This window comes from Aythya fuligula, chromosome 1 (assembly GCF_009819795.1).
Source record: "Aythya fuligula isolate bAytFul2 chromosome 1, bAytFul2.pri, whole genome shotgun sequence".
Lineage (NCBI taxonomy): Eukaryota > Metazoa > Chordata > Aves > Anseriformes > Anatidae > Aythya > Aythya fuligula.
Window position 1 is genome coordinate 35595917 of NC_045559.1, and position 288358 is coordinate 35884274.

The 288358-nt window shown below is 43.3% G+C and overlaps 4 protein-coding genes across 5 annotated transcripts; 3 read left to right on the top strand and 1 right to left on the bottom strand.

Annotated features, from left to right (window-relative positions):
- Positions 1–45095: 45095 nt before the first annotated feature.
- Positions 45096–55835, top strand: RXYLT1 (ribitol xylosyltransferase 1). The gene is given in 7 exon segments (XM_032207578.1): positions 45096–45433; positions 46008–46184; positions 47150–47252; positions 51591–51905; positions 53901–54071; positions 54855–55137; positions 55139–55835. Coding segments are annotated over 7 exon segments (1329 nt in total). The 5' UTR covers positions 45096–45288; the 3' UTR covers positions 55274–55835.
- Positions 55836–92839: 37004 nt separating this feature from the next.
- Positions 92840–240252, top strand: SRGAP1 (SLIT-ROBO Rho GTPase activating protein 1). Of its 2 annotated transcripts, none has more exons than XM_032208281.1 (22): positions 92840–93025; positions 165905–166100; positions 168208–168370; positions 178943–179005; positions 189737–189919; positions 190299–190427; positions 197199–197420; positions 198409–198510; positions 201245–201442; positions 201563–201647; positions 205929–205956; positions 208371–208473; positions 212386–212446; positions 212605–212682; positions 214256–214390; positions 224155–224260; positions 227637–227861; positions 228572–228651; positions 236354–236534; positions 237126–237260; positions 237387–237732; positions 239570–240252. In XM_032208281.1, exons 1-22 carry the CDS (start codon positions 92959–92961, stop codon positions 239945–239947), a joined length of 3264 nt encoding a protein of 1087 aa, XP_032064172.1. In that variant the 5' UTR covers positions 92840–92958; the 3' UTR covers positions 239948–240252. The 2 variants fall into 2 exon arrangements, with proteins under 2 accessions (XP_032064172.1, XP_032064171.1); XM_032208280.1 differs by lacking the exon at positions 208371–208473 and adding an exon at positions 208984–209017.
- A 21628-nt stretch (positions 240253–261880) lies between these two features.
- LOC116501778 (ankyrin repeat domain-containing protein 7-like) lies at positions 261881–262876 on the bottom strand. The gene is made up of 4 exons (XM_032207364.1): positions 262743–262876; positions 262496–262610; positions 262085–262258; positions 261881–261991 (listed from the first exon to the last, which is right to left on the bottom strand). The coding sequence occupies exons 1-4, from the start codon at positions 262874–262876 to the stop codon at positions 261881–261883; spliced, it is 534 nt and encodes a 177-aa protein (XP_032063255.1).
- Positions 262877–272273: 9397 nt separating this feature from the next.
- On the top strand, positions 272274–273269 carry LOC116501785 (ankyrin repeat domain-containing protein 7-like). The gene is made up of 4 exons (XM_032207370.1): positions 272274–272407; positions 272540–272654; positions 272892–273065; positions 273159–273269. The coding sequence occupies exons 1-4, from the start codon at positions 272274–272276 to the stop codon at positions 273267–273269; spliced, it is 534 nt and encodes a 177-aa protein (XP_032063261.1).
- Positions 273270–288358: the final 15089 nt, after the last annotated feature.

The following is a 288358-nucleotide window of genomic DNA, read 5'->3' on the forward strand; positions in this document are numbered from 1 at the left end:
CATGCTGCATTATTCTTTTGCTGTACAGACGTGCACAAAGAAACCTTCTGAGGCTTTCTGCAACAACTATTTTTGCATTAAAGCACACTAAAAAAGAAAAATAAAAAGAAAAATAACAAAACTTTTTGGAACAATCATCTAGACCATTTGTGCTCCAGTGTGATACCCAAAGTAATAAAACATTGGTTTCTTTTAAACAAGTCCTTGAAGCTCAGTTCATCCAGGAGTCATAAAAGAAAAATAGTATTAGAGAATTTTCTGTGTATAGGGACTATCATAACCTCTTTTGTCCATCAAATTCTGTGTTGCAGGGTGATCAATAAATTTGATTACTACATTCTGATTGCTTCTGAGTTTGGACAGAATCAATGAGGAAGAGCTGCTAACCAGCTGCCGATGATGCTCTGAAGTATTCTTCTGAGGTGAAAAAATAACAGAGGAGAACTTGGAGAGCTCAGTAGCAGCAAGCAAATATTATTTCTTACCAGATATAATCTTGCTGCATCTGCCTGTGGTCACTGCCAGTAAAACAGCTTCATTTCTGAGACTGTAAATGAACGTCTCTGCGGCATCAGTGCCATACACAGGGTGCTGCATTCAGCAATGAACCCACCCACCAAAACCCACTACCCAGTAAAGCTGCAGCCCAGGGACATGTGGCATGAGCCACATGGCTTTCTGGAGCAAGGCTACTGTCCACTGGTAGGAGCAGTTTTGATGAAAACCCTTGCAAAGAAATTTAGTAGAGAAGTCCACGGAAGTCATGATGTTCCAGAAGGAGGCTAGGAACCAAACTGTGTTGCAGCAGTGACAGTTTGTTGCCCTACTCATCATTTGTTGCCTACTCAACCATTTCCACCATGACAACCTATTAAGTTGCTGTCTTCTTCATGCAGGGCTGCACAACAGGACTACACAAGGCCTGGAAATGCATGAATCCCAACAGGAGTGAAAATATTTGGGAAAATGGTGTGAAAAGTTAGTCCACTTATACTCAGTACCTGGAGACATCTCTACTGCAGAGCTACAGCTTGTAGTTCAGTAACATGAGCAAAGAATGGAGATCATTCATTGTTAAACCAGAGAGTGTTTGCTGAGCTGAGACAAGGTGTTGAAGAATGCTCCTGAGCCACACCACTGAGGGATGATCCTGCTTTGTTCTCAGACTACCTCCATGGATGGCAGCTCCCCCAACAGTGCAAACCAAGCTGACTTCAGAAAACCCTGATGACAGAAATTTCTTGAACTTTTTGATTCTCCTGCTCAGCCTTCTGCTGCAATTAAAAGTGCTGAACTGTTCCTTCATTGACCTAAATGCCTTCTCATTTACTGAATATATACAAGTCATATTGGTTGACATGGCCATGCCTCTAAGGACCATGTGTGTCTTGGAGAACTGAAAACTGGGGCACATGCCTCTGAAAGGCTTCCATACCTTAATAAAAAGTGGTACAAGACCTCTACAGCTTTGCCCAAATTTTTTTTGAAACCGTAATGAGGTGAAAGACAAGTATACTAACATCCCTTCCAATACAACTTTTTCCTGGTTAAAATATGAAAATAATTTTTAACTCTGAAAACAAAACTGTTATTTTTGATCAATATGTTTTGCATTAGTATCCATAACTATAATAGATAAGCTACCTCTTTCAGTAGATCATTTGTTTAATAAACAGATCTTTTAGAAAACTAATTACTTCATTCTGATGCTGTTAATCTTTCAGTTTGATGTCTGTAATGACCTTGGCTTTGGCATTAGGAGGAAAATACTTGTGAACTCCTAGCTATAAGCCATTTCTCTTTATTTTCAAATTTTATTAAAACTAAGAAAAGGTTACTGTGTTTAGCTTGGAAATATTAAACCCAAAGGAGAAGTTTTAGCAGCAAGAACAAAAGCACCAGGGTGCAAGCTAAACAAAGTTATTCTTGAAAACAGGTGATATATTATTTTACCACAACCAAAATGTTATGCAATAGTAATTTGTCTTTACAAGTAAGTTCATAGGGCAAAAATATCAACCAGACTGTGAGTCATCAAGTGAACACTGAGCACAATGACTACAGGGAATTCAACTGAATTAAGTTTTTAGGAAACTTTCTCTAAGTTGCTCTAAAGAAAACAGCAGAAAAATGATATTAAGTAACCGCTTTCTGTTGTTGATCCTGGATCATGTGCAAAGGGCTAAAGCAAATACTTTTGTCAATAAGATACGGTAGATTTGTATCGACAACGAGCTTCTTGGGCTCGTTGACCCACAGAGCAGCACCCCAAATGGCCAAATGCAATTGGCAATCCCTCCTGCTGGGGCCATGCAAGACAAGGCCAGGTTGAGCTGGCCAGGTGCTCCAAAGGAACTGTCAACAGACAGAGGGACATATGAAGAAAATCAGGTGACATCTAAAGAAATCTCAGAGGAAAAAAAAATAATATATATATATATATAAAATATATAAAATAACATGATATAACATGATATAACATGATATAACATGATATAACATAACATAACATAGCGTTATGTTATGTTATATAACATAACATAACATAACATAACATAACATAACATAACATAACATAACATAACATAATTATGTTATGTTATGTTATGTTATGTTATGTTATGTTATGTTATGTTATGTTATGTTATGTTATGTTATATATATTCTTTCTTCTATGAGGAGAGCTTCCCCGAACAAATCAACTGCTTTTGTCCTGTCTTGCCAGGTCACCAAGGACAGAGATCAGGCATTCTTACCATGGCCCAAACAGCCTGATCTCCCCAGTTATCACGCTCAGGGAGCAAATGAAAAACCAGTTTCTTTTCACAGAGTCATGGCAAGTGCACCAGACACCCAGTGGCATGGTTGTAGTATGGATTTAGTTGGCAGCCATTAAGACAGAGATGGATAAAGCTCCATGGAAGTCAGGCACTGAACTGCTACAACATTTTACAACCAATACATTACTACATCCAGTATTATTCTGAGGTAAGGTCTTCTTGTTTTTAATTCCTTGTGCAAATTTTATTATTGAGTTCAATTTATTTTATATACTCATAGTTTTATGTAGCTACTCGTTAAGAAGAAGGGGATTCTTCACATGGAGATGTCAAATAAAAATGATCTGAATTAATTTTTAGAGCAGTCTGATTAAACTGCTCCAAATCCTCTCGGGAGGCCATGCTTTTACTGGGAATTAAAGCAAATTGAATTAATTTGCTTTTTGTTTTGGAAACAGAATACAGATGTTTCATTTCTGTATGACAGGATACCCAAGAGCATAATGTAGTGTAACTGATCCTTTGTAAATTCACACTGTTACTTACAGCAGGGAAAATTTTCTAAGTTCCATCCAGTGATAGGACTGAAGCCCCTACTCCCTGTGTCATTAATCACCAGAAAGCTGAGTAGTACGAAAGTCAACACACAGGCACTATGTTAATAGATCACCTTTTGTTTTAAAATGGCAGTAAGTAGTACTAAAAAGACTGACATTTTCTTTTCACTCATTGATTTGTCTAAAAAATAAAAATGACCATATTGCACGCAGCTTGTCAAACTCTTCAGAACCAGGCTTTATTTCTCTGCTAGATGTAGCAGCTTAGTTTTCCAGTAACTAAACAAGCCATCAAATATTGACTGCACCGAGTTATGTTGTGGGATAACTATATTTAAGCCTTACTGATTTTTATAATCACTAACCCAGTAATACTATTCAGTGTAGTTACTTAGATGTATAAAATTTTAAAGTCACTATTTCCTAATTCACAGAATCACAGAATGGTTGAGGTTGGAAGGCATCTCCAGCAGCCATCTGGTCTAACCCCCTGCTCAGCCGGTCACCTAGAGGAGATTGCCCAGGACCATGCCCAGGTGGTTTTTGAAGATCTCCAAGGAGGAGACTCCACAGCCTCTCTGGGCAGCCTGTGCCAGTGCTCAGACACTAGCACAGTAAATAAGTGCTTTCTGATGTTTACACAGCATGTAAACTCTGCTCCATGTTGTACCTTTTGCCTCTTGCCCTGGCACTGGGCACCACTAAATGAGCCTGTGTCTGTCTTCTTTGCACCCTCCCTTCAGGTATTTATGGACATTGATGAGATCCCCCCCAAGCTTCCTCTTCTCCAGGCTGAGCAGGCCCAGCTCTCAGCCTCTCCTCACAGGAGAGGTGCTCCAGTCCCTTTACCGCCTTGGTGGCCCTTTGGTGGACTCTCTCCAGTTCGTCCAGGTCTGTCTTGTACTGGGGGGCCTAGAACTGGACACGGCACTCAACGTGTGGTTGCACCAATGCTGAATAGAGGAGAAGGATCACCTCTCTTGACCTGCTGGCAATACTTTGCCTAAGGCAGCCAAGAATACTGTTAGCCTTCTAATCAGCAACAGCACACTGCTGTCTTGTGTTCAACTTTGTGTCCACCAGGACCTCCAGGTCCTTTTCTGCCAAGTTGCTTTCCATCTGGGTAGCCCCCAATGTGTACTGGTGGCTGGGGTTGTTCCTCCCCAGACACAGGACTTGGAACTTCTTGTTGTTGAACTTCTTGAGACCCTTGTCAGCTCACCCTTCCAGCCTGTCAAGGGCCCTGTGGGTAGCAGTATGGCCCTCTGGTGAATCAGCTACTGCCCCTGGTTTTGTGTTGTCTGCAAATTTACTGTCAGCACACTATACCCCATCATCCAGATCATTAAGGAAGATGTTAAGGAGTACTGCTTTTTGCTACCTACGCTGCTATGTCAGCCGTTATGGTTGCTTTCTTATCTAATTACAGAGAGAAACCCCACCACATCCCACACAGTATTTAGCAAATGTGAGAAAATATTAATATTCAAGAAGTTGATACTGTATATGGAACTGACTGGTTTGTTAACCTGGGCTGAGCCATTTTTACAGTAAATACAAATGATGAGGATGGCACTTTCCCTTCTTATATTGATTTACCATATTAGTAGGTTTTTCTGGGAAGATAAGCTGTCACCCTTTGAATGTCAGAAATAAATACAGCAAATAACCAAATGACATACTGTCTGTCCTCATCAATACTCTGACTCACTTGCTCCCAATGCTTAGATCAAATCAAATCGCAATGCGTATTCTGAATTTTGTATCCAATGGGACTGTGCTCACAGGACAGCCACTTGACCTTTCCATTATAAATGTCAGACTGAATTGTATCTCCCACAGGTAGATACACCCAGGAGCTCTATTAGACCACTGGGTGTTCATGGGAGTCCACATAAATCTAAGAATGTTTCTGCCTTAGCTACTGAAGTAAAACACCATGGCAGGAACAAAACATTGCAGATTCTAGAAGTCTCCTATGAATTTATGGGACCTTTCCTAAAACATATTCTTTTTTTCTTTGAGTAATTAGAGTCCAAGTAATTTCAATCAGCCTTTCTTGTAGGTGAGAAGACTGAACAAAATCAGTAGGTCAGCCCCCAGGAGTGCTCCTCCGGAGAAATGTCCTCCCAGTAGAGATGATGCCCAGAGGCAGGGACATCCAGAGCCTCCCCCAGCTAGAAGCAACAGTGGAAATATTTAGTTGAAAGGTGCTTGTTCTCACAAGGCACGGCCTTCTACTTCTCAGAAACACCCTAATCTTCACTTGTCAGCTTCCACCCTGTGGTTTTCTCCAGAACAATGACATATATATCCCTCATATACCTCTGTTCATGAGGAGAACTGGGCGACAGAATTCACTTCATGTTTTTAATTGGAAGTTCCTCTAAACCCTCAGTACAGCCCAGATAAAGGACTTTAAAGAAGTATTTAATTGATTTAGTGTCTCAGCTAAGAAGCCTTCCCTTGATAAATTTTAGATATATTTTACTCTATTAATCGTCTTTTTTTTTTTTTTTTTTAAATGGTGTTAAAGGAGACGTTTTCTACATTTCACCTCATGGATTGCTCTAAACTCCCATCCGACCTATGTCACATCCTATGGTACCCGGCAGGAGCCAGGAAAGATCACTGATTAATTGTCTGAACTTTCCACTGTTTCCTCTGCTACATTAAAGGAGCTTAAAGCTAGTTTCTGTCCTCATAACTGCACCCAAAATAAATATGCTCTTCTTATATATATGTATTTTTTTCTATATAGAAAGCCCTTGGGTCATGATATATTTTTGGATGGAAGGGATGAAAGTTGCAGTACTATTTGCTCAAGTTTATTCTGCTCATGAAAACACACAAGAAAATCTTCTTAAAAATAAGAAGTTTCCATTTCCCCATTAATTTTTCCTCAATTCAGGGTATAGATTACAACTGGATACCTATGAGAAGCCTCTACAATTAGGAGACAAATCCTCCCTTTAGAAAGAGCAAGCCACGAGCACAAGGAAGATGGATATTGCATGATTTCAAGTTATATTTCAGCTAATTCATATGGATAAACTTTTTTGGTATCACGAAATGAGGGCCTAGAGAGTGTCAGAAAGAGAGAAATGGTCTCCACTATCCTTTAACGAGTGTTATTTTATTTATGCGTGGACAACTTCCAAGGTGGGAACATAAAGTACATAGCAATCTGTTGCAGGAACTAGGACAACAGCACAAAACTTTCTTAATATCTTGAGAAAATGAAAGGCAGAAACCCCATTCCTCTAAAGCAATTTCTCAACATGGAGGAATCAAGCTGCCACTGCAGATTTTTCTAAGCAGAGTTTCTCAGTCACTAGGCTGGTTTGAAAAAACATATTCCATCTCTGCTTTTGTCTTCCTGTTATTGTTTTATTTATCTTCTACATTTGAAGCTTTGTGTCTCCAATTTCAATTTGCTGAGCCATTCCTTGTGAGGCAAAAAAATAGACTTTAACTTTCTCCAGATATCTCATGACAATATAAGAGCAGGGAAGCCCTGGAGACAGCAACACCTATGACACTGGTGGCATAAGGAGGCTGGAACTTGACCCAATGCCCTTGTTCTATTCCCAGCACATGAGCAGGAACAGGCAGGGCCTCAAGCTGCCCTTCAGGTGCCACCCAGATGATGAGCATCTTGGCCTCAAGCATAACCTTCCCAACCATCTACTTCTAGTTTTTCCCTGTAGAGAAACAGAGCTGCCCGTCTCATAGCTATTTTGGAGAGTTGAGGACAGAGCAGATGTCCTGGATTTCACATCTTTATTGACTATCTGATGACACTTGTCCTTGGTCATGAAAATTTCAGCTTTATGGTCCTCTCTGCTTCAGTTTTCCTGTGTCCTCTTGTTTTTGCATCTGATAGAATCTTTGCATATGCATTTTATTCCATCTGCTGTATAAGGAGGGTAATCTGCAAAGGAAAAGTTATGCATGAATTTTCAGCATGCAGCAAGAGTAGTTTACATGCTTATCAAGAAAATAAGGCTCTCTCAGCTCTTATGCATACTATGTTTTCACCCTTTATAACTAACCCTACTAACCAGATAGGGCTGAGTGGCTTCAAAGAGCTACAGAATATTGCCTCAAAAATGCAAGTATTGTCTTTAGACATCATATTAGGGTTGTCAAGAGAATCACAATTTCATCCAAACAGCAATATTTTGAAGACTTTTTGTACCTTTTTTTTTTCATTTTAGATTGTTTTTTATTTTAAAAATGGCACAAGCAAACAGAAGACGGTGGAGAAGAAGGATGCCAGAATGGGTGCTGAAGGATCAATATCTGAACTTCAATGCCTTTCAGGTGGCACTAAATAGCACTGGTCCATGCCAGTAACTAAAAATCACAGATATTTAACTGCTTTTGTGGAAATCTGCTTTCACTTGCAACAATAAGAGTACAGGCTTAGTCGGGAAAGATTCTTGCAAATCTGTGTTGCTAAATACTGTTTTATATTTTTTGTCCCATGGCAATTTTGTCCCATCACAATTATTTTCTTTAATTTCATTTAAAACTTGAAATTATTCTATCTTTTACTAGGAGATTCAATGATTTCATGATTTCATGTGGCAAACTTGTATACTTTTTTTGTTCTTGTTTTTACTTCAAAAGAAGCCCATAGAGTTCTAGTTTGCTTATTTCTTAGTTTGTCTATCAGTATTTTGAAGACACTGTATTTTTACATACAGAATTTTCCAAGTAATCTAACGGATGCATGAGTTTTGATGAAAGCCTTTAAGGACTATTAAAAATCCTAACCTAGTGTCAGAGCAGACCAAACACTCATTATTAAATTTCCGTGGCAAAAGGACAAATTGAATTTCATAATACATTGGACTTCTAATCATCATTAGCATACACAATAAGAACTACAATGAATAGATAACTACCCTAGAGTTTCAGAATTTTATTCCTATTGCAAAATGTATAGACAAAGAACAAAGTAAAAACAGATCAGACACAATGGGGGACTGTTGTGGGGTTTTTAATTATTATTTCTAAGGACTTGTTGCTGTAGGTAGCATCTTTATTCTTTCAGCAACACCACATAGTCTTCATAAAGCCTCAGCTGTTGATTTAAAGGACTGCCTGAGGAGAAAAAATATACCCAGAAAAGAATATATTACCAGTTCTTTTGTGTGTGTGTAAAGATCATAATATTTGAATGGAGGTAATTTGCAAATATTACCATATTGTACTCTATTGTCTCAGAAACCTAAGTAAACAAAATGAACCCATCACTTTTTTGCTGTTTCTGACTCTTAATTTTTATGTATATCACCTCATTTGGGGCTTGATTTATGATTTTTCCACTTCTAGGGTTAAAAACCCTCTAAAACTTGACACTACCCCTCACTATTTAGTCCATCTTTAAAATTCCCATCCATTATCAAGATGGTAGATGACACTTGTATGAGAACATTAATCTGTGTTTGCGTCTTTTGAGTTTAGCAATATACCATTTTTATTTAGTTCTGCATTAAACAAATCATGTACAGCTATTTCAGCTTCTTAATGTGATTGAAGTATTGCTTTAAGAAAAAAGATATCTGGCTATGCTTGAAAAATGTGATTTAAAATTTCTTTGAACATGAAAATGCCTCATTAGCTTTGAAATGTGTTTCTGAATAACAATGATTAAACAATAAATCACCGTTTGAAGTCAGCTGATTCTCAAAGATACTAATTAAATACAATATGTTTTCCTTTGTGAAGAAATTTAGATATATTTGAGCATAACCATTACATTAAAAATCATCCCCTTCTCAGTAGGGTATATAAGGCCTAATTCTTGCTCCATTTAAATCTGTAGCTAAACTTCATTAAACTTGACAAGTGCAAGACTAGTTTTACAACGTATTACAATGTTTGATTCTTCACTTTTTAGTATCTTTTATGCATGTGCCTGGATTCACTCCATAAAAATATAAAAAAGAATATTCTAATAAACTGAATGTCTTTATATCTTTCCTCTAATTAGAAGCACTGCTTCTCTTCAACAACACTGCTGCTAGGCGGAGGAAGGATTTGCAGAATTTCTGTGTGCCATCAACAGATACAACTTTCTGAAAAGGATGAAAGTTTTCAGGTTTAATTAGGCTAGCATGACACCTCCCTGATCATGTCCATTTGTTTCAGTTGTTTCATTCAAAAGATAATTTGACTGAAGTCTTCATCAATCAGAACAGATAATTAAACATTAACAAGTATAGCATGAAGGGAAATTCTCATCATTTCTCTTACTAAGGCTTTCTGAAGCAAGGTAAGCCTTAGTTAACATGTCTCAAAGCTCATTTCTATGCTTAACCACAAATTGGATGCAACTCATCCAAAATAAGATGATGTCCACCACCAGGCCAGCAAGCATTATATCATGGTTCTTATAAACAGAATGACAAGATGTGGCAGCTGTGCACAGCTGTGAGTTTGGGTTGTATTTTGGGCTTGTGGGGGTTTTGCTTTTTGTGTTTTGTTGGTGTTGCTGTTTTGTTTCAATGTTGGGGGGTTGTTTGTGGATTTGGTTCCTTTTTTTTTTTTTTTTTTTTTTTTTTTTAGACATGTATGGTGCATTTTTTGTGCTTCTTAACTAAAAATCACTTACAGCTGAATTTGGAGAAAGTTATCTTGCATCTGGAAAGTTATCTTGCATCTTTCATCTCGGAAATCTGAGAGGAACACCTCTCGGATTAATCAGCCATACTCAGGGGTTAGGGTGAGTGAGTTAAAACACTCAAAGTTGGAAGAACGTGTGCATTGTGACTGACAGAAGTGTTTGGTGTCTGCCCTGGCAACTTGCAGAGGCCATCCAACTGCTTGCCCTATCTAGAGTCAACCAGTGATGGGGAAATTTCCAGTGCTGCCCCACCTCTGCAAATCCCTCCAACCACAGATGTTTCTTCCCCTTTCTTATCAGGTTTTTGCCTTGGAGGCCACATCCTTGGCAGGGAGCCCAAAATATGATTTTGTCTCTCATCTCTTTTCTCAGTTACCCAGTTATCAGGCAGCCTCTCTGGGTTTCAACTACAGGTTGGACATGATCTCCAGGTTTACAAAAAAAAACTAAGCAGGTTTAGTAAACAGAAAGAATTATTTATACTATCTGCACCTTAAAGCTGTATTGAATGTTCCAGGAAAGGTCACTTAAAACTTACAGTCCCACACCAGCTCTGTGGTCACATGGAATTCTACTGCATTTAATCACGGAGTGTATAAAATTTACACCATCCTACTTCATATGTACAAGACCCGTTTTCACTGTTATTTGTCAGAAATCTCAGCATGAGACTTCCACTACTTCAAAGTCAAATTATTTTTATCATTGACATGTAGAATAAATGCTATCTGGTGGTTCCTCAGAGCTAGAGTGTTTCCTTATCAACATTTTGCCAGTGTTAGCCCAAGAATGTCAGTGTAACTCTTGGTTGAATCCTAATATGCTGTATAGTCTCTTTAGCAGAGGTAAATTTTGAAAATGCACTGTAAGATGGCACAGAGGTTTATTGTTTAAATAAACACTTTATACTTTTGACATATTAACTTACACATATGTAAACCCAAAAATCTTAATGTACACTTAGTTTTCATAATTTGTCCCTGTAAAGTGTTTCATACTAACTTTCTATAAAAGTTACAGGAAAATGCATGAAGTTGAAGAAAAGGACTCAGGTACATATAAAGAAGATAACAGGTATGGAATGTAATTTTTTTCTGCATAATGCTTTATGGGCTAACATTGAATGTGTATGTAGTCTATGGAAAACATATATGTAACAAATAGTCTACACACTAGTCTATCACTATCTATGGCACTTTATGGGAATCATAGTGGAAACCAATACAAAAATGTATTTTGAAATTTTATTTTTATATTTTCATATGCAGTCCACACTGATTATAATATGAAGAATCCAACCAGAAGATGATGAAATAGGACATTCAAATGCAAATGAGAAACATAATTTCAATTTGTGAATGATGCCATTAGCATATTTTATTAGGCAATAACATGTTTAATCTCTTTCAACCTCAAGCTATTAGGCTCAAGTCATTTCCTTTCTGAGCACAACAAAATGATTTCAAGTGTTGCATGTGCTCCTGTCAGAAATTCTGATGTCCCCACAAATGTACCTACTTTTGCTGGATGACAGTGTGATCTTTTAAAATCAATGCATATAAACTCCTCAGTGCCATCAAAATAATCACTGAGACCTTTAGGTGTTACCTTAATAGAATAAAACTATTTACAGAGTATATACAGAAAAATATCACTATAAGAAAGAAGATCTCAAAGAAATATCCAAGAGAGACTGGAGGAAATAATTCCAGATATGAAATCTCTGATCTAACACCTACTGAATTCAATAAAAAGTAGGGAAAATCTGATGTATATGAAAGGCAATAAACCACCATAATCTCTACATACAATATTGCGTCCTTATAATTCTTCATTAGACTTGCGAAAGCATGACTGCCAGAGTTTGATATTTATTTATGCGTTCTCCCAGACTTTGAGGGTTAGCATTACAGTGTATGACAAGTAATGGAATTTGCTTTCATTTCCTCTATTTTTAATGGAAACTTTTCTAAATTTTCAGTCCTTGGCACATATCGTCACTTTGCACATTTTTCTTCATAACACAGTTGGTGACTGAGCAATGTTAAGAAATCAAATGAAGTAAGGAAATCAACATAAGTAGAGCCAATATATCAACATAATTACTGATAACAATGACACCAGATATACCACATTGGTTATCACCAAAAAGCACTGTTCTGAACCATGCCATCTAGGGCACAGTAGATAAATTGTTCTTTTATTCTTATAATTAGGAAAATTAGAACAAACAAATAAAAATCAAAGTAAAAGAAAAGAACATTTCCACTAAGTTGAAAGTATTCCAAAACAGTGTACGTTATTGCTCAATGTACACAAAAATCTTCAGTAAGAGTTGCTAAATATCCCATCCCTTGCAAAGCATCAGGACACTGAATAAACTATGCTCTTGTGCATTTACATGTATGTCTGTGTTCTGCATTCTGAAATATCTGCCAGATGGAAGAACCAATCTTCAGCTTGGGTGTTGCCCTACAATCTCTATCACCCCACAGAATAAAAAGCAGTATCTTGAAAATTAGAGCCAAAAAAAAAAAAAGCGAAGGGCAAGTGCTGCATCATGAATGTGGAACAGTGAAGGAATAGCACCCTGGAACACCTGCTGTCAGTTTTAGCACACCTATGCACAGGCAGACAATATTAATGAGGCAATGACTGCTGGGCAGGGCTGGGAAGGCCACTAAACCTCACAGGCTTTGAGAGGGATTACTGTACCGATTGTTTTTCCGAGAGCTGCCCAGGCAAGCCATCTAATCCAGTCTCAGCTGCAACTTCACTCAGCCAAGAGAATTATCCCTGGGACAAGCCCTTTGGCCATCCCTGGGGCAAGCAGCCGCTGCCTAGGTAGCGGCACTGAGGAACAAGGAAGGGTTGGAGGGAGAGGTATTCATGAACAAAGAAGATGAAGATAATTTAATTAATCTTTATTCGAAATGTCTTCTGCCTAAATTTGTGGTTTCCTTTATATAATTAATTAGTTTTGTTGTGCTGAATTAATATTGGCAAAAGTATCCCTTCCTTCTTCTTTCAGAAAAAAAAAATAAAATATATATATATATGTGTATATATATATATATATATATATATATATATATATATATAAAATGTAATAATGTTGAGTCCCCATGCTGAAAATACCACACAGTTCAGTATTTTGAGAGAGCACTCCTTTACTGTGAGGGTGACAGAGCATTGGCACAGGTTGCCCAGAGAGGTTGTGGAGTCTCCTTCTCCGGAGATATTCAAAACCCACCTGGATGCCATCCTTCACAGTGTGCTCCAGGTGATCCTGCTCAGCAGGGGGTTGGACTATATGGTCTTCAGAGTTCCCTTCCAACCCTGTCCATTCTGTAATTACCTGCTCTCACCCTGAACTCAGCTGTAGGCCTGCATCTTCCTTTAGTGTGGCAGAGTGAGAAGTCACAGAGCTCTGGTATTAACATCAGCTGCCAGTTTAATTCGTTTTTCATTTCGTAGCATGATTCTCACAAAAGTACTATGTGAAAATACACTCAGGTTTTAATTTCAGTAATGGATGTAAATAAAGTCATTAGTAATTCAGAATGAGTCATGCAGGAATTTACCCAACAAAGTCCAAATGAAGAAAGACATTTATTGTCCAGTACTGGAAAGGTACCCTATAAATACAAAAACCTGCCCATTTTAAGTATGGTCAGGAGTAGAAAATCATTTCAAGGACTGATATTTTATAAGACTTTCAAATAAAGGTGGTGAAGAACTCCTCTCTGCTCATTCTGCAGTTGCAGAATTGATAACACAGTTGCTAATTGATATCCAGGGACCACCTAGCTAAAGGAGAGGTTTATTCTCAGTAAATCTGGGATAATCCAGAACACCTTATGGCATGACATTATTAACTGAATGTGTTTGTTTGAAAAGAGTTCTTTGCAGCTAAATATATTAAATCCACAACATTCAGCCCAAAGCTATTAATTTAATTTTAATGTGTGCATACCAAAAATACAGCAAGGTAGGCACAGGCTGGAGGTTTTTGCTTGTTTGAAAGTTGTGGGGGTTGCCAGGGGGTTGTCAGGTTTTCTTTTTATCCTCCCTAATAACAATCAAATGAGGGTTAGAGGCACATTATAAACAGCAGCAGAAAAGCATTTGATCATGGCATCAACTAGCTAAAATGCTGGTTTGTTTGTCTTGGGTGATGACAAGATCATTCTTTTCAAAGCACAAGCTTTAATTATTCAGTTGCAAAACAGTCAGTTTTACTGAATTTCTCCTGGCACTCTCCAAAGACATATGCTGTGAAACTGCTGGAGAAACTATCCCCTCACTTTGAACACTCCCAAGCAAATGCCCAACAGTGATACATGTGGTTAGGTTCTTCAGATATGTTAGACTATGTATTTCATGCACTACATAGCTATTTTTAGAAGATAAGTTGGTTGTTGTAGCTGGTTTTTTTCCTTATGGGATACATCAAAACTTAGGAGCAGCCAAGTGAAAAGGCTTGTATGCTAAAAGTCTCTCTTTTTTTTCCAACTATGTGAGATGACTTAATAAAAGATATTACTTCTCCTTGCAACCTAAAACCCACACAACATATGAAAAATACACTTTTTGAAGTAATCTCCTGACCTCTAAAAATCCTTACAGTTTACAAATAACAGCATGTGCTAATGCTGCTTATTCATGAGAGTACCTTTTCCTGTCTGGCTGGTATCTGTAACAGACAAAATAAAGAGGGAAGATCAGGTAGGACTCCCAAGGTACTGTTAGGCTGTGCTCTCCGACTGTCACCTCAGGAGCACTGTTTGTCATTTCTGAATGTCAATCTGGCACAGACAGAGTTAATTATCAGACAGTGCAGGTTGGCGTACACGGACTGGTGTGCTGATCGCTTTTAAGCCTTATTTTGTGAGATACTTCCCCACTCCCAAATTCATTTGAAGCATCACTTTTAGGGTGTTATTCACAGTAAGTCTGCAGGGGAAGTGCACTTTACAGGCTACTAAGTTCAGCAAAATCAACAGACCCAGACAATTTAATAAAGTCTGTTTCTGTGGATGAGTGGTAAGAACTCATTTCTAAAACATTTTCCACTGAAATAGACATGAACTGACAAGAAAATGATATATTCATTAATAATGGTGGATGGACTACATCCTTGATTTCTTTCCATGCCATGTTTCTTCACTGGTTGCGGAAGGGGGGAGCAGCATGCAGAGAAGTGCAGCTACTTGGTGCTGTCTGATACTTTCTATACCCAGGGTGGACACTGGCAGCCTGAATGTAATATTTCAAAAGAAAAGAATATTCTCAGGAAGAGTCTCTGCACTGCACACCCTAGTTCTGTGTCTTGCTAATGAATGTTGCAGAAGCTGGAAACTGTCATGCAGTTAAGACAGTGAGGTGCACTTTTGTTGGAAAAGCTTCAGAAAGTGCTCATAGCCGTCATGCTCAGGAGGGCACACTTTGTGGGTCTCACAAGCGTGCCTGACAGCAATTCAAGCTTCCATCTTTTTATTTATTTTTCACTGTTTTTTATCCATATCACAATGGAAGCTTCTATTGAGGGAATTAGTATGATTGACGAATGGATTAATTGAACACCAAGAGCAGTATACCCCTCAAAAGGTACACCTGAACTCTTATGAAGACCTACCCAAAAAGAACAAATCTCTATCTGAAACCTCCCCAGATCTGACACTGGACCTGTCCTTTGCCTCCTTTGCCCTGAGAATCAGCTGAGAGCCACGGGCAGAGCGAGTGCTGCTTTGCTCTGCTCCAGCAGCCCTGCGCTCGTCTGAACTGGCAGAGGAACAAGCCAGCGTCCGTGTCTTCATGTTGCCAAAACAAACCCGAATAACTGGAGTGAACAGTTTGCCTTGGCTCCTATTTTATTTACAAACCACGGAGTGAGTGGTTTTCCTAAATTATTATTATTTTTTTTTTGCTTACGCCAATTTTGTGGAGTGAGTGGTTTTCCTTGATTCACTCTGTGTGTATATATACACAGAAAAAGCCATGAAATGGCCCTGCTCATCCCACCACTGAGGCATTGTCACGCACGCTGAAATGAAGCAACGCTGGCAACGTGTGGGACTTCAGCACGACGCTGCAGGAGGGCCTTGGCCCAAGCTGCTCAATTAAGTTGCTAAGCACTGTCCTCGTTAATAACTGACCAGTAATGTGAAAAGAGAAGCCGCACGCTTCGGCAGACTTTGACATGTTGTGTGAGGCGGGTGCTGAGTACACAAAGAGCTTTTAGGCCGGGCAGTGCGCTCGCTGCCAGGTTTTCCCCAGACCCATTGCCCTGCTAATGGATTAAACTGCGGCTGAGTGGCTAAATATAAATACTGTGCAAACGGCAGTGGCTTCGACAGCCAGGGCCTGGAGTCTGAGGCATGGGGAGGGGGACAAAGAGGCTACCAGGCCCTGCCTGCACCTCCTTGGATGGTGTCTGCCAGCTGGGCCATTTTCTCCGGGCCGTAGTACTGGGGGCTGCTCTGCTCCTCTCTCCCAGCGCTGTCCAGACATATGGGGCCCAGCACACGGCTTCATCAGCCCCATTAGCCTTACACACAGCTGTCATGAGCTACTTGTGTAAAACTGAACTGGCAATGTGCTGCCCTCGCTTGTGAGGAGGTGCCCTTCAGCCCCGTTACTCACCAGGTGGTCAGTCACAGTGTGCCTCTGGACAGCATAGATAAAAGTCTTACCCGAGGGAAGCAGAAACTACAGGTGTTTTTCTCAAGCACAATTAAAGCTAAGCATTATTTCTCCTGTGTATACAGTGCAATTGACCGTTGCCTTTGGCTGCAGGGCTCCATCTCCTGGTTTTAGGAAGGCATTGTACAGCATGAGGAGATAGCTTATATTCTAAAAGTCTAGGAAATAAGGATATTATTGATATACTGGAGAGATACCGATTTCTTGGGTTAAAACCTGTGTTATTCTGTCTTTTTGAACCAGTGTAAACACTGCCAAAATTTTCTGATAATATGTGCTGCTCTATGGATCTTCAGTCTTGCTGTTTTGAGATGAAATGGAAATCTTTAGCCACGTGGTTTGTTCCTGTTGATAATGAAGCAGTGTTTTGAGGCTGGAAGGGACTGCTCTTCTGCCCTAGCCTTTAACTACTTGCTGTAGCTCCCTGACTCTCTCTGCATTGAATAAAATAATCTAGTTGTTATTTTTTTTCAGCCCTACAAGAAAATAAAGAGAGCAAAATGCAGGTCACAACACTGCAAAGAGGAGTTTCGCTGTGTTTTCCCTTTGACAGGACAGGGTCACTGAAGATGTCACCACAGTGGTGAGGAGTGAAACGGTTCCTTGAGGACATTTTCCAGACTCCGTTTATATTTCCCTAGGCTCCACCTCATTGGTACCCCCTGCTCTGCCCAGATGTGCTGGAAATACTGGCCTTCAGCATGGGAAATGTCCTCACTAGCATTCACATACCAAACAGCTCTCTGTGATTTTATCCTAATTAAATGCAAAGAATGCATTTAATTTAAAAGAAATTAAATTTTTTTTTTTTTTTTTTTTTTTTAACATAATTGTCATCCATATGCTACTCAAAGGCATGTAAACATCAACAGATTTAGTTCATAGGCCTGAAGCTGGTTACCAGCATAAGGATTGCCTTTGTGCAAAGACTGAGCAACTTGAAAAAATAATCACAACAGAATGCAGGATTTGTGCCAACCGCTCTAACAGCCAAATTGAAAGAGAAGCAAGATCTATCTTTACTCCCAAACACTGCAGTTCAAAATCGGTTTTACACATAAAACATACCTGAAAGGCAGGATGAAGGGCAAGCCTTGAGGTGATCTGCAAGGGCAATGTCAGTGGAGATGATGTAGTATATGCAGTGAAATGAATAAGACAACCTGGTATATAAGAAAAAGCAAAGTTTAATGGAGATCACCCAATGTAAAATTCTTGCCTATTATTTTTAATTATTAATGAGAAAGATTTTTTTATTTCAAGCTACATATTATTAATGATGACACACAGTGCAATATCAGAGGGGGCATTGAGAAAAGTCAGTGCTCATCGCAGCCATTATTTACAGATAATATTTGATCATCAGTCCAAAAGGCAAAGCATGTCAAGCAAATAGCAGATCCCTACATCACAAACCTTGCAGCCTCACTTTCTCTCTTTTCATCTGTCATTCACACAGGCAGAAAATTCTTTCAGTTCTTCCTAGACAATATTCTCCTTATCTTCCCACTCTCTCTGAAGTCAATGGAAATTTACTGCTTTTCAGCACCTAGTCCCATCTCTTTAAAAATACCACTACCAACAGGAATAATGATTCCTCTTCACAATAGATACCACTCCACATGGATCTGACATTTTCAAAGACTGGGGAGGTAGATAAACAGAACTTAAAAACAGTTGATACAAATTTCATTTTGCCCTCTCCTCTTGGTCTCCTTGAACATCACACATTTTTCATACCATCACCGATACCAAAAAAATTTTAATTTTCTGTTATGAGGCGCTGTTTTTGCTATGTTGCCAGGCATCTATTTTCCCCAAAGAATATTTTGTATATCAGTGGATGACATAAATATAACTGATGGTGTGATGTTGAAAGGCAATTTCAATGCAAATGAGCTACACGAGAACAAGATTTCAAATGTTCCTGCATCTGTAATGCACAACAGGTTGCCCTGCCCAGTGATGTTAGTATGTGTTAAGGAATATTGTGGCAGTTGAATATGTTGAGATTTCAGGCATTTTGCAACATAGTAAACGGATCATTAACACATATTTCAACAAACCCTTTTGGCCAGGCTGTGGTACTTTGGACATACAGTGTTTTCTGGTGCATCATTGCCATCGGGATATGAAAAAAAAACATTGCTATGAGCCACCACATTTGATCATACTGTATTTTTTTCTCTTCTCTTCTCTTCTCTTCTCTTCTCTTCTCTTCTCTTCTCTTCTCTTCTCTTCTCTTCTCTTCTCTTCTCTTCTCTTCTCTTCTCTTCTCTTCTCTTCTCTTCTCTTCTCTTCTCTTCTCTTCTCTTCTCTTCTCTTCTCTTCTTTCCTTTCCTTTCCTTTCCTTTCCTTTCCTTTCCTTTCCTTTCCTTTCCTTTCCTTTCCTTTCCTTTCCTTTCCTTTCCTTTCCTTTCCTTTCCTTTCCTTTCCTTTCCCTTTTTTGAGGTTAGTATTATGTACAACCAAGTTACAAAATGCTTTCTCTTATCACCAACATATGAAAAAATATTTTGGCAAAACCTTTATTTTATTTTTTTTAAATAACTTAGGCCTAAAACCAAATGGAGACAAGAACTTGATAATACCTTGAAATCAGACCGGCCTTAGATTTGCCTACATTTGAAATGGCACATGAGCCACTGGGAACCAAACCCTCCCAACATTACAATGGTAAAATTTTTATTAACATCACCAGCTATGCAGTTTTCAGATATTACCTAGGGTAATTGAAGGTATTGTAGAAGACTTCCATGTTCCTCTAACTTCTACATTTCATTGTTGCCTAAGGCAATGGCTCTGCCTTCTCATGACTCTCCAGAAATTGTGTTAGGCTGGCTTCAGCGAACACATGGCTGAGGACACAGGGACAGGGCACTGCACTGCAGGCTGGCTGTGCACCATTCAGGTTGTGCTCTGCATTGATGATTTTAATAGTAAAGTGAGGGGAAACAGCCTCTACCAGCAGCCCTTTCAGAAGTCCACTCTCATTAAGAATGTAAGGCAAGCCCAGATCTATGATATTTAAAATCTCCTTATGGGAGTTGGTATAAGCTTTTGTATGATGTTCCTTAGGAAGCAGAGCTATTGCTCTGTCAGTGTACAGTCAGTCTTATGAAGAGCACATCACCACACATGATGAGGAAAACAGGAATTGCAGATGAGCAGAAAGATTGAGACTGCATTCACAGTTATATGAGAGCAGGTAGTCTGTGCTTCGAGCTACACATCAGATGTGTTACATGCCATAAATTCTCCCACTTCATTCCTTAATTATAAAAGATGTAAAGATGAATTGTGAAAATGATGGCAGCGGTGTATGAGGCTTAATACTTCTGTAACCTACATACAATGCTACACTGATTCTATTGTGGTGTTAGTTTCCCTTCCCTTCCCTCTCCTTTCCTTCCCTTCCATTCCTTTTTTTTTTTCTTTTTTTTTTTTTTTTTTGACACATTTTTGTATATATCTTTTATTCTGTGCAGAGTTTTGAAATGCATAACAAGATGCCAAAGTGCAATGAGATCACAGAATTATAACCTCAATTTTCCTGATTTTATTTACTACTGAATTTCAGAATGCACATTTTCTACTGCCCTGGGAATAATGCAACTCAATAGAACTATTTAAAAAGGTGGGAAAATCTATACAATGTTTTCTTTTGTTCAAAAGGAAAGCTGCATGCGTGAATCACTACTTTTCCATTATGTCCCCAGATCATCGTTACTTGCCTTTCCTCTCTACAGTGTATTCTTCTCTGACTTCTTGGGTGTACCCAGGAATCAGTATGTGGTTCCTACAGGCAGGTGTGAATTTTTTTATGCTCTGGTTGAAAGGGGCGGTGTACCATTCATTCCTGTATTATCTAAACCAGTATTTCTCAAAGAGTGGAGATGGGCTGCTATCAGGATGCACGTCAGTCTGCAGCACAGATAGTAGCCCATAGTGGTTGAAGCCTTTGAGTAATCACTGAATATTTCAAGGCAGACACCAGGCTGCTTTCCCAGGCAGAATCCTCCTTTCCAAGTGTCAGCTGTGAGTTTGGTAAATAAGAAGGACTGGGTCAACCTCTTCACTTTTGTTCCACATTTCCAATAGTGCCGTTACTATGAGAAGGAAGGTGAATATGTTGTATAAATCACACTCTGTATTTAGTCCTTGCTAAAACAACAGCTCATTTCCCTACAAGCAGCTAATTGCACACCTAACATGGTGACTTATAGAGATCAGTGACAAGTTTTCCTTCATTTTTATGGAGCAGCTGATTACAAACCTCACTAGGCATGGCTGCTTTGCAGGGCAGCCTGGAAGAACGGGATGTCACAGGGAGCAAAAGGCTTGCAGGGCACAGTGCTGCAGGCGTGCAGAGCAAGTCTGGCTCCAAATCTTCACATCTCTTTTCCTGTACTCTTCTTCAGTGCTGGAGAAGCACCAAGGAGAGGGGACCGAGAGGAGAACCTGCTGGGGAGGGTGGGGATGAAAGTGTCAACCTAGGCAAGTGTGTGGCCTTTGTCTGCTCGTGTCTGCATTGGTAAAAAATGTTGAGCATGCTTCTGACAAATATCTTTGATAAAGAAATTATTTTAGAGGAAATTTTGCTGCTTTTCATTGGACACATTTTTGCCTTATGTTCTTCTTTGATTAATATTCTTTACTTTCTAGTGAATACAATAACTTCAGTCAATATGGATGAATATTTTGAGGCTACTTCCTGTGGCTAGATTCATGTAAAGTAGTTCTGGTGTAATTAGGGCTCCAGCTCCAAGGTCTATTCCCTCACTCAGTCATGTGTCTTATGGAAAGGACATGCAACTCATGGACTGAAGACAGATCTTTTTCACATTGCTCCCTTAAGGGCTCATTTCGATGCTGGTGAGTAAACATTTATTTCATAGCTTACTTCTGGCATAGTACAGAGTTAAAACAAGCCAGAAATTACAATTTTACTTTTATGAGCCCTAAAACATACTGCTTTAAATACAGACAAATTTGGCTATTTCATTATACCACAAAAAAATTACATAATGGCATTTGAAACTTATTCACATAGGGAACTTAGGTATGAAGGTAAGATCTCATACCCCTTCCAGCAAAGAAAGAAATGATCACCCCAGAGTGTAAAGAAACATAATTTTGCTCAGTGCACTACCAGACTAGCTTAAGTGTTAAGATGCAAATAAGAAAATCAGAAAAATATTGTATGTATATATATTTTCTGATTCTGCACCACTCTTGAAGCCTCCCAGAACTTCCAGTGCTTTGTTCAAGTAATTTTGCCTCCTGGAGACCATGAGGAGGTGCTGGTGCAAGACCAATGGGAATCTCTCTCACAACTACTTACATATTTCCATCCTCCATGCACAAAGATGATTCCAGTCCTCTGACTCTGTCATTCAAATGCCAGAAAAGACACAGGTAAGCAGTAAACACTGGAGACACTGTGAGGACTTTTATGAGATGGGGTGGCATCCCCTAAATGCCGCAGTAACTATGATGAGAAACAGAACACGGCATGCATACACAAATAAAATTGAGTTCCAGTTTCACCACAGAACATTTTTAATTCATTGAGTATATATTGAATATTTATTTTTTTAGAAATGCTTCTTGTCATCTACACAGGTTCTGCCGTTGAAGACATTATATTTTTTTCACAATCAGTTTATATAGTTGGAAAAAAATGGGCACGTTTTCTTGCTCCAAGTTCCTTCATTAGCCATGACAAGTTGCAAGTCCCTGGTATTGCTTGTTCAAATTACTTTCCTTAACAATGAGGGGGAGGAGAGAAGAACATGGGGAAAGAGAAAGAAGGGGTCATGGAAAGGAGGCACAAAGAAATACGTCTGTATTTCCATTGTGAACACTCTTCATTTCTTTATTATTTATCTATCAGAAGCTGTCTTTACCAATTTTTTCTATATATACATGTTTATTTCAGAAGCTTCAGCAGAATATCCCCATTTGATTAGAGCTGCAGTTAGAGAAGGTATAGAAAAGTGTAAAGAGGAGTTATATGGAAGTATACACAGAATGTATATGATCTTCCGTCACTCACTACTAGTTCACACCAAACCTCAGATTTTCAGGAAAACGTAGAAAATGCTGTGTTTTGTTTCAATACTATGCATTTCTGGGTGCTCAACTCTTCTCAGACTTCAGAGAAATACACTTGTTATGTGAGCCTGCATCACTGCTGTCAGTCATTTTAGAACTATAGGGTATGTCTGAGTTCGTGATCTTCCATTTAGTTGTGAAAAGAATCACTTCAGCTTTGTTATTCTGCCATCCGTTTGCAGTGTTCTGTTTTTTGAACAACTTAGTTTCATGGTAAGATCCGTGCTTCTTCTCCAGCCCTCCATGTTACAAAAGAAGGATGTAGACCATAAAGGAGCCCACAGGGAACTTTTCCCTGGCAGGACCCAGTGAAAATCAAGTCTAAAGCTGCCTGCCAAGCACATCCATGGTCCCGCAGCACAAAACACTGCAAAATGTTATGTACTGCTACAAGCCAAAGAGACAAAGGTAGCTGCATCACTCACACCAGGACCGTGCCCAGCTGGAGCTGCCAGCACAGAGGCCCCTCTTCTTCCAGTGCTGTGGCTGGCTGCTCACCCAGAGCATTTCCAAATGCTAGCATCCTTTTACATCCTCCAAATAAATACAAAAGGTTTGCATCCTGAGTATGATACAGGATTTGCAGAAGAAAAACAATAATTTTTCAATTCAGTCTATGTTAAGGTGGCTGCTCTGTCTGAAGGCATTTCCTCCCCCATACATGAGATACTGAGACTGACGTTCACTTGAATTCAGTGACTGGAACAAGTACAGCCTTATCCATGAGTGGGAGCTGTAACACTCCTTTCTTTGGGCAACAGTGTGAAATTCCTCTTTGCTAACAAAAATGAAGCACTGGCCAAGCTGAACAGAACATTAGGTCTCACCTGGCTCCACCACTCTCCCAGCTGCTGCATGAGCTCAGATTCCCAAATAAGATTTCATTGTGCAGCTGCAGAAATTGAGGAGTCAATGTACAGGAGATGATGTCTTTCCCAGAGAACAGCTTCACACAGGTTGTTGTCATTTCCCAAGGCTGATTTTGTAAAAGTCATCTCCCAGAACAGAAGTTCAAATATTCAGAGCTTATTCTTGTTTTCATCTAAATCCGTAAATGAACACTTATTGACTTCAGTGGGATCAGGACCTAGCCACCACAGTACACATACACTCACTGTGGTTCTCCAGCTGTAGTTATCCTTGAACGTAGCATTCTGGGGAGAGGGGGGACAGCCTCATAGCTCCCATTTCTCAGCAATATCATTATGATTATGGGTAACAACTTAATGCTGACCGTCAGAGTCTTCAAATTTGGGCACACTTTAAGTAGAGGAGAAAACCTGGACTATCGTGAAACAGACCTCATTGAGGTCTCTTATTTATCTCCACCACATTACAGGAACTCGGAGGTGGGATTTGTCTCCAGTTACGGCATACAAATGTAAATGTCAACTTGCAGTTGTCTAAACAGCCAGCCTACTCCATGAGGACCTAGTTGGTGGGGGCCAGAGGGTGATTCAGCCCTGGGGCCTGCCTCTGCAGCCCAGGCAGAGCCACCTCATGCTCTTTGAGATGCCTGGAGGTGGCTGAGGCCTGTGCTTAGGTCTAGGAAAACTAAGGCCCAACCTACACAAGACCTGTGCTGCTGTGGAGAGGAGGCTGGTGGCCAGCCAGGCCCCCTTGTGCCTTCCCAGGGGCAGTAGACACCCATGAGAGGGCATAGGTGGCTCACTCCAGCCGTTGACTGTGTTGGCTGGATCCCAAGGACTACAGTGGGAGTTTCGACACCCACATGCCATCTCCTACCCTGAAGTGTATGAATCTCAAATCAAACACTGCTCTGGAAGTTTTTAAGGAGTGTTTGCCGTGTCTCCCTTTGCATGAGTGCAACTCTCTTTGAAGAGGGATTATTGGTTTTGATTAAGTTGTTAACTTCTGTTTGTTTTATCTGGTCTCACGAGGATTTCTGAGGTAGATCAGGCATTACTGTTCCCTACATCTTTTAATGATGGAAAATGATTATAAAATATTCCTATCATAGAGCTATCACATACTGACTTCTTAATGCTTAATCTAGCACCATCTTCAGATTATAAAATGAGCTGAAGATACGTTGTTATATAGCTAAAACATGATGGTCCAAGTGTTGGTGTTGTCTCTTTGCACAAGGCAGCAGTTGATGTACCACAGGGCTTTCCTCTTCTTGTCTGAGCAGTCCAGCAAGCTAACCCACAGAAACCCACTGGGTAGAAACAGCAGTCTTGAAATGGTTGCCCAGCTTCAGTGGAATATTTGTAGATTTCTTAATGGGCAAAAGAGAACCTGGTGTAGAAGGGATGAGTGTTTGAGGAAGCACTGCCCTCCCATAACACTGTAATTGCAGCAAGAACTTCCTACTTTTTGGCAGCTGCTGACATTATAAGGTCAAATCCTCATTTATGTTGTAAACTGCCTTGGTTGGATAATACTTTAAAATGAAAAGAATGTTCATAAAATACATTTGTTTATGGCCTTCTTAGCTTTTAAGGTATTAGAAAGTTTATTTATTACATAATTCAGGGTGCTATATAAATTCCTGTTACATTAAAATAGCACACACTGTTTTCATTAAAAAGCAACTAGCTTAGGTTTAATTGAATGAAAACAAAACAAAACAAAACAAAAATTCTTCAAAAGTAAATAAAACTGAAAACTCTAAACACCATTATAATGTTTACTTATAGCAGAACCTGAACAAAAAGTAAATAACATACACTGTTATGCTCAAAATAACCCAATGTCTGCTACAAAAACACTGTTAGTGTTTTCTGTTTCATAAAACAGCTACTGTTTCTCTCAAAGATATTTGTGGCATTTTCTTTTTTACTGCATCAATACTGCCTAGACACAGATTAATTAAAATATAAATAACCTTTCCCCACAGGCTTATTAAATTCTGTGGGAAAACACTGATGAGATCAATGCATTTCTGCAATGTAGTGTTACACACGGTACATGTATGCTGTGATGGAGAGGTCTTCTCTGCTAGAACATGAGAAAATTTCAGAATTAATGAGCAGCTGCATTTTGTCTGTATCTGAACTTCCTACACCTGAGATGTTTGTGCCCAGGATTTCAGTTCATCCAGAGAGAGGGACAAATGCTGTGCCTGTACCTCAGCTGCTTAAGTATTCAGGAGTGATGAGATTCATTGTTTTCACCTTGACCCAAGCCTAATTTACCACTGGCTGCCAGGTCTTTTATACAAGATCAGGCTGTAGAAGATGAGTATTAGACGTCATGGAGAAGCTATTGTTTTAGTGAAGGCAGGTTCTTCTCACCATGGAGCAGCCTGCAGCAATAAATATATTTCCATTTTGACCTTATTCATGATTTTAGCTCTTTTTTTCTGAAGCCTGTTGAGGGACTTTTCAAGTAGCAAGCTCTCAGGCCATCCTGATGGTGTATAGCACTTATCTCTGTACACATCTTGGGATCAGCTGCTATAATTCTAGTATAAGCAAAATATTGAGATTAGAAAATATGAAAATAGATTGAAATGATCATGGTATCAAAGATTTAATGTAACTCCTCAGCATTCCTTGTCAAAGCTTGAGAATTACAAGTTGATTTCTCTTGTATTTAAAAGCTCGTGGAAAGCAAGTACTCTTACTCCTACTGACTGCCTTATCTAAATACAAGAATGGAAAAGTCAGAGATTTGTTCACAGACCTCAGCATCATAAACCCTGTTATATTCCTTATGTCATTTATAGACTGATTAGAAGATTATTACATCTAAGCATGTGTAAAGTAGCAACCAATAGCTGAGGTGAAGAACCTGTCTTTCATATCTGACGGGAAAGAGAAAAAAAATCCATGAAGTTTAGTGAAGTTCTTTTTAACTTTATTTTCTCTGATCAAGTTTAATCCAAATCTTAATGTATTAACTGCTAGTAGCATTAATTGTCAGGCATGTGAGAGAGATGACGCCTAATCAGTTTCTACACCATATCATCCAGCATTCATATGCAAATGTGCCCATTTGGATCACTTCATCGAGTGAGATATTGTTCCTTAATCAAGCTACTGAAAACAGGAATCCTGCTTAGAAAAAGGAAATTATCCCCCAGATAAGACAAAGTGAGATCTTTTCAGTTCCAAATTCCTTTCTTTCTTTTAAACCTTACCAAAGACTTCTTATGAGATTTTTTAAGAAATCTAAAAGCACATATATTGTATGGCCTCTGGATTTGTTTTCATAACCTTTCTTTTAACCTGATCATTCTTTCCTCTGTCCAGCATCCCTGAATGACCAGCTGGAACTCTACTGGTCCACCTCTGTTCTCTGTGTGCTCTGGGGTTAGACAGCACATCAAGGAGGTTATTAGAAACATCATAATTCTGTGGTTAAAATTAATCATGATTAATCAGATAATCCAGTTGTTAAAGTACATAGCTGATGGGTCAACAAATAAAGTGTTGATTTGTAAAGCATTCAAAATTCTTTTTTATTTTCAATACAATTTAATTTAATTCTAGATTTCCATTATCAAGAATCAGAAGCCCAAGAATCAGAAAGGAAGTCCACGTTCTTTGTTTGGGATTCTTCTCATCTAACCTTGGCTACCTCACAAGAGCATTTACATCTGAGTTTGTGGTACAGTCTCTCTCCCTAGTAAGTGGCAAGAAATACATGTATGCCTTTAGGGAATGCCATACATGTGGTCTATTTTATCCATTTACATTCAGATGAGTTATTGATATCCCGGGAATGCTGATTTTCATCAATTAGGTAGAGGGGAAGAGTGCATGACCAGCTCAGTTGTAAACATTTTAAAGCTCGTGAGATGACCCCCACCTTTTTTATGTATATCAAGATAGACACATGCACACACACAGACAAAGAAACCCCTTGTATTAGAAAAATTAGAACTTAAAATCCAGCATCCAAAAATGTAGATATGTACATATGTAGATAGTTTCAGCATCTTTAATTTACCCATCGTACATGAATCCATTTTGATACAGACTTTAATTACAGGACCCCATCTCTTTCTCCCTAAAGATGCCTCCTTCACTCTATGCACAATTAATGGGCACTCATTCAGTGACTGAGAAAGGGAATAGGGGTTATATGGAATAGACAGAATCCTTTAAACTTGGCAGTTTAAAGGATTAAGTTTAAATTCAGCAGTTTGATAATTAAAACAAAAGCAATTTGGTACACAGAAAATGAATTTTAAAAAGGTGTTGACAGGTCTCAAAATAAATGTGTAAACAGTGAAGCCCCATTAAGGGCATGTACTCTTAAGGCCACACTGAGGTCAGTTCTTGGCCTTTGCATTTTGATTAATGATCTGGAGGAAATCAGAGAAGCCTTACTGATTAAAGTTTACATGTGACACAGAAAAAGCATTCACTGAAACAAATAGATTCATAAACTGCTGCAAGCAAATGATATGTGAATCAATACAGATAATTGTAATTCAACAAAATTCAGGAATTATGCACATAATGAGGTGCTATGTTGAGACCAGTGACTGAAATGATTGGGGCATCATGTCAGTCATCTGGAGATGAATTCCTTGTACAGGATGTAAAGGGAATAACAGCAAAACAAAAATCCAGTCCTGGGATAAATGAGCAAAATAGTATTGAAAAGTATTAAAGAGGTTATGTAACCTGGCAAGTCTTCTTCTGAGATGCTGCATACAGTCCTAGCCCACAGCTCAGGAAAGAATAAATTGGATCTCTTGGTTCAGAGATGAACCAAGAGAAAGATTAAAGGATTGGAAAACCTGTCTTAGTGGAAAAGTGAAGTTCAGTCTCTTTACCTTCACAAAAAGGCTAAAGAGTGCCTTGATCACAGTTTCTAATTGCCTCTAGGGGGAATAGAAATTCGATAATTGAGGGCTTTTCAGCCTGAAAAGCACAAATATAACAAGATAAGTGGATGCAAGTTGAAAGCAGAGACATTCAGAAATAGAAATCACACTCATTAGTATTATGAAAATTAACCACTTCAATAATTTAACAAAAACAATGATAGAATGTCCATGCTACAAATATTTAAATAGAGATTTTCAATCTTTTTTAAAAGAGATGCTCTAGTTAAAAAATAATTCAGGGAAGAATTGACCTGTGCTACACTGGAAGCAGGATAAACTATCATCTCTGAAATTAGGATCTATGACTGTGTCACTTTGTTTCATTGCTTAGTGGAGGACCCACATCTTATTTAAAAACTGATTATTCAAAAACTGATATGATTATAATTTATTTTTTTTTTCAAATAATTTATTTTACTGTGCTGTCAAGGTGCTTCACTGACATTAACTTGTACTACAGGCCAGTTGGAGATGGAGGAGTGGAATTACTGGCATTTTAGGGAACCAAAATGAGATTAAGACTGAAAGCACCTGTTGACTGTGGATGAACAATTTGAAAGGCTTGTACCTGATCTTTCAAAATACTTCTCGTTTCTGCACAGCTCACATATTTAAAACACAGCTTCTCACGGCATCAGCCACAGCACTGAAGACATGGTTGCTGGATTGGCATGCGTGGTGGAACCACGTACTGGTAGTGCTGTGACACAGCTGGGAACACCAGGCTGCTCTGCCACCATCGCCTGACCTACCAGATACACTATCTTAACCTAACTACTTTGTATTTGCCATAATATTTTAACAGAGTCAAGGTGCCAGGGAGGAAGAGACTTTCTCTAAAATGAAGGGAGTACAATCTGCCTAATTTTATGGGTCCCTATTGACAAAAGGCTCTATCTTTGCTTTCCATCCAGTTCACTATAAATCTCTGTATTTGTGAGTTTTGACTCATGGGAACCCATATAATTTAGTTTAATAAATTATTTTGTGTTTTATGATGAAATCTTTTGGTAAGATGTCCTAATTCATTTCCTGGTAACTAATGGGGGACAGACAACACAGCACAGAAATAACAGACTGTCAAATCAATGGATAAATCAAAGTGAGACAAAGCCTATACAAGCTTCCAGTTAAGAACTGGAAAGTGCCTTTGTAAAAGTGCAAAATCCAACACAAGTTGTAAAAACAAATTATAAACAAATTTTCAGGCAGTCTCGGTCCCAAATATATATATACCAGTAGGTATCAACTTAAGATAGTTGATTTAATAGTTAGATAGTTTAGATGATAAGTCCCATTTAATATCTTTAAAATTTCAAAAATAGAGTCAATAGAGAAGTAGGCAGCATGTGTCTAAGAAGAAAAGGAGAAGGAGAAGGAGAAGGAGAAGGAGAAGGAGAAGGAGAAGGAGAAGGAGAAGGAGAAGGAGAAGGAGAAGGAGAAGGAGAAGGAGAAGGAGAAGGAGAAGGAGAAGGAGAAGGAGAAGGAGAAGGAGAAGGAGAAGGAGAAGGAGAAGAGATAAACAGGTTAAAATCAAAGAAGTCTGTTGCCAGCACTGCAGCCCAGGTCAGTAGTGACCCAGAGAAGAGTGACCATGGTGCAGAAATGTGCAAGGATGTACAGCAGTGCAAATGATTGCTTGTTCCGTGTGCAGTTCCTTAGGTTACTTTTCTGACACTACAGCATGTCTATGTCATTAAATATGAGGTTAGATGCTCTACCGCAAAAATATTTCTGTGACATTTGCCATCTAATTAATATGCCATTTGACTTCTTATGGGTTCAGAATTTCTAGAAACTTGTATGTCAAAAACCCATTAATGACTGCATGAATACCAGTCTCACAATTTGGTATCAATATATTTTTATTTTCTATATAGAGGCTTTCAAAAAGATGTTTCTTCATTTTATTTGTGGAAAGGTCAAAATAGCATTGCAGAGGATCCTGTTGGTATTCTTTATATATTCAATATATGTTTGAAAACAAAAGGTATAGACCATGGCTGACAGTCTAGATAGATCAACAGATGTTGATACCTGTAAATAAAGCAACTCTTCCATAATTAAACCGTAAAGTATTCAACTGTGAAAATCCGTTTAAAAATACAGAGTGTTTCCCACCCAGTAGACTATGGTAGTTCTACTACGGTTCATTAAAAACACTAGCTAAAATAAGAAGCAATTTAGAAGCTTTTATGTCTTGCTGCTGGAATATCTCCACAGAGAGTCTCTCCATGATCAGCATACTGATTTGAAACTTGTATATAGCATTCATGAGTAAAGACTGTGACTTTTCTCATACATTAAGAGATGCTTCCCACTGCAAGCACTTGGTCCCTATGTCCCATCAGCTGGGCCGGCAGCCACTTCTATTCTGAATACTGCGTAAGATTCCCTTAATCCTATCTTTGGATATATTGACCTTTACAATGTACTGTGAGAAGCTTTCCCATTTATTATTATTATTATTATTATTATTATTATTATTATTATTATTATTATTATTATTATTATGTGTGCTGGAGAACTGGGTGAATTACATTTGGAAGCGGAGGTCTTACATAAATGTAGATGCCATCAGTGTAAGGGTAGGGCATGTGGTATAAGGGAGATGATGGGAAGTTATGTTTTAAAACCTGTTTGCTACATTTAAATTACCTTTGAAATCTTCTCAGAATAGCATCTAGACACAATAAAGACTGATTTTAAACAGAATTAATAAGTGAGCAGTAAGACAACTGTTTGGGGAGTTCACTGTGGGACTGTTATAAAAGGGAAGTGAATGCCTGTGGTGGGACTTGAGTATCTGATTAACAAAACTATCAACAGACATTATGTCTCTGTCTTTCCTCCCAAGAGTAACAGCTCCTGCTGCTGTGGTCTCTGTCCTCAGCCTTTCTTGGAAGAAGAATGTCTGAAAACACAGACTGACCCCTAGGAAGGAGTCCCTGGGGGAAAGCCAGACTCTCTACTCTGTTTCTGAGGTCTCTTGCAAAATGAACTGCCTCAAGTGGATCGCCAATCCCTGTATTTGGGAGAACAACCAAATTAGGCAGGTCCCAATCCTCAAAGTTATGCTTTTCACAAATAAGTGTTTACAAATGACTTTTAGTAAACAGAAAATTCCTTTAATAGAAGCATCAGAAAGAAAATATTTATCTACAGTCATGCTGGTCTGTGCAAGTGGTCTCAGCATTAATACAGAAAGCTTCCTGCGGTGTTGTTAGCATTTGACTCAAGTGAGAAATGAACCCGAGCAATCGAAGTTCGGCAGTCATCTGGATGCTTGTTGTCAACATCTCTTCCGAGGGGCTGACATTTATATGAGCCAGTGTGTGGTTTGGCTCAACGTGATCCCTGACATGAGCACAAGTATTTGCCATTAACAATCCTTGCACCTCTTCTGCCAAACCGTTAACAGGAGTTAACTCCGAGGGCTAAGTAAAAAGAAAACATTTAGGCATTTTATTACCTGTGTAACTGGCTTCAATTACTGAACTCAGATGCTATCCACAAGAGTTTGGATATTTGTATGTGTTATTTCATACAGTTAGCAATGGGGCTGTTTTCATAAACACAGTGCAAACTACTGCCTCACGTCCTGCCCTGTGGGATGACACTGGCAACGTGCGTCAGAGGGAGAATCATCAGCCAGAGGTCTAGAGGGCATCACCTGCAAGACAAGACTGAAAGAGATCCCTTAGCCTAATGATGAGTAGTCTAAGGAAAAAATTACCAAAAGGTACAGATGTGGAAAAAGTTGGTAACGTAAAGATTCAGGGGAGAAAAAAATGAGTTTCTGGCATAAGCAAAAAACCTTCTTGGATGCTGAGAAAATCCTCATAATGGTGTGAATAATTAAAGACAAGAATATGTGACCTGAAGTGATCAAATAATCTCCGTCTTTAGAAATTTTACAGAATAGATTGAATAGATCTTTGAGTAGTATGGCTGCTTCTGTCTTAGAGACTGATAATGGACTAGATGCATTCTCAAATTTCCTACCTTATGTCTCCCCTTTTCTACAATGTTGTGACCCAGGTATGCTTTTCATAATTTTTTTTTTTTTTTTTCAGAAAATGAATGAATGAATGAATGAATTGACAAGTAAATGAATAAAGGCAAAAGGAATGAAAATGTTTCTCTCCATTAAAGCAGCCTAGTTTGACTATGAGCACAAGAAGAATAAAATCAATGTAATGTACGGGTTAATAATCTGCTTCAAAAGTTACATTGCAGAGAGCCACCAGCAGCCAGCCCAGATGATTTGCTAGTCTGAAATTAGGCAGCCAGGCTCCTGCAGTAGTCAGTATAACCAGTCTCCATTCTGCTTCTGTGTCTCTACAGAACCGTTTCTCTTTTGAGAAATGGTGGAGGTTCATGCTACTTTCCCAATGCACACCGATTATGCTGGTCATGTTGGTGATTCCTGCTGTTGTGGCAGGGGGTGCCACTAAACAGGTGTCTGAAAATGATGTGGGTAAACAGGCTAGCAGATGCCTGGAGAGGAGTCATGGTACACACCTAGTCCCAGATTTCTTTTCATTAACTATTGAACTGCACAGACTCTTCTTGTGAACGTACCATTTATTTATTCAGTGGCATAATGATAGTTCTGCCTTGTTTTCTGTCTCCTCCATAACAATCTCTGATGTGAGGCCTTCTTGACCTTCGCTGAGCATCACATTGATTTTTTGTAGAGCACTGGCCATGGTAACTCCAGATCTCCATGAATAATAACTTATTCACAGACAATCACTATGCATCCCTAGTTAGAGAATTTCTGTCTTTTTCAAACCAGAGACATTAACTGCACTCATTGGCACTGAGATCGATCTGCCATGCTGCTATGCAGTTATTCAGAGCACACATTAAAGCCATCCAAAGGGCTGAACTGAAACATGATGCAGCCCAAGGAAAAATATCTCTTCCTCTATTAGCTGGAGGATTTTTCTCTTTTACAGAGTATTATAGACGATCATCTCATATCCAAAAACAACTGAGTTATATTCAGTATGACCAAAGGTTCCAGATTTAACATGTGCTGTATTTCTTCAGTTATTTCATATGAACAAAAATTAAAAATAAATCTCTCTACTCATTTTATTGTTAGAACATACATAGATGGTGTTCATGGTAGACTGCATTTGTTAATAACTCTCAACAGAGTTCTCAGAAAGCTGTATCTTTTCTGTCAGATTCAGGCTGAAATTTTTGAACTGTTTATGGGACCACTTTGTTTCAATCCTAGTACATAAGCACATGGCATATGACTTCCAGATAATAGATACATATATATAATATATATATATAAAATAAAAATATATATTTTATATATTATTTTTTTAATTTAAAAATGTATATATAAGGGAGAGAGAGAGACATGGCATGCCAGATGTTACCTGCTAGGATATCCCGAGAAAAAGTCAGCTGTTGCAGCAGTGTTTAACGCTGATGGTTTCTCTTAGGTCATAGTACCCTAGCAGGCAGATAAGACATGCAGTGATGGGAATTAAAGCAGTGACTAAGATACAAGATTTTTCCTCTTCCTTTTCTGAGCAGTGTGCACTTTGTATATGGATGTCATTCACCCTCCTGGGGACCTGGCATTACCTGAGCCTTGGGGAAGTTGCCCTTGTAGCGCTTCAGCTTCAGCTGTGGAAACTCTCTGCCTCTGAAACCATCTTTGCCAGCAATGTTTGTGTTTTCGTATCAAATACCATTTATAAGCTTGTGTGGACACAGGCAATTTTAGCACTTCCTGAAGTCTGTAAGGAGGCTGTCACAGAGATGTAGTGAAATCTTCTCTAACTGCTAGAAATGCAGTACATCACTTTATTCAATCAGATCATCTTGCCCATGAAGCCTGAGGGACAAGTCTTACCACTACATGAGATGCATGCAGAGAAAGTGAGCCTGTTTACCTCTGGTTGATAAAAAAGATGCAGTGCTAAAAAGTCAGTGCCTTCGTTTCGTTATGCCAGGATATCTGGCATTACAGCTTCAGCAAGAGAACAGATTTGACCTCCTAGTGGAGTGTCCCCTACATGATGTACACAGAAGGCAATCAGAGTCCCATTTTCATTGCATTCACATCATAGGTTTTTCTGTTTCACTGACTTCCATAATGCCCCCTTGAAAGCTATTTCTCCTTCCTGCCATATTAAAGGAGAAACATTTTGTTCTGATTTAAATAGTTTCTCTTCCCCCATAACTTAATCATTAGGGAGCTGTGAGATTGCATAAATAGATGCCATTCAGAATATAAACACTGGAGTCACTTTGATTTGTTCCCTTTGGGCAGAGTACATCTGAAAGGATGATAAGCAAAGATAATGTATCTTGAAATTCCATCCTAACAAACAATAAATTACCCTGCTGAAAGCTGACTTTCAAAGTATGGTTCACGCTATTTCTCAGCCCAGCACACAATCAGATGCCTTGAGGCCAAGGAAGCAAGTAAATGACAGGTCAAGCAAAAAGCCAAATTATGAGCATCACACGAATCTCTGCAAACAATAGCAAATTAATTTCATTACAGATTCATATTTGAAGTTTCAGAAGAGTAGGAATTCTGAAGCTAAATACCAGTATTATACTATTATACTATCTATCCAAGGACTCCTTTAGAGTTCACCATATAATTAAAATCTTTCAGTGGGGTGAAAGATTTCAACAGGAAAAAAAAAAAAAGTTCAGAAATAAAAAGGTAGCTTCTAAATATAAAATCATCGTTTGTTACAGCTTTCATAATTAGCTATGTGTTTAGCTCTATTAACTCACTTCCTTCTGGGATACATTCAGAAAAGCTTCCATTATTTCCACGTCTAGCAGGAAAAGAATATAAAAATTAGAAAGACAAAATAGACACAAAAGATTTTATTTAGACTGCATACATAAGTAGAAGGGCACAGCTGCATTTCCTTAGGTAATTCTGATATAAATAACTGAGAGCAATGCTCACAATCTCAAAAAAAAAAAAAAAAAAAAAAAAAAAAAAAAAAGATGAGTTAGTGTTTCAAAAAATTATCTATCTTCTGCTGAGAGCTGCCACTTCTCAGCTAAGAAACATTTACTAACTGATTACATGTGCCTCCTTAAGACCTGTATGATGGGAAAAAAGATCCACTTAAGCCACCGTCAGGCTGACCATTAACATGACACCCAAACGAGCTGGGCCAGCATTTCCTCTAGGTGCCCAACCCAACTAGCTCATGGAGGGCTGAAGCGACCATGCTAAAGGAAGAGTTTGTTTTGGTTCATCTCAAGACATTTTCTTTTGATTTATTACTACCAAAACCCAAGCAACTACCACCAACAAAAAAGCACAGATACCTTCTCTTCAAAATGATTTTTTTTTTTTTTTGTATTGGGTCCAAAAACAGACTATGAGGTGGAAAATAACATGGTTCCTGTCTCCTTCCTGGGGGGAGGCAGCAGGGGGCAATCATCATTCTGCAAAAGATGTCAGGAACTAAAAGAGGTATTCACAGGTGAGCAGCACAGCCTCCTAGGATTTAAAGAGGAATGTGAACCTTTGTATCCTGGAAAAGGAGAGAGACCATGAACCAAGATGGTAGAAAAAGGCAAAGGGAACAGCAGGAGTGCTACAATCACAGGCACCCTGCTTCCTAAGCCTTTTGACAATTGTATTAGGTGAAATTCCATTCTGTTAAATAATACTATCCAGATCTATCCTTCACAATCCTTTTATGGGTGTTTGCACCTTACTAAGCATATAATCAACCTAGTTCATTCAACCTCGTTTATTCATCTATATAAGTCTTTTAAGTCATTGTCTCTATCTACTGGTCTTACGGTTTGTTCTTCTGTTATGTTTCTAACTGATTGATGTATTACTGTTTTCTTTGGGATAGACCTCTGTGTAAAAGGTCCTGTGTTCCTTTCTGTTTGTCACAGAAGTCAGTTATTAATTAAATGTATCATGATTTAATATAATATTTTAAAATAGGAAGATTATGACTGCTTTCACACAAAAAGGATTACATCCCTGATTTCTACAATTCAGGTAGAATTCTGGTGGCATTACAATTGCACTTGCATAGCCATCCATTCCACTGCGTGGGGGCAGAGGACCAAGGCAGGTGCCAAATATTGGCCAAAGCACGCCAATCCCCAGGTGGTGAAGCCACATTCTTAAGTGCACTACCAAGCCTTGCAGCAGCAACCATTACACTGGCATGTAGTGTAATGGTTACGTGCCTGCCTAACACTAACTCAGTGAAAGATCAGGTGTTTCTGGTACCATCATTTCCCATCAGCTGATGATATGAAGCATGGACAGCTCATGTAGCCATCTACATGAGGCTGCACTCCAGCACAGGGATATGCTGGACTCTAAACTCTACAAAGATTAACCTTAACTTAAAGCTGCTGTACATCACATGGGAACAAGCTAACGCTTGGACATCTTTTTGTTTCCTTGCTCAAACATGAAACCAAACAGCCGTCTCCCAGCTTTCCTAGTGAAGGAGGCGCAGATTGATCTCTGTGACAGATCCAGTCCAAAGTCTCTAAATGCTTGGTGCTCCCAAAGCCTTTATTCTAATTGCATCTGTTGGAAGGTTTTTTGCATGGTGAATGGGCACTGGTGAGAATATCAGTGTTGCAGAATAATCACCCTTCTGAGAAAACAGACACATTCAAACACATCTAGTTACACCTGAACCTATAGTCTTTTAGACATAGGAAAGGTAATTTGAGGGATAATCTTTCTTCCTGAAATTAATTCAACATTATGCTCTTTAAAAGCAGCATTTTTTAATTCAACATTATGATCTCTAAAAGCAGCTTTCTTTTCCATCTTTCACATCAATTGGGAAAATATTCATTTGTTATAGTACATCATCCCTCACACCATAGCAGCATGATAGCGCTTCTTGATGCCGTGTTCTTTGTCATGCTTTAGAGATGTGATGGCTGTCTGAGCACTTCCCCATCCACTGATAAAGGATTATCTCCTGAAAAGATTACACATAATGGGTTTGGATTTATGTGCAATCACATAAAACATTACTTACAAAATGTCCTGCATGAGGTACCCAAGATATGGCTCTGATCTCTGCATACACAAGAGATGGAGCAGAAAAAACAAAATGGAGTGGTATTAACAGGACTGCTCACATGCCAGGAAAGGTCTCCAGCCTCTGCTACTGGTGTCCTTTGGGGAAAATTCAAATGAGCCAAACAGTAATCTGAGTTGTTAGGCAAGCAACTAAGATCTGGAAGAAGCCTAAGGAAGATATGGTTCAGACCAGATCAGGTTCAGAAGAGTTTGATTGAAACATAAAGACAGCAACTTAAAGAGAATGTTTAAAATAAGGAGGCACAGAGCTACTGGTCATCTGATTTCTTCCATCACAGACAAGGCATACAGAAATCAAGATGAGTGAAATCAAATCTCCATAGCAGAGCCCCATGCTAAGCATTGAGACTATCAAAAACGCAAGTGAGAGACTGTCTTCAGGTCAACAGATTTCAATTCATTCAATTTTTGGCAGTTTGGGGGATTGAAAAATTTTCATGGCATTGAAATCACATTCCAGGAACAACAGAGTCTGGCCAGTTAGTAACAATTAATTCTTCCCCTTCCCCCAGTATGGAAAACTGTCATTATTGACGTCATCAAACAAATGGTAAACCTGAAGTCACCACATGAAAGAGACCAGCTACTACAGCAAATAGGGGATGCTATCTAAAATTTAAGCCTTACCTGTTACTTTAATAATAACCGAGGATAACCCTTAAATGTGCCAAAGATGTGAATACACCCAACGTCTCTAAAGAGTCCCTAACCTATTGCTTTGACATTGTCTGCTGTTTCTCTTCTTCAAAGCCAACAGATTTTGCCCACAAAGACTGGAATGAAAAAGTTGTTGAAACACTATTTTCCTTATCCTCCATCACCAGATTGTCTCTTCTCCGTCAGTAGACCCACATTTTCTCCATACTTTTTTTTGCCACTGTGTACATGGAATCCTTCTATTTTTCCCTTTACATGTTAAATTATTATTTTTTTCTTCAAATGAGTCTTTGACTTCCTGATTTCAATTTGACACATCTGAGTACTTTTTTTTTATACTCAACATTTTTAACCTGTTCATGTTTACACTTACTGAATGCTCTTTTTTTGAATTTTTCATTCAATAAGAATTTCTTAGAAAGAGTAGTCAGGTATTAGAGCGGGTTGCCCAGGGAGGTGGTGGAGCCCCTGTCCCTGGGGGTGTTTAAGGAAAGGGTGGACCCGATGCTTAGGAACATGGTTCAGTGGGTGACATTGGTGGGAGGGTGATGGTGGACCAGACGATCTTGAAGGTCTTTTCCAACCTTATTTACTCTATGATAAAAGAAGTCTTTCTATAACTTTTTAGGTGAGAAGGCCTTCTGCTGAATCTTCCAGTCCTCCCACACAACAGGACAGTTTGTTTCTGAGTCCTCAGTATGTTTTCTTTAAAAATAAGCTTAATAAGTGAGTCACCTTCCCACAGCATGGCAGCTGCCCAGGTGATTCTGTCCAGAATCTACACAAACAGAGGCCTACTCTCCTGAAGACCTGAGTCCTAGCTCTGCTGCTTAACATTCTGTCCCTCCTCCAGCATGTAAGTGTAGGGGGTTTATGTGGCAAAGGATTGATAGCAGGGGGCTGTCAGGGGTGGCCTCTGTGAGAAGATGCCAGCAGCTGCTGCATGTTAGATAAGGGCCAGCTCCAGGCGGCTCCAAAGTGACCTGCCTCTGGCCAGAGCCAAGTCACTGAGTGACTCTGGTTGTGCCTCTGCGAGAACAAATTTAAGAAAGGGGAAAAAAAAGAACTGCTGTGCCACAGCAGCTGGGAGAGAGAGAAGTGGAAAGATGTGAGCAAAACAGCCCCGCAGTCCCCCAGGTCAACTCAGCAGGAGGGCAGGGGGTGCTCCAGGCAGGCAGCAGCAGTTCCCCTGTGGGCTGTGCAGGGAGAGGCCCCTGGTGGAGCAGGTGGATGTGGCCTAGAGGAGGCTGTGGCCCATGGAGAGCCCCCACAGGATAAGGCCCCAGGCCGGAGCCTCCGTGGAGAGGAGCCTACACAGGAGCAGGGGCAGAGTGACTGTGAAGAAGCAGCAGAGACTAAGCATCAGGGACTGAGCACAGCCCCCGTTCCCTGTTCCCCTGCACCGGTCGGGGGGGGGAGGTAAAAGAGGGCAGATGAGGGGAAGGTGTTTTTAGTTTGTTTGGTTTTACTTCTCACTGCTCTATCTTGTTAGTAACAGGTAATAAATTACATTAATCTCCATATGCTGAGTCTGTTTTGCCCGTGATGATAATTGTTGAGTGTTCTCCCTGTCCTTATTTCAACCCTTGAGCTCTTTGCATCGTATTATGTCCCCATTTCACTTTGAGGAGGGGCTGTTAGAGAGCAGTTGTGGTGGAGTTCAGCTGCCTAGCAGGGTAAAACCACCACTGTAAGCAATCCATTGCTCCAAATAATTATAAAAAGCCATTTAAAAACAACAACAGCAACAAACAGAGCTTAAGAATAGGTTAAAATCTTCAGTACTGATGTAGACAAAGAAAGATTAAATCCCCAAATGCACAAACTTTGACCAAACTGACCAGGTATGGATACAATTTCGAAAATTCATCTACTTCACAAAATGTCTCCACTTAGAGCTCACTGATATTTCTAAACCTAAACTGAATAAAGCCTACTGGAAACCTGTGGTACCCAGCCTGTAAGCCTTCCCTGACTCCTGATAAGTCCCCAAATAGAGGCATTGAATAAACTGCAGCTCATCTGAATTGTTCAGACAGTGCACACTGCTGCCCTTTGCCAAGTGCTCTGTGTTCCTATCCTTATCACCTGTGTAACTGCCATAGAACTGAGGCACATACATGAATATCACAGGAGATGTACTGATCAAGTGCCAAAAGCATAACTGCTCGTGTCCCAGAGGGAGCCACAAAGCACAACGCTAAGATTCCTTCATGACAAACTACGTTTGCCCTCCAGAAATTCATTTTTAGAGAAATTACAATTTCAAGTGATTTTAAAATGGCCCCACAACCAACTTAATTAACACTGAAGACTTTAAATGATCCTTCTTTCCCATATAGATCATGTGACAGAGAAATTTAGAGCAACATACACCAGTGTGATAATACCAATATAGTTTTATTCTAAAATATGGTCAAAATTCCTGTGCATATATAACTTACTTCACTTGTTCCTATAAGAATAAATGATTTACTTTGGAATTTGTTAGATGGATGTGATCTACAGATATGTTTCTTCATGCTACTAAAACAAGAATGCAGGGAAGAGAGATTATAATCCTTTCTATCCACAAAGCAATCAGAAACCTTCAAGATTTATGCAAATGGAAAATGTATTGGTGTTGGTTTTATAAATATTTTAAATATATTTGTCTTAGATTTGTTCTTAAAATAGTAAAGGATTGTACAAACTGTGTTTTTAAGACAGTGTACTTGGCCTATTGCAATACCAAATGAGCTGTAACGGTTTTATGTGGGTGGGAACATCCAAAAAAAAATCTTAAAGAAGCAGGGAAATGACTTTCATTGTATATTAAATTAACAAAGTATTGTATATGCAACAGTTATGGGAACAAGGGAGACCATGGTTCAAAGTGGGCATGGCAAATGCCAAACTCATTTAGGTTATTGGAAAGGTCTGACCTGGTCCTGATGTAGATGTTTGTTGTGGTTTAACCCAGCAGGCAGCTCAGCATCACGCAGCAGCTTGCTCACTCCGCCCCCACCCCCCCCGCAGTGGGATGGGGGGACAACTAGGGGGCAAAAAGTAAAAGCTTGTGAGTTGAAATTAAGACAGTTTATTAGGAGTGACAAGAATTATTATTATTAATAATAATATACAAAGCAAGTGATGCACAATGCAATTTCTCACCACCCACTGACCAATGCCCATCCCATCCATGAGCAGCCGGTCCTTCCCCCTCCTGATGTAATGTAAAATGTAATGAATGCAACACAGGAGGAAAACCTTTGGGTTTCTAAAAATGTCTCCAGATAGATATGTCTTGTATCAGAGACAAACACAGGAGATTGGCAGTTAGGTTTGCATTTCATTAGGATGAAAAAAAAAAAAAAAAAAAAAAAAAACCTTTATTTTGACATGTCTTCAGTGCATCAGTTTCTCAGGAAGAAACTGTTCTCATTTTAACTCAGAAACTTCAAGGCCATGGATGAACAATTTCTCATTGATCCCGCTGTACCAACAGAAGAGGTCGTCGCCCTTAATTTTTCCCCACTATTGGCAGCTGCTTACCATCACCTCTCTACCAGAGGCAATCACCCCATCAAGCTAACAGTTCAGCCAGGTAAAAACGAAGTTAACCTCAGCCAGATTCTGCCTGCAAAGTGATGTTAGGGTGTACTTATACAAAGCACAGCCAGAAGTATTTCCATTAATCTAGCACTAGGGGCTGTCATTTCTCTAACCACAAGAGACCTATCCAGAGGAAAACCTCCAAGAACAGGTGCTGTGATCTGCGGCCTGCAGAAAGGCCTCTCTCTGTCTTTAATTTCTTTAATTGCCTCCTGCAGACTTTTCCCTTTCATTCAGACTTGTACAATACAGCCTAATAGGAGACTCTGGCCTTTGCAGAAAAATAATAATAATAATTGCAGTATCAACTGCTTTCTACATTCTGCAAGCAGTACTAATCTGCAAGGTTTCTGCAGACTTCTTAATTAATGAAAGCAGGACTAATGGAGCAGTAATTATACCCCAAAAGCTTTCCGTAGAGATTCTGGCAACAACTGCCTTCATTCTGTGTTCTGATTAGGTGTCTAACTGATGCCTTCTTTCATTCCAGCTGTGCCCTAAAACCTTGCTCAGGTCTGCCTACTTTACGTATTGATCTATATAGTTTTCTACAACTTCCCGGTGACATCTGTCAATCAATTCCAACCTAACAGTGAGCAGAGACTAACATACAACAATTAACACTGTAGAATTTAACAACGCTACTTGTTTGAAGGGTGTAGAGGAGATAAGAGAATAATTTATTGTAAACAGTAATGAGCAGTGAAGAAAAAAAAAAAAAAAAAGTATGAAGTATTTTTTTTTACCATAATATGTATGAAAAAAATACTATTTACAGTAAAGAAAAAAAAGCTTACTTCTACAGCTGGTTACTCAAAATGACCTGATGTATAGCAGAATGTGTTCTGACAGGCTTCCAGCCACATTCATTATAAGCATTTTGAAACTCCGGGTTAACTTTCATTTGTTGTAATGAATTCTTGAACAGAACAGGCATTTGTTGAATGTACTTTATACTTCCTCTGTTTTAGGAATGTACTTTACAATTCTGCTGTTTTATGATTTTTCCATGTTTCATTAGCTGCTGCTGTTGGGCTTTTTATCCCCTCTTACACTGCAGATGTCTGCTTCTTAGCATCATCTAGGAGATTTAAATATCTTGTTTGTGTTTGCCTAGGACATTACTGACGCTCTCCTCCTCTCTTGGCTTTTGTTCTTCTACAGCATATCTGAAGTTTGTCATAGAGTACTAGGAAGTATTACATGCTATGCCTTTGTAGGCTGCCACAGACATTCTGTATGAAGTACAGGCATCTCCTAAATTTGACATCTGCTGCATGATTTCCCATGATTTCAGGAAACTCCATGGTTAAGGTAGTTCCTACCGGTTTTATGTTCCTGTAAGACTTATCACTCTATAGTCCCTGGACAAATCTCCCACTCTAAGATCCTTATTCCTCAGGCTTTCTGTTAACTCCACACACCCCTGTCCCCCATATATTCTTAACATTAAATATGTTCTTAAGTCACAGTAGTTTCTATATCATTTGAGTTTGCATTATAGGAAAGGCATCTACTAGTATTCTGTATAGACTAGTTCAGTATAGATTCATTGTAGGTTCAGTATGATTATATAGTTCAGTATATATATATATTTTATATATATACTATAATATATATATTATATATAATATTATAATATATATAATATTATATATAATATAATATTATAATATATAATATAAATTACATATAATATTATATATATATATTATGTAGTTCAGTATAGATTCAGTATAGACTAGTTCAGTCTATACTGAACTTGATGGATATTTTGCACAGGAGCCAAAGCTCTTTTTATGAAATGAATACATTTTTTACACTATTTATAGCATTTTCCATCTTGTTCTGCCCATGAAGTGAACAAATGCAACTTGGAAAATGTAAAATGAATTAATATAGGTAGGAAATATAAGATTAAAATTTTATGCTCAGGAAGTATATGCTGTTCCTTCTTGCAGCTATTTTCACTATATTTTCTGCATTTGATTTTCTTTCCAAGTGATCAAACATTGTCATCTACTATGAGGGCAGTCTACTACAGTTGCTGTAAGACTGTTCTAAGTCCTTCTTAACTCATTTCTATTGTTCTCTTCTTCCATTTTGGTTCTACTGTTTAGCATACTTTTATTACTGTATTTTTAATTAAATTGTAAACTCTTTGCACAAGGGTTTCCGATGAAGTTTTGCAGTTCAGCACATGAATCCAGTTACTGATAGTCTAAAAAATAGGCTGTAGTTAAAGCCGAAGATAATTTAATATTCCATGCTTCTGGTCTTCCCAAAGTATGTGACTATGCCACTTCATTGTGCATTCACATAACACTAGGCAAGAGAAAAACTTGGTCATCATTTTGAAAGCATTTATCTAGCGCACTTATCCAATAAAATTACAAATCGCTATAATCAAAGGAAAGTGACCATGATGCCTAAGAGGCAACAAGTCTACTGACCTTCACTTTGGAAACAGATTACCACCAGTCTTGATAAATGCATTATATGCAGGTTTTAAATGGACAGAATTAGCCAGGGTTAAATTTAGGGCTAGGAGCTGGGCTAGAAAAAAATAAGTCAAGCTGACACAAACCGCAAGAACAGGATACCAGAATAAAGGAATCATTGCTGCCACTGATGGTCATCAGGGTGCGTTTCTAGTTCTGTGCGTGTGTAGGTCATTACATTACATTTAAGACTTGGCAGCGGGCTGATTGTAAACCTGTCTCGGAAGGCCTGCTAAGACAGACCAGGTACATTTTGTTTGGGAGCAAGCAGAGGGTCCATTCAACAAGTTTTAGGTCAGAGTTAGAGCAAAGTTTAGTGTTTGTAAGGATAAATAAATAAATAAATAAATAAAGGAAAAACGCCTAGATTCAAAACAGGCTGTGAGGCTGTATGTGGCGTTATAGCCCATGCTGTAGCAGACCGTGCTTTAGTAGGTGAAGGGCACTGTGCTTCGGCTATCAGTAGGATCATGGTGTTAGAAAAAGGCCTGGCAGGGGCTTGAGAGATATTGTAGCATCTAGCTTTAGAGGACTGATGCTTAGTCAAAAATATATGCATATATCCTTCCTTTCGCATTTTGGCCTCCTGAAGCCCTCGTGGGGGAGGGCTCGTGAGGCAGCTGCAGCGCCTCGCCTGTGGGGCAGCAGCCGCAGCCCGCAGGGCTCGGCCATGGCCCGGCCTCCCCGCCTGAGGAGCGGGGCGAGAGGACGGTGCCGGGACCCCTCGGGGCCGGCCGCGGAGCCCGATGGCGGGGGGCGCCTCTGAACCTCCTCGCCAGGGGACGCAGCCCGGAGCCGCGGCCGCGGCCCCTCCCGCCGGGCGGCATGCGGGGCGCTCGCAGGCGGCTGTGCTCCGCCCTGCTGCTCGCCTACGGCCTCTTCTCGCTCTACGCGGCCTACACCGTCTTCCTGCGGCCCCGCCGCCCGGCCGCCCCCCGCCCGCCGCACAGGGACCGCCGCGGCCCGCGAGGTGAGAGCGGCGGCCGCCCCCCGCCCCGCAGCCCGCTCCCAGCCGCCCGCCGCGGGCCTGCCCGGCACCAGCGGCACGGCCGCGGCCGGCATCGCTCCGACGGGGCCTGGGGGCGAACAACGGGCACGGCCCGGGGAGCCCGGGCAGCGCCGGGGGCTGAGGGGAGCGCGGGGACGAGCGGCCCCCCCCCCGGCACTGCGCTGGCGGCCGCCATTTTGTGGGTGCCGCGGGCGGGGCGGGCGCCACCTTGGGAAGGGAAGGGAAGGGAAGGGAAAACTGAACCTATCTGGGGAGGACGTGCCCCGATTCTACCTTTAGACCCCTATCTATCAAGCAGTTTGCACACTTCCTAATAAAAATCACATTTTGTTTGTTTTTCTGCCTGTCAGTTAGTTCATTTAGCGTGTATAGAGTTATGTCATCGACATAAACATATTTTAAATTATTTTTCATATAAACTATGTTATACTGACTAAGAGGGTATTTGGAATTCAGTACTCACCAGAAAAATTATAAATTTTCTACATTTGTAAGCCCAGAGTTTTTATATAAATTCTCTTTTTGGATTTCCTAGATAACGATCATGTTTCTTTGGGAAACGAAGAGTGGAATCCTTGGGAAGCTGATGAGAAGAATGAACAGATTGCTTCTCAACAGAGATATGAAAATAACGTTAAGATGATAAAAAATGCAAGATCTCACCTAGAACAAACCAGTCTTAGAGTACAGATTTGGGGAAAAGCAGCAATTGGTAAGCAGATGTAATCTAGGCCTATGTAATCACAACTTCTGATAAATCACTTTGCCTTTTTTTCTTTAGTTGACTCTAATGTATGTATATGATTAAAATATGTGGACATCTATAAATGAAAAGTGTTAAAGAAATAGAAGCTATTACTCAAAAATATCTTAATACCAATATAAGAGTAGTTAGGTGCCAGATTCTTTGTATCAGTTCTTTTGGGAGCTGTTTTTCATTTCTATCCAGGGAAAGTCACGCAAATAGCAGAGTTACTTTTTGAAGCCAGTGTAGTTTACAGAGCAACAGATAAACAGGCATCTTATTTGGTTAAAACAGAATAATTGTAACATTTACACTTTATGAACTAAAGCATTGTACAGTGAGAAATAAGGTAATTTGTGTACCATACTAATATAATCACTGATGAACTTGAAAAATGTTCTGTTGTAGAAGACACTGAGAGACTTCTCAACATGAACCGGGGGCCAAGGTCGTCTTAAGATTTTTAGCTACTGCTGAAGACATCTTGTTGCTTGTATTACAGCTTTTTTAGAAATGCGAAATTTCCAGTTTAAGTTGAATTTTTATGTAGTATTGCAGAACACATTGGTATTCTGACATAAAATTTGGTGTATTTCAATATAGCTTAAGAGCAGTATGGTTGTCCTTAAAATGGAGATTAATATTTGTTAATTTTTAAGTGTTAACTGTACCAGAAAGAGATGCTAGCAGAAGTGATAGTGTGATATATCTTCATCTACTGATATTTTGACAGCCAAAGAATCTTTTCATATGCTTTGATGTTTGAAAAATTCATCTTAATTATCAAGTCATACAGAAATTGGGGGGGCAATGTCTGCATTATATAGGAAGCTTTGACATTTCTTAAGCAATTTTTTTTGTCTTGTTGGTAGTGTGGAGTAGGCAAGGTATGTGCATTCAAATTGACCATCATGTCTTCATCATTTATGTAGGTCTTTACCTTTGGCAACATATTTTTGAAGGGCATCTTGAGCCAGCTGATGTGACTGCACCGTGGAGAGAAGGAAGCCAAAAGGCGGGAAAAACATACTTCAGGTACTGTATTTGTGAAGTTGACTTAATCTGTGCAAAATTTAGCTTTCCAATGCATAGTTTGTTAAAGAGCATGATAAGATGCATCGGTGCAATATTTTGTCTATCAGAGTTGCAATTATTTTAATATCAGTTGCAAGTGCTTTAATTTTGTAGTGTTTTGATAACAGAGAAGTATGCATACAATTTCTCCTTTAATATTACCGCAATAAATGGTTACATGAATGGAAAAATGTACTTGATAAAACCAACAAATTTTAGCCCAAATACACTGCTATTAAAAATCAAAAGCTATGAAGCTATTTCATCAGCTCTTTTGCAAAGATCTCTGTATTTGAAAGAACTGTGAAAAAACTATGAATGGTGCTGCTTGGTCATCTCCTTCATGGAGATCAAGAGATCTTTCCATTCACAGACTCAGAGAAAGAATACAATAATACCTTTTTTCAGTAGGGAGCGATGCCTGTAGTGTTTTGCTGGTGGGAAGAGACTCTTTTTTTTTTTTTTTTTTTCCTAGATACAAAATCTCAAAACCAATACAGATCATTGACATTCTATCATATACATTGTCTTCTTGGCATGCACACAAGGATATTTTTCAAGACCTTGCCTTTCATCTTAATAAGAAATAATTTGCTGCATGTAACTGAAACCATCACTTGACTGATTATGGATATTTTCTTTCTGGTCTGCCTGTTTCAGATGAATAATAACCTCACATGGTCTGTGTATGTGTATCTCTCAAAGAAAGACTTTCATACTAACATATGAATATCTTCTTGTTATATTTAGAGGTATTGGGGATAATAGCCTTTAACTTCAACTTGAACGTTAAATCCTATGAAAATACAAAGTTTATATCGGGTACCAATATAGCAGCAGTTAATATTTGACAGGCTAGTAAGATTTTTTTATGAAAATTACAGAAAATATGTGAATATAACTGTGATTTTAATGATTGGGATTTTGAAATAAAATAGTTGAAGTTCTACTTTTTAGTCAAATTGGAAATGATAATCTGTAGCTTTTTGTGAGGACAAATTAGTATGATTTTGGCTGCTCAGTCATAAAAATATTTTCTGGAATTGTTGACTTCTTTATTGTCTAGCTGAGGTAAATTATCTCCATTTGATTACTAGATGAGGCTAGAGGGAGCTAGCTGAGGTGACATATTTGGAGAATGTGTGCTGCTGTGCAGTTTTGTGGTAAGTCTAATGATTGTTAAAACATAGAGCTCACATGAATGTTTTTAAAGAACATCAAATCAGAAGACACAGAAATGCCAAAATAGCACTTGAATACACTTGCATGAATAAGCCCAATGCATATCTTTATGGTGGAAAATGCACGTTTTGATGGCTTTTAAGTTTTTACTCAGGAAGTTGCCTAAAGGATACTGAAACTATCAACTTCTACATGAACTTCAGGGACATTTACATAACAACACAGGTGAAGAAGGAGCTGCTGAGCTGTGATTTTTAGTGATGTGTTGGCATGTTCCTTCAAGGAGTAGGAAGAGTTTATCAGCTTCCTTGGCCTGAAGCGATTCACATCCTTCTCTCTCTTGTCATCCAGGAGGATGTTTGTAGAGAAGAAGGTGTCAAACTTACCATTAAGTAAAAACATTCCTAAATGTTTGTTCTGTTGAGAGTCACACCCCTCTCTATTTTAACGTTCAGAGCTTCTTTCCCCCAGGCCCTGATAGACTTGGTTGGTTGTTCAACAGTTTTCTTCTGCCCCATTCTCCTGTCCTCTTTATGTAAACCACAGCCATTAATTGCAGGTACCTGAATGAAAACATACTGGCCAACAAAATTAATGAGCAAAGACTTCTTTACCTGCCATATGATTTCCCAAAGGATAGCTTGTGGCAATTTAGTTTCCTTAATAGCCTTCATTGATTTTTTTTTTTTTGAAAATCCAAATACACTATTTCTACTGGATTCCCTTTATCTGTATTCTTACTAAAACACTCAATGGATCTCCATCAGATTAGTGAGACAGCTCTATAGGAGCCGTGTTTATCTGCATGTGTGATCGGTGATCTTACTCTTTATTATAGATTCTTCTGGAGAGGGAAGTCGTACTGACTGGTCTGTAGCTCCTGGAGTTTTCTCAAGATGTTTTTGTAGGAGTGGTGCTGCTTTTCATTAGGCATGGTGTCTCTTCATAACGACTGCTATGCATACTTTTGCCAGTAGTTCTGCAATTTCATATCCAAGTTTCTTCAGAACTCTCAAGTGCAAACCATCCAGGTCCAAGTTCTTGTTGTTGATGTAGTGCTTCATGTTTAGGACACCATGGGGAGAGTGGACAGGCTGCATTGTTTCCTTCTTGGATTGGGGCACACACTTTACCCGGACTTCTTATACAGTGTTTTTAAACAGTTAGTTGTACTACTTCTCTCAGAGTTGGTCTCTTGATTTTCTTGTTTTTAAGTAATTCCTTTATTTCATATCAAGTATCCATGCTGGATATATTTGGCATGTTTTCTTCTGGTATGGTGTTAATTGTATTGCTGTTTCAGAGAGGCTGTCTGACTATCACCTTTGGAACCAGGTTCATAGGGGTTCTAAGACTAGCAAGGAAAATCAAGGACTTCATGGGAAGCAAGTAATTTATTGAGTAAAAAATGTCATCTCCATATATCACTAGATAGTCTATACAGAATCACAGAGTATGCCGAGTTGGAAGGGATCCACAAGGATCATCGAGTCCAACTCCTGGCAACCCAAAAAATTCAGACCATGTGACTGAGTGCACAGTCCAAACACTTCTTAAACTCCGACAGGCTTGGTGCAGTGTCTACTTCCCTGGGAATAGTGAGACTCTCCTAGTGCTACTGCACGTCTTAATTTAGTAGCTTCTGTAATCCCCCTTACATTTCCCAGTCCCTGTTGTATTCTAACTTGGAGATAATATCACAACTTCAGTATGATGTTTTTGTACTATAGTATGGGATTTTCATAGCGTTCCCCCTCTGGTGCAGTTTCATGCTTCTAAGCTTCACGTTCTCCTACACACATTGCTTCCCCACCTCTTCATCCTGTTACTCCTGTGAAGTTCATAGCCTTATAGCACTGTGTCCATAGACAAAATCCGTTTCCCCCAGATCTCCTTTACAAGGTGGTCATCAAGGCAACTTCATATCCCACTCGCTATTATAGGTATTTTGATGTTCTCTCTTGCGAATCTCAGTGATGAGGATGTCACTGTCCTTGTGCCCTACAAAGTCTTTTGTCACTGTATGTTTGGATTCAAGTATTGACCTGATCTACATTTGATCTGTTAAAAGTCTTAATTCCAAGTCGTGTGTCTCCCGAATCTTGGCTCCAAGATGTGCCGCTCCCACAGAGGCAGCACGATGACAGCCTAACTCAGGTTTAGAACATGCTTGCTGAAGGTCAGTCTGTTCCAGGTATCCTCACTGGAGTAGTTTGTATGGCTTTTGATGTGAATTTTCTTATTCTTACAAAACACATTTGAACTGAAACTAGCTGTCAGTCAGCATTTCAAGTTCATTCTCCATTAAAATTCTCTTATTCTAAATTAAGTATAGCTGGTAGTTGAAAAAAAATATAGTAATGCTGAAGACCTAGAGAGCTAACACTTCATTGATTCCTGAGGAGAACAAAAACTTCTTTTTTTTAATTTGTTTTTTCTCCTCCACTCTTTCCTGAGGTGTGTAATCACTAATCCTTTGAGTTCAGTCAATAGTCTGTTAAAACAGCAGTTAACTGAAGAGCAAGAGCTGACAAACACTGGTTTGCTTAGTGGCAGTTCATAAACGGCTGTTCATGTACTTGTACTTCAGATACTTTTAAATTATCAGTGATGTAATGATTTTGCTACATGATTGAAATGCCTTTGTTATATTTATTGTTTCATATATATTTATTTTTATATTGTGATAGATCACAATGTGCAATTTTATACCTAAAATGTTTGTGCTACAAACTCAAAACCTGAAATTTGTCCTGGGTTATACAAGCATCATAAGTTTACCTTTAGGTACCTACCTCTCGTGTTACAGATTTTACTGAATATCAGATGATGCAGTCTGTTTTTTGGTTACCTTACCATAACCAAAATTTCAGAGAAAAATCAAACACCAGACCAGCCAGCTGTTCCTCACAAAGACACATTTAAGTAAAGGCAACTTTATTTCTGTGTTATAGCTGTAGTTAACAACAGAAACGGTTACAGATGCATAGGTACTTCACGGTATATTGCATTTAGTTTATTGAAGAAAAAAATCTCTAGAGTGTTGTAAGGATGATGAGGATTAAGGTCAATAATTTGTCTTAAGGATGTTTACTGTTTGTATTTCGGTTTTCACAGCTTCATCACTGGTCCATCTGTAGTTCCTGGCTACTTCTCAGTTGAAGCTGAAAATGTTGTGCTAGTTCTGAATGGAAGAGAAAAAGCAAAGATCGCTTACGCCACTCAGTGGTTGCATTACGCACAAACGTTAATCCAGACTCACAAGATACAGCATGTAGCTGTTGTGCTGCTTGGAAATGAGCAGTGCAACAACGAATGGATTCAACCATACCTGAAAAAACACGGAGGATTTGTAAATCTGCTCTTTGTAACATATGACTACGCATTGGTAAATGAAGAAGATATTTTCCAGTGGCCTTTAGGAGTAGCCACGTAAGTGCTGTAGACACAAATTATAATTGAAACTTAATTGTTATGTGTGAGGTATGGAAAATACATCTGAATGTTACTGCTAGTTCCCAAAACGATTATAAGTCAATTGTAGAACTTGGTCCTGGTAGTGCTTTTCTAAATGAAGCATTGGAATCTTTGGAAATTACATTTAACAATTAAAATAATAACATAGAAAAAGAATGCTAGGATTTAGGGAGCTTTTTTTTTTTTTTTAAAAAAAAAAAAGGAACCTGTGTCCAGGGGGGGTTTCAGTTTGATTATTTCTACTTCAGTAGATTCGCTCTTGAGATTTATTGTAACTGCTGATGTAATACATGCATGAGGATTTAAAAGATAATTATGACACAAGGATTTAAAAGGTATTTATGTAAAAAGGTTCCAGCTACTGCTTGTTTCAGACAGGAAAGCAGTGGTACTGGCAGTACTGTTTTTTAACCCCTGTTTTGGCTCTCAAAAGGAAATGGGATGGCTCCCATTTGGGATTAGTACACTCCAGTATCACAGTAGCATAAACTGGCTTAAGTGCTTACTCACAAAACCTTTTTGTTATACTTAGTGCTCAGGCTGTTTATCTGGAGCAAATACCTGTTTGGTTCAGTTAGATGTACTCCTTCCTGTTTGCTCTATATTAACAGAGTTAATACTGTTGTAGCTACTTACTGTAGTAATATAAGAAGAAAAGAATTCAGGATTGTTTTCATAACTCGTGTTGTATTTGAATTTAGTATCTATACTGAGACAGTCTGCAAATTGTATGGAGTAAACTCAGGTGCAAAGCTGGATGGGGTAAGATAGATAGGGTATCAGAATGGGGCTTTGCATCCCTTTTACACCAACAGTTGCAAAAATTGTCGTTAAAGTTATGTAAATGGGACGGATTTTCCAAGGGAAGAGGGAAAAGAAAGATGTAGGAAGCTGCAAAAATGCTTGGAATGAAAAAAACGATTCTCTGAGAGTAGGTAAATTGACATTCATCAGGTAGGAGAAGAACTAGGAAACGGCTGTTCATTAAAAATATTGGATGGTCAGGAAAGTGAGTGTCTGTTCAGAACTATGAATGACAATTAAGAAATTGCTATGAAAGAAAATAGAGACCACCTTTAAAAGCACTAAAGAGTTGGTATCAGGGTGTATTTTTTCTTCAAATAGCAGGAAAGTAAAGAACAGTGATCCCTCTAAAATAATGACATTGGAAGGAATCTCTATCTTAATTCGAGAACATTAAGGGGCAGAAAAAAAGGACTTCTTACCATTCATCTGTTCCAGACAAAAATATAAAATTAACTTTATTTAATGAAAAAGTTAGTGCCAACCCTTCTGCTGAAGCAGTTTTTCAGCTAACCAAAATTCCTGACATAAGATTTGAAAAACCAGTCAAAAAAAAAATAATAATAATGAAAATGAGTCTAAAAAGATAGCATATAGCTCACATTGGATCACAGGATTTTGCACTGGTTTTGTTGAGTCCTAAAAGCAAGGTTGAATAGCTTGTACAGCAAGCTGTTTAGTAGCCAAAGATTAATGAATGCAACCAGGTCACAGTGACATTTTTCCTTTGAGAGGTTACCAGTGTTTTCAGCTGATGAACATGCCCAGAGGTCAGGTAACTGAGACCTCAACTCTGTAATTGCCTTTATCCTGGCCTTTTCAGTCAAAACTAGTGGTTGCATCCAGAACAGAGCATTTCAGAAAAGTGTGTCTCTGAGTGGTGTTTGTAGCATGCATATGTAATTGCTTTGATGTCAAGACAGAACAGTAGTCTACAGAGACATTTGAGAAGAGAGTGGTTGGGACAGAGGGAATGAAGACCAACTTTTTGGACAGGACTTGCACTGCTTTGCTTATAGATGTAGATTGGTAACAAACAGGTGTTTTTAGTCTTGGAATCTTTTATGGTAAACATGAAATAGCGCAAAATGTATTTTCTCTTGACATAAAACATGTCATTATCTAATGTGTACATTGTTTTTACAGCTACAGAAATTTTCCGGTTGTAGAACCCAGCTGGTCAATGCTACACGATCCAAGGTCGTATCTATGTAATTTCTTAGGAACAGTTTATAAGAACTCTTCGAGGGAAACTCTAATGGAAATCCTGAAGCAGGATGGACTTGATAAGCTTTGCTGGATTGCAGCCAGAGAACAGTAAGACTCTGATTTACTTCATGAAAATACTCTGACATTTTTGCTTAGTTCATTATTAACAATCCTTTCTTGAATTTAAAAAAACAGTGCAAATAAAGGTATCCAGTCATCCTTTGTATAAGGCTTCATAGTACAACCTTTCTGTTTCAATATTTTAAAGTATATTTTTAAATGCCTTGAAAGATCTATGTATACTACATAGAAAGACCATCTGCCTTTTTTTTTTCCTTACATACATTTGATTATGATAGGAGAAGAAATACTTGTCTTGCACCTTGTGTGTCTTAATATCTTACTAGAAGAAAAAGGCAGCTATATTTTGCTGTGTTCTATGCAAGGATGATTTAATCTGAACGATATTACTCTTCATTGCTCAATGGGTAGAGCAGATGTCTTGAGTAACAGGAATAGGGTTCTGATAGTTTTTCTTAATTTTGCCAAGCAACGCCTGTAAAATGATTGATAGTAGGCACAGCAGTGCTTAGGAAAACCTGTGCTACCCTGATGAAGAATCTCAGGAGATGAGTAGTGTCTGGCATAAACCCTTACCTCACAGACATTCTGAGGCACTCCAGGCAGACTGATGGTTAACAGATTGTTTAACATTCTAGAGCAGAAGGATGTAAAAAGCGAGCCTCTACTGATTTGAAGTATTTAAGACCAAAAAAATTCATTGGGAAGTACATCAAGTGTTTCCCTGTATGTCTCGTCCCTGTATATCTCTACCTTTCATTGTAATGTGTGTGGGAAAAATATTAATGTTCAACCCCTTTACTTTCCTAGGTGGCAGCCTCAAGAAACAAATGAAAGTTTCAAAAACTATCAGGATGCCTTGCTGCAGAGTGATCTGACGTTGAGCCCAGTGGGAATAAATACAGAATGCTATAGGATTTACGAAGCTTGTTCGTATGGATCCCTGCCTGTGATAGAAGATGTAATGACACCTGGTGATTGCGGAAATTCATCAATGTACCACAGTGCTCCATTACAATTATTAAAAACCATGGGGGCTCCATTTATCTTTATTAAAAACTGGAAAGAGCTTCCTGCTATTCTAGAAAAAGAAAAAAAAAATGAGCTTACAGGAAAAGATTCAAAGGAGAAAAAAGCTTATAGAATGGTATCAAAACTTCAAAGCATGGATGAGACAGAAATTCATTAATACTTTGGAAAATTCATTTCTGCCCAGTGATAAAGGATAAATTTCCCTTTTGAAAATCTAGAATAGATTGAAAGTTTAATTTCCATTAACCTTCTGAGGAAGCTTTTATTCAAAAAAAAAAAAAAAAAAGAAACCTCACAAGGCAGGTGCATTCCTTTTGAAGTCAACAGAGTTGGGCTAGCTTAGCCAGGAGCTATGTTTGGCCCTCCATTCGTAACAATTTCCAGAGAGAATGTTAATGTAGAGGGATGGTAGCCTGTAAGGGTGGCAACAACTTTGACTGTTTTTACAATTTCTGTGCTGGTGTGTAATGTGGTAAATTTCTTTAGGAAAATATCTTTCAGCATGTGAACTTGTTAAAAATCCAACATGAGAACAACCGTTGGTTTTGAGGAAAAGATAAGAAGGAAAGCTGTATTGTACAGAATAATGTATTATGAATGCTGAAAATTACCAGGTTTAACACAATCAGTAAGGTATCTCCTGGTAAGTGTTGGTTTTGAAAATGTGAACTCTTTACTTGATTGACATGTTTCATTTCCAAGAAAGTGGACATAAAGCTAATTAAACACTGTGGAATAAAAATGTATATTTCAAGGTAAGAGCAGAGAATTCTTTCTTAGAAATATTACCTCACAATGTATTTCCCCTTTAATTTCAGATATCAAAATATCTTTCATTTCCGTGTAGTTTTAAGACATACCTTTACAAAGCTCTGCTGAGGGAACAGTCATTGCCTGCAGTTACAGCTGCACATCCTGAGCACTTGGCCTTCAACATGAACCCGCATGTGGCTTATCTGATTTCTAAAAATCTGCTGAAACCTATCAGCTCCAAAAGATGACAGAAATGCAATACTGCATGTTTATGACAGTTTTCATTAAATGTAGTGAAAGGGATCTGTTATTGTTCTTGTACATGAGAAATGAGTACGTGCTATTATCTTCTGTGTGTTTGGCTGAGCTGCTTTTCCTGCATACACAACATTGGCACACCAAAAGTGGTGTAGCAGCCAGTTCTGTCTTTGAAAGTCAGTATGCCATATGGGTTCATTCTCATGTAGGAATCTAAAAGCCAGTGTGACTGTTCTGCTAAGTGATATTAATTAGTGTAAAAATCCTATCTAGTTCTGGAATATGTATCATACAAGAGCACTTCATTAGTATTTTTTTTTTTCAATTTTCTTGCATCTTTTCTGTTAAAACATATAAAAGCACTGGGTTTTAGTTCACTAACAGCAAATGATACACACACTGGCTGTTCCAGATCTGCAATAAGGTATGGCTCAGAGCACATAGATTTTTAGGATCTTGCATTCCCAATGCAGTTAGTAGACAAAGAGATGTTCTCAGAAGACAAATAAGTTAAATTCAAATAAGCTAAGCTGCATGTCTAAGATAGATTTCCTATGACTATCCCCCACCCATTCTATCTGAAGCATCATGCAATTGCAATACAATGCAAATGTATTCCATTCTGCTGAAGCTGGAAGCACAGCTATTACAATTCAGCACTCAGCTGATGAACCTTGCTTGGAGGAGGAGCTTGCTGGATCAAATTTAGAAGAAATTTCCATACTGAGGATCTAAAGTCGCCATCTGCACAGTTGCACATGGCATTAAGAGGGCTAGAGGAAGCTCGGTGCTCTGCAGTAGCGAAGTGTCATTGCTGTAATTTCCCTCTACTAGAATCTTTCTCCATAAGCTACAGAATGTTGAGCAGTGATCTAAAGCAGTGTTTTTCAATACGTAACAGGCATTCCTGAAGGATTTAAGTGGACTTCAAAAAAAAACCAAAATAAATAAATAACAGCTGAGAGTCTCTTATCTAGTCAGCCTAGATTTTCATCTAGGGTTGGTAATTCCTATAAATTTGGTGGTGCGCAAGGTAAAGTTTGAAAAGCAGCTCAGTGTGTTAGTCACCAGTAGTGCTATTCATGTGTTCATTTATAAGTAAACGTGTGAGATTATTTCTGAATTTGTGCAGCTATTGTATCTTAAGGGAGCACAATAGGTGCATCAGAGTTTTATCAGAATTTCACACCACAGCTACTTGCCTGTTCTTGAAGTTGAAAGAGGAGTGATTCACATTTTATCTATGTTTAGCCAAAATCTTGACACTTCAAATTCATCTGCTTCAGTCCAACAGGAATTAGTGCTAGATTTTCCTTGTGTTCTATTTGTAATGCCAACGGAGCAAAGAGAGCAAACCTTCTGCAAGACAGGGGAAGGTTCTTAACACATCAAACAGCTGCTGGTATTTATTTTTCCCTTATTCCACTGTCTGATTTGTGAGGGAGATTGTAGTTCTGTTTTTACTTTCTAATCTTTTCTTAGAAAAATTGTCAAATTTGCACTCTGTTTGGATTCTTCTTACTTCTCTCTCTCCTTACCCCATAGCCTCAGTTGCCTCATCTCCACCAGCTCCAAGCACTTTGCTCCATTATAGCAGCCCTGGGATCTTCTGCCTGTTTTGGGGCACTGCCCAGGGAGCTGGCAGGTGAGCAATACCCCTGGGTTCTGCGTGCCTGTGCTCATCACATCCAGTGCTGTCTGTGCAGGACGTTGTGTGTTGTGCAAGTGGGAGCATTACAGATCTCGAAGTGGGAAGAGAGAGAGCTCACCTGACTGTGATTATAAGGACCAAGATCCCACTCCAAAGCATGGTTTTCCTTAGATGAGGGGATATTTGAAGAAGAAAGAGGAGAAGCTATTTTTGGTAGCTCTGGTGTAATATGCAACGTGCCACAAATTGCAAAAGAAAGTGAAGTCTCCACTAGGGTGGGATGATAAAAAACAAGAATGAGAGAGAAGTAAGGCATAAGGGACCTTAGCAAACAATGTTTTGAAACTGGGGGTAGGAAGAGAGGGAGGGGTGCAAGAAATTGGAGATGAAGTCTCTTCAGTGGTAGAGGAAACTGGTTTAAAAGAAGGGAAGCAGTTAAGCCATTGGAGAAACAGTTTATCAGCTACAAGGTGTGTCCCGGTGGGAGTACGTGATATCTGCTGGTAGTGAGAAGTTAAAGAATCAATGTAGTTTAATACTGAGAGGAAAATTCATGCTTTGTTTTTGCAATTAGCCCTCTGGTTCAAGGGTGGGATGGTGAAGTAAGGCTTTACAGAGTGTGACCACACATCCCACCTGTCAGAGAGGCAGCACTGAGGAGAACCGAGCCTTTCTTGAACCAGGAATGCTGACTGTAACATCACATGTTGTCTGATTGCCTTGCTATAAGAGGAACCAGATCTAGTGTCTCACAATTTGCTCTACTTTTGTCTCCCTTACATGATTCTGAACCTGCTAGGAATGGCAGCGAACGCCATGGTGTGCGCAGGTTACAAGGCCAGCTCTAGAGCAATGTATTTCCAAAGAAACATTGCCGGCCTTTATCACTGTCAGTAGTCCTGTAGACAAGGCAGTACCTTGCAAGGTCAGGCTCTTGATTGTTTTATCACTCTTGGACACTAAAGCTGGTGTATATTCCAGTATCTATATATTTCAGTGTTGTCAGATACTATCCTTCAGTGACTGAAAAGAACATGGCAAATGGAAGTTTTGAAGAAGCCTTTCTCACAGCAATCGTTCAGTATGAACTAGGGCTGCTATATGCTGGTATCAGCAGAGTCTCTCTTGGCCTACTGGCCTTACCAAAACACTTGCAAAACTACAAAGATAAAATCCTGTTACATCTTGGCAAACCTTCCATGTTAGTACTAACCTCCAAGCTGGGCAGACTCAGCAGCAGCTTCCATTCGACAGAGCCCTAAAATACTTCCAGGCATTCTTCCTACTGGGACAGGAGAAATGAAAGACGGTGGAACAAGATTGTGTTTATTTTGGCATGTCCTTGAAGGCTGATGATGGGAGAAGCAAAAGTATTTCAAATCCAAATGCAATTTGCTTCCAGGGAAATTGCTGCCATAAGGCATGTTGGGACTGCCATTTTCCAAGAGCTAAGAAAGAATCTAATGTTTGCGTAGTGCTCCGATACAAAGGGTTTGATGAATCAGCCAAAAAAGTAAAGCTGACCTCATGGAAATGTGCCTGAGAGGATGACATACGGTTTACAATGGGTCCCAGGACTTTGTGTTGATTTTGTTGCTTTCTGAGTCCACAAAGATAAGTTAAACAGGCTGTACAATGAGCCCTCCTGGGATTGGTCCAAAAGTGGTGCTGTAAAAGCCGTGCTGTGCTGCAAAACCAACAGGAGTTCTGCACTCTTGTTCTTTCTTCTCCTCCCAGAAGCTGATGCAGTCAGAGAATCGCATAGATTTAGTGTTAATCACCAGCCCATAAATCACCACTGCTAATCCTCCTGATAAGGAAACAGCTTGCAAAAGGTCATGCTACTGATTATCTTCGACACCGTAATTCTCTGGGTGGGTCAAATTTCAGGATTTCTTCGGTGTTTCCCAGACAATAAAAACCAGTACATGGGCAGGTATTTTTATCTTGCCAATATAAATACTCTTCTCATCATAACTACAAATCTGAGAACAGGGGACTGCTTGAATGTTAAAATGGTGACTCCAGTTTTAAAGAACTTAAAAGCTGAAAAGGCACTAGGGGTGAAACTCAAGGGCTGAAAGAAATGCTCGTCAACAATAGGCGAATATACCTATGTGCATTTCTGACGTACTTCATTCAAAATTTGTCAGAAAATGCATCTGAGCACTGAAACTACACAGCACTAAAAGGGTAAGAGCAAAGTTTTTCAAAATAGGCTACGTAGTGTTCGTCCCCTGGGGTCTGGTCCTTCAGCGTGGCCAGTATTTTAAGTGTCTCTGATACACGATCACATAAAGAGGCCTCGGCCTTCAGGGGAAACTGCTACACATTTTGAAAATCAAGAACCTTTTCAGATTTCTCTAGTTCAGTACCCAAAAGCCACTCTCCAGTTTTGAAGGGCCTGTCACACCGCCAGGCATTTGTGTGGTAACACACCTTGCCTCCTGACGGGCTGATAGCTCTGGCGTCATGCGCCTGGCTGTGCGCTTCTCTGAGCTCTCTGGGGACCTGAGTGCAGTTCAGCGAGTGCTGCCTTGCCAGCACACAAGATATTTACCTGGAGTAGTGTGTCCAGTTCTGGGCTCCCTGGTACAAAAAAGACAGGGATCTCCTGGAAAGAGTCCAGCAGAGAGCCACAAAGATGATACGGGGCCTGGAGCATCTTCCCTGTGAGGAACAGCTGAGAGACCTGGGGTTGTTTCACCTGGAGAAGAGAAGACTAGGAGGGGATCTCATCAATGTTTACAAATATCTTTAGTGTGGGATACAGTGGGATTTGGCTAACCTTTTTTCAGTGGTTTGTGGGGACAGGACAAGGGGCAATGGCCACAAAATGGAGCACAGCAAGTTCTGCACCTGTGTGGAACATGCGAAAGGACTTCTTCACGGTGAGGGTGAGGGAGCACTGGCACAGGCTGCCCAGGGAGGTTGTAGAGTCTCCTTCTCCGGAGATACTCAAGGCCCATCTGGACGCCTACCTGGGCAACCTGCTTTAGGGAACCTGCTTTGGCAGGGGGGGTTGCACCTGATGATCTCTTGAGGTCTCTTCCAACCCCTACAATTCTGTGATTCTGTGATATTTCTGATCTGTTGTCCTACAGCACAGATGTGTTCAGAGAAGCAAGCTGTCCTAGCTCATGACTCACTCTCTCAGTCACTCTTCTCACCAGCCTCATCACAGAAGGATAGTTTTAAGTAAATATCTTCAAATTGCTTCCTATTTGATATTCTGCACAGCCCAACCTGGCAATCCACACTCTGTGATTTTCAGGTGACATTCCATGATCTTCATTATTTTAAACCTTCAGGAATATGGAATATGCCATTTTTAGCTTGGGCTGCATTCTTAAAACAAACAGAACAGAACTGAGGCGTTGAACACAGTTCCCATGAAATGTGTGTTTTCAAAACATGAGATGCAAAATAAATGCATCAAACAGAAATGAGTCATTCACTAAGATCCAGATGAGGACATGGCTCATTGAAATAATGCAAGTTGTGCAGGTGGCCACAAATAAAGGAAAATGAGTCTCTGAATGACTGAAATTAGCCCAATTCTTCCAAATGAAGTTATTCAAACGGCATAAATCTGTTAAATGCCATATATGAAGTTTGCTGTATCTAAAGAGTTGTGTTCAGGGCCCAAAATGCACGATTTCCACATAAGTGATTTCTTTTCTTCTTTTTTCTTTCTGCAACTTGAGTTCTTTCCTGAAGAATAACAGTAGTCCCTGGCCACGAGAGGAGATCATCTCAAGTAATATTTATGATGGGCGATGCAATGTTTTCCTCTGTGGCTGCTTATTTAAAAACATAGAATCATCCAGGCTGGAAAAGACTTTTAGGATCATGAAGTCCTGACCTACATTTAGTACATTTTAGTATTTGTATGATCGTGGCACCTGACAACCCTCATCAGCAGGCAGGATACCGCAGTGCTAGATGCTAACACACAAAATACTCTCTGAGGTGGGGCTCTCCAGGTTCAAGCCTTAGGGCAGGGCTTAGCAGAGCAGGGACAGTGCAGGTTTTTTTCTGTGTGAAAAGGTGGGAATCATAAATAAATCTTGAAATTTTGTATGAGATGTGAAAATAGTCCTATGTTGTAAAAGACAGAGTAAACCATTTCTGCCTAAAGAGACTCAAAAGACCCAAAGAAGGCTCCATGAGACAGTCTGTGTGGGGCTTTAGCACCAAAACAGGTTGATTTTCTCCTCTTTAGTTTTTGTTTTCTCTTTCTCATACTGACCGTGTTTTCTGTTGAATGGCATCTCATCTAAATAACACGATGCTGGAAGCAGCCACTAAGACCTGCAGTATAAAAGTGGAAGCTGATAGTGGTGGTGGAACATAGCAGCCCTGTTGGGACCTTGGTTGATGGTGAGGGGTTTTACAGGCGAAGCAGCACTCTATATGAATGTCCCATATTCAAGACAGGATTATTTCTCTGTTTAACAGCCTTTTATTCATCAAAATGCATTAAACCATCCATACGTTACAAAAGGTACCATTTCATTGAAATTTGGACTCTTACCATAGATGTAAGCAAAATTATTAACTGAACTAAACTTCAAGATAAAATGCATAGTCATTTTTGATAGCCTTATTACTTTATTTGCTTATAAGTTAAATTAAGCAATTGTTACTTCAGGTGTAGCAGGAAGAGATTTCTTTATATCCTTAGACAAAAAGAATTGTATCAAAAAGTAAGCATTTTTTTAGCAGTAGTCTGTTGTCTGCCACCACTGGGTACATGGAAAAGCAGGTAGTTTGATTTCAACAAACTTTTAATTTCCTCAAACACAGCCCAGTCATCTTCAGGTCGTGGATTCTCTTTTTGAATCTCCTGGGGGAAACAGAAAATCAAGGACAGATGTGTTTCACCTAAGAGAGGTGGGAACGTACTGATTAATTGCTGTAGGGATTTAAATTGTGCTTCACACTTCCTTCAAGTGCTAGCAGAAATTTAATACAGTCAGTGACATGCACTCTCTGGTATGCAGCCTTTAATTTCATATTCCTGTTGCTGGAGGGTTCACTTTATTCATTTAATAGCAATTTATCAATCTCTATCAATGCAGCCCCTTGCTGATGATTTTACAGGGCATCATGATTGCTTTACCATGAAAAATAAGTAGTCTTACTCAGCCTAAAACTGCAGACAATATACCAGCTGGTGAGTACACATGCAGGAATTTGCAAGTTATGCCATGTTGTACCAATTTTCCTTCCTTCCCCTGTCTAATCAGACTGATTGTTTCTTCTTGTATGTCTCTCTTATTCTTTTTTTTTTTTTCCCTGTGCCCTATAAAATGAGCTGAACTGATTTTACCCAGCTGACCCTCTTTTCATGCTGTTATTTTCAGATTATAGCAAATTGCCTTCTATTTAGTAGAAATAATATTTCTTTGTCCCCATGGAGAAGCTCTAGCAGGTACCCAATCTCAGCACAGACGTAATTAGGATCTTGCTGAATTTCTGCCTTAGCAAAAGCTCTTACTGTTACACAGTGTGCTGTCCAAATATCTCTCTGTAGGATATTACGTCAGCTGAGAGCTTGATCTTAAACATTTATAGTCCAATGTTTAAGATTTTGGACTGTCAGTCTATTAAAATTTCAGTGAAAAGGATCATGTTTCCAGGAGCAGAAGAGAGCTAACTTCAAGCGTCTCTGTGCTATCCATTTTAAAGCAAGGAATGCTCTTTGCTCCCTGAATAAGACTTCACCTCCAACTATAGATACCTGCACAGATTGTGGTGTTTGACACCAGTGTCTTTGACATTGGCTCAGGAATTTCAAAGTCTGACTTCAGTTTCCCACAAGGTATGTTGCCTGGGGCCAAATCCACCAGAGGATTTTCACATCCAGTCTAAGACTTCAGGCAGCTCAATGCTGCCTAGACTAAACTGTCCAAAGGATTCATCCTTTGAACTCCTGTGAGACAGCCTGTGGTGCTTGGCTGCCTGGTGAGCTGTGAAACACCACAAAGCGGCCCATGAAATGGTTACTTCTTTTGTTCCTCAACTGCAATGCACATTGCCCACATGCATAAATAAAGAAGTTCCCACTGCTTCCAGTATTTGTGGTGGAAAACGTAACAGTTTTCTATCAGCAAAGCATTTGCAAGCATAAAACACAGTTGTTTATATATGTGTGTGTGTATATATATATATATATATAAATTATCTAGGTGGTGAGTATTTAAGTACTCTTTTCTCCATTATCAAAGTACCATGAGGTAAGGTGGAGGACAGTCCCACTCTCCTCTGTTCCCAGCAGCTGTGATTCCCCTTGATTGAAAGCCCGCTTTCAATTTTTTTTATTTTTTTATTTTTTTTTCATTCCAAAGCTCCCACACTTCCACCAGTGGAAACCCTTCCAGTTCTGCTCCTCCAGCTCTGCCAGAGTCCCCCACTCAGGTCAGAGATGAGTGACTTCATGCGTTTCTCCAGCCAAATGCCTCTCCTCCAACTCTGCCTTCTCCTGTATATTTCCCTCAGGGTTCATTACATGTCTGCAGCATGCCTAATGCACACCTTTTGCTCTGGATTCTTCAAAAAGAAAAGGTGAATGGTTTTGCTCTGAAAGCAGCACCTATGAAGGAGGGGATTGTACTTGTTCTTTCATGCCATCCATCATCTGGGGTGAGAGCACTCCCCCGGCTTGTGACTTGGGCTTGGCTCCCTTCTCCACTTGTGAAAACTTGAACCCACATGTTCCAGCTCCCGGATTAACAAATGCCTGTAGCGTCAGCATAGAGCTGGCCTGTCTCTATTTTAAGTCATCCCACTCACCATGAAACCTTTCAGTATTCGCAGGGATAGCAAATATGCATGAGTATGATTCTAGTATGTGTTGTTGGTCACAGCATTCCCCTTGAGGACAGGCATCCGGGGTTCCTGTCTCTGTTCTGTGTGTTTGTGCATTTCACACAGAATAATCATGATGAGAGGATGAGAGCCGCTATATTTATATAGCGTAAAACACCGCAGAGCTGTAATGTTATGTCCCTCATACATCTAAATGCAGTGCTGTGTTTGCAGGCTTCTCAGAGGGTTCAAGGAAAGCAGCAGCACAGCGTGCGCAGCTGTTCCCCAGCGAGCATGGGTGCCACTGGCTCCTGTTCCTGCTGCACACCCCAGTGGCAATGTAAATAAGGAACCATTAGGCAAGGGTAAAAAACATTTGTTTATAAATATTATGGATAGAAATGGAGCTACAGGAGTACTGTGCCTGAACACGTGTATTCCTGAGTTTTAGCTCTGGCTCCACAGCCCTCTCTCTGCCAGTTTTCCTGGATGTAGAGCTGCAATACTTCTCTCACTGCCCATGGAAGCAACTGTTGTGAAGCTGCACTTATCTGCTGGTGTTGGTTCAGTACGCTGCTGGATCAGACTGTTGTACAGATCTTTATAGACAATCCTTACGTTGGACAAGTACACATTTTTAAACTTTGGGAATTTGAGTGTACCTTGCTATCAATGTCTTATAAACTTCTGCTCTCAATTTATATTTTCTGATTGAGATTTCATGTATGGTTTACAAATGCATTAAAAATTAATTTTTAAATCTATCAGTGCTATTCTGTTTAATACTTAAATCAAGCACTTAACTTGCTTCTGTGCCTATAATCACCAAGACATTTCTGCTGAACTACCGCTCTCCCCCTTTTTCCTCCTTTAATTAGAGTGTTTCAGCTATTGATTGAACCTCCTTCACGCAACATTGGATTGTTTTATCAAAGGATCATTGCCTTTCCCTGCTGAATTCACAACCAACCAGTAACACCCCACTCTCTGTTGTCTTGATTGCCCTGATCTTTCATTAGAGGCGGCTTTTCTCCTTCAGGGCCTCAGTTAATTTTGGTTCCTCTGGCTGCAAAGTCGTATCTCTCTGCCCCCGCCCCCAAACCACTTATACTCATGGCTGTCCTTCTGCTTCCTTCTGCTACAAAAAGAGGTAACAGATGATGCTGAAGGAAGCCATTATTTTGATTCAGAGCTTCAGAATGAATATCCTTCACTTTGATCAACCTAATCTCAGTACGACATGTGTAAATCTATCAAATGGTTTGTTAACAATTTCTCAGCTGCTTAATGTAGCAAGCATAACATAACGTTCATGTGAAGGGTGTGTTAGATGGCAAAATGGAAACGGCCAACTGGTAACGACAGAAGTTAAAGGCAGAAAAGAGAAAGACAAGTACACTCACTGTATATTTTATGAACTTGCAGCAATGCTTGACTAAGAAATATTCAAGTTGCTAAGAAATAAATACAACTGCGCAAAAATAAATACAAAGTTTTCACCTTCACATTTTCTCATCTGTCACCCACAACCAAGTAGCAGTCTGAGTTTTGGTGACATTATTCCTGGTATGAATGCTCCTGTTTGATAATCTGAACTGCGGGGATGTATTTGAAAGTAAGTGTGACCACAAGAATTATGTGCTTGTTGCTGTACTTCTTCTTCTGCCCCCTCCTGCTTGCAGGCAGGTGCTGGTTCATACCTGCCAAAAAAAACATCCCTCCCTCTTCCATCGAAGTGCCCAAACTGAGCTGTAGAGCTGAGCAGAAAGCACCTGCTCCCGGTCCTGGGAAGGCCACGCTGGTAAGTGCCCTAAGGTCATGCCAGGACTGCAAAATGGCTCTGAGAAGGCCTGCCAGGTCAGTTTGAGATCACAGGTGACTATGAAGCATCAGTGATGAGCGTACAGCAGGATCGTTTCATTTATCTGCCTTAAGGATGGATTAGCTGATTGCAGAACTGGGAACAAAGCTGTGAAAAGGTAGAACAACAAAATGCATTTTCAGAAGCTTCCTAGAGGCCTAGCAAGAGCCTCTCCTCGGCTTTCTTGTAGAAGCTAAAGACAGCGCCCCCAAATACCTTCCCTCTCAGAGTGTGGCTCCACAGACATGCCTAGTGTAAAATTACTGCAGAGACTGCCGTATTCACACAGCAGCCTCCTCACAGTGTTGCCTAAGAAAAGAAGCAACCTCTTGTTCCCCTCCTCCAAACATGGAGTAATTAGGATTTTCTTTCATTGCAAACACGGTATTGAAGGATCTTCCTGAGGAAGCCCTTCTCCTCATCTCACTCCATTGAAGAAAAAGCGTTCCCAGCCAGTCTCACAGTCTTGATGTTTATATAAAGGTAACACTGTAAAACCACTTGGAGCATGAGCCAGCACTGACACCAAAAGATAAAATCCCCTGCCCACCCCCACCACCAGCCTGGCTGCTCTTTCCCTTCCTGGCCCTAGGGAGTCCTTTCTGCTCCCAGACCGATTCTTCAGGTGGATACACAGAGCTTGCCTGGGCTTTCTGGCTCAAATAACATCAGTGTGGTGGTTTTACCCTGTTGGGTAAAACACAACCACGCTATCACTCCCCCTACTCAAAGGGAAAAGGGGAGAAAATAAGACGAAAAGGGCTCAAGGGTTGAAATAAGGATGGGGAGATCGCTCAACAATTACTGTCACAGGCAAAACAGACTCAGCACAAGGAGGCTAATGTAATTTATTACTTGTTACTAACAAGCTAGAGCTGTGAGAAACTAAAAATGAACTAATAACACCTTCTCCCCATCCACCCTCTTCTACCTCCTCCCCCCAAGCAGTGCAGGGGAACGGGGAATGGGGGCTGCGGTCAGTCCCTGATGCTTCACCTCTGCCGCTCTTTCACAGTCACTCTCTGCTCCTGCTCCACGTGGGGTCCCCCCCACGGGATGCTGTCCTTCCTGAAATGAGTCTGAGGGGGCTGCCCAAGGACAATATGGATCCTTCAGTATTGGTTCATACCACAGGTCCATCCCCCAGGAGCAAACTGCTCCAGCACGGGTCCCCCATGGGTGGGCAGCAGCTCCCCCCAGACCCCCTGCTCCTGCGTGGGCTCCTCTCCACGGGCTGCAGCTCCGGCCCAGGGCCTGCTCCTGCGGGGGCTCTCCATGGGCCACAGCCTCCTCCAGGCCACATCCACCTGCTCCACCAGGGGCTCCTCCACCCATGGGGGGGCTGCAGCGTGGAGATCTGCTCCGTGTGGGACCCATGGGCTGCAGGGGGACAGCCTGCTCCACCAGGGGCTTCTCCCTGCACAGCCCGCCAGGGAACTGCTGCTGCCTGCCTGCAGCACCTCCTGCCCTCCTGCTGCGCTGAGCTTGGGGGCTGCAAGGCTGCTTCTCACTCCTCTCTCCCAGTTGCTGTGACACAGCATTTTTTTTTCCCCTTTCTTATACCTGCTCTCACAGAAGCACAAACAACATCACTTATTGCCTTGGCTCTGGGCAGTGGTGGGTCCCTTTTGGAGCCGTCTGGAGCTGGTCCTTATCTAACATGAGGCAGCTTCTGGAATCTTCTCACATAGGCCACCCCTGCAGCCCTCCACTACCAAGCCCTTGCCACGTAAACCCAATACAATCATTTATAATTCCTTATAAAACATGCATCTTGGGATAGCAAGCATATACATCTATCTCATAAATATTGCAGTCGTTTGTTTCTTCCCAGCACCTTATGTTTCATCCATCATCCTACCCTGATGACCAGCAATTTCTGCTCAGTACAGCATGCCAGCATTCAAGGCAATGTAAAATAGCAGTCAGCAAAGGCAATAAGTTATTCTGTGTTTTTTAACTTGCATTTGACATGGATGGAAATGAGGCATGAGGCTGAAAGAGGGGCAGAAGGACAGAAACCTGATGTTTCAACAGCATGAGAGAAATGAGGTCTGGGGTCACCCAGCAAGGTTCACTTTAGAAAGCTTGAAGTATTGCCCAAGACAGCAGCTTCACTTTCCTCTCTAAGTCAGCCATGTGATGCTTCTACTACCATGTTATTAGTATGTTCTGGAGGCCACTGTTTCAATAGTCACCCGTGAAGTGACTATTATGCAGTAACACAGTGTAAATACACTCTTGCCAGAGACAAAAGACTGCCAGCAGCTGAGGCACTAAGGATTTGGGTAGATTTTCCCTGGGTTTATCCCAGATGTACTTCTATGTTTGGCTTGCTGTAAGCTAAATACATAGGCTTTGAAGAGAGCTGAGATCTCTGAGCAAGTGGACTTTATTTAAACAATAAATCCATTACATGGTAGTAGAAGTGGAATGAAACCAGAAGCACTTAAGACAACCGCAAAGGCATACGGGTATTGGCAGCAGTCACAAGTTCAGATACTCCTGCATAGATGGAAGACTTGTTATCCATCATTTTCAAGGCTGTTGATGACTGGATGAAGTGGAAAACAAAGTAGGAGCATTTAAGAAGAGGACAAGCCCCTAAAGAGCAAAACAGAAGAGGAGCAGTACGTCTGATAAGATTACAGGCTAACCTGTAATGCTGTCTTTGATTTTGGTGACTGTAGAAGCAAAATTTTTGTTATTTTCATTAGAAAGTTTGAATAAATATTTTTTGGCTTCCTCTGAAGCATGTTCTACTTTAACTTCACAAGGATTCTGTGAAAAATTTCAGTACACCTCTCTTTAACACAATATTGCAACATTACTGGCATACAGAAATGATGCATGTTAGAAAAGCTACAGCTTGCTACTGATTTGACACTTAAGATGGTAATTGCTATGGCTATACAAGTGAAGAATGTGAAGATGTAACAAGATACACTGTGGGGTCCTAGTAATTCCATAGGCAAAATTCATGTTACCACCCAGTGCTGATCATTTAAGAAACAACAAACATCTTTCTGATAATAACACAGACATCCTGATATGCCATTAGACATCCCTTTGATGAATGCCTTCTAAGAATGCCCCATGGAGCAAAAGTCACAGAAGTGAAGCAGTGTCACCAAGGAAGGCCAATTTCACAGTCCAGACTTCCTTCAACTAGTTCTGGCAGATAGACCTGAGCCAAGTCATTGGTCCTTGGACACTGAGACACTTCACTCTCCCTCATTACTGACAGAGGGACAGAAGTTGTGGTGAAGATGTTGCTTGAATCTATTTTGGTTTCTGTTTTATGCTCTGTCCAACTTGAGCACGCCCCTGCAGATCATCAGGATGTTGGACAAGCAGCTGTAATGCTACGTGTGTGGTCAAAGATCTAATATGATCCCCATGGAGCTGCAGTGGAAGTGATGAATGAGGCCTGGTTCACACACCAAATCAAGGCAAATCTCTGGGTCACCTTTTATGTCCACAGCACCCTGTAGTTCGATTTCCCTTGGTGAAGGCTGTCAAGAAACAGCTCCAAATAATGGTCCACAAGGGAGCTATTTATTCAAGCAGTGAGCCTGATCTCTGGTTACAGGCTGTGAAGGGAGCATGAGCAGTAGACTGTGGTACGAGATGGACCACTGATGAACAGGGTATGTTTGGCCTGGGTTCTTTGAGGAAAGTTAACTCCATCCCAGCCAGACCCAGTACAACAGTTCATACTGTCAGCCTTCCCCAAGTATCCTTCACCTGAATGGTCACTGAAGTCTTTTCATGGCAGACTGCCATTCAGGTTATTTTTGCTAGACAAAGTCGAATAGCTTTTATTTCAACACAGCTATCACACGTGTTTCATCTCTGTGAGGTATGGCTTCCAAGAGGCTGGTGAGAAGCCATACTTAAATCATTCTAAAAGTTCTCTCTGTTGATTATAATAACAGAAGCCTAGTTTTACCCATGTCATTTTCATGCCTTGCTGTTCACTGAGAACCGAGTTCATCAAGGCCACAGGGCACAAAAAGCCACTCAGATAAGGCCGGTGATCCTGACAAGGTGATGATAGCTTGTCCTGTTACACTGCACACAAGTGCCTTTGGCTCAACTCACAATGAAATGCCTCTGCACCACAGGTCCAGCAGGGAGTCTGCTACAGCCCCTACAGCCCTGACAGCCACAGGAAGGACAAGCAACACTTGGAACAACAAAGGGAGAGTTATATCAGATGTTACACAGCATGAGGCTTCTGTGGACTCCAGTTCAGACTAATCAGTCCAGATTATCAGTAGGTACACTGAGCAGATGGACAGTTTGTCACCTGGACAGCGCTGTAGGCACCACATGCTTGTATGTCCTTCACTGCAAGGAGCTGGGGAAGCAATATGGACTCAAACAGACACCAGCTGTGGTGCCTGCATCCTTCACTGTTTGTCATCTCAGCTTGCTCTTCCTGTTGCACTTCTGACTGGCAATTCTGGTTCATGTTTCTCCTACTGAAAGCTGAATCAGGAATAAGGAAAAAATCCTTGGAGACTACTACTTCAAAGTCACATTTCTTTCCTTTCACTGGGGGTAGATGAGCTCTTGCTCACTGTTTTTGGTTGTTTGGTTTTATTTTTCCTGACTTTTCACAGAAAGTACTGGCTTGCTGGAGAAACTGAAGAAACATAGACTGCAGAGAGCAGAGCTGGAGCTCATTTTTATTTAAACAATCAGAAAGCAATACTGCAATTCTTAAATAAAGGAAATTTGAGGCAATGTGGGTTTTAATGATATGGTAGAGGCTTTTGTCTTCGAAGTGCTACGTTTGGCAAGAATGGAACAATTAGGGAAATATATCTGAATTATCTCACAGCAGAACCAGTCTCACCTCCTGAAATACCAAAGGCTTTAGGATGCATGTTTTGAGATAGCTTCTCACTGTGGGGGGTTGTTTATACAAGAAGGTCCAAAGACCTAGAGCTAGCATTCACCCATTCTGGGGCATTTACTCCCATTCCTCACCTCAACCCAGTATTTTAGCTATGCCAGGTAATGGATTGCAGCACTGTAGAAGAGTATTGCAAATAGTATCTGGCAGTCTTGGACTCATCCAAAGAGTTATTCCTCAAACCTTCCTTTGCTCAGCTCTCTGCGGATCCTAATGCCCCAGGTCACAGATGTATGAGCTTCTACCTAGCAAGATATCCTCTGTGCCACAGGGATAATAAATTCTCTGTCTCTGATCTGGAATCTTTCATTGACAGGGACTTGCCTGTAAATGGCAATGGGAAGGAACATGTACAAAAGCACTTGTATCCTACTTTGTCCTGAGATCTTCCCTAGACTGCTTTCAGCAGCTATGCACAGCATTATGCTCTGTTAAGATCATCCAGATACACATGACAACTGCAGCAACACCTTGTGTTCTTAAAGGTTGCTTTGCCCGCAACTTTACAAAAGGATTGAATTTGCGCTTTACTTTTATGAGCACGATGCCTTCCTCAAAGCAGCAGGTGGTTCAAACCATTTAGTCATGTTTGTTCTAGTATTTTTCCTCTGATGATTGCCTTTACCGATGTTTAACTCCTGAGAAGCTAAGAAGACAGGCCCATGGTATCAAGAGCACTCTGAAAAACACTGGGAGAGATGTTCTCTGCCTCCGTATTTCTGTGGAGGGCAAATGCAAGCTGGCCCTGACAGTGCTTGGCTCAGATAAGGGACTTGCTCCTGGAGCCATGTTAGCATGTGAAGTCTATTTTCAGAACTCTTTTATGAATAAGATTTACAATGATAATGAAATCAGGAAAGCTTTTTTTTTTTTTTTTTTTTTTTTTTATGGAAGGGGTCATAGTGCTGTACTGTCCTTTTATTTTGGGGATCTCAACAACTGCTAGGATATTGGACTACAGGTTTTTCCAACTGGTATGAATAGAAAAAAAGACACATTTTTCAGTGGTTACTGGCTGTTATCAATTAGGAACATTGAAGTGCAGCTGGTATGGGTTTCTTTTTACCTCAAAACCTGCAAATAGAGCTTTTACGTGATGACTATTTACAAAAATGGAGCGTAGCCAGGCTGATATTTATGTGGCACTTTTTTTTTTTTGCCAGAGAAAAAACACTTTATAATATGGTGCTTTTCAATTGATAATTTACATGTCTTTCTCTGGAAATCCTCTTTCGGCACATATTTTGATGTAACCCTTGTTTATCTAAAGCATTTACGTAATTAATTCAAGCTGTTTATTGCTAAAAGCTCTCACAGATAACTACTCATCCACACAGTGGAACAACAAGACCTGATCAGACCAAACGGAGCAGATCCGTTGGGTGACCCAGTAAGGCCCAATATCAATCTTTACATCTGAAAATTAAGGAGGTTAGATTACACTAAGCAACACTGAAGCCGAGCACTGGCTGTAGCGCTCACCCAGTGAGCTCATGAGCATCTGGTCCACTGCTCACCCTGTCCAGGGCTGTGTATGGACCAACCCCATTTGAAGCCCCCAGCTCTGATCCAGATGCCAAGGAATATAAAGGAAAGAAAGGAGTTAATTGTCTGTGCACTGGTGCTGGGATGATGGGTGACCAGCAAGAGGAGCTACAACTGTTCCTTTAAATGCTGCCTGCCTGGAGTTTTTTCAGACCTGTGTGATGATTCAGACAATTAGGCTATTAAAACCATGGCTTACAGCATGCTTAACAAATACAGAGAGGGCAAAAAGGAGAATGGAGTAGGTCTCTGTGTCAAACGTGTCACTGTCTCTCTGAGTCACTAGCAACTTGAAAATAAATTGCCATGGTTACATCTGGATGAGTGCTCTGTGGAGGCAGAAATGGACTCACACGTTGGTATTTGCCACAGACCATCATATCACTTCAGTAAACACAACAACCAGCACATAAACAGCTGTCTGTAATATGTAGGGAGAAAAATAATAATAATAATAAAACACTGTAATGGATTTCAATACAAGTGATTTAAAAACAAGACTCATAAAACCAGAATGAAATGTCTTTGAAACTCTTCGGTATTACAGATGATGACGTGCTAACTAGAAAAACACCACATCCAATACCAGGGGATTTCACTCTTGCAAGAACTTATTGAAAAGGAGAGGAGAAGGGACACCACCACAACAAAGCAGTAGTTGGTTAGGTTATGCTGGTCATGTTTCAGTCACAGCCTGTTTGCTACAGAGCAGAACCTCAGCCAGCGCTGCAGATTGGGTAATTAGCCACAGAAACAACTCAGTCCAGGTTTTTGCTTTTGGTTTTGGTATTTTTTGAGGGTGGGGGCAGAGAGAAATATTTTCCAGTATTGGAAATACCTAAATCAACACTGGGCCTAGTTCTGAAATAAAATGTTCTGTTTCAGTCTGAACTATTGCACCCAAAGCAGACATTAATTCTCCAAATTTATGCTTTGTATAATGCAGGAGATCAATCTAGGATTTTTCTGTCCTTACTAACAGTGAGCACTAATATAGGTTAGAGTCATAACTTACTGGATGCCAGATGCCCAGGCACTTGGTGTTCTCAGTGCAAACACTATAAGCTAAACTTTAAAAATTAATATATTGCAAGGTTTAATTTTGTTTATTTATTTATTTTACAATTTTATCTCCAGTAGGAGGCACTCAGTTTACTTTTTCCTATATATGCTATATGCTTAGACAGATATCATCAGTATTTTCTAACATCCAGATAACGTGGAATATCATGGCAAATACAAGAACTGTTTTCATGTAACAAAGTCAGAAGAAGGGAGTTATTATCCAGAAAGCCAATGGTCTATCAACAAATATCCCACAGGGACCAGGAGCCAGGGCGTTTATGAAAACAATGAGGAGCTGGCGTGGTGTCGAGCAGCTCTAGCACCCACACTCATTTCTTACTTGCTTTTCATTGTCTTCATGCACCAGCTTTATTTTTCTGTTCCTGGTCAAGACAGAATGTCAGGCCTCCTGAGCTATAACTGAATACTTGGACACTATGCACTCTGTTATCATCGCTTAATAATAACGTAGAATTATTATTAATAATAATGATTATGACACTAATAACATTAACTGTGCTAAAATAAGATATTGGAAATTACATCTTTTTTTTTTTCCCCTAGAAAAAAATTTACTATAGTCTGACATTGTAAGTTGAGCCCTGTGAAGATGAACTAGTTATCATTCTGGTTTGTCCCTGGGATGCCCAGGTTTTATAGAACATGATCAAATCAACAGCATGTGAGTTTTCCTGCTACACATGTAATATTGAGAGGAGCTTGAAAGGTTAGCAGGGTTGTTGTTTTTATTTTGCTGACAAAACATGTTTCCTGTATTTATCAACCAACTAGATCAGGTAGTCAAATGTCAAATGGTCCTTCATTTGTCTGTAACTTTTGAACCTTTCTTTGAAAAAATGTAGTTACACTGCTCTGTGTATCCCTCGGTCTATTTGCCATGAGAAATTGTGCCCTTAGTATTCTAAAAATGCCATACCCTAGATTTCTCATCAACTGTACATCCTGAGGCATTTTTACTTTAATATAGTCTCAGGGAAAAAAAAAAAAAAAAAAAAAAAAAAAAGGATTTCTGCAAAACACCCAGGTTGAGCCAGTTTGAAATAACCAGGAGTATGCTGATAAGAGTATAAAGGAATTGAGATTTAAGACAGCAGTGAAGTACATTCAGACTCAATCTTTGCGCAGCAGGGCCTCCTAAATGACGTTTGTGGGAGGAAAAGTAAGCTCGCCCTGAAGTGGAAGAAAAAGGATTATGCCCTTTCTGGTAGAAATGCTGTTCACAAGCATTTCTTGACTCCTAATGATAGTATATTTAACAATGCATCAATTATTATCATTTTTTAATCCAATTAAAAAGTAACCAATTTTGCAATTGGTTACTACAGGCCTCAGCTGATAAGCCTGGGCCTTCCTGTATGCACCAAAATTGCTGCTTAGTGTCCAAATCAAACATTTCATTTCCATAAGCAAAATTTACCATATTCCCCCAAGAAAGGCTTGCCACTTGGGCTGCAGAGATGAAAAAAAAAGGCCTCCCATGGGTGGAAGCACTGGGTGACAGCAGGCTGTGTGCAGAAAGCCAGAGGCAGGGGCAGAGCAGGTCTGCCTCTGGCCTGGTCACGGTGCTCGCAGGAGACTGCTGGTGCTTTGGGCCATGGAGGAACCACCATGGTCCTCTGCTGTTATGTCTCTGTGGAGGAAAAGGCTGGCCTGAACCTGCACCCGCTGGTGTGGAAGGCAAAGCTGCAGCGTTAATGGTGTTTGCAGAGGAAGCCTTGTAGCTGGAGAGATGGTTTCACACCTCATTTCACAAGCACAGGGCTCGATTAAACGCAAGTCCAGTCACTGTTCGTTAAGGTGAGGAAGGCTGGGCTACAGAAGAGAGCCCAGCCTAAAAATTGAGGGATCTGAGGACAGTTTGAGGTTCTGCCACAGACTTTCCGTGACTTGGATGTACTGAGTATGGTGGCGCTGACAATCCGGGCCTGGGCTTACTTGCTGTAGTGATTCAGCAGTGCCAGCTCTCTCTCTACTTCTATTTTCAAGACAGCTAAATTTGCATTCACACTATAGATGTTGTTTCACGGCGCAACTTTCCACATGGCAGGTGGTTTTCTAGTGAGATGACATTTTGTTCTAGTGAGATGACATTTTGTTCCTAATTAACGCACGCAGCTCTTTGCTAAGGCTAGGTGATCAAAACAAGCCCTGCCAAGAAGAAAGGAAAAAATCACCCACAGCTTTCATACTGGGCTAGCTTTCTTAACCGTTTCAAACAATTACTTCAGAAGACTCTGCAAAGTAAACCCTTTCTTCCTGTTCCTTTTATGCTTGTTAGATTGTGTTTATATTGCCCTGTGCAAGATCATGGGCAAGGTGAGACCATCGGAGAGCATGCTGCTTGGGGAGATTTAGAAGGGCTGCCAGCCTCTCTGATGTTCCCTGCTCTCCCTCAATAAATTTACATTCTAGTGTAGTGAAAATGAATGCTGAGCTGTTGTTTATCATCAGAGAATTTACAAATTCAGCCATGGAAAAAAAAAGATTTTGGAAGACAATAACCTTTACATGGTCATGTTCCCTTCTTGAGAACAGAAACCACAAGACAGTAGGTGGCAACTGATGTAGGCTGAAGCAGCAGAGCTCTGGAAAATGACTTCACTGGAAGCAAGGCTGAGAGTCTGGGTCATTTACAGATTGGTATGGGAGAACTGGTGGAACTGTTTGTTTACCAAATCCTGGCTCCCAGCACTGACTTTTACATGGACTAGGAGATGCTGCTGCTCAGCACTTGCATTCACACCCGTACAGTTCAGTGCAGGGTGCTCATCATGAGCTACACCTTAATGGCCTGCATTTTCGTGTTAGCTCAGAGCACGACAGTCCTTTCTGATGCCCAGCAGCGAGGTAGAGGTATAGTGGGCCAGGAAGGGTCAGAGGAACCGAAGTGAGTTTCCAGACTTGGAGTGAACATGTAGAGACTTGGGCTTATCACAGATCTGGAGAGGTGTGTGTCCACGGAGGTGCAGGCACCCATCAAAAGGGAAAACACACAGTGGGTAAGGCAACACAGGAGAAAAGAAACCTGCTCTTGGGAGAAAGAGGAGCTTTTCTTCATCTCACTCATGAAACTCTCCTCAAAGGGTTTTTTTTCTTTAACTCAGCCCACTACAAAGGGAAGTTATTAAAATATGAAAAGATGCTGGGATAAAGAATGTTGCTGTGTGCTCAGTTGGGAAATCCACACTAATATCCTAATGAACTTTTAGCTAAGACACAGCAGTCTCTTTTTCTTACCTGGTACTGTCAGGAAAATTATCGTATTTGTCCCCACAGTGTGAGTCATCTATAGACAAAATAAAAAGGAGCTTATTGCATGTGCTTGCAGTAATTAATGACACCCACATAAAACGAGACTTTTGCCCCTTCTGTGAGCAAAAGCTTAACGTGCAGAAGGATCCTTTTGAACACAGTGGCACTAAAGTTATCGGAGGCTTAGCACAAAGCCTTTTTGTATTGCTTTGAAGCTGTTTATGAGGGTCTTGCAGTGACGGAGAATAAAGTCACCTTTCTCCCCTCCATGATCCTTCATTACAAGTTCCCCAAGGACCATAGAGATGCAAGGAAAATATTAAATATTCATTTCAAAAGGTTAACACTTGTGCAACAAGACTTTCATTGGGTTTATGCAAAAACACCCTTGAGACTTTGCTGTGCGTCTGTACATAAATCCTAAAACATCACCCACTCAGGAACAGTCACGTCTGTCTCTTTCTCTACACTGTACCACACGAGTGTATTCCTCCTGTACTTCATCATTTTATCATCAGACAGCTTTAAATAACTCTCCATCTTCAGAAAATTACAGGGTATGGTGGACTAAATATGACAAGCAATAATCCTTACCAGCTTTGTCATGGAACTCAGGGTAGAGCTGCCTCTTTTAAATAGTTTTTATACCTTGAGGAGTTCCTTCTTTAAAGCATATGTGTTGTCTTCTTCATTAAAGTTTGCAACCATGCTGAATCACATTTCTTTTCTAATCATATATTATGCAAAATGGATTTTAAAAAATGTGACCTTGCCTCACTTAGGATGCCTTACCTCTCTGGGTTCAGACAACATGCTGGAGCAGTACAACCATCTACTTATTCTTTGCCTTTTTCTCAATGTCATTTCTGGTTTCCTCTTTCTGAGGGATAAAAAATTTAACGAAATTATAGCTTCTGGTATTCTTAGCTTTTTCTTATTACTTTCAGTAATAACAGACTTCCAGTTTTCATTATCTAAGTTGCTTTTCTTGCTTGCAAAAAAAAAATATCAGGCAGAATGGTATTTTGATCTGGGCCTACCCCCATCACCATCACCCTCCTCTTATCCATGAAGTGGCTGCATATGAAATGGATGGAGCCTCCTGATGTCCCCAGCTGCAATCCAGTTGTTTGCATCCAGCCCTCCATCCCACTGGCTCCCAAGCACAGAGGAGCCCCGTCCCTGGCTGTTGGCCACAGGGCACCATGAGCACTGCCCTAAGCTGCCAGAGCTGGGGGGAGCAGGGGGCTGCAGATACAGAAAGGCAGGTTCAGAAGGCAGGAATCCAGGGGGATAGTTAGATCTGCTCTGGCTCAGTCACAGGGGTGATTTTCTGGGGAAGACAGGAAGGTCTAAGAGGATGAGGGATGTTGCAAGAGCTGTAGAGGTGCAGCGAAGTGGGGACTGAACTCTCTGTGCCTATGGAGACAATGGTGGAAATCCCACTCATGGGCTCTGCTTCTCAACTGGTTGGTGTCAGGAGGAAAGAAGAGAGATGGATTAGAGCTATGAGAGCTACCTTATGCCTTCTCCTTCTGGTTGCCAAGGGAGCTACACAGCTTTACCTCTGTACAGCAGCAAGGAAGTGCAGTGCTGGGCAAAGAAGACCTGTGTCCCACTTTTCGTTTGCTCTCATCACACCCACCAGTACCTGTCTTGAAAAACAAGAATCAAAAAGGCAAACACCTTAGTATGATAAAAGATTAAGAAAAAGATACTTTTTGGTCCACAGACTTGGAGGACTTCTGAACAATTCCAAAGAGCAATGTGAAAATTTTACCATTGTGGCAGGGCCCAGGAATGGAGAATGAGATAAGGTCTCGGGTAAGTATGAACTGGAGCTTGCTGGAATGAGATTTCTGGCAGTGAAAGGAATATCTCAGGTAAAATGCTTTCTAAACATTGCATATAGGGGTATTAAATTCCTTTCTAGAAAGGGATATCAAGTCAGAGTACCTGTTTTGTCTTCCCAGTTCAATGTAGGGTGTTTCACTCTTTCAGGGTGTTTCTGGGTTGACTCATCCAAAGGTAACATGCAAACTGCTAAAAAGAAAAGTGACAGAGGTGTTCTTCCCTATCTCCAGCTTTTTTGAAGAGCTAATGGAAGACAAACCGATTGAAATTCTGCTTACCCAAGGCAAACAATTTTTTGATGCCTGAGTAAGGTATTGTTAGTGGGTTTTTTAATCATAGAAAACATGGGACAAGTAGGACTGTGTGCCTAGACTTGTAAATTTTCATGACAGCTTTGCATACTGGAATGATTCATTTAATGAAATAATGCTGGAAGTTAATAAAAGAAATGCAGCTTCTCACATCATCTAGATACTCTCAAAGATACAGAATCCTACAGCTTCTTCAAGCTGGTGAAACGGTGCCAAATGACTTCAGAAGCTTTGGAACATACACGTAAAGATCAATTCAATTTTTCCTTCCACGTTGGTACCTGCCTTGAGTGGTGATTTATCCAGGGCATTGTTCTAGCAGAAAGTAGGCAAAATACTTACTTAACGCAAACGTCAGAAACACTCCTGTGGTTGATTAGCAAGGTAATGGAAATCAGGGAAAAGAGACTATCTTGCTCTAAATACCAATCTGGGCACAATCCTATCCTAGAAGAGGGTTCAAGCAGACCTCAGGTGCCTGTCTCTGTAAGTGTGATACAGACACCACTACGTGGTTGGCCAGACACCTATCTTGCTCTGGGTACTCTTGTCTGCTTGACTTAGCAGTACCCTCAGCTCCCACTTTTGGGCATGCAGAGGATCAGACTCATCAGAGCAGCAGAACAGCTGTTCTGTAACTAAACAGAGGCTACTTAGCCAGAGACAGAAGAAAAGGAAACAAAAGGTTCACTGTCTACGATTTATCCAATGAGCTCAAACTTAGGCTCCACATGGCTTAGTGTTGGATGCCCGGGTGCCAAAATGGCATCAGCAGCCTGTGCAAGGGCTTCACACTGAATGCACGGAGTTGGTCGGGTGTCTTGTCTGTCTCTCACTGTGAGTCAGCAGGAGAAGCTGAACACAGGAGCCTGTGAGAAGCTGTTCCTCTTGGCACCAAGGTGCCACCTTCCAGGCAGGACCCCGCAGCTCCTGGGGGCTCAGCCAGGATCTTACAGCTGCCCTCAGCAAAAGGGTGGCTGTGAGTTCAGTTTCCATTGCTGCTTGTGGATTTTAATGTAAGTAAAGCTTAGTGATAAACCATGACCAGCCTTTGGGAGGAAGGGATGTAGGAAGAAGAGGGGATTTCATCTTGCATCCTGAGCCAACTGACACCAGCACCAAAATTCTGGTGGTAGCAGCGCACCCACCCTTCTCATCTCCTGCTAGCTCCTGTTATGTTGGTTTGCACACATATCAGCTTTGTAGCTCTCCGTCCTGATATGATTCCTTCTCCCCAGGCACTGCGTAGCCTCATACCTGACTTTGCATGAACCTGGGAGAGGCCTGACGCAAGCCTCGGGACCCTGCTCTGCAAGCCAAGTCCCTCAGGGCCATTACCTCATCTGGCTGCAGGCACCCACGTCCTCTGTTGAACTTAGCCAAAGGAAGGAGCAATATAAATCCATTAAAGAAAAGTGGATATGAGAAGAAAAGGAAAAGCTTAACTGCAGGGGTAATTGTCAATACGCTGTGGGGTGTTTGGGGAAGGTGCAGCTGCTGCTGTTCTTGACGAGGCAGCCAAAGCTGCAGCTCAGCAGAGTGAGCCTGATCCGACTTGCTCCCAGCGGCTCCCAGGACTGAGTCATACTGCTCAGCGTGTCCAGTTCGGGTACAAAACCCTTTCATTACATCGCCTCAGATCAGCTACGCACGTAGAATGGACCTGGCACTCATTTTTAACTGGCAATGATTGTCTTTACCAACTTTTCCTAATTAGCGCAGATTCTCTCCATGACCTATTTCAGGAGCTGAGCAGCGCAGCCAGGACTGGCTAATAGGAGCCTGCACTTTTGCTTTTGCAAAATGACAAAAAGCTGGTCTGTAACCTCATTTTTTCCCTCTAGCTACTGCAAAAAGGTTGTAGTTATAGAACAGGTGGTTTCAACATTAAACAGGCAGTCGTCAACACTGAAGTCATTTTTAATCAAAGATTCTCTTCTCCATTTAATTTCCACATTATCCTACATCTACACAGAGCAGACGGAACCTCGCTTCCTCATCAGACTGCAGAGTAAGGCCTGCTCTCATCTTTTTTCTCTTGTGGTCCTATCTGTTCATCCTCCAGCTAATCTCATCATCGTCCCTGCCCAGCCACGTGGTTTAGGTGGTGGAGCAGAGACTGCTTCCCCAGCCAGCACTGCCTACAGTCTGTGGGCTGGGCATTTTCTTGGGCACTGAGATGTGGAGGTGAATCCATCCGGCTACAGCAGGTGTGATTTGTGGGAATGTTCTCTAACCGGGAGGCTGCTACACAAGGGAAAAGGTTCAGCTATGCTTCATGATTTAAAAAGATAAGTGTAGGTATCAGGAGCTGTCATCTGCCTTGTGTGGCCAAGAAAACATGGTCCCATGCCAGGAAGCTGAGGAGGGATCCCAGACTTACTCCCATGCCCATATCTCCTGGCCTGCACAAGGCAAGTTCCTCACAGCATGCAGGATTTTCCAGACAATTGCTTCTCCCCACACTCCATACAAAGGAACAAAACAGCTAAGACTGCATTTGGCATTAGGTATTGCAGTGCTTGATTTGTAGGGACTAAAATCTCACACTGGGCCAAGATGATGTATCTAAAAAATATCCTCTGAAGTGCACTTTTCACTAACCTTTTCAATAACCCTGCATCAATCCTTCACAGCTCTCTTTATGCAAAGAGATGTAAAATCATCCTAGTTTAACACAATTTTGGACCAAAGCAAGAAAGCCTCCAAAAAAATATCATGTGCCAGGTGGCTCTGTCCTGCTCTGCCCTGACTGGTCTCCCCTGACTGCTTACCAACTTCTGAGTCATGTCCTATTGCCATGGGTTTGGAGTCTTTTTTTTTTTTTTTTTAGGGGTACTTTCAAGTTAGGTGAGAAGGTTTCAGGGAAGGGAGGAGGGACAGACATAACTGAGTCTTCTAATTCAATTCCCTTCACTGTATGTTTAATACCATATGCTCATATTCATGCTACGTTTAACACATTTCTTTCCCTTTATAAAATTAGGTGATAAGTCTATACAGACAGCAGGAAAAAATGTGTAACATGAATTTAGTGATAGAAATTCTGGGTATGAAGAAACAATGCCCCAGAGGCTTTGGCATTTGTTCTCGTGTAACCATACGGAGAAAAAGCTGTAGAGAGCCGAGTATGATATGAAGGAGTACTACTAATGCCATCATCTCTTAGATCATCTCCCAGGGGCTGTTTTCTTAGAAGGAGTGATCTAGCACTCAGTTACTTCCTGAGGCTTCCTTAATAGGCAATTATGTGCAAAGACACCAAAAGAACACTACTGCAGTAGGAACTTGGGCCCATTACTACCCTACTACCCCTCTTTGCCTCCCCCCACACCCTCAAAAAAAAAAAAAAAAAAAAAAAAAAAGTAATGTTTTGATAAAGTATAGAAATAAGGCAGAATTAATACCTACAATACCTACGTCCAAGGTTTCCATTGAGAGAACTCTGCACCAGCTGGCTAGTAATGCTGGTGGCACACTGCTTCACTAGACCCTTGTCTATATGACTTGAAAATTTTTATTAGGTATAGCTGAATTTCCGCATCTACCTAGGATTTCTTACTTGTAAGCTCTTTTTGCCTCAAATACATCAGTTTTAGAAGAGAATGGAATTCCCAAGTTCCTTAAGAGGTCCAGTCCAAGAGGTGGTCTCAAAGTTCAAGATGCTTAAACAGTCAGGAATCCACAAAACAGAAATGTAGTGAAATCAAAACAGTCTATCACCCACCTTCTGGTTAGAGAATTCACTCCAGAAATAGGGCAGTCTGTTAACTGATGAGGGGTAGCTGCCATGCTGCTGGGAGACCTGCCAGTATGCTATAGGGAATTGTTGACATTGCAGGGTTTCCCCTTCCTGCTGTAGCTGGGGCCGTAAATATTCATAAGATTTACCATTCCTTCCCTGTATGTGATCTTCACAAATGCTAGCACCCTGAAGACTGTGGAATGGAGTGTGCATCAGGGTTGTGATTTTAAAAAGTGTTTTGCTAACATGTTCCATTCTTGGCCTTTTAAGATATAGTACAGTAGACACAGTTTAAAGAAACCTGGCAATATAGTATGTCTTGTGTCTAATTTTACGGGTATGCTTAGATTTCCTAAATCCAGATGAAGTATGTTATAAATGACTGACATGTGACAAGATGGTCTACGTATTAGTGGCTTCCCTTACACAGAGTAGAAGTGCAAGTGACAGGAGAAGAAAATACCCCAGTTTCTTGTCTCTGTAGGTACAAAGCAGAAAGCACAAACTGGTAGGGGAAAAAAGAAAAAAGGAAAAAAAAAAAAAAAGAAAGAAAGAAAAAAAAGAAGAAGAAAAAAAAGGAGCAGCATCTTCTGACTATGTGAAGGATATTTTATAAATCCTGTAAATACTGAAATATTTAAGGAAAAGAAAACTGTTTCTGCATAATTATCCTTGAACTGCAATACTGTAACATGTGCTTAGGAACACCAGAAGCACAGGATGCTTGATTGAGACAAGGCATATTGATGATTGGGATGCTGGTTGGTATAATTTTTAATAAATGCCATTTTTAAAGTGCTCAGGCAGAGTCAGTTTTCTTAATTCCATGATCATGCAGTATCACAGAGACATAATTAAAAACACTTACTTTGCTGAGCGAGGAGACATGCAGTTGCCAGGCAACATCTTATGTACCTCGAGAATATATAACAATGCACATGATTTATGTAGTGCTGTCCTTCCATCCCCAGCTACTGATACCAGTGTACCTAATGCAGATTTGCATAGGCTGAGCCACCACCAAATTATAAGCATCATGCTCCATCTTCTCCTTGGTTTACCAGCACCATCCATCTGCTGCCAACTCATTTTTAAATCTACAGCTTGAATCAGTACTTAATATTGTCAGCAATATAAGCATAAGTTGGTTGGAAAGGAGCGTTAAGCTCCATTAATTCATTTTCTTCTAATATAAAATTCTCTAATAATATTATATTATCAATCTAATAATTGTTAATATACATTACATTTTTTTACTGTATTTGGGAAAATTAACTTATTTATAAAATGCATATGTCTCAAGGTATCATTTCCCCCAAAATAACAAAGATTTCTGGAGTATGAAAGCCACTGGGAGGATTACACCCAGAATTAGAAATACTGAAGATCTCCTGAAATAATTGTCTTCTCAGCCTTTTGGAAAGAAATAATCCATTTTTGTTGTGAATGTGTTACTTAGCCTGGGTCAGACTTTATTATTCACATGGGCTTGGCCTCACCCACTGTCACTCCTGAAGCCCATAAAAGGAGGCAGCAGCTCCTGTAGAGGTTCAAAATACTGCTAATCCATGTTACGAAAGCAAACCCACACCAGTTCACATATTTTAAATGAATGCCATGTATTTTGTGCTATATTTGCTGCAGTTATTGAATCTTAGAGATTCACACTGGTAGGATGTTAATATAACAAACCTTCATTACCCTAGCACATCTCTGACATCGTGGTTTCGCAATTCATGCCACCCAGCTCAACATGAGCATGGTTGTCAACAATAAGTAACTACTAAGGCTACATGAAAATCTGGTCCATGTAGGCTAATTTTCTCAGATTGTATACAAATATCTGATTCAAATAATGCTATATTGCAAGAAAAGAAGAGAGAATCTGCTACTGTATTCAGACAAAAAAAATAATAATAATGTCTGTTATAAATATTTTCTCTTTGAGATTTGGAAGCTTTGGTTGGGAACCTCCTCCTGGCATTAATCCGCCTTCCTCATCTTTCCACTTGAGGGAGCTCTGGCATTTGAAATATTTTAATAGCCTAAATTGGAAACTGCACTGGAGCCCCTCAAGAAAGATTTTTTACATATCTTTTGTCTTCAGCATTTGTGAAAACTACGCAGTATTTGTGAAAACTATGGCTTATGTTAAACAGATATTGTCAGTTACACTAAATCTTTGGTAAAAATATAATTTTTGAAGCAGTTGTTAACATAAAGCTTTCAGTTATATGTGTACATGTGAGAAACAGAGCCATGACTCTGAAAATACATTACTCATTTAGAAAAAACACGTGTGTACTTTGCACACCCAATTGTTATGGCATTGGTCAACTGAACACAAATAACAAAAAGAAGCTAACACTAAGAAAAGTGCAAAGAAACATACATACAAAGAAAGAAAGGATGGGAAAATGGCTCTTATACTCCTTGCAGATTTTCTTTAATGTAAGACGCTTCTTGGACAATGGAAGGAAAACTTGAAAGCTTTACTTTGAAGCCCTAGTTGTGAAGCTAAGATCACTGCATTTTACCTTCAAACTACTATGTGTCTGCTGTTGATGAGAACCAGCAGCTCAAGAGGGTCAGCTGCAACCTGAGGATATGACAGAAAATTACATCCGATAGCGGATGCAGGTACCCGCAGCACCTCCTGCCTCCCCAGCCCCCGCAGAGCCATACTTCTGCAGCAGGGATGTGGGCATTGCCTTAGGAAACCGCCTCCAAATCCACTCCCCAGCCCTGCACGTTACGCTAAGAGCATCTTCCAGCCTGGCAATAAGAAAAGCCAAGGACAAAGAAATGTCTGAAGTCTCCTCCCAGCCCAGGGCTAGGTATTTCTAATTTGGAGATGGAGACTGCAACCAAGGACCACTTTCCCTTTAGGTGATCACGCAAGTATCAAGGGCTTGAAAGAGCAGTGTTTGGGTTACCCTCATCTCTTAAAACCTGATGCCTGGAGAAGGACATTGTGCTGCTTTTAATTCAGGGAGCACCAACTCATGAAGTGGGAGGTCTGAATTCAATTCCTTCTGCAGCCTGAAACCATTCCAGCTGCCACCACCCAGCTCACCCTGGAGTGCTCTCAGACCATGCAGGCAGCTGAGTTTTTGAGCTAAACTGTCATTAACCAAAATATAGAAAAAAATAGGTCTCCTCAAGAGCAGGTTGGTGCCCATATCCTCTCCTATCTCCATTTGCAGCACCCTTTCCACACAATTCTGGTTCATCTTTTCGCAACAGCAAAGCCAAAAGTAGCTGGAGGAAAAAAAAGAACTCAGGAAATCAGCACATTGCTGCTCTCCATAATGAAAAGAGAAAATTCTACTGAAATTGCCTTTCCTTTTCCACTCATTCCTCTCCACATATGCCTCGCTCTTGGGGAAGGGCTCAGCCAGAGGGTGGGCCAAGGGGCTGAATCAGAAAAATGGCAGCGTGCTGGGTAGACCATTAATAGCAATGCACTTTTTTACTCTGCTAGGCTGCAGCTGTTCCCACCCTTCTAGCCCACACTAATGAATAAGCACAGTAGCTAGATGTTTCTGCTAAAATGAACAAGGCTGACATTTGAAGTGTCATTGCTGGGCTTCAAAATTAATGCCCTTTTGAGATAAATGAAGGCGGTTCATAACCTTTAAACTACTGGCATGGACTGAAGCAGCCCCAAAAGCTGAGATTCTGCAAAATCTGGATGTTCTGTGTAGGTCATCTAAGGACAGCAAGACTAGGAGTTACGTCCCCCTCTCTAAGCGCTGGGGGTGCAATCCAGCAGATTTGTTCATGTAAGCATTCTAGTTAACGTCAGGCAGCAACATCATGATGAAGTACACAGGCCTGATTTTTAAAAATATAATGTTCTCAATTCTCTGATGTTGCTTCGAGTACAGCCTCTTCTCCTTTTAAATTTAATCCAACTTGTAATGTTCTCCAGTCGAAGCCATTAGGATGAGAAGGTCAGGAGTAATGAAGTAGCAGAAGTACTTCATTTTTAGCTGAGAACTGATAGAACAAACATAAACAATGCAAACAGAAGATTTTAAGCCAAAAGCTAATTATCAGCGTTGCAATTATCTGCTCATCAGAGACTTAAATTACCACTAACATGGCCCCTCAGGCTCCTTTGGAAGAGCTCTCTCAAATGCACCGGTGTTTTCCCACTGGGTTTGGAAAGGAAAGCTAAACCAAAAGAGATCCTAGGACTTCTCTGCACAATACAGCTGTTAAACTTAGGAAGATAAAGATCCAGAAGAATGCTGGTGCATGTGAGCTGGCAGGTGTAAGGCACATGCAGCTGCCTAAATTTAGGTGCGTGAAGCTCACAGATTGGGTATTCAGATCATTAGGCTGAGAAGAACTGGAGTAGCGGAGCCTTACAGGTTCCCAACAGGATGGAAGTAGCCCTACAGAGAATGCAAACCCTGCACCGAGGATGCAATTACCTGGATGTGTCTTCTTTCAAAATGGCAAGACTGCCTCAGTCTCTTCTCATTAAGTGAGAAAGTTATTACCTGGAATTCATTCCTCATAATTACTAACTGGGAAGAGAATAGCAATGCCATATGAGAAAGGATAATATTCTTAATAACAGGCATAACAAAAGGCATAAAGAAGCCTCATCACTTCCCATGTATTAGTTATGTCATTAGTCCTGTTAGTGCCACTCAAAACGAGCAAGTTAACAAGGAAACATTAAACTGCCCTTCATGACAGTAAAGCCAAAGGACTAAATATTGACATACCAATTACTGTTTTAAGTCTCATTAATTTCTTCAAACAAAACAGCAACTGAACTAATTGTGAGAAGGTTTGGGTTTGGTGCTTTTCTTCTTGCTTTACAAGAAATACAATGATTTTTCACGTACCAGACAGTACCAGTCCTCCAGGGCTGAAATCCAACCTTACTCAGACAGAAGGCTCTCTTCATTTCCAGCCGGTGACTCTACCTGCAAGATTTTTTTTCTGTGATGTGAACAATTCCCCAGTGGATCCAGAAGTTGTATGCATTTTGTACTGACAGAGCTACCACGTGCACCTGAACATGGCAGGTTTGGCTGCACATGCAATCACACAGAGATGTATATGCATATACATGTATATATAGAAGGTTACCTAAGGGTATTTTTCCTGAACCCTCCTTCAGACAGCAGGCCAACGGGATTCCTTTCCAACGTGACTACAAATAGTAAATGAACAAACAGTCTGCAGATGCTTATCTGCGCATTTTAATCAGGAGCAAGGTATTAAAACTAATAACCATATTTCTAATGAACCATTGTTCACATTCAGCGTATTGCTTTTGGGTTTTACAAAGAGAATGTCGTTCCTGTCTGATACAACCCCGGGTTAGGACAGTAAGGAAAACTGGAACAAAATTCATCCTAAAGGAAACGTCTAAAACAAGTGAAGTGTGTTGATCATCACCAAGGACATGCCCACAACTCCATTGACTCTGAAGAAGGTTAAATGACACATTTAGATTAGGCATATGACTCTAGTTGCCTAAATTTAGGTGTGTGAAGCTCACAAAGTGGCCACTTGGATCACTATGTCCAAAAGTAACCCAGCAATTGCTCAACAAACAAAAACAGTAATCCTAAGAAGTGCATATTAAGCCCCGAGGGTTTGTCTACACATTAAAATGATTACAGATCCTGGTATAGCATTAATTTAAAGCACATTACCAATTCTATGTACTCCGCCTATAGGCACTCCCATGTGAAGTAAGAGTGCCTCTTCTTCCTTTGCTCTGCTTCCAGAAGATGCTGTGCACACAGGCCCTTGCAAGCAATATGCCGATGCCAGTGATCAGAGTACTGTTCCTGGAAATGAAAGATTAGAGACAGCTTAGCCTCTCATGGATGAGGGAAACACCTTTCCTGGACTGGTGAAGTTCAGGCAGCTCGCGAGCCTCATTTCACTGCTGTGGAGGTCCAGCCGAATCCTTCAGAGCCACTCACTTTCAGGTCAGCCAGGGTGAAGCCCCAGCTCTTCTGCAGGCAGTGACAAACCCCATTATCCCAGATTTTGTCTCCTTGTCTCAGGAGTTTATGAGTGCGGAGAGGCATTAAGCGTTGCACTGATTGCAAGGGAGGAAAAAGCCTTGCTGGTTTTATATCTTAGATAAGCGACTGATTTTACTACAATAATCTAATTCCCAAGCAAATAGATTTGATTCTATAGAAATGTACATCTTATCAGTGACAAACGTTTGAACAAGCTCGTTGAATGGTGCCTCTTACTGTTTGTTGTGGTGTTGTTTTTTCTCAGTAACAATCAAATGTTTCATTCTTTCAGTTAAAGCTTGGTTGTTCATTTAGAGACTTCCTATCCAACTGTAAAATGACTGATTGACTGCAATTATAAAGCATGATGAATTATTTCTGTCTCCTTTTCAGCCTAAAGAAAATTAGTGTAGGGTTTTGTTGTTTAAGGGGGCTGATGCATTTCATTGTGTGCTCACGGAGAGGTCGGTGATACTCCAGCAATCAGTTATATGGTCTATTTTTATTAGCAGCACAAGAAAGCAAATACTGTGCAGCTCATCCGTCTGTGTAAATGAAACACAATAATGAAGTTCTCAAGCAAGCAGAATCCAGCATGCCCGTGTTGTTCCATTTTTGCACCGAGTGCATGAAGTATTGCAGGAACTGCTCTCTGTACAAACACGTTGCTGTTTTATCATACATAATTCAGGATTTCCAATTCCCCGACGGAGTAGATTATCTAACTGCACGCTGAGGTACAGTCCAAACCCTGCTCCAGTGCCGCACAGCTGCAGTACCCGACTGCCCTGCATTATTGATACAACTCTTTGCAACAACATATGTGCTCTCCATCAGCTTTATCCTAATACTTTTTAAACGTCTGCAGCACCCTCCCTGACCAGAGCTGGCTATGCTCTACGTGCCATAATTCAGAGTTCGCAGAACAACCTTGTAGATAAGCCAGCGTTTTCCAACACCATTCATGGATGCACAGAGCTTCATGTAACAAGACTGTTACAGAGCCCTGGCACTTGCTGCTCTTAAAATTGATGGGAAGTCTGCTGGGACCTTTCCGGGAACGGGTCTCAAAAGACAGGAATTTCTGTAGTAATCCCTTCTGCCCTGTAAGTCACCTCAAGCCTGACACTGCAGAGCCAGGCAGGGGCTGTTGCTGTGCAATCGCCATCCCCGCGCTGGGATTGCAGGCTGTGTAAATCAGTGCGGAATTGAGTCCGGAGCCTTGAGCTGCCACGAACATCTTCAAAGAAGATTACACCCATGTAATAATGCACAATCCTTTGGCAATCCCTAAAGAAGGGCAGGGAGTGGTAGGGGGGGATGGAAATCAGATTTCTCAGCCAGCTCAGTCCCGGTTGTCCCGGAGGCCAGCCCTAACCCAGGGATCCACAATAGTGGTCCTGCCACAGACAGGCAGCCCCGAGCCCAGGGGCACGAGGGGACTTGACCGCTGTTCTTCGTCCTCATCAGCTGTGAAAACGCTCTGCTCTGCAAGACTAGGCAAGATTCACAGCTAATCTCCAGTTAGCACCCTGTGTCCCCTGGGAAAGTGGCCTACTGTATTGTAAATCAGCCTGTCCCCAGGCTAACAGATGGACTGGAACAGCCAGGAGGAAAGAAGCAAGCATCAAAGGCTGAGATGAAAATCAGAGTTTGGTGGGATTATGAAGATGATTGCTCTTTTGAGTCAGGGCTTCTTATTCAAGGGATGTAATCTGACCACGCAGCTTGGAGGTAAATTGGCTTCAGACAATAACGCCTTGTGCTAAGGTTGTTTTAGGTGATCTGAATTGGGATCAGCACTGAGGAGCTGTGCTGGGAAGGCAAGAGGAAGAGACATAATAAAATTATATGTATGGCACATGAAGAGGGGGTAAGGAGAAAGGAATCCTGTAGCATGGGGGAGCATGGTACCTAACAAAGCTGAAAGATGTGTTGCAAAGGGTATGGATATGCTTAACTGCAAGAAAGGTGTGGTAGAGGTGTGGAAGCAAGTAGCTGTCACGCTATGGCAACAGGTTTGTAAGAATTAAATATAAACACAGGCAAGAAAGTCAGCATTAGCACAATAACTGTGCCATTTCCCCCCAAGGGCCAGATTCCCGTAGCACTAAATCTCAAATCCAGCCAAGTTACTGGGTAGCTGGCTTAAACCTCCCAGCAGCAGATGATCCCAGTGCTCACTCATTTGTCCCAAAGAATCAGGTCCTGGCTGCGTCAGGACTAGCTGTCCAGGACAAGATCTCCAGGTGTTTTATTTCTCTTGACACATTTGGAAACTCTTTGTGAATGCTCTGCAATTTTGCTTAATCACTCCTGGACATACCTGAAGCCAGCAGAGCCCTCTGTGTCTCCAGAAGTCCCCTACCTGCCAGTCAGAGCTGACCTCCCTGCAGCTCAAAGTCTGCATCTGCAGCCTCAGAGTTTGACTTTGGGTCTTGACTCCGAGAATGACAGCCACGTTCTTTGCCTGTCGTAAGAAGCAACCTCCATCACCCTTTGCTTTTCCCTTGTTTTTATTTGTTGTTTTCTTGTCCAAACCCTTCTCGGAGAAGGGTGGAGTTTCAGGGCCATCAGGGGACAGGGAAAGGGGCTGCACAACCTGAACCCTGTCTGACTCATTTTTCAGGTGAGGCCCAAGCTCGGAGCATAGGATCTATGAGAAGTGTGGCTATGGGTTTGGCTAGCTGCTGCGCTCAGCTCTTGGCACACACGGCATCACCTCAGCCCGTAGAGCTGGCACATCCTCGTCTCTGCCCCGTTGCTGGTGGCATTGCCTGGGCTGTGTTCCCCCAGGGTGACTCGCCCCGTGCCCCTGCCTGCAGCTCTTCCTGCCCTTCTAGACCATCTTCAGCTTATCACAGCGCTTGTCTCTCAAGATTTTCACAAGGACAGCTATGCCTGATGGCTTGCTCGCTGACTCCATCCTTCTCACACTGATGCCCACCACAGTGACAGTCCCCGTGCGCAGCACTTTGAGGCAGCAAGATTCCGGGTGGCCTCCCGCCCTGTTTTGTCTCCTTCCCCCACGAATGGCCCCACAGAGGGGTCCAGACACCCCTGCCCTCCACAGCCAGCCGTGTCCCGAGGGGGGCTGCATCTGCCCCCCGGTGCCACTGTGCCCCCATCCCCTGCTGGACCTGCTCACGGCGGGGCGCTCAGAGGGGCCCGCTGAAGCCGTGCCCTGCCCTCGGGGGAACCGGGGACCCCTCGGGGACACCCCTGGGGCTCGGCCCCTTCCCTCCTTTCCCCCCCGGGGCCTGCTAGGCCTCTGCCTGCGCTCCCCGCCCCGGCCAGGCAGGGCAGGGCAGGGGGAAGCGGCGCCTCCGGCGTGCGGAGCGAGCGCGGCGGGCGGGCAGCCCGGCAGCCGCCCTCCTCCTCCTCCTCTTCCCTCCTCCTCCTCCTCCTCCTCCTCCTCTTCCCTCCTCCTCCTCCTCCTCCCCTCCCACCGCCCGCTCTCTCCTCTCTTCTTCCTCCCCTTCCCCGGGCAGACGGCGCTGCTGGGGCGCAGCCGCGGGGCTCTCGCCTAGCGCCCCCCCCTCCCCGCCCGCCTCGCCCCGCAGCCCCCAGCCCTGCCCCGGCCCCGGCCGCCCCCAGCCCCGCGGCTGCCGCCGGCCCGGCCGTGCCCTGCCCTGCCCGGGGCGATGGTGCCGGCGCCGGGCTTGGTCTGAGCGCCGCCTCCCGCCCCGCCCGGGGCCAGCCGCCCGCCGCCCAGGCGAGTTGCGAGCCCGTCCCGAAACGCCGCCAGCCCTCGTCTTGGGCAGGAGGCGAGCCCAGGAGGAGGAGGAGGAGGAGGAGGAGGAGGGGGAGGAAGCGAGCGGATAATGTCAACCCCGAGCAGATTCAAAAAGGACAAAGAGATCATAGCGGAGTATGAGAGCCAAGTGAAAGGTAAGCGCGGGGCGGCGGCTCCCCGGGGCTGCGGGCCCGGCTCGGCGCCCCCTGCCCCTGCCCCTCGCCCCCCGGCAGTGGCGGCCGTGCCCCTGCCCTGCCCTGCCCTGCCCCGCCCGCGGCCACAGGCACCGTGGCCCCCGCCCAGCCCTCGGCTCGCTGCTGCCGCCGCGCCGGGCTGGTGGCTGGCGGAGCCCGGGGTGGGTGCGAGCCTGAAATGCAGCCCCCAGGGAGCCGTGCCACACCTCAACTCCGGTTATTAAAAAAAAAAAAAAAAAGAAAAGGCGTGGGTGGGTGTGCGCTTCATGCACCTAGCGGGGGACCCTCCCTGCGGCCGCCCTGCAGGGTCCCCAGGCAGCCCGGGGGTTTCGGCAGCCCCTGCCCCGGGGGGTGGCGGCCGGGGACCTCCGCTGCCCCGAGATCTGCTGACTTTCCGTAATTCACAGGCATTTTTCCTCTTATCTTGACAGCTTGATCTTGCGGGATCGAGTGATGCTTGTGGTTTTGTTGTTGCACTTAAAAGGAAGGAGGTAGTTTTTTGGGGTTTCTTCTTCCTAAGCTCAACTTTTTTTTTTTTTTTTTTTTTTCCTGTGAAAAATACCTGTCACTGATGAAAGGCGTTGTGGGTCCAGGGTGGGATATGGGTTTAAAACAAACCGGAGACCTGTCAGACGGATGGGCAGCAGGGACTGAGGGTTCGTGTCAGAGCTGGCAGGCCGAGGTTCGGGTGCCCGCCGGAGACGGGCAGAGCTCGCAGGCTGCCGCTGGGTTCGGAGCCGTCACGCCGCTGGAGCATCGCCGCTTCTGCCTCTCAGATTTGTCTTAATCGCCGAGCAGGAGAAACGTCCATAATCTTAATCCCTTTGCAGGGTGTGCAGTCTGTCCTTTGCCGACTTCTGACACGACTGTCACAGGCTCGGTGCCGATTAATTATAGCTAGTGGCTGCATAAGCCATTCTTTTCTTGTGAATAAATAAATAATAAAAAAAAATGTGTCCTTCAGCTACATGTATTGGCTCATTTCCTAAACGACAAAGATTTAGGTAGCGAGCATCCCTGATAACCAGCCTCTCCTTTGGTGTCATGGTCCCCCAGCATAATTTGCAGGGGGAAGTGGCGTTTGTATCCACAGCTTGGCAGGATTCTGACTTGCTTTGCTCCTTTGTGGGGGGCTGTGTCGTGCACGGTCTGGTCCTGACGGCCTCGCTTGAATTGTGGATGAGCAGCTGTTGGGGAAAGTATGCTGGGTGAGAAATTGTAGCCAGGGCTGCTTTTTCTTCAACCCGTATCACTGCAATTGTATCTCAGGTGACAAGAACTCTTTGTATTAAGGCGTAGTTCTGCTCCATGCTAGCTCAGTGATAGCGTATCGAAGTTGTGATAACCATTGTGTGATACCTTCAAAAGCTTTTTGATACTGGGCAGTCAAGGGCTAAGGAACCAGTCCTAATTAGCCAGAAAGGTAACTTTAAGGGGCTATAAATGCAGGAACTCGGGTCCCTACATACTGCCTGGTGTTTCACGCGCTTGGATAGAAGAAAGGGTGTGGCCAAAATGCTTTTTCTGCCTGGATTTCTGGGGTTGCAGCCGCTACCAGATTGCTTGCTGCTGACACATTTAGTGTCAGTGAAGGACGGGGGTGACCAGGCAGCAGACTGTCCCTGTGAGGTCCTTGGGACCAGCTCCTGCACCGTGCCGGGTTGTAGCACCGTGTCTATCCCATACCTCGTTGTCAGGTGGCATTGAGCTCGGCATGCAGCGTGATTTTGGAGCCATCCCCCCGACATGTGTGCTTGTAAATCCCATTGGGAGATGTCTGAATATCCATACTGAAGGAAAAGGGGCCTCTGATGTATATGGCTAGCGGAGTATGCATATGGTGCCATTTTTGGAAATGAGGATTTAAGAGTGTCATTCTTCACATAGCTTTTCTGCTCTTAACTCCTCAAATAGGAAGCAGTGACAGATGTTAATTGTTCTGCCTAGTCCCTGGATGGCTTAAGCTGACCTCTACTCCATGGACTGCTTGGATACTCCTCTAGTAATGCCAGCATGTTGGCTGTTGCTGTAGTGGGGGTCATCCAGGAACAGCAAGAGCCTGCAGATGTTACCTGTTTGTCAAGCTGAAGTGGGCACGGTACTTCTGACTTGTGGGCAGAACATCTTACTGCACATCATTTTTCTGTAATATCCATCTTCTTAAGGCTAATTTCTGTCAAGAACTACCCCAACTGGAGAAATAAGGGAATTGTGTTCACTTCCTCCACCATCATATAGAAGGCAGAAGGGTGTTTCTTAAGGGTGCCTTGATACTCGAGTTAGATCTGTCTAGATGGATATCTGTAGCCATTGTTTTGGAGGTTGTAAGGATATTATGACAACACAAGTACCTTAATTTGTAAAGACATAAAGGCGGGTGGGAAGTACTGCTTGGCTCTGTAACTCGTACTAGTTGGAAGTGAGCTATCTTGATGCGCTTCTGTTCCAGTATGACCTTGTTGCTTCGTAATCAACGAGCACCTGCTTCTCAGTAGTGTTTCACTTTTTAATTCAAAAGCTTTAGGAAAGGCATCAAGAGCTTGTTTATTGAAGAACGTTTTGACAGTTCAGAGGAACAATTTTAATTATTTTTAAAATGGCTCGGGCAATGTGCAGGCTATATTGGATTACTGAGTAAGATAGCTTCAGGTAATATCTCTGATCATCCACGCTGTCAATTGCATGTGGATTTTTCTGAGGAAAGCAGTAATTTTACAGGGCCTCTGAAGTCATTAGAGGTAGATTTCCTTCCAACCCTGTAGCTGAGTGGTGGAAGGGAGTGGTGATGCGACTAGAGCTAGAGAGGGGAACGTCCTGTTCAAATGAGCAACAGAGGGGTGGCATAGTTGGGAGTTGAGCATTACCCTTCTCGTATGTGATCCTACTTAGATTTACACAGAGCACACCTTGGTTCAAAGCAATCTGTTCACTCAGTTGACCATAGTAGCCTATTATTATCACACCTTTTGTATTCTGTGGACCAGCCTGATATGGCTGAGGACTGGGGATGCTGCGCTGTAGCTTTCAGATGATCCAAATGTTAAACTGGCATACCTGGCAGACTTCTGAAGACTTGTAGCTGGCCTTCAGCGCACAGGAGAAATGTGCTTTTCCTAGGTAAGCACTGTGCTCACTGGTTATCTGTACCTGTCTGTTCGATGAGGCCCTCGGTATCTTTTGAACTGCTGAGGACCTTTGGAGTTTATCTTTTGTGCTTCCTACCCAACTGAATCTTCAACTGAAAAGGAGTAAGAGAAGACCTACCAAGATGTTTCCTTTATCCAACCCTCATTTTTCAGTTGAAAGTGACTGAGAAGAAATATGTTGCTTTTAAAATGCAAATCCAAAAGCAACTTTGTGAAGGGAAACGCTTCTATAGGATCAATACTTACGTGGAAATCTTCAGAATGAAATACTCCTATTTTCCACCAGAATCAATTTGTTAGAACTCTGTTAGAAATATGTTAGAAATATAGAATCATTCACTTTTGTGGAAAATAAAAATTCTAGTTTGTGAAACTGAATTTCAACTTGTTCCATATTAAAACAATCTAGAACCGAAACAGGAACAGAAATCTCTTGGAGGAAGGGCTGCATTGTAAAATAGAAATTGGGTTGAGGTTTTGGTAAAGGTACCTAATGACTAATTGGAAAAAAAACTTTGTGATGAAAAATTTGGAATTGAGAATGCCTTGGATGATGTCATAATTCTCATGTTGTATTTTAGAAAATTAATGAAAAATTGAAAATTCCGGCCAATTTCCAAAGTTCAAGCTTATCAAGTGTGGTTTGGTAGATTTTTTTTCTGATCAAAAAACCTGGCCACAATAACTGTTCTCTTGTTCAGAAAGGATATTGCTTTCCATGTTGCTTTTGAATTTGAGTTAAATGTTCAAGAGAGGCTATGGGAGGGCAGTTCCTTACTTTTTTTTTTTTTCCTTTCTACTTTCTTTCTGCTCTCTGATCCTTCTCTTCAGAGTACAAATCTTCAGTTGTCTGGGTAAATATCAAGGAGTTTGTAGATGGTTTTGCAGCTGGTAGGAGTATCTGCAGGTTTAAGTAGTTCAGTCATAAACTGAGCATTCTGTATTTTATTTCATTTAAAATTTTTTTTTCAGTGGTAGACAGACACCACAGCCTACTTCCCAAAGGTTGTGATTGAAGAACTTCAGAGGTTTGGGCCTCTTAGTCTTTCTAGTAATTAAGGAAAAAATACTTTTTGTGGTACCTGTTTTGAAAATATAGCCAACAGTCAGGAAATAGATTTTTATTTTTATTTTTTTCCTGGTTTAACCACAGAGTGTAGCTGGTGTCTCCAGTTCCTGCAGTGAAACTATTTATTATTTTGTTTGAATTTAAAGGTGGATGAAGTTCTAAGTGCCGTAGCACACATGAAAGGGCAAGCAAAGAATGGATTGTCTGACCAGTATTTCTGGCAATATGGCAATCATAATGCATACTTAATATTTAAATTTTGTGTATTCCTGCACTTTTTTTTCTTCCCATTACTCTCTAAGAAAGGTTTAATGTGTCTCCGCATCTATAGCAGTTTGGATGCTTTTACGGTTACTTCTTTGGGGCTTTTCCCTTTTACAATTATACTTTCTGTGCAGTTTTAGTGTTGCAGAATAAGGTTCTAAATCATGGTAAGGTTCATTTAATTTCCTGCCATTATCTTTTATTGGTCACTTTTTTATGAACTGAAGTACTGGTTGCTAATAAAATTAAACTTATAGCTTTGAAATGGCTGTGGTGAGACACAATGGGATCTGAATTTCATCTCATTTTCTGCCTCAAACTTTGCTTGGGTTAGCTTCTGCCTTCTGTGCAGCCGGGTTTCCCTGCCGGTCAGTGGTGATGGATGGTAGCGTTGGAAGGAAGCAGGTCAGAGCTGCTGAGGCTGGATAAGAAGTCTCCCGCTGACTATTACATAGCTGATTAGAAATCTCTGACCGTGCCTTGATGGTGCTCAGCATGTCTGAGCTCTGCTTTGGACAGGGCTGGATGTGGGGGACACCACGAACAGCGCCGGGCAGGTGTCAAAGCAAGCTCGTGCTCCTCTGGTGGTTCTTCTGCCTTTCGGCTTTTTTTCAAGCTGCTGCTACATGTGGTGGATACACTATCCCACATCTAACCTCTCTGGTCTCCGTAAGGGAAATTAGTGCTACCTTAACTTGTATTAATCCCTATTAGAGTCTAATCTACTCTTACTGCTTGGCTTTTGTGGAGCAAAATAGGCTTTGGAGCTGGGGAGGGGGGGCTTGCTTTCATTCATGAGTGATTAATATAAACACATAGTGGGGCTCCTTGCACCCCGTGTGCTGCCTCCTCTGCTTTCTGGAGGTTTTATTCTCACAGCAGTGTTTCCTCCATGGCCAGCATCTCCCACCGTGCCAGCTATTGAGCCAACCTTCAGGGACCCTTCTCTGCTCCGCTGCGAGCTGTCTGGACTAACCACCTATGGCCCAGGCCAGGCCTCCTGGCCCCACTGCTGGTCAGTCCCTGAGCACCCCTTCCTCCTGGGGTTCCTCTGTGCCTTTTGCCACCCCACTTCTCACCTCTCTGAGGGCGAGAGGTGCTGGGGCTGCGTATGTGTGTGGAGGAGGAGAAATGTCAGGCCTGGTGGTGGTTGGCGGCTGCATGGCTGTCAGGCCTGGACGGCGCTTGGTGGTCCATGGCTGGCATGGTTGCTCGCGTGCCACCAGCGGGATGAGGCCGGCGAGCATTGGGTTTTTGGGGTGAAGCAGTGAGGGAGATGCTGAGAGCGTGGGGCTGTGTTCTGGGCAAGAGGCAGAGCTGTCTGCGCAGGAAGCCTGCTCGCTGCACGGCTTTTATGCTACCGAGACTATGTCTGGCACCAGAACCAAAGGAGTTGGTTATCGCCGCTCTTTTTCCTTTGTTTCCAAGATTTAAACAACCGTAGGCTGTCCTGGCAGTTTGTGTGATGGCTTGGTCCTGCGGGAGTGCTTCGAGGCAAACAATGCACTTTGATCTGTTGTAACGGGAGCGGTGATCCTGAGGCAGAGCTTCCTCAGGAATCTGCTGTGTGCTGCTGCCCGTGGGGTTATCTCCTGGTGGACACGCAGGCGTGTCACCAGTTGGTTACGGCCACCTGATGGCTACACGTGGTGTGTCACATCGTACCTGTGCTCTGCCTGGTAATTCATTATGTCCAGGGCAAAATGCTTGTACTCCAGAGCCATTCTCCATGAGCTGGTGTTTAATAACTAGAGAAGGAAAATTTCTTCAGTAGTCCCTTCCCTCTCCACTGCGCTTGCGATTATTTCTCAAGCATACACCTGTATCAGTTTCAAGGTGCAGTGTTCAGTCTTGCATCATACAAGCTGGAAACCTGGATCTCACCTTAGGAGAAGAATGAGGTGATTGATAAATGCTGAGATTGCAGTGGATTCTCTTTGTGGAAAACACAATGAGACTGTTTCACAAATAACCCCAAGCACACCTCATGCTCTGTTTCCAAGAACTGGTTTGCATATGGGCATGGCCATGGCTTGGTATTGTTCCCTTTTGTCAGTGAGTACACACATTGTCATGAACAGTTCATCTTCCATGGAAGAAAAAGCCACTTGTTTTAGTTCATGGTCAGTGTAACCAAATCATCCCAGCTCTAGGTGCACATCAATGATACAGGTGTTGCAGGTAAGAACAGTGCCCTTTGTAGCCTTTCACTTAAAACGTTTGGGCAAGAGGACCCAGCCTTCTGTCCCACAAAGAAATCTCTAGGAAATAAGCACCAGCAAGGCTGCTGAGTGCTCTCAGAAGGTGCAGTGCAGAAAGTGCATGCCTTATGACTCGACTCTGCAATAGTGTGTCTGTGAGATGAGCTCGGGATGACCTGTGTCACTAACACCTGACTGTCCAACACAGGACAGCACAGCTGACCTGATTTTAATAAGGTTCCCATGAAGGTGTGTGGGTACTTGGATCTGCATTTACCTTGATCGTAGTGTTTGGGGTTGGGTGGGGCTGAAGGTTGCTTTTAAGTTAGAGAGGCAAGAATGCTGTTTGTGGCTATTATTCTTCTAGGAAAAGTTTCAGTAGAACTTGCTTAGAAGTATGATCAGTTAAAATATCCCTTTAAACTTTGATATGTTGTCTATTATTGACTGATAAAACCTCTTTGAATTCGCCTTGGAACCTCCTGAGACTTCTTATTACAGGTGTAAAGTGCTGACAAGCAGGCAAGAGAGCTGTACTAGCATATTAACCAAAACATTCTCAAAATATACTAGACTTTTTTTTTTTTAAAGATTGTGAAATAAAACAGAAATTACAGAAATTATACAAAAATACTACACTTACAGCGTATTATTTCTTGTTAACCATATTGGAAATAAGCAAATGCAGCTAATTTAGCGGATGGTGGCTTCCAGAAAGTCATGATTGCAACCCTGCACCTAATGAGCTGCTCTGGGAACCAGAAATGACTCCTGCACATTCGTGTAAATGGACTGTCCAGACCACTTAACTGACTCAGTGCTTACTCATCTGAATTACTCCATGTGTAGGAACTACCAGCCGGTGCTGTGTTGGCTCAGGACTCTTCAGGATGCCGCTTTGACTCGTTTCTTCCAAGAAGCCACAAGTGGAGTAGTGCATACTTCTTGCTTTGCTCTGTCCTTGCGTTGAACTAAATAAGGAGATGTGCTGATCCCCTTTCACTTTCCAGCGTACATGCTTTCGTATGGTAAAAGGCATCAGTCGCTGCTGTGCTAGCCAATTCCAAAGTATCTGCTTCCTGAAAATCAGAGGAGTCTGCTCGTGTTTAGAGTACAGCAGAAGTCTAATAAGATTCAGTGATAGCTCTTGTATGGCTCTGTTCTTTCAACAACCTGTCTTCTTTCAAGCCTTGCTGCTCTCAGCTTTTCCCCTCTGCCTCTTTTTAAGTGAAGAGAAGATAAACAATCTTAAGTGTTAGGTCAGAGACAAGATGAAAAAAAAATGCATTCATTCAGTACCATGATGAGCAGGCATCAGAACTGAAACTTTCTAACTCAGCAATTAAATTACTGTTTGGGAGGTAGTAAGAATGAAAATATTACAATTCAGTTACATTGTGCTTTTTTTTTTTTTAATTATAGAACAGGAAGACCTAACTTTTTTTTTTTTTTTTTTTTTTTTCTGCTTCCAACCACCTTTAGACTTCCATTGTTAACTTTTTTTTTTTTTTTTAAAAAAAAAAAAAAAAGTGACTTTTGTCCAGGAAATAATGTGTCAGGAAAGATTGTATGATAGAATTGCCTGTGGTAACAGCGGACTAGTCCTGGTGATCCACACGCAGTCCTTTCCTTAAGGTTTTATATTCCTAGTAATTTGGGGCACTGTGTTAGAGCTCTCTAGCGCATCCATCCATGGGTGCCCTTGCTTGCCAGATGCACTTCAATGCAAGCCTCTGTACCAAAACAGCCTGAGGCCAAGCTGAAGGGCTGATAGTTACTCTTACTCCTTTGACAGTGTTTATGGAGGCATTTGGAATGAATACTAAAAAGAAAAAGGTTTTTACTCTTAGTTACAGGACACTTGACACACCAAGGTTGTTTTAAGTGTTAGTGTTTAGATGGCACAGCGTGCTTTTCCTCTTGCAAATCCCTAATTTGCTGGTTAGTAGGAATGAAAGCACATAAACTCTTGCCATAGGTGCCTTGTGCATGTGGCAAATTGGTGTCTCTGCATGTCTGGCGTAAATAATATCAGACCCATGAAGAACCAGCTATGTAATGGAAAGCTACCTTGTTCTGTGTTGCAAGCAGACAGAGATATGTTCAAGAAGTTGATTTTTTTTAACATATGCTGGCGTTGCTGCCCAGTATACTACTCGAGGTTAAGAACCAGCGTAATAGGATTGTTTGCATTATGCACCTTCTTAAGGCTGCCTTCATGCATTGGTGCCCTCCGAATTTCCCAGCAGCAGTGCATACAACTCGTGAGACGCATCACGTCGTGACAGAAAGCCGAAGGGAAGCGTCAGTCTCCCCCAGAACTGCAGTGAAGCATGGAGCAGGAGCAGATCCACTGTGCCAGGACGATGGGGAGCACGGTGCGGGTTGTGGGTCCCTCCTGCTGGGGGAGGCCCCTCGGCTGCCACCGATGTCACACGAGCCCTGCCTTGGTTCTTCCCCCGCTGCGAGCAGCCCGGCGTGTCCCTGGCTGAGCTCATCGGATTACAGGCATCTCAGCTGTAATCCTTTAATTGCCAGCCACTTCTGGTGCCATGATGTTGTGGCTATGGGTCGAGCCCTGTGCTGCCTAAGCAGTACTCCTGTCACTGCCTTGAGCTTTATCTCGAGGAGGGTGCAATGCGCTACCCCGCACAAACGTGACTGTATGGCTTTGTTGAGAAACGAGCAGCCAGGAGCACCTTGAACTGCCCTGTTCCTGGGACCTGACTGAATTTGCTGAGCGGTTTCTTGACTGAAGTCTAGATGGTCAGCTGTCTATCAACAGACTGCTGCTAAAAACAGAGCTTATAAATCATAGACACACAGAATGGCTTGGGTAGGAAGGGACCTTAAAGCCCACCCAGCTCCATCCCCCTGCCATGGCAGGGACACCTCCCACCAGCCCAGGTTGCCCAAAGCCCCATCCAGCCTGGCCCTGAGCACCTCCAGGGATGGGGCACCCACAGCTGCTCTGGGCAGCCTGTGCCAGGGCCTCACCACCTTCAAAGAATTTTCTCCTTATATCTAATCTAAATCTCCCTCTTCTAGTTTAAAGGCACTACTCCTGTCCTATCACTACAATCCCTGACAAAGCGTCTTTCTCTATCTTTCATTTAAGCCCTCTTGAAATATTGTAAGGCTGCAATAAGGTCTCCCTGGAACTAATAAACTGTGAATGTGAAGTAAAATGTTACTTTTTTAGGTTTCTCTTGAGCCTGAGAGGTTAGGGGGTGTGAGAGTTGAGGGGTTCATTATTTTTGTACCATTTCTGCTTTGAGATTTGCTGCTTTTGGTGGCTTCTGCCAAGGCTTTAATGCATTATCATAACCGTTCTGAATGAAGGCACCTCGGGGAGGCACAATACCTGCTTCTGTGGAGATGTCTCTGGTACTACAAGTAAAGAAAAGTATGAAAAAGTTAATGGCTGAATTGTGGTCAATTAAAAAGTCTGTATTTGAGCAGAGCTCCTGAACTTCTACCTGCAAACTTAGCGGAGCACAGGGAATTGAATACTAAATTGTGTGTGGCTCTGGCTGGCTGTACCCAGACACAGAAAAATGGAGCATGTTTTCCACTTTTATATGTAAAAATAACCTAGTAAGATTTATTTATTTATTTGTTTTTAACATAGCTCAGCTCTGCGCTGGCTCCGTGTCGCTTCCTGGTGGCTGCAGGATGGCCTCTGTGGAGTGAGGGAGGTCTTGGCTCAGGCCTGGACAAGCAGACTTCCAGGCTACCACAGCAGTTTTTGCGCTCTTCCATATGGGCTCCAAGAGGCTTAGGGTGAAAAATGCCCCGTGGGATTAAATCTATGTGTTTGCTGTTTCAGATGCCATGTTTAGTTCTCCTTTTAGCTGCTGTCTCACTTCAAAGGTGTCCGTGGGTATGTTTATGTGACTGCACATACTGGCCTACGTGTTTACTCTGCACACTGTTAGCAGGAGCTATAATTTAAAGCACAGCATCTCGCTAGCAGAGCTCCCCTTATTTATAGATCAGAAGCTGCTTTGCCTTCAGCTGGCAGAGGGAAGAGATAATGCTGGCCCCATCCACGCTGATGTAATCTGAGTGGCCACTAGGGAAGACCTGAAATGTTCAAGTTTCTTTTGATGAAACAGGTAGAAATCCATGTGATGCTGTGGTGTTAGGAGTCTGATCAGTGCAGCCTTCCTAAAGATCAGAGCGTTTACACGAGGAGTCTGCTCTCACATCTTGCTGCCCTGATCTTACCCAAAACCGAGCTTTGAATCCCAGATCTCCCATCTTGCAAGTGATTGCTCTAAGAATGAGGTAATGGAATATGTGGGGACAAGTCTCCCCCTGTTTTCTTGTCTGTTGAAGCTGTTCTGCCTTTCCCCAGACTTAATGAATATTTAATTATTTACAGAGTGAATATGAATCCATTGCCTGGTGGTTAGAGCAGTCACCGAAGAGATACAGGTTTCACTGTGTATTCCAGCAAGTGTGTATTCCTGCTCTTCTGCTTTTCTAAACAAATGGAAAAGGTGGAGAGGGAGGTAGGGCTGTAAGACTGGGGTATTTGTGTCACCACTCTAAAGCGAGAATACTGATTTTATCAGTCTGGAGGGGGGAAGTATTCAGAGGATACCTTATTCATTCATTACATGCGGTCACTTAGTATGCAAAAACACCCTGACCCTTTCCTTTGTATTGATTTTTAATTTGAATGCCCTGCTAGAGTTAAGGCAATTTTTGGAAGATTGCCTCGATGAAAAAAAATGTTTGCTCAGAGTTATCTGAAAGGTTTGTAAACGAATGTGTGTTTGCACGAACCTTTGCTCTGATTATTCTTTCTGAAGCACTCGACTCGTACAGCGCATTCAGACATCTGCCACATGGTGATTCTGCTTTCCTGTTGCCCGAGTTGCCAATTCACAACCAGCTTTCACAGCAGTCACCACAATCTTATTCTGGAAATATTCCTGACTTATTTCATATCTGCGGAGTGGGGTTTTTCTGAGGGTGGAAGAATTATCCTAACTAATGTTCAAGGAGGAAAGAAGGGGAATGGGTTTGCAGATGTTACTGAGACAAATCTGCAGTTGTTAATCAAAAATAAACACGTGTTGAGGTTTAGGGGCGAGCTGGTGCAGCTGGAAGAAGAAAAAACCTGAAGAACTCTTTATTGGTTATGACAGCTGATCAGGTTATGTCTGTTGCAGAGCTGTTCCGCAGGACAGCAGGCAGCACCTCAGGCAGACAGGGTGCTTACAGATGTTGGGCTTTACCCAGGTGTATTAACGTGCCTGCTCTTCCCTTGTACTGCTCCAAGTCAGGGCGTTTGAACAGCTGTGTGCAAAGTACTGCTGCTAAGAATCAGGCAGGAAGATGGAAATGTCCAAATTCTCTCCTACTTGATTTAAAACGGGAATTTAAGAAGACCATTTGGGTATGTTTCTGAATTTGTACACTGGAGTATTTAGTGTTTGAAAGAACAGTTTGTGTCTCGTTCTCTTCTGCACTCCACCAAGCTGCCAGGTAATTTATCTAGCTATTCATTTGATTACCTTTTTTTAATTGCAATGGAATGATGAATCAAATGAATAGCTAATGCGTTACAAATACTGTAAGCAAGGAGATGGAATGTGTGTGAAGGCTTACTAGAAAGTTCAGTGCCCTGACTTCATGTGTAATGTGCTATTTTCTGAGTTTTAACATCAGACTTGCAGCACACGTGTGTTTCACGTTGTGTGGCTTTCTTCATTGCTTGTGTTAGGGCATTTGAAAGTAAATTTAACTCCAGATACTGTGTGTTTTTTTTTGATGCCATCTCTGAAATCATATTTTTTTCACAGTTTATAAGATATCAGTAGTATGTGAGACCATGGGATTTACTATGATAGTTACTTCCATTTGGGGAACTTCTGCCTTGCTTCTATGCCTATTTGCAAAATGCTTTGAAAGAGATATTTTTAAGTTACGACTCACACCTTACGTAGGGCAGCAAGAATTCGGGTCCCTGATTGGGATCAGAAGGGTCATTATTCATACAGTGTGTTCATAACGTTGGAACTACCCTTTGAATCTCATCTCAGGTGTCTGTGATTTTGGGAAGACACCTCTTCTGTAATTCTTGTGCAAGCAGATGCATTCTTGTGGAGAAAAAAAACAAACAAATAAATAAATAAATAAATATATATATATATATATATATAGCCTCTCTCCGAGGGTGGGACAAAACTACACTCTAACTTTGGCAAGTGCATTTAATGTGAAGGGAAGAGAGGTCTTTGTTTCAGGGGACTGAATGCACTGATGAGTTGCTAGGTCTGCAGGAGTTTAGGAGGTTTTCCTTTGCAAGTCTTATTTTTCCAGTAATGGTTAAGATTTCTGTCACCATCTGGTAACTGGTCAGGTCCTGTTTACCTTAGCCTTGTGGTTTCCCAGCTGGTGGCGTGGGCATCACGGAAGCTTTCCCCACACCGATGGGGTGTAGGCTGAGCTTGTATGCGCTGCTCAAACTCCTCCGTGGGGTATAGACGGGTCATTTCTCTCTAACGTGCCTTGGCTGCAGGAAAGCTTGAGACCTACTGCTGTAAAATTTCAGTCAGTTAAAGCATGAGGCTTTGTATGGCATTCAGTGCTGTGAATAGTTGCTAACGAATGCAGGGCTGGAGGGATGAATGAAGCAGTACTGCTTCTCTAAGCAGCATAGTAGCTGCCGTGTGTGTCCTGTTATGCTCAGCCTTGTTTACTTTATACACATGAATTTGTTGACCTCACCAGGGCTCTTAACCTTCCTAGGGCTACTAATCTCCATAAACGTCTGCAGGATTGGGCTTAATTTTGGCATGGAAATATGCAAATGGAATGAATCAAAGCGTGAGTCATCACTGCAGGCAGTCAAACGTCCTGACCTCGTCCTGCAGCCTCATGTCAGGCTGAAGCTTGCTCAGGAGCTGGTGGGGCCCGACCCACGATTTGGGAATCCTGGTTTCGTAAGTCTAACAGAGAATGTACTGAAACATACAGAGGCATAACGGGAGATACTGAAGCAAAGCAAGAACTGTCACCTGATTCAGATGCAACTCTCAAGATAAAATTAATTTAGATTACTGCCGGGATTATGCACACACTACAGCATGTCTCAATAGTGTTCAAGATGCCTTTTGAAAACTGTAACGGAGGTGTTTGAAATTCACTGAATGTTGTTCTTTTTGAGCATCTAGCTCAACTAAGGTATGGTACAATAAACGAACTCACTTTTAAAACTTATTGCAGGCAGTGAATTGGGGAGCTAAGCGATGCGAATCTCGCTTTCCTGCCTGTGCTATAGAATGCAAAAGCACAAACACAGTAAGCACAAGGTTCTTTTTGATAGTGTAATCTTTTAAACCTTTGAAATGTTGGTGTGCTTGAAAGGACTTCTAAATCCATCGGATAGCCTGCACTGTCTCATATTGTGTTCAAAATCATAGCAGATAAAGGAAGAGTGATCAGAAAGCTTAATGCAGTCAGAGCGTCACGACCTGTTATGTAAAGCAGCATTTGGCAGGGCCTTCCCAGCTGCTGTAAATGAATGTTAACAGCATTTTATCGGCTGCTTTCTCTGCCTTTATTACATAATCTGAATATTTATGACCCTATTAATATGTTTAGCTGTGAAATTGCAATATTGATGGAATGAACATAGCATGGAAGAGTGAATGAGCAGAGTATTTGCATCAGGAACAAAAGTTGGGTAAATATTAAAAAGCTTGGTGCTTGTATTTGAAAGAAGTTTGCTGAATTACTGTGCAGATGTGGCACGCTGTTTCCCTAAACATTTTCACTTTGGTGATGAGATAGCGTTGATGAATATTGTGCGTGTCTGCGTAAAACAGAGAGCACTAACCAGGAAGTGGAGATTTGTGTTTGTTTATTTCAAATGCAACTCCCTGAATCTGTAATCATGATACTGTGGAGCCTCGAGCAACCTGTGGACCTTAGGCCAGACCCCGTTCGTCAGAATCACCTCTATCTGGAGAGCTGCTCCAGGTAAGATTTTGGAGCAGGACGTGGGCCAGTTACTATCACAATTTGATTTTGTGTATTTGGTGACAAAGATCTTCCTTTCTGCCTTGTGCTCCACTTTGTCTTGGCTCTAAAACAACTTCTTTTGCCATGACCAGGTAGTGTTGTCGTGTGACCTCAAATGCACACCATTAGGGCACATGTGCACCGTGTTATATGGCTGGATTCTGCGTGCACGTGCTGTCCCGTTACTGACTGCACACCTGGCCTTTACGTGATCGCACTTGGAATACGTGGGGAAGTAATATGCTTCATCAAGAGATGCACAAGGAGCTGCAAGGTGTTTCCCTTGGGAACCTCTTAGATTGTGGTACCCCCCAGACAGAGCCAAACCCCACTATTTCAACAGACAGCTGCACATTTCTGACGTGTAGAAGCCTGACACTGCTGTGCTCAGTGGCTCACACATACGGCATTTACAAATGCCACTGGTCTCACACTTGCTTACCATTCTGCAAGATAAATAGCTCAGTTGGCTGCCGGCTCAGGTGAGCAGCTTGTCTGTGGAAAGCTGAGCTGGAGAAGGAACTTCTGGTTTTATTTTTAATAGGCTGGGGTTGCTGGTCACTTTTATTTTGCATGCAAATCTGAAGCCTGTCAAAAAGCTGCTGTCCTATGCGTCTTGTCCTCTTGCCACTGAGTACCAGCGGTAAGTTTCTGAGGAATACAGCTGTTGGTGGAAGTCCTCCTTGTTTGCAGCAGTCTCGTAGGTGGTAGCACCAGTTCTGCGGTGTGTTTTTACACTATGCCTATATCTGAGTAGCTCCATCTCTTACAGTCTCTAGTTTCACCCTCTCCACAACCTCCTGAGCTGGTACAGGAGGCAGCTGCACACACATGTAAATGTTCAAAATGTTAGAAGGGTAAAGGTAAGTGGGTAAAGAGCGTAGATTTGAGACCCATAAGGGAAGGCTCTGTGGAGACCTTATAGTGGCCTTCCAGTACCTAAAGGGGGCCTGCAGGAAAGCTGGGGAGGGACTCTTTATCAGGGGGTGTAGCGATAGGACAAGGGGCAAAAGCTTTAAATTAAAAGAGAGGAGATTTAGATTAGATATTCATAACAAATTCTTTACTGTGAGGGTGGTGAGGCCCTGGCACAGGCTGCCCAGAGCAGCTGTGGGTGCCCCATCCCTGGAGGTGTTCAAGGCCAGGCTGGATGGGGCTTTGGGCAGCATGGCCTGTTGGGAGGTGTCCCTGCCCATGGCAGGGGGCTGGAGCTGGGTGAGCTTTGAGGTCCCTTCCAACCCAAACCATTCCATGGTTCAGGAAGAAAGTTTAGATTAACGCATTTTTTTAACAGTATTTTGTCCCCAAGCCAGTTGTATCTACTGTAAGGCTCCAAATGGACTCTCTTCCTGTGAGGGAAATTGAGATTTAAATATGGATTGTTCTTCTGGGCAATAGTGTTGAGCAGTCAAGTAAAGCTCTTAATAGAACAAAGAAACCTGTAATTAGGATAGGAGTTCCAGTTGCATTCTTCTTTGCTTCGTGCAAGAGAAACTTGCATTAACTCAGATAAATAAAAGAATGGATGGGGTGGAGGAAGTTTGCAAAAAGCACATCTGTTTACAAAGTTAAGTGCTGAGTTTACTATAAACCAGTCATTTTTAGTTTGGGAACTCTTAAAATAAGATTCCCCTTCTCCACGTCCCTGAGTATCTAAGTCAAGATATTTAAAGGAAATTACCTTTCAGTGGTTTGGTCTGGGGTTTTTCTTACTTTAATTTTTCATACAGTAAATACTTATATGGCAATGTAAAATTAATAGCAGTCTGCTTTTGCTGTTTTGTTTGCATTGTTTTTTGTTTTGTTTTGTTTTGTTTTTGGTCCATGCATGCTTTGAAATTACATTCCTCTTTTACTCATCTTTGTACTGAGTTTGTATGAGCTAAGTACAATGTATTTCCTTTAAACATGAACAATGACAAATCTTTTCTGGTATTTTCTGAGGGGTATATGTTGTTGCACTGCGTTGCAGAGGTTTTGAAGATCTTTTGCTCAGCCTCAGCAAATTTTAAAACTGGTAGCCTTAAGGAATAATATTTAGTAGATTTAAAGTTTTCTTAACTTATATCTGAAATGACCTTTGTCAAAAGTACCAACTGCAGTCTCCTCTTCCCATCAGACATTGGTAAGAGGAAGCCTCGCAGATGTGAAATAGTTTTTATTTTGCACGTGCTTATCTAATGTTTACTGGCTTATTGTATGCAATTAGACGTGGAATAATCTCCTTCTTAAGTTAGTTTTTTTTAAAGGAACACCTTAAAGATGGTTGTGATGAAGCTTTGGCCATCTGTCCTATGCCTGTCCTATGCAGTTCAGATGCCAAATCCAACAATGACAAAAGGCAGCTGTTTTTTGAAGTCATTGGTTCTGCCTCTTGTTTGGGTAGAAAAGCGCTCCAACATGGCTTGAGATGCTCCATTTCCCTAATTACCTCTCTCTTCGGGTGCTTTGCAGCCTCCTGCTTGTTTCTTCCTATCAAGAGAGTGCTTTCCAGAGCAAAATCCATAATGTCTCTTTAAAAGGATCTAATCAAAACTTGCTAAACTGAGGGGAAGGCTGCTGTTGACTTCAAAGGACTTGTGGTTGGGTTTCTGGAAAGGAAAGGAATAGCCCTTTCTATTCAGTAACTCATACAATCTTCATCACTTAAAACTTTCTTTTACAAGTATTAACATTCCAGATCTATTGGGTGAATGGTAAACTCCATTTTCAGTGCAGAACACAGTGCATCTTACTTGCGGAGGTGCAAAGGGTGTATCACAATAGCACTGTACTGCAAACTTGCTTAAACCTTCTGCTATCTTGCATCCCCTCTGCTGCATCCCATGCAGATAATTAATTTGCAGGATAAAGCTATTGTCCACACTCCCCATGGAACAACCTCAGCTGGCACGTGGGAGCCTTTACCATGAAGGAGAGGCAGAAACAGGTCTTTGCATTTATAGAATGTGCTTCTAAATGGCTCCTCCTTGACCATGACTGGTCCTGGTTTGTCACAGGAATCAGTAAGGTAAACCTCATGTAAAGGAGATACTACTAACTCAAGAGTGAAAAATTAAAAGGTCTTTTTTTTCCTTTTTTTCCCCTAAATATGAGTGAATGCCCACTGCCTCTTGTCCTTTCCCTGTCTTCCTTGCACTTCCTTTCCTTGTCTTCCTGGCACAGTCTGCGAGACTGTTGCCCTTTTTTTGCCGTAAGATCACATTGCAGGCTCGCAGTCAGCTTGGTGTTCGCCAGGACCCTTAAGACTTGTTTTTATTGTTTTTATAAGCAGTTATCCAGCTAGTTGTCCCCCAGTGTGTACTGATGCCTGGGATTATTCCTTCCCAGGTATGGGGTTTTGTATTTCCCTTTTTTGTACTTCATTAGGTTCCTGTTTGTCCATTTCTACAGACTGTTGAAATCCTCCCAAATGGCAGCACAACCACATGGTGGAATTGCTCTTTGCAATTTTGTCTCATCTGCAGACTTGCTGAGTGTGAATTCTGCTAATTGTCCAGGCTATTAATGAAGATGTTGAACAGTACTGGCCACAATATCACTCCCTGGGGTACAACACTAGTGACTGGCCTCCAGATGGACTTCATATTGGTAATCACAGGCTTTTGAGATTGATAGTTCAACCAGTTTTCAGTCCACCTCACTGTCTGTTCATCTAGCCTCTACTTTTATTCCATGAGGATAGTGTAGAGGACAACACTGAAAGCCTTACTGAAGTCAAGTTAACATCCACTGTTCTTCTCTCATCTGCCAAGTCAGTCATCTCATTTTAGAAGACTATCAAGTTGGTCAGGCCTGGTTTTTCTTTTGTAAATGTATACTGACTACTCACAATCACCTTCTTGTCCTTCGTATGTTTAGAAGTGATTTTCAGAATTAATTGCTCCTTAACCTTCCCCACGATCAAGGTGAAATTGGCTGAGCTGTAGTTCTCTGGATCATTTTCCTTTTTCTCTTTGAAGATAGGAATCACATTTGCATTTTTTTTTCCTCAGGAAATTCTCACACTAGCTATGACCTTTCAGAGATAGTCAGGAATGTCCTTGTGATCACATTGGCCAGCTCACGCACTCGTGAATGTATCCCATCAGGACCAGTGGACTTACATAAATCCAGTTTGCTTGAATGTTTTCTAGCCTGGTCCTGTCATCCAAGGGTGAGTCTTACTTATGACTTTCCAGTGGTCTCTGGAAGCTGAGGTTGCTGAAGGCCAGTCTTACCAGTAAAGACTGAGGAGAAGATGACACAGAGTACCTCAACATTGTCTCTGTTCTTCATCACCATGTTCTCTGCTCCACTCAGCAGTGGTCTATTTGTCTTGTTCCGTCCTTGTAGGATCTTGAACTCCGCCATCTCATGGTCATGGCAGCTGGGACTGTCCCAGCCGTCACATCCCTGGCTTAATTCTTCCTTATTCACAAGGTTCCACAGACTGTCTCACCTCACTGCCTCCTTAATCACCCATGTCAGAAAATTATCATCAATGTGCTCGAGAGAATTCCTGAATTGCTTTTGCTGTGCTGTGTTGCCTTTCTAGTAGATACCAGGATGGTTATCCTATGAAGTACCGCATGAAGACTAGAGCAGGTAAACCTGAAGACGGCCTCATCTTCTACTTCTTTATCAGGCAGTCTGTGGCAGACACCAACCACAAGGTTGCCTGTGTTGGTTTGCCCACTAATACTCACTCATAAGGTCCCAGCTTGGCTCAGCATCTGTCCCAATGCATTCCACTGTTTGCTCATATACGGGGCAGCTCCCTCTCCTTGCTATCCTACCTGTCCTTCACAAGATGTTTTTCACTTACCCATTGTGGTACTCTGCTTGTGTGAGCCATCCTACTGCATATCTGTCATGCTGATAAGATTATCACCCCACAACTACATCAGACCTCTAACTCCTACTCCTTGTTGCCTGTGCTGCATATGTTACTGTACAGGCACTTCACAGAGGCCTCACAGTCGTGCTGATTTCACAGAATAGGTGTGAGGGCTTCCCCCATGATACTGTTCTGTAGGTGCTCTCTTATTTCTGTGCTTATGCTTGAGGTAGACCCCCTTCAATCCTGTTTAGTTGATTACAAGGTCTCATCCATATCACATCAGCTGCTTTGCTTGTTGTCCTGGTCTGCTAATTCCTCATTAGATTATGGGTTGTCTCCCTCCCTTGTTGTTCCAGATTGAAAGCTCTCCTCACCAGGTTGGCCAGAGATGCTTTTGCCCCAAAATGCTCCTGCCACCAGTTTAAATGAGATTGGGATATGGGAATTCTTCTTATATAATGATGGTATTATGTGCTTAACGAAGTGAAAATACATTGCATGAGCACATTCAAGGACTCTGCTGAGCTGGAAAATTCTTCTAACTTAGTTACGAAAATTTTCCTAGCCATCTCATGTAAGTTTCTTATTCCTCTGTCCCCTCTCTCCTTCGGACAAGAGATGGAGGGAAAAAATGGGGGCTAATTTTGCTTAAATATATGCTTCTATTTTTCACAGAATCACATAATGTCAGTTTGGAAGGGATCTCTGGACTTCATCTGGTCCAACCCCACCCCTGCTCAAGCATGGCCACCTAGATCAGGTTGCCCAGGATCATGTCCAGGTGGCTTTAGAATATCTCTGAGGAGGGAGACTCTACAACCTGTCTGGGCAACCTGTTCCATTGCTCAGTCATCCACACAGTAAAGTGTTTTTAAGAAATAACTTTTTATTCTTTAGTTTTGAAATGAAATGCAAATTTGTTTCCATGACCCAAAACAGCTAAAGATTGCCCGAGTCTTTTAACTGCTGTCTTAAAGCTTGCCTTCAGCCTGGGAAACGTTTCTGTGCAAAATGGTACCACTTACTATTCCTACTGGAGAACGAGGAAGACCCAGGAAGCTTTCCTGATGTCCTTTTGCATTCATTCAAGGAAGAGAAAAGGGAAAGACCTTGAACCTCTTTATTCAAGGTCCGTCAACTTTTCATTGCTCACCCATCCAAACACACAAGGGGATACAGAGAAAGGGGGTGGCCTACAAATTCAGGAGAACTTAAGAACCAATTGCTGTTATGTCTTGATGTCTCTCTAAGGCTCTTCTGGAGACATTTTGCCTGACAAGGGCAGCCCTAACACAAGCTAGCTGTGCTGCTGTTGGATAGATGCTCTGCATCTTTCCAGAGAGACCTGAGAAGAATTAATGTAAAACTCCCTGTAACTGCTCTTCAACTCATCTGTGTGGATTAGGAGATTCTGTCTGTTTGTTTTTCCCTGGCTCTCCAATTTAAAATCAATTCCTCATGTTGATCCAAATAGGACAGAGTATGTGGTGCAGATGTACCATCAGAGAACATGTGCTTAGGACGTATGGATTTATAGAGCTAATTAACTAAATATAATGCAACTTAGATTACATAATTAAAGCAGACAAGTAAGTACTAGTACACAGCTATTGAAATCTGGACCTGATACTAAAGATTTTGTGAATTAACTTCTTTGGTTAATTTGGTGATATTCCTCGGTAAACTTTTGAAACTGATCTTCCACTGAATAATTCTGGAACAAGTTTTACAGGGTAGATTTAGGACAAGAGTGTCCCTAGGTCAGTCATACACACTGACTATTGTCTTCGTAAGAATTTTCTCTGGGAATAAAAACAACAAAATAATAATAAAAAATAAAAATCCATGCATCTTCCATCTTAATTGAACCCTAGAAATTCATGCCTACAAGCCAAATGAAAATGGAAACTGTATACAACTTGTCAGCAAATTGCAAGCTATCAGTCACAGCCACAGATGAAAGCTAGCACGACCTACATCTGTCGTGCTGTTACAATGGTGCTGGCATTACAGTTCCATTGTTTAGATTTAGGGTCAAGCCTGCCGAGACCTCTTTTTATTCAGCTCTGAATGTATCCATTTTCATTAAGTTTTTCAAAGCGGCATGAAAGACTCAGCAGGGCAAGACGTGGCGATGTTGAACCTAAGTTAGTCCTGCAGCTATCGAACTGTCTGGTGGTCACAGATGGTCACTGCAATTGTCCACACCAGTCTACCACCGGAGCTGCTATTGAAAGGGCACAAAACTGCTGATACAAAGGGGCGCCTTTTCTCCCGCCAGTAAATGAGCCTACTGTTGCTCGGAGCTGGCATTGTTGAAGGTTTTGTGCAGGAGAAGAATGGCTGTCGACAAACCAGTTTCCATGCTGAAAAATGCTACTCTTATTCCTAAACTTAGCGATCTTGCCTTGGGTGAATAACAGTGTCTGACTAATACCAGAGTGGCATTTTGTAAACTATTTTCATTGATTATGTGGATGACGGCTGTACTGGGAGGTCTAATGCTGACAGCAGTAAATGCAAGCTTGTTAACGTGCTAAACAAGGCATGCTTCTGTTCTGTAATTCCATTAGAGGAAAATCTCTTTGACTGTACACTGTTAAAAGCATCAGGGGCATTATTTGCTCAGTTTCTAAGTTTAATTCTCAAATGTTAAGGTGTCCTTACGTGGATTGACAGAGTTCAGCCAAGTTGTCTCACTGTAACTTGGTTATCAGGTACCCCATGCCTTCCTCTGCGTGCTATAAAAATACAAGGTTTTAGAGCTAGTGAGTAAATCTTCCAAATCCTTCTTCTTGGCAATGTGAATGTGCGTTTTGTTTCGTCTTTAAACAGAATGGCTTCTTCAAAGTATTAACTACGGTTCTCCTCCCTTTTTGGGGTAGTGAGGTGAAAGCCTCCATACAAATGGCCTGCGTGTTTGTTGGCAGCCTGGTGAAGGTTCTGCTAAGATTAACATAGTTCTTGCTTGAAAGAACAATGAAGAGCAATAAAGCTGATTTCTGTTGTATAGGATCCTTTGTGGCCTGTGACAGATCAGTTTACCGCTGGCAAGGGAACCCTTAAAATTCAAGTGACCACGGTGAAGAAATGGATGCTTGTTCCTGGGCAGGAAGTACCAGGCCTCAGTGGAGACTTGCTGAATGATTCACCCCACAACATTTAGAATTTGTACTTTAATATTAGGATGTGAGGGTAGTGTGTGTGTGTGTTGTTTTTTGGGTGTTTTTTTTTTGGTCCTCCTTATCCAACTGAAAGCTGTCCGTTGCTTGGCCTCATGCTCCAGTGGGATTTTTCTGCCCCCCTCGCTCCCTCGGGGCCCTCCGTGACTTCTGAGTGGCCTATTGCACCACAAATTCATAGCTCTCTGAGTACAAAAATGTTTGTTTGTCCATTTTGTCCCTTCATCTGGCCCCAGAGCCTGTTGCTACATGAAGTGTGTCAGCCAGGCAGGTTTAAGTTAAAAAGAGGATATCTCTACATGCGAGAGGTAATGAGCCTGGTCATGTACTTTGGCTTGCAATCACTAGAATTAAATATTTCTGTGCCAAAGATGGAACTGAAAAGGAGGGATGATTTTCCCATAAAATGAAAATTATTTGCAGAGGGATGGGTCCGACTGTTCAAAAAAAAATAAAAATCAACTTTCTTCTGCCTGCATTATTCAGTTAATGGGGGAATCTAAAGAATGAGTCTCCTTGCCAGAAAATAGATGAATATTGATGATCTCCATGATGCTGAAAGAACCCAGAGGAATTTGACACTGACCTAAAGCCGGGTCACTCGAGCAACTAGTCATTCTTAATGACTCCAGTCAATGTCCCCTTGCTTCAGCAGTCATGCTTTCTGCTGCCTTGCTTGGGCTGTGCTCTAGTGAGTTTTATTTTTTCCCTTCCTGTCTTACAGTGTACTGCATGCAAATAATCCCTCGACAAACGTAATGTAAATCATTAAAATTTGTCAGTAGCGACTTCCTGGTAGCTGCGTCCTGTTTGGGCAGTGGGGGCAGTTTCTAGACTGGTAGTTTCCTTTCTCACAGCTAGCCTGCATTTATCATGATGTCAGTGCAGCTTATGCTGCGTATGACTCAGGCAGAAGCTTTTTCCTCTTGTTTCTAACGTAACAGGTGCTGGTAGACTAAGCAATGGATGTACTTGAGCCAAGCAATACAGACTTCACAATTCAAAACCTTGCACAGAAGTCATCAGCCTCAGCGGGCTGTGGACTGCAGAGCTCTCTGGGTGTGAGAAGAGAATGGCCTTGAGTTTTCCATAGGCACTGATGGAACTGAAGTACCACCTCAGCCCCCTTTTCAGCTGCAGTTTAACCTCACAGAAGGAAAGGAATCAAAGTCTGTCCCTGTCAAATGCATTGGAGTGAGAGGGAGGATCCTATGGACGTGTCCATGAGTGTAACCAGCACAAGTACTTGTTGAGCCTCATTTTAATGTGCTGTTTTGTGGCTGGCTTTGCACATCTCAAGTTTCTAATGTTAAGTAAAATCTAAAGGAAATCATCCTGGAGTACAGTATGCAGTGTTGAGGGAGTAGCTCCTGATACACTTACATCTGTAGGACACATAGACCAGTTTGACCATACAGACCTTTTTGTTGTCTAGTTTCAGATATGGCTACAGCTGGATGTAACAACAAATTCAAAAACACTGTTAAAAGATCTGAGGGGTTGAGTGTGTTTATGTGTTGTTGTTTTCCTCTTTTTTAGCATTATATTACTATTAAAGGAAAATCTATCTGAATAGTTATCCCACAGGAAATAAGGCATTAAATTAAAAGTGCTGGCTTTGTAAATTATATTGAGGTTCAAGGTAACATCAACCTCCTGAAAAAAATAGACTGGCTGAAGCTTTGGAGGCCTGAAGAGCAGCCTTCCTTCTTTGTAAGGAAGGACATCAGCTGGAAAGTTGAAGACTACTCTGCACATTAGGGCAAAGCCAATTTGTTGTTATTCGCACTGCAGAATGAACCTCATCTGCTTTGCCCTGGTGTCATAGGAATGATTACCCACTTAGATGTCTGAAGTGATTCTGTGTGCACTTCCTTACTATTTTAGTGCTTTGAAATGTTACTCATTTATCCTTTGCAATTCCTAGTTTAGAATATGCTTTCAAAATTGAGTTTGCAATTTGATATACAGCAGACTTCATGGTAACTTTTTTTTTTTTTTTTTTTGTAGCTTGTAAAATGGCTTCTGAATGTTTACCAAACCCAGAACAGTACAGTATTTTTATTCCTTTTCTCTCTATATCTGGGAAGATCATGGAATAGATCCTCTTTGAAGTAGTGTTAAGGCACATGCAAGGCAAGGAACTGGTCTGAGACAGACAGCATGCTTGTGAGGCCCCACCTGGAGTACTGTATCCAGGTTTGGGGCTCCCAGCATAAGAAGGTTGAGGATCTGTTAGGGCAGGTCCTGAGGAGGGCCATGAAGATGCTCAGAGGACTGGAGCACCTCTCCTATGAAGAAAGACTAAGAGAGCTGGGGATATTCAGCCTGAAGAAGACAAGGCTCCAGTGAGTCTTCATTGTACCTTTTCAGTACTTAAAAGAAGCTTATAAAAAAGATGGAGAGCAACTTTTTACATAGGCAGATAGTGATAGGACAAGGCAGAATGGTTTTAAAGTAAAAGGTAGGAGATTTAGATAAGATGTTAGGAGGAAATTCTTTACTGTGAGGGTGGTGAGGCCCTGGCATAGGCTGCCCAGAGCAGCTGTGGATGCCCCATCCCTGGAGGTGCTCAAGGCCAGGCTGGATGGGGCTTTGGGCAGCCTGGTCTGGTGGGAGGTATCCCTGCCCATGACAGGGGGATGGAGCTGGGTGGGCTTTGAGGTCCCTTCAAACCCAAGCCATTCTATGACTGAGTTAAAACATATATCAGTCTTCAGTTATGCTGATTATTGCCGTCATAATTACCTTCAAGACACCTTTTTCCAGTGACCTTTCTTACATTACTTCTTTTCTTTGGAAGAAAAGGGAGAGATTTTACCCAGGGTAATTGTGTTTGCCCAGACCGTTTCTATACTATCTAGGAGCCTGAGAGATGCTTTGGCATTCCAGCTTGGCAGGGGGAACACAAGATCCTTGAATTCATCAGCCTGGGGCTGTCACTAGAAGAGAGCTTTCAGTGTCTGAGGACTCCTGGGAGTTTTGAACAACCACTAAGAAAGTCCACAGCCAGAAAAGCAGGAAGACAAAACTGTTGACAATAAGCTTTAATTTGTAATAAATATGTCTATATATGTATGTGTGTGTGTATATATATATAGAGAGACATATATATCTATATGTATCTCTTCTGGAAATGTTTGTATGGTTGTTCAACTCAAACGGGATTGAAATGCAGTGCAGTCGGGGTGCTGCCTGTTGCTGTATGTCTCAACCTCCAATTTATTTTAACTCCTGGGACCATTTTTCACTGCTCTGTGATGCTTCCCTTCTTTTGTGTTCATTCAGTGTGCATCCTGTGTCTCAAAGATAGCTGTTGCTATCTTCTTGCCTGAGGAATGCTGGCAGAGCTTCACCTCAGAGCTCTTCCACCTAAATTCTTCATCAAATAGTCTGCACTGTGAGACCAAGCGTGCTGCCTCTACGTCTCTCCCTGCCAAGAACAGTGAATGGATTTGTTTGTCTTTCTGCAGGGGCTGAGCTTTGCCTGCTGTCTGTCTGGTGGCAGTGCAGGGGGCGTGTTATGCATTTAAGTTTTAAAGGTCTGCCTGTGTTTTGGGGGTGTTTGGTGTGTGTTACCAGTTAGATAGATCTGACTGACAAACTGCTTCTGCTTTTAAGCTCATTTCCCTCCATCCCTTGACTTCCTTTCAGAAATAGGGAAAAAGTAAATATAAGTATTTCAGGTACTGCAGTTATTATCAAGGCAAACCTTTTAAAGCATTCTCCAGTGGCAAATTAGCAATACCTTATTCATCGGAGTACTTGACAATATTCTCACTGGGTTGGATTGTTGTCATTCGGTTGCTTTGCACACTGGTACAAAGAATGCAGAAAATTGGTTGCGTGATTTCTAAGCAACTGTTTTGTATCAGAACAAACTGGAATTTGCTTTCAGTCTTTAAGCATATGATTCCTTCATAAGTTGCTTATTAAGTTCAAGACTATTTACAGCCAGAACTCTGAGGAGCAGCAAAGAGCAAGAGACTTCCAATAATACCTCGAAAGGGGTGTGTTGCAGCAGGGGCTAGAATTGGGCCTCATACTTCCTGAATTGGTGGCCAAACCTCTGTGCTTGTAACTTCATCTTTCATCGCCTTGTCTCAAGAAAGACCTCATTTCTTCCTCCACCTTGCTGTGTGGTACTGGCTGTTTGAAAGTAGCTTAATGTTGATTTTTTTGTTTGTTTGGTGGAGATTAACCTTAAAGCTAACCGAGTGCATTTTTAAAGAAATATTTTTGGAAAGCGTGTGTTATAAAGCTCTCAAAATAAAAAAGCACAAAGGAACTTCTAACTGCTGGAGCTGAATATGCTTGAAGTTTATGAAAAGAGGTATTCAGGGACAGGGTGCAGTGTTGTGTCTTGCATCCTCAACACAGCTGCTTAGCAGCGATAAGGAAGCAATGCTCTATTCATGCTGACCTTGTTTCCAAAGAAGCCTTGTCCTATGAACTACTGAAAATAAGGAAGAATTTCCTGTGACATGCTGCTAATGTTGGCTTTTAAAGGGGAGCAGAATGAAATCTCTGAGCACGACACATACTGTATCTAACCACACAGGATTTCCTGTGCTGGAATGGGAGCTCAGTGGAAGCCACGTTTTTCTCTTCCTCTTAATTCATTCAGAAAAATAGAGGTCAGCGTCACAAATTGATACGGCTGTAGTCACTGTTAAAAGCTTAAATCAGCAATTGCTAATGGATGTATTGTGATGCCAAAAGCACTGCAAGACAAAATTGTTTCCCTTTAATACAATAAGATTGTACGCCCCAGATTACATTTTTAAACTCTTACCAGAGAATAGTTGTAGAGTGAACTCCCAAAGATTAAGGGTTAATATGTTACAGGAATTAAAAGTTCTACCTCACTGAAGTTGAGAAAAGTAATACATACGTTGCATTAGACTTCAGCGTCTTTTGGTATTACACTTTTCTCTCTAATCTGAATGAATTAAGCTATTGATGAATTATATGAAAGACACAGAAGAACCCTTGAATTTTGACTCTGAAAATATTGTTAAAGCTGTAGAGGATTAAAAATATTTATTTTTCCTTAATTTAAACTTCATAATACTTCAATTAAATAAAATCTCGGATTCCTCCCCCCACTGACGCACACACGGTCTGTGCTGATTTACAATGTGATCTTCCTGGTAGTGTTTCACTGGGTTTGACCAGTAAAACCAGAGCTTCCTGCCATAACCGCTATGCAGTCTGGGGTTACGCAGCTGATTTTGATAAAATGGAGTGCATATCTTTTTAATCTCATTTAAAAGATGATCTCCTTGTTGCAGTAAATCTTCAGAGAGTGGGCTAACAGCCGGTGCTTTTTATGCAAGTCCTACCTGTAGGAATAAAATAGAATTGAATATCCCAAGTTGAAAGGGACCCACAAGGATCATTGAGTCCAACTCCTGGCTCCACACAGGACCACCTGAATTAAATCTGTCTGAGATCATTGCCCAAATGCTTCTTGAACTCTGACAGGCTTGATGCCATGACCATTCCCTTGTGGAGCCTGTTCCAGTGCCTGGCCACTCTCTCGGGACTTTGAATCTCCCCTTTCACAGCTCCATGCTGTTCCCTTGGGTCCTGTTGCTGTCCCCAGAGAGCAGAGCTCAGCGCCTGCCCCTCCACTCCTGTTCCCCTCGTGAGGGAGCTGCAGGCCGCCATGAGGCCTCCCCTCAGCCTGCTCTGCTCGGGGCTGAGCAAACCAAGGGACCTCAGCTGCCCCTCATATGCCTTGCCCTCTAGACCTTCTTTATAGCACTCCTTTGGATGCTTTCTAATAATTTTATGTTCTTATATTGTGGCACTCAAACTTCACACAATACTTGAAGTGAGGCCACACCAGAGCAGAGCGGGACAATCCCTTCCCTCGCCCGGTTGGCAGTGCTGGGCCTGATGCACCCCAGGGTGCGGTTGGCCTCCTGGCTGCCAGGGCATGCTGCTGGCTCGTCTTCATCTTGCTGCCAACCAGAACCCCCAGATCCCTTTCTGTGGGGCTGTCCTCCAGCCTCTTGTCCCCCAGACTGATGGCAAATGACCAACATTTGCTATGCTATGTAGTGGGAACATGCAAGCTCACTTTGCCCCAGAGCTGATGAAACAGCATCCTGGCTATCTTGTTACGACGGTCAAGCAGATGTAAAAATTCTAGAGTTTTCCTAGTACTTGACTTGGTTTCAGTGCTTTTAATTCAGTAACAGATTTGTATTCTTCCTTAGTCCAAATTACGGTCTGGTGCTATCCTGGGACATGGGTAAGAGTGTGCTTATTGACTCTAGTCGGTTGCGTGTGCACTGTGCAAGTCTTCTCCCCAGATACGGCATTCACATGGAAAGGGATTGGTTCATGTATAGTTTTCACTTTTACTCAAGTTATGTGATTTTTTATTACTTTCATGACATCTGGATTTGATTGGGCTGGTGAATTTTTCAGGGGTCTAAGAAGTGAAAATTTTGTGACACCTTGACTGGTTCTACTTTTCTGTAGTAACTCTGAGACATCTATCTTTAAGGGCTGTTTCTCAAAGGGGAATAAGTCATTTTATGGCACACCTACAGTACTTCTGCTTGGTAGAGTCTCTGTGCTTCTTCATTTTCTTCCAAAGTATTCATAGCTTGGTCCTGCAGTCCTTCAGTGTCATGAAAGCCGATAAATGGTATACTCAAAAGGCCTATGTGCATGGACTTGACCTGCTTTTTAGCACAATCCCACTTGACATGTTTTCATGTTATGCATGCCAACCTAGCGCATCAGTTGTTCCTATACGATGTCTCTGCAGTTCAATCTTTATTGAAGTCAGGACTTGTTTGTAAGTTACTGAAGGGAGACTTGTATGTCTCATTTAATCATTTAAATAATTTAATCTCAAAGCAAAATCGTAAGAGGCAAGCTATTAATGAATTCTTGTGTATGTATTACATGAGGACTTCCTTCTGTGCCACTTTACGTATATTTTGGTTGTGTATTTATCTTGAAAGAACTGAACAGTACCCTGGAGCCACTACAGACAGATGGGTATGTAAACAGTTTGCAGAAGTAAATAGAACTCGTAGATCAGAACATTTCCACTCAATTGGACAATCTGTTAAATGATGGAAAATTTAAAGGCACTTCCAAACTAAATGGAGGGTTTCTTTCTTTCTCTCTTTCTATCTTCCTCTCTTCCCCCAGCTCCTCCCTGGATAGTTGTTTGAACAAACATTGTACTTACTGCTGGAATTGGATAGTTAAAGAGGGAATTTGTTCCTTTTTAAAATTTCATCTTGAGTTCACTATAACACATTATGAGTTGTATAGCTTTAAAAAAATACACATTACTCAGAACTTAAGGTATCACCGTTTTTTAAAGTGACAATTTGAATATATTATATATCATGCAGCATGTTTGAAAATGAGGTAATATCTCATATTTTTACCTAAAAGGACGTACTGTTCACTGTTGGTTTCACTATCCTACTGCATGTTGCACTCCAGGCAGTGGTAGTAGTATATGCTGCTAAGATTGAGCAAGGCTGTCGGTGCCGTTGGCCTAGAAGAAATAGTTTGGCAACTCATGGTAAATCCTACAAGTACTTCAGTGAGAAGTTTTCTCAGATCTTCCAAGGGCCTTACTAGCTTTGGCATTGTTTCCAGTCTCCCTGTTTCTTTGTTCGCATAAGGTGCCACATTAATATTTATCAAATTAGTTTCCTCTTCTGAACAATATTTATGAATTTGCACAGCAGATCCAAAACTAAAAATCCAGTGTATATGGGTCTGCTGTTTACTGTTTATCTCACTTTATAATTCACTTTACTTTCCAGTTACTTGTTATAACACAGCTGAATTCTAGTAATGGGTTTTGCCTGGTCTATAGGAAAGTGCCTAGTGCATTTATGCTACATTTTTTGTACTACATTTAACCGAAGCTTAGCTGTGCTAAGAGGGCACGTACAGCCCACTTTTAAATGTAGAGCTCCTGGTCTTCTGCTTGACAATTCTTATGAAATTCTGCTAGCAATGAGAGGCATTGCTTGGCATTTTCTTACATGAATTATAATTTGGCTTTAGTGAAGTCTTGAAGCTATGTACCAGGTTAGTGTGGTAATTGTGCTCTGTACATGTCTTTAAGGACAAAATAGATTTAAAGTCACAATTTGCTATTAGCAACAATCAGATAAGGTACCAGATTTGCTAAAAAAACCAAAATGAAGGTATCTGAAACTACACTGAGTGCACAATCATGTATTTGTCTCTCAGCTTAGAGGTAAATTCTTCTAATATATTTCTTACTGCATGCACTAAATTTGTGTAAGTCATCAATGCTCATTACTCTGGTTGTAGGTCTTTCTTTCAGTGCTGCTTAATGAATGAATTACAAAGAAGAGCTTTGCATCTGCAGGTTATGAATGAAATATCAGATTGCCTGTTAACATGATGGCCTTCCTGTGTGGCATTTTGATTGCTCAGAGACACCAACCATGCTTCCTTTTGATATCTAATTTGAATGCACGCATACTTACACATATAGGATGAGAATGGCATTTTAAATGCATGTGATTGCCTTCTGCTATGTTTGTGGTAAGCCAGAAAACCAGGTAAAAAAAGTGTAGTGTACTTGAGGACTGTACTCTAACCTTGCTGTATCAGCACCTTCCTGAGTGCGTGCTGAAGGCTGCATGCCTGTAGGCTGTGAAGGGGAAGGTGGGACGTCTGCTGACCTTTTGGGGTGTCAGAGGGCTGGGCGATAATACTTAATGCCTGCTGTGAAGACGCTGAAGGGCAGATAGAGAAGGAATTTCCAGCTCACCTTTCTGTGTATTTTTCCCCCTCTCGTTGGAAGGAAAGCTTTTAGTGGAAGCCCAGGAAGTCAACCTGACAGTGACTTGTCTGCTTGCTTGTTAAGCATTTTATCACTCTTGTCCATCGGGGAAAGGTACACTAACACAGTTGTCTGCCAGCGAAAGATTATTTATCAATACTATAGACACGGTGGGAAATAGAACATAGATATTTTAAAATTCATTTTAAGGCCTTTTAGTTTGAAAATATAAAATCATTACTTTTACTTTCTAGTGGCAATAGTTGTTTTTTCTGTAAACAGAAAGAGTCATTGACAAACATCAAGTGGTCTACTAGCAACTGCATTTGTGTCTTGTTGGGGGTACTTTTGTATGATAAACAGAAGATAAGAGAATAGCCCGTAACTGTCTTAAGAAGATTAGTAAGGGCCTATTGCCAGGATTAAAACTGGATAATATATGGTAGAATTAATATATGAGGTGTGGGAAAGGGAATGTTTTTCTGCATACACCATAATCTGTGTGTCAAACATATCCAGATTGGAAAAATTATACTGCCAAACGGAACGTTTTTGATGTAGAAGCACCTGGTAGGGATTTTAGGATGACATTGGGTGAATTTTTTGTGTTCTCTCTCTATCTCCACTGAATTTTTATTGCTAATGTCAATGAAGAAAAAAATGCTAATCTGCCTAGACAGCCACTCTGTTTGGTTTAAGTAGACCAGGATCATTTCCTTTTACCAATTTCCAATTTTGCCATTGGATGTCCCATCAAATTCTGTCTTTCAGAGTGCAAGGCCTTCCTGCTACACAGAATTTGATAAGCAGCAGGTGCGGCTGGTCACAGATGCTTCCAGATTTGGCAGCCTGGTCAGACTGATTATGGTATTCCTCAACCGTGACAAGAAGTGTTCCCTGTGCCTCTTCAGAGTGCTGATGCCTATCAGATGCCAAAACTTCTTTGGCAGGCTGGAGTCACAAAGTACACATGGGCTCCCTAGAGGAAAGAAAGTTGTCATATACGTTCAGGGCGTGGTATGTGTGAAAGAGACCCTCATTTGGGCATACGGTAACAAGTAACTTCCAGTTGTATGACCAATTGCACTTACTGCCATGACTTGTGTCTGGATGCAGGAATGCCAGCATGCTGTAGAGCTTAGCACTTGTTTCTCCAGAAGACCTTCCATAGTGAAAGAATATCTAAAGCTGATGCTACTCAGGGCAGAAAGTTGGAGGTATCCTGGAAAAAAAGTAAACTATTGTTACCCAGGGTTTATTTTAATTCCTAACCCATTATTTGTTGCTACATCAATTACAAAGCCGCAGGAATTTTTAGGAAACTGTCAAACTGAAGTCACAGAAGCTATTTCAATATCACACTGAACTACTTTTCTTTTATTGACTCATAGCAATCTTTTAATGTTTTGTTGTCTTGAATACTTTTTACCCACCCTTCAAACTCTTGTTTATTTTCTCATTGTTAAAATGATGAAAGACACCTATCACAGTCTCTGTGGGAGAAAGAAAATCAGGATTAAGGAAAGAGAGAGAATCCTAAACAAAAGAGAAACGACATTGTGGTAGAAACTTGAATAGATCAGAGGGATGAAGAGGACTTCCTAAACTTTGAATTTTACCTAAGCCCTGGATACTAACATATTGCATATTATTATTTTTCATATGTTAAAGATGGGGTGGAAAGTGTATTCTCTGCTTCTGCAGAGGACTATGAAACAATAACAACACTCTTTGCTTTTGGCTTTGCTTTGTGAATCTAATCATAGGAGATAAATATTGTGTTCTTGGCACTTGAGAAGCATCTGGTCTCTGGTAAACTATTTATTCTGCACATTACAATAGTTCATGAAAGTTCTCCAAGTTTTCTGTGTGTTTTCAGTTCAAAAGCACAATTAGTGCCTAATCTAAGATGCAGCAGAGCTGGGCATGGTTAATGTTGCGTCCATCTGAACAGATTCAGTTTCATAGTTACCTTCCCTGATGAGAATGCCCTCTTCACCAAAAAAATAAATAAAAATGTTTTGAGATGAGAGCTTCCTCCTGCCTTCTGTCTGGCAGCCTTTGCCTTTCCATGAAGACCTGTGTTAATCATTAGAAGGCAGAGTGCATAAACAAGACGAAGGAAGAATGAAACTGTCACTTCTTGGAGGGAATTTTCTTACAAAAGTCGTACTGATAAAAAGGGACCTTACCTGTTTGCATTTGCTGAAGACTAGGAGTGACCACTAGACTATGGCCATTGGTTGTTTTTTGTTTTGTTTTGTTTTGTTTCCCCTTGATCTCTTGAGTCAATGAATTTCTGAACTCACGCAGCATCAAGTGAGGTTTCTCAGGATAGTCCATGTCTTGGTCTTTGGACACCTTGTGTCTCGTTTCTTTCAGACAGAAGCTCACCCTAGACTCTGTCATACTTGGTGACCACTCCTGCCAGCAGTCTTCTGAATAACTGGAAGTCTTCATCCTGGAGTTTGGAAGCAGCAGAGCTGCATTTGCATGATACTATGTTGGAGCAAATAGCTCTTGCTTCTCTACTCAGTTCTCTCCTGGCCTAAAGACTTGGAAAAATTAGATGAGTGCAGGTGAAGGTGCACTTTAGGATATGTCTCTTCTGGGGTAAAAAGTATTTAAAAAAATCTGGGAAGTAAAGATAGAAGTGTTATTAGTTTGTATCAAGGGACAAACTGCAAAGGTTGCTTCCAACTAAGAGCCTCATTTACACAGAGCACGTAAAAACAGATAATAAAACCAAGACCAAATTTATAAGTGTTTCTTTACAAATGTCAAATCCATGCAAGCTAATACTGATGTATTGGAGTGTCCGGATATTAATTAGCATACTTTTAATTAGTTAGAATATTTCCTTGTGAAATATTGGTCTTAATGTCAAAATAAGAGTAGGCTATGCAATTAAGATAATGGCTTTGTGCTTGAAGAAAGTGAAACCGGATAGCATTAATAAGGCAGAGGTATCAACAAGTGACTCAGCCCGTATCGATAAAAATTCAGTATATGCATAGAAATGATCCTGGGAACCATCAGTTTCACAGGGTGGTGTTAATGATGTTGGGCATAAAAAGAAATGAGGATTGCTGCCATGGTGGAGAATAATAATGACCAGAGACTCCAGTTTCTTCTGTACACACAAAGGAGAAGTCACAAAAGGTATGGTGTAGAAATAGTGGTCAAGTACAAACAGTCATTCTGGGAGAACGCACAGGAAAAATTCTGACACTGCCCTGGGGCTTCATTCACAATCTCTCTGCTGAAGAATTGTAATAGTCAATGCAATGTTTATACATTGAATTCAGTTTTCTCATTAAAAATGAAAAAGCCTCCAAAAAAAACCACCCTATACTTCCCACTATAATGCTTCAGAACGGAAGTAGATAAAAATGAGGAAACAATCAAAGGCATATTAAAAGGAGCAGCTGAACGGGTAAAATACATAATAGACTCTGAATTAAACCACGGATCAAACTACTAAATCATGGCTGTGGTTTAATGTGGTGGCTTTAAGTGTTCAAAGTGTGCTACGTATCGAATAGAGGCTGCTATATAAATCCATGGTGCAGAACATCTTGAATGCTGTAAACCGCTGTGGTCGCTCTGTCTCAGGGTAGTGTAACTAAAAGAAGACAAGCAGAAGCATGCAAGCTCTTTGGTGTGAAGATCATTGCAAATAGCCTGGAAAGAAATGACTGGGGAGGTGAAGGGGAAGTTGTGTGCAGCTGAAGTTGGCAAAATAACGAATGTCATGGAGCAGATGACTAGAAATGACTGAAGTGGTGAAGCACTGGAGCGTGTTTTTCCTGGAAATTGTGAGGACAAAGTATGCATACGATTAGGAAGGGATTAGACCAACTGTTATCCTTTGCTGGAAGTGTTCTGCATGAAACATGATGATCTCTAGCTTGGGAGAGATACAATGAATGCAACAGTATGATTCAGTGACCATTGACCTTGTCATATTAAAAATGTTTGACAGAGCTTTTAATCAAGCCTGGTGGATGCCAAATAGTCATAGTTAACGATCACCACTTTTATTGAACTCACGATATTCTCTAAGGGAGGTCTCGATGTCTTCCTGATCCAAGTAAATTGTGGGCACAACAATATCAGGTGTTTTTGAGAATGATCATTCTTGTGTCAAAGTGAGTTTAGTGTATGAGTTTTCTTAATTTGAACAATTCTTAATCGTCTAGGGGACTGTCTCGAAGGAACAAAGGAAGAATTCAGTCCAGTTAACTTTTCTTTAACCATGACATTGTAGTGAAAGTATTTATTGAAAATCAGGTACACGTGAATAAGAATATGTAACTTCACATTGCTGGTGAACACGCGGGTTATCTTTCCAGTGCCTCTATTGGATCACGGTGCAATTCAAGTTGGGAGGCACCTCAGGAGGACATCTAGTCTAACCTGCTCAAAGCAGCCCATTTGATGCCCAGGGCTATTTCCACTTGACTTTTGCATCTTTCTAAGGCTGGCGATTTCACAGCCTCTCAAGGAAACCTATTTCCACGTTTGATTGTGGAGAAAACTTTTTCTGTACAGCTAATCAGGACTTCCTGTCTCACCATTTGTGTCTCTACTGCCTCTCATCCTGTCACTGAGCGCTTCTGGGAACCGTGTGGTCTCTCTTCTCTGTGCCTTCCTGCTAAGGAGTTGAGGACAACATTGGTATCTCCCTTTGTATTTTGGACAGTCATTAAAAGTGGGGAAAAAATATCAAGTTGCTGTTTCGTTTTCATGTGGGAATTGTAATATGGATGTCTTTTGCCTCAAAAGTCCTCTATCAGTGGAGTTTTCTAATTATAGGATTTCTTCCCTTCCTTTTTAAGGGAGTGTAGTCCAGCTGAACTTGGCAATTAAATGGTAGTGGAAAGTATAAAACGCTTGAATTACATCTCTCTTAGAATTACAGTTCCATTTTGAATCCAGATCCAGCTTTTGTTCTTTTGGGCTTTCTTCCAACAAAATATCAAAATCGTGTGTGTGTAAAACAATCTTTTGGAGGAAAATCGAGAGCTTTGCCATTTGATATAAAATTTGGTTTTGCCAGAAAGCTTTTAAGCAGATGTTTAACACATCTGGATGTATTTCTGCTGCTACCAGAGGAATTGTACCCTAGTGTTTTCTGAAAATGATGTCCTCAACCATGTTTTCCAAGCCCTCTGAAAGTCCCTTTTTAGTGTATTCAAAATTACATCTGTTTCTGGTGTTGTAGGATATAGTAAAGATTTAAAACTTAACACTAGATGGTTACTCCTCATTGCATCTTAAGAAATGGTGATAATACAATGTATACAATCTTCTCACATTTTCAGAGCTCTGTGTTTATTGTGTCTTCAGGAAGAGCTGATTGTTTCACTTATTTAAATTAAATTTATTTAAATTACTTGTGCTTCTGGTAGGACTTGCAAAGTTGCTCAGGAAAATAAAAAACAGGATAAGACCCCATTAGGTTGGAATTGTTGCCTCATTGTAATAACCAATTTTACTTTCCCACCAGACCAAGAAGCAGAACATTAGTGCACAGGTAAATGTTGATTTTCCTTTGTGAACTTTTCAGATATTAAATTTGAACTTCCCTTGGATTAGCCAAAAAACAGAACAAAACAAAAAGGCAGGAGGAGTTGCTATATTTTACTATGATATTTGGTTCCGACATCTATTCAAATAGTTTTAACTGCTCCAAACACGGCGTGCGTAAGCAGACACACTGCAGGGCCTAATGCATTTTGGTGGGTGCCGCATCGACACCAGGACCTACTGCACTGGTGATACGGAGCACACGGTAAATGAGATGGTTGTTGTACCTGCCATGGTTTATGAAGAAACATTTGTTGGCTGGAGGTTTATATGGTTTAAAATATACAAAGTATTAGTGTTTTCAAATTAGTAGAAAGAGAAGAGTGAGAGATGAAGACTTACTGTTGCCTTTCAAACAGTTGAACTCAACATGTTCAGATGCACATGACAATAAAAGTCTTGGGGCCTGATATTTGAAGTTGACGAGCGTAGCCCATGGCTTTAGTTCAGTTTGCATCACACCTTGATGTGTCTGAGCCTTTTAAAAAGGCAAGAGCCTTCACCTGGAGCTGGGTGAAGCCCCAGTTTTTGCTTCCCAAGCTCATTCCTTGGAGGGCAAGTTTTGGACGTCTCTTCTTGTCTCGGAAGGCCGTACAATGGTTCCTTGTGGCAGGCAAAGGCAAACCCTGCCCATGGCTCAGACTTAGATTCCCAAGGGAATAAAAACGAGTGAGAAGAATTTTACAGCTTGTTTTATAGAGGTAACAGCACTGATAAAAGTTAATACGGCTAAGATTAGAAGGGCTGTGTGAAGACTGAAAATGTCTTTGTCAGTGTTTCTCATGACATACGCTGAAAGTGCTCGTAGCAACTATCACCAGGGAGACCAGTGCAATCCTGAAAAATCCCGAGGTCAGACGAGAGCACCAAGAGACATTCCGTCTCGATTAACAGGTTTGGGGACCTCGCAGCCACTTTCCCCCCACATTTCAATGTGTTTTTTTTAATGGCTGAACTACATTGCAGCTTTGAAGGGCTGCGGGGAAGGTGAGGAAGATGGGATTGCTTTAGAATAAGTTAATTCCTTATTGCACAAAAAAAAAAAAGTTAAACAGACACCGTATTATGTAAGGCTAGAACGAGGCTGGCATCGTAATGATATCAAACCTCAGAGTAAGCTGCCAGGATACTCACTGGCTGTGAAAAATAGTTGTGGTAGACACACGCACTGCATAGTAGGCACGAGTCCATGGTCTTAACAGCTCGCAGCTTCTTCACTTTCTTGATGCATTAATGGCCACCTCGTGCAGGTGCTGCCTCTTTTTTGTTGTTGTTGTTTGGAATTTAATGTGGAACTTCAAGGTAACATCTGCATCCTGACAAATTTCTGCTTTGGGCACCACAAGGCATAGCTGGTAGACGCAAAGCTTGGTGATACGCCAAAGGATGTGTTGTTTGTGTTTGTTTTATTCTTAGCTTGTAAATTGGGAGGAAGTATTGCACAACGCTCCTGCTGAAATTTAGTGAAAAAGCGTATGGGAAATTCAGTAGGTATAGTTGGCAAATTCTGGGACAACTTTTTCCTGACTTGCCAAAGGGTGACTGCTGGATACAAATGCCCTGTTTCTCTACAAACACTTAAATAGGGGGTATGACATCTCTAGTGGCAGTCAGGGATTTTCCTGTTGCTTTTACTTTTTACTCTCTTATTGAAAGGGAAAACCTTTGCATCTGCTCCTCATACCTCTTAGTTGCCTCCTTTCTTTCACATTTTCTGACATATCTTCTGGTTTGTGGCATTGCTTTTTAAATGGAGAATGGTAAATAGGCCACGTGGGTAAGAAGAGGAGGTAGCTGTTTTCTGCTATCGACTACCTCACGCATGACAACACTTTTCAATGTGCGTGGACAAGCAGAAGGGCAGCGGCACAGCCAGCAGCTCGTTCTTACGTAACGTTTGCAGAGAATGCTCTTTGGGCTGTGGCCTCGCTGGCTGGTATTGATGAAACCACCCATCGTGGAAGGACAGCGGCTGTCTGTTGGAGCTGGCTTTGCTGCCCTGCTGCTGAGCTCCGCGTAACGCAAGCGGGCAGAGGTCACCGGGGTTTGCTCTGGGGCAGGGAGGTCTTTGAATACTGCAATAAATCAGCTCTTGCGTAGTGACAGCTGGTTTTGAGTTTCTTCAAGGTGACCTATCCAATGAGAGCAGCCTTGAGGAGAAGGACCCGGGGGTGTTGGTTGATGAAAAGCTCAGCATGAGCTGGTAATGTGCTCCTGCAGCCCAGAAGGCCAGCCGTGTCCTGGGCTGCACCAAAAGCAGCGTGGCCAGCAGGGCGAGGGAGGGGATTGTCCCCCTCTGCTCTGCTCTCATGGAGCACCCCACCTGGGGGGCTGTGTTCAGCTCTGGGGCCCCCACCACAAAGACCACATGGACCTGGTAGATTGAGTCCAGAGGAGGGCCATGAGGAGGGCTCAGAGGGCTGGAGCACCTCTCCTATGGGGACGAGCTGAGGGAGTTGGGGTTGTTCAGCCTGGGGAAGAGAAGGCTCTGGGGAGACCTTACAGTGGCCTTCCTGTACCTAAAGGGGGCCTGCAGGAGAGCTGGGGAGGGACTCCTTGTCAGGGGGTGCAGTGATAGGACAAGGGGGAATGGCTTTACACTAAACAAGAAGAGATTTAGATAAGTTGTTAGGAGGAAATTCTTTGCTGTGAGGGAGGTGAGGCCCTGGCACAGGCTGCCCAGAGCAGCTGCGGGTGCCCCATCCGTGGAGGTGCTCAAGGCCAGGCTGGATGGGGCTTTGGGCAACCTGGTCTAGTGGGAGGTGTCCCTGCCATGGCAGGGGGTTGGAGCTGGGTGGGCTTTGAGGTCCCTTCAAACCCAAACCATTCTGTGGTTCTGCGATTCTGTTCACCTGTTAACATGCTGTAGGCCATGTTGTTTGAATGTTGATTGGTCACAGAGTCACTCAGGTTGGAAGAAACCTCTGTCATCTAGTCCAGCCTTTAATGATGTCTGTTGCTTGATGTCTGCTGTGGCCTTCCTGGTCCCCCCATGTATGCCCAGAAGAGCTGGCAAATTTTTCCCAGGGGAAAGTCTGTGCAGGAGAAGGTGGCTGCCCCCACTCTGCTCCTGGAAGGCTGGAAGGGATTTGCCTTGCCTGGGATGACCATTGTGATGAAAATAAAACCACAAAGGAAAGCAGAATGCCTTCTTATAAAATGGACCTGATCAGTTTTATCATTTGCCCAATGTCAGGATTACATGTAATGCTAAAGAGAAGGAAATACATGTTTAAGAAATACACCCAGCAGTGTCTACAGTTGCAAAGAAAATGCCAAGGGATGGTGTACGTATGGCATTTTCTGCTGCACTGCATGCTTGTGCTGATGCAGCTTTCATCTGTGATAGTATACAAAAAATTCAGCATAGTTAAGAGATGTCCTTGTTTACAGGGCTTGTCTTACTTCTGACTTGGCAAACTATCTCTAATGTTTTAATTTTTGCCTTAAAACCCATAATTTATTGGCTTTCAGGTGCTACTGGAGCTATCCTTGGTGGGTTACATGACACCCCCAGCTGCATGTGTGCTAATCTTAGTTTCAGGTTAGAACAAGGCTGTTATACTGAAACTTTTCACTGAAGTTAATGATGCTCTTGCATACACACGACCTAAATTCAAGTTTAATTAATTGATTTGCCCTTAAATTTTGATTTATGCAAAACAGAAGAAAAAAAAAAAACCACCTACATTTTCAATATCTTTTAAATGATTTGGCAGGGCTTTGGGGTTTGGATGAGAGGATTGTTTGCTTCATTTGACTTGGATATTCATAGCACAATTGCAAAACACAAGAGTAGGAAATATCATTTTATTCAACATCTGTAAATACCTGTGTCTTTAATTAGTGGTATCCCTGCTCATTTTAGGCATATTGTGTATGCTGAGAAATACATCCTGTACCATTTCATGTTTTAGCTTCATAACAAAATGCTTGCAGAAAACATGCTGAGTTGCAAAAGAATATAGTGTTTGCACATAAGAATAGGAGGAAATACCTGTGACTTAAGAGACTTTTTTTATTTTTCTAATTGTGGTGGTGGAACTTGTCCTGTGAGATGACAGACTTCTCACAGAACATAGGAAAATAAATCTTTCATTTCAGCAATGTGCTTGTAAGCCATCAGTTTGTTTTTTTTTTTTTTTTGCCAGGGTTATAAGATTTAGTGAGTTTCAAGATGGCAAGTGCTGGTTTGGTTCGTTCACTTTGCCTTTTAGGTATTTGATTCTTTACTGCCTTGATTCTTACAAGGGAAAACAAAGTAATTCTGAATTGAAAAAGGAGTGGACTGGCAGTGTCACCTTACTGAGTCATTTATAAACATTATAAATTGATTAATTACATAGATGATTTATATGTTCCAAATTCTGATGACAGTAGGGATGGTGCCGGATTGGGAAAATTGCTTCTGCTGGGATTTACAAGCTGTATCTCAGGTGCTTTTCTTTATGTGGGCCTACTAGCTTGCTAGTCAGCTTACATCCACGCATATTTATAGCAGACTTCAGGTTTTGTGCTGATTTTTCTTGCCTCAGATGATATTTTAGAGTGTGGCGACTGCCACGGAATGACTGTCCCTAAAAGCCTTGCTGTGCCTCCCCCACTCCTAGGCGGTGCCCTGAGTCTCAGTCCTCCAAATATAGATCGTGGTTTACTCGCCAGGCCTAATTTATTCCCTCGGCTGTGTGATTTTGTTCTTTTTGGAGCAAGGGCTCACTGGATTTAGAACAAAACCCATGCAAAAATAAGTCTTAGCTTATAAAAGCAGTAGGATGTTTTGAATGCAGTGTATGCTTACAAAATGCTCAGCCAACACTGAATGAGCTCAGATGCTTCTTTGGAGCTTCCCCCCTTGCTGCCTTGTTCCTGTGAGTGCCGACTCTCTGGGGAAGCCCTGGCAGCTCACCCTGCCTTGGTAGCAAAATTCATCCTGCCTGGGAGGTAAGTCTGTGGTCACGTCGTGCTGGCTCCTGCAAAGCAAGGTTTGTGCCTCGTTGGAAACAAGAAATAAATTCCTTGAAGACAATAGCTTGTCCCACTGTACTTCAGGAGTACACTTTAATGTTTTTATCTGGGTACCCCTTGTGTTGCTTCCACTTGTGCTCTTCCCACAGTCCTCTTGAGTTTTGTCATTAAGACGTTCACTAACTGTTGTGTTAGTGCTGAGTTACGGAGCACCAACAACTTGCTAGTGCTTGCAGTGTCTAGCAGCTTTCGTTGGATTTAGTCTTATTGTTTATCACATCTATTTCTGCCAGAGTTTATACCATCCATGTTTTGAATCATGGCTGATACATAGATGCATTACTCCAGGGACAGAATATGGGCAGAACGTTACCCTATCATGGACTTGCTAATAAATGTTGATAGAAACAATCAAATAACACAATGTGGTTTTACTTTGCAAAATATGTGGTTCTTACATTTTCAGAAAAGGAAAAAGCAATCTCTGGGCACCTACTGGCATTTCCTAAAGACCTACCTCTAAGGGCAGAGTGCTTCCATCAGCTCCAATGAGCAGGACACCAGTAACCATTAAAACGAGCCACGGAACAGACACTTGAGCACTTGCAGCTGGAGCAGAGCATGACAAAATCCCAGTGAAATGTCTGATAATGTCAGTGCTAAGTAGGGAAGAATTTAATGAGGCATTCAGACACTTTGAGTCATGCCACTGGTGACTCCAAAATGACAAATACTGGGTGGACAACAAAGACAAAAAAAGAAAGGAGGGGTAGCAATACGGGGCAAAAAGGACAAAGAGGATCATACTTTGTGAGCATTACTGAGCACTGAGGGTAGACCTCAACGCGATCCTGACCACAGCTGGAGGCAGACATGGCGTTGTGGCTAAGTCTGTTGTTTCAGGTCTCTGCAGATCTGGATTACTTTCCCAGCTTCCCTGCGTGGCTCAAACAAGTCTCTGTTTCCTTTATGTCTCCTCCCACAGCATAAAGCGGGGCTGGTACTTTTCGTCCTCCTGAGGATAAACTCTGGGAGAGTGTAGTTTCTTATTCTGCATTTAAACTGCATTCGGCACAGTGGGGTTCCTTCTCAGCTAGGTTTTCTAGCAGCTTTTATGCTTAAGGAATCGACCAATTTTATCTACCTCAATTACTATGCCATGCATGTCTTCGAAAAAGCAAAGATGACAGGAAACTTTTTTTTTCCTGTGGAAATAAACTTAATACACTTAGCTTTCTTACCCATTTAAATACATATTTAATACTGAAGAACATTAACCTTGAACAGAAATATCCCATCAAAGTCTTTACACTCCAAACCTGCTTTGAAAGAAAAGAGTTTGTAGTCCTTCAGTGTGGCAAGAGTTAAAGAGTTTAATTCAGGAATCTCATTTGAAAAAACCAGCAGTGGGATACCGTAGGTATCAGTGTAGTCCCACTGAAGACATTCTGTAGAGGGGGCACTGATAATTCAGGTGAGCCATCAGTTTTTTTCCAGTTGACAGACCCAGCCAAGACCTTCTGTGCAATGCCAAAACAGTAATCCTCCAGGGGATGCCCTTGACATCAAGCTTCTTGGTTAGCATCCTCTAGAAAAGCCTCTGGCTGATTTGCACCAAGAAGCCCCATTTCTCCTTGCCTCTCATTTAATAAATGAGATATCAAGATGGAGCGTGGCACTGCCTAACAGACATCCCACATCAACTTCATTGGTTTGCCGTGGTGTATCCTCATCTATCCACTTTATCTGAGTGAAGCCAGGAGCATAGTGCAGGTCGGATTAGTTTATGAAGAAAGCAAGCAGCTCTTCCATCGCTGTGTAACAGAAATGGAAGCAGCCCTTTTGTGCTTGATTGCCATTTATTAGTCCTGATGGTAAAGAAGGGAAGGGAACCTTTCTTGGGAAAGATGGGGACGAGGAGCACGTTTCCATCCAAACGTACACCCAGCCTGGAACTGCAGCACACTCGGGAACAACAGCAGCTGGGAGGGACCTACACAAATGAGCCCCTTCCCCTGTTAAAATCTGTGTGGTCCACCACAACAGGAGGATTTGGAACTCCAGTGCTGCTACCTAACACCATGCTTTAACAAAGCTAAATTATGGGCTTTGTGATTCTCCAGTTATATCCGAAGCCTTCGAACTGTTTTAGGCATTTGCTGTGCAGTATCAGCTCCTACCTGCTGAAAATCACAGTGACGTCTAGAAGCCATTTGAGTCTGTTTCCTTTTCTGGTTTTAATCTCTCTAATTTTATTCAGCAGTTGTCCCAGAGGTGTCTGTGGCTCTGCCACTTCCTCATTCTTGAGATGGTAACCACAGGAATAGGGCTGTCATACAGATCATACAGACAATGATTTTTTTTCCAGTTGCTGATGAGCGATGACAGATTTTAACAGTTTAACTTGTATTTATTATGGAGTGAGTGTTCAAGCATAAGGGTATTCTGTTCTCTAGCAAGTTTCAAAGAGAGCATGCTTTTGGTTGAAAATAGCTGTCACATTCACATCTCTGCTCCTGAATCTCATTTCTTGTTGGTTTTCATCTAGGAAAAGAAAGGTATGGACAAATGTAGTGCTGATGGCCAGAGGCAGGACCTAGTTCTGGGTGCTGTTAGTCCTTATCAAATTAAACTTTTGTCTCTACAAGGCTTGAAGGTGAAGAACCTCAAGTGAGGAGCTGATGCCTCCCTATTCAGCAGCCAGCAGAAGACCTGGCATCGGTTTCATTCATGTAAAACTGGATCTTAGGTGAAGTGACCTCTGCATTCCCATATGTTTGCCTTGACTTTAGTTTTCTCTACTTTCTTAACTTAAAAACTTCTAATCTAATGAATAATTCATAGCTTTGTTTAAAAAAAAAAAAAAAGCCTCAAAACCACACAGAAAGGCAAGAGCTGTAGCCATCCTTACAATGAGTGAACTGAAAAATTGAAGAAATTGTGCACTGGGTTTGTACTGACCCGTCAGGGGTGCCTTGTGTGAGTCTTGTGTTGCCGATCCTCTTACCTTGGCTCTCACACGTGTTTGTGCATACAGGAAAACTGGGAGACTTGTAAGCTTAACTGAATCCCAACACACGGAAACATTTCCTGTTCCTAAAGGTATTTTTTGGGGGAAAGAATGCATTATTGCTTTATTTAGTCTTGTTTTGTCTCTGCCATATTTTATATAAAAATATAAGCATTGTGTTACCCAAGACACTTGGATGTCTTGTTGCATCAAACACGTATTTCTGTTAGAAAACTGTCTCTGGGTGAAGCCTGAACACCCACTCCTCACACCAGATTTTTGGGAGGGCAGGCTCCTGCGTTTTGGGGGAGTTTTTTATGAGTCATTGGCTTTCTGAAGAGCAAGCGTGTGTTAGGCTGTAAGTGGCAATCATCCCACAGCTTCTGATATGACTGCTTGTGTTATTCGTGCTGGAAACGTGTGACTCTTCACAGGGTCATGGCTGTGGAAGACGTTTTTATGTTATGCATGAAACTTTTTGTTGTGGTGACTGCCAGGAGGTTTTGGCGACGCTGCTGCTAATGAGTATCAGAAATAAATTACGTTTTAGAAGATGTGCATTGCTTCAGAGTTTAATTTCATGTTTGCTTTTCTGACTTCCTCAGCATATTGGGATTTTACTAGCACAGTTGATACTTTGAGAAGCCGTCTTAGAATCGAGAACTCTTAAATAGACAAAACTACACGGCTGTTTCCATTCCCATTTGCATCTCTTTTCCAGCCAGCGCCCACTTCCCCCTTCAAAGCCTCAGAAGGTAATTTTTCTCTCGGTGTAAGAGGAACGTGCTTCTTTGTATTGCTCCGTCCTTCAGATTCCCAACCTGTTTTCCCAGGGACGCAAGCACCACGAGCCCCCGCTGTCTGTCCACCTGGCTGCCCACCCTCCTCCCTCCCTCTGGCACCTCCTGAACCTGCGGGCAGGTTTCAGCCGGGTTGGTCTGGAGGTTTGATTACGCTCCCAGCCGAGGGCTGTGCTGGTCAGCTCACGGTTTATCAGCCGTCAGAAGTCTCCGAAGGCAGGAGGCAGAGGCAAACAGGTTTCATCACTTCCGCCTGTATTTTTTCCTTTCCTCTGTCCTTGCCTCTGCTCTTCCCCGTTTGCTTCCCCTCTCCGAACAATGCCGCTCTCTGGGGAGAGCCTGTTGTTCGTCATCCTGTTATTCTGACCCATCCTCCAGGATTCGCCCCGCAGCTGCTTATCTTTTTAACCCCGCTCTCCTGAAAACTGGTAGAGATGCTGTAGGGAGGCCAGCTGGGAGGCGCAGAACAAAAGGCATCAGGGCTGAGAGCTCTGCCAGGAAACGGGAAACTTTGAGGGGCTCGTAGGGGGGCTGCTACCACCGCAAAGCCTGCTCCGGCCATCCTCTGCTCACGTGAGTGATCCTAGCTGATGTGCTCGGGCTCCGGGACGTCAGCAGCGTCCACCCGTGTGTGTAAGGAGCTGCTGGAGCAAGTCCTGGTGTTGAGAGCCAGCTGAACTCTTTCTTGCCTTCGGAACAGACGCCAGCAGCAGCAGCTCGCGCGCGCCGACAGCCCGGTGTGCTCCCGTGAGTTCATCGCTCGGGTGCTCAACAAATGCCTTAGCGGCAAGCTCTGAGCAGGTTACGTTTCCCTGAGCTGTTTCCCCTGGTTGTTTTGTGGTTTTTTTTTAAATGTCAGATATATCACAATGTAATTTAGCAAGACGTGCCTCTGAGCAGAAGCAGGGAGACTTGCAGGGACACTTGCTGCAGACAGCATATGGCACAGCCCATGAATTATGCACAGCCGGCATACGAGGAGTGGAGGCAGCCTGAGGAAATTATTAGGCCTGTTATCGTTGCCGTGACTGTACGTTATTGTCACTTGACTGGAAAAAAGGCAATTTTGCTCGAGATTGGGGCTGCGATTGCTGCTTCCAGGTGCCATATATTAACAATCCGTATGAATATTTAATGGTTGCTAGGAAATGTGGCGTTGGGGGGCTGGCTGCCCCATCAGTTCATTAAAAACCTGGTTCTGCCCTGTGCTGAGCCCTGCCTTTCCTAAGTAGCTGTTAGAGTCTCTCCGCAAGAGTAGCAGCATAAAAATAGATTTCAATTTTGATAAGTCTATTATTGTAAGACACAAGTTACACACCAGTAGGTACCACGCTCCTGATGCACAGCTTTCAGCTTGTGCCGTTTCCTGCTTTTCTTGCTCTGAAAAGTAAATGTTACGTTTATACATGCAGATTAATCTCACTGTTCCACCAACAGGATCAGCTCACCCTTCGGTGGAAATGCCATTAGCAACATGCTGATAATGCAGAGTTGGGCCTCTTCTGGGGTGAAAGGCCCAAAGGCTTTTAATTAAAATCCTGGCTCTGCTTCTCAGTGTTGTCAGATGTCTTCCATAGTGTTTACTTCCTGGAAAAAGGTCTAAAACGGGCATGTTCCACTGGAGCCTAGCCCACAGCGTTTCCTTGCAACCATATAATTGCTTGTGGGTCACTGGGCGTGCAGGACATTTTTGCTTACTGTACCAGTCAGTGCTGGGTGGCCTCCCTGCTCTCAAAACTTTTGCTGTGGTTAAACAAGAAATCAGGGCATGACATTTTAAGTTGAAAAAGCTCACATTAGTGCTGCGGAAGTGAAAAGCTCCTGGAATTTCATCAGTGTGAACCAAGTACTGCAAAAGCAAAGACAAAGATGTCACGGAAAGGAATAACTTTATTTTTGTCTTAGGGTTTATAGTCCAACCCACCATCCACGTGGAAACCCATAGAAGCTTAAGCTGCTCTCAAGCATATCAGCGAAGCACTTGTACAGTCTGTTATCTCCCCTTTTCTGTTAGGGTTAGCTGTTAAGCTCCTCCCAGCTGACTGATGGTTAAGTACGTGTTCTCCAGCCTCTTCATTAGATATGTTTCTCCAACACTTTCTCCTAGCCAGCTTTCTAGAAAGTGCTGTGTGACGGTAATTAGGTAAACCATAATACTTGCTCCACATTATCAGTCTCACTTCTGCCACTGCCTCTTTCAGCACACAATGGATTAGGTGTGTAAGAGTCTGTTGGCTAGAAGATGCTAAAGTATCTCGTTTGTACACGCTGCAAGTCCATAAAACCACAATGCTTCTGAGCTGTTGAAAATGTTCTCCGTCTTTCCCTTTCATGAAGATGTCTGCCAGTACACCATATAATAGCCTTCATCATAGAGAATTTACAGATGTTTCACAGCATTTATGGATAAAGCAAAATTATGGAATAGCTTCTACCTTTTCTGTGGAGGGAGAAGGGAAAAGTGTCTCAGTGGAATGATGAACAACAATATTACTTTCGGGAGATTAAATGTGTAGGTAAACCTCCTTGTCCTTGTGTCTAGGCTGTAAATGGTAAAAGTTATTTATGTGATCAATTCTCTTTCTGGAAATCCAGGACATCTTCCCTTAAGAGAATTTGGAGTGAACATGACTCTTCTTTTGCAACTGCCAGGATTTAGGGCAGTGCCACCTTGCTCTGCATAGGTACAGGTTAAGGCAAGTATGCCCATAAAGAAGTACAAGCCTGATAGATTTGGAAGTCACATATGCAGCTGTAAATGTAACACTAAAAGGTACTGAACTTGTTCAGCTTTATGCCTCTAAAAATTGAGATCAAAGCCAGATCCTAGTTTTATTGCAAAAGAGTCCAGAATCCTGGATGTTTTCTCATTCATGTCTGTCATGTCAATGTCTGTCAGAAGGATTATCCACATGGCAGCAAGATTGGGCAGTTCTGCTCTGTGGTGTATCGAACAAGATCCTTGCACAGTTGGTCAAAATTCAGTATAAAATATATAAGACTTAAAATCGGAACACAGTACTTTGAAAATGTCTTTTAAAAAGCTCTGACTGAATTGGTCTGTTCCGGTGTTTTGTTTAGCAAGGGCAAGATTTTCTAAGAGGAGATGTAGTCCAAGGTCTTTTCAAGCGTCTTGGCTTCTGTCTGTTGCTCAACTGTTCCCGCTGAGCTCTGAGTAGCCTCAGGTTGTGGTGAATATGTGTGAAAAATAATGGTTTCTAAAATGGGGTTGTGTTTGCATGGCAATATATCGTATTAGATAGCCTGCTAATTGAAAACGTACAGATAAGGAAGTAAAAACTGATATAACAGCTTCTTGCTATTCAAACGCGCCCTTTAAATTTCTCGGATTGGAATCTTAGACTTGGAACTAAGGCTATACAAAGTAGCTAAAACTTCATTTTGGAGCTTTCAACGATGAGTAAACTTACAAATTATGAGCAAATCCTACCGCAAATGTAAATGGCTTGAAATGTTGCCAGACAATTTACAGCAGCTTTTCATACTCAAGATATTTTTGCATGACTACAGTCTAGTTGTATCATTCCTTAAAAAAAATAATAAAATGTTTTTAAGCATTATGCCTTCTATAATGGAACCTCTCGCACGCCTACTTCTCAACGGTAACACTTATTTCCTCTTCTTTTCCCAGCTGCTGGGAGTAGATGGAGACAGCTGTAGAGCTCTCCTGCTTTTGAAGTTGGACAATTAACTGCTTGTGACCACGCAGATGTTTGTTTTGCACGCTGAAGGCAGCACTGCACACAATTTCCTCTCTTCATCCTAGCTACAGATGTCTGCACATTTGAATTCTCGAAAAGGGTTTCTTGACACCTAGAACAAAATGTTTTCCTTAGGAAGCGGGAGGAAGTTATTAGTATGCAAACCCACAACAGAGCTCTCAAATGAGCTATTTGAAAAGTACTAGTATGTGGGTAAATGTGTCGCATACACGCTCTGTACCAGAATTGTCACTCCTCCTGGATTTCCTTTACCGTCGATGACACATTTGTGCTTACCAGTGTGCATGCATGGGGTCAAACCTACAGCTGCAGGAGGTGGGAATCTGCTGCCACCCCTTCCCTGCTGCTCGGCCATTTCCCAAATGCTGTATTTTCGTGTCCTGTTGCAGGACATCAGACAGGTCCATATCTGTTTAGTTCCCCAGCTACCACACAGACGTAACAATAGCTGCCGCAATTTATGCAGTGACTTATAATGGGGTACTAACTGTGTGTTGTTTTAATAAGGGCTGCCTCTGTGAGTTGTAACAGACCAGCACCTGTAACCTGGGAGCTCACATTAACTGCAGGAGACTAGAATAGAGCTGTGCTAGGTGAGAGAAGCTGAGGAAGGAGAATTGATTGCCAGCTCTGAGAATGAGACGTACAGGAATCGCTGTAGCTCTTGGGTCCCCTGTGTCCGACTTTGTTAAGGTCAGGAGAAGGAATGAAGATAGCCTGATATGTCAACACCTTTCCTCCCCTATTGGACTGTATGCACAGTGGTGAAAACTCTTTCCTCTCCTCAGCATATGATGGCAGCAGGAGGAGAGAGCCCCTGCCATCTCTTTCTTGACTCCCTGGCTATGCAAAGACAGGCAGAGAAGGCATGTAAGCCTTCTCCCACTCCTTCTACAACCATGAGGTTAAAGTGACATAGCCTGGATGACTCCTACCAATGGCTTGGAGGCTGACTCAGTGGAAGCTGGTGGCATGCCTTTAAAATTGAAAATGATACGGGAAAGCCAGAGCGGCCAGCTAAGCTCTGCAGAGAGTTTTTGGGAAGGTTATCTCCGTGTTAGAGCTTCTCATCCTGCCATAGGTGTGGGCTTGCTATTACTGTGGTTTTCAGGCCATCATCTTACACCTGGAAAGCATTAGCCCAGGATTCAGTTCCTTGTAGAATTCCCTTGAATGTATTTGTTTGTGGAAGTTATCTGTTGCACTCAATGTGACATTTATAATAGGTATAATTCCTTCCTCCTGAGACAAATCTTCATTCTTCTCTTGTGAATGGCTTTTGCTGTAGCATTTCCTTTCTGATGTACTTTCTTTATAGTTTTGAGTCCCTTTGAACAAGGAGATGTTTGGTTTTGTTTCATATTTAATTACCATAACCACGCTCTTTCCTGACTAGTATGTTTATAGGAGTTTGTAACTTCTTTTGTGTTAGCGTTCCGACATCTGGACTCAGAGGTCCTTACTAACTGCCTCTGATCCATAATAAGCACTTGATATCTTCTTCCATGGTGCTTTTGTGTCAGCAGCTGCTTTGGGACATGAAATATACTGTGTTCTGTCTTCCTAATGCAGAAAATATGGAGTGGGAAGGAGCGGTAGCAAGAAGGGAAGTGCTCCCATATTTACAAAAGGCATCCCCTGGTGCAGGAGAGGTTGGCTCAAGTCAGCTTGCTGTGGCAGAGAGCGAGAAGGCCTGTTACTACTCCTTAGAAAAGAGCAGTATGTGTCCCTGCCTGGTATGTGCATATTAGCCAGCTGGTGACCTGGCCAAGCTCCTGCTTAGCAAATCTGTCCATTTCATGCACCGATGCACAGGCTGGTGTTGTATCCAGCCCTCTGCAAAAGAGAGCAGTGCCGTAGTTTGGTGTCCTGTCTCTGGGACTGACAGTTTTTGGAGAGCCAACTCCTGTCTGTCATAGGAGTCGTTTTTCCCTCCCCAGTAAAAATAACCAGACTTACAGGATAAGATATTTCCTTTTCCTCACGAGTGAGTAACATCCTGACACCTCCATACCTCAGGCTTAATGCACACATGAAGAAGCAATTACATGAAATGTACTGTTTCCTCCCTGTCTTCCTCCTTGATCCAATTGCTCCACGTTCCCGTGTCCTCACTGCCCTGATGGATCTGTCCCCAGCACGGGTGCCCAGCCTCCCAGGACAGGTAACCTGCACAGGGGTGGTGGAGGAGGGTGTGTTTATTGCCTTTGGGCACTGTACCTGCCCTGAAGTCCCCGCAATAGGACATTTCATAGTCCACTGAATGAAGAGTTAGGTTCCTGAACATAGATACTGCGATATGTATCTAACATAGGTGCCTGATCCTGAGACATGACTTCCTACGGATAGCTGCTCCATACCACTGAAAATCCATTAGTGGGGTGGGCATGTTAAACAACAGGCTGGGCCGCAAATCCGAGAGGAAAATCCTCCACAGGAAACGAGGTGAAATATGTGCTTGTGTGTGCTGTAGGCTTTAGGCAACGGCGTCGTTTATCAGGGAGGAAGCTATATCATCCTTCTTGTTAATGCTTTACACATGCATTTTTACTCAAGTGCTTGACAATACCCATTGTACTTTATGGCTGACAGTAATAGAAATCGCCCCTGTGCTGTAGGATTTGGGCTGGAAGACAGTGAGCCCTCAGCAGTAGTGCCATTACTCTTGCCAAGGCGTCAGAGCATCATTTTTCAGGAAACGTATCCTTGCAAGTACTTCACCGGGGTGCCTGATGCAGAACCAACAGACAAGACAGCGCCTTTGCCAGGCACTGCAGGGAATAATGGAGCACGCGATCAGGCGACAACATATCACGCAGGGCACGGGGAGCTTTCCTCGCCCCTTCTGCCTCCTAACACACGTAACCACACATCTGAAGTGAATTTTTGTCCTTGTGCTGCTGCCCCAGCGTGCAGTTGCTCCTCTCACCTCCCTCCTCTCGTCCTGGTGGGGTGCTTGAGGCCTTGCCGGGCCTCCTTGCGGCTCTCTGCCTGCACCTTCAGGCCCTGCAGCTCCGTTCACCAGCACAGAAGCAGATTATGTAGGGACTGGTGGTTTATAGTCAGGGAGTCTTTTTGGGAAGGGCTCATTTGTGTGACTGGTTCACCTGGAGTATATTCACTGTCATCCCAGTTAGATGCAGAAATGGGGCCACAGGGAAATGGCAGAGTACTTTGCCTGCTTTGTCTTAAGCCTTGCTCTTTCAGAAAAGCTGCAGATGTGCTGTGAGACTTCAGAGCACTTAAAACCTCAAATATTCATCTGATGGCACTTGCAGAGGTCCTTCCACCAGAGGAGCAGCTCCGTGAGGCAGCAGATGAGAGCCCACAGAGCCCAGCTCCTGCCCTGAGCCCCTGCCTAAAATGGAGAAGCAGCATGCAGGATAAGCTTGCCAAGGTGATAAGGCAGCTCTGCTGTCTACTGACATGGATGGAAAACTAACCTTGCCCTCAGTTCCCTCACCTGATTATTTTTTTGGGGGGTTGTTTTGTGACCTTTCTCTGACTGACTGTGACCACATACACCTTATCTCTGGAGGGAAGGTGGATGTGACCAACCAGGGAGAGGAGGGAAGGTGGGACCCCATGTTTCCTCTGCAGCCCGCAGTCGGTCATAAGAGATCAGCTGAAGCTTCAGTCAGCCTGCACTTCAGGCCCCTTGGTCAGTCTGCTCTGCAGTAGCCCTCTTAGCCCCCTCATCTTCCTGCCTTCTCCTTCCTCGCACACTGGCAGTGGTGTGGTTGCATTGAGAGCTGATATGAAGGACAGTCTCTGTTGCCTGATTAATTTTTACCTAGATCAAAGCCCTGAGCAGGCAGAGACTTCATGCACATGTACTATTGCAGATCCAGCTTAGGTCAGCTTCGGCTGCACCTCACTGCAGTGTGCAGAGGAAAAAGTCAGATGGAGATCATCATTTTACAGCAAGTATAAAGACGGGCTGTGAAGTTTCACCTATCTCATAACACCCAATTTTATAGCATATTGGTAACAATTCTGCTTTTGATAGTTACCTGTGGTAGACAGGATGGCTGCTGGGATTTTGTACTGCTGGATTATCATTTTCCTCAAAGACTTGCTCAGGCCTTGATTTCAGAGAGCAAAGGTGGACTTGTCTTCCCCTTTCATTGTTTTCTGTGAATGCCAGAACTTAGTTTTGCCTCCCTGCTGTTGTTTTGAGTTCAAATAGATTCTAAGCAATCATATGTGGCCCATGGTGAAGAAAGCATGGCCAAGTACAGTCCTATCAAACTGAAGTTTTCTGCTTTTATTCACAGTGACCACTCCTGCTTCATCATGAGAGAGTGTTCTTTCATTTTAAAATGCTTGTTTTCAAAAAAAAAAAATATATATATATAATGAAAGCAGAGGATTGCCTTGTTTAGGTTCTTTGTAACAACCCAATTTTGTACTGAAATGCCTGTTCCCTTGTTAAACAAACAAAAACAAAACAAACAAAAAGCCCCACACCAAACAACCCACCTCTGTCTCTTTTTTCTTTCATCTTTTAATAAAAAGAACCTTAAAAACTGCAGATACAAAAAAAAAAGTTCTTCCAAAAGGTGAATAAGTTGCAGAACCACTGTGAATTCAGCCTCAGAAGAAAGTAAAACTACTTGGCCCTAGATCACACAAGGATTTTATGAAAGCTGAGACTAATATCCCCATTTCCCAGGTGTTGTGTCTGTACTCTGTCTTCACCCCCAGCCCATCAGCTTCTGTCTAGCCTGCATGTGTTGAGGCCTGGGACACATAACGCGGCATGAGAACCACATTGTTCCTGCATGTGCAGCATTTCTCAGATGGTGGTTTGAGATTTCGGTGTACACGGCTGATGGAAAGGTCACCAGCACGTAACAGACAGGAGTAAGCACAACCGGGTGTTAGTGCATTTGATCGATGCAGCTGCTGCTGTGAGCTGGAAATGGCTTCCGTGACCAGATCTTAATAAAAGATCTCTCCTGTTGAAGAGGGTGTGATACTCTTTTTATGTGAGAAAGGTACAGCTTCATCAGGCGACCTGGCCTTTACCATAGTTTTGCTCAAGAAGCACACCCATCTTCAGATGTTTATGCCTATGGGCTTTAATAAGGAATGCCCTTAACGCTGCAGAACCTCCTTTTGTATTTTTGCTGAAGAATTTTTGAATTAATAGGTTTAAAATCTTCTCATGAATTCATCAGGTAGTTTTTTCTATCCTCTTCTGCTTTTCCAAATGCTTCTCATATAATCTGCCTGCAACAGAGCAAATGATTCCAGTACTCCAAATGTATTCAAATTAAAAACAAAAAACAAAAACAAGAAAAAAAAACATATGGGAATACAGAAAGAACATATGTGTGCTGAGTAGACCATATTGGTAAATAGAGAGCAGCATCCTGCAAATCAGTATTTTACATGTCTGTCTAGTGCCTGTGTAGAAAGTTAGTGAAAGGATTTCTTTTTGCTTACAAGCACTCAATGTTCTCGCTATGTTTCTTTCCCTGCATTGAGAGCATGGAAGAAAGCTCTTGAGTGATGGAGGTAGGTGTTGGGATGTCCTGCTAGAGCAGGGGGAGTATAGATAAAGCATCCCGAAACCCCTTTCCAAAAGGAAACCAAAGTTGATACCGAGGTAGTTTTGAATTCACTTGCTTGGGAGCACCAAGCTAATCTTACGTGTGCACAGAGGAGCCTAAAGGGAGGGCATAAGTGGGGGTGAATCCAGCCTGCAGCAGAGGCAGATGCATTTGGCATCGCACAAGCAGCAGCCGGCCAGCCAGTGCATCCTCATGCATAGCTAAGAAGTGGACGAGTGCAGGTTTCTAGCAAGGCTGAGCATCTGAAACATGCCACAGTGCTGAGCTGATGACTGTATGCTGACTGACAGTGCCAGGAACAAGGACTGCACTTTTTGTTACGAGTCATATTTTGGGGAACAAACACTTATGACTGAAAGTGTGAAGTGGGAACAGTCTGGGACTTGTGAGAGAGCAGACACGTTGGCCAGGTATCCCACCGCCAGTACAGCCTCTGCGAGGTTGCTGCTTCTCCTGGAGTGCTGGTAGTTTTATTTCTTGCCTTAAATTGTCTTTAAATTGTCTTTGGCAGCAGTTGTTTCATTCTTTTAATTTGGAGACTTAAATTATAAAAATTCTACCTAAATCATACTGACAAATGACATTTTGAAAAAAAAATATCAGAATTTCCCTCCTGGAGGAAGTGGGAATGTTTGAAGCTTTGTTTACGCCTTAATTAGAAGCTTTTAATAAATCAAAAGACTGAAGCTTTGCAGAGGAGGGAAGTTTTAATTAAAGTAATGAGGTGCCTTAGAAATGGCACATATTTGTTGTCTTTTGTTGAATGGAAATGCTTAAGGGCTTGTGTGATTTGTTGAGTTTGGGGTGTTTTGTGTTTTGGATTTTTTTTTAGACGAGCTCTACCTACCCTGTCCATTGGTAGTGATAGGCTTTGAATGCATCTTTCCTTTTCTTTTGCAAACCTGGCCATGCTGCAGAGCTGCTGGGATGATCCTGGTGGAGGTCAGGAGCGTGGACTTGTCCCCAGGGCTGGTAGTGCCTGGGGGAAGCCAGCCTCCAGCCTCCAGGCACTGCAGAGCTGGGCTGGGGGCAGCTGTGTGATTCGTGGTCCCAACAAGGTCCCAGCGGTGGGACAGGGTGAGCAGGGGGGCGATTAGGAGATTTGTTTTTAAGAGGAAGGATTCACTTTTCAAAATTGTAAATGCCCAACCCTAAAAATGAAATCTGTTGCGTTTCTGTCAAAACCCATTTTAGATGTCTAGCCTTCACCACGATGCAAGAAACAGCGATGCAAAAGAATTAAACTGTTGCAGATGTGCTGAGCTCTCAAAGGACAAGAGATTTGCCTCCAGTCGTTCCCTCGCTATGCTCCAGTCAGAGACTGTGCTAATTCTGGGTGGCTTTAACACCCACTCTGAGGAGCTCATGCAGCTTGTTTGGCTCGAGTGAGAAGTGCTTGTAGGTCTGCCGGAAAACTTTTTCCTAGCAAGCTGGCTTACGGCCAGCTTGTACTACTTGAGCTACTGGCTTTTCTGATCTGAAATTTGCTTATCTTCAGTACGTGAAGAGGTTGGAAAGGGAGTAAGGCGTAAAGGGAATTTTTAAGAATGGAGTTCCAAAGGGGTTCCCAAAGCAGGCGTATCTGGGCACCGAGCTCTCTGTAGGGCAGCGTGCCTTGAATACAGACATGAGCAGTGTTAAAGCACTCACTGTTTCTAAAACCAATTGGACCAGTGACAATGTTCAGCTTTCCAGCTCGGTGGCTGGAACACTTCTTTGGGAAGAGGCAGCTCACAGGTTTTCCTTCCCGCAGTAATGAGCGCTTAATGATTTATACAAAAAGAAAGAAGAAAGGCTTCAACAGGAGAGGCTGAGAAATCCCATGTTTCTCAAGGAGTGCTGTACACCTGCATGGTTAGAGGTCTCACTATGGAAAGCATGGCTTTAGCAGAGGAGAAAGCTGAGCATGGCTGGTGCCACACGCAGTCATCTCACACCACACGGGGCTTTTGCCAGCTCCTGTCTCTTAAGCAATTTTGTAAATCTGGCCTTAAAAAATAATCTAGTTGCATCTTCTCCATAAATTTCAGTTATATTTGCAAATAGTTTCAGTGTGACTGACACAGTCTAGGGGGTGATTTGTTCTCTGAGCAAATTTGCTGCCATTTGGAGGTGGGGAGAGGACCTTTGTGGTGAGGGAAGCTGGGCCCCTCTGCAGCAGTGTCTGGTTATTATGGTTCTGTCGAGTTTTCTGAGCAGCCTTTCTTCACATGCCAAGCTCATTTGTTTTCTAACAGGTCAAAACTAGTGCTAATCTGGGATGAAACTGTGTTTTACAGATAAGGAAAGGATTGTTACCTGGAACAGCATGTCAGAAGGGCTTAACTTGCAGGACTCTCAAATATCATCTGAGCACTTACTGTCTTTGCTTTCCATTATAGAAAAAATATATTTTTTTTCCTGTTATCAGTAGTTTGTTCCTTCAAAGTAGATAAAAGCAAATTATTTTCAAAGCCCTTCTCAGCATCTACAGGCTGTCTTAGTCTCATTACTCATAACCTGAAAGTCTGTGTGAAAAGCAAGAAAAAATGTAAAACCTTTTTGATGAGACTACTTTCTCCACAATTTTATGGTTTGAAATTCGCTACATCATTTGGACTTCAGACATTTGGACCTTGTTCTTTGTAATACCATTGTACTTAGAAATTACAGTGTGAAAGACTAGGGCTATACAGTTTTCAGGCCTGCATGAAGGTGGAACAAAATTTACAGTAATAAATAGTCTTGTACCTTTCTGAACAGTGCTTGTGCCCATGCTCCTACCTACAAGTAGTGTGTCTACCAACAACCACCACTAGTATTTGGTGGGTGTTGTGGTACCATCCGCAGTCACATCCAGGCTTGGCGCTTTGCTCAGCCCTGCAGGGGCGCATAGTGAACTGGCAGTAGGAACTGAGTTATCAATGACTGTCCTGAAAAGGGTGCAGCCAGCAGTGAAAGGGCTGTTGTATGGGTTTTTGGATAGAGAGCCTGCAGAGGAGGTCTTTCAGATATGCCCAGTTTGGACATGACTAATGTACAGTTTTAGACCGGTCAAATGTCTGTGTTGCATGCATGGAGTCAGTGGGGTTGACTTGTTCTTCATTCAGATGCAGTCTTCACTTGTTTGGGGTTTTTAGGTGGCTGGATTATGCCAGCCTGAAATTTGGTGAGGATCCCAAAGCGGTAAAACAGTAGATTAGTGCTAAGGTAGAAACATGTATCCAGGTAGAAAGGACAGGGCTTCAGTAAACGCTCTCTCTACTTTAACAGATTAGGTACAGAAAGAAAACTGGTCAAAATGCAGGTTTTGCTGTAACTGGGGAGGTTAAATCCTTTTAAGCATTTTTTTATTTATTATTTATTTATATGGATATATATATTTCATGCCCTTTAAGGGTTTGTTGATAGATTGTAAATAGAATGGGAATGGAATAATTTGAGGCTAAGGACTGACTTGAAACTGAAGGTCACCTGGGTTTCAGTTCGCCACTATCTGTTGATAAGCTCCAGTAATCCTTAAGGTAGGCACCATATAGCTTTTTCTTTTCTTTTCTTTTCTTTTCTTTTCTTTTCTTTTCTTTTCTTTTCTTTTCTTTTCTTTTCTTTTCTTTTCTTTTCTTTTCTTTTCTTTTCTCTTCTCTTCTCTTCTCTTCTCTTCTCTTCTCTTCTCTTCTCTTCTCTTCTCTTCTCTTCTCTTCTCTTCTCTTCTCTTCCTTTCCTTTCCTTTCCTTTCCTTTCCTTTCCTTTCCTTTCCTTTCCTTTCCTTTCCTTTCCTTTCCTTTCCTTTCCTTTCCTTTCCTTTCCTTTCCTTTCCTTTCCTTTCCTTTCCTTTCCTTTCCTTTCCTTTCCTTTCCTTTCCTTTCCTTTCCTTTCCCTTCCCTTTCCCTTCCCTTTCCCTTCCCTTTCTTTTTTTCAGACAGTACTGTTTTCTCCTCATCTCTCCATCCACTTTTGCTTTTTAAGTATCTTTGATTAGAGCTTCAGTAACTTGATGCACAAGTAGCGATTTGCTTGCCTGTGCTTGCCAAGAGCATGCTGACATCTCTCCACTCCCCGTGCCCTTATCCCCAAAATGCTCTCCAGTCCTTTGGTCACGGGAGGCAGTATCAGGGAGTGAGGTCACTTTTTTGCTAGCAGTGCCGCCACTGCACTCTTGGGTTCGTCCACGCTGAGGGGGACGTGCACTGTCCAGACCTCATGACTTTTTGCTCCTTGCTCCTCAGTTTATTCTTTCTCTTTTCCCAATACTTGTGACTGATTCTAGCTCATACTTGTTTCAAAAAAAAAAAAAAAAAAAAAGGCAGACCAAAGGTAAACATTTGGAAACATGTCACTGTTGTAAAAACCAGTGCCATGAGTATTTCAAGTATTCCCCTCCTCCGTAGCTGAGGATAAAGGCTCCTTGGCAAATCATCAGAAGCCTGTGAGACTCTGTTTCCTTGTTGGTGTATCTCGTTTGTCCTTTTGAGTACCTTTGCTATCTCACCCAGTTGGTATCCATGGTTACTGCATTTCTTCGTCAAAAAAGTTCCCCAGTTTTTTTGCTCATGTCTGGAGGACAGGTTTCTACAGGACAGTTTCTGTATTGTAGGTGTCACATCTTTGATTTCTTCACTAACTGCTTTCTCTGAATTACCAAACTACATTTTTTTCCCCAGAATAACAAACAACTATTTCCTCAGGTTACCACTTCGCCATCCAGCTGCTATGACTGCTGATGTGCTTCTCAGAACTGGCACTTTATCCATATGAAAATTCAGTGGCTGGGGTTCAATTTCAGTTTAGCCAAAGGCAGGGCCTGGAAGGGCCTCCTGCCCTGCCTATTGCAACCCTTCTCCTGTATTCACTCCAGTGGGGATTTTACTGCCAAAATGTCTGCTTCCAAGTAGAGCCAGGCTAAAAACATAGGCAGTAATTGTTTTGTAATGGTGTTTTTTATGACAGGATCCTGAACTAAGTAGCACGTGAAGGATTCATCCCTTGGCCTTCCACTGAAAGTGCCCATGGCGGCACATCTGTTTCCTCCAGCTGCTCTTGGTGCCGTTGTTTCCATAGAGGAGTCATCAGAGCCCCGCTGGAAGCCATAACCATCCATATGTCTCTTGGAGTGAGACAATTTTCACAACAGATACAGATTAGTGAATTATTGCAGGAAGACGAGGCAGATAACGAGTTCTGCAAGTCATCAGCTTTAAATTTTGCTGGTTCTGATATTTCAACTCATAAAAAAATATTAAAAAGTGTTTTTTTTAAGTTTCTAACAGCTTGAAGATTATTTCCAGAGGAGCTGGTAATATGCAAATGGTTTTAGCCCAAAGATCACTTATTAGCAGATGCTATTCCTCATCTTGGTGTTGAGTGGGTGAGCAACCATTACCTACAAACAGCCTCAGCAGCAGATATACTTTTTTCTATTCCCATTAGCATGAACCTCAGGGGGGCTTTCTTCTCCTCGTACTGTAACAACTGAAGCTAAATTTAATTAAATGTGGTCCACAATCCAATTTATACTTCCCCTTAGCAGGAAGATGGAACAAAGAATCTGCTCTGTGACACTAAAGGATTTGTTTTTACCCAGCTGCTGTTAGTAGAAGTCGGGGCTCTGAGTAATTGCGTTCAAACTTGTCAGAAAGCCTTCCTTTGAGGTAGACAGTTTATTTTTCTCACATAGAAATTACATCTTTTATGGGATCTGAGCAGTACGTAGACAAATGCATTTGAAGCTTGGTAGAATTCCTGTCATCTTATTAGTTCAGTGACATATGAAAATACCTGACTGTTAATGCTGTTTGTTTGATAGTTATAGTCAACCAGCACTGTAATTATCATTTTACGGTTTTGTAGGATTCCCACAGACAGAATATTCTTCTGTCATGATAGGGGTTATTGCTTTGTTTAATTTGTAAAAATACTAACTTTTTCTGCTCAAAGTTTGGCACGACACTTTCTTTTAATTACTAGAATGTGAAGTTGTTCAGTTTCTTTAATCATCTGTTGATTCAAATTCAGTATTATTTGCTACGTGAAATTGAGCCAAGACACTGGGACATGTTTTTAGGTAATATCACAGTGGGACTCAGAGGGCCAGTAGTCACAGACTGGGGTTTGTCTCTCACAGACACTCAGGCCATGTCTCCACTATGAAAGGATGTAGATCGAGGCCTGCCACAGGTCTGACAGGCCTATCACCTGGCAGGGCTTGCGTTTGTACAGATAAATCCCTATAAAGAGCGTGAAGCTTGGCGATATGGTTTGGTTCAAAGGTTCCTTGGGTGGGAGACACCACCCTCCTCACAGCACTGCATGGCTGAGGCTGGAGCTCCGGTCCCCGGCTGCCATGGGGACACCTCACCGGTGCAGGGCGGTGAGGACAGCCCCCGGTCCATGCTGATGAAGATAAAGGAACATCAGTGAAAGTATTTTGCTGTGTGCCAGGCAGGTTGGGCTGAAAATGGATGTGGGTAACATCTTGGCACATAGAGCACGAATTGCGGTTTCCCTTTTGTCCTTAACTGGATGGTGACTTCACCTTGGGACTTAAAAAGCTGTCACTGAGAGTCATGGCTGGGTCAAATGCGTGGTCTGATTTATGGCATGCAGTGCAGCACGTGTCATACTAAAAATGTTTTACTGACCTCTGGAAGATGTGCCATACATGAAGAATCATTTTCAGAGGGTGCAGAGAGGGCATTTTCTGTAGTTATTAATTCCCGAGCCTTATCACAGTGATAGTAATCAAAGTACAGGAGAGGCCGTGCACAGCACACTGATGGATAAGCAGATAGTGACTTTGGATTTCATGGCCTTCCTGGTCGCTTGCTGCTCAGGAATTCCTGCCCTGCACTGCTGCCATCATGATTGTCATTTTAACAACCATGTCACCTGCCAGAGGCTCAGGATAATTTGTTCTTTGTCAAGAAAAGACATCTCTCAACATTTAATTTATAGAAAAAGCCATCAGAAATTTTGCTTACAAGCTGTCCACCTGAGATACTAAGAAAGATTTTTATTGTTGTACAGTTCAACAAAATAACACGGTGGTCACATCTGTGCAGTGGGGTGGTTTCTGCTTCGCCCCAGGTGAAGGCCGTGTGTCAGCACCAAGCCTGGTGGCACTGCAGGCAGTGTCAGCGGATGGATGGCGCAGTGCCTGTGGCGGTGTGGACACTGCTGCGCTGCCTGGGGTTGGCTCCATCCTCAGCCTTGCAGTAGCCAGGGCAGAGCTTTCACCAGGCTTCACCCCACCTGGAAATAAGGCAGCTGATTAAAGTCAGGTTTTCATTACTGTTCTGATCTTGACAAACCACTATAGGTATTTTTTTTCTGCTGCATACTTGCCTGCATACTCTGTTCTGCTCTCTGAAGAAAAGTTAGAAGAACCTTTGGAAAGCAGCTACTGCAGCTACCAAATATCCTATGTTTATTGCATAGACTCAACAGCAAGGACATATATACATTGCATGTTGACGTACTTGCTCAGCACCTGGTAGATGACTACTTCTTTCTGCTTGAAAGGCAGAATGACAGAAAATGTTCTTTAAATTGTCACATTACATCTCTCAAGAAAACAAAATTTTGCAAGTTGGGTAAACAGGGAGCAGGAGGGACCTCTAAAATTAAGGCACTGAAGGAGCAGAGTTGCCTTGAATTATTTCCAGGGTAACTGAGAACATGCTTTCACTACAAGTCTTATTTTTTCACCTGCAATTGAATATTATTGTGAAAAGTCATAGCAGTTATAAAAGTCTGAAATCAATATTGGATTTTTCTTCCATCTAAATTTAATTAGAGGAGGAATTAGTTAACAGAAGCACTAAAATAATTTCTGAGCTCTGGAGAGGGGTGGAAAAAACAGACCTAAATCTGTCGCGTTGAGAAAATAAACCAGCGTCAGGCAGGATGCAAGGGTTCCCCAGTGCTTCATTGGCTTCTGCCTGCTCAGCGCTGTCTCTGAATTGCAAATTAAGAAAGAGAGAAAGAAAGAAAGAGAGAGAGAAAGAGAGAAAGAAAGAGAGAAAGAGAAAAAGAGAGAAAGAGAGGGAGAGAGAAAGAAGAGAGAAAGAAAGAAAGAGAGAGAGAGAAAGAGAGAGAGAAAAAGAGAGAGAGAGAGAGAGAAAGAGAAGAAAAGAAAGAAAGAAAGAAAGAAAGAAAGAAAGAAAGAAAGAAAGAAAGAAAGAAAGAAAGAAAGAAAGAAAGAAAGAGAGAGAGAGAGAAAGGGGCTACAGTGTCTTCTGTCTGCCTTACAATTTCCTCCTCCTTGCTCCTTCCTACAGGGGAAATTACTAAAACCAATATAACCATGACCAGACGTGACTGTGTGTGGGAAAGAAAAGATTATACAGAAATCTTCCATGGCAAGAAGGAGATTGTTTAACAAAAGTGCTTACCTTCATTTTATTACCAAGTCAATAATGGTGATCCCAAAGTGTGTAAACCCACATACACCCAGCATTCATTTTTAAGTCGTACTATCAGTTTTAAGACTACCAGCTGCTGCCCCATTTCTTCTCCCTTTCTTTCCATTCATGGCTGTTGCCAGACCAGTGCATCACTTATCTCAGCAGTGCCTGTGGATAGCAGCAGCCCCCAGAACAATGTGAAGAGCCTCTATGGCCATTTGGCCACCTGTGTGCTCAAGTCTCTTCTGGCTTTAAAAGAAAGAAAATACAATCACCAAGAAATTCTTACAGTAATTGTAAAAAAGCAACTATTCTGCATTCTTCATTAAAGTAGTCAGATAATGGTTCCAGAAGCAGAGAATCTCCACAACAATAAGGAGATCCCTTCTGAAAGTTCCAGGTGAACTGGAATAAGTGCATACAGATACATGGTATTTGTACAGAAAGATAAAACCTGCCATCATTAATCTGTAAAGAGCAGGAGAATTGACTGTCATCCAGAAAAATGATACCTCGAAGTCTGATTTAATTTGTAAACCACATATGGTGCTTTAGGAGCGGTAAAATCACCAAGCCTGTACAACAATGGTATACTCATTCAGAAGTGCTTCTCTGCCGATCCCTGTAGCAGGATCATCCCACTTGTAAGGCTGAGTTTATCTCGCAGTCCCAGTCCCGTGGCGCTGGTGTCAGTGTGCCAAGACCACGTCGCAGTGGTTGTTAGGAATTGTTAATTACTACAGACAGAGTTTCCAATTGTCTGTGACAAGTTTAATGTGGGAATTGGTTCATTCCTGCAAGATTCAGATCAGCCTCTCCAGAGTTCCTGCCTGCTCCTGACAAGCCTGGTGGGGAGCTCAATATTTCATTCCTCAATGTAAACTGCTGGGAACTAAACTTTCCTGCAGCTACCAACTTTTGGCAAGGGTTTGAAAGACAGTGAGGCTGATCAGTAGTGGCACTGACATGAGTGGTCTCAGCTATGCCTTCCTTTCTCTTCCTTGGTCTGACAATACCTCTGGAGTATTAGTATTTTATAGCTAGCAGAAGACAGTTCTTTTCTCCCCATGGGATAGTTGTTGTGTCTGCAGAAGTGCCAGTACTGAGGCACGATGATCAGGAAGGTTTCTGTAGCCAGGATGAAAAAGAGGAAAAAGACTGCCTTCTTTGACAGCAGTATGGCTGTTAGGTGAGTGTGAGCTTCTTGTAAATTCAAGCAAAGGGGTAGATAGTAATCTCGGCATGAAAAAAGTTAGCAGGAAATCTCTATTGATTTCAGGGAGGTCAGAATTTAGCTTAGAAGCCATGCTCTTTTGCTGACATTAATTTTCAGGGAGATGTGAGTTGACCACCAGTTGACACTAAAACAGCTTTTAAAGCTCTAGGAATAAAGGGGTTCTTTTGTCCACTTTATGAAGTGGCATAGCTGAAATAACATTCCCTGGATGCTAGTTAAAATGTAGAATTTGCAATCTAAACACAGAAGAGCAAGTATGTAACAAGAATATAGTATAATGAATGAATTCTGTTTGAATAGTTGAGAGAGAGGCTGTGTTCTGTAAAGAGAGAACTTTCTGTACAGAGAAAATAAGCAGAAGGAAGGATACATTTCATCTACTGATTAGAGCAATCACAGCAGCCTATAATAACCAAATTAAATAATAGACCTATAGAAATCTGTGGCCAGGAAGGGGTATAGTGTGTTTTGTGTTTTTTTTTCCTTGTAGAGTGCCCTTGTCAATCCAGCATTCCAGACATTGCTGCAAAGAATTATCGAAAGTCATGAATCATTTTTTTATTCTGCTGGCAGAAACCTCACTGTAAGAAAAGGAGAAAGATTTGGGCAGATTGAGCTTGCCTTTAATATTCTCATGTGCCCAAAATTTAAGTCTGCAGGGAAAGGTTCGTGGTAACTTTAACAAGCCTTAAAAAAAAAAAAAAAAAAAAAAAAAAAAAAAGAAAGAAAGAAAAAGGAGAAGAACCTGGATGGTTGAAACCCTTTGAAATCGTCAAAATGAGTTGTCACACAGATCTTGACAGTTTAGATGGCCTAAATGGGTTTTTAGACACCTACTGCCTGATAGCCTGTCTGCTTGGCAGACAAAGATGCCCGCAGACTCCTTGTCTGTCTCTCACTTTTTTTTCCTTTCCTTTCTAATGTTGCAGGCCTTTGCTGTGAATGCCGTTGTTGGGGTAGCTTCTGATTTGTTCTGGTCTTCCGAACTCTGTTTTGGGGCTTGTTTGACATGGATCCTTCTCTCTCCTGCGTGCTTATGGTTTGTGGGGCTGATTTATTCAGCTGGTGGTGGAAGGCTGGACAGCGGGGAGGCCCGGGCTGCATGGTGCTGCTGGAAGGCCCAGTACCAGGCCTCAGAGGCCAGTGAGGTGTCTTGTGCTTTGCTCTCTTTTCTAAATGGCAGTGTTTTGGGATGAGCTGGGCTTTCACCATCAAGCAAAAGAGGGATGAAAGCTTTTGTTCTTGGAGTCCCAGCTATGGCCAGACAGCGATGAGAAGGCCGACGTAGGCAGCGCGCAGCTTTGGGTAGGCTGCGGTGCCAGAGCTTTGCTACGGGCGCAAAGGAGCAGCTGCTGCCGGAGCAGTGGCACTCGAGAGGTGGTGCAGGCAGCCTGCCTGCCTCAACCCACGGCCATTTGGCAGCAGGTCCGGGGCAGAAGCACCCAGCCAAGCCGTGAGCTGGCGAGCTGCCCTCCATTCAGGCTCCGGCTGTAGGCAGCCAAGTGACCAGCAGCTGTGGCTGTGAATAGCAGGAGGGCGTCATTCCAAGAACAACAAGAAGAGAAGTTTCTTCAGCTACGTCTGGGGGCTTTCGTGGCTCTTCCAGATGTGTCTTCTCATTCCAAGGGGAACTGGAACAGGGAAGGTGCCCAAATGCAGCCACCCCTTTTGGATCCCATCCACTGGGATCCCCCTGTTGTGGGAATCTCGTTGAGGGCATGTTGCTGCTCCATCTGCGGCCACAGTAAGCAGGACCAGGGCAGTATTTGCTTGAATACGTTGCCTAAAGTTTGCAGTTGCAGCAAGGAGAAAATCCTTTCTTCCTCTGCTCTTTGTTTCAGCATGATATCCAAAAGGATCTGTAAGCAATTGTGTGCGTTGTGAAAATGGTTTCTACAGCAGTGATCCTGCTAATGGCCACACAAGGACTGTTCTTATCTGAAAGCATACTGAAGTGCTTGGATGAATTAGTTTTACAGGGGACGGGATCACAGATGTCAACAGGGACTTCAGTCCTGACCCTTTGTGCAGCCCTTCAGATGCCAGGCGTGGCCTCACTCCGTTCCACGTCCACAGGCTCCTACAGCCTGGAGCTGGTTCAGTAGAAGGCAACCTCAGACACATCCCTAAAAACCCCCAAGCACACAAAAAGCCTGAAATGGATTCTCTGGGAAATGGCATGTAGCCAAACAATAAATTGACAGCTGGGGTGTGTGTTGGAGAGATTTCATTTTAAGTGGAAGCATGCATAAGTCATATACTGAGTGTCCTAAGTGAAGTCAGCTAGGGAGTAGAAGAAAGTCCCCAAAAATCCTGCCTTCAGAAGCTCCAGGGCATCACCAGCTCTGCAGCCACATTTATTGCGTACATGTTGAAGATAAGGAAGTGATTTTCACTTGTCTGTCATAGAAAGTTAATGTTGTGGAACAGGCTCATGATCTATTTAAATGGATTTCTGCAGCAGCCTGTGAGATTCTCGCCCCAGCACCTCTCTGGCTCTCAGGCACTTGGGATTTTCTGGCTTTGGAAGTGCTTGTGGCCCTGGAAGACGGCAGTAAGGACCTGGAGCAGGGCAGGAGCCAGGCTTCCTGCTGACCACACAGCTTTCCTCATGATTTGTCACAGAACCACTATGACAGCTTTCTAGTCACAGCTCTGAGAAATAAAAACTTGTCCAGCATGAGTACCTTTAGGATCCCTGTCTCCTGGAGGAGAACCAGCTCCTGCGCCTAAGGATCCACCCCAGGGCTGATACCTCTCATAATCTTTATCTTCTTGTCTGTTGTGAGGCAGGATGACATCCCAGGCAGGCTTGGGAGTGCTGATCCTAGGGGTGACTCGAACCTAACTGTGCACTGGGGAGCTTCCAGGGCCTTTTGGTGGCTGCTGCTGCTGTTTCTCTGCTGACAGTGTACCTGGCCAGCTGCAGCTAAGTGCTTTCCTGAGAATATCTAAACATGGGAAAAACTGGCTCTGTAAACCAAGTTGTCTGATTGTGCTTTCACAGGAATAAGGAATGTCTACACTGATGCAGCTGTTGGCCAGCTGCGTTCAGCTAGACCAAAGCTCTGCTCATCTTGATAGAGAAGCCAAAGGCAGGTCCTCACGAAAGCAGAAGATGAGAATGAACTGGAAAGATCGGTCCCTTGATGTAGCATCCCGGCTACATCAAACTCAGACATGTGCCATTCTCACATGAAATGAAAAAGCGGAGGCACTGTGGGAATCACATAAGATTGTGTCTTTAAGGAGGAACCGCAAGATGATAAGGCTCCAATATCTACTTAATTACAAACACACGCCAGTCACCAGATGATATCTAGACTGAATTTAAGCTCTGAAACTTCTCCTCTGAAACATGGTCTGGATATCATAAATGTAAGAATGAGGAATATGTGTAGCAATAGCTCACTGGTATAAAAAAGTGACTAAGGTGTGATGGTTTGTAAATACGAAGCGTAAAACACCATATACCGTCCTTTGTGCTTTAGATAAGACATTTCTGTGTGTATTAAAGCTATATTTTTTGTGTGTGAGTAGGATATTTAAAGAAAGATGGGTAGGTGATACGACTTTGGCTGAAGTAATCAAGCAGATGAAGACCTGCAAACATAAATATAACCTTGTGAGATTTGTACTCTTAAATAGTTTTGACAAGCTGCTTGCTTTTCTAATTGTCAGCAGGATGAGGCCCTGGGGCTGTCTGCAGCATTCTCCAGTAACACTGCTGGTGGCTGTGTCTGCGTGTTGTAGCCAGGAGGTACGTACAGCTCCTCGCCGGGCCGGCTGAGGCAGCAGGTGGGGGACATGCAGTGCCACTGCCTGCCGGCTGCAGCCCCGGGGTGAGCAGGGTCTGGTTCTGCAGCACTTCCCAGGCTTTGGAGCAAACAGCAAAATCTGTGCCGGGGCTTTTTCTGCAGGCACAAAAGTTGCCTCCACTGAGATGGCAGCCTGGAACAGCTCTCAGGGTGGTTCTGGTGGAAAGCAAACCCCAGCAGCTGCGTAACAGAGCTACACATCATTCATTAGCACTGTTTTGGTTGAAAGTTTGCTGATGAGGGTTCATAGTGGTCTGGAAGGTGTCCAAGGGCTGATGAGACTGGGCACAGTCCAGCACAGCATGTCTGGAGCCTGCCTGACCTCATGGGCTCTGCAGTATTGCCTGGCAGGGTAATTTGGTGTATTGCTGCAGTGCTGTGTAAGGCATTGCTTGTAATACTGTGCCATGTACAAAGAGGTAACATAGATGAGTGTATTTCTGCTTAAGATTAGGGTGCTGTTTGTAGTTCAGTTTCATCTGCTCGTTACCTCTCTCAGAAGCAGCTATAATCTTGTCTCCTTTTGCTTTCTGTAGTGCACCGCCTCAACCTCAGCTCAGAAGAAAATAAAAATGTGTTGAAAGGTTAAAGTTATATCTTGAAGGCTGCCACAAACAAAGCTGTATTTCTTCTTAATGCTTTAATTCTGGGGAACGGTGTAGATCAGGGAATAATTCTGAAATGAGTTTCAAGATGGAAATCTTTAGAATAAAACTTTCCTCAGAGGTTATTGGCTTAATTATGGTTGCATTGACTGCTTCCTCGATTTGGTTGTGTGTGCAAATCCTGGAGAAAGGTTGGGGGCTTTTCCTTGATGTGAACTCAGTCTGTTTTAGCCTCAGTGTAAAGGGATGGGATTCCCTTTGAACCAGAGCTTGGGCAGAACAGCGGTGATTGTGGCTCAAAGTCACAGTGTGGAGAGGAGAAGGTGTTAAGCTGTCCACCATTTAAACATGTCCGCTCCTGGCACAAAGCACCCTGTCAATCACATCACGTCAGCCACCCTGCAGAGCCGAGCAGGACAATGTCATCGTCCCTTCCAGCTGGTGCCGGTTCGGTGTTGAATTTGAGTGTGCCAGCAAAACAGGGGAAGGGCAGGCACCTGCCTGTGTCTCTGGAGAGGCTGGGATCTGCTCCTTTCAACTTGGCACCCTCTCAGTGAGTTGGGTGTTTATTTCTTTGAACACGGTGCCGTGATATTCCCTGCAGACCTTCCCAGCTCTAGGGACACACGTGTGGGTTGGTTAAAGACGATAGGAGCATTGCCTTGGTGAATTTTTCCCTAACAGGAGGCAGTGGACAGCCCTGTGCTCCTCAGCAGTGCTTGGCCAGTTGCTTGGGATCTCATGATGCGCAGCCACTCATGCTGGCTGGCTGTAATGCCAATGTTTGTTGTTTTTTTCTTTCTTTTCTTCTTTTTTTTTTTTTTTTAATCCACAGTTGTCTCTTACCAGCAAGTAAAAATCACAACATTTGCTAATCTGTTGTCTCGTTCATTGCCATCTCCCCAGCCTGCCAATGTGGCACCGCCGCACACATTATTAGTAAAAGTAGAATTGAAAAGCAGGATTGGGACGCGAAGGGCTAGGAGAACTGCTGTGCCAGAGCCTCTTCCAAACAGACTGGTCTGCTGGCACGAGCAGGACGTGCATCTCCCCTTTCTCTCCTCCAGCTGGAGACTTCCTTCATGAAGCTGCAGTCTCACTAACAACCCACCTTACCCACAGCTTGGAGACCACCAGCCCCTGTCAGCTCCCGAAAGTCATGCTCCAGTTTTAGTTTTGAACATGTAAGCTTGAAGGAAGCCACCACTATCTACTGGAAACGCAGTGTCAGACAGCTGATGTAGGTCCTCACTGTGTCTGTCATCCCTTGGTCATTGTTTTTTGCATCTCTGTTCATATCTTCCTTTTTCTAAAATCTTTCCCTTTGCTGTTGCTATGGTAAAAGCCTGCCTAAAAGGAAGAATTGCAGCAGCAACATCCACTGACCTACAACAAAATGAGAGCGTAGCTGCTCTGTGCAGAGCTCTGCCTTTGAGGTCACCGGTGGGAAATCTGTAGTGGGAATGGGGGACGACCAGAGTACAGGGACAACATCTGTGGGTATGGTTTTAGTCAAAAGTCCTGCTTCTCATCAGTGAATCTGTACAACTGATTTCCTATAAGCAAGATTTTTCTGTGATTATAATACTAAAAGTAGTGGATGCCCAAAAAAAGTCTTTTTTTTCCTTTTTTTTTTTCCCCTGTTAATAACCTTCCAGCTCCAATGTAAATTTCTCCTCTACATAGACAAATGTCATTGATACAGTGTTGTGTTACAGTGGCTCAGCCTTGCTGGAGGCACGGTGCTATTCCAGCGAGCTGATTTGAAATGAAATGAAAACCAAGCCGTGAATTCCTTGGTTCACCTCCCGGAGTATAAAAATGGATGGTCTCATTAATGATTAACACAGCAGATGGTAGCTCAAAGGAGATTTGGAGGAAAACACTGCAGTATCTCCCTCCTCCAGTAAATATATTGACTTAACAGCTTTCTGTGCTCATCCTACTTTATTTCAACAGACACGGCTGAGTCCCAGCAGGGTGGATCTCTGCCTTCATACCTGCTCTAAGATAAGTGAGGATGCATCAGTTCCTAGCTGCCTCGGATAAGGTTTTGCAATGTTACCACTTGCTGGTTTGCAGTTCCCTGTGATGTTAGCAGTGGTTTTTAGAGAGATTTTCCACTTCGGCCCAGTGAGGCATCTTAAGATTTCCAATGTCTCTTTACCCGCGGCACGGTTACATCATTAGGACAGGAGGAAATGGCCTTAGGACATGAGGAAGCAGCCTCAGGTTGTGCCAGGACAGGTTTAGGTTAGATGTCTGGAAGCCTTCACAGACGGGGTGGTTCGGCATGGGAATGAGCTGCCCGGGGAAGTGGCAGCGTCTCCATTCGTGGGAGTATTTAGGAGATGTGTGGATGTGGCATTCAGGGACATGTTTTACTGATGGGATTTGGTAGTGTCAGGTGATGGTAGGACCTGATGCTGCTAAGGGTCTTTTCTAATCGCTCTGATTCTGTGATCAAGTAAACATCCACAACCATTTTGCTTTTACATTACTTCACTTCTGGCATATTATTTTGTTATCAATAAGTCCCCGTTGCAGTGTTAAACCATTTTAAATATATATATTATATATGTAATTATATATATTATGGTTGCAAAATGTTTACTCCTATGTTTACTCCACAATATTGGATTACAATGTGCATGGGCAGCTGAAAAAGCTCTAATGAACCCGTCTCTCAAAAGAACCAGAGGGATGTTTTTAGACTAAGCGTTTGCAGAATGTGATTATCTGTTTAGCACTAAAGAAATAAAAGTGCTAAAAAACAGACCTTGAAAAGAAGCCCTGCCACACAGTAATTGTGCATATGGCAAACAGCAGTGGTAAGAAATCTGGAGGCTTTTCCCCGTTACTCCAGACTATCATTGTGAACATACATCCTCTTCTAAATTGACTAATTTGGTTTTACATTAATAAATATACCACAATCTCTGGAACCTTGGATGCATTTTCAGACAGCAGCTTCTAAATACACGTACACTGCTTCCTCTGAGTTCACTGTCGAGTATTGGTGAATTCATGTATAATATACCAGTTCTCCCTCTGGTGTAGATGGGGCAGATGTGAAAGCTCATCTGTACACAGTTATGTTGGATAACGCCTCCAGAATTTATTGCAAGGTAGTTTCTGTGGTGTACATGATGATACGAGCTGGCATGGTCCACCTGGCAGTGAGCTGATCCCAGCCCAAAGGGTGCACGCTTAGCCTGGCGTTTTTCAGGGTAGCAGAAGGAGCTGCTGCTCAAACAGTTGAACACCACCCCCCACACGCAGACTGCTCCGAGCCAGATGCCTTGCTAGTGCCAGAGGCAGGGAAGAGGATGGGAGAGGACAGGAGAGGCAGATCTGCTTACATGAGCCCAGCAGAGTCCTGAGCCCTTGCCTTGCCATAGCCATTTGTGAGAGAAAGGCAGCGGGCGGGAGGACACTGCACGCCGATGCAGATGTGTGCCATGGCACAAGTGAGGGCTACCACCGCTGCATCCCACTGGAACATTTGATTTTAATTGATAATGCTCAATTCTTGTTTGTTTTCACTGACTCGTATGGCATGTTCTTCTTTTTTTAGAGATCCGAGCTCAACTCGTAGAGCAGCAGAAATGCCTGGAGCAGCAGACTGAAATGAGAGTGCAGCTCCTTCAGGATCTGCAGGATTTCTTCCGCAAGAAGTCGGAAATAGAGATGGAGTATTCCCGAAACCTGGAAAAATTGGCAGAAAGGTTCATGGCAAAAACAAGAAGTACAAAAGACCATCAGCAGTACAAGTAAGAGATACTTCCCTGCCTCTCATCCTCATGTCTGCCATTCCTGTGTAACTGGAGTGCTACCCCACTTGTTGCTTTTGCTGTTTTTGAGTATTGTTAGGTTGGACCCAGGTCAAAGGCATATTTAAAATTCTCACTCCTGCTTAGCAACATGGCTGTTCTCATTGCAGATGAAGGTAGCTGGGTGCCTAGGTACTGTTTTGTAGATTTGGACCACTGCAGTTATTTATGTAAACTTCTTAGAAATTATTTCAGTTTCTTAAGAGGTAAGTTGCAGAAATATGATCCCTCACCTACCGCTATTGACTTTAAACATCCAAAATTCACACAGTATCTAGAAGTGAAGCAGAGCCCCAGAATTGCTTGAAAGGTGTGGGCTGATCCATTGCAGTGGGGCTGACAGGTTTGGAAGTGTCTAAATAGACACCATTACAATCACCATTACAAAAACAAAAAGGACAGAAATATTGGCAAAAAAAGGCATTGAGAAAGAAAGCTATTTTGATTTGTTATTGCATATGAACTTCAGTATGAAAGTTTGGGAGCCCAAGCTTTCATTCAGCTTGTGTCAGAATTCTTCTGCCTTTTCCAACAACCATCTTTTCTCATTCTTAAACACATGTTAAATACAGACTGGTGAAGACTGATTGTGCAAGAGGTCATGAATGAAGTCCTGTCTTCGATTTTGTTGTGCAACTGTCCAATTGTTTTGAGAGGAGATCATAGCAAAAGTCACTTAAACAGGTGGTCCTCTTGCTGTTCCTATCATTCCGCCCAGAACAGGCAAGATGGCCTGGTAAATGCCTCTGTAGGATTGGCTTTGAGACATGCAGTGAGGACCAACTCATACTGGCATGGCTCTGCAGGGATTCTTCCACTATCTGAGCTGTGCGAGAAGACCCTGAAGCTCGTCAGTATGAGTAACTCTGTCAAGATGTCCCTCTCAGACCAAATGGGGAAGTTTCCTTTATGCACTACTGATTCATAGCAAAGCATTGCACCACAGAATGATCAAGAAAAGGCTTTTGTCTGTTAATCATTCATTGCTGCTTTGATTCTGGGGGTAAAAGCTAAAGCCAGACAATCAGGTGATGAATTAAAGAGCATATTGTTAACAGTGAGAATAGTTAATTATTAGAACAATTTACCAAGAGCTGAAGGAGTTTCTCCCTCAATTCACTGCCACCTCTGGCTGTTTTATCTCCACATGCTTGATCTTTCTGACTGTATGAGAATCCTGCACAGGAAAAAAGAAACAGTAGCAAGTTTCTAGACTGTGAAGTTTCAAGACAAACTTGAAATTAAACTTTCAGTAAAATCAAAGGGCATATTTTATAATAGGTTTTTGTTGCCTGTGAAACAGCTGTTCAGCTACATGTATTTTTGTTTGGCTTTTGTAAAAGAAATGAGAAGTTGTTTGTGATTTCACTTTTCGCAACATTAAACACTTGTGCCTACAGCACAAAATTCTGTAAAGGAAATTCAGAACCGTACCATCATAGAAAATGTCCTTCCTGCTCTTTGTCTTGTAACTGAACTACCTGTGACTGGCAGGAGCAGAGTATTTATGAATGCTGTGAATTTATGAATGCTGATCACAGAATATGTATGCTTGTGACATAAGTACGCTTGTGTTTCCTGTAATTTTATAGCAGTTACACAAATCCATTACTGTGAAACAGCCACACCTACAAGTTTGCTTATGAAGTATTTCAAATGCGCTTGCTGTTCTTATTTATTTCTAATGTCAAAAAATTAAACATCATTACTATATTAATATTGTATCCATGGCCTTTTGAATCTGCAAGCAGCTGCAAGCTTTGTGGCAAGATTTTTAAGCTCTCGGCTGGCTTGCAGTTAGTGTCCTAAATTCTTATGCTTTTTCTGTATTTTTGTATCTATGCCTCATGGGATTTGTAAAATGTTTCTTAAACGAATCATCTGAAGCTTGCCTAACCTGAGTTATTCCAAGAATGGATAGACTGAGTGCTCAGAAGCAGTCATTTTTACATAAAAAGCTCTAAGTGTAAATGTCAGGGAGATGTTTGTGTTAATTATGTAACTTTTCCATTTCTATATGTGATATGTATGTCTCTCTCCTCCTCAGGAAAGACCAGAACCTCTTATCACCAGTCAATTGCTGGTACTTACTCCTGAACCAAGTGAGAAGGGAAAGCAAAGACCACGCAACGTTGAGCGATATCTACCTGAACAATGTGATCATGCGCTTCATGCAGATAAGCGAAGACTCCACCAGAATGTTCAAGAAGGTAATGTCTCTCCTGCAGTCAGTCCTCCTCCAGCGGGGAGTGCCTCTCAGATGCATGAGGGAGGCGAATGTGTCTTAATAGCATTTGAGGAGAAGATTCAGTACACGTAGCATAAAATCTGTTTTAGCACACTTATAAATTCTTCATGACTGTTCTCACAGAGCAAATCCTTAGCGCTGAAATGTTTGGGAACTTGCTGTGTATGCTGGTGACCTTAAGAAATGAATCGCAAATATCTAAGTGGCAAAGAAAAAAGCCTCTTCTTCTCTCAAAAACACATTTGTCTACCCATGCAGAAAGAAAACAGTTTTCTCTTAGGAAACCCAAAATAGTCACATTGAATTAATGAAGTATTTGTAAAAGCAGTATTTCATTATAACTCTGTCATGAGAAAAACTGTGATTCAAGCCAAATTAAGGGCATACCTTGCAGCAGTGCCATAGCATAAAGATTCTAGCATATGCTGTGATTCTCCTGAAGGAGTTTCTTTTCTTTCCCAATATTAAATATAAACGTACACTTTCAATATCATAACTACGTCTATTAGATCATTAAGCATTATCTCTGTACATGTTTGTGCTTGTGCATGTCTGTTGCATATTTTCATAACCCATACAATTTATAAATCCCCCTTTGACTAAGCATGCACTCTGAGGCAGTCTTAATTTGAGATCTATGTAATGTGTTTGCAGTCATTGTTGTTATAAACTTCTGAAACAAAAATAGAATATAAATGCATATCCGTCAGTCACAGCGGGATGCTGGTTGGCAAACGTCACACTCAGTACAAAAAAAGAGTTCCAAAAGGTTACAGAATCTAAAGTATGTGACTAAATGTGATGGCATTTCCTGCAGGGGTAGCAGGTTAATACTTCAAAATAAGGAACTGATTTCATGTATACCTGACCACAATCCTAGACAGATAGCAATGGGGTGGGAAGAAGAATCCTCATTGTTGTGCATTGGTTGTAGTTGAAGGAAAAGAAGTAAAAACATGAATCAGTTTTATTGGTGTGCATTAAAACCCGTGACAGTAATAGGATCAAAATTTATAGTTCTTCAATCAGTAGTGAGTCATTTGTGTGTAAGATGTGTTTGATGCATAAAACTGTAGTTCACCAACCACTAAACTGGCTAATAAGGAAGATCACTGTGGAAGTTGGGAAGATGAAGGGGAAAGCAATTTGAAAATGCTCAAGTAGAGTCTATGTGGAGGTGTCTCAGACCTGCTTGGAACAACTGAAATTTTTCATTAATGAATCTGGAATAGTTCCTCAGTTGCTTATGTTAGTTGCTCAGAAATCTCTTTTTTGCTGTATGTGCATTATTGGGCTGGCCCATAGTTCAGATCTTTACCACTGGAAATTTTTGCTTTTGCTTCCCTTCTTTCCAGAGGCACTGTACAAAAATATCTAAAGTTTTCCATGGAGAAGTATATCTCCTTCTTTATTCACCTATAATTTATGAATGGGAATTGCTGCAGCCTACTTTTTAGGAGGAAAACATGTGGACCTTTTCAGTGCATTAACAGGAGGCACATTGTCACATCTTCCTGACAGACTTTACTGTTTCCTCCATATCATGCCCAGGAAATTGTAATGTTTCAGAATTTCTCATTCTTGCAAAGCTTATCGAAGAAGACTAAACAGCTTTTCTTGTTATTTTATTCCTAATTTGGATTTTCTACGGGTAAAATAAGAGAAAGGAAATTATGTATGCATAACCCAAAGGTCGCATTAGTGGAAAGAAGATCCTAAACAAGCATATTACTACCTTTTGGCAGGGTTTTCTGGTTAACACTCAATGTGATACTGTCACATCAAGCAGCTATTAGTTAGCTTGGAGCACAGGCAGAGTTTGCTCCCTAAAGGATGCATGAAAGGACCTGAGCAAGACCCCATGATGTGAAGGGGATGGTAACGAGGAGACACATGGCACCTTGGAGTAGCGTAAATGAGCATTATGAGCTTGTAGCATCAATGTTGCAGTGGTCGTTCACCAGTATTAATTTTGAGCATTTATTTTTGGGACATCATTCTGTCAGGAATTAACAGTTGTTGGAGCACGACGGTATTTCCACTGACTCATGGTGTACACAACTCTCGCTGTAGTGCTTGCTGCAGAGTGCTTGTGAGGTGAGGTATTTGCTGTTAGTCCCCAGGTGCAGAACTGAATGAGGATGAAGCTCCAGCTCTGGGTAAAAGGGAAGGGAGATATAAAATGAGGTGAGCCACGTTGGACAGAGAGAAAACCAAGACCAGTGCGGGAAGTAAAGCTGTTAGCAAATTGTCTTGTTTTATTCATGAAGAACATAAGCTGTCTACATTTATGTTTAGCCCAAATGGGCAGCTTCAACCATAATTTCTGTCAGATATGAATGAGCAGTCTAACTCAAGATGCCTCACATCTCAGGACTGCTTAATGGGCATCCACTGGGGAACAGAGAGAGATGGGGTGCAAAATGCACGTGTCCTGTACTGCAGTCCACCTTGCAGGCAGAGGTCAGAGGAGCAAATAGGAGATGGGCTTAGAATGAGAAAGGAGACATCCAACACTCCCCTCCATCAAAATTGTGTTCTCCCTAGAGAAAATGATAAAGTTGTTGGAGAACTGTAAATGTCGAGTAGAATATTTAACCAATTTCTGTCACTGTCTGTAGGTTATATTTTAAAAAGACTGGGTTTGTAATAAAATCCTGTCAGAGAAAATTTTAATCAATCTCTGTGGGTTTTGTCCCTCTGAAAGCATATGGGATTTGTTCACTGTTCAGAGATTTTAGATTAAATAAGACACAAACAATATCCTGCAGATACTCATACATTGGAATCTCATCATAGTGTTCTCTGAAAGATGTACTCTCTCTAATAAATGTAGAGAATAAGAACATAAATCTTAAATATGAAGTTTTAAAAAATAAAGACTGACAAGTGTGTGCTCAATACCTTACGGCAGTCTGTGGTCAAAAACAGAAATACACCCATGTAACATTTGTTCTCATAGCACTGCACATAGGAGCACTTAATGTCTTCCTAAGTAATTTTCAAATACCAGCTAATAAAGCTTTTCTGTATTCAATAATTAAGTTAACAAATTATATGTCTACCACTTTATTAATCTAATAGTATTATGCATCCCTGTTACCACCTTGTTTTAGTTCTTCCCTGGTCCTGCAACACTGGCAGCTTCTGCATCTTTGGAGGTGCTTTAGGTCCCCTTTCCAGGTCGGGAGAGTGACTACACCAAATCTGGCTCAGAGGTGATCTCACAGAATCACAGAATCATTAAGGTTGGAAAAGCCCTCCAAGATCATCTGGTCCAACCATCCCCCTACCACCACTGTCACCCACTGAACCATGTCCCTAAGCACCAGGTCCAAACTTTCCTTAAACACTCCCAGGAATGGTGACTCCACCACCTCCCTGGGCAACAAATTCCAGTGCCTGACTGCTCTTTCTGAGAAGAAATGTCTCCTAATTTCCAACCTGAACCTCCCCTGGCACAACTTGAGGCCATTCCCTCTAGTCCTGTGAAAAGAGGCCAACCCCCAGCCCCCAACACCTTCCTTTCATGTAGTTGTAGAGAGCAATAAGGTCTTCATCATTTTGCTCTAAACCCCCAAGCTGCCTGCTGCAGAAAGGGAAGGTGCCTCAGGGTGGATTGCCCTCTTTATTGCTCACAGACAAGTTGCAGATTGACAACAGCAAAGTCATTGAGTTTCTTGGCTCATTCTGCACACACACACACACACACCCTTCCCTCCTGCCCCCCAAGGACAACACTGCCCATTCTACTTCTCAATGGTAGCCTTTACTGGCTTTATTCAGCTGGCTGGTGGCCACATTGGTCCTCAAATGAAACTTTTCCGTGAAGTAAGAACATTTTCTGGACATATACTCTTTATATCCTATCCCAAGACTGGCTCCAGCTGGACTTCTGGTAATGAAAATATCAAACAATATCTTCATTTCCTGGCCGTGCTTTGCAGTATTGTTTTATTCCCTTTCCTGCTCATGCCTGCTACGTGTAGCAACCCTTTTCTCTAGGCCTTCTGAAAAAGATGTGTGTGATACCCAGTGTTGGTCTGTATGAAATGTAGTGATCAGGGATGTCTCTGCCCCTTGGTCTTTGTGCCTTCCCTTGGCTCACTCTCTGTTACTCCTGACCCGTGCAGTGTTCTTTCTCATTCTGGTTCTTCCTTTCTGTGCTTATTTACATCTGTCCTAACATTTGGGTTATTCTGGTGAATTTTTTTTATAGGTTCCAGTTTACGTGTTCTAATGGGCCAAAACAAATTGTATTCACACACCTGTTCATGGCTTGCTTGTCTGGGCTGATCCACTTAATATTTGGATACTCATTATTTTTGTTCTCCTGGGAGCAATTTGTCATTCTTTTTTATAGGGGTCAGGATCCAGCTTCTGTTTAAATGTACTAAACACAGGACAAGGGTACGATCTAGTTCAGAGATTTTAAGGCATTTACCTGATTGTATTATGCCAGGCCTCATACTATCAGGGAGGCACTTAAGCTCTTCTTTTTCTCAGTTGCTGGCATATAAAAGCAGTACAGATTGCTGTTCATGCCTGGCCTTATTGTTGCACATAAAATTACAAACAGAAAGTAGCAGAGTTCAAACCTTGCATGCTTGCACGTCTCTTCAGGCAGATGGGGTAGATGGCCTCATGGGGACAATTAAAGAATAAAGCAATAAGGAAAAATGTCAAGCAGAAGGAAAAAGTATTATGCAGAACATTTCATGCAGTGATTCTGGTTACCCCAGCATTAATAATCAACTGTATAAACACATAACCACAAAATCCTTAAGCAGATTTGTATATTTATAATTTATAAAAATGTATTTTCTTTGGACAGAAACCATAACGAGGCAAGATGAACATATCTTCCAGTGTTTACAGTAAAAGATGCTGGAGAAGCCAAGCACAATAAATATTTTAGTTCCATAATCTGGCTATTAACAGGGACTGTGACTACTTGCCAAATCTCTTTGGAAGTTATAAAAATTGTGGCATAGAGAGCGACTTTTCACATCATTTTCTTAAATGTTTAGAGGTTTAAAAGGATAGCAAAGCAATTTGTTGCTATAAACTGGCAAATCTGGGACAGAATGTTACTGTCACACACTGGCTATGTCAGTGTCACAGCAGCTCATGGAAGCTTCTTCTAAGCAACGGTTTGCATATCACTTCCCCTGGGGACCAGCAGCAGGCTCATTTAAAAGAAGCAGTCACAGAATATTTTCCCTAAATGATGCAACTGATAGTAGCATTGTGTGTGCTAAATACAGACACCAAAGAGTTCCAGGAACAACTTGACTGCCTAAAATTTCAATAAAAAAAAACAGATGAGTAAACTTTGGGTGCCCAATTACACTCTTTCTAAAATGGATGGAAAATTCTTATAGACTTCACTGAAAGGGGATTAACGTGGAGTAAAATTTTAAGTGTATCAAGCATTAACCCATAAACACAAGCCTTGATAACATCAGGAGGGCCACTGATGTGTTTAGAGTTGAGCATTTCTGCTCCAGATGTCTGTTGGGAAAGCAGAACAGCAGGCTGTAAGTGATCCAGGAGACTCCTGGAGATCATTGAGGATAACTTGCTGGAAAAACTGACCAGAGGAGAGGTGTTACTGGACCTGGTGCTCACCAGTGAGGAGGAACACGTTAACGAGGTTCAGACTGGAGGCAGTCTGGGCTGCAGCAACCATGCCTTGGTTGAGTTCACGATCTGGAGGAGTATGGGTTTGGAGAATGGCCCAACTTGTTAGCATCACTGATAAGCACCAGCCTTGGGCAAAGGGGAATTGAGCAGCTTGTTCTTGTTTATCTCGCTTACAAACTTTGTGGATGGAGATCCACGAGCTTTGTATGAGAGGTTGCTGAAGGAGGGACTTTTGTGTTGGCAGGATGACCCTGTTCTTACAGCAGAACAGAAACTTGAGGGCCACAGTGCCTGAGTGAAACCTTTTTCTTCTGTAAAATGAATATTAAAGTCGACAACCCTGAATATGATAATGAGCTTAATGAAGTACGTGCTAAACATGTATGACTATAACTCCTCACTCAAATCATGGTAAACATCACCCTAGGGAGGGAATGGATAAGGATAGGATATTTTAAAAAAAAAAAAAAAAAAGGAGTTGGTGTAAACATACAGGAGAATAAAAAAGAAAAAAAAAAAAAAAGAGAGAGAAGATGAAGTTAGAGTGAGGAAAAAAGAAGAGCTGGGGGGTGGAAAGAAGAAAGTGAAAACCTAGAAGAGCCTGTGCCCTTTTCTCCTCCACCAAGACAGGGAAACCTTGGGTGCCTTCCCTCTTTGGTGAGAAATACCTGGGATAGCATTTTGCTAACACTGTTATCCTGTGTTATCACTATGGCAGTGTATTTATCAATGGCAATTCCAAACTTGTTGTATCTATCACCTCATTAAATACATTCAACTTTGTGAAGCTCCCAGTGAAAGTCCTTGGCAGGGCTCTGAAACAGGCAAACGTTGGACTGCAAATGCTTTCAACTCTGTGAAACTCTGTGAGAGCTCTTAGCAAGGCAAACGCTGGCCCCTGGTAAGTCCCCTCTCATGCAACAATGGGCTTGGCAAAGCCCATTGTCCCTCTTAGGGACAGAACAACTGGTCAGAGCTGGTAACTTTTTAATAACGCTTTTCTTAGAGCTTTCTGGTGAAACTGAACAAGTACAAGTCTATGGGGACCAATGACATGCATCCCAGTATCCTGAAGGAATTGGCTGATCCAATTGCCAAGCCTCTCGCCATCATATTAGAAAAGTCATGGAAGTGAGGCAAAGTCCCTGGTGACAGGAAAAAGGGAAACATCACTCCCATTTTTAAAAAGATGAGAAAGGGGGACCCGGGGAACTACAGATGGATGAACTTGGGATGTTCAGCCCGGAGAAGAGAAGGCTCTGGGAAGACCTCATTGCGGCATTTCAGTTCTTAAAAGGGGCTCTTAAAAATACAGAGGGTGACTTTTTACTCAGGCAGATAGTGATAGGACAAGGGAGAATGGTTTTAAACTAAAAGGGTGTAGCTTTAGGTTAGATGTTAGAACGATATTATTTACTCGGAGGGTGACGAGGCAGTAGTACAGATTGCCCACAGCAGTTGTGGATGCCCCATCCCTGGAGGTGTTCAAGGCTGGATGGGGCTTTGGTTTAGTGGGAGGTGTCCCTGCCCATGGCATAGGGTTGGGACTAGGTGGTCTTTAAGGTCCTTTCCAACCCAGGCTATTCCATGATATACCAAAAGGAGTGTTTAAGTACGCAGCCATGATCTATCCTACCATTAATTTAGGTTAAAAAACAAAACAAAAAGAACTCTTAAATTCCAGTGACAGTTTCTTCAAATTGGCTCTTCATGCTTTGAACCAGATTAGTTAAAAATGCATTATTTTTAGGAAGAGTTTACATGTACTCTAACATTTTTAGTACGGTCTATGTTCTTTTCGTTAATAGATGCTAATACATTTCTCTAGGACATAGGGAATAGGGAAGTATCTCGCTGATTGTTTCTCAGGTTTTAATGGCCTGACTAGAGCTATCAGCTTAGCTCCAGGAAAATGTGTGTTCAAAACATTCTGCTGTTTGGCTCCCCTGCAGAGAGGCTCCTAGAGGAGCACACTGCTCAGACATGTTGAACTACTGCAGAGAATAGGTAGCATCAAAGAGAAATAGGAGAGCCATTAGCCACTGAAAATAAATGCACTCCTTATCTGCTGCTCTACCGCACTATACATTGCACACTAAAAGCCATATCGCTAGCCACTCGAAGTCAGTATTTCTTGATTCTAAATGCTAATGTAAAATGTGTTGGTTCTTGAACATAAAACCCTTTTACACTTGCTTTGTTTTGTTTTGGTCTGGTTTTCTTACACAAAAGAATCTGTGAAGGGTATAAAGAAAATCGACTTTTTGGTCTCTCTGAAAAAAAAAAGGCAACTTTTGTGCTACCTAGTTAAGTCGTGCTGCCTTAAAACCAGCCTTGGTGTATTCAGGGCTTGTGCTGTCATCAGCTTTGAGATGGCAACGACCAACAGTTGAAAGGGATAAATTGCTCGGAGCTGGACTTCATCTCTACAGTTTTTTCCCATGTGTGTATGTTGTCATCTAACAGTTGTAATGTCTACCATCTCATTTGTGTGTTTTGTCCTTCTTTCTGCTAAAATGATTTAAAAAGTAGACTGCTCGTATTCAACAGTATGGAAGCAGCTTTCCAAGAGAAAACAGGTGGCCTCCAGTTCTTGGATCTTTTAGGAGATGTGTAAGCTGTGTCAGAGCTGCACTGCTGACTTTTGAAGGCAGGGTGCCAATGTAAAGCAATGAAAAGCAATGAAAAGCAATTCAGAGTTTTGGTTAAAGCTTTTACTGGGTTTCCCTACAGCAGTTTGGAAATCTTCAATCCTTCTCCAGTCCTTTGCAAGTCTTAACATGCAGTCTATGCACTGCTATGCATTTGATTTTTTTTGTCCTTAGCATTAGATAAAAATAATGTGATATTTGTAAAGAAATTGAAGTGATAAGAATTGTTTTCTAGCTACTGAAGTGGCAGAGCATAGCTCTTGAAAAAATACCAGACTTTTATAAGTTTGTTTGCAGCCCTGAAAGCAATCCATATCCTGGGCGGCACCAAAAGCAGCATGGCCAGCAGGGTGAGGGAGGTGATTCTCCCCCTCTGCTCTGCCCTTGTGAGACATCACCTGGAGCCCTGTGTTCAGCTCTGGGGCCTCCATAACACGAAGGACGTGGAAATATTAGAACGTCAGACGTGGGGTGGAAATATTAGGCCCCAGAGGAGGGCCACAGAGGTGATCAGAGGGCTGGAGCACCTCTCCTGTGGAGACAGGCTGAGGGAGCTGGGGGTGTTCAGCCTGGAGAAGAGAAGGCTCCAGGGAGACCTTACAGCGGCCTTCCTGTACCTACAGGGGGCCTGCAGGAAAGCTGGGGAGGGACTCTTTGTCAGGGGGTGCAGTGATAGGACAAGAGGTAATGGCCTTAAACTAAAAGAGGGCAGGTTTAGATTAGATATAAGGAGGACATCCTTCACTCAGAGGGTGGTGAGGCCCTGGCACAGGCTGCCCAGAGCAGCTGTGGGTGCCCCATCCCTGGAGGTGCTCAAGGCCAGGCTGGATGGGGCTTTGGGCAACCTGGTGTGGTGGGAGGTGTCCCTGCCATGGCAGGGGGTTGGAGCTGGGTGGGTTTTAAGGTCCCTTCCAACCCATGCCATTCTGTGATTATATTTCTAGTTTCCTGTCAGTTACAAATCTTCTTGCGTGTAAGGATTGGAATGAATGCTGATAAGTGGTAGGGCACGTTCCTTAAATACTGCCCAGAGTTAGGGGTATGATAGTAGGGATAGGAAGAAAATACGCAAAGTGTTCTGTTCCAGCTACTGATGTGTTGGTTTCATCCTTCTGAGAGACATAGTGGGTGGGATGTGTGCTGTGGTTCCTTCTCGTATGTGGGTGTTGCACTGGAACTTCTCATTCAGAAACCATTATTCCTGCAGGTGTTTTAGAGATGGCCAAGTATGTGTTAGCAGCCTTGGAGATAAATTGCCCCAAAAGACTTTCCTTTGGCTTCTGTACAAATACAAAGTACTTCTCATAGCTAAGGCCATTATCTATTATGAAGTTGGCGTTTTTAGACGCTGGGCTAATTATCAATATATTCACAGAAAAAGAAAAAAAAAAGCTGACATCTCCAGAATGTATGTTATGATCATACACATTGCAGAAGAAATGTAGCCAGGCTTTTTGCCAAATCCTGTAGTTCTATTCTATAGTTGTTTTCCAAAGGCTGTGGTACAAATGCCTTCAACTCTTGCGCAGTTGCCACAATTTTCATCTGATTAAACTGCTATGGTCAACTCACAAAGGAATATATTTGAATGAGACTCCAGTTAAATACTCTTATTTTGACATACTTGATTTCTGTAATAACCACTGCCAAGTATTTCTTTTTTTCTGGGTCAGAATGAAAGTAAAGCCAGAGTCCAGAAAAGCTAAACAAAGCTGTTTCAGCAGCCCACTCTGTGGAGTATTATGTAGTTGAGTATCTGTTTCAAAGAGGAGCCACAATTATTTCTTGCATAAATATTTATATAGTTGCATGTGCTGAGAAACAAAGACTATTCTAGATCTGAAATTGTGAGGGACGTCCATCTAGAATTTTACATTCCACGTGGTTTAGTTTATGTATATACCGTAGCAGTTGCAAGACAGTACACAGTTTGTTCCATTAAAAAGGCTTGTAACATTAATCCTGCCCTTTGCCTTTTCTGTTGGCACCTAATTTCCCGATGCTTCATGAGAATCTCCCTCTTAAACTACTTCTGAGTTTCCTTTTATAAGTGTTCTGTCCAGATGTTGTCTGTCTACCTCTGCCTTCCCAAATGATTATTTTTAGTGCACTGTAATTCTGACAGAATGTTGTCTTTGCAAGCTGCATTGCATTCACTATCTAGGACGAGCAATTAATACAAATAGTATGTTAGAGTTTTTGTGTGCCTTTTTCTAACGATTTCTTTTTAATTACAGAGCAAAGAGATTGCATTTCAGCTTCATGAAGACTTAATGAAAGTTCTTAATGAGCTTTACACGGTAAGTACAGTTGCTTACTTAGCTTATCTTATACAAATTCCATATCAGACTTCTCTATAAGCTTTAAGTATCCTTTTATCTAGCAAGTTACCCCCAGTGGAGGTTCTTATTTTTGTCTCTTTACACGAGGCCAAATTATCTCTTTGGAAAGACCACTCCACTCACTTGTTTAGAATACGTACACTAATACTTTCAGGATTACTCTCTACTTTCAACCCTTTCTCCCCCCAGACTATGCTAAACCAGTTTCTTATCATTTTTGTTGGTTATTAATAAGGCATTTCTACTCAGACCTTACCAGAGCAATGTTTTTCTGTCTTTTTTTATCTTTTGCCAGTGTTGCCATCTACTTCGTTTGAATCATTGACTAGACTCAGTAAAAGTCATAGTTGCTTGCAGATCCAGTGCAGTGGTGTCTAAACATTTCCTATGTGCACTGCCGTATCCTTGAAAAGTAAATAATGAAAAGAAAAATGGAAGGTTGTATAGGCTTTCCATACCATTCTGAAAGGTCAGAAAGAGAAAAAACAAAACATAGAGCATTCTGGCAAGCTTCTGCTAACTGTTTGGAAATTCTGAAAGAGGAGAAGTCTGAACTTCTTTTCCTCTTCGAAACTCATCTACTTATCTCATTACTGCAGGATGAGATCCTGTCTGCCTGAAAGCCATCTCTCAAAATGTTCTGGGGACAGGTACCAACAATATTTTCTAAGAAAGAACCAAGTGAGAATTACTTTTTGTTTTGTTTTGTTTAAACATAGCTCTGCAATGAAAAGGAACTGGTGAGATCCACCTCCTACAAGTCTTTTGATTCCTGCTGGTTGAGCAAGTAGTACGTCTAAATTTTATCTTGTATCTGAAAGAGATGAAAGTTCTACACCCAGATACCTTACATAACAGTCCCTAGACTGCTCCCTTCCCTATCCTCAATATTTGGGGGACCAGAAAAACAAAACAAAACCCAACAAGAACAGTAAAAAAACAACACAATATTTATGTCAAGAAACAATTTGTGATTTTAAGGAAGTTTAGGAAGACATCAGAGACCAGCTCTCCTCATGCTGAGATCAGTCAAGCATTACTTGTGTCTCATCTGTTTCTATTTTGACCTAGGAAAATTGTGCACCATCTGCAGATGGGTTGAAGAGCATTTGAACTCAAGAACAACTTGGGTGGCGAAAAAGAATTCCAAATAAATGTAGACCTGTATCACTGCCCTAGATTCTTTTGGATTGTAGTTAAGGATGCAAGTTCCTAAAACCTGCCTAAAACTTTTTTTCCTCTTTTTTTGAGGGCTTTTCTTATTTTTTTTCCTGAAATCACCGTTGATTTTGTAGAACATGATACTGCAAAAGCTTGTTGCCTCAGGCCTGTAGTCTCTTAAATATGCTGGGATTGGCTTCTCTAAAGTAGTGATAGCCTCAGACAATTCACACAGCTGCAGGGAATCAGCGACTGTAGGAGCAATTGCACAAGCAGGACTTCAGTGATGAGTAAGCCCTGAAGATACAGCCTTGTTCCAATTAAACAGTTATGTAACTCAAGAGCCCAGTGAGGTGCAGGATTAGTGCCTGTGCTCCCAGGATAGGAAAACACTGAAGCCTGTGCTGAAATACTTGGCTGAATCACCAGTGAAAATCCGCAGGACTGGGCTTTAGTATTTTCATTCTTTTTCATCACATTAGTGCTTATGTCTTCCCACTGAGAGCTGCAGAAGTTTATTCAGATACGAACTTCTATGTTATGCCCTCCAGTGAGTGCCCCTTCATTTCTCAGAATTTAAAATTTTTGATAACTAGGAAGGTTTTTTAAGCTGATGGAATACAGAATATATGCACCATTTAAATTAAATTACTGCTGTACAGTACTTTTGGGGGGATGAAATAAACCACCTAATTTTTAGGCATCTGCAATGTAGGTACAAATATCCTAGCCTGCTGTCTGTGTTCCAGTTACAGGTGCTGGAAATCTAATATGGGGAGATCAGAACCCTTCACCTGATCATGTGCTTCAGATGAAATTAAGTACACCAATAACTCTGCTGTTCAGCTTTTCATTGATTGCAAAGGACTTCATCAGCTGTAGGTGCCCATATTTACCCAGAAACAAGCCACACTTAGTAAAGTGACAATATGGTGCAGAATAGCACCTGCTCCACTACTTGCAGCATTAGAATGATCATCAGCTTATCTGTGTAACATATATCCTGGTGTACGTAAAGGTAGAAAGATACCTAGACAGATGAACACCTCATACATAGGTTTTTAATTCTGTGTAACATTTACTGTTTACAGTAAAGAGATCATATCATAGTGGCTTCACATAAACAAGTATCTACATTTTTTAACTCTGGGAGGCATGTTTCTCAGTCATTTACAAAAAGGAAAAGTCATCTTTCTGCTTTTCCCGTGATTTATGGGAAAAAAAAAACAAACAAAAGCAAACAAACAACAAAACAGTAAGATTAATTTCAGTCTTACTGTTGTGAAGTAAATCTTTGTGTCTAAAAGAAATCAAATGAATTTCAAGTCAGTAAAAAACTGAAGTCTCCCTGTTAATCTACTCTGTTTTTTGAAAGAATGGTACTTTCATGAAATGTAACTCTTAAAATGTAAAGCCTTACTGGAGTTTAAATACCCCTAAAGCCTCCATGTGAGGGGCCAAATATCAGTTTCTAAACACACTGAGTATGTGCATGAATTTGGGTTTAATAATCTGCTTACTGCTTATGGCATCATCCTTTATTTTACAAGAAAGATCTGTAAAATAAGGTCACCTTCCAGAATTAAAAAAAAAAAAAAAAAAAAAAAGTTACAAAAGTGCAGTGAAAAGAATGAGAGTATTTAAATCATTAAAAGCTAAAATAGGGAGAAGGACTTGTTTTGAGGCACGGGTATAGTCATTATAAAGAAATTGAATGTTTTATTTGTTACTCCTTGAACTTCTCAGATAAGGATTGGGTCCCTTAGGCAGATGCATGCAGGCACACAAGTATTTTTGCAGCTCCACAATACCTCTTTCATGCAAGCATCATGTTGTACGCTCCACCGACAAGATGTAAGACATTATGTGCCTAGATTTCCCTAATGTTTTGGGATGAAGGGCTGGATTAAGTAATTGTTCCAAACCCATATGATGAGAGGTTTTACCACCCATCTCTAGCGAGACATCAGGCCTTACCCAATCTGCATTCAGACTTCTCAAGCACAAGGTACCTCAAACCCAATTAGAATGATACAGAGTAAATAGGATGTTTAAATTAATTGCTACTGATTTGATCCAGATATTTTTAATGGATGAATTCAGACACAACCTACTAAGTATCAGAATAATAACTGACTTTGTTCTGGTGATAATGCTGCATCAAGTGTCCTAGTCATCTGTATCACAGCCGGTGTCAGAAATAAAAGGTAATTTCAGGACCCTTCTCTGAAAATTCAAGCTTCAATTCTGCCTCAGAAAATCCTTTTTAACCTGTTCATAGGATCAGATCTAACTACTGCTCTAGTTAGGGACTTTTGTCCGTTGGTGTTGATGGTTTTTAAATCAAATTCTTCAAATCAATAAGTAGTGCTATAGATTTTGCAAAGGAGAAACTGTTCCAAGAGAAGAAAAAAATAAAGCCCTGAGGAGTTGAAGAGACTTGCCACCTTTCACTAAGAATGCAGTCTGAAGGTTTCCAATTAAAAAACCTCTTTCTGCGCAGATATATTTTTAAGACCATGGAAGTCTGAATCTCTGCTTTTTGAGAGACAGCAAAGCTATTTGGCTGCATATTGAATGTGGAGAAGCTCAGAACTGCAGTGAAATGTCCAAAAAAATAAAGTCAGACATTTTAGAATATTAAACGCCCGTTCTTTAAAAAATCACTCCATTAAGAGATCTTTTGCCTTGCTTACACTTTATGTAACTCCTTCTTTTACCCATTTGCATCACTAGGAATTATCCTGAAAATAGGAGATGTATATACTAGGTCTTCTGTTTATTCCCTGAGAGTAGTTCAGCTTGTATTCACTTTGTCTTATGCCATCCTAATTACAATTATGCATCACGTACAGGATTAATGAGAAAATAAAAAGGGAAGCAGGTGAAGTAAGGCTCCAGAAGACGTTCTAAGAACCTGTGAGCGAATCGGGCTTATTGATTGGAGTAACCAAAATTTTGTAAGGCGAACTTTCCTTTTTGGTTTTCATCTCTTTTCCATAGCGAAGGTTTTCTTGAATGTTACAATAAATATTTCTATGTTTTCTGCATGTTACTCACATGGCTAGTAGAAATACATTTTAAGACTATTTTCAATTCTCAGTATTTTATGCTCTTGTTCTTATATTATGACTCAAAACATCATGCTAAAAATAATCAAATAGATAAGTTTCAGTCTGTATCTTTGCAAGTTCAGTAAATTATAAGTGGCAAGTACTTTTAATTATGCATGGTTTCTCCTTGGCTGTGCCAGACAATCAGTATTTTCAGGTCTGCAACATCCCAGCTACTGTGCATTCATCTTACTCCTACCCTCTCCCTATTACTCTTTCAGCCAGTGTAGGCTAGAAATTAGTCCCATGTTTTACATAAGGATATAAGCTGTTGAAACTAGAGCAAGGTGTTCCTTTTGAGTAAGTAGAGATGAAGAAATAAAAGCCCATTTAGTTGTGTGAGGTCACAAGTTGAAGGGTTTTTCCTGACAATTCCAGAAAAAATGTTGATCAAACTGAAAACTGTAGAGGTTTGTGTCGATGTTTTTTGCAAACTGAGAGATTTAGAGATCTTTTTACATGTTGATTGAATGAGCAAATAAATTATTGATTTTACCATTGATCCTCCTTGCTACAGAGAAAGCTCCCCAAACTCTTCTTCCATTTCTCTTGAAAGCTACCGTATCTTGTAATATCAGATCAAGTACTACAAAATAGCGATAACATCTCAGTAATGGGGCATGATAGGAAACAGTGGGTAGGCGTAGTCTTTTCTTGCAGTGCAGGGAAGTCTCCACTGAGGTTCTTTAGGAGTCGGGGCATATTCCTAAATGACCTCCAAGTGTGTGTGTGGTGGTGGGGAGTAATGAGTGGACAAGTTTGCTGAAAATACAGAACTGTTCCAGCAATCAGGATGAGGACAGATGGTGGAGAAAAGTAGTGCACATTGGAGGGAAAAAGGCATTTCACATAAATACAACATGTTGAACTTTAAACTGACTGGTAACAGTCAGTAGTAGACAATTCTAGGAAAATATACCATGCAACTTTAAAGAGTGGGGGGATCAGCTGTTAGAAGCAATTAGGAAAAGAAAAGAGAGCAAGACAGAAAACATAATCAGATGCATTTATAATTCTGGCCCATGTATACTCATATCTTTCAGTACTGTCTATGGCTCTGACCTCACTTGGAAAAAAGTACTTGGAAGAAAGATCCATTGAGGGTTTTCTTATGAATCCTACATCTACTGTTCATGACATTTCTTCCTTTTAGGGAGAAATTACTAATGTCCACTCCTCCTTCAGAAGAGGGGCTAAGTAAAACAGAGAATGATCAAATAGGGAACTATAAATGAAAAGTTCAAAAGAAAGGAGTTGAGAGCCACAAGAATAAAAACAGGAAAGTGTTAGGAACTGAAGTGAACACTGAGCAAAGCAACCATGTCAGTGCCAACTGCTTTAGAGATACTTTTGAAGACAGGCTACTAAACCTGGGGGGTGGTATGCCTGGACTGGTACAACTTCAGTGTATGAATTATACACTTATACTTACCTGACTGGATTTATTACACATCAGACTGGAGTCAGTCAAGGAAGATAAGATCTTAGAGGTTCACTGACTGAGAACAGTGCTCTCCTCTTTCCTTTGGCCCTGTACCATTCTGTTTTTTTGTTTTTCTGAGCTGTTTTGCTCAAGAGTCAGAAAAGCCTATAAAAGAGTTCATTAGGTAGGAGCACTAATGTGAATCATCTCCAATATTCAGTGACATTTAGAAATGTGAAAAGTATTTAGCTGCCTTGTATATATCTCATGCAAAATCTCTGCCTCTTACTTTTTGGAATAGGAGCTTCAAAGCATGCTCTGAGTGTAAGCAAGCAGAACTGTAGATACTTTCCACCATCAAAGCAGATCTAAAGCAACTGAAGAATTGATAAGTGACAGTCTAGTCAGTCTGTTAACCTGCATTTGTAATATCTTTGTGTGTGTGTGTGTGCTCCATTTTGCAGAAGTTGACCATGATAAAATCCATTGAGTATAGCAAGGAGCAGGATTTTTTTCAAACATCATAAAAATACATCCTCATGTCTACTACTTAGTTTTCCAAATTTCACCCTCTGCCATCTTGCTTTTCCCAAGCAATACAATTGTAAGGCTTGCAGAAAGGTGAAAATAAGGACAGTCTAAAGCAAACAGTTTAATATTAAATAAGACTAGGTCTGCTGGGCCACTTGCATTTTTCAGTTGCTTTATCTCACTCTTTAAAATTTTAGTTGTCTAATTTCTAAGGGTAGTTACAGTCAGATTTTCTTATTTTTCTTTACTGAAATAACATAGAATCTGGATTCTCTGTAGAAAACTTAGGTCCAATTTACTGTAGTATATCAGAGATCCGAGAGCTGGTGAAATCTGATTCAGTAATTCTGTATTGGTAATCGTATATCAGAGTCTACTCCTGGAAACACATCAGAGGCTGGCTTGGAAGTGAAAAAGATGACAAAAACAGCTAATACTAAACCTGATTAACTGCTAAAATCCAATGATGTAGTGGAGTTGGTATAAGATATTACTTATTTATTGGGGAAAGCACTAGCTAATCTAAAGTAATTAATCCCTTGCAACTCCAGTTTCTGATAGGAACTCACTACTTACCAGAGACTATTCCGAAACAATTTACACTCACTAATTCCAACTCGAATGAACTTCTGCTCCATTAAATGATTATTTCCTGAAAAAGCACTGTGAAAAAGCTATTAATTATGCAGTTTTATTATACAAATAAAGCATGTTCCTTTGACAAACACTAGATAACTGCAATATATTTTCTCTTTGTAGCATTCTCTTAATACTTTAGGTTAAGATTTTTTCTAGAAAAGTAGTCTGCTTTTAGAAAATGGAAGCTAGAGCCTTGCTACAGGAATGTTCCTCTCTTGTAGCCCACAGAAGTTCAGCATTAATTGCTGTCTTATTGATGGATTTACCCCAATAATGATTGTGGGTTTAAATAAAATAATTATCTAAGTGATGACTCCAATGTTCCCTTCACTGTGATAAGTGCTGTGTCCTACCCTGAGCCCACTTACTGAGCTCTTACAGATGATGAAAGTTGCTACCACTAAGTGCAGTCTGTCACCTACAAGAGGGAGCATAGTTTGTACAGCATGATCTTTTCCAACTGCTTATAGTATGACTTAGTTATCTGTCAGAAATCCATATTTTACATCATCGCATCTGCAATAACAGACCTGCTAAATTAGCAGGAGATGAACTCCCGTTTTGATTTTAGAAAGGGACTTGTATGTATTTAACAATGCGTGTTCAGTACAGCAGAAAAGTGCAGCATATCCATCATGACGGCAGTTCAGCATCTGCAACATTACAGCCTTGCTGTCTTTTCAGTGTATACTTGATAGCTGATCAATAAGCACTTTGGGGGACTAATTAAAGTCAGTTCATTGATGGATGCTCTCACAGGATAGTCTATCAGTTCAACAGTTTGGTGGGCATCTGAGAGTCTACATTGCTTACTTCATCAGAGAATTTGTCATTTGAGTAACAGATCTTTGGATCTGTTACATGGCTACAAATCTGAGATCTGTGGTTCTCAGAACTCCTAATACCGTAAGACTATTTTCAAGAATTAGGTGAGCCTGTTACTGTCTTTTACAGTATCTAGCAGTCTTCTAAATATTCTTGGGAGAAAAGAGGGCATAATGTTAAGGGAAAGATTAATATATATGCAATTTAGCATGCAAATTATGTGCTAATTTGTTGATGAAGTATGCACTGAAATACTTGGAAGCCTTGTTTATTCCTATTTATTTTCTGTTTGTGTCTGTCTAATTCTTTTTCAAGTTTTTGTTTAGCTGCTGCACTATCAGCTCTTAAAAAACTTTGGCAAATCATGAGAAAGACTGGAGCTCTCAGCTTGCCCTAGAGGCTTGCAAAATAATGATGTCACCAGTGCATGAGCTAAACAGTGCTATCAATATATCAAACTAGACAGGAGAAAAATGCACAGACTGATCACTGCTCTGTACATGGTGTATACTGATTTCCAAACCAGCATGGCTCAGGTAGGACATGCTGACTGTTGTCCAGCCCTGAGTATACTGCCAGAGGGAGGGCTTCTTTTTCCATTTTAGTTGTGCTGCAGTCATTTGTACTAAGAACCGTGTCATTCTCGCACAAACTTGACTTTCAGTCAGGGTACTCTGGATTTGGCAGCATGTGCTGTAAGCAGGCAGCGAGAGGAAGAAGTGCTCTTCAGTGATGCGAGCTTAGCGAAGTCAGCGTGGAGGCTTCTGAGCCTCTTGGTGAGCCGGCAGCGATGCACTTATACTCCTTCGCTCAACAGCGAGGCAGGCTGAAATGTCATAGCCACTGCAGAAAGATATTTATGCCTAGTACACCGTGCTATACAGCACTCGGAAAAACTGCTTCTGAAACTTGTGTTTACTGCCTTTGTCAAGAAGTGTCAAAGCAAGGATTTTGCCTTGCGTCAGATGCTTTGAGACGTGCTGTTAGGAAACTCAGCGAGGTTATTATTGTTCCCTCTTTGCAGGCAAGAACAGAAAGAGTACAAAACAAAATAACTTTCCTAGATGGTAAGATAAATAATTTAGCCTTCTCCCACCAACTACAAAGTCTCCAGAGCTGACACTGAATGAAAAAAATAAATAAAAAGAAACAAACACCTGTAGACTTCTGCAAGGAAGCACAAACAAATTGCGTAAGACCAACAGAGAAGTGTATACAATTATTGTCTTTAATTTCCTTTTCCCATCATTTTCAAGAGAGATATATAACTTTCTGTGCTTTTTCAGGTTTATTTCATAAAAAAACTTCTTTAAGAAGTGTATTTCTTTCTTTTCACTAGGTATTTCCATGTGGCTATATGAGTTAGATACCCTGGGCAGAGGATATTGACAGCTTTAAAAATGCTTTTGGTAACAGTGCAGGATATAGGAAGCTAAACATGCTGTTAGGTTAAACTGGAAACAGTGAGGATCTCAGCTCTGCAGGCTTGCATCCTCTTTTCAGCTCTTTTTTTTTGTTTTGTTTTGTTTTCACAGTTTTGCCCCATCCGTTCAGACTGTGGGCGCCAGCTGTTGCCTTTGTCCATCCAGTGTTTCCACAGAGAGCTGTGAACACATGTTTTTAAAAATAAGACCACAGCTTTTGATGCACATCTCTGACATTTTTTACCTTACTACGAAAAGCTGGTGAAAAGTCACCTGTTTAATTTTTAGTACCAAACCTATTCCAGTTGTATCAGTAGCATCAGCACTGCAGCGTTGGGCAGTTCCCCAGACGAGGCTCTCCCTTCAGCAGGCCACACCAAGCCCGGCTGAAGGAGGAATGGGGGACCCTTTGACTCCTCCCTGGCTGTATCCTTTGGAAATGAATGTGGCTTGGGTAGTCTGGGCTCAAAGATGACATCTGCTGGAGAGAGTGCTCCAGCACCCTGTGAAGAGGAGAGGAGGCCTGAGGATGCCTGAGGTTGCCTCCCCACCTTGTTCCTTGCATGAAGCCCGCTGTGTTTGCAGTCCGGGGGTCCATGCTCTCCTGGCCACACAGCAAGTGTGTGTGCAGGAACAATCGTGGTGTTATGGGGGAAGGAGGAGAAGTCTTCCTGTCTCCTCTATCAGACTGCTCCTTCTCCAGCTCATGTTTGGAGAGCTGGCCAGTTCTACATCACGGCTGATCTGCTGGCTGCGTGGTTAGACGCAGCTTCTCTCCAGGCCTTTGACAGCGATTCGGCTGACCAGGGACCTGTCCCCAGACTGAAGCTTCCTGTTGTCCCTGCTTCCTTCCCCTGTCCTCACAGCGAAGCATATCCGCCTGTTTTCAAACATTCGGTGCCCCCAGCAGAGCCATTACCTTAGTACTGAGGAAGTAAGAGAGATATGGCCCTGATATTGATTTAGTTTTATTGCTCATCATTTCAGGCTTTCATACAGAGTCCTGAAGTTTAATAACAAGGATTTGGTTCTTTCCTGTCAGAGCAATGAAAAAAAAAAAATCCTAGAAAATATTTTCTGCACAACTGTTGGCTTAAATATTTGATAGCCTGCTGCCCAATCACTTACCAAATGTTTCTGAGATACGAGGTCTTCTGGGCAGAAGTGAGGCAGAATGAGAGACAGTCTCATACCCTTACATGATGGCTGGTTCTCCATCATCTTCCTCTTTATTCACAGTGCTTGGTAAAGCACTCTGAACTTTTAGAATTTTAGATATATAAACACCCATTTATTTAAAGTGAATAGTGACAATTCTAGCATCATCCAAAGGCCTCACTGAACGTCAGTCATTAATAAAGCCTATAAGCTCTATATAAGCTATAATGGGATAGTGTTGAATAAATCAGAAAATAAAAATGCAACTGGAAGTCCTCAGCCTGTGTTGGCAAGGAAACTTATCCAAATTCCATCTTTATAAGAGAACATTTTATTCAATGACCCCATTCTTTTTCTGTATGTACCTTTTTGTTTTCATTTTCTCCTAATTCCTTTTTGATTCTGTCTTTTGCAGGTCATGAAAACATACCACATGTATCATGCAGAGAGCATCAGTGCAGAAAGCAAACTGAAGGAGGCAGAGAAGCAAGAAGAAAAACAGATTGGGAGGTCGGGAGACCCTGTTTTTCATATTCGACTAGAAGAAAGGCACCAGAGACGGAGCTCTGTGAAAAAGATTGAAAAAATGAAGGAAAAAGTAAATAGTCCTTTTATTTTGCTTCATATGAAGTAATTTCAATGCATTTCTGACATTCTTTAGCATGATATTAGACAGAGAAGTCCAGCTGGGAAATAAAATTAAACAAGGTACACATAATAAACTAGCAGTGGGTTATAGACAACTTGATTTAATTGCAGATCAGAGAAGGGAATACTTTATAATTCTTACTACAAGGTTTGTTATATTTGGAACGAAATACTAAGTTATCACTTTGTATTACATTTTTATATGAATAATAGGCTGCCAGTTAAGGTTCTTTCTTGTTAATGGGAATGTTTGCTTGAATTGTTTCCATTTTTGCTACATATCATCAATTAAGTGATTCAAATACATTCATATGCAATCTCTTTCCTAGCGTCAAGCAAAATATTCTGAAAACAAGCTGAAATCTATTAAGGCCCGTAATGAATACCTGCTCACCCTTGAAGCAACCAATGCTTCTGTTTTCAAGTATTATATTCATGACCTTTCAGATTTAATTGACGTAAGTATTTGCACATTTATTTTTATCTTTATTTTGTTCACAAATAATACGTATAATGTTTTTCATTTTCAAAGGGAATACATTAGTCATATGGGTTGCCCATATGACAATACATTCATCATTCATAATTTGTGTGGAATAATTAGCAGATACTCGTTTCAGCTTTATTTCACAAAATAAAGTGCAAATAAGATGCTGAACCCTGTCTTTTAAAGTTAGAATGGTACCTTTCTTCCCTATGTGGCAAAAGCAAATATGACAGGAATAACATAAAAAGTAGAATATTCCATTTTGTGCTATTAAACTATTTATTGACTACATATATTTCTTAGAACATAAACATCTTAAATGCAAGTGCATGCTGCCAGCTCACATCCAATTTTTCATCCACCAATATCCCCAAGTCTTTCTCCTCATGGCTACTCTCCATCCATTCATCATCCAGTCTGTAGTGATGTTTGGGATTGCCCCAACCCAGTTGCAGCACCTTAGACTTCTTGAGCTTCATGAGGTTTATCTGGGATCACTTTTTGATTATGTCCAAGTCCTTCTGGACGGCATCCTTTCCCTGTCTTGTATCAACTGCCCTACTTAGCTTGATGTCATCTGCAAACTTGCTGAGGGTGCACTTGACCCCACTGTCTATGTCATTAATAAAGAGAGTAAACAGTACTGGGCCCAGTACAGACTCCTGTGGGACCTGTACCCCTTCAGAGGCTGGAAAGATGCTGATTTAGTCTTCTCTCCTGCCTTCTCTTTTAGAGCTCACATTTCCCAGGAAATGTCTCCAGGGTATGTTCCTACTGTGTCAAAACTTTTTCAGAGTGGAAAATGCTTCTGGTTCTTACCGATGTTCACAGAGTTTGCCATAGCAGTGAATGCTGTAGAAACCACAGCCCTGGAGCTTCACAAAGAATTGTGAGGAGAAGCGAGCTGAAGCTCTCTGTACATATATACAAAGATAACACTCTTTGGAGTTCGTGTTTGAAGAGATACTTACACAACCATGAAGTCTAGAGCTTTCTAGCAGCTCTACTCTTTAACAGAAATTTACATTTTGCAATATTTCTTAATGCTGGAAAACAATACCTACTTTGAGTGGCTTTTTCCAAGCCATGAATAACATTATTTTGGTGAAATGGCTTTAGAAATTACACTTCTCTAAAGAATTTAAATGGAAAATTTAAATGTCCTTTTCATCACTGTTCTGTAAGAGTTGGCTATAAACGTGTGACCAGAATTTGCTTCAGAGCCAACTCAATCTGACTGAGCTTCTTTAAAGGAAGTGTCTTGCAGACATTTGTATTTAATCAGAATATTCTGTGAAAGCACTGCTATCTAGACGGAGTGTTTACTACTTGACAGAGGAAACACTTTCTGTAAATGCAAGAGTCTTGGCAAGATTTTCGGGTTATATCATCAGAATGTGAGACATACTTCCCACTGACCATATGTTACAACAATCCAGACTACCTCATTCTGTAAATCTACTAATGTAATGGGACGATTTTGAGTTTTCAGAGCAGGGGTGGTTATTTCACTCTTTACCCCCTCTACTTTGTCCTTATTTGACTGCTTTTCTTTCTGTGCTTCCCTGAACTCTCTCTCTCTTTGCAGAAGGAGATTACTTCTCCTTTGTGTCTGAATTTCAGTTAACATGGAGGGGATTTAGATCTCCCTGAGCTGTTGATGTTGATTGTAAATGAAAGTGAATGTTTTCCTACATTACTGATAAATATGTCTGATGAAAATGGGATAAATATATGGAGGAGCACAGTGAACTGTTTGTAACAAAATTGGGGATGGTTGTGGGATTTACTTATATATTAAAGATTTTTTTCCACTGCAACTTGATTTGTGAGGTTCATATGGAAAATCCTAAGTTGCAGTTCCTTAGATGAACTCAGTCTGAACTGTTCAACTCGTTCATTTCATTAACAAAGCTCAGGGCTTCTGACTTAAAATGATGATGTGGTGTTCATCTTAAGCCCTTGTGATAAAAGCAAGATAAAATATTACTGGAGTCTTAGCTAGATGCTTTAATGCATTTCGTGAGCTGAAGGCTGGGACCAACATTTGCAGAGAAGTGGGGGGATAAGCAGGATTTGATACGTACAGTGTATTTCTGCTCTCACCATATTGTTCTAGAGAAATTTGATTTTTCTGATGAATATTTCTTCTCTTTTGAATATGTAGTAGGATCTTTTTCAAGTGAAGGACAGGATTAGTTTTTCTCCTTATGTGTATCATGTAGGAAGTAGCAGAGTGCTTTTTAGCTAAATTAAATAAGCTTTGTCTGATACATAGATTTTTTTTTAAGATTGTGGATTTCTGAGGAATAGTAGCATACACACCCCTGCTAAGCAGACTATTAGTACCAGCATCTGTCCATGTGGCACAAATTATGACTCATTTATTTAAAGAGTTCCATGTATTTGTGTTTGTGAGTTTTATCTGAGTATAAGAGGAAGGTAAGGAACTTCTATCAGAGTTAGCATGCATTCTTGTGATCTGAACGTAAGTGCTAGGAAATAGTGATCAAAACTAATTTCACTGTAGTTCTGCTACTGGCATAAATACAATGTTTATGTGTTGATCTTCCTTAAAGTGGAGTTTCCAAATATCTAATTGCAGTCTACATGCTTTGGATGGTTAGGAAGTTAGAGAGCATTAAGCTGTTACAAACTTAATTTATTCAGTAAAGGTTCTTTGTTAATCATTCACAGAAGCAAGTTTAAAATTAGGCTAGAGCGTATGCAGCTCACAGTCTTTATTATAAGTTCTCATAAATATGATGTGTACAGTCAGATCCCTTTGATTTGAATGTTGATGTTTGTGTACCAGGGATGATTAGAACATGACTTATTTAGAGGTTAAGGCATTTTTATGAATTTCTGTCTCTATTGGCATTAGAATTTTATTATTGTTCCTGAAATGAAATGAAGATCAGCTTGGTTGTTTGGTTGCAGCTCTGTGCTAAGCACTGCAGTTTGTTTTGTTCAAGCCTAAATATACTCTGGGGTGCAATAAAGAAAGTAAATGCTCTTGAGACTGCTTCAGATTAAATTCCAAATAAGAATAAAATGCAAATTACAAAATTAATTTTTCACACATATCCCAAATGCATCACTCATCTCCCTCTACTTTAGCCAACCAAAAGTCTTTACAAATCCTGAAATGCAATAAAACTCATAGTCTGTGACTTCATTCTCTCATTCCTCATCTTCGTGTCTTACTGCACCAACTGACATCTCATCTCTCTAGCCCATAGATTGATAGCAGGTCTTACTGACTCCAGGCTGTCACCTTAGTGTCCTGATGAGCGAATCTCAAGGATTCATATTTCTTTTGGCTAAGTGTGGTTGCTCATTTGAGCTTTACAAGTCTTTTAGGTCTACTTTTTTTTTTTTTTTCATGAGAATCATGTATGCATGCATGTATGTGTAAGTGCATACATATCTACCTTTTTGTAATACCTCAAAAGTGGTGTGTGGTTTGTTGTTTGTTTGTTTGTTTGTTTTCTTCCAGGGTTGGGCAGCAGCAGTTTAGTAGCAGTACTTTACATTATTAGTGTTAATAATGAGCAAATGCACCAAGTGTTGTCTCCATTGTAGGCATCTCTAAACCATCACTAGTGCTAACAGATGAAAATAATGCTCTCCTCTCTGAATAGCTGTGAGTTGGTATGGTGGCAGAGCTGTTTCCAGGTTAAGAATATCTTTGTCTCTCAGTTTTCTGCCAGCCTGGCAGAAGTAAGAGTTGCAATGTCTTATAATTTTTCATTTTGGTTTTAAAAATATAGTACTACTTATACAAATTCTACTTTTACGTATTTTTTTGAAGTAAAATTCTAAATCCAGGCATTTTAAATTCCACTCACAAGGCATTCGTTCAGGTTCTGGATTTTGTTCCTGTTTGCTCTGCTGGCATTAACACTGAAAAAAAATATAAAGAAAAAAATAAAGCCTTAGTCTGGCAGGATATTCTGCTTCACTGGAGGAATCCTTTTTCTTGGCTGGGAAACAGTATTTGTTACCCTGTACAGCTGTTATCACCTGCAGATAATAACCGAGGCTTTCATTCCTGATCAGATGGTAGTTACTGAGTAGATTAGGGGTTAAACAGTGAAGGTCTTGCATCAAGCTGCAAGGCTGCAGTGTTATACTCCAACTTGTAAAACAGCTGTATCTACCCCCCCTACATCTATAGTAGTAATTCAGTGTGATTTCTATTAATCCTCCAAAATACAGGCTCTAAATGCCTGTAGTTTTATAACACATGGATAGTTGGCCATGCTAAATGAAGCATTGCCCTCCATTTCTTATTTCCTCTCAATTTAGTCTTCCTTGAGGTCTCTCTCAAACTAATGCACACGAAATAAAACAGCTTCCCTGAACCACTTTCTTATCATCACTTTTAGTCTGTCTTTTTCATCCACAATAGTGAATTAAATATGAGATCTGATTTGACGCAGAACAAGAGAAAAACACCGTGAGATTTTTCCTTTTAGAAACAATATTTTTGGGACTGGGTATCTTTGAAATATGGATGGGCTTTAATATAAAAATTGAGTGGCTGTTACGGTACATGAAACACACTTCCATTGTATAAATGCAAAAGAAAGAGGCTAAGCCATGTGTGTTTGAATGAACATGACAGCTTTTTTCCTTTTTCTTTAAATAGTTCAAGAGCTAGTTTTTAGGTAGTGGTTTGTTTCTCTTGAACACACAGATTTAAGTATGGTAAATAGGTTGAAAACTCTCTTTCCTACCCTTGTGCATGTGTCTGTCTTTCTGTCTCTCTGTCTTTTTCTCTTTTATTAAATAAGGAGGAAAGGGAAGGGAACATGATTCCTAATGAGTTGTAAGGGTTTGTAATAGCTGTGCAGGAGGGATGTGTATAAACATGGTATACAGACAACTGAATTCAAACTGCTTCTTTACCCAAATGCATCACTTGGCTCTTGAGTTCTGCAGGGAAGGATTTTAAGTTGTGGCTGGGCATCCAGGAGGGATGGAGGCAGGCAGAGGCGGTGTGCTCCCTGACTGCCCTAGACATACATTGTCCTCTGCCAGGGACAAATCTCTCCTAAAACTGCAGCAATTTCCAACAGACACCCTATGAGATGAGAAATTTTGGCTACTTTCCTCTGCTGCAGAATGCTTGCCAACAGATTTCTGGTCAGTTTGACCCTGGACCGAGTCAAGCCTAAGCACACTTTTTCAAATAAAGAACACTTCTTTGTACGCAGCTGTTAGCAGACTGATGCTCCAGTATGGGGGTGCCAGAGAGGTTTGCAGTGCTCCTGCCATTACCTGGAAGCTCACCGAGCACAAGCTAAAGATACTATTATCTCTAATAGTATCTCTGCTATTAAGATACTATTAAATGGGGGGAAGAGGGGATTAAGAAAACAATCACTTGATACACTTCTGCTGCAACGCTTTAAAAATATATTCAGCCATTCCGTTAAAATATTAACTGGTAATGAATAATGCAAATGTAGGGTGTTTAAAATTCAGGAACAAACACAATTTACATTTTACCAATTAGGTTTCAATTATATTCCAGGGTTATTCTCATCCCTAGAAATAAAAGAGATAAATTATGACTCTGCATTTAGTAATGATGTGTATTGCTGGCTCTGTCTGAGCATGGGAAATAAGGTGTTTACAGTAAGTACGCTTGTACTGTCAGGGGAAAGGATGTGAAACTGTTGGCACTGCATCGATGGCGATGATTTCACCCGGTGTGCTGTGTTCAGCCCTGGAGCACTCAGCACCAGAGGACATGGAAGTATTAGAACAAGTCCAAGGGAGGGCCACAGAGGTGATCAGAGGGTTGGAGCACCTCTCCTGCGGAGACAGGCTGAGGGAGCTGGGGTTGTTCAGCCTGGAGAAGAGAAGGCTCCAAGGAGACCTTACAGCGGCCTTCCTGTACCTAACGGGGGCCTGCAGGAGAGCTGGGGAGGGACTCTGTCAGGGAGTGTGTTAGCTAGAGTAACGACTTCAAACTAAAAGAGGGGAGATTTAAATTAGATATTTGGAAGAAATTCTTTACTGTGAGGGTTGTGAGGCCCTGGCACAGGCTGCCCAGAGCAGCTGTGGATGCCCCATCCCTGGAGGTGCTCAAGGCCAGGCTGGATGGGGCTTTGGGCAACCTGGTGTGGTGGGAGGTGTCCCTGCCATGGTAGGGGGTTGGAGCTGGGTGGGCTTTAAGTCACTAATGGGGGAAGCAGTTGTGGTTTTGTTTTTGTTTTTGTTTTTCTGTCATGGCACATACATGGTTAGCAAGAACTGATTCATTTTCAGTTAGGTGCTAGCATTGACTTAGATGCATAGGTATATCAAGATATATTTAAATAGATTATCTGAGGCTTACATGACAATAATACTTTACATGTCAATAATACTTTACAGTATTGTAAAAGTCCAGCCCACTTCTTGCTGGAGTCCCAGAACTTTTGTATGTAAATACAGTCATTGCACATCTGTATTAGATAAACAAATCCAAACATACATGTATTGCTGTACTTGTACACTTGATCTCTTTTCCAAAACTGTCCTTTAATTTTTGCAATAAAATTAGGATACTAAATGCTTACTGTCTTGACCCTAATACCATGTTTTGATGTACAAGATATTTTGTAGAATACTTTGAAGACAGAAAAATTTCTGGACATAAAATTTTAGTGATAATTTATGGTTTTGTGTATTGGAATGGTGTTCTTGCCTTTTAACTGGTTTTCTTCTCCCTTTTTTCTGTTATTAGTGTTGTGATCTTGGATACCACGCAAGTCTGAACAGAGCCCTAAGAACATATCTTTCTGCAGAGTATAACCTTGAAACTTCCAGGCATGAGGGACTAGACATCATTGAAAATGCAGTTGACAGCTTGGAGCCACGAAGTGACAAGCAGAGATTCATGGAAATGTACCCCACTGCTTTTTGTCCGCCAATGAAATTTGAGTTCCAGTCTCATATGGGTGATGAGGTCTGTATAGTGACAAATATCCCCACAGTGGTTATTTCTCTTCCTATACACCAGGATAGAAATTTTATCCCCTTTGACAAAGACACAGAATGGTAACAGCTGCTATTGCTACCCAAAATCAAGTAGATCAGCAATAACCTTTTGCAAAACTTGCAGCACTGTTCTGAGCTTCTTCAGAGTTCCCAAATAAAAGGTGTTGTGTGTTATTATATTCTGTATCACACATTATGACATATCCAGAAGATTTGCTGGTGAGCCTGTGCTCAGTCCAGCACCAAGGTAAGTTATGACTTTATTGGTTGCACACTGGAACAGGCTCCCCAGGGAAGTGGTCACTGCACCGAGCCTGTCTGAATTTAAGAAGAGATTGGACTGTGAACTTAGGCACATGGTCTGAACTTTTGGGTAGACCTGTGCGGTGTCAAGAGTTGGACTTGATGATCCTTAAGGGTCCCTTCCAACTCAGGATATTCTATGATTCTATGATTCTATGTTTTCACTACCTCTCTCTCCTGTAACAGAACTTGTGATTGTTATTTGAGAGCAGCTGGAGATCTCCAAGCCGTGCCCACTGAAATGCAGCCCTTTCCCTTTGTTCTCCATTTTATCATCTGGAGATTTCAAGAGTACGGGGTTTCCCAGCTGTGCCCTGTTCTTGCATTCCAAAGGCCAGTAGCAAAGCAGAATGCAGAATCACCTGTGTACATCTTCACAGGAAGGGAACTCCAGGGTTTGCATTGCTGTATGACAGAGAAGCGACACAAAGCAGCCATACAAACAGGGCTGTGCTCTGTAGTCCTAAAATGGGGTGTGTACTTCCACACCTCATAGCATATAAATGCTTTAAATGTAGATGATTACATTTTATTGTCTGCTTTATTGCATTTTAGTGGCATTGATAGGAATTCACCTCATGTTAAGGAGAGCAACCAAAGACTTGAATTTTTTTCTTCTTTGTATCTCACAGCTCTTTCTGATTCTTTATTAGGTTTGTCAAGTCACTGCCCAGCAACCTGTGCAAGCAGAGCTTATGCTTAGGTATCAGCAGCTACAGTCACGGCTGGCCACTCTCAAAATTGAAAATGAGGAGGTAAGGTCTGTGTATGCATGGCCTATGCATCAGACACTATTTTCAGGAAGATGCATTGTTCTCTACCTTGTCAGAAGCATGTAAACAACACTAAAATGGCTCCAATCTATATGAGCTGTCCTAATTTTAAAAACAAATACTGGCAAATATGCTAAGTTAGAACCATGATAGAAAAAGCTTCTTATATACCTCTTTTTTTTTCTTTTTTTTTTTTGTTGTTGTTGTTGTTGTTGGAGACATTTCAGGGGATGTAAAAGAATGCAGGATTTGGCTTGCAGTAAGCATGGCTGTTTGCCTGAGCCAAGTATACTAACAAACCAGAACGAAACAGCAACATGTGTTGACTGCATATGTATTGTTCATTGTCCTTTTCAGGAGAGGTTTGAGGTAATTCAGTTTCAGCTAAAACATATGTATATTCATATGCTTCTATACATCTGTCTCCAAAATTATTTTAGTCTGTTTTCACACTTTTATTTATCAATCGTGAATAATTATATGAAAATACGAAAATAAATTTACTGTGTAAATAACTTCCAATAGAGAAAAAAACTCCTGATGTTTTTTTCCTAACCATTTTATTTATTTACCCACATATTTCATCCAGTAGTTTTGATTTTTAAAGGATCTCTTGTATTTTAGAGGGTGCTTTTTTCTTCTTTTTTTTTCTTTTAACCAAATGTTTGCTTCCAGACACTCAAATGCTAGTGCTCTTTTGAATTATCGAAATAACTCGATTCTTCTATAGCTGTTCAATTTTAGAGAACCGCTGAGCTGAAAAGAGTTGAAAGAGTTGAAACAGGCTGATTTTTTTCCCATGTTCATATGCCCATCACTTCACACTACTTCCTGAGACCCATTTAGCCTGATGTAGAACTTAATTTGGAAGATCATTGGCAAAGTGTTATGTAGAGGCTCCTTTGGTAGCCAGCTTTGTGGATGTGATAAACATGGAAAACCACAGAATTTGCACTTAGTCTTTTCTTAGGAGATTAAATATGCATCATCTATAAAACTACCACTTTTCATGCCTGTTACAAAATGGTCAAATAGGTTGAATTTGGAGGCAGTTCCAGAGATGTTAAAAGAAGTACAATTCAGGAATTAATATCAAGTGTCTCAAAGGTCTATGTTTCTGAAGTCCTACTTGTTCAGCTGGTTCAGATGTTGTATGTTTAACTACCTAGAGATACTGATATGTGTATGAATGCTTCACTTGTCAGAATTTTCTTTGGCTTCTTTTAAGCGCATGTAGATCCTTGTCTGCTTTATAGATGTTTGGAAACTTCATCTTTTACCTTTCCATGTGGTTATAGTACTAAGTTCTATATTTTGCGAGTGCTTCAGTGAAAACTTGCAGGGCATGTATTTTTTTGGCATGTTATAGCATATAGTTCTGTGGCAGAAAGCCACTGAGCACAGTTACTGTTTTCTGTGACCACGCTCTGTCCAGTCCCCAAATTACTACTTCTGAAGGTCAGAGGAATTTGGACTGTCTTTTGTGGTAGCTGAGTCAAAATCTGTTATGCTTTCAGCTGCAGCTATTTATAAACAGGAGTACTGAATGCCTGCCGTGGGAATAGCTCACCTAGCAAAATGCATTTTTTGTAAACTACAGAAATACAATGCTGTTCTCTTTCTTCTGCTCCAGCAGTAGAGAGAGGCCCCATCGTGGCTATAAATTGGACTTTTATCCAATTTAAGACAGTGTTAAAGGCCCTCAGTTTAAATGGGTATCTTCAATTAAAGTACAGGGATGTTTTTGTGTTCGTGTGTGCTTTTTTGATAAGCTTTTGGGATTTGAGTTTTTCTCATTCTGTGTCATGTCTTGAATGCCTAGAACAAAATAGTAATGCCTGTTAGATTTGTATGGTAGTCTTTAAAAAAAAAACAACACTTGAATTCAGAAAGTGTCTCAAGGTAGCAAAGACAAAAGGAACAAGAGAGGTATTTTTCACCAGTGAGTGTAAGGATATAGAGGGAGAAATCATGTTGGCAGGCATAAGAAGGTTATTTTCCTGCACTGGAAGTATGTGTAGAAGTGTGCATGAGTCAGTTGACTCTACTAAAAAGTCTAGAAAAGCAGAACTGGGAGGTAAATTACATCCTTGTCAGTCTTGCCAGTTACTTTTATTCCAGTGCTAGTGGAAACACTGCATCCTCTGTTCCAAGGCATTCATCCCTGGGTTTCCATCATGGCTGTGCTCCATAGGAAGTGCTGTGAGACTGGTGTAAAATATTCTTTCTCCAGCCCTCTCCTCCAGCTGTGTCCAGACATCATTGCCCTTCATACCACAGTGCAGTGCCATGGATTTTTAACATGGAAGAATATGCTCTGCTAGCCAGATGCTTTAATATACAAGTTGAAACTAGCAGATTCAGGCATATGCTGAAGAGTTAACCCTTCAGCACAGCCTGTCATCTCTATTTCCCGTTGCCCCAAATTAGGGACCATAATCAAATCACATCACATTTCTCTCACATACAGTCAACACAAGAGTACATCAACATTTATGGATTGTACCATGGTAAAGCAGAGAACTAGATGTGAAGCCTAATGATGTTATTTTTGTGTTACATAGATATCTGGTTTAGTACATTTAATTTTTCATGTTCACACAACACCGTTTGGGCAAGTATGCCAGACCATTCGTTTAAGTAAAGAGCTTCCATTCTAGGCTGTTCTGGTACGTATTTATCTTTCCATTTGTTAAGTTGTGCTTTTTAATACCAGGTTAAGAAAACAACAGAGGCTACTTTGCAGACAATACAAGATATGGTCACCATTGAAGACTACGACGTGTCAGAATGTTTCCAGCACAGTCGCTCAACAGAGTCTGTGAAGTCCACAGTCTCTGAGACATATCTGAGTAAGCCTAGCATTGCAAAAAGAAGAGCTAACCAGCAGGAAACCGAGCAATTCTATTTCATGGTATGTTGGTTGCTTCCTCATTCATGTGATAACAGATCAAACACCTGAAGTAAACATTGTGCAGAAATTCCTGGGATTTAAGTCACATACATAATAATAGATTGATCTTCATCTCTACAGAAATTCAGAGAATATTTGGAAGGTAGTAATCTCATCACAAAGCTTCAAGCAAAGCATGACTTGCTGCAGAGGACACTTGGAGAAGGTAAATATCACACAACAAACCTAAAAGTGATCCCAAAGTATACACTGAAATTCAGGATGTATGCTGGAGGAAGTGACAGAGCTTAAAGCTCAATTGTCCACTCAGCATAGATTTGATTTTTAACCAGTCATACTTTTGATGAAGTGGTAAGACTGCACACCCTAAATCAAATCTATTTCTTCAACAGATACTTATTTCCACTGTGCATATGTTTAGACAAGTGACTATATTTGGAGATGGAACTATTGAATGAAAAACCTCATGTCTGAAAGGAGAGCTAACACGATCAATGCAGGGTGATTTGAGAGCTGTGATAAATGCACTACTTCCCCAGGATTCCTGATGACTTGTTTTTTTTTAAGAGTTAAGGGAAAGTGATATTTTTCAAGCATGCAAAATTATCCAGGATACATATCTTAAAATGGACCCACTAGTGCAACATTTCTGAAACATGGACATGAAAGTCCTTCTTGCAGTGTTACAGCTCAGTGAAGCATTTATGAAAGGTAATAGGTTAAATCCTGACCTCACTGTTGTTCTTCACCTACTTCCAGTACTGAGACTCTTACAGACTTACTTAATGTGAGATTCTACAAAGTATTTTCTCATTGTGAATTGGAATGAATGAAAACTAAATGCGTAGCTCTATACCTGCTGATTATCATTATTGCATGTACAATTATTTGAATCTTTACAAATTATGATGACAGAGAATTATCCATTGTCCTGAACACACTCCATAATTTTTAAAAAATACATCTTAAAATGCAAACCAAATGAGCAGATTCCCATAATTAAAAGGAAGTAAAAATGAATTGGGACAGCAATGAATCAGGCACTATGCATAGTTCTAGCCCACCTCTTAGCAGCCCTCCCAGCAGGCACTTCCTTATGGACCAAAGGGAAAAGGAAAATCATACCACATGCCACACAGAGTGCTACAGACTTGAGAGGAAGTGTATTACACCACAAAGAATAAAAATCCTCTCCTGAAGGTTAAAGACTGTAATTCAAAGTTCAGACACGAGAAAGGAAACTTTTTCTCTGAAGAGTAACAGGATATGTCAATTTATTTTCTTTTTACTGCCAAAAAAATGTGTTGTTAATCAGACAATTTTCTTGCTTTTAATATAAAACACCAGATCCAAAAATCCAGTTGTGAAGGTGCCTAAAGAGCTATTAACATTTCTGTGGCTGAGACCCAAACAAAGCCCTTGTCCAGGGAGTAACTAAGCATGAAATAAGCAGTGTTTTCTTGCAGGGCTGGGCTGTAGAAGGTAGTAACTGTTTTCAGACAGCTAATTATATTATATTCTTTCTCATAGAAGTTTTCATTTAGTAGGATTTGGTTCCAAGTGCTGAGAAGTTTATTCCCACAAAAAAACATGCGGCTATGTTGGTCAAAAATGAGGAATTTTTTCCTCCAAATGCTCACAAAAATGTATTTGGAAAAATAAATATTTTTAATTTGGAAGCCCAGTAAAACACACGATCATTTACTGAAGGGAGAAGAATAAAAGGCAGTAGAATCCTTTGCGTAATGCATGTGGGAAAGAAGTAAGGGAAGAGCTATATCAAAGGAAATCCAAAGAAAAACTGCTCAGCGGGATGTCTTAAGTGATAAATTGCTGTCAGACTCTGGGCAGTTCTGCTGTGCTCGGGCATGCTCTGGCTGTTCTGTTTGAAGCATTCCCTTTGACCCAAGCAGCTGTAACCCCAAGTCGTTTATTTCTGTTGCCCACACTGTTTTTGCACATAGTTGTTATTCTATCACCATGCCATAGAAATAGTATCGCAAATGTATACATGCACACTCAAAGCCAATATTTGGAGCAAAAGCCACCATTCCTGTAGAGTTAAAAATTTTGGGTACCCCACTTTATTGAGGTATGTCTTGCATGACAACACACATGCCTGGGAAGGAAGACCTGGGATCTGTGCATGCCTTGAATAGGGATAATTGAAAGGATAGAGAATTGAAAGGGTAGTAAAATTACAAATATTAGTAGTATTAGCTAGTATAGAAAATATTTCTTTTTAGGAAGTGAACTAACTGCTCCCCTCCTCCACTCAAACTGCCTCTTCTGGAAACTTTCATCTCAGCAAGACAGCTGACAAATGGGGGGAGATGGAGGAGAGGGGAGAAAGAGAAGAGAAGAAGAATAAAAGAGGAGAGGGAGAGGATGGTCTAAACAGTAATTTTCTTTGGCACACTCTCTCTTGCTTTTATTCAAAAACACGTGGTGTCCACAGCACTGACAGCATTTGGATTTTGTTCCCGCTGATCATCTAGCTACTACACCATTGCTCTTCATGGACACTGCAGATGCATTTTCATGATCTGCATAAGGAAGATAGATAAAATGCTCTGTGCTGAGTATGCATGTGCAAATTTGGAACAGTAAATGAGGAATACTCAAACAAAATTGATACTATACATAGGAAGCACACTTACATCCATGTTAATTCAGACCCAAGGCACATCTATTGAACCAAGCAAAGAGAAATGCAAAAAGAGAATAAGCAGTTGTAAAAGAAATTGACTCTATGTCCCAGATAGTTTTTACCCTCATTTATTAAATATCAGAGATGTGTTTAAAACCTCCAGACTTGGGATTTGTAACATCTCTTGTTTAACTAGCACTTATTATTGGAATTCTTAGTCTCAGTGAATTTCCCTTGATTATATGAGCAGGGAGAAGTTCCTGATTTTCCCTTTCCATGTCACTAATTATTTAACATACTCATCATCGCTCTTTTTCACCTCTTTAAAATAGGTGCCAACAAACTTTGCACATCTTATCAATGCCAGAGATTAATTTTTTTTTCCAAGAGCTTAATATATTTTCAGAGGAGGGCATTCAGTACTGTGCAGTATTTCATGTGCACCAGGAGATTGCCAGATAATATTACTTTTGCATATCACTGAGTTTTGTTCTTTTTGCTGTATTAAAAGTTTGGGTTTTTTTTTTTGGTGTCACTTTCAAATTCAACAGGGATCGTAGAGCTAGTCCAAGTGATGCTCAGAGTGATTTTCAGAGTCAGCATAGTTATCTGTAGTTCTACTAGCTGCATAGGTATTTAATTCTTCCTTCCCTAATATCTGTTATTTGAACCTGTCAATACTGACTTCAATTTGCCATTGTGTGTCTTCTTCCCTGACATTGGTAAACAAATCTGAAGGGATTCACAGTTTTTTTCATGACTCAATAAAAAAGTATTTTAGCTATTTGCACAATTTTCTACCTCCTTAGCTGCTGTGATATCCCTAAGACTTCAGTAAATGTATTACATAAGTGGTTCGGACGGGAAGGCTTGAGTAAATGACCATTACACTTTTGTCATGATGAAAATAGACCATTTAATTCCATTCAGTTTTCCTTTTCTTCACTTATTTTTGATCAGTGATAATATTTTGCTATTCAATTCATAGCTGTTTAGTTACGTGTTAGCCTCTTGTGAAGACATTTATCAGAGGACCTTGCATTTCTGAAGAAGTTAATTCCACTGATTCTCCTTTACCCAGTATTTTACTGACACATTCAAAGAATTCTAGTAAATTTACAGGGTGCGATCTCCCTTTGGGAAAACAAGACTGGTGGGAACTTACCATACCAGGACCATCCTACTGTTTGATTATTTTGCTTCTCATTATCATGCATTTCCATGGGGCACATGCCTGACTGACTGGTCTGTTGTTCTGCAAATGTTATCCATGAACCTTTCTGGAGTACAGTATTTGCTTCTGCACAGTTCTATGCAGTTGTCACTCTTATGTCTGTGTTGCATAATTTCCCAGTGATAGTGTTGTATTTTTTTCCTGCAGTTACACAAATGAAAAGGAGTCTTTGAGCAGCAACCCACCAGAGCTTTGTATTTTCTGCACTGAACAGGTTTAGGCACAAGGCACCAGGGGAAATGTAATCTAATACTGGCACAGCTCTACCTCTGTACTGATTTAGCCAAAGAAAATACATTCGAAAAACCAATAGGCATTGTTTGGAGTTTTGCTTCAAATTATTTACAGTATCAAATGATCCTTTATAGTGCGCAGGGTTCTTAGAAGTTGTTCCATAACATGGATTATGTTTGGATTTTAAATGCAGCTGTGGAGATGGTAGATAACTGCATTGCCTTATTAGTTGTATAATTTTCTATCTTTTGCTGGTAATGTGAGCGTCAGGGTTAAAAGCAATTTACCAAGCATAATTTAGTTACAAACAACTGAAAATCTACCTAAAACATGCACATTTTTGTTTCCTGTTTATTCAACTTTTCTAGGTCACAGGGCTGAATACATGACAACAAGGTAAGACATTTTTATTTAACTTGGTTTAGAGAGCTACAAATGGAAAATAAAATAGAAATCACACAGTATAAAGCAAGTTCCTAATGATGTGTAACATTATTGTTGTTGTTACTTAAATTGTGTACAGGCACTGTGTGTTTTAACATTCAGCATTTTAACATTTCAGCATTCTTGTGAGCTGCTTAGGCCAGTGTCAGTGATGGGAGAGGCAGGGAAATCATTGAAAATATTTGTGAATTTGGACATTGCAGGTGGATTTTTGGTGCTAGGAAAAAAAAAAAATCTTTATTGAGCAGAATGCACAGTTCAGAAGAAAATACCTGTTTCCCTCAGTATCCATGCATTTGATACTTAAATGGGTCTACACCTTCACAGAAAAGAAGGGAGACTGTGTTAGGTCTCCCCGCTTTGTGCAGCACATACATTTTGGTTGTGTAATGCCACACCTGTGAGGCTGCTTCCAGACATAAACACAGACAGGCATGCTGCAACCCCGAGGGCATCAGACTGTGAGTTTGCAGCTGCCACTTTCCTATATTGCTGCTTCTGGGCACCACCTTTCCCATACTGCTGGCAGCAGGAACATCCAGACTAACCTTCCTGGTCTCTTTCTTCCCTGCCCTTTCCAGTCAATACATCCTTGCTCAGTGCCTTCTCTTGCTACTTTTTGTTTCCTGGATAGGAACGACTTTGCTGCCACCCCATATCTTGAATTAAAAACAAAGCAAAGCAAAACAAAACAACTATAACAACAAAATGAACAGAAGTTTTGCCCTTCCAGCTAAAAATTTGGATCAAGCTTTGGCTCTGCATTTGCTAGACCACTTGGTTTTGTATAATTTCTTCTGTGTGGCCCCCATGTTCCTGGGAACATCTCTACAGACTTAAGAGCTCCTTTCTTCCTCTTCCCACTGATTCATTGTCCATTTCAGCTCCATCAGCTGGACTTACTCACCTTCCTTCCTTACGTGACCCCGGTTGAAAAGTGGTGACAAATCGGAGCATTCTTCCCAATTGCTGACATTGATTTTGAGGCTTAAACTCTGACCCCAGATGCTACCAGCAGTACCTGGAAGTCAGCAAGGTTATGCCTAATGAGAAAAATGTTCTTCCCTGACTCCAACTTAGGTGACTCATTAGGCTCACCTCATCCTAAATTCATTGTTCTGTAAGCAGAAAGAAAACAATGGATCTAGGCAATGATTTTACCTTGGTGAAGTGGAGGAAGCCCTGTTAACTCCTGTCTTCTCACACCCGGTCACTTAAGAAAAAGAAGCTCTGAGGGAGAAGGTCCTCCCCATATGATCCTTGGGACAAGTTTCCCCACTCTGGGTAGCACCTATCCATTACCCCAGGGTTTGGTTAAGTTTCCAGTCTGTAAGACATGCAAATGATAATGTTCTTCAAGATCAAAGTTAAAATGTAGAAGGGAAGAGGGTATTCTTAAAGATGAATTTTAAATAAATAGCAGGTAGTACAAGAATGGACCAGAGTCCCACCACTTCATGTTTTATGATTTGAAGTAGTGCTCCTTACTGTTTCCCCAAAACCTTGTAATTTTTTACTGATTCCTGAGGAAGCCATAGAAACATTGGGCTGCTGATGCAGGGGCACTAGAGAAGCTGTTGGCATGGGGAGTGCCATAACACTCACAAAATAAGAAAAATATTTATTTCCTGTAATCGCTTTCAGTCGTAGTCATCACATGCGTAACATCTAACATGCAAGGTGAATGTTTTGCAGACCAAAGTTTTGTGTGTTGTTTCTTTTCTTTTTTTTTTTTTTTTTTTCTGCCAGGCTGCTTTTGTTTATTTGTTCTACATTGATAACATCCTTTTAATTCCTTTTAGCTAATTTGCAAAGTGTTTCTTTCCCCGTGTAAAGATGCTGATGGTTGTATGTGGAAGGTTAAAGCTGTGTACTGTTGCTGGCTCAAGTTGAAAATGCAGAGTTTGGTTTTGAAGCATCTTGGGAGTGTGCTGAGTGGTTTCAATTTGAATTTGAAGCTGCTCTGGCAGGTAGTAACTTTTCTGCTTGAGGTGCTTCGAGTGCCCCCTGTCCTGCCGCAGCTGGCAGCACCAATTCCAGTGTTGGCTGCACATTTCGTGCATGACAGTGACAAGAAATGGCCATTGCAGTTGTGCCTTGTTTGGAATAAATGTGTATGGTAAAACTGTAAAACAGTCCATAAAGAATGTCAGTATTTATCCATAAGTAATGCATTTTAATGGGGGAGTTCTTCACTCTTTAATCATTGTGTTACAGTTAAATTTGATGGAAAGTGTCTGCTTGATAAGTAATGTGTTTATTTCTCCCTTTGCAATGCGCTGTTGTTTTGCCGTGACTTTACAAACATTTCATTTTATTGTATGACTTAATTCTACTTGCTCAGTAATCATATTCCCTTCCCTTAGGCCTCCAAATCTTCCCCCTAAGCCCCAGAAACACAGGAAGCCCAGACCCCGATCACAGTATAGTGCTAAGTTGTTTAATGGTGATTTGGAGTCATTCATCAAGGTACTGGTACCAGCCACTGGAGTGGCTGATCTCAACACTTCCTACTATAATGGTCACGGCCTCACGTGAGCTGAGGCAGATCATTATGTTTAAGTCTGTCCTGGGGCTCTTTTCTTTCCCAGTTGATCAATATAATACTTCCTGAAGTCAGAGGGAAAGAGGAGGATTCATTTCTCACAATAGTCTCCCTACAGTTTTGGTAATCAAGTAGGGATAGGATTGGCAGCCTGGTGTTATTAGGAAACAGCATCATATAGAAAATAGGGGATATAGCGGTGTACCCCACAACTTGGCACAGTTTCTGGCTTGCCATTTTAGTTACATTCAATATTCGAAGTCTATGAAGAAGCATTATCATCCTGGGTTTGATATCCAGCTTTTGATTTCCTTTGACTTTAGGAATTTATTATATTGCGTGAAATTGTGATCACCACTATTACGGATCTTATATCTTTGCTGTATTTACTATCTTCTTCTTTCTCATACTTTTATTTCTAATAATGCTTCTAGCCGAGGCCGAAGGAACTCTCACACAAGACATCAGGTATAGTTCTGGTGAAAAGAGAACCATCTCTGCCTCACTCTCGGGTTTCATTCACGCCTGGCTCAAAATTAGTTCTTTCACTAAGCTGAAGGGGGAAGTTTGCATTAAGAAATGATATTACGAGTACAGCAGGCAAAACTGAACTTGGCATAACTGTGGAGTGATTGTAGTCTTAAATGATGGATATTCCCTTATTCATTAACAAACACCTCCCCATCACAGTCAGTTAGTGGTTTTGGACACCAGCTGACAAAGATAAAGGAAAGCAAGCTTCAAAAAATATGTAGCAATACATTTAGAAATGCAGTGAATGGAATTCCTGACTGCAAGCTCTGCAAACTGAATTTGAATGTTACATGTGTCCTTTTTTTTCTTTCTGTGCAGCATAGTTAGCAGCAAATATTTTGCAAAACAAATTCTGTGCTCAGTGGCACCAAAATAGTTTAGCTGTCTTTGAACTGAGCTTTCAACCAGCCTCAGTACAACTGTGTGGAAAAACTATGATTATTATTATGCTGGTGGTGCTGTGTTGTGCAAAGACTTCCAGGAAATCATCACATGGTGCCAGAGACTAATATCATGAATGGTTTCTTGCTCAAGGGAGAAAGTAAGGAGAAAAAAAAAACAATTCCACAGCAAAAAGGCCCTGTATTAGGGAAGAACAGAGGAAATTTGGAGAAATGCTACCCTGTCGTTTTCTCTCATGCTGAAGAGGGTTGTACCACATGGCAATGTGGGTGACAGAGCTTACTTGTAAGCGGAGAGATTTCTACATAGTCTTTCAAAAGGAAAAAGTAGGTAGCCTTATGACAGATCTGGCAGTGTGGGAGCTAACCTATGAAGTCGTCCCTGCACAAAGAACAGGTCCTTCCTCATAGGGATGTGTCATTCTGACACACATGCGGGGTTACAGCTAGTGAAATACAAATTGCTTTTTGTTCCATTTTTGCATCATCAGATACAACAATTAGTCCCAAACATACAGTCACTGACTACATACATCAAATTAAATTCACAGTAGCAATAGGGTCACTGTTCTTGAATTTCACCAACACAAATTGTTACTTCAGACTTTTTCTTGTCATTAGATCCCAAATCCAAAGATTTTGGTTTATGTTATTTAAAAGAATCTCTTAACTATGAAGTTGTATGTGGTTCTGAGCAGACTCCCCCAAGAAACAAGTAAGAAAGTAATATATTTGTAATTTCTTACTGCAAACACCGTCTCTTCAGAGGCTTTACATTTATTGCATGAACCAGTGTACTAACAGGAGGTACGGGTGCATGTTGGGCATGTTTCTAATACCCTGCTTTTGTGGAGGGCCAGCGTGCTCAATGTCTGTGAAGATGACTGTGTATTCCTCATTTAGCAACTGACCTGTTCCATGTTTGTTTGGGTTTTTTTGTTCATCTGTTGCTGAATCATGACACTACTCAGAAAGATATTAGTGGTTCTTGGCTAACCAGTGTTTGCTAGGTTTTGATCTAAAAGATAAACAAGCCACAACTTAAATAGCATCATTACTGTTACAGTCTTTTGTAAACCCCACTAAAACAATATGCAGTACACAGAAAAACAGGAGTTAGGTTGCCTCAGGAATTGCATTGTTTCATTGCTTCAATGTGTGTTATTTTTCAAACACTTTTTTTTAGCAGTTGGCTTTTCATCTACTTGGGCTTAATTCATAAACTTCCTGTTAGTGTAATTTAGCATGAAAATGAGAAGGACTAGTAAGAAAAAATGTGTATGCTGAGTTACAGGGTGCCTTTGAATTCATGATTTTATAATACAGACTGGTTTTATATTAAACTTTCAAATGAATTAGTCAATTCTCTGAGCGCTTACATATTTGAAATTGATTTGGAAAGAAAAATTATAGCTTCTAAGATGAGAAGTTTGAAGGTACCTATTATTTATGAAACAGTAATTTTTTTCCAACACAAGCATAATTTTAATCATATGATTTGTATCTCTAATAGATATTTGATGACTTGTAGTCATTAATGTGCATGGGGTAAAACATCCATTTTTTAAAGTGCCAAAACAACTGAAGGACCGTGATGGTTCTTTTGGAAAATCAGCAGTTTGAAGGAAAAAGACAGCTCACTGTAAATTAGTGTGTAGTCATCCTCTCCCCCTACCACCACCAGCATTTTTTCTACTCTATTAAAACACCTCTATTTAACTAAAGATGTACCTATAAGCTGGCTGCTGGACCATGGCTGAGATCCAGAGCTTTGATTCATTATTGGTCTGTTCTCCCACGTGCCTGGTGACAGGACGAGGAGGAATGGGCTAAAGTTGCACCAGGGAAGGTTTAGGTTGGATATTAGGAAGAACTTCTTTACTGGAAGGGTTGTGAGACATTGGAACGGGCTGCCCAGGGAAGTGGTGGAGTCACCATCCCTGGAGGTCTTTAAAAGACGTTTAGATGTAGAGCTCAGTGATATGGTTTAGTGGAGGACTTGTTAGTGTTAGGTCAGAGGTTGGACTCGGTGATCTTGAGGTGTCTTCCAACCTAGATGATTCAGTGATTCTGCCAGTTGAAGGTGAGGAGGAGCAGGCTGTGACCTCCCTTTCCCAATGCCTTTGTGCTGAAGGGGCAGCTAACCAATGTTCCTAACTCAAAGTGGCTGCAGTTCACCATTCAGTGTATTACCAGAGTTAGTGCAGCCTGAAATAATGTGCCAAGACATCGTCTCCTGTATTTCAGGATACAGAAATCAGGAGGGAGGCCAGGAGGGAGACAGCTAGTAAGTACCCCATGCAATGTCATTGGGTAGCTCGTCTCCAAGAACTTTTCTGATAGTCCAGCAGATCCAGAGAAGGCTTTGTCAACTGCTTATTGACAATAACTTTTAGCAAACAAAAAGAGCACCTCCAGGAATTAGACCCTATGTAATTAGGCCCACGTAAGATTTTTTCCTCTGGGGAAAAATGGGGTAAGTTAAATAAATGCAGAAGGATCATCTTCTTCATGGAGTATTATTGTCAATAATAAACTAAAGGTAAATTTACTGCTTTAACTCATTTTGCTTCAAAAATCTAAAATAAATGCATGAGCTTAGATGTCACATACAGTGTTAGCCAGATACAGTGGCAGAGTTAGAGAACGAAGTTTGTGAATTTCCTGATTCAATTATTTTCATTAAGAACCTTAATCCTTTCTCTTCACCTGTTCCTTTCCCTCCGTCCCTAAATGGGATGAGAATTCTGTTAGAAATTATATATTTTCTTATGTGTTTTTTTGGCAGCACTGTATGTCCATCTGGATTGACCAAGAAAACCCATTTTCACATTCATTCCAGAGTAGGGAGGTTTCCTTTTTCACATCTGCAGTACACTCTTTCTTCTCTTGCTTTTCCAGGATTCAGGACAAGTCATTCCTCTCATTGTGGAAAGCTGTATCAGATTTATCAATTTATATGGTAAGCAATGGAATGTGTTATGACATATCATTACTGAAGTTAGCCGTGCATGTTTTGCATGATGCATTTACAGCTACAGCTTTTTTTTTAAAACTAGAGGTGAAAAGTATTTATAAAATAGATTAATTTCCCACCATTGTCTCCCATCTTTGCTGCAGGTCTTCAGCATCAGGGAATTTTTAGAGTGTCTGGTTCCCAGGTGGAAGTCAATGATATTAAAAATTCATTTGAGAGAGGTAATTGCATTTTCGCTTATTCAAGCTCCTTAATATCTGACACTTAAAATGTTTTTAATTCTAATTACTTTCTTGTCTGTTTAAGAATTTTGTTCACTTTTTGTATTACACCTTAAACTTTGCACTGTCATACGCTTAAAGGTGAAGTATAGTGATGACACGTACATGTTTTTCTCATACTATGTCCCAGGAGCTTGGAGATGTTTTTGTGTAGACGTTCATGTGTCTCTTGGATTAGTCTTTTGTTATGGTAAACTGCAAGGAAAAGTTAGTCTTTATTTTATTGTAAAGATCCTCAAAAAGGAAAGATTATGTTTTTAATTACATTCAAGAGACTACTTAATGCAATTTGAGAATGCTGTTACTTGATCTTCTGGAATATGAGTGCTCGAGTTCCTAGTCCCTCTGCCAAAGTGACATCATGATCAGTGCAAATACAGGATCAATGCAAATACAGGCTGTGAAAGAGCTGTTCCATTTTTAACCACGGTTTTCGTTCCTCAAGGAAACTTCAGCCCCAGAGGAGGAATTATGGGAAAGATACCAGGAATTGAAAATGATTTTTTACACATGAATGTAAAATGCAACAGCAAACCTAGGATTCCTCTGCTAGGGGAGACAGGATCCAGGGCATTTCCAATCCAATCCCCTACTTACATTAAAGCAACACTAGTTACTTAGTTTTGTTTGTTTGTTTGTTTCATCTTACATTCTCTTTTCATGGGTTTTGGAACCTTTTTTTTTTTTTTTTTTCTTATTAGTTTCCAGAAGAAACTTTTGCAGATCATCTGCTAATGAGAAAACTCTTCAAGGAATAAACCTTATGACTAAAAGCATGAAAAAAGATGCCCAGTATTTTTCTCGCTAATATTAGTTGCATATCTTGTTCAACTTGATCTGGTCCTTAACAAGATAGATGAAGAAGCTGTTTTTACATGCTAAGTGAGGGCGTGTTCTCCTGCATTACAACTTCTGCATCTGCCTTGTTGTTCACTGCTTCTAGGTAGTGTTAGTCTGGAAAGTGCATACATTTTAAAATGTTTCAAAATAAAGATTAAGTCTTTAAAATAGGTCAGTCAAGGGCCTTAGGTTTTCACTTTCCATAAAGTCTTTTCACTAAATGGTTGTAAATATTCCTGAATGCTTTAGTTTTAAATAATGAAGACAAATTTGCAATTCAAAGAGTTAGATAATCCATTTGTTTTATGTAAGCTCCCAAAGAATAGTCTGAGAAACTCTATTCAGTTAAGAACATACAGCTTTTTTATTTTACTACTAGTAAATCATAGGATGTTCATAAATACCTGGTTGGAAGTTCAGGACTTAAGAGATCACTACGTTATGTAACGTAAAGGAAGCTTTATTTAGGCTACTGTTTTCAGTGTAATTTCTACAGTGAAAGGCCTGGGATTTCTAAAGCAATGTTTATTATCTTACTTGAATGCTTGTCTTGTCACCTCCCACATAGTAAAAACAAAAAACCAAAACAAACAAACAAAGTCATTCGTTTATAAAAATGTTGCATGCAAGAATGCTCCTGCATGTGTTTGATTCACTTTATTTACTTTTTAAGGTGAAAATCCTTTGGCAGATGACCAAAGTAACCACGACATTAACTCAGTTGCTGGAGTACTGAAGCTCTATTTCCGAGGGCTGGAAAATCCTGTCTTTCCTAAGGAAAGATTTAATGATCTTATTTCTTGTATCAGTAAGTAGAAACCTCTCTTTATTTCTCAATAGAATTTTACTTTCGTATATACAATAGCAGCCTGAAAAGGGAGCTATCTTCACAGATTTTTCTGAGACAATTTGTTTGCCATCTGTAACAGTCTGGGTCAGTTATTAGTCATACTTGCAGCTGTGGTTGTTCCCTTTTTCCAGTGGGATTAATGTACAGTGCAACTCTTTGTTTAATAGAGCAGGAAGAAAACCTTTTGGTATACAGGAGATAGTTAAATTTATACGCATTATTATTTTCTTCTGTGCACTGAGGCAGACGGAAGGGGATGAAGTCATGACCATGCAAACAGTGTATGTTACATTTCACAAAGGTTTTCATGCCCTACAGCTTGGAGTCAGTGCTGGTGAATAAGTAACTAGTCGCTTGGCATTGCATGGTTCCTTTGTTGTGCTTAGCTTAAAAACCCAGGTCCAACCGACAGGAAAACTATTCAGTGCAAGAACAGAAGGAAGCAGCTGAATATTGTCTGCAGAAGAGCCCAGTCTGCCTTCCAGCACACAAGAATTGCCAAGTTGTAATGGGATGCCCAAGAGGAGCAGCGTATGGGTCTGTGTGCTGCTGGTGTTCATAGCTGGACGCTGAAAGGTTGTAGTAATTTAGGAAGTTCTCAGTGGATGGCTGAATTGCTGTGGCATGCACAAAACCTTTTCCAGTTCACAGATCCCTGCAGATGTTCAGGAGGTGTGAGGCCAAACCAACCGTCAGTAGGCTTTCTGTTCCCTGCGGGTCCATCAGAAGTAGTCAGAGGTCCTAGTTTTGTGGAAGAATTTCCTCCTCTGAACCCTTCCTTTGTAAACTGCTTATTTCAGCCAAATGGAGCCAGTGGACAGTTTCACAGGTAACAAGGGCCAGTCCTTTTGGAATACTAATCAGGGCAGGCTCTCTGAACTGTGCCATTTTGGCAAAGGAGACAGCCCCGGAGTCAGGACAGCAGACTGGTGTGTTCCCAGTGTCCCAGGCTGGCGAGCAGATGGGCTTTTCTGCTCCATGCCAGGGGGAACCCCACACGTGTGGTTTCCTTCCCAGACAGGGAGGATTGCAGTAATTCAGCCTGGAGGTTACGAGTGTGTGGATTGCTGGGATCAGTTCTGTGTGCAATGTTACAGTTTTTGTCCAACAGACCTGCGTGATTTTCTGTGGCTGTTGCTATTCACAGCCTCAGTGGTTCTGAAGAGTCCTGAAGGACCTTAACACTGCAGTTGAACAGTCTGATACCACACTAAGGAGGATGCTGAGACAGGCACCCTCATTTTGGAAAGCATAATCTTGGTACTGCCTGAGCTCAGCTTTAGCTAACCGTAATGTCACAGCCCAGAAAATGTCTGTGAGTCATAGAAATTGAAATCTAAAGTGAGATCGTTTTGACTGAGTGATTTTCAGCATGACGGGGTGATGGAACTTTACCTAATAATTCTGTGCTGATTTCCATAACTTGTGGATGAATTAAAGCATGTCTGCTGGTAAAATGTATTGATTTAATGGCTTCAGTTGACAGAAAATCTACCGCATTCTTAGATAAGCTGTTCAAAAGATTAATCACTTTCATCATTAACATTTGTACAAGATTTTCTTTTCAAAATTTCTGCTATCAGACTCTACCCTTTGGATCTCTTTATGACTCCATTATTTTGACTAAGCAATAGGAAAATTGAGATGGTGATTCTTATATGTGGAGATAGTATATGTGTTTTTATAGGCCATATAGTCAGTGGAGTTGCACTCCACTGTGTTCATAGAATCATCATAGAACAGGTTGGGTTGGAAGGGACCTCAAAGCCCACCCAGCTCCAACCCCCTGCCATGGCAGGGACACCTCCCACCACACCAGGTTGCCCAAAGCCCCATCCAGCCTGGCCTTGAGCACCTCCAGGGATGGGACATCCACAGCTGCTCTGGGCAGCCTGTGCCAGGGCCTCACCACCCTCTGAGTGAAGGATGTCCTCCTTATATCTAATCTAAACCTGCCCTCTTTTAGTTTAAAACCATTCACCTTTGTCCTATCACTGCACCCCCTGACAAAGAGTCCCTCCCCAGCTTTCCTGCAGGTCCCGTTTAGGTACAGGAAGGCCGCTGTAAGGTCTCCAGGATGAACAACACCCCCAACTTCCTCAGCCTGTCTCCATAGGAGAAATGCTCCAGCCCCCTGAGGATCCTCGTGGCCCTCCTCTGGAGCATTACAGGGGAAGAGATGTCGCCATCTGATTCTGGTTTAGACTGCCTGTTCTCTGAGGCTCTCCTAAGCCTGGATTATCAGCTCTGTAACAGCTTGTCAAAACAAGGTGTAGTGACTGAGTAGTTCTGCTGGATTTGACTTGTACTGTTGCGATTGCAGAAAAAAGAAATTTTGTTCATGATAATGTTTGCTATGAGTCCCAGATACATTTCTGACAGGTTTTGGAGGAAGACAGATATTTACACAAGAGGGAGCAGGACTGTGTTGTTTGGTTTGGTTTCCATGAGGTTATCTTCAGGGGCACTCCGAAACAACACATCAATGCCCCCCTTCAGTGGAGGGAGAAGACATAAATCTGGAATTCAGCTGGACAAAAGGGATTTTTGTTTTGAACATGTTGGGGTGGTTTTACTTTGTGTTGTCACAGTGGGAGTTTTGAATGTGGTGTGATCAGAGAAAGAAACAGCTCTTGTACCTTGTATCCACAGCCAGCCCCAGAATCACACACTGCGAATAGTGAACTGTGTGTCTGCATCTTCTGATTATCTGAGAGAAGCCTGGGGTGGACTGTTTTTACAGCTGTGTACCTAGTCTGTGTGCTTCGTTAACTGGTCCACTACTTCCAGGGAATAAGATGCTTCTTATTTAGAAAAAAAACAGCAAGCATTTCAGAATATACTACCTGTCACCATTCAATTTAAATAGAACCTGTGTGGCACATACCATTAGAAACTGTCTGTCTCAAAGGCTTTCCATTGCTATCCATTGCTCTCTTTCAACCCTAACACTTCATATACCTTGCAAAAAGGAAGACAGTCGAGGCAAGATTTTTTCTACCACTACAGACTTTGAACCTGTCATAGCTGTGTTAGTTTATTTTTCTGTGCCCACACGGCCTTCGTACACCAAACAGTTTCCTCACCTACCAAGTGTCTTGGTCTTTATTTTTGTGGGAGCAGGGAGAGGCTCCATTGCCCTTGTGAGAACAGAGGTTACCACAACTTCTGTAGGTCACAACCAAGTGTGTTAAGACCAGAAAGCATTCACATTTTTATTTAAAAGGATTTAAGTACTCTTAATGCTTATTGCATTCGCTTTCTGATGAACAGTGAGAAAAAGAGTAAACATTAAGTTGTTTTCAAATGTGGGTTTTTTTTAGATAAATACCAGTGTGTTTTTGTTAATTGGTGGCAGAAATTGCTATAAAAAGAGGGACAGGAAAAAAAATATAAATAAAGTTAATCTTCATGTAAAACTTTGTGAGGGCAGAATGTCACGCATTTTATATGGAAATGAAATGTTGCCAGTGAAAAACCTCTTGAAACTTAAATACTTAGTTATGGATGTCAAGCATAATTGAGGTTACAGCTGCAAAATGAACCTTTCCTCAGCACAGCCACTGAGGAATTCCTTTACATTTATGCATATATTTTCAATGAAGTAGACCATTGTGATTTAATGCTTTCCCTTTTGGAAATGCATTGGAAGCAGTGCAAAACGACTGACTTTTAGGACAATTTGTTTTAATTAGACTCATGAGAACAGTGTAACTCTGTTGGGGCTTATGAACTATTTTAGCTAAAATTGGGTCCAAATTCTGACTTCTCCAGAGCAAGCATGAAAGGTAGGGCAGAACATAAAGAATCCATTTCATTATGGGTCATGAGTCTACATTCCCAGCAAAGGTAGTGGCCACGATTGCTCAGAGCAGCACTCCTCAATCCAGCAGGTAAAACAGGGTGGTGAGGAAGGGAGGAGAGTTGTGCTGTGCTTCTTTTCTGCCCCGTTGTAGAAACATGTTGGGCCAAACATACGCAAAATATTTGTAACAGGAGTTGCAGGTAGGCAGAGGGTACTGAAGCTGTGCTGAATGCTTGCCGTAGTTCACCTTCAGTGCTTGAGGACTGCAGTTCCTCTCCTGGTGTGAGTTCTTGTACGTGTTCATAATAGTTGATTTCCATATATACATACCTGTGCAATTGTGGCCGTGGACTCACCTCAGCTGCCCAGACTGTTTAGCTTCTGCCGGAGTCATTAAAATTCTTGGTTTCATCTCCCTTGCCTTAAATTTGATATACTAAGATGCCAGGGTGGATGAAAATTTACATATTTCTTCCTTCTAATGTTCATCATTTTGATCCCTTGCAGCCAGCAGCGTGCATTTTCTTCCAGACATAAATATTACGTAAGAAATTGATTTTACTGCTTTTCCAGACTATTACTTTAAAAGTTGAAAACTGTATTAGGAGTTGTCAGCTCTTTCTGAAAAAGTTTCTACAACATGACAATTGTTTCTTTCCCCAAGTGACGGTGGATACCATTGTGTTTGTCCTCCTGCAATGCCTTCATAAATAGATACGAAGCAGCTGTAAATGGCATTGCTGAGTTAATATATACGTATCCTTGAGTTGTATTGGACTCATCTACCAAAGTGGAAAGAGGCACAAATTGCTAAATTCACCACTAATTCATATTCTCGTAGATTACCTGTCAGCTGCAAATTGACCATAAAAATTGCATCTGCAAGTGTAACTCATTCCCATTTGATGTTCAACGTGTGTGTAAAGGAAGCATTAGGCACTCATTCTGTTACTAGGAGGTGTCACTCCAAGTCGAAGGAGTCTGTCACCCCCACACAGCAGCACCACATTGGATTTTATCCTTCAAATCAGTTATCCTAAAGGAGAGATCTTACATTACCATTATTTGCTTTCTTCTTCCTCCTTTACACCACCCTTGCCTGTGAAATATGCTTAGCTTGCACAGTACTGGCTATGAGGTTAGCACGATTCGTTCCTTGCTGAGAGCAGTTTTCTCCTTCCACATGTTCTGATCAATAGTATCTTCCCTTTGCAAAATGTTTGCGTTTCTTTTGTAACTACTGAGATTGGCCAGGAAGGATACCAACAGAGGATGGTTAAACAAGCACAAATCAGAACCCGTGTTTCTGCTTTCTGAGCTCTGACTGCTCCCAGACTGGATCTTCTCTTTGCTGAATAACTGCTTCACCACCACTGCAGGAGGGGCCGTTTGTAGGATCAGACCATGGCCAGTGCACTTGTAGTATCTTCAACTAAACTGGATGATAAAGGCTTGTAACTGTCCAGTTGGCCCAGAGTATTTGGGAACAACTGCAATTGCTGTCTTGCAGAAGTCTTTTGTTCTCCATCACCAAAGCACTGAATTAATATATGTTTGAATATTTATTGCCTTTTACATGCTCCACTACTTCATGATTATTGCTTAATTAAACTTCAATTTGACTTACATTTTCTTAATGTTATTTAGGATGCATGTATCCCTGCCTTCATTTATAACTCAGTCTTGTTTTATTTGCATTTGGGGACTTCTGTTAGTAATTATGTTTTCTTCCCTCTTAAGCTTCCTTTCCTCTTCAGAGGCAGATTGTTCACTTCTAATCTGTTTCACATTAGAGTCTACCTTGGCAAAAACCTCGTCTTGGGTCAACTCATCATCAGTCAGGTGGTTAAGATACGTTATTTCTCAAGCAAGAGAAAAGCGTACGCTCATTGACTCAGTGTAATTCTGCAGTAAGCAAAGGTGGCACCTCCTCTCCAAAACGGGTTCCAGTGTTTCGTTTTTCCTGGAGGTTGAAAATCACATCTTTACAGGAGGGCTGAGTAGCTAGGATTTATGCCCATCTCCTGCTGCTGGGAAGTGGACCTTAGCCTGTGGCTGATAAAGAGGCAGCTAGCTGATACTTTTTTCATTTATGCAGTGACAGGAGTAAGCTGGATTCATTCTCCTGGTTGTGGATTTGACCCTCATGGCTGAGACAGGTCTGGATGTAGGTATGTCAGACAGGAGCTCCAAAAAATTTGCTCTGCTCTGAGACATGGGAACTAGAGAATAAATAATTGTCTCTAATATTTATTTTTAACCAGTGGTAGTCTTGATTTGAGGTTGGTATTCGTGTGTCCTTCACACAGATCTCCCTTCCCTGCCATAGTTAGAGAAAACACAATAGTTCTGGGTTTGGCCTTCCCGGAGGTTTATCCCATTGCTTGTGCTTGAGAATGGGAATCAAATCATATAATTGGAGTAATTAATCAGTTTTCAAGTTTCCTGATTTCTATTTTTGTTTGGCAACTATTGCATTATTTGGACAAGTTCTGTAATATTAGTACTTCAGTTTTCTTAGCTGAAAAGTGGGAGATTCCTTTCTGTGTGCTGAGGTGGGAATAACTGCAGTTCTTGAAAATCAGAGTAATACAGAGGGCCTCAGCCTCCAACAGGAGCACTGGGAGAGGGAAGACACTGTTATATACACTTTGGTACTAGGAGGACACGGTGGCAATACACTTTAGTACTGGGACTGCCAGTGGCTCCTTGCAGCAGCCAGTTTGTATCCTGGATGGCCATTTGGTCTTGGGGTCCCCTTTGGCCATGCAGGCTGTGCAGGCAAAGCAAAGCATTGCTTTCTCTTTCCTCTGCATGGGAAACAGCAGAGCTGCAAATTCTTTCTGTCTGGATGCAGAAAGAGCTCTCTGTATTCATTCCTTCTTTCCCACATAGCCAAATACCCATGCACTGCATGCACACAAGCAACTATTAAATTTGGCTCCTCATTTAAAAGCAGCATGCAAATACATTATTTCGTATCTCCTTTAAACAGAGTCAGTGCTAAGAAAGATAAACAAGCCTTTTGAAATAGTGCGGAAAGCACACAAACTTACCCCTTGGCAGAGGTTTGGGTTTTCAATAAAGGGGCTTTCACAGAAATTGGGACTGGGTTACCAGGAAGGTATCAGCAACGCACACGCCTCGTCCTTGCATCTGCAGCTTGTAACAGCTTCGGCGTGGAGGTGACCTGCCAACAGCAGTAATGCCCCTACTAGGGCAACTGGGAGAGCTCAACACATGGACGCACATCCAAATTCTCTGTGCCTCCTCTGCTGGTCCGTGGTGCCTACAGGGACCGGTTCCTGACTCACACATCCTGTCAGCCATGTCTGGGAGCTGCCTGAAGAGCTGCATTTGGCACAAAGCAGAGACTGTCCTTTAGAGAGTGTGACGGCTTCTGTGCGGTACCTGCCTGCCAGTGCTGAGACTGTGTCCCGTGCTGGTTTTTGTTTATTAGTTCTGACAAAGCCATCACACCCGGGTGGGCAGCACACTGCTGGAACGAGCCACCAGACCCACCTGGGAGTCAGGCCAGTGCTGGTGTGAGTTCAGTGGTGACTGAACCTGGGTCAGGGCAGGTCTCCAGAAGTGGTTGGAAGAGGCAGGGCTGCAGCACGAGGAATCAGCCTGAAGAGTTTTAATGCAGAAAGCAGATCTGTGTCACAACTTCTCTCCAGCTTCCCATGTCCAGCACACAGGGTGGAAAGGCTCAGGAGAAGATGAACCATGTCACTGTGCAGACGTGCTGCCGAGGCAGGAGTGTTGAAAGAAATAACTAATGCACCTTGCTACCTGAACCCCGTTCCATGGAAAATCCACATACACACACACTCAGAACCACCAAAACCTACAAAGATTCACAGACAGGCTTGGCAGGGGGAAGGTCGGGTGAGTTGGAGACCACAAGGCACCACTAGCAGTAACGACTGCTGCTTCTGCTGGAGGAACGGGAACTGAAGATACGGTCAGGCTCCTTCCACTGAGAGCTGCTGGGTTTAGGCAGGTGGAGAAAGGCCTCGTGCTAAAAACAGTGACCATGAGCGGTGCAGAAGAGTAACGTGGCACTCCAGAGCAGAAGTGAAGCTGCGTAGCATTAGCATGTCTGAGATGTGGCATGCCCTGAGAAGAGAGAGAGGAGAATTTCAATTGCTCTGCGGATCCTAAATGTGCAAACAGCTCCTAGGCATAGCAGGCCCCTGCCAAGGACTCCTGTCCCTAACCAGTAACCAGAAATATTTCTTTTTGATTTATATAGTTCAAGCTTAACAGAAACATAAAAATAAATTTCAAGTCCCGTATTCCATTTGAGGAAATGTAATGGCTTGAAGTGATTTTCAGCTAGAGCTTTGGTTCAGTGTGACTCACTAGGTTATAAATTACACAACATGACAGCAGCCTTTTTCCCCATGAGTTTTGATGCAGTCAGTGGTAGCTCACCAGGGCCAGGATTCCAGTGTTCACCTTTAGGATTTTTCCTCCTGCAAGTGCTTCTCTTTGCTATTTCTGTGCTGAATGCCACAATCCAAATGGATTTCCTTTATACCAGCAATGGTGGACAGGTCTGTTTCTGCAGAGACTCCCAAGAAGCTGTTACACCCCATCCCCAAATCTTCTGTTCCCCAGCACATTAGTGGTGCTGAGCCAGGGGATCTCCCATAAGCACAGATGTAGGAACAGCTTTTGCCCCTTAGTTTACTACACTGTCATTTCCTAATGAAGTGCAGCACTGCTATGTGGTAGACAGAAGTCTCTCAGCTGATACTCTTCTTATGCTTCATTCTTGGTACCAAAACACTAATTACTAGACACCAGTAGGTCTTCTAAGAAACTAAGTCAACACACACTTTGCATCTACAAATAAATGCTGATTGGGAGAAATAGGCATACCAGAGAGCAGGAATAAACACCAAGAACTCTGAGTACAGTTAGCACATTTTAATATATTTATTTTAAATGTCTACTGTTAAATATAACTTTTTTTTTTATTCAAATGATTTTTTAGCTATTGGCATCAGCTCCTGTTTCTCATTTCCAGATTTTTGAATATCCTTGTCAATGGCAGTAGACAGTATTTCTCATCTAGTCTACTACGATTTTCCCTAGATGTTATTAACTGTAGCATTCTTTCTTGGTTAATGGAAAGAGCATAACCGAAATTTTAGGTTGTTTCTGACAATGGCATTTATGTAGAAGACACATTGAGTAAAAACTTTACAGATTACTTGTTTTGAAATATAATTTCTTTTATCCCATCAGTACCCCACTTGCAGTCACATAATCTTTCTGACCAGCATAGGAAATAGTGCATCCTTGTTACAAAATATTGAGAACTGATGCTTTTATTAAGCTGACTTTGTTTTGCCTGCTTCAGAAGAATTTTGGTGGATTGCTATAAAATCAATCAGGAAGGTACATGGGATCTTTGTGTTTGTTGTCTACACCCCAAACAACTTAAGACCTTTCTCCTACTTTGTCTATTAAAATTTATAGAATTATAGCCAGACAGTTCATTAAGAAAACTAATTAGACAAGTTCACAGATAAGAATATTGTATCGGATATCCATATTCAAATGAATGAATTCAATGAGAATGAACCTGTATTCAAAACTGATGGCAAGCATGTTCCCTCAGGTTATTTATGTTCTGATATTTTGGTTTCATGAGCTGCCTAGCTCAGCAAATGGCACAGGGTTTGGGAGATTTGCCACTTCTTATAATTAAAGACACTACTTGGACATTATGTGATTTGAATAAGAGGAGGGAAGACTTTCAGGTATTATTTTTTAATAATACAAAATGAGAAGATATTGTCCAGGGACATGTTGAGTCAAGAGTCAAATTAAGTAAAATGACTAAACGTTATTTTAGACCATAATATGAAAGGGAATTTAAAATACTCTCTTCTGTTTACAGGAATAGACAATCTCTATGAGAGGGCTCTTCACATCCGCAAACTCCTCCTCACTTTGCCCAGGTCGGTCCTTATAGTGATGAGATACCTCTTTGCCTTCCTCAACCAGTAAGTGCTTTATAATTCCTGGAGGTACTGTACCTTTATCTGCCTTCCTCTGCTGGTATCGACATTCTTTGCATTTACTCATATTCTATGTATTGTTTACATTGAAGCTCCATTTAACACAAAAGATGATCTTCTAATTGGCAATGAAAATATGTGGAAAATGCCAGTTTTCATTCAAATTAAAAATCCATTTGTCCAACAATGAGCAAGGTTGTAATAAGACAGATTAAAGTGATATCTGAAATGGGGAGTGCAGGCTACAGTGATAAAGCAAGAAAAACAACAAATATGAGTTGTAGTTAAATTTAAAATAATTTATATCATTTATTTATTTTTTTCCTCATCTAAAGATGGTTGTAATTTCCTGATGGAAAATTAAACAGTATATTCAGGCAAAACAGGCACTACAATCTAGCCATTTGATGCTAGGCACTGCCAGGGTGAGATATGTATTTCTTTGTCTATTCCCTGGTAGTGGGGCTACCAGCACAGAGAACATATATCCCTGTGTATGCTGGATGGATCCTGGCACTGCAAAACACAGGCAGCTGCTGGAAGGAGGGGTGTGTAAGAAGGGGAGAGAGGTGTTCATGTCTTTATGACACCAAAAAAACTATTTTATTCTCAGAGGGAAAATAGAAGACTGTTTGGGTGACTACTCTGTGTTTCTCTTTCCAACCCTTCATAGCCCTCTCTGGTTTTGCTGAGACCGGTATTTTCACTGCAAACTTTTCTTCCTGTGCACTTTGCCCTGATTCTGGCTCTTTTCTTTCTGCTGTCATGTTGTCTGTTTCCCCTTTTATCTGTTTTTGTATTGCCTTTTTCCTCTTTTTTTTTTTTTTCTCTAAATTTTCCCCCTGCTGATTCATTCTGTCTATGCTACCTTCCCCATTTCATCCTTTCTGTCTGTTCCTATAGAAACAGGGTCTTTTCAGCCAGGTTATGTGTGTGTGCCTGCATTCACAGCTATTCCTATTTCCTTCTAGTAATTCATGAACCACTTTCAGTCAATATTTAAAAGAGAGGCAGAGATCCAAAGTTTTGTGAAAGTAACTATTCACTGAAAACATGAATTCATCCCTCAGTAGTGACACCACGTAAATAGCTCAAATGCTTACATTGCAGCTTCTTCTCCACTTAGACATATCAGTTACAAGAGGTTGTACTTAGTACATGGTCACATTAGCTACGTCTATGCTTTCTACCCAGGAATGCAATTCAGAAAGAAGGTTAAATCTCTTTCTGCACCCAGGCTGCCTCTGGTGCAACCACAGAAAAAAACATTCCCATAGTCTGACTTCCTGCAAATCCATTTCTGCTTTTTGCATATGTTCATGTGACCTGTTTGGCCACATAAAGTCATCACGCCCCATGGCTTGAAGTCATCTGGTCTAGCCCCCTGCTCAAAGCTTCCAAAGTTAGATCAAGTTGCTCAAGGCCTTATCCAGCCAACTATCTCAAAGGGCAAACAACACACAGCTTCTCTGGGTAGTCTGAGCCAGTGCTTGGTCACACTGAAAAATTTTCTTCCCGCTTTCAGTTGGAATATCCCTTGCTGTGACTGGCAGCTGTTGCCTCTCATCCCTTTGCTGTGTACCTCCAAGAAGAGTCTGTCTCTCTCGTGCTTGTAATTTTGGTGGTCGAAGATTGCAGCTAGATTCCCCTTCTCTTCTTAAGCTGAACAAACCCAGTGCTGTTGACCTCACTTTGTACACCAGATGCTCCAGCTCCCTAACCACCCCAGTGGACCTTTTCTGGACTTGCACCAGTGTGTCAGTTTCTCAAAACTAGACCCGGCACCTCATGTACAGCATTGTGAGTGCCAAGTGGAGCGGAGTCAGTTCCCTTGACCTGCTGGTTTTGCTTTTCCTAATGCAGCCATGTGTGCAACTAGCCTTCATCACCAGAGGACACACTTCTGAATCACAAGTAACTTCTTGTACAAGCCTCCAGTGTTTTTCACTGGGAGCTGCTATGCAGCAGTCAGCTCTAGACTGCAGTAAAGTACCTTTCACTCCTTTGTATTCATCCTTGCTGAACTTGATGAAGTCCCTGTTAATCCAGCCCTCCATTTTGTCAAGGTCCTTCCAAATGACAACCCTGCCCTTTAGTGTATCTGCTGCTCCGCACAGTGTGGCATCATCTGCAAGTTGGCCAAGTGTGCACCCCATATCACTGCCAAGGTCATTCATAAAGATACTGAACCATCATCAGCCCCACCAGTGACCCCAGAAGAGTATTGCGTGTCAGCAGTCACCAGCAGCACTTCCCATGTTTGACAATGATGGTTGCCATGTTTTTACACAATCACCTTGTACACGTATAAAGGCTGAACAACCTTACATATCAGAAGAGCAACATCTCCAATCAACGCACAGGATATGATAACATCATGGCATAAAAAAGTCAGACCGTGGTTAATTTTACAAGATAGTTATAAAACGAGTCATTTAAAGGTTGGCCTCTTTAGTTTGTATTGTTTGTTACAAGACACTCTCTAAAATTCCCTTTCTAAAGGGAAATAACTGCTGCATTTAAATGCAACCAGACATACCAATGCATATGCTGCTTCAGAGTGCAGAATGGCACTAAAGTAAAGGGTGTCCCAGCAATTCAGGGTCTGTTAAACTGGTCCTGCACAGAGCCACACAAAAGCCAGCATTTCCACTGAAAATTTCAGTGTTCTAAAATGGAGGAATAAAGATCAACTTGTCAAACTTGTCATTCAAAATCAAAATTGAAAACTAGTCATGTTGAATTTTCTGTAGGAAAGGAAAGCTGGCAAAAGTTGATTAATAAGAACAATCAAAGGTTTTTGTTTTGTTGCTTCCAAAATGAAATTCCTGTGGGAGTTTCTGAGCAAAAGGCAAGATGCTCAGGGCTTTTAGGTTCTGTAGTAAAAATGGAAACTAGAAGTCACAGGAGACTTTGCAAGATCCAAGAACTTAGTTACCTCCAGAAGACAATTCAGTCTTCCTAAGTTATATACCGAGTTGGTGTAAGACTTTCATCAAGGCCAGATGAGAAATGATGAGCATGTAGTACCCACTTAGGATGCAGTCCCCTTGGGCCTCCAAGGATAAGCACTGATGAGATAGAAGCAGCAGCAGTTGGTGCATTTTATATTAGCCCATTAGGTCAGTGTATGCTAAATACGCTAGTGAAGGAACACATACATATACATGTACATACAGATATGTGGTATAATGTATATAACCTACTGAAGAAATCCCCTTTTATGTTTTGTTATGTAGGGTTGTGTCAAAGAGAACAGGAAATCTCTGAATGGGGATGGAAAATGAAGTTTCTCCAGTTTTCCAGATAAGGTTAGTTACAGTGGAAAAGTCAATTTTTCTTGATTTTTCTTTTTTAACAGCCTTTCGCAGTACAGTGATGAAAACATGATGGATCCATACAACCTGGCCATTTGTTTTGGGCCAACCCTGATGCCTGTTCCAGACATACAAGACCAGGTGTCTTGTCAGGCACACGTGAATGAGATAATCAAAACTATCATCATCCATCATGAGGCTATTTTTCCAGATGCTAAGGAACTTGATGGCCCAGTGTACGAAAAATGCATGGCTGGAGATGACTACTGGTAAGTCAGAATATTATCCTTCTTTCTCCTTAATGAAATCATTAGACTGATTGCCTGGAAAACTCCTGTGATATAGAATAGCTGTCACACACAATAGAAGTATGGAAATAAATGAGAAATAAATGAGAAGAGCATTTATGTTCACATAGGAAAGTGTTAGCTGTAAAACACATGAAGTAAAGGCAATTATGGTGAGACTCCCTACAATATTTTCTGGAAGAAGATACCCTTGTATTCAGCCAGATGATGCCAGAATTCCCAGTGTACTACACAAAGCCCACAGCCAGATAGGAAACTGGCTGGCTGACTGAGAACCACCAGTTCACAAGAAACATGAACAACTTAAATTTCAGTTTATGATGCCTTCCCCCTGCTCCTTTCCTCTCTGAGCCACACACACTTTTCATAAATGAAGGGATTCCATGGTTCTGATAACTTCTTAACAACAGAAGTTATCTGAAGCAGAGGTATGTAGACTTACCCAGCAATTGTGTATCCCTCGTATGTCATGCAGATCATGCTGTATACATCTTTACAACATTATAAGAATAATTTTAATCGGCATGGGAGTGGCATGTCTTTGATATTTGTGGAAAACATCAGTTACCCCCAGTGGACTGCAAAGGAAAGGGGCTGGGGTTTAATGCCCATTGAAGCATCCTTTTCATGCTCTGGTTTCTCTTTCTGCTTGACCTTTTGTTTCCCTCCAGTGACAGCCCATACAGCGAACATGGTACATTAGAGGAAGTGGACCAGGATGCTAGTACAGAGCCCCATACCAGTGAAGATGGTATGTGCATTACGTTATTGTGTATTCCATACGAGTAAGTCTTACAGGTGTTTTATGTAGGAGACCTTCCTTTCCTAGTTGTGTCTTATTTGAAGCACAAGGATTTCAGTCCCGGTGCGCTGTAGCAAAACCAGCATTTTTAATCTCTTGCGTTCTTTTTCACTCTGATGCATCTGTGTTTGGCCAGCTGTTTCCTTGTCATCTCCTGGTTTGTCCAGGCACAGGAAGGGCAAGACAGAAACTATTTGAGTCAGCACATACTATTTTCTGATATAAAGTTACTTTTAGCGACTCTTTATCTTTGGTCTACAAAAGCTGAACTTATCAAAATATGTCTTTGAATATTTTAACTAAGGGATATCTGTCATTCAGCATACTCTATTTTGATACAATTGTAAAAGCTGGAGCCATCTAAAGGGTTTTTAACTATTAAAAAACATGCATTTACACCACCCAGTAAAACTTCCGAGCAAGTCATTTGCTATAAATATCGATCATAGATGCTATGACAGTTGTAGGTACTGTAGATATCAATGAAAATCTTGATGCATCTCTGTTATATTAGCTCTTTTCAGCTAGGTTTGCTAAATCATAAAGGTCTATTTGGCTGTGGCATATTTCAGTTAGGCCATCCTTCAGATGTACCTCCTGGTAACTTTTGCTGGCTTTTAAACAAATATAACAGAGGGAAGGAAGCATCAAAATTGTTAAATAACTGTTAAAGAACTACTACGTTTCCCTGACAATTGGTAGCCAGTTAGAGGAAAAAGATGGAAAATAATGCTTCCTGTAGAGAAGAGCTGCAGCGTGAGCTCACTGCATGTCCGGTCAGCAGGCGACTGAAAGAGAGCAGCCAGAAACAAAAGCTGCCTCGTGTCCATCTCAGAGGATGCATGGAGGGAGGAAGAGGAAGAGACAGAGGGGGAGAGGGAAGGAAGGGAGCTACAGCAGAGAAGGAAAATTAAAAAAAAAATAAAAGTATGTCACCAGTAACAGCTGGGATGGCTGCCATCAGGAAGAGAACAGGAAGGTGTTCCTATAGGAAACCTAGCTGCCTTGGTCCTAATGCACACAAAGCAATGTAAGCAATTGTTCCAGCGTGGCTGCACCCGTCTGCTTTGTCACGTAGACAAGCTGACAGAGACAGATTGCCTGTCTCTTCCCCTTTCCCGGGGTGAGGAGGGGCAGGCAGAGTCTATCACTGCAGCTGCCTGGAGAGGAGGCACATTTGGGTGGGCAAGCATCACAGAAGGGAGAAAAAAATAAGGGAGGAGAGAGGTCTCTGTTAATTTTATGCCTGGGTCTATACCCCTGCCTGCACTTACTGTAGGGAATATTGTTTCACAAGACAGCCTGCACATGTTTTTGTCTCGACCAGCTCTGTAGAGCTAACTGCACCTTCATTCTCCAGTGCCACTAAATCGTGTGAAGAAGTTCAGAATTACCCCTTATTTTTGCAAGACAGTATAGATATGCTTTATAGGAAGTCCTTCTTCTATTGGAGGTACCAAGCCAGAGTAGTAGCCAAAGAAGCCTGTCTGCCCATCCTTTAGAGCATAAATGAGGTAGTGAAATGCCAGTGACACATCAGTGCTATATATAAGGGTCAACTGTGGGGACCTGAGACCAAAATGAGAAAGTGCTGAATGGACATGGAAGAGAAGTGTGGCTTTTCATCAGCAGTCAAAGGTGCTTCAAAACCATGCCTAGGAAAGATTAAAACATCAGAGGAACAAAAGTATGCACACCCTGGCTATGGAAATGTCACAGTGTGTGTCACCTGTGCCTCGTTTTATACCGCTGTTGTGGTGCCTGTATTACTTACACCTGTGTCCTTGATGGAGACAAACCCTGAAGAGAGAGCAGTCAACAGAAGGCTGCTCTGTTAAGACTGAGCTGCTCAATTCCTTTTTTTTTGTTCACCAGATTAGCCAGCAAGTTAATTGTCATTGCCCCATCACACCTTTTTAATCAATTCAGTGCTGAAAGGAAGCAGACATTTGTGTTTACAGCAAAACAGTTGTGAGCACAAAAATATTTGTAATCTAGGGAAATACTGTTGCAAAGATAAGGATGAGCAAGCCTGGGCTGCATACAAAACTCTGGCCTTCAGCTCTCAGTCTGCAAGCTTTAACCCATTCTTTTCCATGGACAGGAGCTTTCTGTTATAACAGTTCACTTTTCTAATGTTGTCTGTAGACATTAAATTAAATGCGTTCATCATCTCACGTATATTCCAGCACATAAATTCATGCAATTTGTTGGACAATTCCTTTTAGAAAATGTTGTTGGTAACAAAAGTGAGAATAGGTGGGAATTGTGCAGTCTGCATGCATACTGAATCTCCTGAGAGCCACTGACTGACCCGTGATGGGCAAAAAGAAAGCTTTCACTGAAGGGTCTGGAGTATTTTGGTGGTTTAATGTGACAGATTCACTGGTTATAAGCTGCATGCATCGCTGCCAGTTCTATGTGGAGGGAGAGAAGGGAGGTGCGGCATTGTTGCTGTACTGATCACATACAGTCCTTATGCATTTCACCCTGTTAGGAGATGGAAGAAGCAGGTTGTGTAAATTTCTTTTAATGTTGAAAGTCTGATTGGATTTATGCTAAAACATTCTGTCCATAACCACGATCAAACAGCTAGCCCTGTAGGAATTAGAGGGCTATTGAAACATAATCCAGAGGTTATGATCAGAAGCTAAAGGATTTATTTTTCTACTTTACTTATTGTAAAGATTTACTTGCTGTATAAACTTAAACTGCAAGTGAATCTCTCTGTGCCTACTAGAATAAACCCATCTGTATTTTCTGTTTAAGTAGTGCTAGGAATGTTTAATTACAATTTACAAAACAAACAGAGTTTTTTAAAATTAAAAAATGTATTATGTCTGTAGAGGTAGCAGGGAAAAGACAACTGGAACTTACAACTGAGCATATAAATACTTCATAACTGTTTAATTTTATGCATATAAGTTGTCTTTTTTTTTTTCTAAGGCCATTTGTTTTCATAGATTTGTTGATCACTGGAAAGAGAAGAGGGAAAGAGAAGGCGATACATTTTTGTGTGTTTTCAGGCTTTTTTTCAACATGCAGAAAGTATCCCTGTTAAGAATAACACTTCAGTTTCTTTTTTCTGCTAAATCTGGAAATGAAATTTGATTTGTAAAGTTCGGAACATTTGTACTCAAGCTGAAGCACATATATATATATATATATATATATATATCTGTAATTTTGCTACAGAACATTTATCTGAAAGTGCCTCTTCAGTAAAGATTCAACAGATGAAGGATGTTGTTTATGTTTTGCTCAAGGAGTTTTTAGAATATTTCCTTTGCCTTTAATTTGCTGGAGAATTTTTATTCGTATTGGAGGCATATGAGAAAGGGTGACCAGATTTGTTTTCAAAGGAAGTAAATGAGAATTTCCTGAGGAAGTTAAACAGATGGGTCATTTCTCTTGGGAAAACATCCATACAGTTGCTGTCAGACTGTTCATAGATAGCTCATAAACACAGGGTAAAAGCTGAGAGGGTAGTTCTGCTGCAAACAAAAATTACAGGGACATGGGAGGCTGCAAGTTACGGTCGTGTCTCCAACACAGCATTTTTACTGCTTTTCAGCAGCGCATGCTGTGATCGACAAATCTGTCCTGTCAACGCCTCGCAACATCGCTTTGCTTTCGTTGTTCCCCGGTCAGAGAATTGCTGTCCTGGGGACAGGACTTGGAAATTGCAAGGCTGCCGTTCTTTGATGGGGTGCAGAAGAGGCTAAGCAGATGGGGAGATAGCTTCTTCCTGGGGGATTTCAGGATGTGCTGTGTTCCCAACAGGCAGCGTGCGGCTGGGGTGACTGAGGAAGTGCACAGCAACAGCAACCCCCCTGAAAAGCACAGGGGGATATCTCCCCTCTCAGCCTCTGCTCCTTGTGCCCGAGGTGCAGAGGGCAGCCTCATGCCACCTTAATGCTGTCACCTCTGGAGGGAGGCTAAAACTACATCTGGCACTCCAATTGCAACGTTAAAATTAGCACTTGGGTGTCCTATGTCCTTCCTGCTCTCCCGAGCTGTTGGATCAGGGCAGCTCTACTTGCAGTCTGACCTTGGTTTTTAAGCCCCCTGCAACATAACATATCATCAAGTGGTGGTGGTAATCATAACAAAACTCAGGGGCATCAGTGAAAAGTGAGAACAAAGCTGGCTGATTAACAGAGTCCCTAAAGCTTTTCCTACACTTCTTCAATTTGTCCTAATTTTTCACTTCCATTCCTGTGGCTGAATCACTGGAGATGAGAGCTGGTGAGATCATACATGTCACCAAATACTCCTCGCTGTCGTAGGCAAATGCCCCCAGTTATGGACAGAGCAGTGCAATTACATTTCCCTCCAAGCTGTCAATTTTTCTGTCAGACATTACAATTCAGTACCACGCAGAATGTGAGATACAGATCCCAAATTTAGCTTTCATCACTTTGGCTTTTTTTGAGAAATGCTCGTCTGTCATTCGGTAACCTTGATACTAAATGGCTTAGCTTTTCAAAATGCATTTATTTCTGAGAGTAACTGTCATGGTACTTCGGTTTTAACCATTCAGGCTTGACCTATAAAAAGGTGAATTGCTATTTAAGATGTAAAATCTGAGTACTGTTTGCTACAGGAAAGTTCTGTCCATGTAACAGGAACATTCAAGCAAGGAAAATGCCCCTTTCAAAATAGTAAAGCCTGTCTGAATTTATTTTTGGTGCCATTAATAAAACCGTGCAAGATTTACTGAGCGTTCCTCTGCGAAGAAGCAGAATTTGTTGCCAAAATCTAACAAACACATCTCAAAAATAACATCATTATCCATACATAACCAGTTAATGCAGCTGTTTCCAATGGGGCGACTTCCTTCAGACATCTGAGAAAATACGTGAGCTGTACTGAGGTACAGGCAATGGGGCGTGCAGGAGACAGATTCCCATCCTGTGCCAAACTGCATTTGTGTAATACTACCGAGAGAGAAATCTATTTCTAATTTAGTCCATTAGTTTGTAAATAAAAAGACATTTAGACCTGAATGCTCAAGTGTGGGACACTGCATGGCCTGTTTAAATTAGCAGAGTTACAGGAGATGCCATAAGGAGCCAGCTCAGCCCAGTATTCATGGCCATCATCAGTTAACGTCAGAGAAGGCCAAAGGAAAATAGCTCTGGGCAACTTGGGGTTTTCTTGCTGGAAAGTAGGATTTCTTGTTGCTGTTGAGTTGTTTTGGTTTTTTGGTGGTGTTTGGTTGTTGGTAGTATGTGGGGTTTTTTTTGCATTTTATCATATTACCCTGTAGTGAGTGGCTGGCACCCTGAAAGCTGGGAGCTTACGCTTCTGAATTGGTGACCCGCTCTTCCACAGCCCATAACATACCTGCCATCTGACAACAGCGTGCTCATCCAAATGTCTTGTCCCTTTTAATTCTACCTGACCTCAGTAATACCTTCCTGTAAGGAATTCCCCAGGCAGCATGCGCGATGTGTGTAAAAGCAGCATTTTCTTTTATCAGTATTAGATTATTGTGATTCGATTTAATATTTCTCTCTTAAAGCGTGATGCAGGATAAACAGGCATGCTTAGTTTATTTAATCTTCCCAGGCAATGATGTCTTCCATACTTGTAATTGCTTTGTCACACCTGTACTTTCTGTTTGAGAGATACAGAACAGCTAGAAATGAAAACAAGACTGTATATTAGAATAAATCACTAATATATACACCAGAATTAAGGGTTTCCAAGGTTTTTAGAATGTCTCCATCTGTGTCATCCTTACACTGCCTTTACTTAAAAACATTTAAAAATAAAATAAATAAATAAAGACTATCACCACCACCCCAGAGCATATCCATCAGTAAGCCATCCAGCAGCGGTGCATTTTGAAGAATTAATGTGTTTCTTCCTAGAATAGTTGTGTTTACGTAACTAAAGTCATTTTTTCCAGTGTGCTTTCTATTTGCATGTGTGACAGTGAATTCTCCATACCCCTGTGTGCCACCTCTGGAAAGTTTCTGGTTTTATAGCTCCTGGCTAACCTAAACCCCCTGCAGTTCATCACTAACAGGAGCTCAGAGCACGGCTGCACAAGCAGCAAACCACGAGACAGCCTTCTGCAGGCTGGGCAAGTTATTAAAAATAGCTGCAAACTATAGCCTCAGTAAAGGTATTGTCATTATATTTGCGTACTGCGGGATGAAGTTAATTTTAAAAAGGCATTCCTGCACGAAATTTTGTCATAAAGGGACAGTGGCTTTTATTACACGCCTGGCTCTTTGGGGAATTACAGCCTCAGTGATTTTAATTTGCACCAGACAGAAAGTTGCTATGCTGGTCATTAGCCCAGATGTTAATTTCCACCTAAATATTGCTCTGGTTACATAAAGAAATTTGTCATTTCAGGGGCTCTACTTTGAGTTATTCAAACCAACAGTGTATGCAAATTTTAGGACAGTATTTTGCAGGTTTTTCTTTGTATTTTGAGACTGTGATAACAAATCATAACCTGTTTGGGCCTAAGCAGTTTTGGTGTTGTGTGTAAAAAAATAGACATTAGGGCTACAGCCATTTTATTGGTGTCTGGGGACAGCTCCAAACATACCTGCACTTCCCTGGCATCAGGAGGTGTCTGAACCAAGGACAGGCTACGGGATAGGGCCCATTGCCACTATCGGGATGAATTTACTGGAATACCAAAGGAAGAAAATATGGGGTTTTTTTGGTTGGTCAGTTGGTTTTTGTTTGTTTGTTTGTTTGTTTGTTTGTTTGTTTGTTTTTCATCCTTTAAAACCAGGCTTTAAGAAAAAGTACTGCTTCCTTACTTCTTGGTAGAGAGGCTTTGCCACACTGTGTGGAGACTGGCCAGGACTGCTGTAATCCATGCTTGACTTTAGAAAATCCCAAACTCTCTTGCAGACACCAGAGGGATTTGGGATGCTGGAGCAGGCAGAACTGCCTGGAGCAGCCTCCAGCCACGCCAGGACTGCCCCTGCATCCTTAGGCAGTCTGGAGCTGCTCACCTTACTCAACAGGGTGTCAAAAGCAGCTAACACAGGTTCAAATACTAGGTCTGAGCGTTTTGCAAAACAGTGTGTGTTCACCAGGCCCGCACACTTGTCATATAAAAGACAGAAATCCCATGAATTTAAGATTTTAAAGCCTTTAACACAGTCCAACACAGCAGCACATCCTTACTCATGCAGAAGGAAATCCTGTCTTCCTTCCTTTGCTGCTGCAGATGTTAAAGGCACTCCCGTTTGCTTTTCTTTTATCGCACAGTTTCCTCAGACCTCCAGTTATTCATAGGAGCTTGTTCGTCTTATCTTCAGAGGTCTTCATTACCTCGCCCCCATCCCACTCCCAGCCACGAGAGCCCTTCCAACAGGAGGCAGAGGCCTCTCTCCCAGCAGCAGCTATGGCAGCGTTTGGGTTTGCTGTGATGTGTTCTGCAGACCCCAAAGCAACCCAGATGTTTCACACTCGGGGCACAGACTGTTTCTGTTTCTTTGCAAGGGATGTATTATAACCACTGCTTGAAGTCTGCCTTAGCTCAGCTGATCTGCCAGTTCTGCTCAATAAGGGTGAGCACAGAGAAAATGCAATCGAAGGGTTTTATGAGGCCAAAATGCAGAGATAAGCCTGTGTGGGATCTGATAACCACTCTTTTTCCCTCCCTACCCAGAGTGTGAGCCCATAGAAGCTATAGCCAAGTTTGACTACATCGGAAGATCTGCACGAGAGCTCTCTTTCAAAAAAGGAGCTTCCCTTCTCCTGTACCATCGAGCCTCTGAAGACTGGTGGGAAGGAAGGCACAACGGCATTGACGGACTCGTCCCTCACCAGTACATCGTGGTGCAGGATATGTAAGCAGGGTCTCGCACAACAAGGTTCTCGGGGGGTACAAAAGCATACTGAAGGAATTAACAAGTAATTTCCAAATGGGACAGTGCTTTGAGGGCTCAGATAGGTTAAATTTTTGCCTTCTAAGCAGGATGGCTTCATCTTTGTTGTCCTGAATCGGTGTCTCTTAATCAAAAGTCACTAGTAGGTTAAACTGCTTTGTTTATGGACGTGTTCCCAGTACATTAAGAGAGATGCTGTTTCTGCTGCACCTATTTTCATTGGGCTATCTCTGTGCAGCAACTGCTGACAATTAACTTCAGAATAGAGAAATGCAGCCCTGAACTCTTACAGTATTAAACTGTATTAAATGTGTGCTTTGCCAAGGATGACAAAGTTCTTGTTTACATAAAGGTTGCATGTAAACAGAAACATAAAGAGCTCGATAAACAGAAGGACCGTAAGTGATTTTTGGAGACCTGGAGAGGCTGCAGTGCATTATAACATGCTTGCTTTTCTTAAGGAAATTCCTTAATGGGGATTAAAATCCGGGAGTGCCACTCGCTGTCACACCTAACTCACTGACCTCTTACCTCACCATGTCTTCTGTTCAGGGATGATACTTTCTCCGACACACTGAGCCAAAAAGCAGACAGTGAGGCCAGCAGCGGACCCATAACTGAGGACAAGTCGTCATCGAAGGACATGAATTCTCCCACTGACCGCCATTCCGACGTGTATTTAGGAAGGTAAGCTTGAGGATGGCAGGGCTTCAGTAGCACTACTCACAGCTCAGGTAACACAGCAATTACTTCTCCACATGCTTGTGGTGGGTCACCACCACTTGTGCTATGACCACTTCTTCATTCGTGCAGGCAAAGAAAGCGATCGGAACCTCCGCCTCCTCTAAGACGCCCTGGCAGAAGCAGTGATGGTCACTGCCCCGTACACCCGCCGCACCCCCTCTCTAACTCCTCCGTGGAGCTGGGTTCCCCCAACCTGGCGACTCACTGCAGCCCCAGGGCCCTCCTGCAGAACCGCAACCTCAATGCAGACAGCCCCGAGAGGAGGCGTAGGCCTGGGCACGGCAGCCTCACCAACATCAGCAGGCACGACTCCCTGAAGAAGATCGATAGCCCTCCCATTAGAAGATCGACATCGTCTGGTCAGTACACTGGCTTCAATGACCATAAGCCACTGGACCCAGAGTCGATAGCTCAGGTTTGTGTCTTTGTTTTTTCTGCTCTCTCTGCTTTCCTGAGGGGCAAATCGCAGTGAACAGCACAGCACAGAGCACGGGCAGTAGTAGGGGTGTGTGTGCAGGAGGATGTCCTACTTAGCTTTGTAAACAGAGTGCATGTGAAAGAAGATGCATTAAGGGATTCTGGATAGAGAAGCACAAGGGGAATAGACATTGCAGAAGCAATAAAAAGAAATTATTTCCTCTTATACCATAATGAAATTGTCTCCACCACACACACCGCTAGGATGATGTATGATTACAACAGTTATGTAAATCTGTGTGCTCTGATGAAGGCAGGCCTAATCTAACGTGCATGTAATTAGTGTTCAATTATTTCTGAATATTACGGTATGCAGAAGAGTGCTTTGACTGGCTAGTAACAGCCTTTGACATTTAGAGCACGGATTTACATTCCAGAGTCTTGCGGATATTTAGTTTTCATACAGCTCATATGTAGTTCATACAGTGTGTTGATCTGATGCTTGTAGTTGTTCCTAAGAGCATAAAATGCAAGAATTTGCACCAGCATAAATCATGGGCAATACTGTCCCTGTGTGAGCACCAAAGCAGTCTCATTCCTGGCAGCACAGAGATGAGAAGGACGGAGTAGGGAGCACCGTGGCCATCAAATCGGTCTTGTACAAAGCTGGTAACGGTGAGCTCTTGAACAAATTGATGCCACTGTCTTCAAAACTCAGGCTTTGTCTAGGTAGTATAACATGATTACTAGGGTACCCTGAGGGTACAGTATGATTGCAAAAGTATTTTCCAATAAGGCTGGCACTCGTGTTTTAAAATTTAATGTACTGACAATGCTTGGTTTCAAAGTCTGCTTCCAATGAGGGCCATAAGGGGCACGGTTGAGTCAGAAAGCTGAACCATGTACTAGAGAGTCAGGAAATCTAAGTGTTGTTACTGTTTTGTTTTACTCTAAGCTGTTTATTTAGTTTCTTGAACCACACACAGTGCTGTTTGGCTCAAGCTATTTTTTGTCATGCCTAAACTAGTGATAATTTGGCAGTGAAAGAATCTGAACTTTGTTTAACCTACATGCAAGTTACTGTGAGCAAGCAGGGCACAGCAGATATTCAATCTCAGTCGTATCTCAACTCCACTGAATAGTAAACTAGTCTTGATGCTTTTTTTCATCCTTTGTCCTGGAAATCCTAACAGAAAAAAAAAAAAAAAAAAAGAAAAAAAAAAGAGAAAAAAAAAGTTTCTTATCAAAGCTCACTGAACAATGGTATCTTAATTTTTTTTTCTGCTTAAAATTTAGCTCAGAAACAGGAGGAGAGAAGAGGTGATAGACACACAAGCCTGACTTCCTTACAAAACCTGGCTCATAATCCCTATGAGGCAGTACAGATCCTGACCACCTGAGGAAGTAGATGAGGGTTGCAATCAACTAAGAGATAACAAACAGACTAAAATCGTTACAGCTGTCATTACCCCAGAGATGACAGAAATCTTCACAGTTAAAAATGCTGCAAAGCAAATATCCATTGTCCTAACAGTTACTGAATAAAATGGCTTCCAGGTTTTGGCTCAATTGATTTTTTAACTCTTTAGATGAATGTTGACTCTCTAGTGCCACATAAACAGGTTAAATCTTTGTAATGTTAAGCGAAAGTTGCAGTCTTGTTAATTGCAGTGTCTTTCAAATAAGCATGGTGCAAATTGGCTTTAGCACTCCAGTATTCGTTGAAGAGAGGATGGTTGGCAAATTAACTGGTGCATGTTCCACCCCTCCCCTGCCCCTCCTGCTCTGTGCGTTCAGTAGCAGTGACTTGCTGCTCTCTCTGTGCTCTGCCCCAGGACATCGAGGAGACGATGAACACGGCGCTGAACGAGCTCCGCGAGCTGGAGCGGCAGAGCTCCGCGAAGCACGCCCCGGACGTCGTGCTGGACACCTTGGAGCAGATGAAGAACAGCCCCACCCCTGCCACCTCCACAGAGTCACTGAGCCCTCTCCATAGTGTAGTTTTACGGAGCTCTGAGCCCCAGATTCGCCGTAGCACTAGTTCTTCCAGTGACACCATGAGTACTTTCAAGCCCATGGTGGCCCCTAGAATGGGAGTGCAGCTGAAACCTCCTGCTCTTAGGCCAAAACCTATTGTTCTTCCAAAAACAAATCCTAGCATAGGGCCTTCCCCTCCTTCCCAGGGTCCAGCAGACAAATCTTGCACAATGTAGAAAGCTCAGCCACCCACGGTGCCCGGCTGGGGTATGCTAGGGAAAGGAATGGATTAACGATAGAAGTCAGGGCTCCATAACACCATTTGGTTCATGTTTATAACTGGAGAGGCTTTGTTTTTCAGTGTTTTTGAATGTATTGTCTGAAACTAGCTACATTAACATGGGCATTTGTATTTTGTATGGTTTCAATTAAAAGAAAAACTGGACAATTGTGCATCATTAAAAAAAGAAAAAACACAACGTAGACTTACTTGAAAACTTGATGCTGCACCATTTGTAATAAAATCAACACGGATCACAAACAGCTTGCCACGTTGTACCATATTTCACAGTCTGACTATAATTACGTAATACCAAATCCTGCACAAAACTAAGGGGTGGGGAGGGGGGTACCGGGGGAAGTGGAAACTCTCATTTCTAGGTCACCAAACCAAATCTCAAGCAGGTTAGTAAGAGCTGAAATCTAGCATGTGAGGATTAAGTGTCTGTGTGGAACGTGTAAGTCATCTCAGGCCACGTCTTACTTAAGACACACACACAAAAAAGAAAACCCTCACAACTCTCACAATTGGCACCAAGTTTTAGCTTTCTTGTTGGCAGTCTCACCGGAGATGAGCGCTGAATAGATCTGGAGATCACGTTGCTCTCACTGATCAAAAAGCATCATTTCAGGTCACAGCTAAAGCACATCTCCAGGATAGTATCCAGAAACTCCTCTTGCCATCCACTGTAATAGCTTTTCCCACAAAGACAGACCCTCATTCCCTGATACCACATTTCTCACAAAAGCTAAATTCATTTAAAGCTCATAGTTCAGCAAGCCAGGCTCTGGGGAGTATGCGAATCTGTTGGTCCATCGGGTAGGCTGAAGGGCGATTAAAAGGATCAACTACACAGTAATTCAGCAAAGTTTCCCATTGACTTTACTGCTCAGCATCCAATTAAAAGCGTGATCTGAGTTGTGACAGTCAGAGTTTCGAGCTGACCCAGCTCTGCAGGTTGCCTTACGCAGCGCAAGCACCGTGCACATTGCCTGGGTTGTGCTGACTGCACAAAAGGGGCTCTCCGAGGACAGACGGCCTCCTGCCAGCTGAGCAGGGGTCACTCGCAGGACGGGCAGATGATTTGCTACCACCTAGATTCAAGCTGACTCCAGTTTTCCATAACCTTTCCCCCTCATTTTACTGACAGGAATAAATACCTTTCTTGTGTCTGTGTGTGAGTGAGGGCTGTCAGCCTCGCTCAGTGCTCTGCTGTTGGGCTGTTACACGTGAACTAATCGTACGTTGCAACAGTAAGCCATAACGTTATTTCTGTGAATATATTTTCCAGCATCCAACCCATAAAATAAGTTTTGGTGAAGAAGATGGGGGAAGGAAAATCCGCTGTGGTTCAGCTAGAGGAGCACAACAGGCTTTGAGTAAGATCTGTCTTTCCACGCATTATTTAAGATCTCACCATTGCAAAGCTTTAGGTCGTCCCCCTCACGACATGCAAACAACTCCGTTTGGGAGGGGAGGAGTAGTGAGGACATTTGATAGACAATTACTGAGGTGCTGAGATTTATGAGCAACTTACACCTGCTGTGGTTTCCTCTCTGTAGATGGGCAATTCAAAGCCCCAGGTGTGAAAAGCATCCCAGAAACTGCACCGGTGAGCCAACCTGTCAGGGCTCTTCCCACCCATCCTGACGTTTGCAAACCCATCAGCCCCCAGCTGCAGGCTGGGATCTACCCAGGTTAGCTGCAAAATCCCCCAGCATGGGCTGTGCAGCTCGAGCAGTGCATCTCCAGCCCAGTTAGTGCTGGTCCGTAGGGTCTGCTCACCTCTTCGGGACCAGAAGATACATGCGAGCAGTTCCCCCCTCTCTTCAAATCAGTGGAACAAACTGGAATTTCAGCCGTCATTTGAGTGCAGTTTTAGTCTAGTGTTCCTAAGATAACCTACCTGGCATAATTGAGATGGATACCTGTATCTTTAAATTGCATAGGGAATTTTGTATGTTTAAGTAACTGTACTGGACTCCATAATGCTTATATTAGAAATTGTTTAGCAGAAAAAAAAAATATTAGAAGCAGTGCATTTAGTGAATGCATCCACATTAGTGCATTCACACAGTTAAATGTGTAGTTTGATGGTTATTATAGATACTTAAAAGTATAGTAGGTGGATATGTAACAGGAAAGACCGATACAACTACAGACGTACTAAAGGGTAACTCCTGCACACCTAATCAAATCAGTATTGTCCTTTACTGTCAAGTTTGATAAATCGCAGTACTGGTAGCTTTCTGCTTGTTGACTGTTACCTAATTGTGTCAATGTACATCTGTAGTATGTACATGTGAAAGTGCCTTTAAATTTTAGAGGAGCTTTAGCCTTGCTCTTGTACTGTTGCATTTCCATTGCATCCTTCCCTGTTTGTGTATGGCTGCATTCCCATTGCATTCCTTCCATCCTCGAAGAACAAACGAAAACATGGATACTTCATGGTTCTGGAAGAGAAATGTACTGTTAATCTGTTGTGACAATGCACTTTTATGTATAGTACTGTACATTTTGGCATGTACCATTACAAGCTTCAGTATACATTCAGGTTTGTTCCTCATAGTGTATCTTTATAATAAAGAAGATAGTTCTGTCTCTGCGTCTAGTTTCCATGGGTAAACCTCCAGCCTGCCTGGTGCAGATTGTCGATTTGCCTTCACCTTCCACATACAGAGAAAACAACCAGCGCCTCTCACCCCGCCCCATCAGGTCCCAGCACCACCCTGGCCCAAAGAAATGCTTGCTCCTGAATTCGCAGGGCACCATCCCAAGCTCACCCAAGCCCCTCCATTTCTGAGGCCCACCTCTGCAAGGAGCCCCGGACCTTGCACAGTAGGGGGAAAAAGCCATCGGGGGTGGCCATGCCCTGTCCCCATGCCTGCCTGCAGAGACCCCCACCACCTCCCATTGGGTTCACCCCGCACCCTGACACCACTTGCCCACTCCCCAAAGGGAAAATGAGGAGATGGAAAAGTATTTCCAAACCTTGCTTAAAAGAAATAATAATAATAATTAAAAAAAAAAATGGATGACCACCGCCTGCCTGGCAGGAAGGGAGGAGAGGCAGGGGTCACACCACTGCTTGGAGCAAAGCTTTCCCTCCTGGTGCCGCTGGAAAATCCACGGGAACACGAGTCCTTGGTGGGGGGCTCGTCTGCCAGCCTGTGGGGCCAGCCTTCGTATCCCCATGTCCAGTGACCTACTTTAGGTATTTCGCCTTGTCCTCTGCCGCACAAAAGCCGGCTGAGAGCCGCAGGAAGGGGAGGCACAGGTCAGGCCTCATTCAAGGTCCTGCGTAGCCCAGTTCTCCTCGCAGAGATGTGGAGTTTGTTCCTTCGTGGCCCTGCACAGGAGGAGTCACAGCTGGGCTGGTGAAGTCCCCGCTGCTCAGAGGGACGAGCCCTCACTTTGTCCAGAGGCAGGGCTCCATGGGGAGCAGCTGAGACCAGACCCAGCATTAACTAGCAATGCTGCAGGAAAGCGCTGTCCTTCTTGGTAGGAACATCACCCCTTCCACGAAATGACAAAGAAACGTTGACTTTGCCTAGGTTAAGAACGCCAGGGCACGAATGCAGGCGCCCAGGGGGCAGCTGGCAGGCAGGTTTCCACCCCACGCTGTGGCGAGCACCAGGCGGCCCAGCAGGACCAGCAGCAGCTGCTTCTCGGCCTGGGGGCCGTGCCTGGCTGGTTTTCAATTAACAACCCGTAGACGCAAAATAACAGTGGGAAGCGCAAGGTGAAGCAAACTGGGCTGTAAAACATGAAGATGGAAAATGTGTGCTCCACAGAGGAGGCTGCAGACTTGTGGGACTGGAATCGGCAGTGGCGGCGCTCAAGATGGCAGCACGGCTCCACCAGACCCAGCGCGGCCTGCTCGTGCTGACATGGGGCACGCTCATCTCCTGCTCAGTGCCTGCCACCTGCATTGTCTGCACTGGAAGCTGTAAGCACTGGCCCAACAATGCAAAAAGGTGATTTACATTTATTTGAATGAATTACTGTCCAGGAGAGCCAAATCACTGAGACCTGCTCTGCTCTGCAAGGGAGCAAAATAGGCATTGAAAGAGTCATTTTTCTAACAATGGCTTATTGATATCACTGAAACATTAACAAGGAGACTGTCAGCAGAGTCATGAAGTGTTCATTTAAAGTGTGCCAAAGGTGGAAAATGTCTGAAATCCTTCACAGCCTTGACCAAGAAATGCTGAGTGCTGTGAGCCAACTGCACGGGTCAGTGTAACGCATCCGATAGGTTCTCACCTTTTTCTTCCTGACTACAATGTCTACAGAGATACCCACTATGATCATACACCAATGGCACCGTGACCAGTGAGGTGAACACAACAGCGTTCCCGGCAGTACTCTCACATGAAGCTGAACTTCGCTGCAACATTTCTCTCAGCTCTTTGGATGTTTTTTTCTTCAGCACTACTCCAAGAGCGTGTCAAAAATAATTTCAGACCTATCATCCAGACTATTTTTTTAAATTGTTATGTACACCAAAAAGCTAATTTTCTGGTTAAATCCCATTTGTCATGAACAAAATCTGTTTATACACAAGATTACAATCAGGAATTGAAACATGGCTAATCTGGGGCTGGCAATTCACAGAGTTAATTCCAAATTCTCCTTTATTCTCCTTCAGAAACAACAATAACAACGCCAAAACACATATATGCACACATCATCACTCAGCAGCAAAGAGATGGGTACACTCTGAAATTCCTGCTTCATTTTTTACTTTTTACCCTGTTTCATTTTGGGGTGAGAAAATAGGGCGATGCGGTCAGCCCTGCCTGCCCTGCACACCCTGCCAGGTGAGAGGAGCACGTCGGTGGGCAGCAGTGCGGGGTCGTCCCCCACCCACAGGACCACCCCACCCTCGTGCCCAGCTTTCTCCAGCCAGACATGGTCCCACCTGCAGCCCTGTGAGTGAGGGTGCTGCTGAAGCCACCAGAGGGCTGCTCCTCTGCTGCTGCTGGACCTGGAACAGCAGCCACCACACCGCTGGAAATCAGGACAGCGCAGGAGCATGACTGGGGTTTTGCTTCTCTTCTGGTGTCCAGGTACCTGGAGGAGTCCAGAAGAAACCCAAGGTCAGGCACAAGGAGCAACACTGGGCATTGAAACCTTCCCGGCTCTGCTTGGTTGGGGTTTGTGAAAGCTGCAGGCAGCGACCCAGAAGCCAGGAGAAACAAAAGCCTGCCACTGACAGGGCTTTATTTTCTTGCCCCTAACGTAGATCAACAAAATGAGGAACTTCCAGAGGAGACCAAACAGAAGTTCAGGTGAAAAGCCCCGGTGCAACATGAGTAATGGGCCTGAACAATGTTTGCTTTGATTCCGCCCTTACACCTTGGCCCTTCAAAATGCTCTGAGCATCAAAAAAGTACTTATTTTTCCAGAAACCAGAAGTCTAGGAATAAATATATTTCTTACATATGGTAGGCCTAAACGCCTTTCGTATCTGTACAAATCCATGAAGTGCCTTCATGAAAATGTGTATGTTCAGGGAAGCCACAGACACTTTTTTACAAGCTTTTTTACAGAAGCCTAAGCTTATTTTTTTTTTCTGTATTTTGTGTTTGCATTGCAGTATCAGGTCTCAGTGTTGACCCCTACAGAAGTAACTTGATTTTCTGTTTACAAGTCAGCAGTGTCGGTGTTTGCTATTTCGCTATTTTTACCTTTTCTTATTTTAGAGGTGTTCCAGCAGGCTTAAGTATTCAAATAGAATTTTTGTGCATGTTTTGGTGCCATCTCCATTACTAGACACATCCATTGTTACACTGAACTAACCATAATTCTCCCAGAAACCTAGCTAACCATGGAATAACTCTGCTAATCTCTTTTTCTCTTAGTTAAATTAAATTGATGCAAAAAAAAGCAAGCCCTACAGATAATTTCAATTTTCCCAACATTTCCATTATTTTTGTGAAGAAATAAAAAAATAAAAATAAAAAAAAAAAAGGCCATCCCAGGCCCTACAGTGCTCCCAGCAGCTGTCCCCTGTCCCCAGCCACTGGCCCAGAACCAAACGTGCCTGAGCAGCTGTGTGCTGGGGATGGCACAGCTCAGGCCAGGGTGGCTCCAGGCACCAAGATCTCCATCCAGTGCTCACCTGGAGTTGTTCAAACTGGAGAAGAGAAGGCTCCGGAGAAACCTCAGCACAGCCTTCCAGTATATAGAAGAAGCTTATAAGGAAGCTGGGGGGGAGAGTTTTCACAAGGGCATGTAGCAATAGGGACAATGGTTTTAAACTGGAAGAGGGTGGATTTAGAATAGATACAAGGATGACATTTTTCGCTATCAGCATGGTGACACATATTTGAGTATGTTACTCAAAGAAGCTGTGGAAGCCCCATCCCTGTAAGTGTTCAAGGCCAGGCTGGGTGTGGCTTTGGGCAACTGCATCTAGAGAAAGGTGTCACTGGAAAGGGGTTGGAACTAAATGGTATTTAAGGTCCCTTCCAACCTAAACCATTCTGTGTACACTGAATCTCAACTGATATGGTCCAAGGTACAGCAGCATCCGAATGCTGTAGGAGTCAGACCACACCTTGCTAGCTCAGCAAAGGACTGGATTCAGTTCCTAATAGCTGTCCATGGTTCATGTGGGTTTTCTGTAGGGTTTACCTGGTAAAGAGACCTGGATATTGCACATTTCATGGCAACAACACTGGCCTTTGGCCACCACAGGGTTTTGTGTGTCCTGAGCAGAAGGGAAACTTCATATCCAGCCCAAGCAGCAAGCAAGTTAACCTGTGTGGAAATGTAGGGCATTGTCTGTTGGCTTGTGCTCTAAAATACACCATTTGGCTTTTGATAAAGCAGAAACACTCCAAACGGCCTGCAACAAAGCAGCCAATAACCCCTGACTAGATTCTGCTAAATTCTGCCTGGTTATTTCACAAGTGACTCCCTCTATTCCAGACTCAAACACCAAGCCAGCCAATTGGTCCCATGGTCCTTCAGGAGACTCAAAAACTGCAATCACATCCCTCATTCTATGTATTAGGTATTAACTCTACATTGCATCTTTATGAATGCTTTTTGTATCTAAAATCTAAATGAAAGAAGGCTGGACTGTGAAGTTATCATATCGCAAATAAGTTGAAGCAATGAAAAGGTCAACCACAAACTGAGAAAAAAAAATATTTCTTGCACAGCTGAACACCTCGTTAATACAGGACTTAAAACAAAGCATTTAGAAATGCAGAGAGAGCTACAAAGCCGCCTTGTAACAGACTTTCCCCTTTCACAGCAAATTGTACAAACCAAAATATGTTTTCCATAATTTTTAAAAAATGGACAAAAGACTCTCTGCCACCTCTCCCTGAATTAAACTTCTGAACTTTGTCTTATTGCATTGTTTTGCTACAATTCTTTCATACTTTCATACATATGATACATGTATTTCATTGCAAAATCATATTTAAAGTACAGCTGCTTAAGCAGAACACTTTTTTTCCGCTCTTCCTAGAATGAAATATTCAGGGAACATTATGGATTTCATCAGGTGGTGTCTCCTGGTGGGACAGCATTACACAGGAAGATGGCTGGTCACTTCTAGCAGAGGGGCTCTGGGGGGTCTCAGAATCACAGAGGGTGGGAAAGACCTTCAGGATCATCAAGTCTAATGGTCAACCTACAGAGTCTCAGCACTAAACCGTGTCCTTTAGCACCCCATAGACATGTCTGTTAAATAGCTCAAGGGATTTCACCACTTCCCTGGGCAGCCTGTTCCAACACTTGACCACTCTCTCCGTAAAGAAATTGTTCGTAATGCTCAACATAACCCTCCCGTGATGTGATCTGAGACCATTTCCTCGTGTCCTATCCCTTCTCACCTGAGAAAAGAGACTGACACCCTCCTTGCTGCAACCTCCCTGCAGGTAGTTGTAGACAGCAATTTTCACAACAGGTACTGTTTCAGTACCACTTTCTTTAAATGAATCAGTAAACATCAAGTTTCCTTTGGTGAGCTTGTAGAGCATTTTATAGAGTAATAACCCCTATATTTTAGCTGCCACTTGATTAAATTGCCGCTACATCATTTTTCACTTCTCCTATCTGCAGCACAATCACTTGCTTTCGAATCCCTGCAAGGATAAGAACAGCAGCTGTGCCAGGTCTCTGATACAGATGCGCACGCACACAAACTGGTTTCACACCTCTACCCCAAACATGGAGAACAGACTCTTCCCTGCTCACAAGGCTTTAGGGAAGTTCCCTAACTTCTTTCCTTAATAACAGGCCCACACAGCTGGGATAACACTTCCTCAGTGTTTCATTTGCATTTATCTACATATTTAAGAAGATTGAATGTGAAAATGCTGCGAGCTGAAATCCCCTTGGATGCAGAGCATGTCTCCCACCACCAGAACCACTCACCCAGTTACCTTCACACGGGTGCAGAGTTCTCCTCCTTCCTGGGCTCTGCCGTCATTTGATGAAGCAGCACCCTGCGGTGTGCTCACAGCAGAGCAGCAAGAGTACATCGCCTGATGCTTGACTTGAACTTGAAGTGACCTGAGATCACAGAGGGAAAAAGATTGGGCCACAATCCCAATTCGCTTCGGTACTTCTTTGTAGCATACTGCAATGTCTCATTATGCTTCTTGCCACGTAAAGAGTCAGTGATGTAGATATCAGAGGAGCTTCGCTGCTGTTTAATATTGACTCTACTAGTAACTGTAATAGTTTGTTGAACATCTTAGAAAAATCTCCAGGGTGAACATTCACTCATCAGAGCTTGCTCTTAAAATATTTGCAGCAATCTCCTAAAACTTCTTTCTAGCAAGAGAACAAGTTTCTGAACAAATATTGTTCCTGTAAATAAACACTTTCCCAAAAGATCAAGTTTTTTACTGTATCTACTGGAGTTAGTCTGACATCCCTAAAAGCTCTCAGTGCTTGTAAATCACAAATTTAATCATTAGTAGGTTTCTGTATTCTCTAATCCTGTGTGCAACCTCAGCAGCAAGAAGTGACTGCCACGACTTCGAGCAGTATCCTTCCTCTCAGTGAGCTTTCAAGTTTTTCAGCAGCTGAACACAGTTAAATCTACCTCTCTCAAGGTATGGTGACAGATACTGTGCCAGATCATTCTGTCTCTGGAGAAGGGAGAGAGCACTCAAGAAGTCCAGGCATAAATCTCCTAATCTGTACCAGTGTAACTCCAGAGATATTCATGATTTCAACAGCCAGTTTTCTTTTATCATCTGAAAGACTGATAAGGTCAGAGAGAACACTGTGTTATGAGATTTCTCAAAGTGACTTGCCAAGAATTGCTGACAACAACACACCTGAAGAACAATAGTGCAGATTACCAACCTTCACTCACCGGCATCACCTGACCCGGAACCCAGCTGAATTTACATCACGGTTTATGCCTGAATAAATCTAAATAAAGGTCCTGGAAAGTCTTTCATACTTCATTTGTTTGTGGTTACACTGTGGCCCCAACACAAGCAGACTGAGCAGGGAACCGCTGGGGAGGCTCTGAATGGCTTCCAGGGCTGATGCAACACCTGAAGAGCAAGACGGGCACTGCAGAGGTGTCCCACCTTGTGTTGGTGAGACATCCCAAGCAGGCTCTGTATGTAAGGCCGGCACTTGAAAGTACACAAGTAAGTAAAAGCACAGAATGTTTTGTATGAAAAGAAATGAACAATAAGAAGATGAGATGACATGGCAGAAGTGTTGCATCTGCAAGATCTTTATTGAGGTGGAGCAACATTTTCCCAGTATTTTACACAGCTTTGTGTAAAAATCAAGGCTCTGCGAAGCCTGTGTTAAGAAGTCAACCAAGAAAGGCTGCATCATCTTTAGCTACAAGTGCATGTAGCTCCGTACCTCAGCCCGAGCAGGGACCTCTGGAGATAACCAGTACGTTTGGACATGTACAGGGCCAGCACATGGTGGTATCTTGTTGCTTCCCCACAGCTTTCAGCTGAGAGTTTACCTCACCCAGAAGCTGCATTTTTGTGCTTGAATTGGTACGTGGGTACCATAAGGTCTCATGAACTCCTGACAACTTATTTTCTTAGGTCAATGAGTTTGACTTCACTTATGGGAGAAATTATAAAGCTATGGACAAAGGAAAAACAAACAAACAAACAAAAAACCTATTTGTATTTTCGAGGAACTACAACAAACTCTCCAGTGTGTGTCACCAATGAGAGCTTCTCACTTGAGCTGTGTGCTGAAGCACATGGTAATCAAGGGTTTATAAAGCAAAAAGGACTTAAAAATGCAACTATGATTACAAAGATTTAGGAGTGCCAGGCATAACAAGATTCCCACCCAGCACTGCTCAGGTCCAAACGCCAACCCCAACACATCCCTGAGCCAATACCTGTCTTATGCTTCCTGGCAATGAACAGCGTTCTGCTGGCACACCCAAGACTTATCTGCTAAAAAGCACAGAGCAAAATAAAATATTGAAGACATTTATGAAGTATCACTGATAAATTGTACACCTAAAATTCAGGTTTTCCAATTCCCAGACTCCCTGGTGTCTGCAAATAACAGTTTCTGAAAGAAGCCTATACCCCTCACCATGAAACACTAATACTATCTTCAGGCTTCACTTTGAGGTGTATGGCTTAGCAGAGAAACGTAAGTGCAATGAAGGGTTTAGGGATATTTGGAAGTAGACCATGAGCAGAATGTTTTATTTTCTTAAAGAAAGGCATTGTCTTGAGTCAAGGTGAATATGAAAATTTTATCCTTCCAAAACCAGCTGGATATTCTCTGCACTCTAGGAATCTAGTTTCTTGCACAACTGAAAAAACGCAGCTGATTGATAGGTACTCTCTCTGCTTTTATATGGGTAAAATAGGACTTTCATCAGCTCTCCTAGGGAAAGGACCACTGAAAACAATATAATTTACATACAGTGTACTTGTCCTGTTGATGACCTATATATATTTATATATACAAAGCCACGAGGGGGAACTGGTGCAAAGCTTATGAGTAAGGGAAGAAGACTGCATATTGGTCTTAATGCCTGAAAAAGAAATCGCAGGCAATTTAAATAAAACAGCAACAAACAGGTGCATTTCCAAGACAGAATATATATTATTCTGTACTAAAAGAGAATATTTGAAGCAAACTTCAGCTCAGCTCCAAATTATTTTTTCAAATGGGCACCTAAAGTCCTATTAAACTGTATCATGTGCAGATACAGATGTGAAGAGCAGGCACAAGATTAAAGAAACGCCTGGAAACAGCTTCACTAGCAGAAGTATATTTTATTAACACACCTTACATAGTAGTGCACATCATTATGTTAGGTTTAGCAACTTATGGCTTACCAGAGGCATTCTTAGCTTTCTAAATGTGAAATAAAAATCTAGCATTGGGATGAGAAAAAATGAGCATATGGGAAGGATATTCACTGTCTGCAGTGCGTGCAAACATTTCTACCAAGGAAGAAGACGTGGGGTGAATGGTCAAGGTCAGAGACCCCCAAAACTGTGTACATCACCCTTCTGGAGGAAGATGACAAAAAATTCCACTCCATCACCATGACAACTCGTGCTACATCATTGCCATGGTAACCAGATGAATATCATTAGTTTTTAACCACACGCATGGCGAGCAGGTGTCCAGTGCACCAATGAGGAGGAGCCACTACTGCAGCCACCACTGCCACCATGGCCACCACCACCGCGAGCACTTGGCTCTGCCAGTCGTGCCCAACACATCTTTGTGCTTTCACCTGACCTCTTTCTGCACTTCCCAGCCACCGTCCAAGCTCCCCACCACTCACTTCCAGCTCTCAAAACTAAGTTCATCTTGTTGCTGGAGTGCTAGAGTGCTTTTTTTTTTTTTTTTTCCCTCCCCAGTGATTTATCAGGCTAAAATTAAATGCCACTAGAAAATTTTCATCTTCATGATGAGTCATTGAAAATCTGCTCTATTAAACCAGCGCACCATGGGGTAGCTTTACACTCTGCATTTGCGTCCCACACACACAGTTGCAATATCAGTTCAAAGGCACTGTCCTGTCCCCTGAAGAGCTGCGATTTCAACACAGTCATGACGAAAGAATGTGTTTACTGCACGCCACCAAAACCCACTTTATCATATTCTAGTGCTGGTTCAGCCAAGGCCGCAGCCTCCCCGGCAGGGTTGTCATCGTGTGTGGTGATGTACGACAGCAGCAGGAGAAACACAAACTGACACTCTTCAGATGACATCAAAGCCCAGTAATTTTCTGCTGGGTAGTGTTTTTCATCCAGCTATCTTCCAGCATGGAAAAAAAGGAAGAATAAGTACAACCGCTAATGGATTTTGACTCAGACTGGGGATGGGAGGTGAAACATGGGTGATGGATGAGTTTGGCCATCAGCACAGACTTCTGTAGCAGGTCTGGGAGGGATTTGTGGCACGGCTTCACTTCCCATGGACACAGCTCTGTGCAAGGTAGACTACCAAAACATTCCAATGTACATTGGGCTTAAACCCTAGCCTGATGCTGCCTTTGCCTCCCAGCATGGCTTCCTTGAATGCCTTTCCCTCACAAAACAAATCCTGCTTGGGGAGCACACGCTGACAAAGATGAGAAGTGATTGAGAGAAGCCTCCTTGGGAGCCTTTGCATGGAAAGCTGGCACATGCTCACCTTTGATAGACAACTACTCAAATTGAAAAGAAATAGATAATACCCCCTCCCACCCCACCCCACACCCCCTCCCGCGAAGGGAAAAAAAAAAAAAATCTTCCTAGAAGCATATGTCAAAAGATGTAGGTTTGAATAGATTTGCCTCACTGCAGGATCATGTCTTGACCAGTTCTGGAGCTGAGTTTGGAGCAAGAGAGCTGACAAAAAGACATTATCAAACTCCCTAAATGGACTTCAACAGTCATTAGATCATATTGCACTGTCTTGGCAAAAGATAATTTTGTTCTTCTGTTGTGTAGGAAGAAGAATGAGGAAAAGAAATATTCTATACAAAGCAATGCAATTTTAAGTGAATGGGTAGTTTCCAACAGAAAATCATAAAAGCCTTTTTACATTTTTCTTTCAATTCATTGAAAAAGTCCCTCACAAAGGAGATGAAACAAAATAATTTTAGCATTCATATATATATTAAGGTATGAAACTAGATACTTGTTATTGCTGTTTACAGTTGAAATAGAGCTGCATAAATAACTCGATAGGAAAAAAAAAGCCAACAATACTAAAACAAACCTGACTAGAGCAGTAAAATCTACTGCATGTTTATAAACGTGCAGGAGAGTTTAAATTATTTTATCCTGGATACAGATTTATTCCAAAAATACTTTTTTTTTTTTTGTCTTAACACTACCCTCTAGTGGCAGATTTTGTTTCACTGAAGCAAAAATATAGTTCAGTGTATTGATCTTACACATCAAAAAATGGTACAAAAATTGCAAACAGATATTTGCTTACCTGAGTTGAATTTAACGCCTACACTCTGCAGTCTTGAAGAAATGTCAGCTTTGAAAAAAAGCTGTATCTGGATTGTCTCTAAATATAACTTATAAAAGAAGTGTCTAAGAAAATCCTATCATGAAAAGCACAAAATAATTAAATCTATATAAAGCATGGCTGCAGAATAACCTTCCAGATGGATAAGTTCCTTAGTGCTTGGTGAGCAAATTATACTCTGAAGCATGAAGCTTATGTTTTTAATATACTATTACTGTATCAACTCCCTGAAGACATTTCAGCTGACAGCTCTGAAGATAAGTACAGCAAGAACTTGAAACCGTTCAGTTTCGGACTTTGCACCTCTTTCTTGACTAGTTGGATATACTATAAGATCATTGGTAAGTGTATTTTTGTTTGTTTGTTTCTTTGTTTTAAATGTTCTCTTCCCTGGGAACTACTTAGCAGTGTTCCCTAAGAATCTGCTCTAGAGCATTTAGAGGTCCATGAAAGCTGGTTGTTTTTCAAGAACCACCTTTAAAAGCCTGGGAGCAGGCAATCCTGCAAGTCTAGCAAACAGGACATAAGAGTGGCCTGGCTGAACAGGGATGTCCTTCTGGAACTAGCATGGAAAAAGAAAATCTGAGACCTCTGGAAGCAAGCTCTAGCTTCATAGGCAGATTACAGAGCTGCAGTTCTCATCTACAGGGAGAAAACAAGAAAAGCCAAAGACCAACTTGAGTTGTCACTGGCCACTGTGGTGTCAGACAACAAAAAAAGGTTTTTTCAAGTATGAATACAGCAAGATGTCAAAAGAAATCACTGAAATGATACTGGGAGTGGATGGCCACCTAAAAATAAGGAGAAAAAGGTAGAGGCCTTCATATACAGCACCACCCCACCACCTTGTCTGCCCTGCCTGTCCCTCCTGAGGAGCTTGTAACCATCTATTGCAGCACACCAGACACAGGACACATCCCACTGGGTTTCACTTACGCCGATGATGTCGTAGCTCTGGGACTGGGCCAAGACTTCTACCTCATCCATTTTATTCCTCATACTGCGTGCGTTTGCATAGAAGCACCCTCATTGTACACTGCTCCTGATGGAGCACACCGAAGGACCTCACTAGCACACCACGCCTCTGATTCTAGCACACCACCCCTTAACTTATCACTGGTGGGTCTGGTTTTATCCCTTTCCCGCTTTGGCTCTAGTTTAAAGCCCTATCTATCAGCTCGGCTAATTCCTGGGCAAAAATCCTTTTCTCCCTCTGAGAGAGGCGCATCCCATCTGGTGCCAGCAGGCCTGGTGTCATGTAGACCTTCCTATGATCAACAAACCCAAAGTTCTGCTGGCTGCACCAGTCTCGAAGCCATGTATTGATGAGCTGAGTCTAATGGTCAACATTGATCCCTCCTGTCGGAAGGACAGAGGCAAACACAGCCTGTGCCCCTGAACCTTTAACCAGTCACCCCAAAGCCCTAAAGTCCCTTTTGATTGCTCTTGGACTTCTCCTTGCTATTTCATCATTACCAGCCTGAAAAACCAGTAGCAGGTAGTAGTAGGTGGGCCGTCCCAGGTGAGTGCCTTTCCTGGCAATGTCTCTCACCCGAGCCCCAGAGAGGCAGCAGACTTCCCTGGGGGTTGGGTTCTGTCAGCATATCGGGCCCTCTGTCCCTTTCAGAAGGGACATATATATGACAATAACCCTTCTCTCTTTCATGGCAGAAGATGTGGGAATGCAGGGGATAGGTTGTTATTAGTACTGCTAGTAGGGGAGTGGTTGGACCAGATGGTCCTGGAGGTCTTTTCCAGCTTCCTGGCGCAGATAGCTTCCTGGCGCAGCTGGTTAGTGAGCCTACCAGGGGAGGTGCCCCGCTAGACCTTCTCTTCACAAACAGAGAAGGACTGGTGGGAGATGTGGTGGTCAGAAGCTGTCTTGGGCAGAGTGACCATGAAATGGTGGAGTTCTCTATTCTTGGCGAGGCCATGAAGGGGACAAGCAAAACCACTGTATTGGACTTCTGGAGGGCTGACTTTGAGCTGCTCAGGACACTGGTTGGCAGAGTCCCTTGGGAGGCGGTTCTGAAGGGCAGAGGAGTCCAGGAAGGCTGGGCGCTCTTCAAGAGGGAAATCCTAATGGCGCAGGAGCGGTCTGTCCCCACGTGCCCAAAGACGAGCCGGCGGGGAAGAAGACCGGCCTAGCTCAACAGAGAGTTGCAGCTTGAGCTTAGGAGAAAAATGAGGGTTTACAATCTTTGGAAAAAAGGGCGGGCCACTGAGGAGGACTATAAGGATGTTGCGAGGCTGTGCAGGGACAAAATTAGAAAGGCCAAAGCTCATCTGGAGCTCAATCTGGCTACTGCCGCTAAAGACGACAAAAAATCTTTTTACAAAGACATAAACGCAAAACGGAGGACTAAGGAGAATCTCCATCCTTTACTGGATGCGGGGGGAAACCTTGTTACGAAAGATGAGGAAAAGGCGGAGGTGCTCAATGTCTTCTTTGCCTCAGTCTTTAGCGGCAATACCGGTTGTTCTCTGGATACCCAGTACCCTGAGCTGGCGGAAGGGGATGGGGAGCAGGATGTGGCCCTCACTATCCACGAAGAAATGGCTGGCGACCTGCTACGGCACTTGGATGTGCGCAAGTCGATGGGGCCGGATGGGATCCACCCGAGGGTACTGAGAGAACTGGCAGAGGAGCTGGCCAAGCCACTTTCCATCACTTATCAGCAGTCCTGGCTATCGGGGGAGGTCCCAGCTGACTGGCGGCTGGCAAACGTGACGCCCATCTACAAGAAGGGCCGGAGGGCAGACCCGGGGAACTACAGCCCTGTCATTTGACCTCAGTGCCAGGAAAGCTCATGGAGCAGATTATCTTGAGAGTCTTCACGCAGCACTTGCAGGGCAAGCAGGCGATCAGGCCCAGTCAGCATGGGTTTATGAAAGGCAGGTCCTGCTTGACAGACCTGATCTCCTTCTATGACAAAGTGACGCGCTTGTTGGTGATTCAAAGATCGAAGCCGAAATTTCCTTAAGTGGTATATTCTTTATTGCAGCGCTGGATGCACGGGGGATCTCTCCACCTATCGTGCATGTTCAAAGTAACAAACTATCTCATATTTATACAGCAAAACAATGGCTATTCTATTAATGCCTGTACGTATTTATTACCTAAACCTGCCTACTCTCGCTTCATATGCTAATTAGCTTATCAGTCCTCGCGCAAAGCCTTCCAAGAATTGTGGGCCGGGGTCTTCGGGATGTGGGCAGTGGTCTTTGGGAGGAAGACCGTAGGTCTTCCTCGTGATGCACTTTTCACCTTTTGCTTAAAAATGCCAGGTTGGATGAATCAGTTGTTTTCCAAGCTGCAGAAATGCTGAGTTGGCTTTCGGCCTAACTGAGAGTCGGCAGATAGCGGGATGTCTCAGTTAACAAGACATAACAGAAGGTTGACTCAAGTTATCTCAAGTCTCAGCCTGACTGAGGGTCGACAGATAACGGGATGTTTCAATTAACAAGATGCTTCAACATAACAGAAGGTCGACAGATAACAAGATATCTATTTTGTTCTCATTAATTTTTAACCACCAGATTTATTCTATCCTAAAGTGAGTTTATACAATGTCAGTGGATGAGGGAAAGGCTGTGCATGTGGTCTACCTTGACTTCAGCAAGGCTTTTGACACCGTTTCCCACAGCATTCTCCTCAAGAAACTGGCTGCTCTTGGCTTGGACTGGCGCACACTTTGTTGGGTTAGAAACTGGCTGGATACCGGGCCCAAAGAGTCGTGGTGAATGGAGTCAAATCCAGTTGGAGGGCGGTCACTAGTGGCATTCCCCAGGGCTCGGTGCTGGGGCCGGTCCTCTTTAATATCTGCATCGATGATCTGGACGAGGGCATTGAGTGCACCCTCAGTAAGTTTGCAGATGACACCAAGTTAGGTGCGTGTGTCGATCTGCTCGAGGGTAGGAAGGTTCCGCAGGAGGATCTGGACAGGCTGGACCGATGGGCTGAGGCCAACTGCATGAAGTTCAACAAGGCCAAGTGCCGGGTCCTGCACCTGGGGCGCAATAACCTACAATAAGCTACAGGCTGGGAGATGAGTGGTTGGAGAGCTGCCTGGCGGAGAAGGACCTGGGAGTATTGGTTGATAGTCGGCTGAATATGAGCCAGCAGTGTGCTCAGGTGGCCGAGAAGGCCAACGGCATCCTGGCTTGTATAAGAAGCAGTGTGGCCAGCAGGGCTAGGGAGGTGATCGTCCCCCTGTACTCGTCTCTGGTGAGGCCGCACCTCGAGTACTGTGTTCAGTTTTGGGCCCCTCGCTACAAGAAGGACATCGAGGTGCTCGAAAGAGTCCAGAGAAGGGCGACGAAGCTGGTGAGGGGCCTGGAGAACAAGTCCTACGAGGAGCGGCTGAGGGAGCTGGGCTTGTTCAGCCTGGAGAAAAGGAGGCTCAGGGGCAACCTTATTGCTCTCTACGGGTACCTTAAAGGAGGCTGTAGCGAGGTGGGGGTTGGTCTGTTCTCCCATGTGCCTGGTGACAGGACGAGGGGGAAGGGGCTAAAGTTGCGCCAGGGGAGTTTTAGGTTGGATGTTAGGAGGAACTTCTTTACCGAAAGGGTTGTTAGGCATTGGAACGGGCTGCCCAGAGAAGTGGTGGAGTCACCATCCCTGGAGGTCTTTAAAAGATGTTTAGGTGTAGAGCTTAGGGATATGGTTTAGTGGAGGACTGTTAGTGTTAGGTCAGAGGTTGGACTCGATGATCCTGAGGTCTCTTCCAACCTAGAAATTCTGTGATTCTGTGATTTCCCCACGTGATTAAGTAACTAGGCTCAAGAGCTCACGAAGAGGGAAGTCTATGGCTAGTTTAATGAGGAAGAGGCTTGCAGCTCTTTCTCGAGGGCCTCGATGATCATGGCTTGCTGCTGGGCCGTGGCTTCCAGTCTGGCTTGTCGAGCTTCGAGCCTAGGAAAGACATACAAGCAATTATAGTCGCGTGGATACAGCAGGCCTCAAGAGTATTAAGCCGGGAAGAAGAGCATGAAGTAGCAGAGCCCCAAGCAAAAGCATCTTTCAGAAGCCTGCATGAACTTGCTGTGCGGCAAGAAGGCAACCCTCTGGCTTTCACACAGTCCCCGAAAGTGAAGCCTTGCTCCCCCTCTCGTACTCCCTTACCATTGCACGCGCTCCTCCAGATGTTTCATAACCGCAGCTGAAGCAGATGCTACCAGAACGCTTTGCTGTTTCACACGAGAAGCTGTTACTTCCCTGTCCATCTTCTCTATAGCAATCTGCTGGAGGCCAACTATGTAATTCAAGCACTGGATATACTGTTGTTGCAATCGCAGCAGCTGTCAAATCGGAACAGGGATTCACACAAGTGAGCTTAGGCTTCACAGAAAGGAGTCGACAGATTCGACTCTCCAGGCACCTCTCAAAAGCCACGTTACATGTACGTCAGCATCTTTTGTACTGGCCCCTCTCCGACGTCTACCTTTGTTCCCTACCAGCCGGGCTTACACAAAGCCCCCCGACAGGAGCAGATCCCCACTTGGGTTTGCCACGAAAAAGGCCTGGGCCCCTGCAGAGGCGGCAGCAGACTGCCTTGCCATACCTTGTCTTTATTCTTGTCCAACTCCTTCTGCAAACGCCTCTTCTCTTCCTTCAGGTGCCCGTGGCGGTGCATCGGGTCTTCAAGAGGAGCTTTGGATTTGGGCTGCTCTTCAGGAGCACGGGGAAGCTCCTGCAGCAGCTGTCTGACCACACCCTGAAGAAACGGCATTACACGAGAATGCAGAAGTCAGTAAGGACGCGACAAGACGAGAGACGCGTTTACTCATTCGATCCTGTCAGTAGATCGGTCTGCAGCTGCAATTTGAACCTAAGAAATGTGCCCGCCACCAGCAGGCGTCTGCACAACTGATCTGTGTCACTCTTCAGCACAGTCACCTGTGTATTGTCCTGAAAATGCGGCCGAGTTTCAGCATCCTGTTGTTCTGGAAGGTTTTCTTTCTCCTTCGCAGACCCCTGAGTGAGCAAGAACACAGACAGTCAGGCAGCGTGGAAGGGTTGCCCTGAAAGAACGCACCACTGCCCTGTCTTTCAGCACTTGGGATGCAGAAGCACAACGTCTGCCACAGCTTCGTCATCCTCAGAATCATACCTCAGCATTGGAACCTCCATCTTCGCCTTCATCTCCAAATTCATCGTCCTCTATTGACAGCAGCAGCAAGGAATCTGCGAATGAAGTCAGAAACGAGGCGCTCTGAGTGTCCGTTGCTCTCTGCTTTTCCCCATCCCTCAAGCCCTGCATCAAGTGACGCAGAGCGGTTCAACTCCGCAGTACAAATGCAGATAGGAAGTGTTTTCCCGGGGTGCCTTCGCACCCAGCCGCAGCACGGTATTCTCTTGGCTTCACCACCTCTTGCTGCCTCCTTTCCAGCAGGAGGTGCCTAAGCATGACAGCGCACGTGGCTCTAAGCAGCACCCCACAAGTGGCTGGGGGCATCCAGGAAGAGACTCTGGCGAGCAGGAGTCCTGGGGCATGGACAGTTTGGGCTATCTGGTCTCTGGACGACACCTCCAGACCCTGGTGTTTTGGGGCGCGTTGCACTGGCCAGGAGGCATTATAGAAGCACTGTGCAAAGCATCCTCGTGCTGACGGGAAGTCAACAGGAAAGAGCACTCTTTCCGTAGCGCTAACAGAAAAGATCGCCCTTCTCTGAGATGCACTGCCCAAAACCTTCCCAGGAGCCGGACCCCTAGGTGTTGCCACTTCAAAATGGGCTAGGAGTTCACAGCTCCGACCCCATGACAACCATTTCCCTCTGAGGGGTTCAACCTTCAGATCGCTTCCTGGGCAACGGAGTGTCCATCTCCGTCTCCCCAGGCTTCTCGTCAAATTTCAGGATCTGAATCTCTCCATCTCCCGCTTTCCCACTTGCAGACAAGAATTCACAAGGGTCATTATCTTGCTCTTCCTTCGCTTCTGCTGCTGCTAGGACAGCACCTGCAAAGGAGGCGAGAAACCAGTCACTGTGTTTCCTTCACTCTCTTTCTCCCCATCACTCCAGCCCTGCGTCCCAGAAGTGGGTTATTACTCTGCTACAGGCCAGAGTGGGCTTTCCGCATCATCTCGTCCACTTTTAAGGATCCCGCCTACTCCGCTCAGTGCGAGTGTGCCTAATCGGTACCCACCAGTTGTCACTGGGCAGGAGCCTTCGGGCACTGCTGTGCCTTTTGCAGCATCTGCAGGAGACTCTCCCGGGACTTCCGAGCTCGCAGCTTCCTCCAGTATCTCATTCAAACTACAGACAGAAAGAAAGGGAATCCATTTGGGGAACAGTAACCACAGCCTCGCCTACAGTCCTCGCTAGAAAAGCAGCAGCCGTTCATTGTCCAGCCCGTACAGCTTCAAAGCCAGCCGATAAAGGGTTACACACACACTGCTGCTTGCGCTCCTCTTGCAGATTTCCTATTCATTCCAGGCACCTTCAGTCAGTCCGTAGATGCCTCTTCCCCTCTACAGGGTAACTCCCTGCTGCTGGACAGCTGTTACATCCTCTGTCCAGCCTGGCAGAGGGGAACCTGGGGCTCTGGAAGAGACCACTTGCACGTTTGCTTCTTAGCTAAACCTTGGAAGATAAATAAACACAAATTTGCTGCAGACCCGGGCTACTACTGAAAAAGGATGCGGGAAGGAGATGCATCCGCAGATGCCACTGAGCGCAGCCGACACAAAGGTCTCAACGCCTCCTTAAACTCCGGTGCCTCTGCAAGCGGTCCATAAGACAGCACGGACATTTGGACAACTCCCTGCAATGAGCGACGCACAACACTTACTCTGTGTTATGGAGCGCTGCGAAGTAATTCTCGGCTGACCTGCCGGTGACGTCTTTCTTAAAAGGATCGGCACCATGCCAAAGAAGTCGTCGAATGATGTCCGTATCCCCCGCAACAGCAGCAATCACGCAAATATTCCTAGAGCATCCAAAACCAGGTGGAAAAGACATCAGCTTCGCCTTGCTGTTGTTTTAGTCCCCTCCCCGTTTGCCTCCCAGGCAACCGATTCCCCCCTTTCCTACAGGGACTGCGAAAGCAAAGGCAAAGCGCGAGCGACCTGCTGTTGGCCGGGACCTCAGGAGGTCTCCAGGCAGGTCTCCAGCTATCAGGTCAGACTGGGCTGCTTGGGGCTTCTCCCATTCTGCCCTTCAAAGCCTCCTTCAGAGGCTGGAGGCTGCACAAACTTGTGTGCTGGGAGCACTGCAGACAATGCTTTCCTGCAGCCCTCAGCGTGGAAAACAGCCCCTGCAGGAAGACCGCAGCCACCGCAGATCTGCTTTCACAAGGCATGCAGAAGGAACTCCCCCTGTGCGGCTCCAGCTTCTTTTGCAAAGCTCGGTCCTGTGCCTCTGATCAATTTCACTTGAGCAATGCTAAGGAAACCCAGGCGAACTTTTGAAAAACCCTTCACCTTCCAGAGCAATCTCTCGCGTTCACGTTCGCTCCTTTTTCCAGAAGGAACTCTACCATCTCTTTGCAACTGCAGGAGACGGCGAGAGCAAGTGGCGTGCATCCCATCTGCAAGGAGAGAGAATCTGCCTTAGCATAGGAGAGAAAAGTGGCTTCGCTTTTTTTTTTGGAAGGACAGCCTTGCCCGAGCTACCAGGTTACCTTATTCTGAGCGTCAATCTGGGCATTGTGCTGGAGTAAGATCCCCGCCACAGACACGCTAGCAGTGTGGACAGCGAGGTGAAGGGCGGTGCCGCCGCCACGATCTGCGACGTTTGGGTCAGCGCCGTGCTCTAGCAGAACAGCCACGCAGCCTTCTTGCTTGCACGCTACCGCCTGGAGAGCAGAGACAGGAAGGGAATGACTCGCAAGGCCTACGCTGCTCTGTGCCAGAGAGAGCTCCCCAACACGCGAGGGTCTCCAACGGGCAGGGAACACGTGCCCGTCCTGTGCTGACCGCAGCGCCCCTGTGTCTGCGTGGGCCTACGTCAAGAATGCCACCGGGAAGCCGTCGTCCCTCCGAGCGGAGCTGACAAGCCCCATCTACAGCAACGGCGTCGTGTTTTCACGTACCCTCATCAGGGGCGTGTTCTTCAGGTTGTCCCGTGGGTTCAGCTTGCACTTCTGCCTCAGCAGAAACTGAACGACATCCACGTGGCCATTGGCGCAAGCAAGATGCAGAGGAGTCCTGCAAATTCCAGATACGCCATGAAGGCAGACAGCCCCCGACGGGCCGGCCCAGGGCCCAGAGCGCTTCCGCCTGGGCTGGGCGCTTCCAGGCAGGGCCAGGGCCTGGCTGTGGGCACTGGCTGCCCCTTACCGCCCCTCCGCATCCCGCCAGTTGATGCACAGCTTCCTCAGCCACCGGTGCCGCTGCAGCAGGGCCAGGTCGCCGCGGGCAGCCGCGGCATGCAGCACAAGACCCCCTGCATGCTGCGTCGCGGACGAGGCCATGGCCCACCTCAGGGCAGTGGCACCAGGAGGCGCAGGGAGACGGGAGTTGAGACGGCTGGGAGCCCTGTGGCAGAGCAGAGGCACCACACGAGGGCAGAGCCGCAGCTACACTCCCGGCCACACACGCGCTGTCGCTTCCCCAGTGGCGGCGACAGCACTGAGCTCTGCCTGCTGCAGGCAGCACAAGGCTTTGCTGCCAGGACACGGGCAGGGGGTCACAAAGGGTGTCACAAAGGGCGTCACCAGGGGCATCCAGCCTGGGGGCACCGCCCTCCGGGGGCAGGGGGCGCCTGCCCAGCACCTCCACTGCAGGGTGGCCTCACGGGCAAGAGGCACAGGGTGGGCGCAGGGTGGCCTGGGTCTTCACATGCAAGTCGGTGCCGGCCTATGAAACTCTCTCCAGTGAGGAGGGATAGCACGTGAGGAGGTGTTGCGCCGGGGGAGGTTTGGGTTGGCCATTAGGAGCTCATGTTGCTTTTCAGTCCTTAAAAACGGCGACGGTCTGTGCATTGTGCAGACACTGCAGCCACTTTCCTGGCAATGGGGCTCGGGGGCTCAGCTTGACCAGTGCGCTTGATGGTCTTGAAGGTCTTTTTCATCCTCAAGAATTCTGTCCTTCTACAACAGGCTAGATGCCAAGTTTATTGAATAGCAAGGTGGAGCAGCATGTGTGGAATGAAATGCAGGGGAGGAGCTGCACAAGGTGGAAGCCAGAGTTTTCCAGGCTTCCCTCATGTCTTCAGATCTGCTCTTTGCTTTCTGGAATTCTGTGCTGTGCGTCCCCCTTACCAAACATGGGGCAGCTTCTAGATCCTTCTCACAGAAACTACCCCTATGGCCCCCTGCTACCAAAACCTTGACACGTAAACCTACTACATTATCTCAACCACGGGGCTTTCCAACCCCCATGGCCACATTCCCAAATCTCCCCCTTCTTTATTAATATCAACCATTTTCTCGACACGAATTACCACTCCATATGTAACACATACCATTAGCAGACTGGAGCAGTGAGACTAAAAGCAAACTAAAACCATTTCCCCCTCTTCCCACTCCTGAGCAGTTCTCTTCAAGACCTGCTCCCACACGGCTCCGTACCACAGGGTCCATCCATCCCCCAGGAGCAAACTGCTCCAGCACGGGTCCCTCACGGGTGGGCAGCAGCTCCCCCCAGACCCCCTCCCTGCTCCTGCGGGGGCTCTCCATGGGCCGCAGCCTCCTCCAGGCCACATCCACCTGCTCCACCGGGGGCTCCTCCACCCATGGGGGGGCTGCAGCATGGAGATCTGCTCCGTGTGGGACCCATGGGCTGCAGGGGGACAGCCTGCTCCACCAGGGGCCTCTCCCTGCACAGCCCGCAGGGGAACTGCTGCTGCCTGCCTGCAGCACCTCCTGCCCTCCTGCTGCGCTGAGCCTGGGGGCTGCAGGGCTGAGTGGTTTTTTTTGTGTGTTTGTTCTCCCTTTCTTCAATCTGCTCTCCCAGAGGCCCACCCAGCCTTACTGGGCAATGTAGGTGGGCAGGGCTTTTTTCCAGCATGGAGGCACCAGAGGCAGGCTGATGAGGTGTGGGCAGAGCCAGCGGAGTCCCCTCCCCTGTTGCTGCCCCCTGAAGGCGGCAGAGGCTCCGTGTGCAAGCTGTGGGCGGGTGGATGGCCTGGGCAGCCTGGTGGCGGAGCTCAAGGAGGAGGTGGAGAGGTTGAGGGCTATCAGGGAGTGTGGGAGATGGACCTGTGGGGCAACTCGCTGCCGCGCCTGAAGGAAAGGCACCGGGGTGAGACACCCCAAACAGTGGTGGGCCCCCTGCCCTGTGGGGCAGAGGGAGGGGACCTAGGAGATGCGGAGGAATGGAAGCAGGTCCCTGCTCGGCGTCGCAGGCAGCACCCCCCACCGGCCCTGCCCTCCCAGGTGCCCTTACACAACAGGTTTGAGGCCCTGGAGCTTGAGAGACCAGTGGGTGAGGTGAAAAGTCTACCCAGGAGGATGCCTAGGGCAAGGAAGTCGACTCCACGCCTCAGGACTGCCTCCACCAAGAAAGAAGGGTGATCGGTGATCATTGTAGGCGACTCCCTTCTCGGCCTGACCCTACCCGTAGGGCAGTCTGCTGCCTCCCTGGGGCCAGGGTCAGGGACATTGCCAGGAAGCTTCCCAACCTGGTTCGCCCCTCTGATTAATAATATCCTCTATTGATAGTCCGGGATGGCAGCGATGATATTGAAGAGAGAGGCCTGAAGGGTATCAAACGGGGCTTTAGGGGACTGGGACGACGAGTAGATGGATGGGGGAGTACAGGTCGTGCTTTCCTCCATCCCTCCTCCCCCCGAGCAGCACAGGGGAACGAGGGAATGGGGGTTATGGTCAGTCTACAGCGCTTCTTCTCTGCCGCTCCTTCTCGGTCACTCTTGTCCCCTGTGCTGTGGGGTCCCACACACGGGATAAAGTCCTTGATGAACTGATCCGGTGTGGACTTCCCACAGGCAGCAGCTCTTCCAGAACTGCTCCAGATATGGGTCCGTACCACGGGGTCCTTCTCCACCTGGCAGCTCTCCAACCACTCCTCTCCCAGCCTGTAGCTCTGTTTGGGGTTATTGCGCCCCAGGTGCAGGACCCGGCACTTGGCCTTGTTGAACTTCTTGCAGTTGACCTCAGCCCATCGGTGCAGCCTGTCCAGATCCTCCTGCAGAGCCTTCCTACCCTCAAGCAGATCGACCTGAGGGATCCACCCGAGGGTACTGAGAGAACTGGCAGAGGAGCTGGCCAAGCCACTTTCCATCACTTATCAGCAGTCCTGGCTATCAGGGGAGGTCCCAGCTGACTGGCGGCTGGCAAACGTGACGCCCATCTACAAGAAGGGCCGGAGGGCAGACCCGGGGAACTACAGCCCTGTCATTTGACCTCAGTGCCAGGAAAGCTCATGGAGCAGATTATCTTGAGAGTCTTCACGCGGCACTTGCAGGGCAAGCAGGCGATCAGGCCCAGTCAGCATGGGTTTATGAAAGGCAGGTCCTGCTTGACAGACCTGATCTCCTTCTATGACAAAGTGACGCGCTTGTTGGTGATTCAAAGATCGAAGCCGAAATTTCCTTAAGTGGTATATTCTTTATTGCAGCGCTGGATGCACGGGGGATCTCTCCACCTATCGTGCATGTTCAAAGTAACAAACTATCTCATATTTATACAGCAAAACAATGACTATTCTATTAATGCCTGTACGTATTTATTACCTAAACCTGCCTACTCTCGCTTCATATGCTAATTAGCTTATCAGTCCTCGCGCAAAGCCTTCCAAGAATTGTGGGCCGGGGTCTTCGGGATGTGGGCAGTGGTCTTTGGGAGGAAGACCGTAGGTCTTCCTCGTGATGCACTTTTCACCTTTTGCTTAAAAATGCCAGGTTGGATGAATCAGTTGTTTTCCAAGCTGCAGAAATGCTGAGTTGGCTTTCGGCCTAACTGAGAGTCGGCAGATAGCGGGATGTCTCAGTTAACAAGACATAACAGAAGGTTGACTCAAGTTATCTCAAGTCTCAGCCTGACTGAGGGTCGACAGATAACGGGATGTTTCAATTAACAAGATGCTTCAACATAACAGAAGGTCGACAGATAACAAGATATCTATTTTGTTCTCATTAATTTTTAACCACCAGATTTGTTCTATCCTAAAGTGAGTTTATACAATGTCAGTGGATGAGGGAAAGGCTGTGGATGTGGTCTACCTTGACTTCAGCAAGGCTTTTGACACCGTTTCCCACAGCATTCTCCTCAAGAAACTGGCTGCTCTTGGCTTGGACTGGCGCACACTTTGTTGGGTTAGAAACTGGCTGGATAGCCGGGCCCAAAGAGTCGTGGTGAATGGAGTCAAATCCAGTTGGAGGGCGGTCACTAGTGGCATTCCCCAGGGCTCGGTGCTGGGGCCGGTCCTCTTTAATATCTGCATCGATGATCTGGACGAGGGCATTGAGTGCACCCTCAGTAAGTTTGCAGATGACACCAAGTTAGGTGCGTGTGTCGATCTGCTCGAGGGTAGGAAGGTTCTGCAGGAGGATCTGGACAGGCTGCACCGATGGGCTGAGGCCAACTGCATGAAGTTCAACAAGGCCAAGTGCCGGGTCCTGCACCTGGGGCACAATAACCCCAAGCAGAGCTACAGGCTGGGAGATGAGTGGTTGGAGAGCTGCCTGGCGGAGAAGGACCTGGGAGTATTGGTTGATAGTCGGCTGAATATGAGCCAGCAGTGTGCTCAGGTGGCCGAGAAGGCCAACGGCATCCTGGCTTGTATAAGAAGCAGTGTGGCCAGCAGGGCTAGGGAGGTGATCGTCCCCCTGTACTCGTCTCTGGTGAGGCCGCACCTCGAGTACTGTGTTCAGTTTTGGGCCCCTCGCTACAAGAAGGACATCGAGGTGCTCGAAAGAGTCCAGAGAAGGGCGACGAAGCTGGTGAGGGGCCTGGAGAACAAGTCCTACGAGGAGCGGCTGAGGGAGCTGGGCTTGTTCAGCCTGGAGAAAAGGAGGCTCAGGGGCAACCTTATTGCTCTCTACGGGTACCTTAAAGGAGGCTGTAGCGAGGTGGGGGTTGGTCTGTTCTCCCATGTGCCTGGTGACAGGACGAGGGGGAAGGGGCTAAAGTTGCGCCAGGGGAGTTTTAGGTTGGATGTTAGGAGGAACTTCTTTACCGAAAGGGTTGTTAGGCATTGGAACGGGCTGCCCAGAGAAGTGGTGGAGTCACCATCCCTGGAGGTCTTTAAAAGATGTTTAGGTGTAGAGCTTAGGGATATGGTTTAGTGGAGGACTGTTAGTGTTAGGTCAGAGGTTGGACTTGATGATCCTGAGGTCTCTTCCAACCTAGAAATTCTGTGATTCTGTGATTTCCCCACGTGATAAAGTAATAGGCTCAAGAGCTCACGAAGAGGGAAGTCTATGGCTAGTTTAATGAGGAAGAGGCTTGCAGCTCTTTCTCGAGGGCCTCGATGATCATGGCTTGCTGCTGGGCCGTGGCTTCCAGTCTGGCTTGTCGAGCTTCGAGCCTAGGAAAGACATACAAGCAATTATAGTCGCGTGGATACAGCAGGCCTCAAGAGTATTAAGCCGGGAAGAAGAGCATGAAGTAGCAGAGCCCCAAGCAAAAGCATCTTTCAGAAGCCTGCATGAACTTGCTGTGCGGCAAGAAGGCAACCCTCTGGCTTTCACACAGTCCCCGAAAGTGAAGCCTTGCTCCCCCTCTCGTACTCCCTTACCATTGCACGTGCTCCTCCAGATGTTTGATAACCGCAGCTGCAGCAGATGCTACCAGAACGCTTTGCTGTTTCACACGAGAAGCTGTTACTTCCCTGTCCATCTTCTCTATAGCAATCTGCAGGAGGCCAACTCCGTAATTCAAGCGCTGGATATGCTGTTGTTGCAATCGCAGCAGCTGTCAAATCGGAACAGGGATTCACACAAGTGAGCTTAGGCTTCACAGAAAGGAGTCGACAGATTCGACTCTCCAGGCACCTCTCAAAAGCCACGTTACATGTACTTCAGCATCTTTTGTACTGGCCCCTCTCCGACGTCTACCTTTGTTCCCTACCAGCCAGGCTTACACAAAGTCCCCCGACAGGAGCAGATCCCCATTTGGGTTTGCCACGAAAAGTCCTGGGCCCCTGCAGAGGTGGCAGCAGACTGCCTTGCCATACCTTGTCTTTATACTTGTCCAACTCCTTCTGCAAACGCCTCTTCTCTTCCTTCAGGTGCCCGTGGCGGTGCATCGGGTCTTCAAGAGGAGCTTTGGATTTGGGCTGCTCTTCGGGAGCACGGGGAAGCTCCTGCAGCAGCTGTCTGACCACACCCTGAAGAAACGGCATTACACGAGAATGCAGAAGTCAGTAAGGACGCGACAAGATGAGAGACGCGTTTACTCATTCGATCCTGTCAGTAGATCGGTCTGCAGCTGCAATTTGAACCTAAGAAATCGTGCCCACCACCAGCAGGCGTCTGCACAACTGATCTGCGTCACTCTTCAGCACAGTCACCTGTGTATTGTCCCGAAAATGCGGCCGAGTTTCAGCATCCTGTTTTTCTGGAAGGTTTTCTTTCTCCTTCGCAGACCCCTGAGTGAGCAAGAACACAGACAGTCAGGCAGCGTGGAAGGGTTGCCCCGAAAGAACGCACCACTGCCCTGTCTTTCAGCACTTGGGATGCAGAAGCACAACGTCTGCCACAGCTTCGTCATCTGTGGCCCAGGCTTCTACAAAACTAACATGCAGCATTTTCCCTTCCTGTCCTTCCCCTGTCACCGCCGACTTTGACAGTTAGATGAGATGATGCTGGAGCCTGTAGTGGGTTTACGTGTCAAGGTTTTGGTAGCAGGGGGCCATAGAGGTGGTTTCTGTGAGAAGGATCTAGAAGCTGCCCCATGTTTGGTAAGGGCCCCACTGCTGACCAGAGCTGAGCCAATAAGCGATGTTGTTTTGCGCCTCTGTGAGAGTATATTTAAGACAGCGAAAAAAACGCTGTGCCACACAGCAGCTGGGAGAGTGAGAGGAGTGAGGAACAGCCTTGCAGGTGCCAAGGTCAGTGCAGAAGGATGGGGAGAGGTGCTCCAGGCGCCGGAGCAGAAGTCCCCTGTGGCCTGTGGTGAGGACCATGGTGAAGCCGGATGTCCCCCTGCAGCCCATGGAGTACCACGGTGGAGCAGGGTTCCACGCTGCAGCCCATGGAGGAGACCACGGTGGAGCAGGTGGCCCTGCACCGACGGAGGCTGTCGCCTGTGGAAGACCCCTGCCGGAGCAGATTCCGGGCTGGACTTGTAGCCCACGGAGAGGAGACCACGCAGGAGCAGGTGACCTGGCAGGAGCTGCTGCCCATGGGGGACCCAGGTTGGAGCAGTTTTCTCCTGAGGGATAGACCCCATGGTACGGACCCATATCTGGAGCAGTTCTGGAAGAGCTGCTGCCTGTGGGAAGTCCACACCGGATCAGTTCATCAAGGACTTTATCCCGTGTGTGGGACCCCACAGCACAGGGGACAAGAGTGACCGAGAAGGAGCGGCAGAGAAGAAGCGCTGTAGACTGACCATAACCCCCATTCCCCCGTTCCCCTGTGCTGCTCGGGGGGAGGAGGGATGGAGGAAAGCACGACCTGTACTCCCCCATCCATCTACTCGTCGTCCCAGTCCCCTAAAGCCCCGTTTGATACCCTTCAGGCCTCTCTCTTCAATATCATCGCTGCCATCCCGGACTATCAATAGAGGATATTATTAATCAGAGGGGCGAACCAGGTTGGGAAGCTTCCTGGCAATGTCCCTGACCCTGGCCCCAGGGAGGCAGCAGACTGCCCTACGGGTAGGGTCAGGCCGAGAAGGGAGTCACCTACAATGATCACCGATCACCCTTCTTTCTTGGCGGAGGCAGTCCTGAGGCGTGGAGTCGACTTCCTTGCCCTAGGCATCCTCCTGGGTAGACTTTTCACCTCACCCACTGGTCTCTCAAGCTCCAGGGCCTCAAACCTGTTGTGTAAGGGCACCTGGGAGGGCAGGGCCGGTGGGGGGTGCTGCCTGCGACGCCGAGCAGGGACCTGCTTCCATTCCTCCGCATCTCCTAGGTCCCCTCCCTCTGCCCCACAGGGCAGGGGGCCCACCACTGTTTGGGGTGTCTCACCCCGGTGCCTTTCCTTCAGGCGCGGCAGCGAGTTGCCCCACAGGTCCATCTCCCACACTCCCTGATAGCCCTCAACCTCTCCACCTCCTCCTTGAGCTCCGCCACCAGGCTGCCCAGGCCATCCACCCGCCCACAGCTTGCACACGGAGCCTCTGCCGCCTTCAGGGGGCAGCAACAGGGGAGGGGACTCCGCTGGCTCTGCCCACACCTCATCAGCCTGCCTCTGGTGCCTCCATGCTGGAAAAAAGCCCTGCCCACCTACATTGCCCAGTAAGGCTGGGTGGGCCTCTGGGAGAGCAGATTGAAGAAAGGGAGAACAAACACACAAAAAAACCACTCAGCCCTGCAGCCCCCAGGCTCAGCGCAGCAGGAGGGCAGGAGGTGCTGCAGGCAGGCAGCAGCAGTTCCCCTGCGGGCTGTGCAGGGAGAGGCCCCTGGTGGAGCAGGCTGTCCCCCTGCAGCCCATGGGTCCCACACGGAGCAGATCTCCATGCTGCAGCCCCCCCATGGGTGGAGGAGCCCCCGGTGGAGCAGGTGGATGTGGCCTGGAGGAGGCTGCGGCCCATGGAGAGCCCCCGCAGGAGCAGGGAGGGGGTCTGGGGGGAGCTGCTGCCCACCCGTGAGGGACCCGTGCTGGAGCAGTTTGCTCCTGGGGGATGGATGGACCCTGTGGTACGGAGCCGTGTGGGAGCAGGTCTTGAAGAGAACTGCTCAGGAGTGGGAAGAGGGGGAAATGGTTTTAGTTTGCTTTTAGTCTCACTGCTCCAGTCTGCTAATGGTATGTGTTACATATGGAGTGGTAATTCGTGTCGAGAAAATGGTTGATATTAATAAAGAAGGGGGAGATTTGGGAATGTGGCCATGGGGGTTGGAAAGCCCCGTGGTTGAGATAATGTAGTAGGTTTACGTGTCAAGGTTTTGGTAGCAGGGGGCCATAGGGGTAGTTTCTGTGAGAAGGATCTAGAAGCTGCCCCATGTTTGGTAAGGGGGACGCACAGCACAGAATTCCAGAAAGCAAAGAGCAGATCTGAAGACATGAGGGAAGCCTGGAAAACTCTGGCTTCCACCTTGTGCAGCTCCTCCCCTGCATTTCATTCCACACATGCTGCTCCACCTTGCTATTCAATAAACTTGGCATCTAGCCTGTTGTAGAAGGACAGAATTCTTGAGGATGAAAAAGACCTTCAAGACCATCAAGTGCACTGGTCAAGCTGAGCCCCCGAGCCCCATTGCCAGGAAAGTGGCTGCAGTGTCTGCACAATGCACAGACCGTCGCCGTTTTTAAGGACTGAAAAGCAACATGAGCTCCTAATGGCCAACCCAAACCTCCCCCGGCGCAACACCTCCTCACGTGCTATCCCTCCTCACTGGAGAGAGTTTCACAGGCCGGCACCGACTTGCATGTGAAGACCCAGGCCACCCTGCGCCCACCCTGTGCCTCTTGCCCGTGAGGCCACCCTGCAGTGGAGGTGCTGGGCAGGCGCCCCCTGCCCCCGGAGGGCGGTGCCCCCAGGCTGGATGCCCCTGGTGACGCCCTTTGTGACACCCTTTGTGACCCCCTGCCCGTGTCCTGGCAGCAAAGCCTTGTGCTGCCTGCAGCAGGCAGAGCTCAGTGCTGTCGCCGCCACTGGGGAAGCGACAGCGCGTGTGTGGCCGGGAGTGTAGCTGCGGCTCTGCCCTCGTGTGGTGCCTCTGCTCTGCCACAGGGCTCCCAGCCGTCTCAACTCCCGTCTCCCTGCGCCTCCTGGTGCCACTGCCCTGAGGTGGGCCATGGCCTCGTCCGCGACGCAGCATGCAGGGGGTCTTGTGCTGCATGCCGCGGCTGCCCGCGGCGACCTGGCCCTGCTGCAGCGGCACCGGTGGCTGAGGAAGCTGTGCATCAACTGGCGGGATGCGGAGGGGCGGTAAGGGGCAGCCAGTGCCCACAGCCAGGCCCTGGCCCTGCCTGGAAGCGCCCAGCCCAGGCGGAAGCGCTCTGGGCCCTGGGCCGGCCCGTCGGGGGCTGTCTGCCTTCATGGCGTATCTGGAATTTGCAGGACTCCTCTGCATCTTGCTTGCGCCAATGGCCACGTGGATGTCGTTCAGTTTCTGCTGAGGCAGAAGTGCAAGCTGAACCCACGGGACAACCTGAAGAACACGCCCCTGATGAGGGTACGTGAAAACACGACGCCGTTGCTGTAGATGGGGCTTGTCAGCTCCGCTCGGAGGGACGACGGCTTCCCGGTGGCATTCTTGACGTAGGCCCACGCAGACACAGGGGCGCTGCGGTCAGCACAGGACGGGCACGTGTTCCCTGCCCGTTGGAGACCCTCGCGTGTTGGGGAGCTCTCTCTGGCACAGAGCAGCGTAGGCCTTGCGAGTCATTCCCTTCCTGTCTCTGCTCTCCAGGCGGTAGCGTGCAAGCAAGAAGGCTGCGTGGCTGTTCTGCTAGAGCACGGCGCTGACCCAAACGTCGCAGATCGTGGCGGCGGCACCGCCCTTCACCTCGCTGTCCACACTGCTAGCGTGTCTGTGGCGGGGATCTTACTCCAGCACAATGCCCAGATTGACGCTCAGAATAAGGTAACCTGGTAGCTCGGGCAAGGCTGTCCTTCCAAAAAAAAAAGCGAAGCCACTTTTCTCTCCTATGCTAAGGCAGATTCTCTCTCCTTGCAGATGGGATGCACGCCACTTGCTCTCGCCGTCTCCTGCAGTTGCAAAGAGATGGTAGAGTTCCTTCTGGAAAAAGGAGCGAACGTGAACGCGAGAGATTGCTCTGGAAGGTGAAGGGTTTTTCAAAAGTTCGCCTGGGTTTCCTTAGCATTGCTCAAGTGAAATTGATCAGAGGCACAGGACCGAGCTTTGCAAAAGAAGCTGGAGCCGCACAGGGGGAGTTCCTTCTGCATGCCTTGTGAAAGCAGATCTGCGGTGGCTGCGGTCTTCCTGCAGGGGCTGTTTTCCACGCTGAGGGCTGCAGGAAAGCATTGTCTGCAGTGCTCCCAGCACACAAGTTTGTGCAGCCTCCAGCCTCTGAAGGAGGCTTTGAAGGGCAGAATGGGAGAAGCCCCAAGCAGCCCAGTCTGACCTGATAGCTGGAGACCTGCCTGGAGACCTCCTGAGGTCCCGGCCAACAGCAGGTCGCTCGCGCTTTGCCTTTGCTTTCGCAGTCCCTGTAGGAAAGGGGGGAATCGGTTGCCTGGGAGGCAAACGGGGAGGGGACTAAAACAACAGCAAGGCGAAGCTGATGTCTTTTCCACCTGGTTTTGGATGCTCTAGGAATATTTGCGTGATTGCTGCTGTTGCGGGGGATACGGACATCATTCGACGACTTCTTTGGCATGGTGCCGATCCTTTTAAGAAAGACGTCACCGGCAGGTCAGCCGAGAATTACTTCGCAGCGCTCCATAACACAGAGTAAGTGTTGTGCGTCGCTCATTGCAGGGAGTTGTCCAAATGTCCGTGCTGTCTTATGGACCGCTTGCAGAGGCACCGGAGTTTAAGGAGGCGTTGAGACCTTTGTGTCGGCTGCGCTCAGTGGCATCTGCGGATGCATCTCCTTCCCGCATCCTTTTTCAGTAGTAGCCCGGGTCTGCAGCAAATTTGTGTTTATTTATCTTCCAAGGTTTAGCTAAGAAGCAAACGTGCAAGTGGTCTCTTCCAGAGCCCCAGGTTCCCCTCTGCCAGGCTGGACAGAGGATGTAACAGCTGTCCAGCAGCAGGGAGTTACCCTGTAGAGGGGAAGAGGCATCTACGGACTGACTGAAGGTGCCTGGAATGAATAGGAAATCTGCAAGAGGAGCGCAAGCAGCAGTGTGTGTGTAACCCTTTATCGGCTGGCTTTGAAGCTGTACGGGCTGGACAATGAACGGCTGCTGCTTTTCTAGCGAGGACTGTAGGCGAGGCTGTGGTTACTGTTCCCCAAATGGATTCCCTTTCTTTCTGTCTGTAGTTTGAATGAGATACTGGAGGAAGCTGCGAGCTCGGAAGTCCCGGGAGAGTCTCCTGCAGATGCTGCAAAAGGCACAGCAGTGCCCGAAGGCTCCTGCCCAGTGACAACTGGTGGGTACCGATTAGGCACACTCGCACTGAGCGGAGTAGGCGGGATCCTTAAAAGTGGACGAGATGATGCGGAAAGCCCACTCTGGCCTGTAGCAGAGTAATAACCCACTTCTGGGACGCAGGGCTGGAGTGATGGGGAGAAAGAGAGTGAAGGAAACACAGTGACTGGTTTCTCGCCTCCTTTGCAGGTGCTGTCCTAGCAGCAGCAGAAGCGAAGGAAGAGCAAGATAATGACCCTTGTGAATTCTTGTCTGCAAGTGGGAAAGCGGGAGATGGAGAGATTCAGATCCTGAAATTTGACGAGAAGCCTGGGGAGACGGAGATGGACACTCCGTTGCCCAGGAAGCGATCTGAAGGTTGAACCCCTCAGAGGGAAATGGTTGTCATGGGGTCGGAGCTGTGAACTCCTAGCCCATTTTGAAGTGGCAACACCTAGGGGTCCGGCTCCTGGGAAGGTTTTGGGCAGTGCATCTCAGAGAAGGGCGATCTTTTCTGTTAGCGCTACGGAAAGAGCGCTCTTTCCTGTTGACTTCCCGTCAGCACGAGGATGCTTTGCACAGTGCTTCTATAATGCCTCCTGGCCAGTGCAACGCGCCCCAAAACACCAGGGTCTGGAGGTGTCGTCCAGAGACCAGATAGCCCAAACTGTCCATGCCCCAGGACTCCTGCTCGCCAGAGTCTCTTCCTGGATGCCCCCAGCCACTTGTGGGGTGCTGCTTAGAGCCACGTGCGCTGTCATGCTTAGGCACCTCCTGCTGGAAAGGAGGCAGCAAGAGGTGGTGAAGCCAAGAGAATACCGTGCTGCGGCTGGGTGCGAAGGCACCCCGGGAAAACACTTCCTATCTGCATTTGTACTGCGGAGTTGAACCGCTCTGCGTCACTTGATGCAGGGCTTGAGGGATGGGGAAAAGCAGAGAGCAACGGACACTCAGAGCGCCTCGTTTCTGACTTCATTCGCAGATTCCTTGCTGCTGCTGTCAATAGAGGACGATGAATTTGGAGATGAAGGCGAAGATGGAGGTTCCAATGCTGAGGTATGATTCTGAGGATGACGAAGCTGTGGCAGACGTTGTGCTTCTGCATCCCAAGTGCTGAAAGACAGGGCAGTGGTGCGTTCTTTCAGGGCAACCCTTCCACGCTGCCTGACTGTCTGTGTTCTTGCTCACTCAGGGGTCTGCGAAGGAGAAAGAAAACCTTCCAGAACAACAGGATGCTGAAACTCGGCCGCATTTTCAGGACAATACACAGGTGACTGTGCTGAAGAGTGACACAGATCAGTTGTGCAGACGCCTGCTGGTGGCGGGCACATTTCTTAGGTTCAAATTGCAGCTGCAGACCGATCTACTGACAGGATCGAATGAGTAAACGCGTCTCTCGTCTTGTCGCGTCCTTACTGACTTCTGCATTCTCGTGTAATGCCTTTTCTTCAGGGTGTGGTCAGACAGCTGCTGCAGGAGCTTCCCCGTGCTCCTGAAGAGCAGCCCAAATCCAAAGCTCCTCTTGAAGACCCGATGCACCGCCACGGGCACCTGAAGGAAGAGAAGAGGCGTTTGCAGAAGGAGTTGGACAAGAATAAAGACAAGGTATGGCAAGGCAGTCTGCTGCCCCCTCTGCAGGGGCCCAGGCCTTTTTCGTGGCAAACCCAAGTGGGGATCTGCTCCTGTCGGGGGGCTTTGTGTAAGCCCGGCTGGTAGGGAACAAAGGTAGACGTCGGAGAGGGGCCAGTACAAAAGATGCTGACGTACATGTAACGTGGCTTTTGAGAGGTGCCTGGAGAGTCGAATCTGTCGACTCCTTTCTGTGAAGCCTAAGCTCACTTGTGTGAATCCCTGTTCCGATTTGACAGCTGCTGCGATTGCAACAACAGTATATCCAGCGCTTGAATTACATAGTTGGCCTCCAGCAGATTGCTATAGAGAAGATGGACAGGGAAGTAACAGCTTCTCGTGTGAAACAGCAAAGCGTTCAGGTAGCATCTGCTTCAGCTGCGGTTATGAAACATCTGGAGGAGCGCGTGCAATGGTAAGGGAGTACAAGAGGGGGAGCAAGGCTTCACTTTCGGGGACTGTGTGAAAGCCAGAGGGTTGCCTTCTTGCCGCACAGCAAGTTCATGCAGGCTTCTGAAAGATGCTTTTGCTTGGGGCTCTGCTACTTCATGCTCTTCTTCCCGGCTTAATACTCTTGAGGCCTGCTGTATCCACGCGACTATAATTGCTTGTATGTCTTTCCTAGGCTCGAAGCTCGACAAGCCAGACTGGAAGCCACGGCCCAGCAGCAAGCCATGATCATCGAGGCCCTCGAGAAAGAGCTGCAAGCCTCTTCCTCATTAAACTAGCCATAGACTTCCCTCTTCGTGAGCTCTTGAGCCTAGTTACTTAATCACGTGGGGAAATCACAGAATCACAGAATTTCTAGGTTGGAAGAGACCTCAGGATCATCGAGTCCAACCTCTGACCTAACACTAACAGTCCTCCACTAAACCATATCCCTAAGCTCTACACCTAAACATCTTTTAAAGACCTCCAGGGATGGTGACTCCACCACTTCTCTGGGCAGCCCGTTCCAATGCCTAACAACCCTTTCGGTAAAGAAGTTCCTCCTAACATCCAACCTAAAACTCCCCTGGCGCAACTTTAGCCCCTTCCCCCTCGTCCTGTCACCAGGCACATGGGAGAACAGACCAACCCCCACCTCGCTACAGCCTCCTTTAAGGTACCCGTAGAGAGCAATAAGGTTGCCCCTGAGCCTCCTTTTCTCCAGGCTGAACAAGCCCAGCTCCCTCAGCCGCTCCTCGTAGGACTTGTTCTCCAGGCCCCTCACCAGCTTCGTCGCCCTTCTCTGGACTCTTTCGAGCACCTCGATGTCCTTCTTGTAGCGAGGGGCCCAAAACTGAACACAGTACTCGAGGTGCGGCCTCACCAGAGACGAGTACAGGGGGACGATCACCTCCCTAGCCCTGCTGGCCACACTGCTTCTTATACAAGCCAGGATGCCGTTGGCCTTCTCGGCCACCTGAGCACACTGCTGGCTCATATTCAGCCGACTATCAACCAATACTCCCAGGTCCTTCTCCGCCAGGCAGCTCTCCAACCACTCATCTCCCAGCCTGTAGCTTATTGTAGGTTATTGCGCCCCAGGTGCAGGACCCGGCACTTGGCCTTGTTGAACTTCATGCAGTTGGCCTCAGCCCATCGGTCCAGCCTGTCCAGATCCTCCTGCGGAACCTTCCTACCCTCGAGCAGATCGACACACGCACCTAACTTGGTGTCATCTGCAAACTTACTGAGGGTGCACTCAATGCCCTCGTCCAGATCATCGATGCAGATATTAAAGAGGACCGGCCCCAGCACCGAGCCCTGGGGAATGCCACTAGTGACCGGCCTCCAACTGGATTTGACTCCATTCACCACGACTCTTTGGGCCCGGTATCCAGCCAGTTTCTAACCCAACAAAGTGTGCGCCAGTCCAAGCCAAGAGCAGCCAGTTTCTTGAGGAGAATGCTGTGGGAAACGGTGTCAAAAGCCTTGCTGAAGTCAAGGTAGACCACATCCACAGCCTTTCCCTCATCCACTGACATTGTATAAACTCACTTTAGGATAGAATAAATCTGGTGGTTAAAAATTAATGAGAACAAAATAGATATCTTGTTATCTGTCGACCTTCTGTTATGTTGAAGCATCTTGTTAATTGAAACATCCCGTTATCTGTCGACCCTCAGTCAGGCTGAGACTTGAGATAACTTGAGTCAACCTTCTGTTATGTCTTGTTAACTGAGACATCCCGCTATCTGCCGACTCTCAGTTAGGCCGAAAGCCAACTCAGCATTTCTGCAGCTTGGAAAACAACTGATTCATCCAACCTGGCATTTTTAAGCAAAAGGTGAAAAGTGCATCACGAGGAAGACCTACGGTCTTCCTCCCAAAGACCACTGCCCACATCCCGAAGACCCCGGCCCACAATTCTTGGAAGGCTTTGCGCGAGGACTGATAAGCTAATTAGCATATGAAGCGAGAGTAGGCAGGTTTAGGTAATAAATACGTACAGGCATTAATAGAATAGTCATTGTTTTGCTGTATAAATATGAGATAGTTTGTTACTTTGAACATGCACGATAGGTGGAGAGATCCCCCGTGCATCCAGCGCTGCAATAAAGAATATACCACTTAAGGAAATTTCGGCTTCGATCTTTGAATCACCAACAAGCGCGTCACTTTGTCATAGAAGGAGATCAGGTCTGTCAAGCAGGACCTGCCTTTCATAAACCCATGCTGACTGGGCCTGATCGCCTGCTTGCCCTGCAAGTGCCGCGTGAAGACTCTCAAGATAATCTGCTCCATGAGCTTTCCTGGCACTGAGGTCAAATGACAGGGCTGTAGTTCCCCGGGTCTGCCCTCCGGCCCTTCTTGTAGATGGGCGTCACGTTTGCCAGCCGCCAGTCAGCTGGGACCTCCCCCGATAGCCAGGACTGCTGATAAGTGATGGAAAGTGGCTTGGCCAGCTCCTCTGCCAGTTCTCTCAGTACCCTCGGGTGGATCCCATCCGGCCCCATCGACTTGCGCACATCCAAGTGCCGTAGCAGGTCGCCAGCCATTTCTTCGTGGATAGTGAGGGCCACATCCTGCTCCCCATCCCCTTCCGCCAGCTCAGGGTACTGGGTATCCAGAGAACAACCAGTATTGCCGCTAAAGACTGAGGCAAAGAAGACATTGAGCACCTCCGCCTTTTCCTCATCTTTCGTAACAAGGTTTCCCCCCGCGTCCAGTAAAGGATGGAGATTCTCCTTAGTCCTCCATTTTGTGTTGATGTCTTTGTAAAAAGATTTTTTGTCGTCTTTAGCGGCAGTAGCCAGATTGAGCTCCAGATGAGCTTTGGCCTTTCTAATTTTGTCCCTGCACAGCCTCGCAACATCCTTATAGTCCTCCTCAGTGGCCCGCCCTTTTTTCCAAAGATTGTAAACCCTCATTTTTCTCCTAAGCTCAAGCTGCAACTCTCTGTTGAGCTAGGCCGGTCTTCTTCCCCGCCGGCTCGTCTTTGGGCACGTGGGGACAGACCGCTCCTGCGCCATTAGGATTTCCCTCTTGAAGAGCGCCCAGCCTTCCTGGACTCCTCTGCCCTTCAGAACCGCCTCCCAAGGGACTCTGCCAACCAGTGTCCTGAGCAGCTCAAAGTCAGCCCTCCAGAAGTCCAATACAGTGGTTTTGCTTGTCCCCTTCATGGCCTCGCCAAGAATAGAGAACTCCACCATTTCGTGGTCACTCTGCCCAAGACAGCTCCCGACAATCACATCCTCCACCAGTCCTTCTCTGTTTGTGAAGAGAAGGTCTAGCAGGGCACCACCCCTGGTAGGTTCACTAACCAGCTGCGCCAGGAAGCTATCTTCCACGCTCTCCACAAACCTCCTAGACGGCTTTCTCTGGGCTGTGTTGTGCTTCCAGGATATGTCAGGGAAGTTGAAGTCCCCCACGAGAACAAGCGCCAACAATTTCGCAACTTCTGTCAGCTGCCTGTAAAACTCCTCATCCGTCTCCTCATCCTGGTTCGGCAGTCTATAACAGACCCCAGCCAGGATGCTTCCCTTGTTGACCTTCCCGCCGATCCTAACCCAAAGGGACTCAACCTTGTCATTCCCAGCCTCGAGTTCAACAACACTGATAGATTCTCTAATATAGAGAGCCACACCACCACCCCTTCTGTGCTGCCTGTCCCTTCTGAAGAGCCTATAGCCAGTCATTGCAGTACTGCAGTCATGAGAGTGGTCCCACCACTTCTCCGTGATGGCAACCAAGTCGTAGCCTGCCTGCTGCACAATGGCTTCCAGCTCCTCCTGTTTGTTACCCATGTGCATTGGTGTAGATGCACTTCAGCTGGGCCATTGCCTTATCCCCCGGCCTTGCCATTGCTGTGGAACTTGCCACTGTGGTGGAACTCGACTGCCCACTCCAGGGGAACCAGGACAGATAAGGTTAGACTCTTAAAGATGAGGCCATCAGAAATATAAAAGAGTTAAGAGGGGACAAAGAAGGGTGATTCAGGAGACTCCATGCAGTCTCGGCTTTCTTGTTCTCCAGCCTTTACAGCATGGAAGTTTCTGGGTGTTTGCTGTTGTTGTTACAGTCCAAGTTGTTTGACCAATGGAAAGTTGTTTTGAAAAGAACTGCTGTGGGTAGAAGGGTATAAGAGGGGAGCCTGCCCTCAAGATAAAAAAAAAAAGCAACACGATGAAGTTACATCGATAAAGAAGCAGGAAAAAGGAGTGAAGAGGAGCAGGCTGGCAGAACGGAGGCCAGGACAGGAACAGGCACATTGATTGCCTCATGAAGATAGGTTCGGCCAAACTCAGCAAACTGCTCAGAGAAGCTCGTACAGAAAGTCGCTGGAAACAGGCGGCACCAGAGCTGGGATCTCAGCTCGAGCTGAGAGAAGCGGACCCATGCACACAGCTGCCCCTCACTGGTAAGCAGTTGCACATTATGGGGAATCACACGTCCTTAGGAACAAAGACCGTCCTGGTAACCTTACAGCTTATTCTCCTTATTAACTATTGGACAGTTTATGAGCCTGAAATATGGGACCAAACTGAGGTCAAGGTGTGGGACTCTGCAACTAAAAACGACAAGGTTGCAGGGGGATTGCTCGGCACCTGGCGAGTAGTCTCTGAGGCCTTAAAGAGCCCTGTGGGACCGCAGTCACAAACGTGTGGCTTGCCAGACAGTGAGGGAGCTGCGGGCTCCTTTACTGATCCGACTGCTACGCCACGGGCCCCTCTGCTGCCACAGCCATCGAAGGCCTTTGCTGTTCTGCCCCCTGCTGACCTGGACGTGCCTTTGGACCCAGGCCTATTGGCCTTGAAAAGGAGATGGATATGCTTTTCTTTGATCCGGGAAGAACGGGATACATAAGGCCTGAAGGCCCAGTTGCTTGACAACTTAAAGCGAGACATATTGTTCAAAGGGAATGGAAAACGGAGACAGGAGTCGAAACAGCTGGGAGCCCCGCGGCAGGACAGAGGCACCACGCAAGGGCAGAGCCGCAGCCACGCTCCCGGCCACCCACGCGCTGTCGCTTCCCCAGTGGCGGCGACAGCACTGAGCTCTGCCTGCTGCAGGCAGCACAAGGCTTTGCTGCCAGGACACGGGCAGGGGGTCACAAAGGGTGTCACAAAGGGCGTCACCAGGGGCATCCAGCCTGGGGGCACCGCCCTCCGGGGGCAGGGGGCGCCTGCCCAGCACCTCCACTGCAGGGTGGCCTCACAGGCAAGAGGCACAGGGTGGGCGCAGGGTGGCCTGGGTCTTCACATGCAAGTCGGTGCCGGCCTGTGAAACTCTCTCCAGTGAGGAGGGATAGCACGTGAGGAGGTGTTGCGCCGGGGGAGGTTTGGGTTGGCCATTAGGAGCTCATGTTGCTTTTCAGTCCTTAAAAACAGCGACGGTCTGTGCATTGTGCAGACACTGCAGCCACTTTCCTGGCAATGGGGCTCGGGGGCTCAGCTTGACCAGTGCGCTTGATGGTCTTGAAGGTCTTTTTCATCCTCAAGAATTCTGTCCTTCTACAACAGGCTAGATGCCAAGTTTATTGAATAGCAAGGTGGAGCAGCACGTGTGGAACGAAATGCAGGGGAGGAGCTGCACAAGGTGGAAGCCAGAGTTTTCCAGGCTTCCCTCATGTCTTCAGATCTGCTCTTTGCTTTCTGGAATTCTGTGCTGTGCGTCCCCCTTACCAAACATGGGGCAGCTTCTAGATCCTTCTCACAGAAACTACCCCTATGGCCCCCTGCTACCAAAACCTTGACACGTAAACCTACTACATTATCTCAACCACGGGCCTTTCCAACCCCCATGGCCACATTCCCAAATCTCCCCCTTCTTTATTAATATCAACCATTTTCTCGACACGAATTACCACTCCATATGTAACACATACCATTAGCAGACTGGAGCAGTGAGACTAAAAGCAAACTAAAACCATTTCCCCCTCTTCCCACTCCTGAGCAGTTCTCTTCAAGACCTGCTCCCACACGGCTCCGTACCACAGGGTCCATCCATCCCCCAGGAGCAAACTGCTCCAGCACGGGTCCCTCACGGGTGGGCAGCAGCTCCCCCCAGACCCCCTCCCTGCTCCTGCGGGGGCTCTCCATGGGCCGCAGCCTCCTCCAGGCCACATCCACCTGCTCCACCGGGGGCTCCTCCACCCATGGGGGGGCTGCAGCATGGAGATCTGCTCCGTGTGGGACCCATGGGCTGCAGGGGGACAGCCTGCTCCACCAGGGGCCTCTCCCTGCACAGCCCGCAGGGGAACTGCTGCTGCCTGCCTGCAGCACCTCCTGCCCTCCTGCTGCGCTGAGCCTGGGGGCTGCAGGGCTGAGTGGTTTTTTTGTGTGTTTGTTCTCCCTTTCTTCAATCTGCTCTCCCAGAGGCCCACCCAGCCTTACTGGGCAATGTAGGTGGGCAGGGCTTTTTTCCAGCATGGAGGCACCAGAGGCAGGCTGATGAGGTGTGGGCAGAGCCAGCGGAGTCCCCTCCCCTGTTGCTGCCCCCTGAAGGCGGCAGAGGCTCCGTGTGCAAGCTGTGGGCGGGTGGATGGCCTGGGCAGCCTGGTGGCGGAGCTCAAGGAGGAGGTGGAGAGGTTGAGGGCTATCAGGGAGTGTGGGAGATGGACCTGTGGGGCAACTCGCTGCCGCGCCTGAAGGAAAGGCACCGGGGTGAGACACCCCAAACAGTGGTGGGCCCCCTGCCCTGTGGGGCAGAGGGAGGGGACCTAGGAGATGCGGAGGAATGGAAGCAGGTCCCTGCTCGGCGTCGCAGGCAGCACCCCCCACCGGCCCTGCCCTCCCAGGTGCCCTTACACAACAGGTTTGAGGCCCTGGAGCTTGAGAGACCAGTGGGTGAGGTGAAAAGTCTACCCAGGAGGATGCCTAGGGCAAGGAAGTCGACTCCACGCCTCAGGACTGCCTCCACCAAGAAAGAAGGGTGATCGGTGATCATTGTAGGCGACTCCCTTCTCGGCCTGACCCTACCCGTAGGGCAGTCTGCTGCCTCCCTGGGGCCAGGGTCAGGGACATTGCCAGGAAGCTTCCCAACCTGGTTCGCCCCTCTGATTAATAATATCCTCTATTGATAGTCCGGGATGGCAGCGATGATATTGAAGAGAGAGGCCTGAAGGGTATCAAACGGGGCTTTAGGGGACTGGGACGACGAGTAGATGGATGGGGGAGTACAGGTCGTGCTTTCCTCCATCCCTCCTCCCCCCGAGCAGCACAGGGGAACGGGGGAATGGGGGTTATGGTCAGTCTACAGCGCTTCTTCTCTGCCGCTCCTTCTCGGTCACTCTTGTCCCCTGTGCTGTGGGGTCCCACACACGGGATAAAGTCCTTGATGAACTGATCCGGTGTGGACTTCCCACAGGCAGCAGCTCTTCCAGAACTGCTCCAGATATGGGTCCGTACCATGGGGTCTATCCCTCAGGAGAAAACTGCTCCAACCTGGGTCCCCCACGGGCAGCAGCTCCTGCCAGGTCACCTGCTCCTGCGTGGTCTCCTCTCCGTGGGCTACAAGTCCAGCCCGGAATCTGCTCCGGCAGGGGTCTTCCACAGGCGACAGCCTCCGTCGGTGCAGGGCCACCTGCTCCACCGTGGTCTCCTCCATGGGCTGCAGCGTGGAACCCTGCTCCACCGTGGTACTCCATGGGCTGCAGGGGGACATCCGGCTTCACCATGGTCCTCACCACAGGCCACAGGGGACTTCTGCTCCGGCGCCTGGAGCACCTCTCCCCATCCTTCTGCACTGACCTTGGCACCTGCAAGGCTGTTCCTCACTCCTCTCACTCTCCCAGCTGCTGTGTGGCACAGCGTTTTTTTCGCTGTCTTAAATATACTCTCACAGAGGCGCAAAACAACATCGCTTATTGGCTCAGCTCTGGTCAGCAGTGGGGCCCTTACCAAACATGGGGCAGCTTCTAGATCCTTCTCACAGAAACCACCTCTATGGCCCCCTGCTACCAAAACCTTGACACGTAAACCCACTACAGGCTCCAGCATCATCTCATCTAACTGTCAAAGTCGGCGGTGACAGGGGAAGGACAGGAAGGGAAAATGCTGCATGTTAGTTTTGTAGAAGCCTGGGCCACAGATGACGAAGCTGTGGCAGACGTTGTGCTTCTGCATCCCAAGTGCTGAAAGACAGGGCAGTGGTGCGTTCTTTCGGGGCAACCCTTCCACGCTGCCTGACTGTCTGTGTTCTTGCTCACTCAGGGGTCTGCGAAGGAGAAAGAAAACCTTCCAGAAAAACAGGATGCTGAAACTCGGCCGCATTTTCGGGACAATACACAGGTGACTGTGCTGAAGAGTGACGCAGATCAGTTGTGCAGACGCCTGCTGGTGGTGGGCACGATTTCTTAGGTTCAAATTGCAGCTGCAGACCGATCTACTGACAGGATCGAATGAGTAAACGCGTCTCTCGTCTTGTCGCGTCCTTACTGACTTCTGCATTCTCGTGTAATGCCGTTTCTTCAGGGTGTGGTCAGACAGCTGCTGCAGGAGCTTCCCCGTGCTCCCGAAGAGCAGCCCAAATCCAAAGCTCCTCTTGAAGACCCGATGCACCGCCACGGGCACCTGAAGGAAGAGAAGAGGCGTTTGCAGAAGGAGTTGGACAAGTATAAAGACAAGGTATGGCAAGGCAGTCTGCTGCCCCCTCTGCAGGGGCCCAGGACTTTTCGTGGCAAACCCAAATGGGGATCTGCTCCTGTCAGGGGGCTTTGTGTAAGCCTGGCTGGTAGGGAACAAAGGTAGACGTCGGAGAGGGGCCAGTACAAAAGATGCTGAAGTACATGTAACGTGGCTTTTGAGAGGTGCCTGGAGAGTCGAATCTGTCGACTCCTTTCTGTGAAGCCTAAGCTCACTTGTGTGAATCCCTGTTCCGATTTGACAGCTGCTGCGATTGCAACAACAGCATATCCAGCGCTTGAATTACGGAGTTGGCCTCCAGCAGATTGCTATAGAGAAGATGGACAGGGAAGTAACAGCTTCTCGTGTGAAACAGCAAAGCGTTCTGGTAGCATCTGCTGCAGCTGCGGTTATCAAACATCTGGAGGAGCACGTGCAATGGTAAGGGAGTACGAGAGGGGGAGCAAGGCTTCACTTTCGGGGACTGTGTGAAAGCCAGAGGGTTGCCTTCTTGCCGCACAGCAAGTTCGTGCAGGCTTCTGAAAGATGCTTTTGCTTGGGGCTCTGCTACTTCATGCTCTTCTTCCCGGCTTAATACTCTTGAGGCCTGATCCAGGCCTATTGTTACCCAGGCCTATTGGCCTTGAAAAGGAGTTGGGTATGCTTTTCTTCGATCCGGGAAGAACGGGATACATAAGGCCTGAAGGCCCAGTTGCTTGACAACTTAAAGCGAGACATATTGTTCAAAGGGAATGGAAAATGGAGACAGGAGTCGAAACAGCTGGGAGCCCCGCGGCAGGACAGAGGCACCACGCAAGGGCAGAGCCGCAGCCACGCTCCCGGCCACCCACGCGCTGTCGCTTCCCCAGTGGCGGCGACCGCACTGAGCTCTGCCTGCTGCAGGCAGCACAAGGCTTTGCTGCCAGGACACGGGCAGGGGGTCACAAAGGGTGTCACAAAGGGCGTCACCAGGGGCATCCAGCCTGGGGGCACCGCCCTCCGGGGGCAGGGGGCACCTGCCCAGCACCTCCACTGCAGGGTGGCCTCACGGGCAAGAGGCACAGGGTGGGCGCAGGGTGGCCTGGGTCTTCACATGCAAGTCGGTGCCGGCCTGTGAAACTCTCTCCAGTGAGGAGGGATAGCACGTGAGGAGGTGTTGCGCCGGGGGAGGTTTGGGTTGGCCATTAGGAGCTCATGTTGCTTTTCAGTCCTTAAAAACGGCGACGGTCTGTGCATTGCACAGACATTGCAACCACTTTCTTGGCAATGGGGCTCGGGGGCTCAGCTTGACCAGTGCGCTTGATGGTCTTGAAGGTCTTTTTCATCCTCAAGAATTCTGTCCTTCTACAACAGGCTAGATGCCAAGTTTATTGAATAGCAAGGTGGAGCAGCATGTGTAGAATGAAATGCAGGGGAGGAGCTGCACAAGGTGGAAGCCAGAGTTTTCCAGGCTTCCCTCATGTCTTCAGATCTGCTCTTTGCTTTCTGGAATTCTGTGCTGTGTGTCCCCCTTACCAAACATGGGGCAGCTTCTAGATCCTTCTCACAGAAACCACCTCTATGGCCCCCTGCTACCAAAACCTTGACACGTAAACCCACTACAGGCTCCAGCATCATCTCATCTAACTGTCAAAGTCGGCGGTGACAGGGGAAGGACAGGAAGGGAAAATGCTGCATGTTAGTTTTGTAGAAGCCTGGGCCACAGATGACGAAGCTGTGGCAGACGTTGTGCTTCTGCATCCCAAATGCTGAAAGACAGGGCAGTGGTGCGTTCTTTTGGGGGCAACCCTTCCACGCTGCCTGACTGTCTGTGTTCTTGCTCACTCAGGGGTCTGCGAAGGAGAAAGAAAACCTTCCAGAAAAACAGGATGCTGAATCTCAGCCGCATTTTCGGGACAATACACAGGTGACTGTGCTGAAGAGTGACGCAGATCAGTTGTGCAGACGCCTGCTGGTGGCGGGCACGATTTCTTAGGTTCAAATTGCAGCTGCAGACCGATCTACTGACAGGATCGAATGAGTAAACGCGTCTCTCGTCTTGTCGCGTCCTTACTGACTTCTGCATTCTCGTGTAATGCCGTTTCTTCAGGGTGTGGTCAGACAGCTGCTGCAGGAGCTTCCCCGTGCTCCCGAAGAGCAGCCCAAATCCAAAGCTCCTCTTGAAGACGCGATGCACCGTCACGGGCACCTGAAGGAAGAGAAGAGGCGTTTGCAGAAGGAGTTGGACAAGAATAAAGACAAGGTATGGCAAGGCAGTCTGCTGCCCCCTCTGCAGGGGCCCAGGCTTTTTTCGTGGCAAACCCAAGTGGGGATCTGCTCCTGTCAGGGGGCTTTGTGTAAGCCTGGCTGGTAGGGAACAAAGGTAGACGTCGGAGAGGGGCCAGTACAAAAGATGCTGAAGTACATGTAACGTGGCTTTTGAGAGGTGCCTGGAGAGTCGAATCTGTCGACTCCTTTCTGTGAAGCCTAAGCTCACTTGTGTGAATCCCTGTTCCGATTTGACAGCTGCTGCGATTGCAACAACAGTATATCCAGCGCTTGAATTACATAGTTGGCCTCCAGCAGATTGCTATAGAGAAGATGGACAGGGAAGTAACAGCTTCTCGTGTGAAACAGCAAAGCGTTCAGGTAGCATCTGATGCAGCTGCGGTTATGAAACATCTGGAGGAGCGCGTGCAATGGTAAGGGAGTACGAGAGGGGGAGCAAGGCTTCACTTTCGGGGACTGTGTGAAAGCCAGAGGGTTGCCTTCTTGCCGCACAGCAAGTTCATGCAGGCTTCTGAAAGATGCTTTTGCTTGGGGCTCTGCTACTTCATGCTCTTCTTCCCGGCTTAATACTCTTGAGGCCTGCTGTATCCACGCGACTATAATTGCTTGTATGTCTTTCCTAGGCTCGAAGCTCGACAAGCCAGACTGGAAGCCACGGCCCAGCAGCAAGCCATGATCATCGAGGCCCTCGAGAAAGAGCTGCAAGCCTCTTCCTCATTAAACTAGCCATAGACTTCCCTCTTCGTGAGCTCTTGAGCCTAGTTACTTAATCACGTGGGGAAATCACAGAATCACAGAATTTCTAGGTTGGAAGAGACCTCAGGATCATCGAGTCCAACCTCTGACCTAACACTAACAGTCCTCCACTAAACCATATCCCTAAGCTCTACAC

Bases quoted from the DNA above. Each gene is read 5' to 3' on its own strand.
- SRGAP1 (XM_032208281.1), top strand. From the start codon at position 92,959: ATGTCAACCCCGAGCAGATTCAAAAAGGACAAAGAGATCATAGCGGAG. The intron at 166,101-168,207 runs GTAAGAGATACT...TCTCCTCCTCAG, and splicing joins AAAGACCATCAGCAGTACAA to GAAAGACCAGAACCTCTTAT. The intron at 208,474-212,385 runs GTACTGGTACCA...TTGCTTTTCCAG, and splicing joins ATTTGGAGTCATTCATCAAG to GATTCAGGACAAGTCATTCC.
- LOC116501778 (XM_032207364.1), bottom strand. From the start codon at position 262,876: ATGGCCTCGTCCGCGACGCAGCATGCAGGGGGTCTTGTGCTGCATGCC. The intron at 262,611-262,742 runs GTAAGGGGCAGC...TGGAATTTGCAG, and splicing joins TGGCGGGATGCGGAGGGGCG to GACTCCTCTGCATCTTGCTT. The intron at 262,259-262,495 runs GTACGTGAAAAC...TCTGCTCTCCAG, and splicing joins AGAACACGCCCCTGATGAGG to GCGGTAGCGTGCAAGCAAGA.
- LOC116501785 (XM_032207370.1), top strand. From the start codon at position 272,274: ATGGCCTCGTCCGCGACGCAGCATGCAGGGGGTCTTGTGCTGCATGCC. The intron at 272,655-272,891 runs GTACGTGAAAAC...TCTGCTCTCCAG, and splicing joins AGAACACGCCCCTGATGAGG to GCGGTAGCGTGCAAGCAAGA. The intron at 273,066-273,158 runs GTAACCTGGTAG...CTCTCCTTGCAG, and splicing joins AGATTGACGCTCAGAATAAG to ATGGGATGCACGCCACTTGC.